This window comes from Phocoena phocoena, chromosome 4 (assembly GCF_963924675.1).
Source record: "Phocoena phocoena chromosome 4, mPhoPho1.1, whole genome shotgun sequence".
NCBI classification, from domain to species: Eukaryota; Metazoa; Chordata; class Mammalia; order Artiodactyla; family Phocoenidae; genus Phocoena; species Phocoena phocoena.
In genome coordinates this window covers 30,978,118-31,266,475 of record NC_089222.1, presented here as the reverse complement: position 1 = coordinate 31,266,475, position 288,358 = coordinate 30,978,118, and the positions used below count along the sequence as shown (strand labels likewise).

Below are 288,358 nucleotides of genomic sequence, written 5' to 3'. Positions count from 1 at the left end.
AAATACTTGTGTAGACTGAGGATCTCATTATTTTGTAGCCTTGGATTCTGTCTCATATACTGTATTTAAGAAACAGAAAATGTTACCTGATTTCTATACTGAGTTTGAATAACTCATATTAAAAAATTTTTTTTGAAGTCTAAAGGAAGAAGAAAAAAGATCAGGGAATTTAAGTACATTTTTAGTAGTACCTTTATCGAAATTTTTAATTCTTAGAATGATATACATATAACTCTCCAGAAAACTCAGCTATTCAAAACTGCCTGGTCCCCATAGGGCTCAGGTAGACAAGCTGAGTGTTTTACCTATAGGCTTGGTCTAGAGTCCCTTTTTTCTGTCTTTTTTTCTCCACACCAGTGAAAGAAGCATGGGAATCTCAAGATACTAGCTAAGCCAGGTCTCTTTTTTAGGTAATATTATATCTAAGTGGAGTTGTTTTTAATCTCCAGGAGAAAACACGTAATACTTCTTTGTAGTTTCTCATAGCCTTCATGGTCAGGAAGATCTGTCAGCTGCTGTATAAAATCTTCCTGCTATAATGTATGCACTCTTCTCTACTTTTTAATATATGTTTAAGTCTCTCTTTAGCTTACCCTTCCACAGTTTCCATAGTAATAGGTTACTGTCATCCCTTTTCCTTTCTTTCATTAATGGTAGAAATATTTTGGTAAAAATGGTATCATACTACATTGCCTCTAGTTTAAATATATTCGTTTTAAAACCACCATGACCGTTATGTTCAAACCTAAATACTTTCCTTAAAACAAGGAAGCCCAGCTTCACCATTAATGTGGTTACTTCAGTGAGCTTTACAAACTTCGAGAGCAACGTTTTAATTCTAAAAGCAGAAGAAACCCATTATTTCTCAGCTTTGCAAAATAGTATGTACTACTTGGAGATGAGAAAGCGATATACTTTATGGCAATAAAGTATATATATTTAGTGATTCAATCACTGAATACTAATGGCTCTTTGTTTTATGTTTGTATAGCTCCAGTCCTCTCTGCTCAGGAACTCAAATGACTTAATTATGTTTGGTAGCCACGAGTCCGTAAGATCCTACTTACCATAATGGAGAAATATAGGAACTGTAATTTTATTTCCTTAATGGACCTAAAGTAAAAAGGAGCATCGGGAATACAAATATCTGCGTTAATGTATTCTGAAACTTGGCTTCTATCAGGTTGTTGCCATTTTAAACCCAATTAACTTTTTATAAGATAAATGTTTTAATGATTATAGTGTAAACTATGTTATCATTAGCAATATTGCTAATTATGTGGCTATCAGAGTGGGAGGCCATGCCCTTTTATTATACTTGCACCTAAATTGATACGTTTTAGTTGCAAAGACTACAATTTTCAGTTACCGTATCTTCTGCAGAAGTCTGCCCAACCATCAGCTAAAAAGAGGCAACGCCAAGAAAAGGATTTTTGCCCTGTCTCACAAACCACGTGAGAGCTTTTACCTCTTTTCTTCTTAATTTTTCTTACTCTTTTACTTTGAGGTATAATCCACCCATTTATGTATGACATTGTGCTGATAGGAAAACAAAGCAAATTTTAAAACCTTTTCTAGCTCTTTCTTTTTTACAAAGGTACTGACTCCGCTGCATTAAATATTTATTAAATACTCAGAATAACCCATGTTGTGTGTCTAGCAAAGGGTGAAGTCCTAAAGTCTAGAATGCTCTCAGGCCATTCCATCCTTGAAAATAGTTTAATTCATAAACTCATCAGGCTGCAGAAAGGAGTATCCTAAGGGGGCTATTCTGAAGAAGGGAAGGGAAGCTGTCTGTTGGAACCACTTTTGTTTGAAACTCCACCTTCTTCTGGAGAGCAAAACTTTTAATATGATTCAATGGCTAGAGCTGTAGAAATGTACAGAGGAGAGGACAGATCACTACAGAATACTGTGGAGTACTTGGACATGGTTTAGGTGACAGAAATTATCTTTACCCCTTTTCCACTGAAGAGGGGTTCCCTGAGGTAACCAGAGGTGTGATGGGAAAAGCAAATTGAGTTTTTTTAATACCTGCATGCCAATGTTGTGATTGTCATAAATCCAATGAGAAGTGGATGCCTGTGGTTTTGAAGGAATGTGCTTAGTTCACAGAACGAAAAGCCTTCTCAGTTAACTCAAAGGCTAAAAACACAGATTAAAATTCAGAGAATGAGGAAAAGAAAATCCAGGGAAGTCTTTGAGTTTCATTGGAACAAGTATAGATGGTTAGGATGTGGTTTCCTGGCAAGGTCTGCAAACTATAAGCTTTTATTCCAAATAAAAAGTTCTTACAAAGCTCCAGTGAGCGTAAGTGCTGCAACATAATAAAATTACTTGATTTGCAGCTAGGCTGTTGTAACAATGCATAGACTAAACTAAAAAAGGTTGTAGACGATGTTTTGAGTACCTAAAAAAAATAAATGAGCGAGTCACCATATACTTCCCAAAAAAGGCGAAGATGATTTGTCTCACAATATAAGCAATGTAATTTAAAGGTTTTTTTTAATGTTTAGACTCTTAAGGGTGTAATTATGGGGTATTCTTTCCTATGCTTTTTTGGTCCACTCTTTGCTTAGACATAAAAACCAAATTCCGTGCCTTTCTTAGGCCCTTAGAACAATTTCTTTTCATGCCAAATCTCTTAAGCCTCCTCCCTCCCATTTAAAAAAATTTTTTTTGAGAAATAATTCACATAACATAAAATTCACCCTTGCAAAATGCAATTCAGTGGGTTTTAGAATATTCACGAAGTTGTGCAACTGTCACCAGTATCTGATGACAGAACGTTTTCATCACTCCAGAAAGAAACCCATATGCATTAGCAGTCCCTCTCCCTTTCCTCCTCCCTCCAGCCCCTGGCAACCACTCATCTCCTTTCTGTGCATTTGCCTCTTCTGAACACTTCATATAAGTCGAATTATACAATATATGGCTTTTTGTGTCTGGCTTCTTTCACTTAGCATAGTCTTTTCAAGGTTCATGTCGTATGTAGCATGTACCAGTACTTTATGCATTTTTTATGACTGAATAATATTTCATTGTATGGATATGCCCTTGCTTTTTCCAGTATTTGATTGAGTCCTATTCCTGGTCTCCCTATGAAACTAATCTGTTGCATTTTATTTTATAATGTTTGTAAAAGAACCTCTGTCAGATCCAATAATGTATTTTCTACAATGATGGATTTTTAAAATTACCTTCCCAGGTACAAGTTAGAAAAGTCTGAGAGCAATTTCTTCCTAGCCAGTTATTAGTAGAGTTATTCTCCAGTGAACTGAGCATTTTATTTCTAGCCTAATTCAAAAGTTATACCAGGGGGCTTCCCTGGTGGCACAGTGGTTATGAATCTGCCTGCCAGTGCAGGGGACATGGGTTCGAACCCTGGTCCGGGAAGATCCCACATGCTGTGGAGGAACTCAGCCCGTGCACCACAACTACTGAGCCTGCGCTCTAGAGACTGCAAGCCACAACTATTGAGCCCATGTGCCACAACTACTGAGCCCACGTGCCTGGAACCCGAGCTCCGCAACAAGAGAAGCCAACGCAATGAGAAGCCCAAGCACCGCAACCAAGAGTAGCCCCCGCTTGCCACAGCTAGAGAAATAGAGAAAGCCTGTACACAGCAATGAAGACCCAATGCAGTCATAAATAAATAAATAAATATTTTTTTAAAGACAGTGGATTAAAAAAAAAAAAAGTTATACAAGGTAGGGAGCTAGTTGGCCAAACTGTTGAAGGGGCTCAGCCGAGTCAGCTCCAAAGAAGATGAGATTTGTATTATATCCTTTTTAATTTTAATTTAGAAGATTTCCTACTAAAATGAGGGATGTTCTGTGGGCATTTTACAGATTTAGAGAAGATAGGAAAGCAACTAAGGAGGATTTATGTCTTTCCATATTCATTTTGTATTTTTTTCACATTAGAAAGGTAAAACTATTAAAAATGTATAAAAATTGTCTATAATGGAATAGAGAAAAAGGCATGTACTTTCACTTAAGTTCACTCAGAATATTTTTTTACTAATTTTGAAATAGAGCACTGGGGGCCTCTAGGACAGCATTTTCTGGGTGATGCAGCTGCTGCAGCCACTGCCTTCTCGGCTTGTAAGCTAGTGGAGGAAAGGAAAAGGTATGTAAGCAACATCAATTCAATCAGAGTGTGATTAGGCATAGGAGAAGATACAACAAATGAGGAACTGTGCATACATAAATGAGGGAGGGGCTAACTCTTACTAGGGGTATCAGGAAGGCACTTTTCTCCCCTTGATCGTTTTTTGCTGTCTTGGCAATTGTGCCCCAATTTACATTTGGAGAACAATTTCTTTCCAACTGAATACCGTTCGATGGGACGGTCAGACAAGAGACCATGTTCTCTCTGCTCTTCGTGCTGAGTCCATAAGTCTCTCTCCTGGGACTTTGCAACCTGAGGACTCAGAATGGTTGGCGCAAATTCATTTTAGTGGCAGCCCCGCCAGTTGCTCGCTGACTTGTTACATGGCCTCACAAAGATGCTCCTGTTCTTTTTTTTTTTCTTTCTTTTGCGGTACGCGAGCCTCTCACTGTTGTGGCCTCTCCCGTTGCGGAGCACGGGCTCCGGACGCGCAGGCTCAGCGGCCATGGCTCACGGACCCAGCAGCTCCACGGCATGTGGGATCTTCCCGGACCGGGGCACGAACTTGTGTCCCCTGCATCGGCAGGCGGACTCTCAACTACTGCACCACCAGGGAAGCCCGATGCTCCTGTTCTTGTTCTTTAAGGACCTGGCGTCAGAGCTGCCCCTTGATTCTGTAGGGTGCCTGCCTAATATAATTCCAATAAATTGATTCTCTGCTTCAGTTGGCATCTTAATAATTCTAAATGCTACAGAGGATACAAATTAGATTCATTTTGTAAAATTGCATACTTTATTTCATAAAATGGATCTTTGTAAAATAGCTCTGCAAATTGTCATGCATCTAAAACGTAGGTGTTATTTTAGGATATAGATTGACTGCAATATAGGATCTCACAGTCTAATTAGAGAGACAAGATTCAAAACATAAAACCGTTTTCCTTCTAACACTGTGGTTTTCCTTTTATCTGCTTTCCCTATCTCCTCTGTCGTGTCTATAAACTATTTCCTTAGAACTTGCAATAATCTTGTGGTTTCACTGTAGTCGTTTTAGTTATTAGTATATTACAGTTTGCTTGTAGAAAATAAGATGGAAACAGGGACTTCCCTGGTGGCCCGGTGGTTAAGACTCTGTGCTCCCAAAGCAGGGGCTCGGGTTCAATCCCTGGTTGGGGAACTAAGATCCCACGTGCCACATGGTGCCACAGTCAAAAAAAAAAAAGATAATAACAAAACAGTAATTGTCAAATGAAGCAGTACCTGGTACATCATAGTTAAACAAATTGATGAACAAATGAATGAGTAAATAAGAGTGATGAGTGAATGGTATATACTATATTCTCTGTGGAACTTGAGGGTAGGGAAAAAGCATTTCAGCCTGGAGTGGTCAGAAGAAGACTGATTCTGAGTTGTTGAGAGAAGGACAGGATTAAGCAGATAGACAAGCAAGGTGGGCATTCTGAGCAGGAGATGAGGATGAACAAAGGCACAAAAGCAGAAAATCAGAAGCTGCACTTTTATAAGCTGGAGCTATGGAGTGGACTGTGGCTGCTGCTTTCATAGGCCCCTGTGCAAGATGAACCCCTGTCACTGCAACCTTAGATCTACTTCTCCCCTTAGGACCTCATTTTCCTTTTGCCTTTTCGAGTTGGGGTTGGTGTTCTCTGGAGCCTTGGGTATCTTCAGGAATGGGACAGGGCAGGGGTTTGCCAGTGTCATTTACCGAATGTGTCTTTCAGACTTTCTCCTTTCACCCTTGTTTCATAGCCCTACTTCTGGGAACTCCCTGGTGGTCCAGCGGTTAGGACTCTATGCTCTCACTGCCCAGGGCCTGGGTTCAATCCCTGGTCAGGGAACTAAGATCCCACAGCCTGCGTGGTGTGGAAAAAAGAAAAACAAAGAAAAAGAAAAAGCCCTACTTCATTAGAATTTATGCTGTTCAGCCATGCCCTATTTATCATTTATAGCTGCCTTTCATGTGCTTTTCTTGATCCTTCCTCTTTTCTGTTCATCTATCCATGCAACGAGTACTTATTAAGTACCTAGTGTATTCCAGAATCTGTTTAGATACTGAGAATACAGTGGGGACAAGAGAAAATCACTGCCCTCATTGAACTTTCAGTCTAGTGGGGCGATGGATAATTAAGAAAATACATGTGTACTATAATTTCAGGTGCTAAATGCTCTGAAGAAAAATAAAAAAAGATTAGGGGTTAAGAGTGAGGGGTCAGGGCTTCCCTGGTGGCGCAGTGGTTAAGAATCCACCTGCCAATGCAGGGGACACGGGTTCAAACCCTGGTCAGGGAAGATCCCACATGCCGCGGAGCAACTAAGCCCGTGCGCCACAACTACTGAGCCTGTGCTCTAGAGCCTGAGAACCACAACTACTGAAGCCGGTACACCTAGAGCCCGTGCTCCACAACAAGAGAAGCCACCACAATGAGAAACCCATGCACCTCAATGAAGAGTAGCCCCCGCTCGCCGCAACTAGAGAAAAAGCCCGCATGCAGCAACAAAGACCCAACGCAGCCAAAAATAAAATAAATACATTTTTTAAAAATTCTGTTTTAAAAATCTATTTTAAAAAAAAAGTGAGGGGTCAGAGGGATAAATTGGGAGATTAGGATTGACATACACACACTACCATATATAAAATAGATAACTAATAAGAACCTACTGTATAGCACAGGGAACTCTACTCAATACTCTGTAATGGCCTATGTGAGAAAAAATTCTAAAAAAGGAGTGGATATATATATATGTATGGCTGATTCACTTTGCTGTACACCTGAAACTAACACAACATTGTAAATCAAATATACTCCAATAAAAGTTTAAAAAAAAAAAGATGTCAAAGAACATCTTAACCCTCTAAGGTGATATCAAAAGGGTTACAATGTCCTGATCCATATTCCTTAGGCCAGAAAGTTGAAAAAAAGTAAAATTACTTTTCAATCAAAAAAAAAAAAAAGAAAAGAAAAGAACGAGGGGTTGAGAGCTGCTATTTTAGGTAGACTGGTCAGAGAAAGTTCTGAAGAGGTGATGTTGGAGCAGAAACCCGAATGAAATGAGGGGTGAGGATCACTAGATATCAGGAACTGGAATCACCAGAGCGTTTGTTTATTAGAAGGTGAAATGACTTGCCCTCTTCACTGACCTGCGGGAACTGTGGTCTGGAAGGCGTCGCACAAAGCTTTCTGGCATGAATCACATTTTGTGGAAGTGACTTAGGTTTGTCTGTGTTTAGTAACAATAAAGAACCTCTACAGTTTTGAATAGGAAAAATGTATTCTATAGATTTACAGATTGGATTTAGGGATGTTTCGGTGAATCCTAGTAAAATAAGTCATCGTGATTTACAACAGCTATCAAGAACAAGTTCTTAGAAACCACTCATCTGTGATAGAAAATAATTTTACAGTATTAAATTGCTTGATTACGGTTTTAGAAGTGAACTACATTGGGGGAAGAAAAGTGTGGACTATTTGGAAGAAGAGTATTCAAGACAGAAGGAAAAGTATCTGCAAATGCCCTGAGGTGAGAATGAGCTTGACGTATCTGAGAGTGAGCAAGGAGGGTGGTGCGGCTGGAGTTAAGTAAGGATAGGAGTGGGCAGAGGAGTGGGCAGAGGCAAGATTATGCGGGGCCTTTAGCTTCCAAGTGTTCTGAAGTCCTCCCATCAAACTGGGGTATGTGGATGACCCATCCAACACCTCGGCTTCTTGTTTCCTTGATCTCATTTCCTAAGGCCTTCCATGTTTCTTTCAGCCACTTGCCTCCACTGCTACACTGGCCCTTGTCTCCACCTGAACTGTTCTAGTTCTGAAATCACAATATCAGACATCCCAAGCTCTGAAACTGATCCCGCTCATTGGTCAGTTACCTCCAACACCCCAGTCCTTCCGCTTCAAAGAGACCTTCAGTTTTCTTACCCTAACCCTCTCCATTTAACAGCCTCTGCCTGTTGGTATTTCCCTCCCTCACCAGCTTGATTCACAACCCATCACTTCAAGCAGCCTATCACTGCCGATATTCTAAATCCTTTCTTTTGCACCTTCCATTGCACCTGTCTTGCCCGCCATATATGAATGCAGATGTCCATCTTTTTTCCTGCTAGTTCGTGGCTGCTGAGACCCACGGAAGAAATATGCGGAAGCACACAGGCTATCCCGGTTTTACGTTAATGGTCATCAATCTCAATGAAGCCCTTACCACTGACCGACTAGCCTACTGTTTCCCTAGTTAGCTGTCTCCCATTTTCAACAACGATTTCAAAACTTCTCCACTCCCATTAAACCCCTCACCCACCCACCACCCCCTCTCATTCTCTGCTGATGACTGCCTCCTCCTCCACAGAACAAATAGAAGTGATCGGACAGGAATTCTCTCCACTTCTGGCCAACAAACCTACAATCCTCGCTGTTCTCTACACCAATACTGTTTCTCCTATTCCAGTCCAAAAGGCATCCCTCACGTGTCTGGATCCCATTCCTTCCGGTATCCTGACACTTTCGTATTTTCCACTTTATCCATTTTCCTGATTTCCTTCCATTAAAAAAAGAAAGAAAGAAAAAAAAGCATTTTCCAGTCTATCTCATCTTTTTTTTAAATTTATTTAATTTATCTTATTTTTGGCTGCGTTGGGTCGTCGTTGCTGCGCGGGGGCTTTTCTCTAGTTGCGGTGAGCGGGGGCTACTCTTTGTTGCGGTGCTTGGGCTTATTGCGGTGGCTTCTCTTGTTGCGGGGCGCGGGCTCTAGGCTTGTGGGCTTCAGTAGTTGTGGCAGGCAGATTCAGTTGCTTCGCAGCATGTGGGATCTTCCCAGACCAGAGATCAAACCTGTATCCCCCACATTGGCAGGCGGATTCTTAACCACTGTGCCACCAGGGAAGTCCAAGTCTATCTCATCTTAATATCCCTTGACTCACATCCCTCTCCAGTTACCATACACTCTGTCTCTTCTCCATTTCAGTAACTTCTGAAAAATTTTACCTTCCCTTCTTAAGCCACTCATGTTAACATTTCCAGGAACTTCCATGTTGCTAAATCCAATGTACGTACATTTTTCAGTCCTCATCTTACTAGATCTTTCATCAGCATTTGACATGGTTGACAGCATTGGACTCCCTCTTTCTAAAAAATATACCCAGGGGGCTTCCCTGGTGGCACAGTGGTTGAGAGTCCGCCTGCCAATGCAGGGGACACGGGTTCGTGCCCCGGTCCGGAAAGATCCCACATGCCGCGGAGCGGCTGGGCCCGTGAGCCATGGCCGCTGGGCCTGCGCGTCTGGAGCCTGTGCTCCGCAACGGGAGAGGCCACAACGGTGAGAGGTCCGCGTACCGAAAAAAAATGTATCTATATATACCCAGGACTTCCCTGGTGGTGCAGTGGTTAAGAATCCACCTGCCAAGACAGGGGACACGGGTTTGAGCCCTGGTCCAGGAAGATCCCACATGCCGTGGAGCAACTAAGCCCATAGCCACAACTACTGAGCCTGTGCACCACAACTACTGAAGCCCACGAGCTCTAGGGTCCATGCTCCACAATAAGAGAAGCCACTACAATGAGAAGCCCGTGCACTGCAACGAAGGGTAGCCCCCTGCTCACCACAACTAGAGAAAGCCCATGTGCATGCCGCAACTGAGAGTTCATATGCCACAACTAAGGAGCCCACCTGCTGCAACTAAGACCCAGCACAACCAAAATAAAAACACAGAAAATATACCCTTTTTCACCCTGTTTTTTTTCAAACACTCTCCTGTTTTGCCTCCTATATCTCTATCAATGTGTTCTTGTTATTCTTTGCGAGACTCTGTCCTCCACTGTCCTTTTAGTTGTAGGTGGTCCACAGAGCTTTATCTTAAGTCATCTCTCTCTACAGACTTATACCAGGTAATTTAGTTCATTCTCTTGGCTTTATTACCATCAATTTGCTGATGGCTATCAACTGTAGATCTCTAACTTATATTGCTCTCCTGAATTTGGAACACATGTATCAGTTGTCTGTGCTTAGATGTCTAACAGGTACTTCAAACTCAAGATGAACAAAATTCAACTCATCTCTTACAAACTTGTTCTTTTCCAGTGTTCCTTATTCAACAAATGGCATTGCCATCCACACAGTTGCTTAAACAAGAGACATACGTCACTCTTGGCTTCTCTCTCTCCCCCTCACTCATCACAGCTGGTCAATTACTAAGTCCTATCAATTACACCTTCTTAAATGTCATTCAGATTAGCCCACTTCTCTCCATCCAATGGCCTCCTTGCTCTTGCCTGCCTGGGCTACTGTATCTGCCCCCAGTTAACTGGTCTCCCTTAGTCCCACTTATTAAATTCCCCTTTTCCCCACATGCATCCCTCCCCTCCAATACATTTCCTACACAGCAGCCAGAATTATCTTCCAAAGAGAAATTACATCCTTTGGCTGCTAAAAACCCTTCAGTTGGTTGGCACTACTTTGGGGAGGAAGTCCTGGCTCTGCCTTTCTCTCTAGCCTCATCTCTCTCGCATTCTCCTCTGCCCCCGCTATGTTCTTTCAGTTCCTTTACTTCCACTGTCTGGATCCTCTTCCGTCATCATACAAAGGTAACTGATATGCATTCCTCTGGTTTCAGAGTAAACATTTCCTCCAGGAGGTCAGGAGCCCCTGTTCTGTTTACATGGCGCCCTGAGCTGACCTTATCATAGAGTCAGCAGGTTTTGTTGTAATTACTAGATTAATTACCTATTTTTCCTGGATTGTAGGAACTGTGTTTTTCCTTGTTTTCCTGTTGTCTGTCACTGTGACTGGACATGATAAGCTCCTATTAAATGTTGAAGGGAGAAAGGGAAAGAGAAGAAAGAATATAAAATGGAGTAGAGTACAAAATTTGCATACATTTTAAAGGTAAAACAAGACTTCAAATAAATTTTGCTTTTCTGTCATACTATTTGTATGGTTTGCATTAACCTTACAAGTTACATGTCAGCTTTTTTCTCCCCCTTTAGTGGAAAGACATATTTTGGACATTTAGTCTGCAGATACCATTAAATGGATAGAGCTAGATATTTACTTAGACTAGTGGTTCTCAGTGTAGACTGCCCTTTGGAATCCCTTGGAGGGGGTTTAAAAATTCTGTTTCCTGAGCCCCACCTTCATAGATTTTCATTTAATCCACCTGAGATTTTTAAAAGCTCTCTACATAATTCTGATGTACAGCAAAAGTTAAGAACATGACAGTTACTGGAGTTTTTGTCTTTGTGACTTGCTTCACTGACTGACTTTTGAGCCTATCGAAGATAAGAAATTCAAACAATTCAGGTTCAGCAGTACCCTGATTCACCCACTAGTGCTTTCAACTACAACTAGAAATGGTTGAAACAGTGAAAAGAATCTGTTGGTACAAGTAACTGTCAAGTCCAGAGGTAGTGTTGGTTTCAGGCAAACTTGGTCCAGTGGCCCAGTGATGTCCCCAGTCACTCCATATCTTTCTGTTTCTCTTTCCTGTCTTGGTGTGGGCTTTCTCCTAATTTAGGCCCTCCTCATGGCCAAAGATGGCTGCTAAAGGCACCTGGAAAGTGAGCCCGGGGTTTCCCTGGTGGTGCAGTGGTTAAGAATCCACCTGCCAATGCAGGGGACATCGGTTCGAGCCCTGGTCCGGGAAGATCCCACATGCCACGGAGCAAGTAAGCCCGTGCGCCACAACTACTGAGCCTGAGCTCTAGAGCCTGAGAGCCGCAATTACTGAGCCCACGTGCCACAACTACTGAAGCCCCTGCGCCTAGAGCCCATGCTTGCAACAAGAGAAGCTACTGCAATGAGAAGCCCATGCACCGCAAGGAGAAGAGTAGCCCCTGCTCACTACAACTAGAGAAAACCTGCGCGCTGCAACGAAGACCCAACGCAGCCTAAAAAAAAAGAAAGAAAGTGAGCCCACCTTTGTCCAAGTATCATTATTTTTACAAAAAGTTCTCAGATTCACTGATTGGACTGGTTTAGGTTACAAACCAATTGCTGTGTTCAAGGGGTTGGAATGTGTTAGCACAAGACGGTAGCCCTCTTCCCAGGAATCGTAGCAAACCCCAGGTGAACAGAGGGCCTTTTGGAAAGGGGGAGGGGAGAAAAATCAATGCTGAAACCATCAGAAGTCTGCTGTAACCACACAGTGGTTTGGCCTAGTGGCAGAATTTGGTCTCAAAACTGTAGTAGTGGTTTCCCTGGTGGCGCAGTGGTTGAGAGTCCGCCTGCCGATGCAGGGGACACGGGTTCATGCCCCGGTCCGGGAGGATCCCACATGCCGTGGAGCGGCTGGGCCCGTGAGCCATGGCCGCTGAGCCTGCGCGTCCGGAGCCTGTGCTCCGCGACGGGAGAGGCCACAGAAGTGAGAGACCCGCGTACCACAAAAAACAAACAAAAAAAAAACGAAAACAAAAAAACTGTAGTAGTACTTTATTTATAGTATTGTACTGTATGCTATACTATAAAGTACATACTACTGTATAAGTAGCATAGATACATTTCCACGTTGAGTCCCACAGTTAGTGACTAATAATAAACTAAATAAGGTTATATTCATCACAAAACTGTTTAGTGAGAAAAAAATTGAGAACAGAAAATTTGATTTGGGTCCCGCAAATGTAAGTTGCCTCATGTATGGCTTTTGCTTGGTGCCTCAGTGAACATATTTTCTTGCCTCATTTTGGAAAAACAAAAACTCTTAGACTCTCCAGAGAGTCTGATTTGTGGATTGCCACCCTCCAAGATGAGTGTCACCAGCCAAGAAGATTCTGTTGAGCTTTGCTTTTTATAATTGTCATTAGGAAAGCAATAGGGTTTAAATTTCCCCCCTGAAATATATTATTGAATTATAATATTAGTTATGCCATTTCTAATGACATATGCTAAAAAAGAAAAAACAACAACTCACCACACACAAAAGTTTCCCTAAAAGCCCCCTTCCCTTTACCCATCCCCCAAGGGAAGTTAACTCTCCCTAGTTGAAAATTCACTGTTCTAGAACTTGCTCTCCCCAGACACTCTTCTGATTATAATTTGCTTTGCATAAAAAGTTTCCCATAGTAGAAAATGTGCTAACCAGCAAACATGGGTTTGGGGTCTGCTCATAGCTGTTTCCCGTTGCAAGTTAAGTTATTGGCATTCATCAGCCCTTAGAGCCTCATTGTGCCTACGTGTGCTAATATTTAAGTTTCTGAGTTTATAAAACTGAGGATCACATTCCAGAACAAGGCCCCTGCCATAAACTTTACTAAGACCAGAGATGTTATCCTGTCCTGGTGGCCAGCCATTCTTTCAAGCCACCCTCACCAGACTCCTTTCCATTCACATTGTACCAGTAAAATGCATTTTTTTTAAGTGGAATAAAATGGCACAGGTAAAGTTTCTTTTACCATTTAGAAATACAGTGCCTGAATCCTTTGTCTATATACCTAGCGTGATGGCACACATCCCTAGACATGGAGAAAGGAGAACAAGACCTTCAGGTATCATCAACGTAGGGCTAATTATGAGAAGTTCCCTTGAAGGGAGTGCTTGTGATAAGGAAGAACTCAGTAGCTAGAATGTGAGCATTGAGTAATTAATGGCCCTAAAATCTCTGGAATCATCTGTGGAGAGGGGAGAAGAAGCTTATTTGCAGGAGGTGGAGACTGAATTCATCTGCAGGGCTACAATTTCCGTTATGCTGGAAAACAACAAAGAGAGATCTTCCAGTGATGAAATATCATGGGCAAAGGACTTCCCTGGTGGCACAGTGGTTAAGAATCTGCCTTCCAATTCGGGGGACATGGGTTCAAGCCCTGGTCCGGGAAGATCCCACATGCCGCAGAACAGCTAAGCCCATGCACCGCAACTACTGAACCTGCACTCTAGAGCCCACGTGCCACTACTACTGAGCCCACACCACGGGTAACGAAGCCCATACGCCTAGAGCCTGTGCTTCGCAACAAGAGAAGCCACCGTAATGGGAAGCCCGCGCACCCCAATGAAGAGTAGCCCCCACTCTCCACAACTAGAGAAAGCCCGTGCACAGCAACGAAGACCCAACACAGCCAAAAATAAAAATAAATAAATAAATAAAATAAAATTTAAAAAAAGAAGAAAGAAACATCATGGGCAAGTCCTCTGCAGAGATGCTGTTATTGTTTTTAACTATAGAAGATTTCAAGCATAAACAAAAGTAGATGAATAGTACAATGGAGCCTCGTGTATCCGTCACTTAATTTCAATAACAATCAATTCATGGCCGATTTTGTTTCATCGAAACCCCTACCCACTTTGTGTCACCCAGTCCCTCTCCCATGTAATTTTGAGTCAAATCTCAGACATCATTTCTGAGATGGAGATTTTTCAGTTGAGGAGCAAAGTTGTTGAGGCTACTAATATGAAAATGATCACTGTGGTTAGAAGACGTGTACTTCTTCAGATAATGATTCCCTTACAGTAATGTGTCTTTGTAAATATGGGATTAGGCTGCATTATCCCGGTAAAATTTCACTTGTTCTTGAGGAAGTGTGATGTGTGCTGTTACTTAAAGGATCGTTCACAAGAAATCAAGAGCAAGACTGAGGACTCCAGGAAGGGTGCTCAGGCCAGAACTTCACCTTGAGCCTTAGGGAACTGGCCTGGGTTTGACTAGGTTTGACTCATAGTGAGCCACAGGAGACCCTTTCTGCCACACATGGTTTTGTTCCAAGACTGAAGAATCCAAGCTGTGGAAAATGTCCTGAGTTCTGACTACCTTTGGGTCAAAAGCACACTTCCCTGAGTGAAAAGGGAAAGACATTCCCTGAAGGAAGTGAACATTCCTATTTCCATGTGGAGATGGACAGTCATGGTGGGCTTTGACTGAGGTTAAGACCTATTCCTTTCTCTCATGGCCTGAGGGAATCTGGGAGCCTGGGTTCCAGTTAGGAGAAACAGGCCCAAGGGCCACCTGCCAGAGGGAGGAGACTTGGCCCCTGCCTTACTATGACTGGCTGAGAGTTAGGCAGAGGGAGGCTGCCAGGCTCCGGGGCTGAACGTTCTGATATAGGCCACCTCTAGTAAGAATTATAGGTGGTCTTTTGTGCTGTATTTTCCTTCTGTTATCTCTGAAACTTCAACAAAACCTTATTAGAAGTTGTAGTCTGGTTTCACCAGTCTGGTGTGAGATTAAGAAAAGAGGTTGAGCACACACGTAAGAAATCAGTACCAGGGAAACTATCAGCGACCTGCTGTGAGAGGCCAGTCCTGACATCTCAGGAAGGTCTGCACGGAGGTTTACCCCCTGGAGCCACATGCAATGACCATGATGGTCCTATGGGACAGGAGAATGTTCCCAGGGATTCTTGGGGCTATTTGGGAGGTAAACCTGGTAAAAGACTGGACTTCCTGTTTCCCTTCGAGCAGGAGGGAAGGAAAGGAAACATGTCTTTATGTTAATCTCCAAGACCTGAGTGTCCTGAGACTACCAGAGATAAATAAATATTGACATATATAAATGTTTGATGTGGATAGCAAATTTTTTGGTTACATAAGAAACTGTTAACAGAATTTTCTCTGGGATTTCACTTCTATTCTTCTATACAGTTAAAAAATGTTTATAGGGCTTCCCTGGTGGCGTAGTGGTTGAGAGTCCGCCTGCCGATGCAGGGGACATGGGTTCGCGCCCCGTTCGGGAGGATCCCACATGCCGCGGAGCGGCTGGGCCCGTGAGCCATGGCCACTGAGCCTGCGGGTCTGGAGCCTGTGCTCCGCAACGGGAGAGGCCACAACAGTGAGAGGCCCATGTACCCCCCCAAAAAATGTTTATAAAATATATGTATTACTTTTATAATATAACTTAATTAAAATAAGGTAAATATATATTAAAAATATATTATGTACTACCTAAAACCTATATCCCAGATGAACCAAGAAGTTTATGCTACATTAGGAATTAAATAGTGGAGAAAAACAGCATATTTTAAATATTACCCCAGGGTGGTTTACATTTGCCAAGTTCCTTCTAAATTTTCCTTCTGAAATTTTCCTGCCTTAAAAAAAAAAAAAAAAAAAGACAAAAATATATCTGTTATTGAACTACAAGCTGTGGAACAACTTTAGTACTCTCCCAGGCTTCCAGCACTAGTAATGATGTTACTTCCTTGCACATGGCATCACGGCAGGATTCTTATTCCTGGCTGCACACCCAGAAGCCTGACCCCAAAGTCACTAAACCTGGAGCAGGCTGATATGAGCCCACCTTTTTTCAGGATTTAAAAAACTCTATAGTCGATTCTGACGTATGGCCACGGTTGAGGTCCAGCACTAGAAGAAGAACTGGGGAGAATGATACAGGGAATAACAACCCAACCTTCTACGCAAGATGAGGAAGCATTAGTTCACTGGTCCATCCCAAAGATTCTCCACAAATGAGCGAAGAGCAGAACTGAACATAAATTGAACCCTGAGAAAGAAGCATAGACACCTTTGTAGCTAAAATATACTTGTTAAAAAGTTGTTTTGGGGCTCCCCTGGCGGCGCAGTGGTTGAGAGTCCGCCTGCCGATGCAGGGGACACGGGTTCGCGCCCCGGCACGGGAGGATCCCGCGTGCCGCGGAGCGGCTGGGCCCGTGAGCCATGGCCGCTGAGCCTGCGCGTCCGGAGCCTGTGCTCCGCAACGGGAGAGGCCACAACAGTGAGAGGCCCACGTACCGAAAAAAAAAAAAAAAAAGTTATTTTGAATTAATTTTTCAATTCCAATCTGGTTTCTGAGTCTGTTAGTATTTTTCCTCCTTGCATTTCATGAAAATCCAATGTCCCATGAATAAAGAGAAGGGAGGAGACAGAATGAGGTGCGCTGAAGAAGGTATTTTCAGAGTGGGTTTTAGGCCTATTTTGGAGTTGGTATTAATTCATGGCAGAGGGGCAGGAAGTATTCAGAGTTAGCATGAGGTTAGTGGGACAAATGTTGGCAGAGCCTCTAGTTCTGTTGCTCACGCTCCAGGATTTGTGGCCAGCACGTTAGTTCTTTATGTCTAGTAGCCACAGTAGCAAAATAAAAAGGGGGTAGAACTGAATGCTTCCTGCCTTACAGTTCTGTGTATCTGTGGAAGAGAACCACATGAGAACGGCCAGGCAAGGAAGGGGGGATCACCGTTTAGAGTAGACAAAAACTGGGATTCTTAACCTGGGATCTTTGGAGAGTTTCAAGGTGTCCATGAACCTCCTGAAATTGTATGTAAAATTATGTGTGTGTCTTTTTTGGGGGTGGTAATTATCTATGATTTTCACCAGATTTTCAAGCCATTAAGAAGGATTAAATGCTGCTTTCTTTTTCCTTTTTGTTTTTTTTAAAAGGCATCTGGGGCATAGGGGTAGAGGGTATAAAAATTAGTCAAGAAGATAGAAAAGAGGGCTTCCCTGGTGGCTCAGTGGTTGAGAGTCCGCCTGCCGATGCAGGGGACATGGGTTCGTGCCCCGGTCCGGGAGGATCTCACATGCCGCGGAGTGGCTGGGCCCGTGAGCCATGGCCGCTGAGCCTGCACGTCCGGAGCCTGTGCTCCGCAACGGGAGAGGCCACAGCAGTGTGAGGCCCGCGTACTGTAAAAAAAATAATAATAATAAATAAATAAAATAATAAATAAAGGAGAGGATTCTGAGTTGATGGCAGAGTAAGAAGCACCAGAAACCTATCTCCTCACCTACACAACAGTTACACCAGCAGAATCTGTCTGATGTAATTATTTTACAATTCTCAAGTCGAAAGCGTGCAAATTGCAGGGAAAGGGTTAGATGCTAAACTGTGGTTAATTTTGGTCACTTTCAGCTTTTAGCAAGTAGCAGCTACCCATTTGTCACCCATCAGCCCTGTGGCAAGCAGTCACGTACTTGTTCCTGGATTAGCTTGCACACAATTTGTGGGAGCAAGGGTGGGCATAAAGGACCCTATCCTCCAAATATCGGGGATCTGTGCTCTGATTGCTGATTGATTGCTACCTCTGATCACAGAGGTGCAGACAAAAAGGCGGCACCCATTGTTGCACCTCCCTCATGTTGCAAGCCCCTCCCCTCTGGCTGTAGCGACCTCCAGGAGACTTAAAGGGGCAGTACCTTCCCCCCCCACACCCTTCAGTTTTCTCTTTTCCCCCTTTTGGGAGCCAGACATTGAAGACTAGGACATTCAAAAGCAACTGCATATATGGGGAAACTAGAAAAATCACCACACATCCCCAGGGGGAGGTGCAGTCTTAGAAAAGACCTGAAAAGACCTTAAGTTTACACCTCAGGCTGACCCCCAAGGATCAGCCTATAACAGAACAAAAGAGAACAGCCACAGAGACAACCTGCAACAAAAAACAAAACCCAGCAAATCTTGGGGAAGGGGGAGAATCCGATTTTCAATTACCACATTATTGATTCAGGTGTCCAGTTTTCAACAACAAGAAACAACAAGGCATAGAAAGAAACAGAAAAGTATGGCCCATTGAAAGGAAAAACAGAAACCAGCAGAAACTGTTCGTGAAAAGGACCTGATGATGGATCTACTAGACAAAGGCTTTTAAACAACTGTTTTAAAGGTGCTCAACAACTAAGGGAAGATGTAGAGAAACTCAAGAAAACGATGTATGAACAAAATGGAAATATAAAGTGATGGAAAACCTAAAAAGAAAAAAGAAATTCTGCAGAAAAGTACAATAATTAAAGTGAAAAATTCACTAGAGGGATTCAAAAGTAGATTTGAGCAGGCAGAAGAAAGAATCAGTAAACTAAATTGAAGATAGGACAATGGAATTTATAGCATATGAAGAACAGAAAGAAACAGGTATAAGAAAAGTGAACGAAGCCGAAGGGGCCTGTGGGACACCATCAGTGGACCAACATATGCATCGTCAAAGTCGCAGGAGAAGAGAGAAAGAGGCAAAGAGAACATTTAAAGAAATAATGGCCAAAACTCTCTAAGAATTTGGAAAATTCATGGAATTAAACAACACATACCTTAAACAACCAATGGATCAGAAGAGAAATTAGAAAATACATAGAAATGAATGAAAATAAAAACATAACAGACTATAACTTATGGGATACCTTGAAAGCAATTCTAAGGGGGAAATTTATAGCTACAAATGCTTACCTTAAAAAAAAGTATCTCAAATCAACATCCAAACTTTACAACTTAAGGAACTAGAATGAACAAAGTAAACCCAAAGCTAGCAGAAGGAAGGAAATAATAAAGATTAGAGCAGAGATAAACAAAATAGAGAATAGAAAAATAATAGGGACAGAAAGTAGAAAGGCGGTTGCCAGGGCCTGGGGGCAAGGAGGAAAGGGGAATTATTGTTTAGTGGGTACAGAATTTTGATTTTGCCACATGAAGAAAGAGTTCAGGAGATGGGTGATGGTGATGGCTGCACAGCAATGTGGATATAGTTAATGTCACTGAACTGTACTTTTAAAATGGTTAAGATAATAAACTTCATTATGTGTATTTTATTTTATTTTATTTATTTATTTATTTATTTATTTTTGCGGTACGCGGGCCTCTTACCGCTGTGGCCTCTCCCGCTGCGGAGCACAGGCTCCAGACACACAGGCTCAGCGGCCATGGCTCACGGGCCCAGCCGCTCCGCGGCATGTGGGATCTTCCCGGACCGGGGCACGAACCCATGTCCCCTGCATCGGCAGGCGGACTCTCAACCACTGCGCCACCAGGGAAGCCCTGTTATGTTTATTTTACCACAATAAAAAAAAATGAAGACATTTAAAATAAAGGACCCCAGGTGAGATAGCAAGAAGACCCTGAGAAAAAGTCCCTGGGAGCCACTGAGCTGGTGATGAGAGCAGAGGTGGGTGGCCCATGGTACCCGATGGCTGGTACTCTATGGCTGAGTCAGTGGTTAGTAATGATCTCTCACTTCCTGCCATCTGCTTACTTTTCTTCCTCAATTCCCTCTTTCTGATCTGCTTCCGGAGAGAACAATCTCACTTCCTTGGGATCTTAAATTCCAAGTTTGATGTGATTATGAAAAAAAAAAGGAGGGGAGACTGTGAGGTTACTTTGGAAGGCCCTTTAATTTTCCGATGGCCACACAGACTTTTTAGAAAGTCTCTAGGGCCTGGTAACTTAGTAGTTTCAATACAGATGCATCAGGCAAAAAGAGCAAGCAATTTTGTGATGTATTTGGGTTGATGGCCTATTTCTCCTGAGCATGCATTTCAGGGATGAAATTTTGTATAATTCCCCCATTCACTTATATTTCAGTATAAATGCAATCCTGACAATATGATAATTTCTGTTCTTTCCAAAATGAGGATAATAATGTTACTTGTTTTACTAACAGTAACATAAAATCTTGGGGAGAAATATAAATGCTTAGAAAATGTCTGAATACTCACAAGTTACTAATTTTTTTCTAGACCTTAAGTGAGATCTTCCAAATATGTGAATTTTTATGTCTTTACCTCAAACTGAGAATATTCTCCTTCGCTACTATCCCCTTCCCACACCTAATCAGGGAGGTAAATTCCTTCACCGTTTTTCACATTTACAAATTGGTTACATTGGAATTGTCACCCTTGTCCTTCACCTCTTGGGCACCAGAGGGCAGACTTCTAAGTCTCACTTTATCTGGGACACAAATCCTTTTTCCCTCCACAGCAGTTTTCTCCTCTGGATTTGCTCCAGCACCTTGAAGAAGCTTAAAGGAACAATTAAACTTTGCTCTTCCTGATAATTAAAGTTTTTCCCATGGTTCAACACACCCACCAGAGACAAAAAGTAGTGATTACTCAGAAGGCTGCCACCCTTTATCAATCAGCAAAATCAAAAGAATTGTTCTTGTAAATAGTCTTTGTAAATAATCCGTTCATAATCTTTTGTTGTTGTTGTCCTTGTTAACTTTTCATTGTTTTTAGGCTAAAGACAATCTAAAATTCTATTCATTACTCTAGGCTTCAAAGCTTATAAAGTGAGATAATAGAAGTGAAACTGCTTTCAAAGGGAAAGAAACCCCATATAATTGCAAAGTAGACTTACCTTTAGGAGATGGTTAACAAGACCTGGCCATTTGCCAGACAAGTAATCAATAAACGGTCCATAATAATTGCGAGGGACACATTTTAAAATTATTTTATTTTTAAAATTTATTTCATTGAAGTACAGTTGATTTACAACGTTGTGTTAATTTCTGCTGTACGGCAAAGTGATTCGGTTGTACATATATATACATTCTTTTTAATATTCTTTTCCATTGTGGTTTATCACAGGATATTGAATATAGTTCCCTGTGCTCTACAGTAGGACCTTGTTGTTCCTCATCAACGTTTTCGTTGTAAGCAAAGTTGGGACCAATATTCCTCGGAAGATGATGTTATAAATGTTGGTGGGGGCTCCCCAGCTCATTTCCACCAAAATAAAACACATTGAAACGTTATAAGTACATTGTAGTTCCCTCAGGGATCCACACCACTCTTTGCTTTTGTCATTTTGACTGTCTCTGTGATAAGTATAAGTAATGGGGAAAGAAGTTAATATCTGTAGAGAGCTTTATTCACATGCACCAAGTTGTACTTATCATCTCCCAACTCCCACGTGAAATACATCCTGGAGATACTGTTATCTCCATTTTATGGGAGGGACAGCTGCCTCTGGGAAGCTAAATAAACTGATAAGATTTTAAAATTCAAGATGTACCTCATTACAGGAGAGAGTTCGTTTTTTTGTTTTATTTTTTAGGATAGGCACAGGTAGTCCTGAATTCCTAACCATTTATGGGTGGAGGTTTTTTTTTTTTTAAGCCAAATATTTGAACTTGAAATATATTTTTATATTAATACTGAGTACATGGCAAAATAGATTCTGAACTTCAATTCCCCCAAATCCAGCCCAACCCCAGTCATAAGTTTCAGACCCCCTTCTCTTTTCCCAGTATTACCTCTCCTCTCCACCCACATACCCTGCTCACCAGGCATTGCCATTGCTGAAATGTTAAAGATGTACACCAAGAGTTCATTTTTGGTCATATTAATTTTGAGATTCCTTTCAAATACCCAAATGCAGATGCCAAGCAGTCAGTTAAATACATGGTTCTGAAGCTCAGGAGAGAGAATAGAGCTGGAAATATGTGACATTTGTTGGCATGGAGATTGAATCATTTATTTTAAAAATTTATACTCAGTGCCTATAATGTATTAGTGGATATATTCTATACTGATGCTAGAGCAGTCAATTATGTAGTATCCTAGGAGGTGATGAATGTTATAAAAAAGAGAAGAAAGAGGAGAATTAGGATTGTGAGGGGCGGAATTGGCTTATGGTCTTAAATAGAGAGGTCAGGAAGGCCTTGCTGAGATTTCAAAGAAGTGAGGGAGTTAGCACTGTGGACACCCAGAATAGTGTTCCAGGCAGAGCCAGTGCAAACTCCCAGAGATGAGGACATACCTGGCACATAAACAGCAAGCAGTGCAGCAGGGCTGTGAACTAGGTACTGTGGAAATCCCTGTGGGCCCTGGGGCCCTCCGTCTTTAAGAGGTCAGAGAGCTGGGAAGGGAAGCTGTCAAAGGAGACTGAGAAGAAGAGCCTGAGTGATAGGTAGAAAATGTGGTGCACAGAAGCCAAGAGAAGAAAGTGTTTCAAGAAAGAGAGACTAGTCAACTGATGCTGCTGAGAGGGATCAAAACCACAGTGACTATGAGAGTAGGCCTTTGGTGACATGGGCAAAATCAGGGTCTGGGGGTGGGAGGGGCGGTGATCTGGATGGAAGCCCAGGGGTTGAAGGTTGAGGGGAGGCGTCTGCAAAGGATGGAAACCAGTGGTCAGGCTGTGTGTGCCCAGAAGCAGAGGTAGATTTTTCTCTGTGAAACAGGATAACAAGTTCCAGTGCCCCTCTCTCACAAAACACACACATCTTGCAGCTCTCTTGGGTGTAACTGCACAGCCTTTTGTGACCCTCGGGGAAACATCTGGCCGGGCTGAAGCAACTTTCACTCAGAATGACCACACCACCAAATTTATCCATGAGCCCATCTTCCTGACAGCCTAGAGTGTAATACTAAGCTCTCTGAACAGGTCACTTATCTTGTGTAAGTTCTCCACGCGATAAGCAGGATTACTGGAAAACTTGTTAGCGGTTTCTATGACTGTTGCAAGCGTTGCCGTAAAGAAAGATAAGTACTGAACTTAAAGGCGTGATTTAGTTGTAAAATATTATTGATTGAAGATGTTACACCTCCTTCTCCATTTTAGGCACTTATTTCTTATAAAAGTGGTCTTCCTATAAACCCCTAAGGAGAGAAGGGAGAGAGAATTAACTTTGTAGTGAATGTCGGATGGCTGATGAGCTGTGGGGAGCCAAGTTAAATAACGTCCCACCTCCGCTTCCGGGCAACACACACAGACTCTCACACCCTCACTCCTACTCACAGACACACCCTAGAAGAAGCTGCTGACAGTTGGCAACTCAAAAATAAAACAGAGGTGAATCTACTTGGTTTCTATCACTTCTGATGTTGTGCTAGTAATGATAATAGAATTATTTGTTTCAGTTTTACTACTGATTTCATATACTTTTTTTTAAAGTACTTATTTTACTTCTTATTTATTTATTTTTGGCTGCGTTGGGTCTTCCTTGTGGTGCGCCTGCTTCTCATTGCGGTGGCTTCTCATTGCGGTGGCTTCTCTTGTTGCAGAGCATGGGCTCTAGGCACACAGGCTTCAGTAGTTGTGGCACATGGGCTTAGTTGCTCCGTGGCATGTGGGATCTTCCCGGACCAGGGCTCGAACCCGTATCCCCTGCATTGGCAGGTGGATTCTTAACCACAGCGTCACCAGGGAAGTCCCTGATTTCATATACTATTTTTTTTTTTTTTGCGTTCGTGGGCCTCTCACTGTTGTGGCCTCTCCCGTTGTGGAGCACAGGCTCCGGATGCGCAAGCTCACGGGCCCAGCCACTCCGCGGCATGTGGGATCTTCCCGGACCGGGGCACGAACCCGCGTCCCCTGCATCGGCAGGCGGACTCTCAACCACTGCACCACCAGGGAAGCCCTTCATATACTTTTGACTGTTATAACAAGATTCTGATTTTTTTTTTCCAGGTATGTAAGACTTCCTCCCTTTCCCCTCCCCCCATTTTCCTCCCAAACTGTGTCCATGTAATTGAATCAACACATAATCAACTTGGGTGGAATTCATCAAAGCTGGGGAGTGAGATCACTTTGGCACTGTGATAAAGAGAACAGACTTTGGCTATGAACCTGAATTTATATCCTGGCTCTGCGCTTTACTAGATATGTGAACTTGGGCAAGTTACTTAATTTAAATAATTATTTATTTATTTTTGGCTGTGTTGGGTCTTCGTTTCTGTGCATGGGCTTTCTCTAGTAGCGGTGAGCAGGGGCCACTCCTCATCGCCGTGCGTGGGCCTCTCACTGTCGCGGCCTCTGTTGTTGCAGAGCACAAGCTCCAGACGCGCAGGCTCAGTAGTTGTCGGAGCAACGGGCCTAGTTGCTCTGCGGCACGTGGGATCTTCCCAGACCAGGGCTCGAACCCGTGTCCCCTGCATTGGCAGGCAGATTCTCAACCACTGCGCCACAAGGGAAGCCCCTACTTAACTTCTTTATGCCTCAATTTCTTCCTGTGTTAAAAGGAGATAATGATAATGTTTTGTAAGTGTTTTGTGGGTATTAATTCATCGAATCTTCACAATGACCCTGTAAGTACTTATAATTAAACCTACTTTACAGATGAGGAAACAAAAGCACAGATGTTAAGTAACCTACCCTAGGTTAAAATCTAGTAAAAATAGATTTACCATATAATCCAGCAATTCTACTTCTGACTATATAAGAATTGAAAGCAAAGTCTCAAAAGGATATTTGTACACCCATGTTCATAGTAGCGTTATTCACAGTAGCCAAAATGTGGAAGCAAGCAAAGTGTCCATCGACAGATGAGTAGAAAAACACAATGTGGTATATACATACAATGGAGTCTGACACATGCTATAACATATTAATAGATGAACCTTGAAGACATTATACTCAGTGAAATAAGCTAGTCACAAAAGACATTGTATGGGCTTCCCTGGTGGTGCAGTGGTTGAGAGTCCGCCTGCCGATGCAGGGGACACGGGTTCGTGCCCTGGTCCGGGAAGATCCCACATGCCGCGGAGCGGCTGGGCCGGTGAGCCATGACCGCTGAGCCTGCGCGTCCGGACCCTGTGCTCCGCAACGGGAGAGGCCACAACAGTGAGAGGCCTGCGTCCTACTTATATGGGGTATTTGGAGTAGTCAAACTCAGAGAGACAGAAAGTAGAATGGTGATTGTAGAAAATAGAAGGGGCTGGGGGGGAGAGTGAAATGAAGAGTTGTTTAATGACTACAGAATTTCAGCTTCGCAACATGAAAAAGAGTTCTGGAGATTGATTGTACAACAATGTGAATCGACTTATTTCTACTGAACTGTACATTTAAAACTGGTTAAGCTGGTAAATGTTATGCTACGTATATTTTACAACAATGAAAAACAAAACAAACAAAAAAGGAAAAAAAAAAAACAAGAAAAAACCCACCAGCCTTGTTGAGAACATAGTGATTCTATACCATTGAGAGTGACAGAGAGTTAGGAAAAGGATGCCAACTGGGTGGGGAAGACACGAACTCAGTCGTTGACAAGCCCAGGTACAGTGGTCTTTAGTGACCCAAATAGAAATATCCAGTGATTAGCTAGGGATGCGGGTCTGAGGTTGGTGATCTGTACTATGGAGGTTCTAGGAAGACAAAGCAGTAGCCCTTTACTACAAAGGTGTATTAGATGGGGGAGGATGGAAATGAAGACAAAGGAAACATGGAAGACGACTGCCATCATCCTTGTTTAGGAGAATGGTGATGGTACTGCCATACGCCAGGAAGGGGAGGCTGGAACCTGAGGTGATGAAGACGCAACTGTGAGTCCAGGAATGGACGTGTGAGGTTTGGGGATATGCAAAGCTGTTCTGTCGATGGTGAGTTTGAGGTCTGAGATGGTGATTGGGGCAGAGAAGCCTCTCGTCCTGCATTTCCTCAGGTGAGCTGTAGTCCTCTGAGAAATGGTTTCCTCCAATATTCATGATGCATGTGAACATTTCAGAGATGCCGAGAGTACTTTGGGAAAGGGAATTGCTTGACTTTGTTTAACCTGGGTTTTTCTAAACTCATTTGTCTGCCCAACCTTTTTTTTTTTTTGTTTTGTTTTCATAAAACATCTATTAATTAACTGAGGACTACACTTTGGGGAATTATTCTCTGGTCTATGCAGATATTTTTCCATTGACAAAGTAGAGCAAAGGAGAAGCTGGTTAGAGGGTGGATAGATCTGTGGGTATTCAGTGTGTCCCTGTTAAGTCACCAAAATAGCAAGGAGGGCTCCAGAAACCCCAGCCTGACCTGGGAACTGAGGACCCTGACCCCTCTGCGTGGGCAGCGGTGAGGAAGGCTGCTGGGGTTTTGATCAAAGCCAGCTTGCTGGCTTGGCTTTCTACCTGCTCTACATGTGCCAGTAAAGCCCTGATCCAATCCCTCCCCTGGTTCTTTTTTATCCTCTACATTGGCTTCTTGTTCTTGCTTTTCCATTTGCATAACTAATGCACACAACACAGAATTCCCGCAATTTTAAAGACAGCTGGCCAGCACATCTTGGATGCTGATGTCAGGAAACATCTGGAAAAGGGCTAAAGTTACTGCTGCCCAACTGAGAACAATGGAAACACATTAATACGGAAAATTCAGTACGGGGGGGGGGGGGGCTTGTGTACGTAAAAATGGCTGCCAGGATGACTTATAAAAGCTTTGTACAAAACTCTCTTGTTAGTTTGGGCATTGATGCCACTGGGTCACTGAGTGGTAGGCCAGCTAAAACGAATATATTGCTACTCTCTTGGGGGACCCTTATCTTTGAGGCTTTCCTTTTCTTACAAGGTTTCCTAGAAATCCTGCCAGCTAACCAAGACATTCTTTTCCAAAAAATCATGAACTAGGATTTTTATTTTATAATACCTTTAAGCTAATCTCCCTTTTATACTATATCTCTCACAATACAAATATATAAAATAGAGTTCTCACATACATATTTTTGCTGTCTCTAAGCAGTCAGTATGGGCAGAAATATTGAGCTTTATAAAAGCTGTGATTGAAATATTTGAATATGAAGATTATGTCCCAAGGCTGCATGGCATAGTGGTTAAAAGGATGGGTTTTAGAGTTTGGATTCTAGCTTCTCCTCTTAACCAACTATGTGTGGCCTTGGTAAATTACTTAATGAACATAAACTAATCTGTAAAATTCCCTTAGTTATTTTTGCCTATTTGGATTGGCACGAGGAGGACACAAGCTAATGTGTGTTAGAAGTGCTTAGTAAGGAGTGTGGCCCAGGTTAGCTATTACGATTGTTGTTTTGTTGATACCCAAGGATTAAGAAGGAATCCCTGCTATAATCTATTTCTCAATTCAACTTTAAAACATTGAGCACTTGCTTCCGTTCCCTGTCCTACAGATGTATGTTTTGGAATTAGGGTTTCTCCGGCAAGCATTCGCCTAGAGTACCACCTACTGTTTCACTTTATTTTGTAGAAACTGAAGTGGTAGGCTGTCTCTTGTGTGGATTAATAATTACCATCTCATACTGTTTTCCAATCTTTGGATTCCTCCTGGTCCTTTGTATGACACCCACTTTTCCCCTCTAAAAGCTGGTTGGATTTTCTCCTATCTCCAGGGTTCTGAAATTTCTCAGTGATGTGCTTCGGCTTTGGCCGGTTTTAATCCATTGTACCAGGGGTTTGTTGGACCCTATCGATCTGGCAGCTCGTGTTCCTTGGTTTCGGAAATCTTCGTGAATTGTTCATTTATTATGAGTTCCTCCCCATTCTTAATTCTCTCCTCTCTTTTTGGAACTCCTATTCATTAGAATATTGGACCTTCCAGACTGATCCTCTGACTGTCTTCTCTCTTCTTTCCTATTTTCCTTTTCTTTGTCTTTTGACTTTATTTTCTGAGAGTTCCTCAACTTTATCATCTTACACCTTCTGTTAAGTTTTAAAAATCTATTATCTTATTTTAAATTTCCAGGAGTTCTTTTTTGTTTTCTAATGATTTTTTTTTTTTCTTATAGCATCATATTTGTATAATATCTTTTTACTTCTCTGAGGATGTTAATAATAGCTTTGGGGGCAGGGGGAGCTTTTATTTATTGGTTTTTTTCACCTTGTATGTCGTATCTCTATATTCTTTGGTAGAGGCTTGCTTTCTTCAGATGTATGGTAATTGCTACCCTTCACTCGTGTTTTAAAGTTGATGGGAAACTCTGTGCCATGGGCAAAGCTCGTCGACTTCAGACTCTACCCTAGGGGGAGCTGCCTGGGCCCTTTATATGAGGGGAAACGTCTTTTTTTCTTGGTCTGTTTACGTTTTTCAGGGAGGAAACTCTACTTTCCTGTCTAAAGGGCTTAATTATACCTGGCTGCCGCTGTTCTGAAAGTTGAATATGAGCTGGGGAATTATAACACTTCATTATACAAACGTTTTTTTTCAAATCTCTCTGCTTTCAGTATAGTATTCCCAATGTTAATCATGCCTAGTGCCCTGAATTCTGGCTTAGAGACCCTTATCCCCTGCAGAGGAAAACCTCAAGTCTTCTGCTGTTTTGGAGAGAGGGAGTTGACTAAGCTGCATTTGGGGCTTTGGGGTGGCCGATCCTGGGAATTGAGTTGCTTCTTGGTTTTCCTCTTTGCTAGTTTAGGATTTAGCTTTCTCAATTTGCTAACTCAGATAGCAATTCTCCTATTTCTCAGCTTCTAACATTTTGTTGCTGTTGTGATTTCCTCCTCTTTTTAATTTTTAAAAATCTCTTTATTTCCATTTCAATGGGGGGGTGTAAATGCATTTGTTCAGTCAGCCAACTTTAATCAGTATTTTTTTAAAAAAGATATTCTTAATGTAATGAAGTGTTCTGAAAAATTAGACTTTCTGTGCCAGAATTCCAAGTCAAAGAATGCTGATGAGATCAACTAATCTAGAATAGTTTTGTAAATGGATTCATTAATTTCTACCAGTTCTTAATATTCTGGCCATTATAACTGCTGCAGGGAAAATGTTTCTATTTGTTGGCAAAACTCGCTTGGGTTGTTCATCACCTTTTATGTGGTTATAGATGTAAACAACATGTGTGCCCCAGATGGGCTCTGAAATCCAGGCTCCCACTTTGTGACAAACCTTCACAACACCAGAGGCTTCCAAACCCAAGTCCCTAAATCCGCTCATTTCAGCTCACATCCTGGCAACTCGAAGAGAGAAATCTCTGAGTGACTAAAATCTCTATAGTGAGAAAACTTCTGCATTCAATATCTATTTTGGTGGGAGACTTTATATTCGACCTTCCTTCTGTAGAGTGAGGTGTGGAGGTAGATTTGGACTTACGGTGGATGGAGGTAGGGGAAGTAGCAAGATGAGTAACAGGACGAGCGAGGATTTAGGTCCCTGGTAAATGTCATGTGCCAGAGTGAGAATTCCTGCTACTGATACCCTCCTGGCAGAGCTGATTTCACGGGAGGCGACCCTGGCAGCAACTTGAGTGGGCCTGGGCTGGGTGGCATGTGGCCAGTCTAACGGCAAAACAGAATCAGCAGAGCCCTTGCAATCTCAGAAATGCCATGGCCAGCCTGGTAAGCAGTAGTCAAAACTGAAGTTCCTTAAACTGATTTTTGGCCTCCATAGTTAAAGGAAGCCTAATCTTCCTTGTTATTTTATTAGTCAAACAGAATGTAGCCATACATTCTGTGCGGAGCTGTCGGATATTGAACTGCTTATGACATTGGGCAGAGCTCTTGGACAGAAATGCTTGTGACACTGCATAAGGCATTGTAACCTCTCTAAGTGTCAGTTTCCTCACTGGCAAAATGGAGTAAAAGATGGATCGAGCTTTTCGAGAGCAGTGACTGCATGCGTGGAGAGCCGCCCCAGGAGGTGGAGCTGTCGTATCCCCTTCTCTTGCACACAATAAATGCCATTCGTACTGTAGTAAAAAAAAAAAAAAAAAAAAAAATCTAAATGGGGGTAATATAGTATCTACCTCATAAGGCCATCATAAGAATTAAAGAGAGAATTCCTGTAAAGACTTTAGTGTAATCCCCATATATACTAAACATTTAGAAAATGTCAAGGGAAAGGGAAGAGCCCAGTATGTCTTCCTGGTTGCAACCTGAGTGGTTGGTGGTGCCAGTCTCTGAGCTGAGAAGCACAGGAAGGACATATTTGGAGGAGGGTGATAAATTCAGCCTGCATTTGTCTGGTTCCAAAGCCCATATCTCTTCACTACACCAGTCTCCTTACAGACACTGTCACTTCCTAGCTGCAAGATCTGGGTAAATCACTCAACTTCCTGTGCCTCGGTTTCCTGTTCTGCAAAATGGGAATTATAATAAATAGTCCCTTCCTCAGAGGATTGTTTTAAAAATTAAGTAAATTAACACATAAGTCTGGCACATAGCACCCTTATTAGCTGCTGTAATTGTGTACAAAAGTGTGGAAGTACCTAATGGTATAAAATTTTTCTTCTTTCCCTTTAATATTATGTAGAGCATCAGGCATGCCACTTCTTTTCAAATGGATTCGAAACTAAAAAAAAAAACATTTTTTTTTAAAGAGGAAATAAAAGATTACGTACTGTGGTTACATTACTAGACACACATGAGGAGATGCACTCTGCTTTATCTGCACATTGGATGTCTGGTTGTGATGTCTAAATCTCTGGCAGTCATCTTATAACCAGAAGGGCAGCTGGCCTGAAGATGGATGAAGAGAAAGAACAACCGGGGGTCTTCATCATGTTGTTCAGCCACCCGGCCTCCCAGTTTTTGAGCTTGTATCATCAGGAGAATAAAGGCACTGACCAGAGAAATGAGGAAGGCCAGAGGAAAGGAAGGATTTAGAGGAAGACGATGAATCTCTCAGTGTTATAAATGTTGAATGTGAAGAGTAGTGGTGTTTCTTGGTGGAGATGGCCAGCACCTGATTAGAGGCATGGAAATAGAGCTTGAAGGTGATAACGGAGCCCCAAATGTCAATGTGAAAGTTACTTGCAAACACTGGTATGTGCAAGGGGAAGAGGTAAAGAAGAGCATTGCCCCTGTCCTAATGTCCCATACCTAACTCCTGAAAAGTAAACAGTCTCATTCATCTTATTAAGAACTGCATATTTAATAACATTCTACTTTTTATGTTTAATGTTTATCTTAATTTGTCATCTATGTGGGTTATTTTGATCAATTTTATACTGCTAATAATTATAATGATAATTTTTTTTTTGACACTTTAGAGCCTGACCATGGTAGCATTGCTGAGCTGCCTCCCCAAATTTGTTCTCCCTGTTTTTTTTTTTTTTGGCTGTGCCCTGTAGCACGCGGGATCTTAGTTTCCCGACCAGAGATCAAACCCGGGCCGCCTGCAGTGGGACACCGAGTCCTAACCACTGGACCACTAGGGAAGTCCCCCATGTTCTCCTCTTCTTGGATGCACAACCAGCCTACATTTCCCTGTCTCCCTTGCTGCAAGGGGTGGCTATGTAATTGTTCTGGGCAACAGAATGTGAGTAGAAATGATGTGGGTCACTTCCAGGCCTGTTCCTAAAAACCAGTTCCTTGCATTCTTTGCTTCTCCTTCTGCAAGCTAGATATAGTCAAGAATAAGGCTCTAGGAGAAGCTTGGCAAACTTCAGCAAAGGACCAGACAATCACAATTTTAGGTTTTATAGGCCACACAAGGCCTCTGTCTCATATTCTGCTTTTTTTCTTAGTAGTCCTTTAAAAATGTAAATCTAAAAAAAAAAAGTAAATCTACTGTAAGCTCCCAGGACATCTAAAAATGGGCCCACAAGCTAGACCCTTGTTCTAGGGGATGGCAGAGCCATTTGATGGAAGGCACTTGGGTCCCCTGATCACTCTTTGGAGGAGAGCACCTTGCTTATTTGAGCAGCTCACCCAGGACTATCATGAGAGAAAGGAAGGAACTTTGATTGTGCTGAGCCAAGACATTCTTGGGTCTATTTGTAACTACATCTCAACCCAGCAAAATTACAGGAGTTTTACAAATTCAATTTACAAACATTTATATTAACAGAATGAATTATAAGACCGTTGAGCGTCCTGATATAGTATATTAGGCTAAAAGTAGATAGGGGAGGGCTTCCCTGGTGGCGCAGTGGTTGAGAGTCCGCCTGCCGATGCAGGGAACACGGGTTCGTGCCCCGGTCCAGGAAGATCCCACATGCCGCGGAGCGGCTGGGCCCGTGAGCCATGGCCGCTGAGCCTGCGCGTCCGGAGCCTGTGCTCCGCAACGGGAGAGGCCACAGCAGTGAGAGGCCCGCGTACCGCAAAAAAAGTTTTCCTGTCTTGGTTGTTCTGAGGACTCATAAGTTAAACATTTGTTAAGTCCTTTGCAATATTTGTCTGAAAGTATAAAGTCTTATTTATTATTGTTGGATGGGTGAAAGCTATACAAGTGCAAAGTGTCGTTTTCTTTCCTGAGCTCAGACATTATCATGCTTAATCCCCAGGAAATTCATGACCCCATTCTCATGCAGTGCCTCCTCATCTACATAACCTGCCACAAACTGAGCTAACAAAGGACTCCTGGGAGGGGATTTGCCGTTTCTTCTGCTCTTCAGAGAGTTTCTATTTGCCTGACAGGTGTGATAACGCTTTTGTCTGGCTGGACTAACAGTCCTTACTTAGGCCTTCTTTAGCAGGAGTGAGTGGCAGGGAGGAAGACCCTGGGCAGTAAGGGAATCAGGAGGAATTGAGCTCTTATTTTGATCTGTGCTTGTCTACTCATGTGACCCTGGACAAGCCACTTCACTTCTCTGAGGTTTATTTTCCTCATCTGAAAAATGAGGGAGTTGGAATAAGTAATTTCTATGATTCCTTCATATTTAAAATCTCCTCTCAACATGTCAAAATGCTGAGAAACTGCCCTGAAAATTTCAGCGTATTGGTGTGTATCATTTGGTAATATGTGATATGCACCAAGAAAAGTACAAGTGAATTAAATGCATAAGAGATAGTCTTTTCCAAATAACTTTAGGGTGAAGTTCTTTATGTAATTCCAGTTTGCACAGTCAATGCTGTTAGATCCATGTGGTTGCTGATGGTTGTGATAAAGGTGGTAAGTGTGGTGAGGGAGGTGTGGAGGTGGTGTTGATGGTGATGGTGGTGTTGATGGTGGAGGGAAGTGGGAGGTGGGAGGTGGTGGTGTAAGCTTCACAGTAACCTGGAATGAAAACACATATATTACTGCTTTCGTCACAGTCTGTTCATCTTCATGATTCCCATATATCTTTAGCACATTGCCTTGCGCTAAGCAGGTGCTCGATACTTGTTTGATGAAGAGTAGCTGGCAGATAACTACAGATGCGTCTTGTCTTAATATCCAGGGCAAAAACTAATGCTCCTGTAAAGGTCTCAGATTTAATTTCACTTGATTAACAGGCTTTCTAAGAAAGCTGTGAAAATACTGCCACTGAACTTATTTTAATTGATGTTGCTTATGCTTAACTCTGGGGAAGGATGAAAGCTTACGCGGATTATAGGAGGACCTTTTCTCAAAAGTAGTGGGAAGAAAGCCATTGAAGTAAATCTACTCAAGGGATCAAAATTTCATGGGGGAGGGGGAGGGGGCTTCCCTGGTGGCGCAGTGGTTGAGAATCTGCCTTCCAATGCAGGGGACACGGGTTCGAGCCCTGGCCTGGGAAGATCCCACATGCTGCGGAGCAACTGGGCCCGTGAGCCCCAACTACTGAGCCTGCGCATCTGGAGCCTGTGCTCCGCAACAAGAGAGGCCGCAACAGTGAGAGGCCCGCGCACTGCGATGAAGGGTGGCCCCCGCTCGCCGCAACTAGAGAAAGCCCTCGCACAGAAACGAAGACCCAACACAGCCAAAAATAAATAAATTTATATAAAAAAAAAAAGTCACAGGACAAGGCAGCTCCCATTCTACCATTTAAGAGCTTAGAATACTATTCACAGGTCATGAAAATTGCTAAACATTTAAAAAGGGAAACACTTTAAAAAAAAAAAAAGGATTTCATAGGAAGGAGTTTGACTTAGACTATATCTGAAAATGAAAACTAAAAACTATAAAAATAATTTAATCTTATATGTAACAAAATTTAGGTTACTGTAGAAACTATGGGCTGGTCCTTGAAATGTGCAAAGACTGAATCAAGTATTGTTTTTTTGTTGTTTGTTTGTTTGGAGGGCACGTAATTTTTTCAACAAAAGTTCACGACACAGAACACTTAAAACGTAGAAATACTCAAAGAGTTTCAATGATTTTTCCCTAATGCCTTTCTTTTTTAAAAAATTATTTATTTATTTATTTGTTTATTTATTTATTTATGGCTGCATTTGGTCTTCACTGCTGGGCGCAGGCTTTCTCTAGTTGCGGCAAGCGGGGGCTGCTCTTTGTTGTGGGGCACGGGCTTCTCATTACAGTGGTTTCTCTTGTTGAGGAGCACGGGCTCTAGGTACACGGGCTTCAGTAGTTGTGGCACACGGGCTCAGTAGTTGTGGCTCGCAGGCTCTTGTTGCGGAGCACGGGCTCTAGGCACATGGGCTTCAGTAGTTGTGGCACACGGGCTTTGTTTTTCCACGGCATGTGGGGGTCTTCCCAGACCAGGGCTCGAACCTGCGTCCCCTGCATTGGAAGGCAGATTCTTAACCACTGCGCCACCAGGGAAGTCCCCCTAATGCCTTTCTTAATCCTTGGATTTTTAAATAGTTCCACTGACACATGATCATCCTTACTGATTTTTTTCTTCTCTAGTTGTTAGCTACTCTACCAGTTACACAAAATTCCAAATATTCTCTAAAAATAGTTGACTTGGGACTTCCCTGGTGGCACAGCGGTTAAGAATCTACCTGCCAATGTAGGGTACACAGGTTTGATCCCTGGTCTGGGAAGATCCCACATGCCGTAGTGTGAAGAGACCCAGGCCACGTGGAGAGGCCACTTGTAGGCGTTCCAGTTGACAGTCTCAGCTACGGCCTCAGACAACAGCCAGAATCAGTACCAGACATGTGAGTGAGGCAGCCTTTGAGATGACTCCAACCCCAGCCACCACCTGGCATCGATTATACGAGATCCCTTGAGAGATGACCACCAAGCTGAGCTCAGTCAACTCCCAGGACCATGAGAGATATAAACAAACAAACCACTTTGATCATTTTATACCACTAAGCTTGGGGTGGCTTGTTTTGCAGGAAGAGATATCTGAAACACTTACTTTAATATCACTGGCCTTTTAAATGATTTTAATGTAAAAATGCTTTAAAATGATAACCCTGGAACCATAAGGATTCCAGAGTTCCGGTGCCCAACCCTAAATACTCTTAGAGTGGTGGTGAGAAGGCCAAGAAGTGGGTTTTCATTTTCCTGAATATCCAGACATTCCCATGAGGCTCTAAAAATGATAGCAAGGTGACAGGAATGTGGTTAGTGCTATTAAGGTCTGTCTCCATCTAGAGACACTTCTAAGAGGGTGGGACTGAATAGGTAAGACTGAGATGCTCTGGCTATAAGGAAGTTAAGCCCTCCATGATTTTTATCAGGAAATATTCCATTTCTCATACTGTAGCCACTGGCTGCTGAGGGAAGCTTCCCTCCCATTTTCCAAGACTGGCCTCTAGACACAGGCCAAGACCTTGCCTCATTAGACTTTGTTCTTGGGCCCATTTTACTCCAGGTCAGGGACCTAGTAAGTGTGAAGGACCAGTACTAAAGAAAAGATCTATATCAGAAGGAAAGGAGTCACCATTGAAATACCAAACAGGATGAATGGTGAAAGAAAAAATTAAACATGTTAGACAAAAGAAAACATACAGGGACTTCCCTGGTGGCCCAGTGGTTGAGAATCCGCCTGCCAATGCAGGGGACAAGGGTTCAAGCCCTGGTACGGGAAGATCCCACATGCCACGGAGTAACAAAGCCTGTGCGCCACAACTACTGAGCTTGCACACCTAGAACCTGTGCTCCACAACAAGAGAAGCCACTGCAGTGAGAAGCCAACTCAATGAGAAGCCCGTGCACCGCAATGAAGAGTAGTACCCTCTTGCCACAACTAGAGAAAGCCCTCGTGCAGCAATGAAGAAACAATGCAGCAAAAAAATAAATAAATAAAATAAAATAAAATAAAGAAAACATACAGAGCAGAGGGGAGAATGGCCACCTGAGGTATAGCCATCTGTCATGTTCCTTCTGTTCCTATTAATGAGGAGTGGATTTCTCCATAGTGGAGGGGTAGAGTGCAAGGATGATAAAATTCAGGAACTGGAAATGGCTGTGTGGCAATATGCTTGGGGTTTTTTATATTAAAAAGTACTTCCTTGAATATGCAGGGCCTCATTAAAATCCTTTTGTGTCACAGAGGAACTAAAGGACCATGGTGGGCCCCAAATAGAGGAAACAGGTAAGTTTATAGCTTTTTCTAAGCTTAAGGAAAGAGGGTAAAGAGGCATTTAAGCGTTTTTTCCTTTTTTTTTTTTTTTTGGTTTGTTTTATTCTAGGTATTAGTCATCAGTTCAGTTTCAAGGAACAGAAATGGACTCACATCAATTCATACAATAATAGGAATTTACTGGTCCTATAACTGTATAGTTGTGGATTTCAGGAATGGTTAAATCCAGGAGCTCAAACAATATCTTTGGAGATCTATCTCTTGTCCTGTCCTTAATGTTCACTTGGCTCTAATTGTCTTTACTCTACACTGGCTTCTTGCATGTGGAGTCCATGATTTATGCTACAGTGGCCAGACTTGTACCTTCCTTGCTTGTGGCTTCAGTGTAAAGAAGCTAAGTCTCTAGACATTGCAGGTAAAAAAGACCTAGGCAGAACTCTGATTGGCTAGACCTAAGTCATAGTCCTACTTCTAAGGCTAGAGGGTTAGGGTGGGGGTCAGGCTCACCTAATCTCCTTGGAATGGGTCCTCCTTAGGAACAGAAGTGCTCTATTTTCAGAAGGAGGGGGGAAATGCAAGACAGATGAAAACATCAGATGTCCATTAGAACTGTCCAGCTACTTTGACCAGGATTGGAAAGGGACTGAGACTAGGGTCAGGCGCTGTCCCCAGGAATAAAGACCAAGCAGTTGGCTAGAACTTCCATATGCTGTATAATTTAGGAAGCACTCTGAAGTGGCCAGAGTGTAGGAGGCTAAGAAACCCAGGAATGCTTCTTTGACCATATTCTGCTATGGATCGTGAAAACCCACCTAGTCAGCCTCACCCTGCTCCTAACACACTTAAATTACTGTTCTCTACCCCAGCGGTTCTCTAGGTTGGAGAAAGGGTGACTGTGATGCTTCTCCATGTTTGGGAACTACTGATTTACATTAAGACATCCAAAAAGTTGTATTCTGAAGTTCCCCTTCAGTATCTTGTGGTTTTAAATATACATTTTGAACTTTCTGGTTGAAACATGATATACTACGTACAAAAAGTGCACATATCATGAGTGTACAGTTTAACTTTCACAGGCTGAACATAACCATGGAACCAGTACCCAGATCAAGAAGCAAAACATTTCCAGTACCCAGAAGCACCCCACTCTCTGTAATCCCTTCCGGGCACTCCTCTCCTGCCAAGGGTGATCACTATCTTGACTTCAAACAGCACAGATTTGCTTTTCCTGTTTTTATAATTTATATGCATGTAATCCTACAGTATATATTCTTGAATGTTTACCTTCTTTTGTTCAATATTATATATGTAAGATTTATCTGTGTTATGTTTGTAGTTGTTCAGTCTAAAATATTCTACATTCTGTTGCCGCATAGTGCCTCATTGTGTATTTATTCAATCCATTCTTTAAGGATTTTTGGGTGTTTCCTATTTGAAGTTTTCACTGCCGTGAACAATGAATATTCTAGTTCATGTCTCTGAGTGAACATACATAAACATTTCTGTTTGGGTTGTATGTAAAAGTGGAAGTTCATGGCTTTAAATATTTTGGACTATTAAGTAAGATTGACTTTTTTTTTTTTTTTTGCTGTACGCGGGCCTCTCACTGTTGTGGCCTCTCCCGTTGCGGAGCACAGGCTCCGGACGTGCAGGCTCAGCGGCCATGGCTCACGGGCCCAGCCGCTCCACGGCATGTAGGATCTTCCTGGACCGGGGCACGAACCTGTGTCCCCTGCATCGGCAGGCGGACTCTCAACCACTGCGCCACCAGGGAAGCCCAAGATTGACTTTTAAATAAGTCACCTTTGACATTTAAGATAGCATTTAAGGTATTTCATAGCTTCTTCACATTCTAGGTGTTGTCCATGACTTGAGGGGTACTACTTAATATCTACCATCAGAATGAGACAAGAATGAAGGAGCAGGGGGCTGAGACTGGTTGCCCCCATAAAAAGTCACGATCTCTCGCTCAGTTCCTGGGTCTGAGCCAATTATTTATCAGTAATCCATTGACTGAAGAGGTAGCCACGTCTTCAGGAGCCCTGGAACACCATGGCAAGTAATGCTGTAAGGATTCTCAGTCATTTCCAAGGGAATCTATGGCTATTTTCTTGGAGAAAGGAGAATACTCAAACACTTCAAGGATTATTGGATACAGGTTCTGAGTTGGTGTTGACGTTTGGAGACCTGAAGCATTGTCATGCCCGTTTCCCCACAGTTAAAATAAATAAATAAAATGGAGTTCTGGCACTCTGACTTACAGTGGATTCCCTGGGTCTGCAGACCCATCTGATGGCCATTTCCTCTGTATTTGAGTATATAATTGGGATTGATCCTCTTGGCAGTTGGACTAATCTTCCCATTGGCTGTTGGCCTGTGGGGTAAGAGTTATCACAGTGGGGAAGGTCAAGTACAATCCTCTGAAATGGCACCCCGAGGAACTGTCCACTCCCAGCAAGACAGCAAATCAAAACCAAAATTGCATCCTGAAGGTAAGAGTGGGAGAGGGGGTGGTAAAGATATGTGCTGTCATTAGAGATCCAAAGGATGCAGGGGAGTGGGTGGTCCTGATTATATTGCTGTTTAATTCACCATCTGGATCACAGAAAATGACTATTGATACCGTGTGCTCAATCAAGCCGTAGCCATGATTGCAGTTGCGGTGCCAGCCACGTTATCCTTGCTGCAGCAGATGAATAAGGACTCAGATACATGGTGTGAGGTGTTTGATTTGGCAAATGAGTTGTTTTGCAAAATGACTATACTACCCAAAGCAATCTACGGATTCAATGCAAGCCCTATCAAACTACCAATGGCATTTTTCACAAAACTAGAAGAAAAAATTTCACAATTTGTATGGAAACACAAAAGACCCCGAATAGCCAAAGCAATCTTGAGAAAGAAAAACGGAGCTGGAGGAATCAGGCTCCTGGACTTCACACTATACTACAAAGCTACAGTAATCAAGAAAGTATGGTACTGGCACAAAAACAGAAATATAGATCAGTGGAACAGGATAGAAAGACCGAAGATAAGCCCATGCACATATGGTCACCTTATTTTTGATAAAGGAGGCAAGAATATACAATGGAGAAAAGACAGCCTCTTCAATAATTGGTGCTGGGAAAACTGGACAGCTACATGTAAAAGAATGAAATTAGAACACTCCCTAACTCCATACACAAAAATAAACTGAAAATGGATTAAAGACCTAAATATAAGGCCAGACACTATAAAACTCTTAGAGGAAAACATAGGGAGAACACTCTTTGACATAAATCACAGCAAGATCCTTTTTGACCCACCTCCTAGAGAAATGGAAATAAAAACAAAATAAACAAATGGGACCTAATGAAACTTCAAAGCTTTTGCACAGCAAAGGAAACCATAAACAAGATGAAAAGACAACCCTCCGAATGGGAGAAAATATTTGCAAATGAAGCAACTGACAAAGGATTAAACTCCAAAATTTACAAGTAGCTCATGCAGCTCAATATCAAAAACACAAACAGCTCAATCCAAAAATGGGCAGGAGACCTAAATAGACATTTCTCCAAAGAAGATATACAGAATGCCAACAAACACATGAAAGAATGCTCAACATCATTAATCATTAGAGAAATGCAAATCGAAACTGCAATGAGATTTCATCTCACACCTGTCAGAATGGCCATCATCAAAGAATCTACAAACAATAAATACTGGAGAGGGTGTGGAGAAAAGGGGACCCTCTTGCACTGTTGGTGGGAATGTAAATGGATACAGCCACTATGGAGAACAGTATGGAGGTTCCTTAAGAAACTAAAAATAGAACTACCATATGACCCAGCAATCCCACTACTGGGCATATACCCTGAGAAAACCATAATTCAAAAAGAGTCATGTACCATAATATTCATTGCAGCAGTATTTACCATAGCCAGGACATGGAAGCAACCTAAGTGTCCATCAACAGATGAATGGATAAAGATGTGGCATATATATACAATGGAATATTACTCAGCCATAAAAAGAAATGAAATTAAGTTATTTGTAGTGAGGTGGATGGACCTAGAGTCTGTCATACAGAGTGAAGTAAGTCAGAAAGAGAAACACAAATACCATATGCTAACACATCTATATGGAATCTAAAAATGAAAATAAAAAGAAAATGGTCATGAAGAACCTAGGGGCAAGACAGGAATAAAGACGCAGACCTACTAGAGAATGGACTTGAGGATATGGGGAGGGGGAAGGGTAAGCTGGGACAAAGTGAGAGAGTGGCACGGACATATATACACTACCAAATGTAAAATAGATAGCTAGTGAGAAGCAGCCACATAGCACAGGGAGATCAGCTCGGTGCTTTGTGACCACCTAGAGGGGTGGGATAGGGAGAGTGGGAGGGAAACGCAAGAGGGAGGAGATATGGGGATATATGTATGTGTGTAGCTGATTCACTTTGTTATACAGCAGAAACTAACACTCCATTGTAAAGCAATTATACTCCAATAAAGATGTTAAACAAAACAAAACAAAACGTATAAGTAAATAAATAAATAAAATAAACTCTAACCAGAATAAAATGTTAGGTGCATATATATGAATAAAATCATTTTTAAAAAAAGAAAGAAAGAAAGGAGGATCAGGGCTTCCCTGGTGGCTCAGTGGTTAAGAATCCTCCTGCCAATACAGGGGACACAGTTTCGAGCCCTGGTCTGGGAAGATCCCACATGCCGTGGAGCAGCTAAGCCCGTGTGCCACAACTACTGAGCCTGTGCTCTACAGCCTGCAAGTCAGAACTACTGAAGTCTGTGTACCTAGAGCCCATGCTCTGTAACAAGAGAAGCCACCGCAGTGAGAAGCCCGCGCACCGCAATGAAGAGTAGCGCCCACTCGCCGCAACTAGAGAAAGCCTGCGCGCAGCAACAAAGACCCGATGCAGCCAAAAATAAATAAATTTAAAAAACAAAAAAGAAAAGAGGATCAGAACCAGTTTGCATTTGTTTGGAATAGACAACATTTATTTATAATTTTGCCCCAGGGATATGTTAATTCTCCACCCTCTGTTATGTGGGGTTCAGATACAGAGCCGGACCATCTAAACGTCCCCGAGAACATCACATCGATCCATTACATCAGTGACAGTGTGCTGATTAGGTAAATGACCATGATGGGGCTAGGGTGCTGGCAGCCTTGGTAGGAGACATGTACACCTGAGGATGGGAGACAAACCTATGAAGATTCAGGGATCTGAACCTCAGTGAGGTTTTTAAGGGTTCAGTCGTCAAGGATACTCCGGGAAAACCTCTCCAAAGTAAAATACAAAATACTGCATCTTGCATCTCTTACTCTAAAGAAGGAACCACGATGCGTGGTGGGCTTCTTCATGTACTGGGGGCAACATATTCCATATCTAAGAATGCTATTGCAGCCCAAATCCCAGGTGACATGGAAGGCGCTATCTTTGAGTGAGACCTAGAGCAAGAAAGGGCTCTATAGCAAGTACAGGGTGTAAGCAGCCCCGTTACTTGACCATACTCCCTGGCGGAGCCTATAATGTTGGAGGTGGGAAATGATACAGTGTGGAATTTATAGCAAACCCCAGTAAGAGAATCACAACACAGACTCTAAGATTTCTAGAGCTGGGCCATGCCATCTGCAGCAGAGAGTTTTACATCTTTTCAGAAATAGCTCACTGGTATGTTACCAGGCCCTGGTAGAGATGGAGCAGTTGGCCATGGGGTAACATGTGAGCATACATTTAGAACTGTCTATTATAAACTGGGTTGTATTTGGTCTACCGAGTTACAAAGTTGGACAGACCCAAGAGCAATCCATCATAAAATGGAAATGGTACGTCCAGGATTGAGCCCGAGCAGGACCAGAGGGTGTGAGCAAACTGCATTAGCAGGTATCCCAGACACCCATGTCATCCGCTATGGATGCACCAGCTGCCTTCACTCTCTGTAGGTTCCCAACCAGCTGAAGGGGGACAAAAAATTCAAAGGTAGGGTTAGCTTATGGATAGGTTGGCTCTGTATGTGGGTGCAAGACAAAAATGGACAGTGGCTCATAAACTTCCCAGTGGGTAGAGCTTCAAGCATTGCAAGGTCATTCACTTTGTATGGAAGGAGAGGTAACCGCTTGAGATGTGAATACATATACTTTCCTGTGCAGTGACTCTGAAAGGGAAAGCACTGGAGGATTTTGACAAAGGTCAGAAGCAGAGGCATGTAGATGGATATATGAAAGTGGGCATGAAGCGTGAAGATTCTGTGTTACGTATTAATGCCCACCCCAAAGTATTAACCACTGAAGAGGCCCTAAAAAACCAAGTAGACAAAATGGACTTGGCCAGTTGACATTAGCCATTCTTTGCCCTCAACCACCCCAGAATGGACACGATGGACAAGTGAAAGGTGTTGGAGATAGAGACTATGGGCCCAACAGTACGGACTCCCATTTGCCAAAGCTGATCTAGTTCCTGCTGCTTCTAAATGTCCAGTGTACCAAAAACAGAGACTGAGCATCCAATGTGGCAGTATTCCTGGAAGAGTCCAACCAGCCACTTGGCAAGTTGACTGCAGTGGGCCCCCTCCATCCAGCCTGCACAGGAATGTATACCTATTTGGGGTATGAATTTGCCTTCCCTGCCCACAGAGCCTCAGTCAGCACTGCTATCTGGAAACTTACAGAATGCCTGACTCATTAGCATAAAATCCCATGCAATATAGCATCCGATCACGAAACCCACTTTGCAGCAGAGGAGGCGCAGAAATTACCCCTTAGCTATAGAATCCACTGGTTATATTACATACTTCAACATATAGAATTAGCTAAACTGGTAGACAGAAGGCACAGCTAAAGCACCAGCTTGTAAGCAAGACTCTGCAGGGATAAGGTGTCATCCTACAGAGTGCAACGTATACACCAAACCAGAGACGTTTATTTGATATTATGTCACTTATAGGAAGAATGCACGGGTACAAGAATGAAGGGGTGGCAACAAGAGAAGGCCCATTTAACATCACTCCTAGTGACCCATTGGGGAATTTTGTGCTTCCCATCCTCACAACTTTGGGCTCTGTAGGGTTAGAGGTCCAGGTCCCCAATGGGAGTGCGCTACGTGACATAATGGTATGATTGAACTATAATCTATGAATGCCACACAGGCACTTTAGACTCCTGTGTCCAGGACCAACAGGAGAGAAGAGTTGCCATCATTCCAGCCAGAACCAATGACCCTGAGCAGTGGGAGGAGCTAAGGCTGATATTGCACTGGGAGGGCAAGGGGGAGGGAGAAATGTGCACAACCAGGTGATCTACTTGGTACCTCTGTGGATTCGTTTTCTCAGTTATAACTGTGGATGGACTTACACAACATCCTCACTCTGAGAAGGGTCCGATTCCAAGGGCTTGGGCCCCCTAAGAATGAAGGTCTGAGTTGCACTACCAGATAAGGGAGCTATCAACTCCTGCAAAGGTGATAGAGTAGGATGTGGAGTCTTCAGAGTGGATAGTTGAGGAGAGAGAAGATAAATGCCAGTTATGGCCTCAAGACTAACTGCAGCATGGGGACTGTGGTTTGGGTCACTAAACTGCCTCTTCTAAGTTTCCCCTCAAGAGGAGAGGTCCACAGGAACTTGGGAAGAACTGTACCCTGAAAATGGATAGAGAAATCTGCCCATGTGATGCAGTCTGTATAGACCAGGGTGAAAACCATGCGGGTTCACTGCTTAGGGCTCCCTTCGACAGAGAATCTCCTGTGAGGAGGGCAGGGAGCTAACAGCCCCAGCTGCTGCATCTTTGAAATTCACTGCTGAAGGCCATGCTCTCCTCAGCCTGCCAGTGACTGCACTCAGCAGGGTGCTAAAGCTGGGCCCTTCCTGCCCACGTGGGCCACCTGTCAGTCAAGGATTGCCTTGAAGTTCCCCGTCAGCTGGGTCAGGACTTTCTCAGGGTTGCACTACAGTCTGAAGCTCTTCACACCCAATCCTCCTTCCTTCTTTCCTCCATTCACAGGTGTCATATCTGCATTGCAATCCTGCCTGCTTTTCTTCCTTCTCCCCTCCGTTCTTTAGAGGCTTTTCCTGCAATACATCTCTTGCTCCTCTAATTCCATCTTGGCATCTACTTCGCCCCTGGTGGATCTGAACTGACCCACAAATCACACTTCTAAATAGTTCTTTTCCAAGTAACCAACTGTTTTTCGGGGTTTTTTTGCTTGATGAAGAGTTTAAACCTGAAGGTTAAACAGACACCTACCCTATCAATACAGGTATCTCTGTTGGCCAATTTACTGTCATTTAACTCTGCAGAGGAGTTACAGGTTATGTCAGTGTCTTCTAGAACTTGTACTAGGGAAACAGAGGTCTATTTTGTCTATTTACAGGAGGGCAAGTTCACCTCCAAACTTTCCCTGGATTACTTTTATGGTTGCCTCCATTTTCCCTGCCATTGGCCTCTAGTGGTAAGAATCCTGTGTGTCTCCTTTAAACCACAGAACTGCTAATTCAGATGAAATGACATTTCCAGAAGAAGAGGAATTCCTGATTTAAGTGAGGCCCTTTTGAGTTCAGATGGATTTGTGATAAGTAAAAAAGAGCACTCTTGTTCCCAGACCAGCTACACACTGCTGCCCCAAGCTGTGGATTAATGGAACTGGCCCAGTAATAAACTTGATTGGGATTTTCCTTGGTGAGATTTTGTGGCCACCAAAGAGGTTCCCTTGCAAGTAAATGAGTCTGGGTAGGAAAATACCTATATGTGGGGTTCTTATTGCCTCTCCTACAAAAACAAATCTCCTGGCAGTGATGAAACAGAAAAGACTGACTAAAGATAAACACTTGGGTTCTGCACGAAGGCTTTTGGTAATTTTAGGGGAAATGGGCTGGGTCTCTCCCATACCAGCAAATTGCTTTGGAGGCTGTAAAGTTTGATCTCCGAACTCATTTGGCCAAGCTGCGCAGAAAGTCAAAGGAAGATTCGTTAGCAAGGATGAAATGTACCACCAGATTATGTCTGTCTTTTCAACCAAACAGACTGAGACTTATTTCTTGTGATGTTCAAACACTAACACAAAATGTTTCGAAACCCCTGTGACATTTTTTGGTGAGTAGAGTGTCTAAGGGAGTTTATGTGGAAGAATCAATATAACTATTGCTCCAGAGTTGTCAGGGAATTCACCAAAAGGGCCCCTCTCTATTAGAGACTAATTTTATTCTAAGAATGGGATCCATCACTTCTAATTTAAGACCTTGACTTGTGATGTAAAGTAATGAAGCATCAGCTCTTGGACACTTCAATATAACCTATCTCCAGGGCAGATAGAAGAGATAGATTTCTCACCTGAGACGTATTTAAATCAGAATCAGACAAAGAACTTTGTCATTCCTCGTTGAAAGGTACTAGTTGCCATACTTAATTGAATGAGGCAGTCTTTTTTTTTTTTTAATACTTATTTATTTGGCTGAGCAGGGTCTTGGTTGCCCTGTGCAGGATCTTCATTGAGGCATGAGGGCCTTTTAGTTGCGGCACATGGAATCTGTAGTTGCGGCATGTGAACTCTTAGTTGTGGCATGTGGGATCTAGTTCCCTGACCAGGGGTTGAACCCGGGACCCCTGCATTGGGAGCTCAGAGTCTTAGCTAGTGGACCACCAGGGAAGTCCCAAGTCTTTTAACAATTGCAAGAGAAAACTAAAACTGGAGGAGTTTTTTCCCTTGAAAGCCATAACAAGTTTTATTTTTACAGATGTTGATGCAGTGTCTACTAGCCAGGCTGAATTATATTATCATCTCTAACCTGGAGCTCCTGGCTGTACAATCAATACCAGAAAGAGCCTTGATTGGCAGTTTTTTTTTAATTAATTTAGTTAATTTATTTATTTTTGGCTGCGTTGGGTCTTCATTGCTGCACGAGGGCTTTCTCTTGTTGCAGTGCACAGGCTTCTCATTGTGATGGCTTCCCTTGTTGTGGAGCGCAGGCTCTAGACACGCGGGCTTCATTAGTTGTGGCTCACGGGCTCTAGAGCGAAGGCTCAGTAGTTGTGGCACACAGGCTTAGTTGCTCCGTGGCATGTGGGATCTTCCCAGACCAGGGCTCGAACCCGTGTCTCCTGCAGGCAGATTCTTAACCACTGTGCCACCAGGGAAGCCCCTGATTGGCAGTTTAATAGACAGTAGTTACAGAAATTTTTAGTAAGGTGGTGGCTACTTCTCAGGGATCTTCTCCTTCAGTTTTTTTTTTTTCTTTTTGGCATTTCATCAAGGTGTTCTAAGTCCCTTTTCAAATATTTTCAGATTATTTTCTCTCCTGTGAAACACAAAAACAATGGCAGGTGGGAGGAAATTCACAGAATGAACAATAAGATGTCTCTTGCCTGAAATCTTTGCCTCCAAAATGGGAGATGATGACTCAGTAGAACTGCAATGTGCAGCCACTAGGTTGGTGCCCATTTAGTCCTAAAATTGTTTGGCTGTAAAGGCATCATGTGATACCTCTAAGTATTTTGTTGGTGATTTGTTTCTAAAAGGTAAAGAGCTAAAAGATTTTTGGGGCTTCCCTGGTGGCGCGGTGGTTGACAGTCCGCATGCCGATGCAGGGGACACGGGTTCGTGCCTCGGTCCGGGAAGATCCCGCATGCCGCGGAGCGGCTGGGCCCGTGAGCCATGGCCGCTGAGCCTGCGCGTCCGGAGCCTGTGCTCCGCAACGGGAGAGGCCACAACAGTGAGAGGCCCGCATAACGCAAAAAAAAAAAAAAAAAAAAAAGCCCAAAAAAGCAAACAAACAAAGAAAAAAAAGAGCTAAAAGATTTTTGTTCCTGCTAAGAAATGCCAAGCATATGAACACAGGCAGCTATTCCATCTCTGAGTTTCTCTGCCTGGGCCTTCTTTCTGAGAGCTTCCTGCCTTCCCTTGAGAATCATGTTCATTGTACTTATTTTTGACCTTGCTCTCCCTCCTACCCACCACTAAAGGTGATTAGTCCAGATGGATACCTGATTCAAGCTAAACCAATCAGACACCTTTCCCTGGGAATTTGGACTTGAGGCAAAAGTCCATTTCTCTTTCAAGAGAAACTGTATAATATGTGAAATTGTGGGGTGTAGACAACCATGTGCCATGTGGATTGAAGAGCAGAAAAAGCTGGGTGCGGAAAGAAGAGTGAAGAAGATATGCAGAGAGAAGTGGGGTAGGGGAGACAGAAAGAGAGAGAGAGAGAGAGAGAGAGAGAGAGCGCGAGAGAGACAGGTTCTATGCAGTATCCTTGTAATTGCTCACTTTTGCTTAAGTGAACATAACTTTTTACCTGCAGCCAAGAGGAGTCTTAACTTTTCCTCCCACTCCTGGCAAGTGTATGATATAGAAAATATGAATTTGTCCAACAAGGTAATCCTGGACTCACAGGAAACACTTTGATCCTGTAGGAGCCTCTTCTTTGCTGCAGGAAGAAATCTGCCTGTTTTCTGAGCTCTTTCCCCACACCAGCCCTTGAAGGGTCTAGAAAGACTCAATCTGAAGATCAGGACAGACTGAGGTTTGGGGGCCCTCCAAGGATTTGGGGCTGTTAGAGCCCCTAGTTAAATGGCTAGGCTACAGTGCCTAGTCATCATTTGTGATATACTTTTTCTGTAACAAAATGCATTCTGAGTTCCAAACGACCAATTTACAAAACGACTTAAGGACTACAATCCTTTAAAAAAAAAAAAAGAAGCAGGGACTGCCTGTTCCATATTAATTAGTAGTGATGATTCACAACACAGAAGGGGTTCTTTAATACACACAAGCACTCCATTAATCAGGACTTGATTGCACTTTAAGTTCCCTCCAACACATTTGACTTTTCATTTATTTAATGAGAGGGAAGAGACAACTAAACTTCAATCTTCTGTGCATTGAATGGCCATTAGATGACAAAGCGTTTGTGAAATGATACTGTAAGTCAGTGGAGGAGAAAAAACTTTAAAAATATCCTCTCTCTCTCTTTTTTTTTTGAGGAACAGACAGAATTCTGTAATGCTCACAAAGGAAGAAGCAATTAAGACTCTGATTCAGTTAAGAAGATATAAGAGAAATATAATTTGAAAGCCTGGAGGCACTAGACAGTTTGAGTTCTGGCTCTTTTTTTCAATTTGAAAGCAGTCACTGTTTATTCACTGGCCAGATTACAGAAGTAATCATGGTAGATACCTTAGTTCATCCTTCTAATAAGCCTGTAGATCTGGTCTTCCCTGTTGCCAGCATCTCTACCTTCAACAAAACGGGTGGTCATTTTCTTCATTCCACCTCGTGAAGACAGTTTGAAGGGCCACAGGAAGTCGTTTGCTTCTTTGAACGCAAACGTTTTACAACAGTATAGATCTCATGAATCAGATCCTCCATTCAGATAATACCGTATTTGCCAAGAGATGGAGCAATCGACACGTTATCTGTCAGGGCAGTTCGCTTCTTGTTGATTTTGCCATAACCACGCTTGTAGATCAATTCATTTACTGACTTCAGGTTTGGGTACCTCCATGCAATGTATGGTTCCACAATTCTCAGCATGTTAATTGAAGCCTCGTCGAGCTTCACAGAAGTGCCATTGAAAATCTGATGGAGTCGGAGAAGCTGCAACACCTTTCGAACCTTTGGGCTCACACCGTCGATACCTCTGATCCTGATGACAAACGCCGATTTGGGTTCCGTGGCTACGTAGAAGTTGCTGGCTTTTCCTGCCATCCTAGCCATGCGAATTTCAGTTCTATACATCTGCCTGTATTCCTTGTGATAGCGCTTAGCTTTTTCATAGATAAGCTTCCTCCTTGCCTTTCGAAGCATCTTTTGGGCCAATTTCTTTCTCAGGCACTTGATCTTAAGCTCTGAGAAATTCTTTCGCTTTTTCTTAAGGGTTTCTGGCACAGCAGGAACCTTCTTTTTCTTCTCTTCCGCACCCTCCATGGTTCCAGCCAGAAAGAGCTGAGTTCTGGCTCTTTTGTTACAACTCAATGACCTTCGGCAAGACACGAATTTATCTGAACCTTTGTTTTCTTATCTGTAAAATAGGTGTTCCAGTAAGGCTTACCTGCCAATTCTTACAGAGTTACTGTGAGATTCATGTGTGACTGTACATGTGAAATTGTTTTGTAGTCTGTAAAGTATTATACAAATATTATTCACTCTTATTGTGACAATTGAAATACTAATAACTTTTAATTATTTTGACTAGGGGGAAATGTCTACAGTCATATGGTCAAATTAGGAGTTACTGTATGGCAGACACTACATGAGAATAAATTCACCCTCTGATCCAAGATTATATGCAAATATATATTTTTAATTAATTTATTTATTTTTATAAGCCAATCTTTTTATTTATTTAGTTTTTTGCTGAGTTGGGTCTTTGTTGCTACGTGCGGGCTTGCGACGAGGGGGGCTACTCTTCGTCGTGGTGCGTGGGCTTCTCATTGCGGTGGCTTCTCTTGTGGAGCACGGGCTCTAGGCGCGCGGGCTTCAGTAGCTGTGGCACGTGGGCTCAGTAGTTGTGGCACACGGGCTTAGTTGCTCCGCGGCACGAGGGATCTTCCCAGACCAGGGCTCGAACCCACGATCCCTGCACTAGCAGGCGGATTCTTAATCACTGCACCACCAGGGAAGCCCTCAAATATATATTTTTAAAGGAAACTTTTGTTGTTTTTAAGCATGTGTGAGTTGAACTCATGCCTGTAGGGTTAGCTCTCTCGTGGAGCAGCATTTGCCTCCTGGGCCCTCCCTCCACCTTGTCTTGGTTTGGCTGGTCCTTTCTTTGTCTCCTTGCCTCCAAACCACGGTTGACTTTTCTTTACCAGGCACGAAAAGTGACCTCACTTGAGTCTGGACAGTTCTGAGACAGAGAGATAACAGTAGAGCTTGTATATGCTTAGCTCCTGTCAACATGACAAATAAGACAGGGGAAGAGAGGTGGCTTGAACAGCTGGTGTAACCAGATCTGGGACTTATTTGGGCCGAGGGAGGAGTTGAATGACATCGTCAACCAATGAGTGTCCTATCAGGTGGTAAACTCTTCCAAGCTCGGCTTGAAAGACCACTTCTGGTCCTGCACATAGTGGACACCCCAATTTTTTTTCTTTAAAAAAAATGTTAAAATTTTTTCCAAATTTATATACATATATGTATAACACACATATATATATTTCTTGACTATATGAATAATACCGAGCACCTTGAAATTTCCCCCCAAACACTGCTAATTATTTCTTTCATCACACCCAAAATAATATTAATAATATGGTTTAAAAAAAAATAAAAAATAATATGGTTTAGGCTCCTGAGGGTGGTGATTCAATTTCTCTATCATGTGACACATTTATAGATCTACACAGATCTAAGTACATAAACAGACATTTATCTATGTATTTTATTTTTATATAGACATTTTATTTTTTGGTATTACTTTAGCATCGTATTTTTTATTCATTTCCCACCCGCCTCAATGTTGTAATTATGGTATTCATTAATACTTGCTTCTGGACTTTTTTCATCAAAAATTATTAAGAAAGACATTTTCACATTGATCTATTGTCTTCATAAGTACTACTTCAGATAGCTACCAAAAATTCACCGGATATGTTGAGCCGTCACATATACTTAACCAGTCTCATGTTAAGTGTTTAAGAAACTTCTAATTTTCACCTACTATAGATTATGCTGCAACTGGCAACTTTCCAATACAGCTGCTAGTTAACCTCCAAACCACGCTTTATGTTGTTAAGCTTTTTCTTTCCTTTTTTTTTTTTTTTTTTTGTGGGGAGGTCATGCTACGCAGCTTGCAGGATCTTAGTTCCCCAACCAGAGACTGAACCCACATGTTGGCAGTGAAAACGTGGAGCCCTAACCACTGGACATCCAGGGAATTCCTCTGTTAAGCATTTCCAAAAGCGTATTTTTCTTTTCTAAAAATATATTAATTAATTTTTCCATTTAATTATTTTCTCCAGTCCAAAAAAAATACATATGTATAGTAAAAATACTAAAGGATAAACAACTCGTGCACAGTACCCAAGTACAGACTAAATCTCAGAAATTCCTTCTTCCTCTTGTCCAACTGCATTGCTGAAGTAACAGATAACATTAGGCAGAGCACAGTCCCATCCATCATCACCGTCATCATCACCTTTATCAAAATTATCTTCCTTGTGATCATACCAGTGATGCATTTTTTAGGAACACCAAAGTGAATCCTGACAGTGAGACCCGCATGTGAGGAGAGTAAATGCAGAACTGGGTGGCAGCAGCAATCATTGTAAGTATTTGTAAACTTGCCATGTGCTGGACACTGTGGTAGACACTTGAGGTGTGGTAAATTATGAATACACACATACCATGTCAAGGAACTGGTCAACTCTTAGCCTCCTGCTGAAATAATCTTCTTCAACAGTTTTCTGGACTCTTGATTATTCAAACCCTTATCTATTCAAAGTCCTCGTCTGTTTTGCTCCCCTTCAGTTGCTAATGGTGATTCTGCTCTGGGAAGTTTCTCTATACTGGTTCAGCAAGTCCAGGCAGGTTCTGCCCCAAGGGCTCCTGGGCTAGAGTCTTTTAACAACTCACTCACCCCACCAAGTTTCTGACCATTCACCTGAGCTGGAATCATCCACTCAGACCAAGTCAGTGATTCAGAGCTGAGAAAAGCAGCCTGTGGCTTTCCTCAGGCAGAATGGCAGGCAACGGCCACTGGGCTAGGCTAGTGTACTGGACACTCCTGTGTGAACACCTTGTTAGGCACGGGGAAGAGAAAAAGGAAAATGAAGTCCTCTTAGACTTGTCCTCCAAGAGCTCGCAATCCTTTTCAGGAGCTGAGTCCATATGCAGTGCCAAAATTACAGTGAATGGTGAGAGGGTGCCTTACAAACTGTTAAGAGGACACCAGTGGGTGCTGGAAGAGGAACAGGCAAAGTCATGTAAGGATCAGCGTTCCCTCAACAAGGAATTATGGCCTTCAGAGAAGCAGTTCCATAAGGAAATGCAAGATGTGTCTAGCCCTGCAGCTATTTACAATCCAGTTGGCGAGGCAAGAGATACTGAGGTAAAAGTTGAAATAGAATATAAAGCAGTGTTACGTGTGATTACGTGTCAAGGGACTGAAAAAGACAAGAACAACCTGAATTTAAGGGAAAGGAGGGATGGATGAAGGTTTGACAATGGCGTATGGAGGGCAATTTTGAGCAGGGTTCGAACAAAGAGATAGGTGTAGTGAAGGATTAGGCCAAATGTGCTTGGGTCAGAGCCTAGCTGGAGAGGATGAGGGACACATCTGTGTAAAAATTAAGGTCAGAATGCTGTGAAGATGGCAGTGTGTTGGGAGTCCTTGGGTGCTGGATTGATAGCTCTGACTTTTATTCTTGTGGGTAGTTGTTCAAAGCTTGTGAGCCAGGGAATGACATGAAAATGGGAGGCCAGAAATGAGGGACTGGAGGGAGAGAAACCAATTAGGAGGCCACTGCAAGGCTTTGAAGATAAGGTCCTGTTGTGGGAGTGGGAAAGGAAGGATGGTCTTGAGGGACATCAGAAGGAAGAATTGACAGTCCTTGCCGTTGATTGGATATGGACAGAGAGGGAGGAGAGAAAGTCTTTGCAAGTAGAAAGATTTACGTATCGGCAGGAGTGTCCTCTCAATTGATTATCTTATAAAAATTGTGGAGTTTCTTCTCTGTGAGATAGGTAGGCAGTAGGTATCTCACTGATTAAAAATGACAAAACCAGAGAGCAACTCCTGGCTCAAAGGAGGGGAGAGTAGAAAAAAGCACTCCGATCTAGGATTACAAACCCTGGGCTATGTCCCAGCATTTTTTCCCCCCCAAGAATTCATTTCACGTATTTGGACAAAATACAGGCATTCCTCGGAGATATTGCCAGTTTAGTTCCAGTCGCTCGAATCTTTTTGGTTTCCCCGTGCATATAAAAGTTACGTTTACACTGTACTGTAGTTTGTCAAATGTGCAATCGCATTAGGTTTAAAAAACAGACAATGTATATACCTTAATTAAAAAATACTTTATTGCTAAAGAATGCTAACCATCACCTGAGCCTTCAGTGAGTTGTAAACTTTTTGCAATAGTAACATCAAAGATCCCTAATCACAGATCACCTTTAGCAAATACAATAAGAAAAAAGTCTGAAATATTGTGAGAGTTACCAAACTATGATGGAGACACGATCTGAGCAAATGCTGTTGGGAAAATGGAGCCGGTAGTGTTGCGGGATGCAGGGTTGCCACAAACCTTCAATTTGTAAAAAAACCCGCAGTATCTGTGAAGTGCTACAAAGTGAGATCTTCCTGTACTTTAAAACTCACTGGGCCAGTCTCCTTACCTGTAAAATATTTGTCTATTATCCATTTGATGGGTCTCAGCCCAAATCACAGCCATTATTTATTAAGTACTTTAGCGTGTAACAGAATTTGTGTTAAGAACTTTATTTGTAATTTCTTATTTAATCTTTAGAATGCCCATTCTGCATTTAAAAAAAGAATTAAAAAATTTAGTAGCTTAAAACAGTATTCATTTTATTTGTTCTACAATCTGGGCTGGGCTGGGCTGGGCTCTGGTTCTACTGGTCTTGAGGCTGGTCACTGATGCCCTTGCAGTCAGCTGTTGGGCTGGCTGGGGGCTGGGCTCAGCTCCGGTGCTGGATGGCTGGAGTTCTCCCCATCTCCACCTATCTCAGGGCATTTTCCTCTGCACGTGGTTTCCCCAGCAAAGTAGTTGCACTTCTTCCCTAGTGGCTCAGATCTCCCAAAATTACAGAAGCAGAAACTTCCACACCTTCCTTGGGGTTAAAAGAGGGAACAAACACAGATGCAGGGCTGCATTTTCCGGGCGAAGGCAAGTCACTGGCCAGTCCAGATTTAAGTGGGAGGGACTCCATAAGGGTGTGACCAAAAGAAGGCCTGCAGTGTCACAGATTACCACACTATTATCTCCAATTTGTAAGTGAATAATCTATGATTTAAGGGAGGTTAAATTACTTGCCCAATGTAGAGAGTAGAGCTAGGCATTTCAAAGCTTGTGTTCTAAATCAGTGGGAACAGATAAAATTTGTATATAGTCGTTCCTCAGTATCAGCAGGGGGTTGGTTCTAGGACACCCCGCCCCCCCAACCAAAATCTGAGGATGGTCAAGTCCCTTATATAAAATGGCGTAGTATTTAAATATAACCTACACACATCCTCCCATATACTTTAAATCAGCTCTACGTTTCTTATAATAACTAATACAATTAAATGCTATGTAAATAGTTGTCAGTGTGCCACAAATTCAAGTTTTGCTTTTTGGAACTTTCTGGATTTTTTTTTTTTTTTTTAATCCACAGTGGATGTGGAACCCAAGGATACAAAGGGCCGACTGTAATTTGTTTTAATCTAAAATCCTGTGAGGTGGGTACTGTTATTGTTTCTAATTTACAAAGGAGAAAACTCAGGAATAGAGAGTTTCAGTATCTTGCTTCAGGTATTTTCCTCCAGAGATTCATTATACACTTACCTGTTACACCATACTGCCTCTTATGGGCAGTACCTGATATACACAAGGCATCTGTAAATGTTATTTAATCTGAAACTATTGTTTGAGGCACTGAAGCAAATCTCTTTGGCCATCCACTACCATATCTTATAGACTGTTTGGGAACTGGGAGTTTTCCCTTTGAGCTATCACGTGATCAGAGCAATTTCCATTTCAGGCATCTACTTTGTCTTCCACTATCTATGTCTTGAAGTTTGGCAAGGAATGCCCACCCGACCTCAATCCTGCTTCTCCCTAACTGATTAATCTCATGGCTCCCTCAGCATCTTCCTCTGTGCAGCAGCCAGGAACTCTTTACAAAGCAAGACCTTCCTTCCTGGGTGAGGACCTTCCTGGAGTTGGGCTGGCCTCAAGGTTGCATCTGTTCATCAAGTGGCTTCTGAATTAGTAACCTTTCGGTCCCAGTCACTTCCTCTAGTTCCAGAGCTAATTTTCCCATTGTTGCAACTGTGGTGGCTTCTGACGATAGCTTGTAAAGATGCTATTTCCCATGGAGTGACCTGTAGCAGCTTCCCCTTCCCTCTGCTGGTCCTATGGGCAGAGGACCTGCTGATGGGAAATAGTTCCAGAGTCTCCTGAAGGAGCCATGCTCTGCTCACCTTTTTTTTTTTTTTTTTTTTTTTTATAAATTTATTTATTTATTTTTGGCCGCGTTGGGTCTTCGTTGCTGCGCACTGGCTTTCTCTGGTTGCAGAGAGCGGGGGCTACTCTTCGTCGTGGTGTGCGGGCTTCTCATGGCTGTGGCTTCTCTTGTTGCGGAGCATGGGCTCTAGGCGCACAGGCTTCAGTAGTTGTGGCACGCAGGCTCTAGAGTGCAGGCTCAGTAGTTGTGGCACACGGGCTTAGTTGCTCTGCGGCATGTGGGATCTTCCCGGACCAGGGCTCGAACCCGAGTCCCCTGCATTGGCAGGCGGATTCTTAACCACTGCGCCACCAGGGAAGCCCTCTGCTCACCTTTGACAGTGATCCACATGACTGTCTTTCTCTCTCAGGCAGTCTTGATTTTCCCATCTGTGGGGAGTTTGGAATCAGAGCACACCCTCAAGCACAGATAATGGGGGGGCGGGCTCACTTAGGTGGCCTCTGCTCTATTTTGGGCACTGACAGGGAGAAGCCATTCAGGGAATGTGCCCCAAATACTCTTACCTTTTCCAAAGCAAAACTATGGGGTGTGGGGCTTCCCTGGTGGCGCAGTGGTTGAGAGTCCGCCTGCTGATGCAGGGGACACGGGTTTGTGCCCTGGTCCTGGAGGATCTCACATGCCGCGGAGCGACTGGGCCCGTGAGCCATGGCCGCTAAGCCTGCGCGTCTGGAGCCTGTGCTCCGCAATGGGAGAGGCCACAACAGTGAGAGGCCCGCGTACCACAAATAAATAAATAAGTAAATAAAATTTTAAAAATAAAAATAAAAGAAAGCTATGGGGTGGCCTTGTCTTTCCCATAAACTTTCCTCCTTCAAAGCAACTCCAGATTTTAATTTTGACTTTGTTCCACCCTTATAAAACTGTGAAGGCACAATACTTGCACTTGATACAATTCTATTTTATTTAACAAAGAGGTATGTAGGCAGGTATGTCTTCAAAGTGCTTTACATATATCGCCTCATATGACTTATTTCATAAACTTATGTTTGAATCAAATGGGGTCGGGTAGGGACTTTCTGAAGCCTGACTTACCTCGCAGCCACTCTCCCCTTCCCCCCAGTGGAGAAGGGACAAGGAAAGAAGGAATTGAGCTGCTCGGGAGGACCAGGCCGCCTCCTACTTCCCGCAGCTGTCTTGCCAGTCTAGATCTAGCAGGGGGTCTCCACCCCCCGCCTAGATCCAGTCGGTGGGAGGGTGGGTGGTTTTTTCCGGGTCACTGGCGCACCCTTTCTGCTCCCAGCCACCTGTTCCGGTTCCATCCCGGCTCCAGGCTCTCTGGAGGGCGTCAGGGACATTCCAATCCTCCCACTACCCGCGCGGATGTCTCGGGAGAGGGGGGCACGATCGCTGTCCCTTTCCAGCGCCCAAGCTTTGACCAGGTTTCTTCTCAACCCCTAGTGACTTGAGTCACACTGGAGAGGAAAGCAAGGATTGATAAATGGTTTGAAGGTTGTTTACAATGAACCAGCTGGCGAAGCCGCATCCCTAGCGACAGAGGCACTTTCTGGGCACCGTCTGCGCACGAGCAGACAATTGAAAGCCAAACAGCCGAGATGCCTCCTCGCCAGACCAAATATGGTCACAAGCGCTAAGTAGCCTCCCGTGGAAAAGCTGGCCTCGCTGGTGTCTCCCCGCGCCGGAGCGCACGCGGGCCGCCCTCAGGCAGAATCACGGATCAGTGCAGCGCTCCGGCGCTCCCGGCCTCGGCACCCGGCACTAAGGGAGGGCGCGGCGCCCAGGACCGGCCCTTACTCAGTCTGGGCCCCTCACCGGCGTGCCCTCCGCCGCCCCCAGCCTTGGTTTCGGTCCACAAGTCCTTGATTAAACAGGCTCGGGCCACTTTCCCTTTGATCCCGCCCCAAGTCCGTGGTAAACTCAAAGGAATGCAGATCCAGGGCTCCGCGGGAGAGGTCCGCGCGACCAGGAGGAGTGGGTGGAGGGCACCCGTCTCCTCTTACCCTGCAAAGTACCCAGCACGCCCAGGGTTTTCTGGAGCCGGGGGTGGGAGGAGGAGGAAGAGAAAGGGGAGAGACGAGCGGGGGCAGGCAGGCTGGGGACTTGGAGGTCATGCATAATTCAACAGCTCAACTTTCGGCCCCGCCTCTTTCCTGGGAGTGGGAGTTTGCTCCAAACTTTGTTTATGGGACAGTTCGGGAGCCGCGGCGGCCGCGCTGTCTGCTTCTCCTCAGCCTCCTCGCGGAGCGCGAGCGCCTGAGGCCAGTTCGGGGGATGTGAGAGCAGAAGGCCCTCGGCTGCCAGGCACCGAGTCTGGTCAGGATTTGCCAGCCGGGCCCCGGCTCCAGCCCTGCAAGCTCGGGACGCACCCTAGCGACCCAGGCCCGACAGCGAGTTCGGGCGGGACGGCGGCCGCCGCACGCCCAGACTCGGCTTCGCTGCGCGCCCAGGTAGTGTGCCCTCTGGCGCGTGCCCGCTCACCCGGCACCACTCCAGGGCGCCCGGCTCCTCGGGCTTCCGGAGTTGAGATGTCTTGGAGCTGGCTCCGGTTGAGACTTTGGGGGGCTGACTGCCCTGGAAAGTTTCGACCTGTCCTTTGCCACCAGCAGTTCAGCAGCGTCTCCAGTGCAGTTAACTCCCAGCAGCCGCCCCATCCCCCCTTTCCTGGTAACTTCTTGGCTTCAAGAAAGTTGCATAATTCTCGAGGCCAGGAGGGACCCCTCCCCCCATCCGGCTGGTCTTAACTGCTGGGTGTCTGGGATCCCGAGGCAGACATCTATCCGTCTCTTTTGCTTTTTCTCTCTATTCTTCCCCCCGTATCCCCCTCTCCGACCCTCAATAAAAGGCTAATCTGACCTCCTTTCTCCTTGCAGAAGATGAATCCGGCCTCGGCGCCCCCTCCGCTCCCGCCACCCGGGCAGCAAGTGATCCACGTCACTCAAGACCTAGACACGGACCTCGAAGCCCTCTTCAACTCGGTGATGAACCCCAAGCCCAGCTCGTGGCGGAAGAAGATCCTGCCCGAGTCGTTCTTCAAGGAGCCTGACTCCGGCTCGCACTCGCGCCAGTCGAGCACCGACTCGTCCGGTGGTCACCCTGGGCCCCGACTGGCCGGCGGCGCCCAGCACGTCCGCTCGCACTCGTCGCCCGCGTCTCTGCAGCTGGGCACCGGCGCGGGCGCTGCGGGCAGCCCGGCGCAGCAGCACGCGCACCTCCGACAGCAGTCCTACGACGTGACCGACGAGCTGCCGCTGCCCCCAGGCTGGGAGATGACCTTCACGGCCACTGGCCAGAGGTACTTCCTCAAGTAAGTCAGCCTGGAGCTAGGGGGGACACAGGGTCACGATACCCAGGGTGTGCACGCTTGTTCTTGAGTGTGTGCGTGTGTGCGTGTGTGAGAGAGAGAGAGAGAGAGAGGTGATGTGTCACCGTCCACCGCTGTTTCCCAGAGATCTGGGAGGCTGGAAATAGGGAGTGAGTCTCTGGGTGTTGGAATTGTAAGGGATCAGAAACTGAGTCTGGTGAAGTTCTTCCAGGGTTCTGGAAGTCACAAGAGATTCGGGACATGGAAACTCTTAGAGGTACAAGAAAAAAAAAACTTTTGGGAGAATTCTCATGAGACACATAGGTGACTATGCCCTGCAGCTGGAGTACTGATACAGACTCCTGGACCCAAACTCTTACTCCCTTCCCTGCCCACTCTAAGTCAGATAATCAGAGGCTGGTCCACTGAGATATGACACCAACAAAAATGCTAGAGCAGATCTGAGGCTTGGGGAGGAGAGGGACTCTTGGTAGTGTAGGCGGTCTCCAGTCTCTCCATTCTTGGGAAAAGCAGTCTGGAAAAGTGAACACTGCCTGGTAGGCCTTACTGGTGAGGTGATGACCACACAGCACCTGTGATGTAATTAGTAACTGCCCGGTGAAGTAGTTGTAGGCTGGACAAATCAATTGTGTGGAAATTGGGTCGGAGTTTTATTATGTCGCCCTTGGTAACCTAAAATACCATCGAATCAGGAGACTGCTTTGTCATTCTTCCCTTCCCTTTGTTCCAGCTTTTTGATGTAATGAAGTTTACATTTGAGTGGAATTAGACTGTATAGGAAAATATATTCATAGGCATAAAGAAGGTTGTTTCAATTGTGGTACCCTAAAATAATTATATTCTGGAGGAGAAGCCAAGCTGGAACTTGAAATGTAATTAGTGAGGTCATGGGGGGTCAGGCTATCAATGGCCTGGATTGAAGTCGTGCCAGCTGGACCACTTGGTCCAGGATTGCTTGCACTGGTGAGCTGTTCACTGCCATGGAGGGAAACTCCTCCTCTAAGAACTTGCCTTAGAATTTATGTTAAAGCCCATATTTCTTTGATTGAGTAGCTTTAGTTTAGACGTTAAGATGTTATGTGCTATTTTAAAAAGATAATCAACCCTTTCTTTGGCACTAATATTTGATACTTTGATTGCTGTGAGAGGACCCTAATAACAAATACACAAGGATGGATGAGGCTTATAATAGCCAACCCTTTGACTCATACTGGTGGCCAATTATTCCTTTCCCATCCCAAAGCTGTTGATGTCTTGTGCAAGGAGGAGTGCTTTAATTTTTTTCTGGGGTTGATGCATTGCTGAGAAGCCCTTGTCCTAAAACAGACTTGATGGTCATTTTAGTCCACAACTGGTCTTCTCCTGGGTTTTGAGTGACAGTGTGGACACGTACTCAGTGCTTTTCTTTTTTTAAAAAAATTATTTATTTTTGGCTGTGTTGGGTCTTCGTTGCTGCGCACAGGCTTTTCTCTAGTTGCGACGAGCTGGGTCTACTCTTCGTTGTGGTGCGCGGGCTTCTCGTTGCAGTGCCTTGTCTTTGTTGCGGGAGCACGGGCTCTAGGTGCGTGGGCTTCAGTAGTTGTAGCACATAGGCTCAGTAGTTGTGGCTCACGGGCTTAGTTGCTCCGCGGCATGTGGGATCTTCCCAGACCAGGGACGGAACCTGTGTCCCCTGCATTGGCAGGAGGATTCTTAACCACTGCGCCACCAGGGAAGTCCAGTGCGGAAGTCCAGTGCTTTGATTTCTAAATGGTTGGTGGAATTCAAGTATGTGATGTAATAGCATGACATTTTTCTAAGTGTGATGATATTGTTCCAAAGGATGGCATTAGTTTGTATACTATGTAAAGATCCAAAGTAGCATCTTGTATTGCTTTACTTAGGTAAATGCAGTTTTGAATATCTCACTGTGACTTTTATAGAAATGGACTTAGTAGTACCTACAAGTAGAAAAAGACCCAATAATTTCTAATAATTTTGGAGGCTAGTTTTGGTCCCAAATGATTTTTGAACTGTGTTTATAAATATACACACACAAATATGTATATGATTGGTATAGCTGGTTGTTAAAAATATGAAATAAGAGCTGGGCTTGCCTAATATCTGAGGAAAGCTAGGGGGAAAAGATCCCTAAACAGAAAGAAAACAAGAGTTCCCTTTTATACAGGCTTTGAATGATTGGAGTAGCTCTAAAATATGTTTGTGAAGCTAGGTTAAAAATGGAAGTAAGCCTTGGGTTTAGAGAAAGTTGATCTGCTCCATTTGCCTCACCCCCCCCCCCAACTAAAAGTCACTCCTCAGTCCAAAGCTGGATGCATCTTCATTTCACTTTGGATAGTCAATAAAGACAACAACTGGAAAAACGTGTAAGCAGTAGGCCTGTAGGCTTGATCTGATGCTATCCCTGGAAATTTTTTGGCCAAGTAGCTAAGGGAATTTAAGAAATTAAGTCACTGTGACTTTTGTTTTTTGAGATAAGCAATCTGCCAGGAGTTCTCTGAATTTCTTTTGGAGCTTTGTTTAAAGTTGGAATAAGATAAATGTTATATGCCACACTTTGTAACACAGCCTCAAAAAGCAATGTATTTTGGTGGATTTAAGTAGAAGCTTGGAAAATGGTGGCAACTAACCCTGAATTAATTTTCATAAAATCTACCCATGACTTTGCCCCAACATCTGTGAAATGGGGCTAGCAGTAGAATTCTATTCTTGATTTTGTCAAGAGTTGAGGGCTTTATAAATCAGAAATCAAAGTATTTTATAATTGACAAGGTCATTTTCTTGGGAGGAAGGTTAGAAAATTGAGGCCAGGGAAGGGTATTGACGTGACTTGGGGAATGCCATTTGTGGTTATTTAATGGTGGACCCTGGACTGGCCCTCTAATCTGTTGTCATCTACTTAGGGAGCAGTTTTCCGTTCTCCCCACTCCCACCTTTATCCTCATGTCACTTCCCCAGCTGAACAATGAGCTTTATGGGATACAAAGCCTGGACATCTAAGAAGCTTTAAAAAACCTTTTTGTCATTTTCTCAGGCAAGATTGTTCCTAGGTATACGGTGTAATCACTTTCTGGTACCTGTTACAGGGCACCTTTTCTAAGCATTCACACCTTCCCTGTGGTGTTAGGGTAGCATTTAACAATGGGGAGGATAGAATGTTAAAACGCATGGCCTCTGAAGACTGCATTGTTCCTGCTGTTCTCTACAGCTCATAAATCAGGCTGGGGTGTGTAGGTGTTGGGCTCTTAGCAACTGGCACACTGACTTTGAACACTGATCACATTAAAATTTTTTTAAAATTTCTGGTTATAAATGGAATACATGTTTGGTGTACATAGACCAGAAAATAGAGAATTATAAAGAAGAAAGTGATCTGGATTCAGTAGAACTTTCCATTCTTGTAGAAGATTTTTATTTGAATAACATATTCTGTAAGAAAAATTATCCCCACTGTTAAATATAATTCCAACTATAACATTTGCTGGCACTCTCAATTTTTAGTAATAATTTTAGTGTTTTGCCTTTTCTGAAATGTGTGGTAGAAAATTATTTTTGTCAAAGTGATCTGTGCAGTTGGTACCAAACCCAATAGTATAAAAGGACTTTTGTTGAAACACAATGGTTTCCTTCACCTTCTCAAGGCTCACAGAGGGAACCTTTCAATTTTTAATTTATTTTTTAAAAGAAATTTATTTATTTATTTTTGCCTGCATTGGGTCTTTGTTACTGCTTGTGGGCTTTCTCTAGTTGCCATGAGTGGGGAGCTACTGTTTGTTGCGGTGTGCAGGCTTCTTACTGCGGTGGCTTCTCTCGTTGCGGAGCACGGGCTCTAGGCATGCAGGCTCAGTAGTTGTGGCGCACGGGCTTAGTTGCTCCGTCGTGTTTGGGATCTTCCCAGACCAGGGCTCAAACCCATGTCCCCTGCACTGACAGGTGGATTCTTAACCACTGAGCCACCAGCGAAGCCCCTTTACGGTATTTCTGATTCCCCATTTTGTAAGTCAAGGAGGTTTGGGTGGCTATCAGTTCCACAATTTGCTTTTTGTTAGTGACACCTTAATATTCCAAAGCTCTGAACCCATAACCAATAAAAGTTTTGTGCTTTGTCCCCAAATTGACTTTTTTATTCATAAATTATTCTTGAAGTTGAAAAACTGGAGGCAACATTTAATATAATTTATTGCCTTGTGTATTAACATTGGATCTTAGACTTGCACATTGTGTCTGGTGTCAGGACTCCTGGGACACTCAAAGGAGGATATATCCAGCCCCAAAGTCATAGGGATTCTTTCTTTTCACTCTTCATCAGTTGTTAAAATTTGTGTTACCTTTTAGTTTCTTCATCTTGACTTTCTTAAACATTTTTTCCTATTATTTCTAATTGCCTTTTTATATGTTTATATACTATTTGCCTTTATTATGATCTCAAAATTTTCCAGGCTCTCAATCCCCTGGGTTCTGTCAGGTCTCCTTTCCTTAAGCTTTTATGTCCAGATTCCCTCATCTTTCTGTTCCATTCTTGTTGCTCTCTAGCTCTACAACAGAGCTGTCATCCTTAGGGCTTCTCTTTACTTCTTTCCATGGCTAGGAGTGCTGTTTGTTTGTCTTCCTCTTTTTTGGTTTATGCCCTCATTTTGCTGGAGTACATACTTGAGAAACTGTTTTTTTTTAAATTAATTAATTATTTAATTTTTGGCCGCCTTGGGTCTTCATTGCTGCACATGGGCTTTCTCTAGTTGCGTCGAGCGGGGGCTACTCTTGGTTGTGGTATGTGGGCTTCTCATTGCGGTGGCTTCTCTTGTTGCGGAGCACAGGCTCTTGGCGCGCGGGCTTCAGTAGTTGTGGCTTAGTTGCTCTGAGGCATGTGGGATCTTCCCCAACCAGAGATCGAACCCGTGTCCCCTGAATTGGCAGGCGGATTCTTTTTTTTTTTGAAGAGAGATGGCTTTTTATTATTTATTTATTTATTTAATTTATTTATTTTTGGCTGCGTTGGGTCTTTTGTTGCTGCAGGTGGGCTTTCTCTAGTTGTGGTGAGCAGGGGCTACCCTTGGTTGCAGTGCATGGGCTTCTCATTGCGGTGGCTTCTCTCATTGCAGAGCATGGGCTCTAGGTGCGCGGGCTTCAGTAGTTGTGGCACATGGGCTCAGTAGTTGTGGCTCGTGGGCTCTAGAGCACAGGCTCAGTAGTTGTGGCACACGGGCTTAGTTGCTCCGTGGTGTGTGGGATCTTCCCAGACCAGGGATGGAACCTGTGTCCCCTGCATTGGCAGGAGGATTCTTAACTGCTGCGCCACCAGGGAAGTCCTATTTCACGGTATTTCTAAAGATTAGATAACATATTTGAAGTGTCTGGTACATAGTAGACTTTCAGTACAAGTTCGTTCTTGCTTCCCCTTGCCTCCCCACATGCATATGCTGTCTACCTGGCCAAAATTGGATGCAGAGACCTTGCTAGTAGGATAAACTAATTTTGACTCTCAGTTATTGTTTGGTGCTGAATGAAGCCTGGATCTGGAATTGCAAGCTGGTTTTTAAAATTGTAAGTAAAGACTGAGAATCAATTTTCCTGTTAAAAATCCTAAATAGGAATGCCCACCACAGATTCCCTTTTGCTGCTGCATCTTGGGCAGAGGATGTCTAACCTCTTCTGAGGAGGGTCTACTTTCTGATTTTTGGAATCTGGCTTGTAGCTACTAGTGGAGCCCCGTTTGTGTGTGGGAGGGGGAGTGAGATTGAGAAGTGGGGTGAGAGGAAGAGGGGAGGTAATTGACATTGGTTGATTACCTGCTCTATCCCAGAGGAGGCAGGGAGCTATAAGTCAGTACTTCCCAGAGAGGCAGCGCCAGAATCACCCAGGGAACACACTCCTGACACATGTGTAAGGAAACTTTATTCATAACCCTAGGTGCTCTTCACACGTTCTTTTAACTCTCACAGTGACCTGTGAACAGGTACATGTTATTTTCTCATTTTACTGTTGAGGAAACTGAGGCACAATAAGGTCGAGTAAATGGCCCAGGGTCACATAACAGGCGAGTGGCAAAGGTGGGATTAGAATTATGTGATTCTCAAACCTGTACTTCTGCACTTGTACAGTACTGCCTCATGTCAGTTACATGCCCATAATTAGGCCCTGTAACTAGGTATCCTTGGTGACCAGACAACTTTGGAGTGGTGGATGGAGCATTAGAGTTTGCTTCTAAACTCAGTCTGGGTGATCAAATTTGGAGCTCTCAGTGCTGGAGAGAGAGAGAAATGATGAACCAAACCAGAAATGGATAGTATACCTACAATGACTATTTTTTCTTCTCATTGAGATTTTCACCATTAATAAATCCATATCATTTTACAGGGCACACAGATGTGACATGGAGGGCGGATGACCTAATTTATGTCAGGATTGGGTATGTTGCTGAGGACTTGTTGAGAGGGTTAGTTAGATGTTAGTAAAGTAGCTTACAGGAAAAAAATTTACTTCTCATTGTCTTTATAATTGCAAAGATTGATTAGAAATACATTGCTTAAAGGGTTGATTCAGTGTCAGTTTTTGTTTGTTGACAAATTAAGACGTGTAGGAATTACACCCTTACTTATCATCTCTGCCTTTCCCATCCTCCATCAATGAAATATCTAACCACAGGAGAGGATGGTGGAAGTAAATGAATCCACCAATCCAGGGGATAATTTTTTTTTAAAGGGTGATTTGGAAGACTGAGGACTGAAGTAATAAACTTTTTATTGAAGGGGAAATTCTGAGGGGATGGCCCTTCTGCTGGTCTGTGGGGGACTGTGCATGTTTTAGTGCATTGAAATATCAGCAGAGCAATGTTTTCCAAAGTGTATTCCTTGGAACCCTAGTCCACTCAGATACTTTGTGAACAAAAGGTTCCTGGACCAATAGATTTGGGATATGTTGCAGGCTCTGTCCCTCTCTTGGAATTTCACAATACACTTTCAAGACTCCGGAGTCACTTGTTACAAAACTAGTTTATTTTTAAGCCAATATTTCACAAGCGTATTTGACTTTTGAACATTTTTATTCCAACTATTATCTCATACTGTCCACCTAGGAATGTCCTATGGACTTTGGGAAGCGTTTTTGTGACTTCCATTGTTATTTCTCTAGTTGAGAGTTTCATGTTTAAATCAAGTTACAGTTTTTCTTTTCACTGTGCTTTGAGTAGATGTATTATGTTTTCATTTATATTTCTTGATTTAACAGTTAGTTACCAATGCTTAGAGATAAGAAATGGCCCTAAATCAGACAAGTGGGATATAACACATAAAAACCCAATAATTACGGTACATTGTGAAAGGGTCATAATCCTGATTTTATTTTAAAAAGTGTGTGTGTGTCTGTCTGATAGAGGGTTACATACCAAACTGTGTTTGATGGTCATTTGTGGGATTATGGAGATTTTTCTTGTCTACTTTTTGCCTTTCTGTATGTTCCAAATGTCGCATAATAAACATATTTTTTTCTAAATCGGGGGAAGAGGGAAGTTATAAAAACCACAGGAGAAAGCAAGCAAAGAGGCAGGGGAAGATGGAGTGGTAGATTTGGGTAGGTGTATGGGGCATGGGAGGGATCTTGTAGCCTTAGCTCAGTAACTGAAGCCTGGAGCTTATGTTCTAAGGAGATCCTCTTTGGGACTGCTTGTGTTTTTCTTGTTTTGGGTTCTTTTTAAAAAAATTTTTATTGAAGTATAGTTGAATTACAATGTTGTGTTAATTAATGCCATACAGCCAAGTGACTCAGTTATACATGTATATGTATTCTTTTTCATATTCTTTTCCATTATGGTTTATCACAGGATATTGAATATAGTTCCTTGTGCTAGACAGTAGGACCTTGTTGTTTATCCATTCTATAGATACCAGTTTGCATCTGCTAATCTGTTTTGGGTTATTTTCTTTAGAAATGAACACCGTAATTGCTAAAATCTTAACCAAAAATTCTCCAGAAAAGTCAGGATAAGAAGTAGACTTAATGGCAAATCTTCTGAATTTCCTTCAACATATTCTTTATTTGCATACACTTCTTCCTGGACTTCTAGATTTTATTGAATGTTCCATCTAGACCCAGCAGATGATAAAGGGATAAACGATGTTTGCTGTTAGATGAAGCGAAACCAGGAATCTATGCAAAGTGCTTTGCTCTGCGCCTGGCACAGCGAGCAGCCCTGAAAGTTTACTTACTCCTGTCTTGTTTCTGGTTGAGATGGTGGTGGGGGCAGTGCTCTCCCAGGGCCTTGCCTTTGTGCCATCTTAAAGGTCTTCAGCCATTTCAGCATTTACGACAAAAAATCATTGCACTCTTCTTGTGTGCCAACACAGTGCACTGCGCCCGGGGGTCGGGGGGAGAAATGTGGCAGCTTTTCGGACCTCAGGCAGCTGACAGTCTAGCTGGAGAGACATGGGGAATACAGACAAAACCAGGCTAAATAGCCTCCTTCTGACCTGTGTGCAGCTGCCCTCCTGGGTTGGAAGCACTTTGAGGTGTGTCACAATAAGGCTGTCATTTCTATAGGTCTGAAACTTGCAGCTGTGCTGACCATCTTTTGGTTTCTCCCATTGGCTGTGCTCCTGGCCTCAGGAACTTGGCACAAGCTGCTACCTGTGCCTGGAATATTATTTCCCCGCTTTTTGCCCAGTTAATGCCTACACTACCTTTAGGCATCACCTTAGATGCCAGCCCTGCAGGGGTTTTCGCCTGACTCACAGCCCCCGCACTGGCTTAGATGCTCCTGCCAGGTTCTCCCACAGCCCTCTGTGTCTCCGCAGATGTAGCACTGCTGCTATAATGCTATCGTTGTGTGGTTGTTTTTTTTTTGGCCACACCGTTCGGCATGTGGGATCTTGGTTCCCTGACCAGGGATCGAACCCGCAACCCCTGCAGTGGAAGCCCAGAGTCCTAACCACTGAACTGCCAGGGAATGCCCCATATTACTGTTGATTTATTTCTCTTTCTTACTACAGTGTAACCTCCTTGAGGGCAAGAATGATGTTTTTCTTGCTTGTCATTGTATAACCTGAGCACAGGGCCTGGCACATAGGTAGGTGCTTGATAAGGAAAGAATCCCATAATATTTTCTTTTAAATCTTTGCAAGCTTGCACCCTGGAATTCTTCATAGGAATCTGCCGTGTTTAGGAATGTAGTTCCATCAGGTCTGTGCGCATCCTGGATTGAAAGTTTACAATCCTAGCTCCACGTACTAAATGCAGTGGAGAGGAAGATAGATGAAGGGTGGGTGTTCAAAGAAGTCTCTGTAAAGGTGGTTGGGCATAAATGGAGTCTTGAAAAATGGGAAGAATATGGGCAGGTGAGCAGAAGGGCCTTCCAGGAAAGAGGGGATAGGAAGAGAAGTGCAGAAGCAGAAATGCTAAGTGTCTATTTTTGAGGCCAAGAAGAACCTGGCCTGACTTAGCTTGAAGATAAGTATTGGTTGTTAGATGACCATGCATCCCACTGAGGCTTTAGAACCTCAGCTAGGATGGGTACACGGACCTTTCACTAGTCCGTGTGGCAGCTTCCTCATCCCTTCATTGAGATCCACCAATCCTAGAGTTATCTGAATGTAGCGTAAGACCCCACCATTGTCCCTTATGTTGAGGTCTTCCTAGTTCTTTAGGGAACTAAGCACTCTATACTAACGTATGTGTCTGAAATGATAGTGCTTTCCTAGCAAACCAGCCATTCCTCTGTCCATCCATAGATCCGTTCGTTGGTCATATATTTAATTTAGCCTGTGCAGTTCCACCATAGTGGGTGGTCTTTGCTCTCCAAGTTAGTGGGGTACGGGGCTGCCCTCGACTCAGGCCCGTCCCCACTGAATCTGCCATCTCTGCTTGTAAATGAATAGCTTGCAGGTCTGGTTGTTCCCAGAATACTCTTGTAGTTTTGGATGAGGCTGGTCACCTGGGCACAGACCAAATTGAGATTCTGGAACCACAGTTAATCCACCGAAGCCCACCTAGGCCCTGAGCAGCCCGTGGCCTCCCTCTCAGGGGAATCCTTCCGAGGCTCTTAGTGAAGCCCACTGGGAGCCTTTTCACACTCACTCATGGTGCTGAATCCCATGTGAATGTTTTCAGATGACTTCACATGAAAAAATATTTTTCAAATAGGTAATAAATACATGTAAATGACAAAATTTTCAATAGTACCAAAGCATGTACCCTCCCTCTAGTCCCCTGGTACCCTCCCCAGCATACCAGTTTCTTTTGTCTTTCCAGAGAAACTCTGTGTGAGTACAAGTATGTGTATGTATATGTAAATTAAATGTGTATTCCCACCTAGACTATTTTCAATACAGTACAAATGGCACACACTCTTCTCTACCTTCCTTTTGTCATTTAGTATATCTTGGTGTTTATTCCTCTTCTGTACATAAATATCGGCTTTATTTCTTTAAGGACTACATAGTATTCCATTGTATGGATGTACAATGAATTTCTTAATCTGATCCCCTATTGATGGACACTTAGATTGTTTCTGATTTTATTTTTAAGTATAAAGATATTATATGCTCAGTCACTACTGGAGGGAGGAAAGTGGAAAATAGATTCTTCTGATTTTCCCTGGATCCTTATTTAGAGACAACCGTTGTTAATGCTTGCATTAATTAACGCTTGAATTACTTGCATAAAGAGCAGAGACTCTCTGCCTCCTACCTAATTTATTAGATATCTAATAAATCTATTAGATATCTATTAGATATCTAGCTTATCTGTTATCTAATTCCTCTATCATCTACTGTTCTACCTATTAACCAATATACCTACCCTTCTTATACAAGGGTGATACATGGGCTGGCAGATGCACTGGCCAGTTAGATGGATGCCCAACCAATCGGAATGAGTAGCATAGCAGTGTGAAGTAGCTGAGCCTGTATCTCAGTGCTACTCAAAGTGTAGTCCGTAGACTGACACCAGTGTGCTAATGTTACGGGCCTGTGATGAGCGAGATACAGAAGTCGAGAGTGTTTAGAAACTTTTATAGCAAAATAACATTGCTGTGACATCTAAGCACACGATCGATGGGATTGCCTTGTGGAACAGGGTAGTTTGGGTGCGTCAAACTTGTGTGATAAGTCACATGTGGCCTGAGCTACACACAAGCCATCTACGGTAGGACCACATACTTGGCTTGGCGGATTGAAAATAAAAAACACTAGTGCTTTACAACAGATAGTTTGAGAAGCACTAATCTATTCCTCTCTCCTTAATTCTATCTATCTATCTATCTATCTATCTATCATCTATCCATCCATCCATTTACCTACCTATCATTTTATTTTTCCATCCACCCTTATAACTATCTTTTAGATATCAACCAACTAATCAATCAATTAATCACACCTTTCATTAACTTAAGAATAATCAACCAAAGATGTTGAATAACGAGTCTCAATATGGAAAGAAATTCTATGGCACAAAGGTTGTATATGATTAATTTTTCAGTACGTAATATATTTTATGTCTTTGTGGCCCCCTACACTAACTCTTTGTTTTAAAAATATGCTTTGACACACTTCAATTCTGAACACTGAAGATAAATTCAAATTCTGTTCTTTTTGGTGACTAATTTACCTGTAAACATGGCTAGCTATAGACTTAGTAATTAAAACATGGCTCCTAAGCCAGGGATTGTGCGTTCGTGTCCTACCTGGGGTGCCAAAACAAAACAAAACAAACAAAACATGGTGACTGTGGAAAAATGCATATGCTGGATTGTTTATTAAAATATATTTTCCTTTGTGATGGCTTTTCTGCAAATACTGAGATATGGATATTTGTCTTTCTCCCAGTTTGCCCATGGAAAACCTTTCTTGGCTTAGGTGTTCACAGGTTGAGGAAGCAACTGTGATAGTCCATCAAAAGTAGAAAACACAAGCAAATGATAAATATAACCAAAATGAACAGACATACTTTTTTTTTTTTTTTTTTTTTTGTGGTACACAGGCCTCTCACTGTTGTGGCCTCTCCCGCTGCGGAGCACAGGCTCCGGACACACAGGCTCAGTGGCCATGGCTCACGGGCCCAGCCGCTCTGCGGCATGTGGGATCATCCCAGACCGGGACACGAACCCGTGTCTCCTGCATCGGCAGGTGGACTCCCAACCACTGCGCCACCAGGGAAGCTCCCAGACATAACTTTTACTGACTTGATTTTATTTTTGGAATTCTTCTTAAAGATTGCTTTTTGGGAATGCCCTGGCAGTCCAGTGGTTCGTACTCCGAGCTTCCACTGCTGGTGGCCCAGATTCGATCCCTGGTTGGGGAACTAGGATCCTGCAAGCCGCATGGCCAAGAAAAAAAAAGACTGCTTTTTAACATACTCTCATCAAAAAATTTAAGCAGAGCTGAAGGATATAAAGTGAAAAAAGTACTCCACCCTCTAGTTTTACTCAGATAGAACCACTGTTCACAATTGCTTGTGTATCTTTCAGGGATTTATTATGTATACACATGACCTCATTTATACTTGCATCAGTTGGATGTTTTGGGATCTTGGGAAGCACAGCTTAGGTGGTCTTTGTTTCTAGTTGACCCTCACACAGCCTCAGGACTGAGAATAGATATGGGTTAAATTCTGGAGAAATTCATGTGATGCCTGAGGGGGAAGTCTCAGGGTGAGAAACCTTGGGGTAACTATAGTTCAGAGACTGGGATTTGGCTTTGTGGTTCAGAAAATTGTTGCCCTTGGTGCTCCAGAACTGATCAGGGTTTCCAGGGCTGTCTGATGTGGGCTGTACTGGGATGAAATGGGGATAGACATTGTAACTGCAGTTTCAGGATTCACAAGCCGTGACTTGAATATTCTGTCACTCTGGAATGAAGGTACTCGTACGAGTGATTTTTTTTTTTTTTTTTTTACTATCTCTTTTTTTTTTTTATTTAAAGACTTTTAAGTTAGGCTCCATTCTAGATATTTTATATTGCCTCCTTCACAATCTTTTTTGGAACAAACGTGTTATCATTTCATTGGTGATATGCCATCCCTGCAGATAGAGCATATGAGTGATTTAATCATAGGGAAGTTGCTTTGATAGTGCTGGAAAAGGGAAGAAGTGAAATCAATCATTTGAGGGGTAGTGAAATCATTTCAGGGATATTAGAGAGGTAAATTTGAAAGGGTTTGCTGATGGATTAGATAAGGGCAGTGAGGAAAACAGGTGAAATGGAAAATTTGCAGGTTGCTGGCTATATAATGGCTTGAATGGTGGGGCTTCTAGTTGTAACAAGCAGTACTGGAAGGTTTAGAAGAGGTTGAGAAGTGTTTTAGCATGTTGAGTGTAAGGTGACTTTAAGATTTCCAAGGGAGATATATATATATATATTTTTTTTCTTTTTCCAGGTGACTATATCTACCTATTAGATAGGTAGATATATTATCTATATAACTGTATTATCTACATATATTATCTATATAACTATAACTGTATATATATATTACTATTATTCAAATCCAGGTGTGGATGAGATTCCTTAGAGAGAGGTTACTTATAGATTGAGAAGAAAGGAGAAGTGCCGTTAGACTTGGTAAATGAGATGGAGAAGAAACAGCCAGAAATATATAGGAGGAAATCCAGAAAGTAATGCCCCAAATCCAGGGAAGTTCAAGAAGGAGGAAGGGTTAATTTTGTGGCATGTTTCTCAGAGGTCAAGGAAGATGAGAACTGAAAAATGTCCAGTGAATGGTTTTTCCACTGAGGCCACTTTCTTTCTCCAGGGTTGGGCCAGGTCAAGGGCCTGGGGCACTAATTCGGATAAGATAGCTTTTGAAGAGAGAAAAATGATGAAAATAAGCATATGAATTAGATAAGGCGTGTCCCACAAATTCCCACCTCGGCTGAGGTGTCCTGCTAAGGAGCAAGGTGCTCTCCCTGTAGAGATCCACTGGCTGTCTAGAAGGACCACACATTTACTTATTTAAACATCTGGTTAAAATGAGGTCTGAAATCAGTGTTTTATAACTAACTGAGATAAGTTACAAGACTTGGGTAAAAATATTACTCTAACTGATATGATGATCACTTGCCACGAGGAAAGTTGCCATCTCCAGTCCTCGCTGTGGTCAGACTTTTGTCACAGTTTGTAGCTCACAGGACTGTCACTGCTGAGACGCGTCATACTTAATTGCAGCCATAAAAATAGCAGATTACGTTTGGAGAGTATCAGTTAAAAATTTATGAAAAAAAAATTTATGGTTCAGAATATTATGTAACTGTAGTTTCAGATAAACGTTTATCATTCCATCTTTGTTTCTCCATTTGCCGGAACTGATTTTGATAGCTGGCAAAGGGGATTCTGAAATTAATGCAGGTAAATGCCCTGGGTCAGTTTATCCTCTCACAGTGTAAGTAAATGAAACATGCTTGATTTTATCAAACTGGTTTGAGTTTGAATACATTTTATAGTTAAAGCTGGGATTGTGGTTAAGAGCCTATTCTGCTGCATTTTGCTAAGATGGGAGCATCGTGGTCCTGTTACTGGTTTGGGACTTGTGTGAACATGTGAATTTAGTAGGAGGGATTAAGAGTCATAAAAGAAGCAGTAAACTTCAGTGCTGCTTATAAGATGACTTATGTTTTCTGTAGACGCACTCTCTAGTGCAATTGTCACCACTTTTATGGGTCTTAGTTTTCGGTACTATGTGAAATATAAACCTTTGCATATAGGACTTTTGGCAAATATGAATTCTTGTTACATAACTATATCATCCAGAATATGTTTGGCCATTTGTGCGTTTTAGCATAAAATCCAACCATAAATATGTACTGTAGTAAAAACTTGTAGGAAGGAAAGACAGGAATGGGGAAAGAACACCTACTTAAAGGTCAAGCTGTACCCAGATGTGTTTTTATTTATTTTTTTTATAGGATTTACTCTTTTTTAAAAAAAATTTATTTTTTTATTTAGGGCTGTGTTGGGTCTTCGTTTCCGTGCGAGGGCTTTCTCTAGTTGCGGCAAGCGGGGGCCACTCTTCATCGCGGTGCGCGGGCCTCTCACTATCGCAGCCTCTCTTGTTGCGGAGCACAGGCTCCAGACACACAGGCTCAGTAGTTAGGGCTCACGGGCCTAGTTGCTCCACGGCATGTGGGATCTTCCCAGACCAGGGCTTGAACCCATGTCCCGTGCATTAGCAGGCAGATTCTCAACCACTGCGCCACCAGGGAAGCCCCCCAGATGTGTTTATAAATTATGGTCCGTTTTTTCCATACGCTTTTAAAAAAGTTTAGTTATCTTATCTATGGTCTGAAAAAAGTTAAACTTGCATCTATTGATCTGGCATTTCTGTAAGCATGAAGATGGCAAGGGCTGTGTTTGGGGCTTCGGAAAGTTCTCAAGCAAAGGTCCAAGGGCCGTAACCCATACGGGACACAGTGGAGACATTGTTCTTTCTGTTTGTCCGTTGCTTACATTTTAATAACTATTGAGTAGTCGGTGATTATTAACAGATTTTTAACAGTAGGAGCAGAGGAGAGTGTAGAGTCATTAGGAACAATTTGGAGTGTCAACATTAAAGAAATGATTTTAAAGGTTAGACTCAGAATTGTTGAAACTTTTGCCTGAAACTTTGGCAGGTGGCTAGACCAACACAGCCTTTTTTAATTATTAGCCATAGTGAAATGAGTCAGGTTTTGCCACAGTGCTTTTCATTTAACCTGATAATTGGCCAGCCCTAGTTAATTGGTTGAAAACCATCACAGGACTTCGATTTTTCCACTTGCTCATGCACTGGAATGTCCAGCTTACCTTATGTGTGTGAATAAAAAATCCCACGATCTAAGTGCATTGTCCATACTCACCTTAAAGCTGAGTATCGGTAGCACGTTAAGTTTCAAGAGTTCTCGGAAGGTCCTTCTGAGGCCTGGTAAACACCTTGGTGACTGGTACATATCTCTTTGGAGTCTAGTTTTGAGAGCTGCTGAAAAAGAGTATTATAAACTTGCAAGTGATCATGGAGGTGTAAACTGATGCTGTGGAGTTGCTTCAGCTGAAGTGAAAGATTATATTTACTGACACTACGAATGGGTTTTTAAAACAATGTCTGTTTTGTACACTGACAGTCGAGTCTGCCAAGAGTAGAACAGAAAAGTTGCATTGTGGAATAAGATAAAAGAACACTGCATAATAAATAATATCTAATACCATTAAAATATAAAGTTTCCTTTCCAAAATGTAAATAGGAGCTTCTAAATGAATGTTTTAAGAATCTGATTTTACTTTGATTTGTCCAGTGACTTGATGCATAAGGTGATTATGACTCAGAATATGTCCAGATCTAGACTATTACAGTAAATAATACATCTATATAGCATGTAAAAGATAAATAAACCTTCAATGACATTGTGTTTTAGTGATAGCGTAGAAATTGTTTTTTATTAGAATAGGTCAAAAGTAGTTCATTAGCAATAAGCAAAATGTTATCATCCACCAGTTTCTAAGACTAGAATAACATATCTACTGGTTCTAACCTTTATCCATAGACAACATCACTGGTCTCTGAAAATCAATGAGGGAACACAGGCAAAGGGGTAAGCTATAGAAACCTTTACTAAGTCTTTTAAGAAGCAAGGGTGGGGGGTACTTCCCTGGTGAAGCAGTGGTAAAGAATCCTCCTGCCAACGCAGGGGACACAGGTTCTGTCCCTGGTCTGGGAAGATCCCACATGTCGGGGAGCAACTAAGCCCGGGCGCCACAATTACCGAGCCTGCGCTCTAGAGCCTGCGGGCCACAGCTACTGAAGCGTGCGCGCCTAGAGCCCGTGCTCCGCAACAAGAGAAGCCACTGCAATGAGAAGCACGCGCACTGCAACCAAGAGTAGCCCCCGCTCGCCACAACTAGAGAAAGCCCACACGCAGCAATGAAGACCCAACACAGCCAAAAATAAATAAATAAAATAAATAAATTTATTAAAAAAAAAAAAAAAGAAGCAAGTGTGGGGATCTTTTACACCCTTGTTGTAAAGATTGATTGGCTCTTGCCCTGAGTGGATTTTGAACACAAGGAGAGATTGCATGGAATTAAAAATTGTTCTTTAAAAAATGTCTTATCCTGGTGGAGAAGCATTTATCTGAATCCAGTGGGGAGGACCAAAAACGTTGCTTAAAAGGCTTTTTTTTTTTTTTTTTTGCGGTACGCAGGCCTCTCACTGTTGTGGCCTCTCCCGCTGCGGAGCACAGGCTCCGGACGCGCAGGCTCAGTGGCCATGGCTCACGGGCCCAGCTGCTCCGCGGCATGTGGGATCTTCCTGGACCGGGGCACGAACCTGTGTCCCCTGCATCGGCAGGCGGACTCTCAACCACTGCGCCACCAGGGAAGCCCCTAAAAGGCTTTTAAGAAGGTTAGGCACAACTCTTTTGCCAAGTGGGCTGGCTGAATAAGGGAGATCCAAATATTCAGAGTCCTGTTAGTGTCTTGTGCCGTTATATAATCGCAAAGGTGAACTTTTGGGGAGGTGGTTTGTTGAGAGGTGGGGTAGATAATCGGATAAGTAACAAGTGTTTAGAAAGATAAGGGTTTATAAAAGACCTTCGAGATGTTTGTAGATGTCCTTTGCTATAGGACAAGGCCAGAAATGTTACCTGAGTTGTTTATGGGAAGATGGAAAAGCTAACTTTAGTTTACTCAGAATAACAACGAAGAATGATTTATTCATTGAAAGAGTGGACTTTGGAGTCCATCACTAGGACTTTTTGGGATGGGCTGACTTGAAAGCAGAGAAAATATAACCAGGTGGCCCTTCAAGGCAGCCCAAATATAAAGTATCTGACTTCAAAAAAAAAAAAATAGTATCTGACTTCATTTCTACCTGGCTGGACATGCGAAGATGCCCAGATCTCTGTTCAAGCCAGTGTTTCTGGTCTCGAGCCCGATGGTAGAGTGGCCGGCTTTGATTTGCTTCCTGCCCGAAGCTTGCTTTGGGTGAATTTAAAAACCTGTTTTGTTTCACCCGTCATCCGGCTGGGCCTTACCCATAATTCCTGCACTTTGATTATGGGGGTTATTATAGGACAAGAGCTTCTTTGTAAAAGAGCATGTTTAATACTCTGGGGTGTAGCGTGACTAGCGGATATAAATTGTATGGAAGCAATTAAACTCGAAGGAAATGTCATGTGGGCTGAATTTAAACATACAGACTTGTGGCATTGATTTTTTTTTTTTTTTTTTTAACTTACACCGAGAAGGGTGGAGAGGGAAAAATAAAGGAAGAAAGGAGAGAAATAGGCCAAGAGAGTGAGGGAGACAAGAGAAAACGAATCATTTTGAACACGTGGTTAAAACTCCGAAGTTCAGGGAGGGCCAGTTTTATGCTAATGCCATTGCCCTTCATATGAACTCTTTAAAAATACAAATGTCAGGGAATTATACTCTATTTGGGGACTTGTATCCCTTTTTGCGGTTGGTCGGTCCCTTTCGATTCAAGGCATGTGTGTATCTAACAGTGGAGTGATTTGGGGGGAATATGTTAATAAACAGGACTGAGGGTAGCCAGCCCGTAATGGCTGTGAGGGTGCTTATCACTCCAGTTTTCTCTCCATTTTGTGCTCATGGCCTCTGTATATTTCATACAGAGTGTCTCGTCTTTGGACTTCTGATTAAGAGTAGTGTATCGGGGCTTCCCTGGTGGCGCAGGGGTTGAGAGTCCACCTGCCGATGCAGGGGACACGGGTTTGTGCTCTGGTCCGGGAAGATCCCACATGTCGCGGAGCGGCTGGGCCCGTGAGCCATGGCCGCTGAGCCTGCGCGTCCGGAGCCTGTGCTCTGCAACGGGAGAGGCCACAACAGTGAGAGGCCTGCGTATCGCACAAAAAAAAAAAAAAAGAAAAGAGTACTGTATCATTTCTCTCACTGGCCTGGAATGTTCTCCGTCTCCTGCTTGGTCTAGCCAACTCCATCTCCTCTCTGACACCTTATTGGACCAACCAGCTAGAAGGATCTCCTCCTCCTTCTCCAGACCCCATAGGAATTTGATCTGTATGGGTAATTTGGCAATTGATCTTTCCTACTGTCCATTAAAATATTGTGTAAGACTTGTTAAATGAATGGATTTATTTCACTTTACCCAGCATTTCAACTCTCGGAATATGGACCTGGTGTTGTGTTGTCCTTCATGCCTAGTGCCTGTGGATACGAAGGAATATTTTTTGAGATCAAGGCTAATGCTGAACATGCTTTTGAAATGATCAAAATGTTACTGAGTGGTCAGAGGCAGAAAAGGATGCCTTTTCTTTTATTCGGCTGCACCATGCGGCATGTGGGATTTTAGTTCCTGGACCTGCACCCCTTGCGGTGGAAACGCAGAGTCTTAACCACTGGACCTCCAGGGAAGTCCCAGAAGAGGATGCTTTTAGATTAGATGTAACAGTACAGCGAGTTGGATTTGAATTTGAGTGTTAGAAGTTATAGGCAAACTTGATTTTTTTTTGCACCAAGGGAGAGTGCTTATGCTTTATTTTCATTCTTTATATTAAGGACAAAGAACTGAATTTTATCCCATTTGTATCTCTCCAGTGCCCAGCCCAATGCCTGGCACACATCATAGGAATTCAATTAATATTTGCTGAAAGATATATAAATAATTAAAAATTTCTCCATTATTTAGATCATCTGGTGCTTCTTCCTTATGCAATAAGCCAATAGATATTTATTGAGCACATACTATGTGCAGATACGGGTATTGTGCTTATTAGCATAGTGGGTCCACATGAAGTGTACTACACTTTGGAATATATTTTATTCTTTGTATTTAATTATTAGTCTGACTATAAATTCCAAGAAATCACTTCCTCAAGCAGAACAATAATGAATTAGGAGAGGCAAAATTGCTGGGAATAAATCCAGTATATTCATCTGTTCCCAGATTATTTCCACATTCCACTCCATGCTGGAAATACAGCCCCCACTCCCAACCCCCTTTCAAAGGATCCTAAGATTGTAATCTTTCCAAACAGAGCTGGAGAGGTAGTAGACTGTTTAGATTTCAAAGGACTTTTCAGGATGCAAAGTAAATAAGGGGAATTTGAGATATCAACAGAACTGTAATTAAGCAGATTAACTGTGTCCGTAGTGAATACATGAGAGATGTCAGAGGAGCTAGTTAGAGTAGCAAGTATTTAAACATAGCCTCAAGTTCATCCTCAGTGGTATCGTCAGCTTCCACAAACAAACTTGAAAGGAAGTTTAGCCAGATAAACCCAGGAGAAATGGGATGTCCTCCTGGGAACATCACCTTCGAAATCATATACCTATTATTAATATCTTTATTTTAAATTTTGGCTTGGGCTCTTTTATTCCTTACAAGTCCCTTAAAGTCACACACAGCCAGGATTTAATTTTATCATCTTTTCAGATCTCCAAAGAGCAGGAATTGAACCCTCTTGTGATCAGAATAAAGGGAAGAAGAATTTAAAGTTATAAATTAGGTTTACTTTACCCATAGATGGTCGTGTATTTAAATGCAACAGTATCTATTTATTTTTTATTTAAAAAAATTACCCAAGTTATATGTGAATGCATTTTGTTTTAAGAAATCTAGCCAAAGACAGTCTCTCTTGACTCCTTTGCTCCCAGTATCATCTCTGCGGAGGCTGAGCCACCTCCTTCTCAGTTCACAGTCTGTCCAAGTGCATGTGCAAAGCTGTGATTCAGATTTTTATTTAAAAAGTTGTACCTTAATGTCCCATTTTTCTTTTCACTTAAAAGTATGCTTTTCCATGACAGTAGCTAGAGATCTACCTAAATATATTATTCCATCATAATATTCCATCATCATAAACTACTACAGTGTATTTACCCATTCTCCTAATAATGGGACTGTAATGTTATTTAAATCTCATCTGAAAGACATGGTATAAATTAAATTCTTACTTCTTTTGAGTTTTTTGGGTTTTTGTTTGTTCCTCTTTTTTTTTTTTTATCATTTTGAAGGGAGATTTTTTTAGTAATTATCCAAAGATAGAAGACTCAAGTCCAATTACTAAAAATACATTGTGTTTGTATGGTAGTTTAACCTTCTTTTCAGCAGGGGCATGATACCCCAGCAGTCTTGTGAGTCTGCATGAGGTGGGTGGGCTGGGTGCGGGTGTGGGGAGACAGCAACGCATTATCACAACCATGTGAAGGTGAGGATAGGTCAGATGTCTGTCCTTCCCGGGCTCTTTGGTCAAGAGGCAAGGATCCCATCTCTCCTCTGTGGTCTACAAGCTCTGCCCAGAGCTCGCTGGCCAGCATCGTCGGTTCAAAGTTTGGCCTCAGAGTCTTTGATTTAAGCTGTGAGGGGACAGGCATGGTGGCGAGGTAGTGTGGCCAGGCTGGGAAGATGAGCTACTAGGAAGCGGGGCAGGGAAGAGGCTCAGTTGTTCTGGCTGGAAGGCGGTGCCTGGAAAGGGCAGCCCCCGGGCGAGCAGGTGAACTGTCCCTCAGGGCTGTTTAAACAGGAGCCCCAAAGGCCCGCCTGGTCCAGGCTCTTTCATTTGCTGCTTTGGGCTGCTCACCAAGCCATTCATTGTGCCTGGATCCTGGTGGAGAATAGTTATTGCTCTTTTTTTTCTGTTCAATTTTTCCCAGAAGGCCCACCCTCAAGGGCAGGGAGCATGTTTTATTCTTCCTAGAACTTAGCACCTAGGGGTGAATGAATGGGGAAAAGAGAGTGAAAAAGGAAGCTTGATGGGAGATAATGAGGCTTTTCCTTGTTGCCGTGGCTGTCTTCAGAAAGTGAAGTCATGGAGATCTGAATACGCATTTACATGTATTTATTGAACAAACGGTACAGAGCACTTACTCAGTGCCAGGCATTGTTTTAAGCACTGTCTGTATTTAATTCTCTCAACAACTGTTTGACAGACAGAAGCACAATTTTTATCCTCACTTTACTCAGGAAACTGAGGCGCAGAGCATTTAAGTAACTTGACCAATGTCACACAGCTGGTAAGGATTTAAACCCAGGCAGTCTGGGCCCAGAGTCAGTGCCCTGGTTGTCCCTCTGTTCCCTCCCACAGGTCTTGATACGGTTGGATTTTGTTGTTTTTCTCCTCTGTGATCTCTCTTCCTTCCCCTCCATTCCTGTTGCCCCTACACTAGTACTTGATACTTCACTTGTAGATTGTAACACGCTGACCTCCAACCTCGGTCCCTTGCACACGGCAGACAGACTAGACTTCTGTAAAGACAGCTCTTACCTTGTCATTTCCCGCTCAGAACTCTCCCTGGCATCTTGTCCTGTCGGGGCTGAACTCTCGCCTATTTACCCATTCTCCTAGTAATGGGACTATAATTTTCTTTTTTTTTCCACCGCGCCTTGTGGCTTGAGGGATCTTAGTTCCCCGACTAGGGATCGAACCCGCACTCCCTGCATTGGGAGCGGGGAGTCTTCACCCTGGAACGCCAGGGAAGTCCCAGGACTATAATGTTGTTTAAACCTCATCTGAAAGACATGGTGCAAATTGAGTACTTACTCCGCAGCGTCTGTCTCCCTTCCCAGGACTGCCCTCCCCGTCTTCTCTGGGCCTTCATCCAGTTCATTCCTCTCGGAAAGCCCATCTCAGGCCTCACCTCCTGTCCATCTCCTCAGCTCCTATGGTCTTCCCCTCATCTTGATCCAGTGCTACAGGCTGTTGAATGGATTTGTTGTTTCAGGCTTGAAAAAAACCCAACTACATTTAAGCTCTTTAGGGGCAGTGGTGAGGGTCTCCCATTATCCATGGCCTGGCACTGAGCTGAGTGCCCAGGAACATTGAGTAGTGGGACCGGCAGACAGAGCACACTGGGACGCTGATTTAGACTCTCATACTGGGTTCGTTGCTAGGGTTCCTCACCTTTAAAAATGAACTTGAATGAGATAGCCGAGGTCTCTTTGAGTTTGCTTAACTGATGTCACTTAATTTCTTAAACAGCGTTGTTGAGATATAATTTATATGTCGTACATTTCACCCATTTAAAGTGTATAATTCAGTGGTTTTTAGCATATTCACAGATACGTGCAACCACCGCCACAATCAATAATAGAACAATTTCATCATTACAGAGAGAATCCCTTACTAGCTAGGTAGCTATTAGCTATCGCCCTCCCCTCGCCGTAACCTCATCCCCCCAGCCTTAAGCTGCTTTATGTTTCTATAGGTTTTCCTCTTCTGGACATTTCATATAAGTGGAATCATATATTATATGCTCTTTTGTGACTGGTTTCTTTCACTTGGCTTAGTGTTTTCAAGGTTCCTCCGTATTGTAGCATGTATTGGAACTTCATTCTTTTTTATGGCTGAATAATAATCGATTGTATAGATATACCACATTCTGTTTATCCATTCATCTGTCAATGGGCGTTTGGGTTGTTTCCACCTTTTGGCTAATTATACTTATTTTTGAGGGGAAAATGGCTTTTCCCCTTGTGGTTTCTGCAGTTGCCAAAAGTAGTTTCCCTCTGCTGCTTTAATAGAGTAGGACTCTGTGTTTGTGCAGTGGAGGTGCCCGGGGGTTGGATACTTGGTCATCAGCAGCGGGCAGTAGTTGTAGGGAGTACTCGTGAGCTCTGGAGTCAGACATTCTGGTTTGAATCACAGCTCTGCCATTTAATGAGCTTGCATAACTTCAGCAAGCCCTAGTTTCCTCTTCTGTAAAATGGAAACTACCCCTGCTTGCTTCTGTACAGTCAGGGTCATGCTAGAAAGTGTTGTGGAGCCTGGGGCAACTCAGCACAGAGAGACCTCATTATGGCTGTAAAAATAAATACGTAAATAAAAATGAAGGTTATAAAAAAATAGGTGCTTAACATTGTCAATTTTAGTAAGGCGCAGTGACTCAAAGCATGGAGCCCAGGACCATCACCCCAGTTGCGGTCGCCAAGGTGGACCTGCTTAGTCTTATTGGGACAATTAAATGTCTCCTCTTGCGTGTGTTGATGGTGTTGCTTGGTCTAGGGTCTAGATTTGTGCTCTGGTTACTACTTCATCAGGCCATTTGAGAAGAATGACTATAGGGGATAAGGCCTTTTTTCTGTCTTTGATAAAAAGGTACAGAGGGAGTGAATCTCACTCTGTGGAAAAGGACAGGGAAGATGGAGTGTTTCCTGTGTAAGCTTTAGTCTCGGAGTGTAGCTGATAACCTGAGCTTTTTTACGGCTATTCAACATCTGTTGGCTCTTATAGTTGGAGTCTGTACATGAAGACTGAAATGCCTTTTTTGGTAAATAGGTGAAAGAGAGATGAAATGTTAATTCACTCCAACTTTACCTGGAGGGTGCGATCATAGCAATATCACTGATTTGGTGAGTATTGTTATTAAGAATCAAGGAGCCCTACAATTTTGGATTTTAGGCAAAGCCTGCCTCCACACCCAAAATAAAAGCCTTTCTTATTGTTTAAAGTAAATAGGTTTTGGAAACATACACCTCTTACAGTAGCAGATCTTTTGAGAGAATGGAAAGTAAGCCACTGTCCTTGTCCAAACTTAGTTTCTGCCCCTGTAAACTTGGTGGGGCTACATGAATCTTCCCTCCCCTCTTCTATTCTGGCCTCAGGTGAGTGCGGACAGGTCTTGCCTGGCATCCTTCGCATTAGTCTGAACTGTGCACAGCAACTGTGAACAAGCCAACATGTCCAGACTGAGAGGATGACCAGATTTTGTGTGGGCGATCTTGACAAAAGAGTATTTGTTTCTGGGGGACTGACACTCATTTTTTTCCATTAAGTCTGACCTTTCCATCATTAGATTGTAGCTCTTTTCAGAATTAAATACAGCTTAGAAACAAGGAAGGAATGAGTAAAGGAGATGTGGTTTGCTGCATTCAGATACAATCTGTACAGAAACAAATGGATGGGATGAGAATAGACATTATTTCTGGGGTGACTTCAGGGCCTTGTGGTCCATACTGTGACTGTGGAAAAGGACGGCTTATTACCTTAAGCATCATGACTCTGCTTCCTGTTGTTGGTCCTGGGGCTTGAGGGCCCTGACTTACATGTAAACTCCTGTTTGCCAGCCCACCAAGGGCAGAAAAGCTTGGACACGTGACTAGGGCCTCATGTGAAGCCACGAGTCTTGGCCCTGTGTTTCTGGCTCACGGCTGCCTGGAAAATACAGTGAGCTGAGCAGGCCTGAGCTGGTCTGGAGGAAGAGCAAGAAGAAATTCTGATCACCTGTCCCCAGATGGAGGTGTATCCTGCCCGTGAAGTGGCTAGAAGGGATCGTGGAGACAGTAAATGATCTCTGAAAATTTTAGATCTCTGTCTTTGTCTGTAGACTGGAGATAAGTTGCTAATTTTCTTTTGTCTGGAGATTTTTTTCTTCTAAAAATCTCTTTCTGTCCATTGCTAGAGCCAGAGGCAGAAGCAAGATAATTTACAATGCTAATTAACTTTTTTAAAAAAAGCAAAGAAAGACCCACAGAAAATGTCATTATTATAACTTTACTTTTTTCCCATGTGCTTATATATATGCTTTTCGTATTGCTATCTGCTTTCTTCTTCTTCTTCTTTTTTTTTTGGCTCGTGCCTCTCACCTTGTGGGATCTTGGTTCCCCACCAGTGATTGAACCCGGGCCCTCGGCAGTGAAAGTGCAGAATCTTAACCACTGCACCGCCAGGGAATTCCCTGTTTTGTTTTGTTTTTTTCTGTTATCTGCTTTCATAATCAAATATTCCGGAGTAGATGGGTTGGCTGACTTGAAAGTTTTTTTTGTTTTGTTTTGTTTTTTTTTTTTTTAAATTCCTCTATTATGTGCTTTCACCCAATTTAAAACCTATAGGGGCTTTTAGTGCATTATTTAGGGTCAGTCAAGTCTAAAACAAAAGATAATTATCACAGCTTATACTGTGGTGGAGAAGGATATCTTTATGGCTTTGTTTCAGAACTCACCAAGACTCTGTGGACAACAAGTTACTGGTATTTGGAAAATAGAAGAGATGATCTGCACGGTCATTTTTCCAGACCTCCAAAAGCTCAGCTTGTGTTTCCTGTTGGCAGGGATACACACGCTCTATCATATGGAAAAAGAGACTTCCAGGGGAAGAATTAGCCCATCATAAAAAGCAATGGACAATACCAAGAGCTAAGTAGTGTCAGTGGAAGCTACTTGTTGAAGCTAGTGTTTGCGTGTCTGGGTTTTCCTGTTGCAAAGCATGCAGCTCAGAGTGCCCCAAACTGGCTTAATAATGGTAGTTTTTTTTTTTTTGCTGTACACGGGCCTCTCACTGTTGTGGCCTCTCCCCTTGTGGAGCACAGGCTCCGGACGCGCAGGCTCAGCGGCCATGGCTCACGGGCCCAGCTGCTCTGCGGCATGTGGGATCCTCCCGGACCGGGGCACGAACCCGTGTCCCCTGTATCGGCAGGCGGACTCTCAACCACTGGGCCACCAGGGAAGCCCTAATGGTAGTTTTTTATACCTTCAGAATTTTTTAAAAAAACAATACTTCCTTAAACAAACAATAAAAGACCCTCACCGGTTACACTATACAAAGAAAGGGGGGAGACCCCCCCTAGAGAGCTTTGTAAGTCTTCCCAATGGATAGAAAATCCTGTGGTTTCATGGGCCATGCAGCATGGATATCTCTGGCTGGTTTAGTACAAGTTTTAACCAGTTTGACTCAGGGATGCCAGCTGTAGCCACATCACACTCTCTTCAGCTGTTACCACCTATGCCCCCTTCTTGGCTTCTCTGGCGCTTCAGAGGCGGGCAGGGAAGGTCATGGTTTAAGGCAGCTGGCATACGTTCCTTTCTCTGAAGCTTTCTCACTTTTTGGAGAATAAAGAGTAGTTTCTTCCTAACAAAATTTGCGTTCCTCCTTCAATTTCATTGCCCAGCAGATATTCAGAGTTGACTTACTCCTTACGACACTGCACAAAGCCGAAAATGGGGGCAGGTGTTTCCCAGGACATTTGGCTTGTGGTTAGGAAGGCAGTGGGTATAGGTGATGGGTAGTCAACAACAGATGTTTATCCTAAGTGGGGCTGCCTGATAAAATACAGATGTCCAGTTAAATTTGAATTTCACATAAAACAATGGATCAAGTTTTAGTATTAGTATATCCCAGATATTTCTTGAGCGTACTATACTAAACAAATTATTTGTTGCTTATCTGAAATCTAGATTTAACTGGGTATCCTCCATTTTTTTTTTTTTTTTTTTTGCGGTACACAGGCCTCTCACTGTTGTGGTCTTTCCCGTTGCAGAGCACAGGCTCCGGATGCACAGGCTCAGCGGCCGTGTCTCACGGGCCCAGCCGCTCTGCAGCATGTGGGATCTTCCTGGACCGGGGCACGAACCCGTGTCCCCTGCATTGGCAGGCAGACTCTCAACCACTGCGCCACCAGGGAAGCCCATGTCCTCCATTTTTATTTGCTAAATCTGGCAACCCTAAGTCCCTAAGATACTTCTCAAGTCTCATTTCACATTTTTTGTAGGCCTCTATCTTACCTGACCTTCTTTGAAGAGTTGCTGGGGAGTGGCACAATGAGCAGGCCATTACACTAGTGTGAACTAAGACAGGGCAGGGCAGGACGTTAATAAAGCATTGGCCAAGCAGCTGCTTGGTGGCCTCAGGACAGAGTGGGTGTTCAACTACCTGTTCACAATATGCCAAGGTTGGGCAACACTTGTTTTTGATACTATTCTTGGATGCAACCCTATGTTTAATGTATTTCATCGCCCCATCTGAGCACACATTCAAACATGGGCAATTATCCAGCTGATGCCCTTTTTTTTTTTTTTTTTTGCGGTACGCGGGCCTCTCACTGTCGTGGCCTCTCCCGTTGCGGAGCACAGGTTCTGGACGTGCAGGCTCAGCGGCCATGGCTCACGGGCCCAGCCGCTCTGCGGCATGTGGGATCCTCCCGGACCGGGGCACGAACCTGTATCCCCTGTATCGGTAGGCTGACTCTCAACCACTGTGCCACCAGGGAAGCCCCAGCTGATGCCCTTTTGTAGTCTTCATGGGCAAATCCCTGCAGTACCTTCTCTAGGAGTTTGGAAAAAGAGGAGTAGAATTTCATCTCTAACCAATAACACTGAGTGTGCCTTTGGGGTTTTAATGCAAATTATTTAAATAAAGTAAAAAAAATTTTTTTTCATTTGTATGTTAAACATCACATTGGTTCAGGTCAATAGTATGTATGTATGTATTTATTTACTTATGTATTTATTACACACTACAGAATATATATATATATATATATGTTTGCATATAAACATTCTTTTAACATTCTGGCTCAAGTAAGAGAAGTCATTAGCTTTGTTTTGTATAGTGACTGATTCCAACTGAATGTATTTTAGGGGAGAAAAAAACCCATGGGAAATATGGTCATGAGTCATAAAGGATGCTTATCTAACATGGTCTGCCCCTGGATGTTGCATTACTGACTGTCTGCTGGGTTTGGAGGCACACTTTTGGAGGCTCTGTTATAATTAGCAATGCAGTAATTACTCCAATAATGAACACAGAGGATTGACATAGTGGGATTAATTTATTTACAATTGTTTACTGCTGAAATTTTCACACGGACAATTTTCCCAATTGAAGGCCTGTCCCTTGGACCTTGGTTAGACTCAGAAAGCCATCTCTGATGTTTTTCTTCTTGGGCTCTGTAGGAAAACTCATTGTTCATGAGTGACAATTATTTTGTGGCCATTACTGTATGCTTGTAGCACATTCATCGCTTGGAAAGGTTGATGCATGTCACCTTGATCTATGAGCTCAACTGGGTGTCAGACATCTAGGAAGGGAGGGACTTGGTAGGTACTTAAATGGGAAACTCAGGGTGCTGTTTGGAGGTGTATTAGTGATTAAGGAAGTGGCATTTGGTTTGAGTCAGGGCTTTTAGTGCTGTGCTTAGAACAGCTCATGTCTTCCTTATGAGAAAACACTTATTTGCATGTGGTCCTAATTTCTGCTTCATTAAAAACAAACAAACTAGCCAAGTCACAGTAACTCTGTCCTAGAAAGCAGGGATAACAAAAGGGCAGAGTTGTCTATTTCATTGATAACCAACTTTTCCTGAGAAGAGACTTCCTATGAAGGTTGAGTGATTATTATTTATTTTTCTAATTTTTAGAAGAAACGGAATGAACCAGTTCTTTCTTCTTAGTACAAGCACTGGAACTGTAGAAAGATGCAGCTAACTGGATCTTGTATGATGCTCACCTCCAAGGTGGTGGGTAACCCAATTACCTGGAAGGGCTTGGATAGTAGAGATTGGACCTTTTGGCCACGAATATAGCACAGGATGTAGATTCTTGTCTTTGGCTTGTGTGCGTGAGAGTGGACCGGTCAGGACTGTTCCAGCTGAAGATGACAGATGGCTAACTCACACTAGCCCCAGCCAGGATATGTACCAGGTGAGGCCAAGGTTGACTCCACATCCAGGGACTGCATCAGTATCATCTGGACTCCCATGTATTTCCTTGACATCTCTCTTCCCCTTGGCCACCTTCTCTTCTCTGGTTGGCAGGAGTGTGGCCTTAGGCAGATCTGGGCTTGCTATATTCCAGGTAAGCCATGCCAAAGGGCTGAGAGGGTTTCCTTCTCCCCCCAGCTTCAGTGTATGCCAGTATCTGCTCATTTGCCCTTCCCTGAGCCCAGTGAAGCAAGGTACTGGGTTGGTCACCACCCAAGAATCACCTCGTTAGAATGGAGAAAGAGCCGTTGCTCAATGGAAGTGGTCATGGTGGTGGTAGTGGTGGGGTGGGAGGTTCTCTGGTCAGAAGAGGGGAAGAGATGCAGGGCAGAAAATAACCACATACCTTAACTACAGTGGGAGACAAAGACCCAGGCTTTGACCCTGTAGGCTGACTGGAGCGCTAACATGCACACATGGGAGAGAGCATGGCATTGCCCAGACTACGTAAGAGTAATGAGGAGATGCAGAGTTAAGTGCTATCAGTATGAGCTGAGGTCATTCAGAGAAGGTTGTGAAGTTTTAGCATTATATGCAACTTCTCATCAGGATTTCACCTCTTTTCTCTATGGACACATAGCAAATGATTAGTCCTGAAAGCAATGATATCACTTCTATTTATACAGATCTACATTTACCCATAGAAATTATTATTTCTCTCCTGTTCAAGTAAGATCAGAATGCAAGTTCATGGAAGTGATGTTATTCAGTGGATATAGGCTTTAACTCATAAGGAAGAGAGAACACGTTTTGCAGACTTAAATGATTGGGGATGCCTTTCATAGCTAATGGTATCACAGCATGACTTTTTTTTTTTTTTTTTTTTTTTTGCGGTACGCGGGCCTCCCACTGTTTTGGCCTTTCCTGTCGCGGAGCACAGGCTCCGGACGCGCAGGCTCAGCGGCTGTGGCTCACGGGCCCAGCCACACCGCGGCATGCGGGATCTTCCCGGACCGGGGCACGAACCCGTGTCCCCTGCATCGGCAGGCGGACTCTCAACCACTGCGCCACCAGGGAAGCCCCCACAGCATGACTTTTAGTGGCTGCTCGACATTCCGTTTTATGGTTGCACCCTAATTTATTCATCCAGCCCCCATGACTGATTATTGAGGTTGTTCCCTGTTCTCACACTTTAAATAAGCCATGTGATAAACATTCTTGTAAATTTTTAAGATACATCCATGATTGCTTCATGAGAATTCATTCTTAGAAATTATTGGATCCAAGGCTATTACTACCATGGAGGATGGTGGGGGAAAGAATCATGACGAACTCAGAAACATTTTGGTTGGCTGTTGAATCAAGTACATCAATTTCTTTATTTTCTTTTACTCTGTGGGAAAATAGAATGTGGTAGTAAATACCAAATGATTGTTCTTACTCTTGTGTATGATTCATATATTACGTTGTTGGTATACATCCATTATTTAATGTCCCTAATAAATTGACAATTGATTGTATTTTCATAGTTTTTGAAAAGTAAATCTATTATTCAAATAATAACAACCTTGATAGAAAACATACTGGAACTTGGGAATATAGTAACAGCAACATCGTCCACAATGTGCTTTAATCAACCTGACTGTAACTAACACATTGTTGTCTGGGAAACATCTCATAAGACTGGGCTAAAACAAGTCCCTTGCTGTTTTTGAGAAGAACACTTTTATATTCATGAAGAAGTAGTTATTACCAATCATGTCAGAAGAGGGGGGTGAGAGGCAGTGAGTAGTAACAGATACAGGTATTATTTTTGCAGGGGAAAGGTGTGGCGTATGGACTCATGATTTCTATCAAAGTAGTTTTTATATAAAGGTGAGTGAGTGAGAGTTGAAAAAGAATAAAGATAAGGAAGGTGAAATGATGAAGACATTTTGGGACCGAGAGCAAACATCCTTACAGCACCAAAGAAAAACCACGTACTGATTTTGAAACTGTGCCAACAACATGTTGAAATGATAGCAGAGGAATTCAGAGTTAACCATTAGGTCACCGGCCTGTCTTCCATGTAAAAGTTTTTGAGAACACCTGCAATGTGGAACATCAGACGACAGAATATGTGTAGTTCTTTAAAAATCGGTCTGAAATAAAATAAATGAATAAATAAAGGGACTTCCCTGGCGGTCCAGTGGTTAAGACTCTGCAGTTCCACTGCAGTGGGCACGGGTTTGATCCCTGGTCGGGGAACTAAGATCCCACATGCTACGCGATGTGGCCAAAACCAACATAAATAAAGTAAACAAAATAGATCTGTCATATAACCGAGATAGGTACAGAATGACTCTGTCTTCTACTGAATTGAGCGTTGTACTTGAATTTCTTCCTCTCCTCCTTAGTTTTTCTTATTTATTTTTTTCTTTCTATCATTTTTAGCAAAAGATTGCCAGGGAAAGGAGTTGCACCTGGTTACTTTGGTTAGCACTTCAAGAGAGCTGGACAATCTGGGTGCCAGTCTCCAAACAGTTGTGGCCACAGTGACATACAACGAGCTACTGTGGTGCAGAGGTCTCTTTCTCTGTGGGGCCTTCTTTCTTCCAGCACTTGCTCCCAGCATTAGTCACTTCTGTTTGTGCCCTGTGGTCTTCTGCTTCCTTCCAATAACATTACTTGAGTTAAGAAAAAAAATCACAGAAATATAGTTTCACAAAGACTCCTGTGATTAGCATTCCCGTCTGGAAAAGTAGACAAGGAAGAAGCAAATTTAAGAAGCTTGAAAAGTTTAAAAACAAGGACTGTTTCTTCATAAGGGAGGCCTAGAAGCTGTTGGGTGCATGTTTTTTGCCCTTTAAAATGCCATATCTAGTATACCTCAAAACAGTTCAAGTGAGGTGAAAGCCAAGGTAGAGAAGCATGTCATTCTGTGACATTTTCAGGACCATAAAGTCAGAATGGCAGCAAATTTGTTTTTAGGAATCTGGGGTTCATTCAGCAAATTTAATCCCAGTATAGAATTGTTCCTACCGAGGGTGACATGGATTCTTTCACGATGCGCCACAATTCTGCGTTCTCTCTACTTGCCTCATTTTGAGCAAATAGAGTCGTTGGAATGCTCTATAGTCAAAGAGCTTGAGATTCTTAGGTAAAGGCTGTGGTCTCCACAGCCTGGAGATATGGTTCAATCCTGGATGCGCGTGGGGCAGAGCTAGTTGTAACTTTCAGCAATGGAAATGCTGTTAATGGAATTGGACAGATTGGATCTGAGCTGGACCTTGAGGTGTAGATAGATGCGATCTAGATAAAAAATGATCTAGACATTCGTTTCAGCTCCTATAGAAACATTCTCTGTCTTGAGTAGATGAGTTACTCTGTGTTGTTTAAATGAAGTCTTTTACAAAGGTAGATGTTAGTGGGGGTGTGTGCAGGAGGGGTGAAGGAGAACATGAAGTTCAGTTGTGTGAGATTCAGCTCCTCAAAGGGTCTTCCTTAAGGCACTTGGAACTGAACTTGAAGGCAACCGATCCCTGAATACTGTCCTTCATCCAGACTTGTCAGCCCAGCTGGGTTCTGCAGTCAGACTTACTATCGTCTTGGAAGGTGAACTCTGTTGCTTCAATGTGAGGACTGACCAAACAGGTTCAAAGGAGATCCAGTTACATCCTTGGGTCTCATACCACTGAGGTTAGGATGACCACACATGACCTTGAACCTGTTTATGTTCCACGTGCCCTGCTTCTGTTTGTGAGTACCTCACCTAAAGCAGAAAGAAACCAAGTTACCATAAACCCTCTTTAGAGGAGGTGGTCTAGCTAGGGTAGGGGTTGAGAATATAGGTTCTACAGTCAAAGTGTTGGAGTTCAGTTCTCAATTCTGCCTCTCTCTGCCACATTACATAATTCTCTGTGTCTCAGTTTCTTCATCTCTAAACAGAGATAACAAAAGCACCCATTAAACAAGGCTGTTTCCAGGATTAAGAGTCAGTCTATATAAAGTCCTCAGGTAAGTGCTTAAGAGTGTTGTATGCTAGAATCCAGGACCAAAAATAAGTTTAAAAATCAAAGTGTGTAGATGTTCAGGGGAGCCAAGTCCATAATCGGGCACCTAAAGGAAGGTGCAATGGTGGAATTCTAGGTGCTTCCAAAGGACCACCGTTTGGAAAACAAAATTTAGAAACCGGTTCCCTGAGATCTTGAGAGAACCAGGCCATTGGTGTAATAAGATCCCCAGATTCAGCCTGTTTTTAGGATTAACTGGCAACCCAAGTGGGCAGTATTGCTGGGCCATCCCATCTTTGGGCAATAAAGGTATATTTGTGAGCCTCCTCTTGGCAGTCAATGAAAGCCTAAAGTAAGAAGCTTGAACAAAAGTACCTTTGTTGTGCTCCAGTGAAAAGAGTGTGGAGATTGAAGAAATTGTCAACTGTATACCTGATTTCTCTTTCAATAATACAGCTGACAAACATTGCCTCATAGGAACTGCTGTCAGGTAGTGTGAAGAGTTTGAGGGGAGGCCGTGCTATTTTCCATCTTTTTTTTTTTTTTTTTTTTTTTTTGCGGTATGCGGGCCTCTCACTGTTGTGGCCTCTCCCGTTGCGGAGCACAGGCTCCGGACGCGCAGGCTCAGCGGCCATGGCTCACGGGTCCAGCCGCTCCGCGGCATGTGGGATCTTCCCGGACCGGGACACGAAGCCATGTCCCCTGCATCAGCAGGCGGACTCTCAACCACTGCGCCACCAGGGAAGCCCTATTTTCCATCTTTTGAGAAGTTGCGGGAGCCCATTGGATTGCCTTCAGGAGAGTCCCTGCTTCCTGCTTCAGCATGTGGTACAGCCTCAATTGGGTGTGACTGATGGTGAGTTTCATCTCTTCCTGAAGGGTGCCATGAAAACATAGCAGGGCTGTTCCTCTTTGCCATTGTCTCTGCCTGTCTGGCAGCAGGCTGAGGTCATGACAGAATGGCAGGTTTATCTTGGATTTCCTTGTTTGGCCAGCAGCCTAAACATTAAACATCTCTGGGTTGAATGTCTCTGGGTATCAATGTCAATGGCTTGGAGGTGGCGTTGGCTCCCGCATTGCCTCTTTCTGGAGCCCGGAGGGAGGCGGGAGAAGGAGAGGGGACAGGTTTGCACTTGTGATGTCACTGTCCTCTCAGTTGGCACTTCCTCTGCCTTCCCAGCCTCCTGAAGCTTGGATAGGCAGCCTAATACAGTGCAGAGCCCAGAGACTTTAGGTCTAGACAGAACTGGGTTCAGATTTCACCTCTGCCCTTTATAAGGTTTCTCCGCTCTGCATTCCCAAACCCTCCCTGCCCCTAACCCTTCACTGGTATTTCTCACACCTGACATTGCATAGCCCTCACTTTTTTCTCCATCAGTCTGTAAGCTCCAGGTGTGTGGGGACCACATCTTTGTATTCCATTGGTTCAGAGCACTTTCTGGAACCTGACTGACCTGGCTTCCCACTCTGGCTCTGCCATCTTCTGTCTGTGTAACCTTGGGTAAGTTGTCTAGCTGCTTGCCTGCCTTGGGTGTCGTTGTGAGGATTAGAGATAAACACATGTGGGGCATCTGGCACCGGGCCCGGCACAGATGGATGATCAGAGATGTTGGTCCACCCACCCCCAGCTTGGTACTAGCGCCTCAGTGTCTGCCCACACCCCGCAGCCGCCCGGACATATCTGTTAGCTGCTGACATTGTAGCACCGGCTTGTGGCCAACTTGGGCAGGCAGCCTGTTGGCTCAGGGAGCCCCTCATACCATTCTTCAGTGTCCAAAAGAACATGCCTGCAGAGGGCACAGACTTATCTTTGACATCTCTTGTTTCAGTCCATCCCTAAGAACTTGAGAGTAGCCTTTAAAAAGTAATTCTTAAAAATTATTTCAAAAGTAGATTTTTTGATGATGGCCATTCTGACTGGTGTGAGGTGATACCTCACTGTAGTTTTGATTGGCATTTCTCTAATGATTAGTAATGTTGTATCCACAGTTCTTTGTTAAATAAAAGGGGGGGAAATCTCCCATAATTCACCATTTGAATACCCACTGTCCACTGTGGTATCTATCTTTCCAGGTTTCTGTGTGTGTGTGTGTACTTGAGCAGTTATTTTCTTTTATCCAGTGGTAGAATATTCTACATTTTAATTTTGTATTCATGGGAGAAGTTTTTAGAGTTCATGAGTAATATTGATATGCTATATGGGTTTTAAAGGGCTCCAAATAAGTCCTTTGTTAGAGTGAGGTCAGCTAGAGATAATGAAAGCAGCTAATCCTTGGAAACCCATAAGCCATCCACTGTGAACTTGAGGATGCAGAGTGCAGTTACATTGCGTGTGATTGGATGCACCCATGTGAGCCGGGAGAGAGAGGAGGCCAGAGAGAAAGTGAAGATGGATTGCGTAATGCTCCACGCTAGCCCTCGGAGGGTATGCCCTGGAGGGAGTGTGAAATGAGATGTGAGTCTGTTTTTCCTTCTGTGCATCTGGGTTCAAGGAGACCCTCAGGGTTATGACTACAATATGACCCCTAAGTGAAAACCAATATCTCCCCAGCTGTCTGTCCTGAAGCTGGAGGGAAAACTGGGTATGCTGGTTTTATTAAGAGAGAGGATGTCTACAAATGGTACAGCAAATTTAATGTTCCGTTAGATTTTCAAGAGCAATTTTCCTGAATCAGTTTTGTCTTCACTTGATGACTTTAGATCCTAACGCCCTTATTAGACTTATCTCTGGGCTGTACGTATAAAGCAGCATTTTCCTTTCTCCCTCCTTCTTTCTTCTCCTTCCACACTGAGCTTCTACTATGTGCTGGGACTGTGGGATGTAATAATGAATGAATGGCCTTTGTGCTAAATAATCGGCAATGAGTTTTCGAGAGAAATATGAAAATGGCTTATCATAATGCACAGCGATGCAAGGAAATTTATTAAAGGAGACCACAGCCATTTTATTAGGAAAGTACAGAGAAAGAAACGCTTAGTTCCAGCCGGGAGTGGGGGTTACATGGGGTCACAGAGGAGACTGCTCCCTGGGCTGGGTTTTTAAGGATAGGGTAGTTTCAAGAGGCAGAAAAGAGGGTGGGAGAGGCCTTCTCAGTTAAGGGGAAAAATAAGACACATGAAAGTTTAAAGCTGGAGCCATTGGAGGGAATAGAGTTCATGGAATGAATCCGAGATGAGACGGAAAAGCCTCCACAAAGCAGTCAAAACTCCGGTTGGTGAGCACAGTGTAGCTTCCACCGAACGGAGGAATAAAATTTTAAGTTGCCTATTTGAGCCCCGTTGGAATATTCCTAGTTTGTTTTATGAAGGGATGTCTCTCACCGAGGATACTGCCTCAGGGACGTTTCCTTTTACAGTCAGGATGAACTCCATCAGACCAATATTGTTCTCGGGGCTTTTTTGTTTTGTTTTGTTATCTTGGATAAACAGAGAGGGGCTGATTCATTTTTCTAGAAAAACAGGATGCACTAAAATACTGCAAGTGACAATGAAACAGACATGCTCACGTACAATAATATTTAGAAAGGGACCAAACAATATGTGTAGCAGACACCTCCATGGTGTGGCTGTTCTCCTTCCTCCATCTCCATCGCCTTGAGTCCTCCGCCAAGCTGTTTGTTTCTTTGAGTCTCAGTTTCTTCACATACCAAATCGGGACCAGTAACACCCACCCAGCAGGCAGGTCATGAGGAATAGATGAGTACAACATGCTGGGGCCAGCACTGGGCATACTCCATACTGAAGCCACTCCAGTGGAGCCTAGTAATCTTTACCCTGGGTATGAAGGATTTGTTCACAAAAGGAGCAATATATTCACAGTGATTAAAAACAAAACGAAACTAAACTTCATATTATGGAAATGTTCAGATATACATAAAAGCAGAGAGAATAGTATAATAAATTCCCACGTGCCCATCATTACCCACTTCAGCATTCATCATTGATCCATTCTCTCTTTTAAAAATGTTGTAAGGGAATTCCCTGGTGGTCCAGTGGTTAGGACTTCGTGCTTTCACTGCTGAGGGCATGGGTTCAACCCCTGGTCAGGGAACTAAGATCCCACAAGCCACGTGATGTGGCCAAAATACCAAAAAAAACCTGGGGCTAAAAATATTTTAAAATTTGTAATGATTAATTGCTAGCTAAATTCTTTTAAAGCAGATTCCACATGGCATGGAATTTTGTACACAGTTTTTCAGTCTGAAAAATCAGTTGGCCAAAGGAGAAACTCTTTTAAAAATGGCAGAAACCAATATTCTGGGCCCAGTTTTCACAGCTGAGTTTTAGCTGTTTCTGCATTAAATCAGAAGATGTTTGCAAATATTCAAGAGTAGCACTTTGAAAGTACAAAGTGTTGTTTATTTTATTTAGTGAGTACTTCACATGTTAGTTTGCATGTGAATTAATACTGGTGCATGTGCAAAGCATTTTTTATAATGGAAGATTTCGAACATATCCCAATACTAGTAGAGTAGTATGATGAACCCCCATTGTACTCAACACCTAAGCTGTCACTCCAAAGTCACTTTTTGAAAGGTGTTCATGTTGTTCATAAAAGACTTCCTGGGTTCAAATGGCATTAATAATTTGGAAAAAGATACAGGATCAAACATTTATATTATACCAGATGGAAAGAAATCCTTAATCATCATGCCTTTGAGAAGTGTGTCAGTAATAGCTTCTCAGAGGAACTGATTCTTTTCCAGATGGAATAAAAGTAAAATCTGTTTGTTTGAAAGCAGTTCAGGAAAAGACCCCCTCAAAAGACATGTAAGCAAGAACAAGTTTGGAAGGCAATACCAAAATGTTAGCAATAGATTCTCTGGGTGGAGGAATTATGGATTTTCTTCTTTTTTCCACCCATGCATCTTTATGTTTCATTTTTGTTTATATGTATTTTACATTTTTTTTCCCCACCAGGAACCTCGATTATCTGCTTGTTAAGAAAGTAATGAAAGAATGTAAGTCACCAGAATAAAAGAGGGTATGAGGGAGTAGAGATTGGCTATATTTAGGTGACCAAGGCAGTGCAAGGCAGATACCTTTTCTTAACTACCAAGTTTTTACCTTTGGTCTTGCTGCTTATCTTCAGCCCTGTACTTGGTCCCTGGCTCTTGCCTCTGTTTCCTTGGTGCTGATGCTGGGGAGTGATGCTCACCTTCATGACATCATTTCATTAGGCCAGGTTGGGAGACCCATTGACCATACTTCCTAGGCTAGGCCCGTAAGCTGTATTTAGGTTTCATAGTTGATTCTGTTCTGTCCTCTACCTTTACATGTCCTGATTTACCTTCTGAGGATGCCCTGGCTTCAAGAGGTGGGTGTTGGGAAAAAGCTAGGAGATGATAGATGCTGGGAGACAGGACATTGGCAGAATGACTGGGACAGCGACCTCAGAGAGCAGGTGTAGTCCCTCCTCTGATCCTGAAAACATAAAAATGCCTCTGTGCTCTGCTGCCAGCCTGCCCACCTCTACTTTGAAAGAAGAGTTATTCTATTTTTCAAAATGGTTTTCAGACCTGCTTCGGAACCATTGTCTGTTCTGAAGTTAAATATAATGAAAATAGCTTAGTTATACAGGCCTCTAGACGGGCTTATGTTGAAGGAACACAAATTAAAAATTGTGCAGGGGGACTTCCCTGGTGGTGCAGTGGTTAAGACTCCACGCTCCTAATGCAGGGGGCCTGGGTTCGATCCCTTGTCAGGGAACTAGATCCCACATGCATGGCACAACTAAGAGTTCGCATGCCACAACTAAGGAGCCCGCCTGCCGCAACAAAGACCCAGCACAACCAAATAAATAAATAACAAATAACACGATAAAGCGAGTCAGACAAATCTTTAAAAAAATAAAATAAAATAAAAATTGCGCAGGAAGAGATGTTTTGAGGGATTAGTGGAGGTGAGATGTGAGTGGAGAGACAAGGGGAAGGGGTTGAGAAGAAACAGCTTCCGTGATTAAAGAAGCCATTTATGCCAACTTGGTGATTATGGAAAGTCTGACCTATGGAATGACAAATGGTGAGAGCAACTCCTGTTTTCCTTGCTAATTTACTCATCATGCGAATATCCTGCTGGTGGAGAAATTCAGCGCTGAAGCCTCATGTCCTGTTGCATAGGAAATACTTAGCGACCCAAGTTTTTAGAATCTCTTTCATGGCCCTTCCCTGAAAAGAAGATATTACTCAGTTGGCAGGCAACTGGGGTTTCTAAGGGACTCATTCAAATCCTGTTTATTGTGTACTTGCCAGTACAGAGGGACAGGGGGATTAATTATTAATGATGCCTTTCTTTTAAGGACTGTGAGTTTTCCAGTGCAGAATAAAGTGATCCAATTGCCAAGATGTATATTAGTAGGTGAGTTTTGTTTTCATCTCTAATGGATTCAAGTTAATCCATGTGAAGTTTGACCTAGTGCCCGTTGTAACAAAATGTGCATGTTGACCAGAGATGTTGAAGCACGGAATGAACTTACCTCCAGCTCTTGGTCTTTGGTCTAGATTTTAAGTAGCACCATGCTCCAGCTAATGCGGGCCACAGTTCAAGTTTGGCAAGGATGTGTCCGCAAAAATCATTTCCCTTTGATTATCTGGTATTTGGTTATTGGAATTTCCAGTCTTGAATGTAGTCCATGTGGCAAGCCTTCCAACAGAGTGTTTTCCTAAAGTAAGCTGTGGGATGGAATGGGGAATCCAGGGTTCCAGGCCAGTCTCTTGGCCCCTGACTCCATATGGGACATGCAGTAAGTCCAATTTTTCCTCATTTGCCAAATGGAAGTAGTAATGCCTGCCATGATTGAGGATTAAACGCAAATCTAAAATTCTGTAATAACCCATATGGCAAAAGAATCTAAAAAGGAATGGATATATGTATATGTATAACTGATTCACTTTGCCGTACACCCGAAACTAACGCAACCCTGGAAATCAACTATACTCCAATAAAAAAATAAAATAAAATAAAAAGGTGTGAAATCTTAAACTAAAATAATCAGAAAGGCAATAATGTATACAAGTGTTTTTGAAATTAAACTCACATGCAAATTTATGATTGGATAAAATAATAATTCAGCAAACAAACATTTTTTGGAACTTTCGTAATGCACTTTGGCTTCTACTAGGTTCTGATGAGCGTTGCCATAAATGTCAAGGAAGCTAGAGGAAAGGGGAATAACATTGCCAGTGAGTTAGCAAACGTGATGGAACTGCATTGTTACAGGTTAAACCGTGTAGTCTAGGTGAGTACAGTTGGCCGTGGTGACACAACGCCCGGCTCCTATTCTGTACCACATTCAGGTTGGGTCCTTTGCTCACTCAAGACTCGTCTCATCTTGGCCATTCTGTCCCTCACTATATCCTTTTCCCATTTCTTTTGAAACTCTCCGTATTCTTCAAGGCTTAGACCAAATACCAGCTCTTTCGTGTAGTCTCCTCCGATTACCCTCACTGGATGCCAGCTCTCTGCCTATTCAGGGGTTGGCAAACTTTTTCTGAAAAGGATCAGTTAGGAAGTATTTCGACTTTGTGGGCTACATGGTCTCTGTTGCATTCACTCAGCTCTGCCGTTATAGCATCAGAACAGCCGTGGATAGTAAATGAGTGGGTGTAGCCATATGCCAATAAAATTTTATTTACGAAAACAGGCTGTCAGCTGGATTGGGCCTGCAGGCTGCATTTAGCCAACCCCTGGCGTATGTCACTGTCCTCCGGGTAGCTTTATTGGTTCTAGGCTATTCTCTCTTACCTGCACGTCAGTAGGCTTCTCAAGGGCAGAGTCTAGGCCTTTTTTGCCTTTGAATCCCCTGGATTTTGGATAAGTAGGAGGCTCTTCAGTTGATGTTCAGCCAATGAGTGAACAGTGACTGGATGGCAGCTGGTTTCAGGTGTTGACAACTTCAGTGCCCCTCTGGGTGGCCAAGCTCTCCCAGCTTCTGATGTCCTGTGCTCACTCCTTGCCCTGCTGGAAAGGGGGTTGGGGGGAGGGCCCTGCGAACTTTGTGTCCATCTCTTGTTTCTATGTTTCTCAGCCCGCTTTCCACTACTTTGAGAAACTACTATTTACAACTCAAAGAATTCTTTATTTATACAGTGTCGGAGACTGTTTACCCGTGTTGAACTAACATTAGGTTTCTTTAAATGTGCTCTTAAAACGAAGAGTGGCCATTTGTAACTTTAGGAACATAACAGCTGGGGTCATGATGTAAGTGAACACAGACACCTTTAAAGTTATTTCCAAAGGCCCCAGGAATGGGATTTTCCTGGTTGATGTGTTTGTTACAAGGCAGTACTTTGTACACTGGTAGAGGAAAGTAATATGGGACAAAATCAAACAAAAACTTCTTGACATCTTAAAAGTCATTTTGCAACACTGAGCAGGTATGAATTCGGTACTCTGTTTTCATCTGGAAAACCGGCAAATTAAAAATTTTAGTGTGGATATTATAATTTTCAATTTTTAGAAGATGGATAGTACATAAGGATAGTTTGCACATTTTGATATTAAAATAATAGCATATCAAAGGAAGAGAAAACTGCTTTCAGTTCCAGATAATAAATGTTCTTTTCTTTTCCCCCGTAGGGTAAATAAGTTCATTTTCACTAACCTGGCTACTTGTTGTTGTTTTTTCTGCCTGAGCTCTTCATTTTAAAAGTGAATTGTTGGAGTCTTCTGAATTCACTTGGGGAAAATGACACAGACCAACTTGTGAGTGAAGCATGGCTTTTTAATTTCACTGCAAGTGAGGCAGACAAGGACCTTGGAAAAGGAAGGTTATTATTTCCTCTGTGGAAACTTTTATCTTTGTTTTCTGAGTGACTGGTAGAAACAATAGTTTGCTGTGGAGTTTCAATAATCAAAGAAGAGGAAATAGCATGTGAGTGACTACAGCTGGTTGGCCGGGACAGGGCTGGCTCTTTCTGAAGGTGAAATTTACTGAAGTCACCATAAGGATCTCCTGGTGCAAGGGTCGCAGACATTTTCTGTAACAGGCCAGATGATAAATATTTTAGACTCTGTGGGCCCTGTGGTCTCTGACGCAACTATTCAGCTCTGCCACAGACAATACCTAGACAAATGAGTGTGGCTGTGTTCCAATAAAACTTTGTTTGTGGACACAGAGATCTGAATTTTCATGGGTCACCAATATTATCGTACTTTTAGTTTGTTAAAATTGAATATTTAAAAATGTAAAAACCATGCCTAGTTCGCTGGCTGTAGAAAAACCTGGTGGTGGGTGGGATTCGGCTGCAGGGCATTATTTGCTGTCCCCTATCTATCCTAGTGAATTGGCATGACAGTTTCTTGAAGAGGGGAAGGGTGTGGTGGTCTTTGGTATTCAGTACCTTTTAGTAGATAATCTGATTATGATTAGTTAACACAAATTTGCGAAGAAAATCCCTAGTGGAATTCGGATGACTCTTTAGGATCTGGTGCTTTTGTCCTTGCCCCATTAATACGGAAGTTGAGTGATGCTTTGGATCTTTTTAACCCATCTGGTGTATGATAGGGTCAGACTAGATGACTTCTAAGGCTTCATGTAGCTCTTCATGTTTTAGACCCTTTATCACTTATGCTTCCGTTCTTTTTCTGATGATCATTCTTGCAATTTACCTTCCTAAAAATTATTTAGATATTTATTGGGAAACAAGTACACCCTAACTGTACAGGTCTTGGTGGTGCGGTTGTGTGTGTGAATGTGATGGTGGGGTAGTCAGAATACAGAAATGTTTCAGTATTCCAAATGAAATTGTTTTCCACATTGTGAAAAACAGTCTTTCTTATAGTTATAAAAATAATATGGTAATTATACATCTAAAATATATTTGTTAAAAAATTGTATGAATAATTCAAAATTTTCAATATCAGATTTCAATATTTGCATTGTTACTGTGGTCCCTCATTTGTTTATTTTTTTGTTCATCCAACACATCCAACACCTGCTATGTGCCAGGCACTCGTCTAGACACCGAAGACCAAACTGTTTGCCCTTATAAAGCTTGTATTCGAAATGGGAATCTTTTGTTGAAGGTGATGGGTGGGTAGTTTTATTTGTACTTTTCAGAAGAGGTCTGCTTACTCACTACTTGTTTTTCACACATGTATTTTTTGTTTCAGTTATCTTTTGGCAAATCTCTGAGTAATGTGTTTGAATTATTAGAGGAAATTTTATAGCCACACAGTTCTTTGTTGACTTTCCCAGTCTCCCAAAGTTGTTAATCATTGAAGATGACTGATTCTTCACTGAGGGAGAATGGATTCATTCTTTTTAATTATGTCGGCTAATTTGGAAAGCATTTCATTCAACTCAGAGCTTTAGAGAAGGTCAGTCAAATAGGTCTTTTAGAAAACTACTATGTCAAGTTCTCAAAGGACATTTAAGTTAATTTATACTATCAGCCTTCTAAGCAATAATAGTGGATTTATATTTGCGTTACACAGTACTTCTTATAAAAATATTCCACAGGCATTTATAAACGAGTACTAAAAAAATCATAGGCAAAATAAAAGGAACTGAAATACTTAACAATACCTATTAAAGCTGTCACATAGCTTTGCCTTGATGTCACAAATTTTATTTTTGTAAAAGGGTGGCGTTCTTGGCCTTTACAACTAGAAAAATACCATTATGATAATAGTTTTATAACAATGACAGTAATAAATAATCCAACAATAGTGAAAACTGTTGTGCTTTATCTTTATCACTCCTCTCCAACCAATCCCACCTCTGCTCCACTTTTATTCAGAGTGGTCACCTCACAGTTTTTCTGATAAAATAAAGTTATATCTGGCCTCAGACACTTTAAAAAAATTATTTATTTATTTATTTATGGTTGCGTTGGGTCTTCATTGCTGTGTGTGGGCTTTCTCTAGTTGCGGCGAGCGGGGGCTACTCTTCGTTGTAGCCCACGGGCTTCTCATTGGGGTGGCTTCTCTTGTTGCGGAGCACGGGCTCTAGACACACAGGCTTCAGTAATTGTGGCTCGCGGGCTCAGTAGTTGTGGCTCACGGGCTTAGTTGCTCTGCGGCATGTGGGATCTTCCCGGAACAGGGCTCGAACCCATGTCCTCTGCATCGGCAGGCGGTTTCTTAAGCTCTGCGCCACCAGGGAAGTCCCTGGCCTCAGACGTTTTTGCTTTTGTTTGTTTTTTATTTTTTTGTTCTTTTTTTAAAAATTTCATTTGTTTTGGCCACAGACTTTTCACTCTTGCATTTGCCACTCCTTGGGATTCCCCTCACTTTAACCCTATCATCTAGTTAATTCCTCTTGTCTTGCTTTAAAAGGTCCCCTCTTCATTGAAGCTTTCCCTGACCTTCCTGGGAACAGAAGATTCCCCTTGTTATAAGCCCTTCTACTTCTTCGCAGCAACTGTAATTAATTATTTCTGTCATTATCTGACGGTAAGCTGGATGAACGTGGAGTCTGTGTTTGCCTGTCTATACCCAGCTTGGTATGAATGAACCTATTAGTTATGTATTTCCATCTTTCCCTCACAAAGGAGGCTTTTGAGGCACAGAGAGGTTAAGTAATTTGCCCAAGGTTACATCCCTATCAGTGGTGGAGCTTCAGTGCTAACCCAGGTTTGTGTGACCCCAGAATTGGCCTCTCACGGGCACTTCAGAATTATCAGTATTAGCTATTAATGCAATTTAGTGAGAAATCTTACTGTTTCCTCATCCCGTGTGTCTGTGTATCTTTTTGTGGTCCTCAATCTTTCATGACCTATATATTTAATTGTAACATTTGCTGAAAAGTTTGTTCATTTACTGTTTGAGGAAATGTTGGAGTTTTTAAAGAAAATTTAATGGCACAGGAATGCATAGGGCCAGGCTATTTGGAACCAAGACTACCTTGGAAAACCCAGAGCCTATACCAGACACATCTTTGTCTTTAAAGAGCTTAAAGTTGGGTGGGGCAGGAAAATACATATGCATAAATTATTAGTGGACTTTCCTGGCTGCCCAGTGGTTAGGACTCCTCGCTTTCACTGCAGGCGGTACGGGTTCAGTCCCTGGTCAGGGAACTAAGATCCCGGAAAGATGTGTGGCATGGCCCCATGCCAAAAAAAAAAATTAAATTAAAAATAAATAAATAAATAGTATGCAACCAGTGACAACGGCTGTCTGTCTGTACACCTGTCTGGTCTTTTTCTGCCAATATTTCAGTGATATTGTACAGGCTATTAAGTTCAGGACAGGAGTTCAGAACATGAGCTGGTGATAAGAAAGCAGGTTCATGGAGTGGCTGTGGCTTGAGGGGGTCTGTAAGACATGGCCACTTTTCGGTAACGAGAGAAAAGGTTTCAGCACCTGTACTTGGTAAGTCCCTAGTCTAAACCTGCAGCTTAAATCTCTCTTTTGAGTTCCAGACCCTTGTATCCACTTGTCCATTAGACACATCCACTTGTGTGTACCACAGTCACCTCAAAGACGACATGTCCAAACTGAATTCATGATCTCACCCCCAGACTTGCTTCTCCTCCATTGTTTGGAACTCAGTGAATGTTGCTCAGGCTGGAACCTCACCCATCATTTCGTCCTCACCTATCACATCCAATCTTTCTCATAGTCCCACCTCATCAGCATCCCCATAACCTCCCTTCTCTATGTTCCCTGGTCTAGGTCACCATCACCTCTTGCTTGGGCATCTGCAGTAGTCTTCTAACTGATCTCCCTCCTTGAGATGGTCTTACTCTCCTCTGATTGGTTGCCATGCTGTGGCCAGAGTGATTTTCTGAAAAGACAAATGTATTAGTGTCATAGCATCTGTTTTAAAACTCCTCTTTTGGCTTTAGGGTAAAGTTCAAATGTGTTAACTGGGCTTACAAGGCCCTTGTGACCCAACCCCTACTCTTTGGCCATACGAACTTCTTATAGTTCCTCCTAAATATTGCATTCTTGGGCTTCCCTGGTGGTGCAGTGGTTAAGAATCTGCCTGCCAGTGCAGGGGACACGGGTTCGAGCCCTGGTCCGGGAAGATCCCACATGCCGTGGAGCAACTAAGCCCGTGTGCCACAACTACTGAGCCTGCGCTCTAGAGCCCGCGAGCCACAACTACGAGCCTATGCACCACAACTACTGAAGCCTGTGTGCCTAGAGCCTGTGCTCCGCAACAAAAGAAGCCACCGCAATGAGAAGCCCGCGCACTGCAGCAAAGAGTAGCCCCTGCTTGCTGCAACTAGAGAAAGCCCGTGCTCAGCCATGAAGAACCAACGCAGCCAAAAATAAATAAATTTTTAAAAAGTATAGAAATATCTTACAAACAATCACAACAAATAAACTTAAAAAAATATATATTGCATTCCTGCTAGCCTCTGGACCTTCACAGTGCTCTTCCCTTTGTCTGAATTACTTGTCCCTTCAATTAGTGATCATTCCTTCCTGCAGGGGCACCGGCCTGAAAGCCTTGCCATGAATGTTGACACCCTGAAATCCAGGGGGATAAGGTGACCATTGCACTTCAGTAACTCAAGCCTTCCATTGACACTTCCCCCTCTTTCCCTGGTGGGGGAAGAATGCAGAACTTACGGCTTCAGTTTCTGTGTGAGCCTTTCTCTGTGCCTGGTTTCTCCAGGCACCTGTCCTCGCACCTGCTTCCTGGCCTGCCCTCAAGTTTGATCTGGGGGCCTGGAGGAGGGTGTGAGGGTGGGTCAGGAGGAAGGGTAGTGCTTGGAGGGCCAGGAGCCTTGGACTTGCCTGACATTTGCCCCCCACGCTCCCCGCACAGAAGCACTGAGCAGCTGGTCAGCATGTGGGCTGGGAGGAATGGGACTGGGCGAGGCACCAGGGATTAAGGCAGCCCTTGTAGCAGCAACTGTGACACAGGGAGCACCTGGCCCTCCCGGAAGTCCCGGAGCTCTTTCTTTGACCTCCTTGCTTCACTTCCTGCGTTTTCTGAATTACAGCTAAAACAGGAGGAGCCAGAACCCTAGGAGTAAACCAGACCCTGCTAGCATTGATTTCCCAAGATTGGCTTCTCTTCCAGCTCCTCTTTTGGATGAGGAATAGATGTCAAAGCCAACTCGGTTGCTCGGGTGCTGTTGCAAAGCCTGTGGCGACCCCTTCTCGGCTGCCCCGGGACTTGCGCACTGTGAGCTGTGATGAGTGCGTTCATCCCAGGGGACTGAGTCTCAGCCATTTTTCTAGCAGCATGACTTCAGGCAAATTATTTAGCCTTCTGTTTCTTCACCTATAAAGTAGGGATGATAATACTTCTCTTCCAGGGTTAGAGAATGAAATAAATATCTGGAGAATCAAAAGCAAAAATGCTTTGCATATTATGAAATGTGAAAATACTTTGCATAAACTACTTATTTATAGTGTATTACTGCTAGTAATATTATTATTGCTGCTTACAAAGTTAAAAAATTTCCCGTCCTTTGAATATATTTCATGAATTCACTGTCTTTCTAATTATCTCCGTGTGTCTTGATTGCAATGTAAAATCCATGACTGTGGCAAAATACCATCGCTGACCTTGGATGTGGGAAATGTGCTCCTTATGAGATCTGCATGGCTTCACATGCTGCTTTTTTGTGTGACATTTACATAGCACCAGTTAAGCATTTTACCGTGACAGCATTTTTTTTTTCCATTGACATTCTCTCATAATCCAATCATTATTAGGAGAAAATGTCAGTTGATTTTCTGCATTACTAAGAACATGAACAAAGAAAACTGTGTAACAAAACTTTCTGTGTGGAGTAGAGAAATCACTCTCATGATTTCATCAGTGGGGCAGTTCACAGCTTTAGGGCAAGCTGATGAGCTATCCCACTTCAGAGTTAACCAAAGAAGAAAGAAGAAACAGACAAGTGTAATGGGGGTTGGGGAGTGTAATCAGAGAACAGGAAAAAAAAAAAATACCCCTCGCAGTTCAATTATTAGGATTATTATGAAGGAACTGTCTTTTGAATTGTTTTTAAGCTAAAGAAATCATACACCCGTATTTCTATGTGACCATTTCTCCTTGCATTGGAGGTTTATTTGCCAACAATTCTTCATAAATCTTCATTAAGATATCGGAATTCCTTGCGAAGCCTGACTTCATTTGTATTCCCTTGTACAGTGATTAACAAAAGACCCTTTATGTCTCCACCCAGCTTGATTTCAGTCATGAACTCCATTTTCCTTTTATTATTTCATAGAATCTGGTTACTCGACTGAACTCAGAAAATCATGTCTTGAGGACTTGGTGGGAAGCCAGAGAGTGGTAGTGATGCAGGCAGTCTGTGGGCCCAGGGTGGGTGGCCACAGAGAGGGGCAGCTCAGCAGTGACACTGGCCCCTCACAGTAAGAGGAACGCAACTATTACCTCAGAGTCTCTTCTTGTCAGATTAAAAACCTTCTTACCCAAAGTTAATATTTTTTACAGTTTGAAAATAGATTTCTACAGTTGAAGCCCAGAGTTGGATGAAGCCTGGTTATTATTATTATTTGGCTTGAAAATTAGGCTTTTCTCGTAAGCTATTTGAACATCAGCATGGTCAATTTAAACAATGCTGAAAAGATGAGCTATTTAAGGGGTTTACTGAACACTTAAAAGTTGGGTCACAGTAATGATCAACCACTGGAGTTTAAGCTCCTGAGATCTTGTGCTTTGTACCTTTGACGTCTGCGAGATTGAGTCAGGTTGTTCCCAAGCGTTGAGGATCCTGTGACTGCTGGGATTTCAGGGCTGCTCAGGGCTCAGGGTGAAATGAAGGAGGGAGGATCGTTGCTACCAGAACCGTCTTCTCATCTCGGGTGGCCTCCATTCACATCCTTTCCTTCTTCTTTAATCCAAATCCTCAGCTCATTCCAAAATAGCTGTTAGCAAAAATAGATGCAAATTCCCATTCAAGAATATAAAAGATTTTCAAATACCCTTTTACACTGTGACTTCGAGAATGAAAAATTCAAACTGAACTTTGCCTTGAGTTTTCTTAACATTTCTCTGAACCCTACATAGATACGTTTCTCTCCTGTGGGAAAACTTTATTGTTTCCCCATTTCCCCCCAGCACTATTCAGTGCCTACAAAATGCATATTGATAGTTTTTCTAGTGGGGTCTGGTTTGTGGTCATTAGTGGTGAATATGAAGATTAGATATGGTCCAAGGTCAAAAGGAGTTTAAAATCTGTTAGAAATAAGACGTACCACCACCGCTAGTGTAAATCTCTTTGAATAAATGTAACTGAAGTCTAGTGCACCTCAACTCTCATATCTTGCTTACATTGAATTTCTTTTTGTATTGAGGCAGTCATTGCATACCATATGATTACAAGGCTGATTACTTGCTCTATGGCCTTTAGGATTGTTTGCTGGGTGTTATAAACATGAACAAATTTCTCAAGTAGTTGAGAGGATTCTTACAAGGTATGCAAGGAACAGGACCTTGTTTTAAAAAAAATCGACAAAAAGTTTGTTTTCATATCCTAGTTCATACTGCTTTGTTTAAATGATAGTATAGAATGAGGAATCGGGGCATATATTGGTTTGCGGGTATTTGGGCTGGTTGTTAACTGGAAAAGTATTAGATATGAACTAAGGAAATTTCTCAGGGGAGAACTGACCTTACTGGTTTCAAGAAAAGGAGAAATAGTCATGCCTGGTGATTTTTTTTGGTTGCTTGTTTTAAAATATGCACCCATCTCTTAAAATTTATATATTTTTGAGTTCAGGAATGTTGATTAATTAGAACGTGAGCATAGCTCTATGTTTTACTGAGATAATGTGATTTTTTGGGGGTGGGGGGAAAGGGGAGGCTTATAACATCAGTCATTAATTTTGCTCCCAAATCTGCAGTTTGGACAGATGTGGCAGGAACAGCTTATCTTTGCCCCACAAAGTGTCCATTAGAGCGGCTTGAGGGTTAGGGATCCTCTGCAAGGCAGCTCACCCTAGCAGGTTGGTTTTGGCCGTCAGCCGGATGCATCAGTTTCTCTCCATGAGGGACTCTCTGTTGATTGCTTGAGCTTCCTTACGACATGGAGCCTGAGTGCTAAGCATGAGCCTTTCAAGAGACAGAAAGTGGAAGCTGCGAGTTTTTGAAGACTTGAGCCTGGAAACTGGCACTATATTCTATTGGTCAAGCAGTTGGTCATGTGAATTTTAAATAGGCAATTTCGTGACTTATGGAAACATTTTATTTGAACTTCATTTAACATATCAAATGGGTCCCCCCACGTTGATTCTTATCTTGGGGAAGTGGCCTCCTTCCTACCAAGGGTCAAGGAAGGTACGTGAGGTATGGTTAGTGCTTGTCTTGACGTCTGTTTGACTATTTCCGTTCAGGTGAACAGTGTGTCAGGAACAGAGGACTGGGTATCAGCTTGAGTTTCTTGGAGGGGTTAGGAAGGCACCCTGTGTTAGGATTGGATGAGGAAGTTGTCAGGCTTCTCTTTCCCCTTTTGGCCCTGTGACTTTATTAGCTCAGCTAATACTTACATAATGCTTACGATGTACCAGGTCCTTTACATCTGTTAACTCAATTATATTTCCATAGGAGATTATGTTACAGGAAGAATCTTAGAGTACTGCTATTGACTCTGAATAATGACATTACTTTTTGAAAAGATTATTATTAGTAATCCCTTGCCCTGTTTAATTACTCTGTATAATATATACCTTGTTGCTCTTTAAAGATAGCCTAGAGGTATTTGGAAAATTCTTGGAATTTCGATGTTTTTGAACACATATCTAAATCCTTCCTCATATTATTGTAGTTTCTCTTAACACTAGAGTATAGATATTATCTTGGTGTATTTTACTCTTAAGTTTAAAAAGTATGTGATTTAATGAGAATCTGAGTATCTTAGTTGGGGATATTACCACGCTGTCAGAGTTGGCAGGGTCTTCCCTTGATTAAGTCTTATTTCCACTCAACACCATTTAATAGTATTGAGAGGGAGTATAATGAACACCAGTGCGGGACTGTCCCTTCTTTTCAGCCGAGGTCAGTTGGCAGCCAGCATACACTGTTTCTTTATTTTGGAAAGGTTTTGCTTGGGCAAAGACTCACTCTTTTAACCAAATCCTGCTTTTCATCTGTTTTTGATGGCAGTGGACCATATTTCCCAGCCATTTGCAAACAGTGCCTGTCTGGCGGGATTTCCTGGACACAGAGCCCTTGATGACCATTACTGGCCAACTTTTTTTGAACTTCAGTGATTAACCTGGTTATTTGTTCTGCATTTTCTGCCATGGGAACCAATAAGCTTATCCTTTTGAAATTAGTAAAGGGCCTAAGAATAATCTATTTGCTAATTAGACCCGTTGTTTTCCCCAGCCTACTAACTTTGATGAATCAGATCTTCCTTCTAGTATCCAGCTGTTAATCTACAAATCAATACTCTGCAGAGTGATGTTAATTTCTGAACAAGGTTACCATGATAGACCTTGGTCATTGCACTTTTAGAATCCTCACTTTATAGACTGACATAATTCAAACATGGCGGGAATGGAACGTCAGTGGCATATGATTAAAAATTGGTTGGTCAATCAAAGATAATTTTGTAGTGTAAATATCATTAAATTGCTCTTGTACACAAATAATAATTTTAAAAGTCCACGTGTAATGAGTGATCCTCAATAATAAAGCAATCATTGGGACTTCCCTGGTGGTGCAGTGGTTAAGAATCCGCCTGCCAATGCAGGGGACACGGGTTCGAGTCCTGGTCCTGGGAGATTCCACATGCCTTAGAGCAACTAAGCCCGTGCACTGCAACTACCGAGCCTACGCTCTAGAACCCGTGAGCTACCACTGCTGAGGCCGCAAACCACAACTACTGAAGCCCGTACGCCTAGAGCCTGTGCTCCGCAACAAGAGAAGCCACCGCAATGAGAAGCCCGCACACCGCAACGAAGAGTAGTCCCCGCTCGCTGCAACTAGAGAAAGCCCACGCACAGCAACGAAGACCCAACACAGCCAAAAATAAATAAATCAAATAAAACAATCATTTTTTCACTCTGTAAAAATAAGCAGATGATAAAACTTGGTTGCTGCCACTGGTCAACTGTTGATAGTTCCAGTCTTCAGAGTGGGGAACAAAGCCCTCCAATAATGGAAGACTGGGGAGGTCCCCTGGGCTTGCACCAAGAAAAAAATAATACTCATGTCTAAGTCTCATTCTCTTTCCTCTGTGAAGTGGGTTGAGATGGTCTGGGAGATGTGTGTGACTCTAGTGCTTCTTGCTGTCACTTACGAATGTGGCACAGTGAAGCAGAAGACAGATTAACAAGGAAGTTGGATTCCATAGTCTCTAAGGTTTTTTCCATTTCTTAACGTCTGAGGTGTGCATGGAACTATGTGTACATTTTTGTCTCCTAGGAGTAAGCTCTGATCATATGCAAGTGAAAGAAAAAAGGGACTCTGATTTAAAAAGATCTATTTGATCACAGCTTTTCAGAAGCACAGCCCTTCTAATAAGCGATGAATGTATACGTGTTGCTGGATACTGTTAGTAATAAGACCATTTATTTAGTGGGGTGAGCCTGACTTGAAGATATCTGCCTATCTGGTCTTCTCTGTAGGCTACTTGTGGGCTTTATGTAACACAAATAGCTCGAGGAACAAAGGAGTTCTGTTCGGAAAAGTTACTTACACATTGTAGTAGATGCTGTATGATTTATGGTGCTGTAATAAGTGACTAGACCATTGCTAGAGCTGTCTGGGGTGGATTCTGGATGAGTATTAAAGAATCCTGGTATTTAATTATCAGTCTACTTACTCAGTTACACAAAATTTGATGGGAATGGGGCATGGTGATCTGTATTTGGAACATCTTTGCAAGGCTCTTTTTTGAAAATGATAACACTGTGATCTGCATTTGGAAGTATAACTGTTAGTCCTTATAGAAAAGTCTGTTTAAATGTGTTTGTCTCCTAAGGGCTCAAACATAAAATATAATTTTAAATATAAAAATGCTAAGACCTCAGGCTTTGATGCTTGTAAGTGTCACCAAAATAGCAAGAAACATCAAAATTTATTCATTTTTGTTTAATTTGAAAAAAATCTAAACAAGTTAGCCAACTTTTTAAAAATTGAAGTATAGTTGATTTACAATGTTGTGTTAGTTTCAGGTGTACAGTAAAGTGATTCAGTTATATATATATATATTCTTTTCCATTATAGGTTATTACAAAATATTGATTTTCAGTTCCCTGTGCTATACAGTACGACCCTGTTATTTACCTATTTTATATATAGTAGTGTGTATATATTAATCCCAAACTCCTAATTGATCCCTCCCCGCCTTTCTCTTTTGGTAACGTAAGTTTGTTTTCTACGTCTGTGAGTCTGTTTCTGTTTTGTAAATAAGTTTATCATTTTTTTAGATTAGACATTTAAGTGATATCATATGATATTTGTGTTTCTCTGACTGACTTCACTTAGTATGATCATCTCTAGGTCCATCCATGTTGCTGCAAATGAATAAGCTACCTTCTTTTTTTTTTTTTTTTTTGCGGTACGCGGGCCTCTCACTGCTGTGGCCTCTCCCGTCGCGGAGCACAGGCTCCGGACGCGCAGGCTCAGCGGCCATGGCTCACGGGCCCAGCCGCTCCGCGGCGTGTGGGATCTTCCTGGACCGGGGCATGAACCCCTGTCCCCTGCATCGGCAGGCGGACTCTCAAGCACTGCGCCACCAGGGAAGCCCTTTGTAAAAATCTAATTAATTAATTAATTTATTTTTGGCTGTGTTGGGTCTTCGTTCTGTGCGAGGCCTTTCTCTAGTTGTGGCGAGCCGGGGCCACTCTTCATCGCGGTACGCGAGCCTCTCACTATCGCGGCCTCTCTTGTTGCGGAGCACAGGCTCCAGACGCGCAGGCTCAGCGGCCATGGCTCACGGGCCCAGCCGCTCCGCGGCATGCGGGATCTTCCCAGACCAGGGCTCGAACCCGTGTGCCCTGCATTGGCAGGCAGATTCTCAACCACTGCGCCACCAGGGGAGCCCTAAGCTACCTTCTTGAATGTAGAAAACGCGGGGACAGTGTAGGCAAAAAGTGTCATGAAGCTTCACCCCTTTCACCGCCTCACTGAGAGGTTGGACCTACCACTGCAGGTTACAGTGTTTGAAAACACCACCTATATTTATTTTGCTCAAAAAAAAATTCCTGAATGATGCTGCTCTTAGCAGTTTTCCCCTTTCAGTTGAGTTTTATATCTCCTTGAAGAGGTTTGGGAAGAAAGCCTGCCAATTGGAAGGGAAAAAAGATTAAAAATGTGGAAAACATAAAATTTATCTAAATGCAGCTCTGTAGCACAGAGGCAGTAGCTAAAAGCAAGTGTTACTTTTCTTGAACTGAAGCCCAATTGCAGATGCTAGAATGGCTGTCAACTGCTTTTCTCCCCCTTGTTGCTCAGCAACGGACTCACATTCTTTAGCGAGAGGGGAGTGCTAGTTCTTACCCGCTTTCTATTTTTCTTCTCCTCCCCCACCTTCTCTGTGCCTCTCTGTCTCTGTTTCTCTTTTAACACCCCATCAACTTCCCCAGCTGTGATTGGACCTGTAAAAGTTAATCTCTGAGTTGTGTGCTGGCCCAGGACAGCTAGTAGAAGACCAGAGACCGTGGTCAGCGTTGTGGCCACTTTGAACCAAGCAGGGGGCGACATGCTCAGGGTGGGACACCTAGCAGGCTGCGTTTGTTTAGAAAGTGATGCCTTGCTCTGCCCAGAGCCCATGGGGGAATTCTTGGACTCGACCGGGCTTAATTCTTTAAAATATTTATTTTCTTTTAATTTTGGATTCAGATTCTTAAGATTCTGAGTATCTTCTTTTTTCTTCCAAGGGACGCTAACAAGATTACAGAAAATTTCAGGAGTGCTTGGCTTTGGTGCCAAGCAGACCTGGGTCTAAATTCCTACACTATGAGCTGTGGAGCTTCAGGCAAGTCTCATATCTTAAACGTTTTGAACCTCAGTTTCCTCATTCATAATATGGGGATAATAATTTCTCTTTGTTGTATTAAATGAGATAATGATGCAAGGAAAATTCTTGAGATTCTGTAGGAGACCAAGAGCTGGGTGGTAGCTAGTACTAATAGCTTCAAGAGGGTACTCTCGGTCGTATTCTTGACTTTGTGCTGTGATTTTTGCGTTGTTTGTGCTAATCTAACATGCTGCTGAGAAGCAGATGATGCAAGGCATCTATTGGGAGAATTTGCCTTTATAGTGGGCTTTTTCTAGTCCACTATAGATCAGGTAGGGACCATCACTCTCTACCTAAGATGGATCAACACCCACCTGAAGACATGCACTCTCCTGAATACAGATGCTGATTATTTTTAGTTAAAACAGGTGCAGAAAAATCTGTATCTATAATAACTTGATAAAGGGGGCGGGAGCTTAATTCTTTAGGGAAAATAATCATTCACTTTCCAGAAAGGTTTGTAACAAAATTAGTTTTCAAAAGGAGCTCTCTCTGCATTTCAAGTGTGATTAAGATAAACCAAACGAAAAAGGATTTTAGCAGGAGCTTTCAGTGGCACAAAGTAAAGTACAGTTGTGTCCAGGGTTGCTTTAATTCCAAGCATCTTTCTCAGGGCAGTCTACAATTGTTCCCATCACTTACTATTTTATCTTTTAAACTTAGCTTCAGAATACTTACGCTGATGTTCATGAGAACATCTTCAAATGCTATTTTAGTTTTTCTGTCTCCTTCCTAGTGGATCCTTGAGGCATGGAGAATTTTAGGAAGTGGCATGGATAGTAGTCATTGTTGTCAGCATGCAACAGAGGGAAGGTCATTGAGTGTTTTTGATCCTTTGTTTCCTCATCAGCAAAATGCTAATATTGCTGTTGCTTACCTAACAGAGCTATTGTGAAGTCCAATAATAATAGCAAACTTTTTTTTTTTTCTCCAATCCGTGAATCCCCCCCCAAACACCTTTCCTGCCATTTATGCCTCCAGACATATAGCAAACATTTATAAACAATTATGATGTGCTGGGCACTATGCTAAGAGCTTTAGGTGTCCTAGTAACTTTAATTTCAAGATAATGGGGTGGGTCCTTTAGTCCTGATAATAATAATGGTAGCTAATGCTTACTGATGGCTTTCTACCTGTCAGGCTTTGTTTTAAGGTTTTTTTGTGTCATAGGTATTGGTGGGAAACTGAGGTGCAGAGTGATAAAGTCATTTGCCCAAGTTTATACAAGTAATAATTGTAGGAGCTAGAAATGGAATACAGTCTGACTCCAGACCCCTTTTTTCTGTAACATTAAAAAATGTTGGAGCTTCCTTGGTGGCACAGTGGTTAAGAATCCGCCTGCCAATGCAAGGGACATGGGTTCGAGCCCTGGTCTGGGAAGATCCCACGTGCTGTGGAGCAACTAAGCCCATGCGCCACAACTGCTGAGCCTGAGCTCTAGAGCCCGCGAGCCACAACTACGGAGCCCATGAGCCACAGCTACTGAGCCCACGAGCCACAACTACTGAAGCCTGTGCGCCTAGAGCCCATGCTCTGCAACAAGAGAAGCCACCACAATGAGAAGCCTGCGCACCGCAACAGAGACCCAACACAGCCAAAAATAAAATAAAATAAATAAAAAAATAAAATTAAAAAAATGTTATTGCCATGGACAATATATGAATGAATGGGTGTGGCTGGATTTAGCCAGTAGGTTGTAGTTTCTATGCTCACAATGATATCAGTCTGCGGCTTTCTTTTCTTATGTCTTTGTCATGATTATGTAAGAGGGATATATTGCCTCATGAAACTGATTGGAAAATATTTCCTCTTCCTCATTTTTCTGAAGAATGTTGCTCATTAGATAATGTCTTCTTTAAAGTTTGAATAAGTTCAAAAGTGAATTATCTGGGACTAGAATGTTCTTTATGAGAAAGTTTTATAATTAGAAATTTAATTACTTTAATAAATAAAAAGATTAGCAAAAAAAAAATTGGGGGGGGTGGGTGGGTGGATGGAGTTCCCTGGCGGTCCAGTGGTTAGAACTCTGCACTATCACTGCCGTGGCCGGGGTTCAATCCCTGGTCAGGGAACTAAGATACCACAAACTTTGCGGTGCAGCCCCCCAAAATTTAATTAAACATTCTTTTTCCAGTTTCATAGAGATATATTATAACTGACATATAACATTGTATAAGTTTAACATAATGATTTGATATATGTATATATTTCAAAATGATTAGATAACATCCATCACCCCACATAGTTACAGATTTTTTTCTCGTGATGAGAACTTTTAAGATCTACTCTCTTAGCAACTTTCAGATATACAATACGGTTATTGTTAACTATAGTCCTGCTGTACATTACATCACGAGAACTTAATTATCTTATAACTGGAAGTTATACTTTTTGACCCCCTTCACCCATTCCCCCCCTCCCCCTCCCCCCAACCTGTTAGCTACTATTTGCGATATCTCCATTGTACAGATAAAGAAACCGAGAAATAGAGGCTGGGTAACTCCTCCAAGGTCACACAGCTAGTAAGTGGCAGATATGGACTTCAAACCATGTTTTTTAGGACTCCACCGCCCACACCCTTGCGTGTTGTGCAATATGGTCTCCGGAGTCCGAGGCTAGGGGATTAGGTGCTGCTCTGAGGGCTTTTGGCCCTCTGCTGTCCTTACAGCAGAGAAAAAGCACATCCGGGGCCCTGCCAAAGGCCCACTGTAGCAGAGCTGTTGCCTTGTGGATTAAAAGCTACAGTTTCTTGCTCCCTGAGGTTAGAGGGCCACAGAGAAGTGGGCTCTCCTTTTCTAAGTTAATCGGTGCACAGACTTGGCGGCAGGTTACAGAGGGGTTTTGCCGGGAGAGTTGTGGTGCCAGGGCTTGCTTGGGGTCCAGCAAGGGCTTTAGAAGTGCCAGAGCTAATTCCCCAATGGAGAATGGCCCAGAAGAAAAAGGTGAATTCCTGAAGGCTGTTGTGTTATCAGTGGCAGCGTCTGAGGGAGCAGGACGGGAATATGATGGCTTGTATTTGGAAGATGGCCAAACAACATTTAAGTTTCAGAGCAGACTGAAATATTTCTCTTAGGACCTTTACCATCCCTTCTCCTAATTATTGTTATAACTGGAGTTGAGAGGGAAGTGTGTCGTCTGACTTTATTTACAAAGAGTCAGAATTCTAGGTACACTGGACTAATGGTGTCTCTCCAAGCTCTACCAATTTATGGAGAGCTTTGAAAATTAATTGGGGAAGACGGATACTGAAATTTATTTTGGTAACTTGAGACCAAAAAAACTTGGGAAGGATTTTATTGGTAAATATATACATATATATATATATATATATATATATATATTCTTTACCTAGATTTAAGAATGGTTAACATTTGCCATATTTGTTTCATATTTTTTAATGAAAGTATAATATTTTCAAGCAAATAATAGATATGGTATTTTAACCCTAAATACTTGAATAGTTATCTCTAAAAATTAAAGACATTTTCTTACATAACGAAATTGCCATTTACAGACCTAGCAAAATTAACAATGATTTTTAAAAAATTTTTTGAATATTTTCAAAGCCAAAGAGGTACTGAAGAAGAGCGTATTCTTCCTTGGTTTGGATTCAGCAATTCTTAACGTTTGACCACGTCTCTCTGTGTGTATTCTTTTCTTCTTTCACGAAACTATTTGAAAGCAAGTTACAGGCAACATGCGATTTCACCGCTGCATACTTCAGCACGCAGCTCCTAAGAACATCCTTTTATACAATAACAAATACCATGATTACCTAAGAAAATTAGCCTTAGTTAAATAATGTAACTTAATATACAGGCCTTATTCTCCCAGTTGTAAACTGTCTTTAGCAGCCGTGTGTGTGTGTGTGTGTGTGTGTGTGTGTGTGTGTGTGTGTATGTGTTCACATATTGCATTTAGTTTTATGCCTCTGTCTTGATTCAGAAATGTGCCCCTCTCTTACCATTTTGTTTCTTTTTCCAAGCATTAACTTTAAAAAAAAAAAACATTTTAGACCAATATTCCACATGCGTTTCTTATGATTAAATTAGGTCAAACATTTTGACAAAAATACAACATGTCATTCTGTGAATTTCTTATTGCATGACATCAAGATACAAACAGTACTTTCTTAATATCACCTAATATCCAGTGCATATTCAGACTTTCCCAATTGTCTCAGATTTTTTTTAACATCGATTTGTCAAAGCGTATATTGTGCATCATTTTTTAAAAATTTATTTATTTTATTTTTGGCTGCGTTGGGTCTTTTTGCTGTGCGTGGGCTTTCTCTAGTTGCGGCGAGCGGGGGCTACTCTTCATTGCAGTACGTGGGCTTATTGCGGTGGCTTCTCTTATTGCAGAGCACGGGCTCTAGGCGCGCGGGGTTCAGTAGTTGTGGCATGTGGGCTCAGTAATTGTGGCGCACGGGCTTAGTTGCTCCACGCCATGTGGGATCTTCCCAGACCAGGGCTCAAACCCGTGTCCCCTGCATTGGCAGGCAGATTCTTAACCACTGCACCACCAGGGAAGCCCTGTGCATCATTTTTTAAAACAAAGTAGAAAAAGAGACCAGTCTTAATTCTGTTCCTTGTAAACACTTTAGGGTAATGCTTGTGTTTCTGCTAGATGGCAACTACATCCTTTTTCTTTTATAGAAATTACTTTTAATACTGAAATAATTAAAAAATTGAAATAACTTCTCTTAATTACTTTAAAAATGAACTATAATTTTTGTAGAAAAGTAGACAAATCTTAAGTATGTTGCTTGATGAATTTTCACAAATTGGACACACCCACCTAAGCAGCTTTCAAGAAACAGGATCTTCCCAGCTCCAATAAGTATCCCATCTACCCCTTCTAGACCCCAACATTCTCCAGGGTTTCCACTGTGTCTGGTGTCATGGGATTATTTGCCTGCTCAAAATTACTTCTATTTCCCTAAAAAAGGGAGCACAAATTAGAGAAGCAATAAAAGATATGTATATTGTAGTTAGGAATTATGAAAACCCACCGTCAATCAAAGGCATTTTAGATGATATACTGTATATATTTTCACACAAAATAATTCCCACAACAATGTGTTACATAATGGTTTCATTCAGTGGCTCCCCCTGCTTCCCCCGAGAAAAGGGATTTAATCCAAAACGCTAAAGGTTAAGTTATCAATAGAACTCAAAGGGCATTTTGTTTCCATTTGTGTAAGTCGCTTAATGTTTTTTAAGCCCGCGCATATGTTAACAATGGAGGCCGTCAGTTACAGGGGAGCTTAGCAAGGCATTCCTGGAGTTCTCCTCAGGGGTGAGCATCCCAAAGCGAATTCAGAAAAAGAGCAACTCTTTTCACTAGAGGAAAGTATTTTAATTAGTAACTCTCAAAGGATAATAAACAGTCAAATAATTCTGAAATCACTTGGCTTTGGGACAAGTCATTACAATGAGCATGCAGTTAAAAAAAGAAAGAAAACAAGGCTGGGGGCATGTATAATCAATTAAATGCAAGTAATTACATTATGAGGTTTTCATGACAATTTTATGGTACATTGACAATGTGGAAAGACATGCATCCTGCATTCTAGTAGGAAAGCCGATAGACAGCACAGTGTATGTGCGAGTATCTGGACCCAAGGTTCGTTTTCATGGACTTCTAGGCTGTTGGGCTCTGCAGCTGCTAACAGGTATCTTTCTAGTGGGCTGAACTGGGTAGAGAGGTGTCCAGTGAAGCCTTCTTAGATGACCCATATCCATCAGGTTAGGTGGGTCCTATATTTGCATCTGGGTAGTATTGCTGTAGGTACCTGAGTGTGACTGATCTGTGTGCCTGGATTTTTTTCTGGGGGGTGGGGGGGAAGAATCTACCTTCTCTGGTGTGGTTTTCAATGTGGCATGCCCTAGTGACATTAGTTCTGAAGTGACTTGCTAAAGTTAGAAAGTGAGATTGAACAGCTGGGTTGATGGCCTAGTGCTGGGTTCCCACCAGTTGTTTCAAGGGGATGGAGAGGAGCCACCCAGAGTGCTTTGCAGCAGCTGTGACCCCAGCCAAGGGAAGCTACATTTTGAAAGCACACTAAGAATAGACAGATACTTACAGGCTCCCGATGTTAAAGTAAGGAAGAAGGTTAAAAGCTTCTGGGTGCTACCATTGTAAAGCAATTATACTCCAATAAAGATGTTTAAAAAAAAAAAAAGCTTCTGGGTACAAACAGTTCAGTTCACTTTTTTAAACACACACACACACACACACACATGCTTATATATGCCTCTCTCTATCTCTCTCTCTCTAATCTACATGAACTCTGCTTTGAATAAACTCTGTCATTAGGATGCTTTGGAATCATGGCTTCATAGCATCACGCCCACATTTGCCCACCGACTCTGGATGGGAACTGCCTATAGTTTTTTAGTTCTGGTCAGTTGGTAGCCAACAAGAAAAATATTACTACAGCAATAAAAATATTGCTATAATATCTGAAGTATATTGTGTGTTCAGACAATGCTGCTGGATTTAATCTGAAGCTATGCTTGGCATAAATACCACAAATGGTACATTCTAATTCCTAAAATGTATTCTACAGCATATTAATAAAGGGAAAAAAAGATTATACCTAAAATAAATTAGAGAAATGTTAGGTAAGCTAATTTAAACACATAGCCTTTTATAATAATGCATATATATTGTATAAATTTTAGGGGGGAAATATAACATTCAGTGTTTCCCAAACTAACTTGATAACAAAACTTTTTTGGGTGCAGTCTTGGGGGATTATCTTCTAGGGCTAATATCCCATAGAACGTACTTGAGGGTACCCTGCCCATAACTGCCTCTCCTCACAACCAGTGTGACTGAGCCCCAAAGCTTTTGTCACCTGAGAAGTTGATTTTAGGTTGAAATGTCAGATGAGGTCCACCCACGCAGTGATGCTGTTGGCAGACTCAGAAGTGTCTTTCCCCCTAATTACCTCACAGTGACTTAGTATTAATTACTGTTCCCGCCCCCCCCCCCCCCCACCATGCCCGCACCTTAGGGCACACTTTCATTTTCATCTTTTTGTCAAAATAGTTGTTATCAGGATTACGGCAATTTTCCAGACCAAAGCTCGATTGCCGGGCTTATCTTAACTTCTTTTTGTAGGAACATGTTGACAAAAATTTGTTCAAGGAACATTTTGGAGCAAAATAAGAAAATACAGATAGTTTATCTAGATAGTCATGTAAAGTCGTGTTTCTGTCATTTTCCTCCTGATTTCATTTCCGTGCAATAATAGACGTTCCTTTTCTCACGTTAGACAACATATGATAACATGTGTACATATTCCTGCACTTTGTATTAAAATCATATTTATTATGTGTCTGACTATGCAAACGTGAACCTTTTCTCAAAAAGTCATTTAAAATGAACGCACATCCTCACAGTTCTGGGCTGTTTCTTCTAATATTTTCATTTCAGAGCACATTACAAAAATGTACTTTGTGTAAATGTTAAAAATGTAAAATATTATGAAGAGCTAAAAGGGAGTAGCTTAGGAAAATGAGAATTATCTCCAATATTTCTTTTTCTCCCCATAAAATGATTAAGTAGGAAAGATTCATCTACATGTTGGATTTCACTTAAGTAATTATAGTTATAGTCAATTATAAAAGCCAGTAACCTAAAGTATTATAGAATGAACACATTTATGGAACATCAACCCTATTTGAATATTTTCCCTAGTACTCGACATTAATGAAGACCAAAGACAAATCAGGCTGAAGCTGTTCTTGTCAGAGTTTCTGAAGGAACAAACTTTACAGGGCGTGGGACCTTTAACAGCCCCAGCTCTGGTTTCGAGCCCTGCTTAAGGCAGGCATGCTGGGTTGCTACCTTTGCGTCTCCAAATCCATCTTCAGAGTCCTTTTACCTCTTCCTTTTAAGTGATAGCAGGGAGTCTGGCTTTGTGTTTGGTTTACATTTCTAAAGTAGTACTTGTATTTCTTCCTCTCCTTCCTCCCTAGCACCAGCTACAGGATCACATGGAGCTAATTTGTTTTACTGTCACGGGAGTCCCTTTTCTTGACAGGATGGGCCTGATTAAAACCAGGCCAGTTAGGGCTTCCCTAGTGGCCCAGTGGTTGAGAGTCCGCCTGCCGATGCAGGGGACGCGGGTTCGTGCCCCGGTCCGGGAAGATCCCATATGCCGCGGAGCGGCTGGGCCCGTGAGCCATGGCCGCTGAGCCTGCGCGTCCGGAGCCTGTGCTCCGCAACCGGAGAGGCCACAACGGTGAGGCCCGCATACCGCAAAAAGAAAAAAAATGAAAAGAAAAAAAAACCAGGCCAGTTAAAAGGTCAACCTTGCAGGCAAGTGTACACACTCCATGTCTCAAGGGCTTCAGGAGGGATGAGGAGGGATGGTGGTGTGTTACTGAAGCAAGATGGGGGGCGGGGTGGAGTATCTATCTTGTGGGGTCCTTTCCTCCGAAAGACTGAGCTTGTAGGGGGGCTGTTGTTCCAGGACTAAGTCAGGCTATCAGCAGCACCAGTCCATACCCTCTTTTCCTTCCTTCCTAAGGGTCCAGGTTACTTGCGTCAGCCTCTTTGGGTTCACAAGGCAGTAACATGTCATGGAAATAAGCCCCAGGTGTGACTCTGAGAGCAAGATTGGGCTGTCTGCTGGGTCACATAGAACCTCAGGAAATATTTTTGAGCCATTTAACTTTTCCCAACTCAGTTTCTGGATCTTAAAAATGGAAGTTAGTAAATCTGCTGTGTGAGGATCAAATTAAGATAATTTTTTTTTTGTTTTTTGTTTTTTTTTGCGGTATGCGGGCCTCTCACTGCTGTGGCCTCTCCCGTTGCGGAGCACAGGCTCCGGACGCACGGGCCCAGCGGCCATGGCTCACGAGCCCAGCCGCTCCGCGGCGTGTGGGATCTTCCCGGACCGGGGCACGAACCCGCGTCCCCTGCATCGGCAGGCGGACTCTCAACCACTGTGCCACCAGGGAAGCCCAAATTAAGATAATTTTTGAAGCTATAAAATGCTATATACATGCCGACTGTTGCTCTCAGACATTATTATTGCCATCATTATTGTGAATATTATGATGTATGACTAATAATGAATCATTATTATCATGACTGTCATTATTAATAAATATTAGTACCACTTCATTCATTCGTTTGTTCACTTATTCATTCATTTGACAAACATTTATTTATTGGGAGTTCCCTTGTGGTCTACTGGTTAGGATTCGGCGCTTTCACTGCTGCAGCCCAGGTTCAGTCCCTGGCTGGGGAGCTGAGATCCCACAAGCCACGTAGCACGGCCAAATAACAACAACAACGAAAAGCATTTATTTATTAAGTGTCTGCTATATGCCCGAGGCGGTGCACTTTCAGGATCCGTGGTGGGTGGCACTCGGTGGCGGTTCAGTTGACCACTTTGCTGAATCCAACAAGAATGAACTGATAGTGATTTCATTTGTTTTAGAGGACGTTGCAGCATCCTCTAGATTTCATGTCCTCCCAGGGACCAGTAAAGAACACATTTTGCTGGCTGAGTTTTTTGAGCCCTTGATACGTAAGGATATATAAGATATGCGTAAGATTCATTTAATACAGACAGTGAGAAGCAAAATGATTTGTTAAAGAAAACTCATTAAATGCTTTCCTTCCTTCCTTCCTTCCTTTTCTTAGTCGTTTATGCCATGAGTAGTTTTTGATTATCTGCTGTGGGTCTTGCATACTCAATACAATATTGGAACTACTGAGAACTTGAAAGCTTATTTAAAGTCTCCTTCAATTTCAACACCCTTTAAAAAACAGTCTCATGGGAAGGAAAAATCTAAATGCATCCTGTAGAGAAAATATTCCATACCATTTCCTCTGACCATTATTCCAATCTTTATCCTGCTTCATTCTTTACACAGAGTTCCTCTGCAAGTCAGTGGGAACTGCATAGCAGGGCTGCAGGCAGGATGTGCCTCAGAGCGGGAGGAGAAAGAGCCCTGTGGTTGGTCATCAAACTAAATTTAAACCGTTATTTGGAGCGACTATATAATTAACGTGGGGTTAAAAAATGAAAAATACAGCTGCAAGGGTAGGTTTATTCCTTTAATAAGAAAAGAAAAGTCAGGAGGGATGAGAAGAAAACAAACACAGTGACATGAGGCATGCATTCTCTTTCATAAGAAGAATCAAAGATAGTTTCAACCTAATCTTTTGAGAGACAGTAAATGCCTCTCCCTTCTGGATTAGGCAGATGACAGGAGTAACAGCACCGCAGCTGGGAGTCTCCAAAGCTGACAGGTGCTGGATATAAGATGCCCCAGATTGTCCCGTGAAGTGTAGACAGTGCTCGGGATGACAGGCCCCGCTTGATCTGTCCGAGGACAGAGCTGCTCCGTCTGTTGACGCCTCGTTCAGGGTCCCCCCACCTCGCTCAAACAGCTGCCAGAGGCAGCCATGAAATATTGCTTAATTATAGAATTTCCCTTGATTCTCTTTATCCCTTCCTTCTACTGTTCCCCCCACCCCCCGGCCCCCTTGTGCCCCTCCGTGGTTCACAGCACCTTTAGGCTAAGCACTCAGAGGGGTATTATGGTGGTGCTTTTTCCAGCTCACAGTTGAGGGACTCACAGATGTTAACCCTACACTCTAGCTGTGGAATTATTCTCGGAGGCTGTAATTAGCAGTTTTAGGTTCAAAAGTGGAATGCAACATTATTTTTTAAGCAGGAAGTGAGTTTACTTGGAGTGGGGGAGGATAGCTTTTCTCATTCTTTCTCTCCTTTTTTCTGATTGAGAAATAATGCTTATTGTACAAAATGGAGGAAGTATCAACAAATCTAAAGGTATGAATGAAACCTACTTTCCCCTTATTCATATGTATGTATATTAACCAAAATAGGATCATGTTCACTTAGCAATATATTGTGAACATCTTTCCAGTTTAACAAATATAGATCTGTGTCATTTATAATGTCTGTTCAGTCTTCCATGGTCTGGCTGAACCATAATTTATTTAAACATTTGACACATTTAAGATATAAACAAAACTGCAATGGACATCCCTGCACATACATTTTGCATACTTGTTGTATTGGTTTGGAATTATGCTTATGATTAACAGGGATGTGAAATGAGATTATTTATCTCTAATGTTAAGGTAAGGTGATCAAGGGCTGATGTGATGGCTGCACAGGTACTTGTCTTTTTCTACTTTGTTTTTCTTAATGAGTGGCTTTCATTCCTCATGATTTAAGAGGGCTGCTGTAGCTCTGGCCATCACATCCACATTCCAAGCTGGAAGAAAGAAGGGTGGAAAGCAGAAAAGCTTGTGTATCCCTTCCATTTAAAGAACTTCCCCAGAATTTCACACAGCACTCTGTTTAGTGTCTAGAACTTAGTCTCTTGGCCACACTTAGCAGCCAGAAGAGAGGGAGAGCAGATATTCAGAAGCAGCTGGCCATCTCTGCCGTATCTCTCTAACTGTGTCCTTGGTATGAGCTTCGTGGAAGTGGAGTTTCTGGTTCAAAGCTTTTTAAAGGGTTTTGTAATGTGCTGACAAACTACTCTCCAGAAAGAGGTTACCGAGTTAAGTTCAGTAATACGCAAGAGTGACCCTTAGTGAGGCTGTGGGTTCTTGGGTGAGCATTTTTAAAGTTATTTTCCTGAAGCTGTGTTCTTTCTTTTGTTTAAATCACACATTCTTCAGAGGGTTGATGTGGCGGGTGTTGATATATTTACAGTTTTTTCTTCAAAATTGATGTCTGAAAAAAAAAAAAAATTGATGTCTGTACAAGTAGAGCATTCCTTCCAGATATTGGAAGGACATTTGGCTGAGAATTCAAACGCTGTTCACACATGTTTCCTCCACTTCTAAGAAAACTTACTTGGAGATTGAATTAATAAACGAACCCAAGTAAGGTGGCTCCCGCCCAGTCTGAAAAATTTCCCTGCCAGTTAAGTAAAAAGGCACAGTGAAGAAGCTGTTCAGCCCACGTCTGTTCAGATATATAGATGTTTGATTTCTGTCACACTGTGGCATGGCCATCAGTAGCTCCAAAAATAAAGGAATCTTCTGCTTGGGGTTTCCTCCTCTTGGCTGGGGTCTGTTTTCTCCTTCTGTGAAAGGATATTAAGGGTCATCATTATTGCCAAATTTTTATTGCTTTTGTTTAGATATTAACAAACTTGGTGTCACTCTGTTTCTTAATTTGTTTATTCAGATATCTTAGCCTTTATTTCCCCATCTTTCTTTGAAAAAAATACGATAGTTGGTGAATCAGTAGGTGATAGTACCTTGTATATTCTTACAAGTTTCCTATAAGTTTAAAGTCTTATCAAAATTAAAATTACATACACGGAAATAGATGTTTTTTAATATGAGAATTAATACCAGCCACTTTATTGAAGAACAGTGGGGTTTAGATGGGGAAATAAGTCATAAAAAATGGAAACAGATCCACAGTTCTGTTCTTTGTTAAATAGAAAAGATTAAAGCCATATTATATTTTTGATTACCATCCACCTGTGGGTACAAAGCTAACTGTCTTTGGAGTTTGCATGAACCTGTTTTGTATAAAACTATAGTACTTTTTAGGCTACATTTGTTTTTCCATTTTGTTGAGTCACAGAAACTTCAAGTCTTCTTGCGTTTCTGTACCTAATCTGTACCCCTACATTTTGGGGTGAGCTATGGGGGTGAACTCTTGTCACCCTGTAAGTGATTAAAAAACTAAATTAGTGTAAAACTTCTTGAACATTTCTGTTAGGAAGGATGGAAAGCCATTAGATACTCTTTTTCTAGCATTCAGTCTTTTGCTTTTCACTTGAAGCTGAAATCCTTTCTACTTTATACATGAGGCTGAAAGTCTTGTGCTGACATGGGATGCTCATCACTGCTAAAAGTGCCTAATGAGGGCACTAGAGGAATCTCAGCTTTGGCCTTTTCTTACACGGGATCTGAGAGTTGTTATTATTAGAATGTAGGGTGGGAGGAGGAGTGGTGGTGAAGGAGCCACTGAGACTGGGGGTTTGCTAGTTCTTTTGTGTTTTGAGAATGTTTTTGTCTCTCGATCAATTATTAACTAGCTACTCTATGTGAAATCAAATAAATCTGTAGGTTTTTCAGTGAATGGATGTCCACTCTTATTTTCCCCCATTTTCTTGGGTTCATTGTACCCTAGGGTGTTTGCAGATTTTTTTTGCATTTGAATTCCTCAGATCTTTGTAAAAAGTTGGGATACATTTTCATGAGAGAAAGAAGGAGAATTAATATTTATAGAGTGTCATGTGTGTCCGGTGCTTACGAGTGGGTGTTTTACTTTTGTTATTGGATGAAATATTCAAAACAACCTCATGAAAGGATGTTCTTATGCCTGTTTTACAGTGGAGGAAACTGAGGCTTGGAGATGCTAAGTAAAGTTTCAGTGGTCTCTTAACTGGTTGATTGCAGAGGCAAAGTTCAAAGCTACTGCAGTACTGCCTCATTTCGGTGATGCTTTCAACCAGAGATGCCAAGAAATACATGTAAAGAGACATTGTGGGCTGAGTTTACAGGAAACATAAGCAGTGTTGCCCGGTGATTATCTTCAAGGCCTCCAATGTCCCTCTCCCCTCCCTGCCTGGGAAGCCTAACTCAACTCTCCTTCTTTTGTCTTCCATCTTCCCAATCATTTCTTGCGAAATGGGATGCAGGCTGTGAAAAGCACCTCCAGCCTTTCTCCAGACTGGGGTTGGGGTTCGTGCCAGTCTTTTCTCTAATTCCATGTGTCTTGTCTTTCAAACATGTGCAGAAAGTGACTGACACCCAGAGCCCAGGGTGGCTCATCCTCTTCCCAGAATTAAAAAAAAAAAAAAAAAAAAAAAACCAACAAAAAGGGATTGACTCTCCCCACATGAATAGAGGAGAAACTAGACTAACCCAAAAGAATTTTTGGTTTTTAGGAGGTTTTGCCCTGTTTCTTTGGGCAAGTGACATTTAGTTCATTTGGCCCCATTAGAAGAAGCTGTGTGTCAATGTCCCATTTAAGAACAACTGGAAAAACAACACGTTGAAACACGTGTTGGGCACAGAAAGCCTGGAAAAACAACTTTCAAAGTATTTGAGCACTTAAAGTAGCTCGGTGGTTTAAAAAAAATTCTTTAAAATACTGATCGTGAGATTAAAGCTGCTTCCCAGATGTCAGATGCAGCTGATATGGGGAGCGTATCTAACATGCAGCTATCAAGACAGAATGTCAGGCTCTGGACCATTTATAATAACAATAATAATAGGGGCTGTGCTCTGTTAACCTCCACACCACCCTTTATTTCATTGCCACTAGCCACCTGATTGCCAGCTCCTAGGGCCCACGCTAGATCATCTTCTGTTCCGTCCATCCCAGAGGAAAGAACACTGCAGGCATTCAGGACCATATGCCTATTTAAGTGGCATGAATTCAACTCTCCATACCTACCAAATCCCAACATAGGTATTTGGGGACAGCATCACTTCATCTGGAGCTTGGCTGTAGAAACAGTACCATGTCCTAACTCTGGAAGGATCCATCTGTGTTGGGCTTATTGAAAGACTTTATAATATACACAAAGCTTAGCAGACTGTACATTATGGGCCATTTAAAGGATTTTCAGTGGTAATTTTCACCACACTCCACATTTGCCAAAACTGATTTTGGAACTGAATCCTCATGGAAGATCCAGTGCCAGTGTAAATGCATCTTGTTGAACGAACTGAATGAATGGATGAGTGCCTTTCACTTCCTTTGATAATTCTAGAATTCTCTATTCACTTTTTCTTCATCTTTTCTTCAGTTCTCCTCATTCCCATCCCGTATTTTTGTTTGTGAAAAAGGAAAAAGTGGGAAAAGAGGTACCAAGTACATATTTTATACTTGATACCTGGAAATAATAAAATAATAAAGAGTGGTAAAATAAACTCTTACATTGTTGTTTGGTTTCAACACAAGAAACAACGTGATTTATAAATCTTTTAATATCATTATTGATCCTGATATGAAAAGCGAAAAAATAGGCTAAGCGTTGATAATACAATTGCAATACAGCCAAAGTTCTTTAATCGGGTGCTTGGCCAAAGGCAAACAAGCAAACAGAAACGCCGTCCTTTTTCTTCTTGCTTTTTTTGGGAATAGGAAAAATGAGGTGAAGCAGGAGCTGGCCCAGTTTGCAGAGACCAAGTCAGCTTTGCCCCGGTCGGGTGGCGTTGGAGACCTCCGCGGGGATGACGGGGTGCCTCACACAATAGCTCAACCTACGAGGTGAGGTCAGTGAGTCACACCTTGGGGCTGTGTCCGTGAGTCACCCGCTTCCCAAAGAGGCTTTCTCCAAAAGTGGTGTATTCATAGTGTCCCCTACTTTCCCGCCCCAGGGACAAAAACGCTGGTAAATAAACCCCTGTAGGAAGGAACTACGTATATTACAGCCTCACGTGGGCTCACTCTGCACTTCGGGGCTGACAGCAGCTCTGCCTGACTCAGCTTCTGCCCGGGCCGAGCAGGTTCAGGAATGAACTTGCAGAAAAGCTGGTAATGCGCTGTGGATAGGATTCACGTAGATAGATGCCCACAGCTGGCCGCGGCGGAAGTGCCCGCCGACCTTTCACGCTGCTGCGGCTCCTACTGCTGCTAATTTAAACACGTAGAGACTTCTTGGCACTGCTGGGATGGAAGTCGAGGATTAGAGCCTGGTAGTTAAAAATACAATCCCTGCCATTCATTCGGAATTCCAGAGAACTCGGAAATTTTTTGAATTGGCAAGTGAATGGTAGAGACCGGAAGCGTGCACCAAAATAACGCTTCTGGTCTGGTATCATCTTTTATTAGAGGATCCTAAAAAATCCCCTACTTATATATGAGTTATTAGTCCTGTGTCACAGACTGCAGCTATGTCTGATGAGCTGCCGAAGTGAAAATCTGACCGGAACCTTTTAACTATAAATTACTTGTGGTTTCAAAGGATGAACTTTCTCAGCCAACACACTTTTGTTGTGTGAACAGTCACCTTTATTGTACGACATGAGAGAGTCGGTTTTTATAGCTTTCGGACTTAATCTGTGAATGATATGAATGTTTTGCTAATGGATGTGTCCTCTGGGTACATTTGCAGCCTGACTTTTTACCTCTTTGTATCTTCTATTCTTATGAATCGGGCTAGCAAGAGGTGGTGATGTTTAAGATTTGGGCAGAACAGAATAAGAATTGTAACCAATTGTAGTGCTGTGAAAGCTGCTTTGGGACAAAGAATCATCAATTGGGGTGACAATAGGAAGGATGGCAACTTGGGAGGGAGACAGGTGGCTTTAGAAAGAAAATAAAACATTAGCTATGGATCTGTTCAGTCAGGTGGAGAGCCAGCACTTTATTTCCGATTGTCAGTATATTCAGGAGCCAAATTTTTCCCATGAACCAGCTGGGCTGATAGGGTTAAACAGAGGGGAACAATTTACTGATGGCTACTAATCAGATCGGGTTGCCAGTTTAAACGTGGGCTTTGAGCTACCACTGCCGTGGGGCTCCCACTGTGATCAGCTCCCACTTCTCTCTGGGTTTGGTGACAGCAGAGGAACTAAGAAAGAGTGTGCCTCTGGGCCTGGGAGAATTAGTAAGTGTGTATTCCAGCTGTCTTTGTTCTTGTGGTTAAGACCCACCTCTGGTGTCCGTCGGAAGAGCTAAGTATCACTGGCAAAAAACAAAGTGCAACAAAAGGCGCCACTCAGAGGAATGCAAGGTATGAGTAAGATGTGATGTGTCATTTCCTAGGTCTTGAAATTTAAATCAGAACACGCTGCCTCCATGTTTAATGTGATTGAAACACAGGCAGCATTTATCCCAGAAATACAATATAAAAGTAAACCAGCTTCTAGTGTTTGTATTTTAATTCTAATTGCAGAAAATTTTCAAAACTTTAATGTGAGTCTTGTGCAACTCTTCTTGCCATCTGGTATAGGCTTAAACATTGGCATAATATTTGTTGTCTGCTGACAGTGGTTCCAGTTTACTTGGCAAGCCCTGTCTGGGAAATTATCAACCTCATGCAAATCTGTGTCAGTCTTCATTTTTAACACTGATGAGTTTAATTGAACTGGTTCACAACAAGCAAGCTGCAAAGCTATTTCAGTTAGCAGTTTTTAAGCACATAATCTTCAGTGTATATATACTTTTGTTAGAACATTAAGAGGGTGGTGAATTGGCCTGGTAAGTCAAAAAGAACTTTAATGTCTGATTTTTAAAAGTAAGATAATTTACTTTTGCCCTCGATTGGTCTTGTGAATATTATGGGGGGTTGCAGGAGTATTGTTTTTCAAGTGCCTACAATGTGCAGGACACCTTGCTCCACCCCTAGGGTCCTATCTGTCATCGAAAGAGCTTATGTTCCATTGGAAGAGAAATATTAACACCCCCCAAACAAGAAAGAATGAGGGGAGAGGTTAAAGAGAAACGGGGATTGGCCAGGGGATGAAGCCAAGCAGCGCTGAGTGTGAACTGAGTTTTGAGCCAGTCAGCCTTGGTTTTATGACCCCAGGTTGCCTTTAAATTCCCATCTCTTTGGTGTGGTTCTCTTTAACCACCTAGCTGGGCCTGGGTGGTAGAAAAGAAGACGCTGCTTCTAAGTCCTGCCCTAATAGCTCTGTTGAGTGTAGGGAGCCCTAAGTAATTTCTGACACTAACTAATGTGAAACTCTAATATATTAGGAGAGGAGAAGGAGGAAAAAGGCCAAACACTTATATTTGGAAATGAAATCTTTGCCCATAGAAATGAGCAAGCAGCTTATTATGTTGCTACGAACTCTAAATTCTTTCAAAATTAAGCACTTAGAATCATTCCTATTTTTATATCTCTGTATGCTTCCAGCAATACAAAATGGATTGCATAGGCCTTCTCTATTTCAGAAAGTCTTTGTTGTGTGGCTTCCTTCCATAAACTTAGTGTAATAGGTCATGAACTGGAGGGTAAATCCGTCCAAAAACACCAGGCCTTTTCCTGGGCTGTAAGAAGTCGGTGGATTCTATTTTTACAGATAAGGTTTTATCTTTGCCTTTCATGGTTCTGCTGCCAGTCAGGATTTTATATTTACAAAATGCTTTTCATTTTTATGCCTACCAAGTGCACGCGCACGATAGATACACAATCCACACTTGTTGAATAAACTTGAACCAAAGGTTGCCAGCCTTGGGCTGGAGGCTGGAGCTGCCTTCTGGGGATTTATTTGCTGAGGAAGTGAGCAGGGGAAGCCCAGTGAACTGGTCATGACGTTGGCAGGTGACTTTGGCGGTTACAGGTTTCCCAGAGCAGACCTTTTTCACCCTTGCAAGGAGGAACCGGAGCATTTGTTGGCTTTTTTACCTGTCTCACGGATATGGGTGCTGAGACTAGAATGGGTTAAATGGCTTGTCCACGTAGGTCACACAGGGTCAGAGCTACATGAAAACTCAGGTATGTGTGACTCCAAGCCTGTGGTCTTTCCAGAGGCCATAGTGCCTCATGCTGTCTCCCAGTAGGCTGTCAATGGCCAGGGGTGGACTAAGGATGCAGGGGTGACTTGGATCCCAGCTGTCCTTGGGATGAGTCTGGAGGTGGGTTAAAGAAGGGATTGTCAGATAGGGAGGGTGGGGAAGGGATGGAGGGCAAGAGGAAAACCTGAGAGACTGGAGGGGAAGCCTGGAGGCCATTGCCCTCATCAAGGTGAAAGGTCACGCAGGGGGCTGGAAGGGAGGAAATAGGAGCTAAATTAACAATCCCCTGGAGTCCGATGGGAGGGGCCAGGCCGATAGGAGAGGGTGGTAATGCTGCCCCTCCCCACTGATTTCCATGACATTCTAACCCCCAACATAGAATTTTCCTAATACATAAAATGACTTTCTCAACTTGTGTCTTTATTGAAGAACACATTAATTCCAGAAGGAAAAATTATTTAACACAGCACAGTTTTCCATAAGCTACCATTTCCAGCCAAATATCTTCTCAGATAAATGCTGACCTTTGTTGCCCCTGGGCAAAATGCAGGTCCTCAGAGCTGAGGCTCTTTGCCAACTTGGACATCACAGACCCTGATGTGGTTGGAGGTTTGTCCTTTATGAGACTGTGAAGAAAGGCAGTATGGGAAGTAGTGGTCAAAGGGGCCCCCAAAGGAAGAGGGGGCCTGATTATCTTTCTTTCAGGTACCATTTCCACTGCACACCACCCCAGGCCTCCATGTGAAACCCTTGCAGACATTTTTCTTTTTTTTGCAGTACGCGGGCCTCTCACTGTTGTGGCCTCTCCCGTTGCGGAGCACAGGTTCCAGACGTGCAGGCTGAGTGGCCATGGCTCACGGGCCCAGCCGCTCCGCGGCATGTGGGATCTTCCCAGACCGGGGCTCAAACCTGCTTCCCCTGCATCGGCAGGCAGACTCTCAGCAACTGCGCCACCAGGGAAGCCCCAGACAGTTTTAAAGTCCAGGAAAATTGTGTATATGTGTGTGTGTGTCAAGAAGAGTTTTTCTTTCTCTTAGAAACTGTCATTCTTTTTTCTTTATAAAAAGCATGGGGCCATGTAATTGAATCCATTTCCCTTCTTACTTTGGCCACTCAAAAATAGGAGCCAAATCTGTAGTTTATCTCCAGTAACTTTTTAGTACCTATGACCTGCATATCCATGCATCATTTTCCTTTTTGTCTTTTTGCACCTTCATGAGTGTTTTTGTTTTTACTTGTTATGAAAACAATGCATTATCACTGTTAAAAACTGGAAAGTACAGAAGAGTTTAGATAAGGGGGAAAAAAAGCTCCAGTGAACATATTACTTGCATATATCACCATAAATACTTGGTATTTATTTTCTTTTTTTGTTCCATTTTCATATGAAAACTGTATAGAATGTGTGAGATCATAGAATACACACTAATAGGCAGATTGAATATACATATGTAAGTATATATAAATATATAAATTTTTAAGAGAAACTAGACTTTTAAAACAGCAGACTTCTTCTTCTTTCCTCCCTCCCTCCCTCCTTCCTTCCTTTCTTTCTTTCTTTTTATCGATTTTTTTTTTTTTTTTTTTTTTTTTTTTGCGGTACGTGGGCCTCTCACTGGTGTTGCCTCTCCTGTTGCGGAGCACAGGCTCCGGACGCGCAGGCTCAGCGGCCATGGCTCATGGGCCCAGCCTCTCCGCGGCATGTGGGATCTTCCCGGACCGGGGCATGAACCCGTGTCCCCTGCATCAGCAGGCAGACCCTCAACCACTGTGCCACCAGGGAAGCCCTGTCGATTTTTTTTTTTTCTTTTTTCCCTTAGGCATTTTCTTGAAGTGGACTCTTTAAGGGAGTGACATCAGGGAGGGGTGGGAGTAGTAGGGAAGTGGGGATTAATCTATCTAAACTGTGGGTCCTGGCAAACAGTAAGGCTGCACTGAGAAATACAAGAAAGGAAGTGATTCAGTAGCTCAGAGAAGGAGCAGAGATGAGACAGCAGTATGGAATAGCGGGTGGCTTATCCTACGTTTGGGAATGGGGTGAGGGGAGCTAAGTGATTTGAACAATAAGAGAATTTAGTTTTCAAATCAAACCATGAGCAGTGGATTAAGTTCTTGTGAGCAGTGCCCTTGCCGTTAGCATTCAGACCAGGAGCCGCCCTGGACATCACATAAACTGAACTTTAGAGCAAAGCTGCCGTGGGGTCGACGGATGTGCAGAGGCTGGGAGTTGGAGTGGCTTTCTTCTCAGAGTTGTTTCAGAGCAATGAGAACTGCTCACGTATGAAAGGCTCCCTCTTGTACTCAAGTCTTTGGGGAATACAGTGAGTGACACTTTTAATTAACAAATTCGCTGGGAACAAAACTCCTTTAAAAGCGTTGGCTGGGTGTGGAGTTTGAAGGGTGGGCTGCGGAGACTCCCACGGTCCTGGGGGAGTTCTGGGGCTTGAAGCCCCGGCTGAGTTGTGCATCTTTGGGGTCGGATCTATCGGAATGAGGGCCAGAGTGTTCCCCCAGAAAGCCCTCACCTCTGTCCCAGGGGATGGAGGCTGGCCAGCCGTGGTGGCAGTCCTCAGGCAAGCTGGGGTCCTCTACCACTTTGGGTGTGGGCCTTTCTGCTCTCCCCAGATTTGGGAATCCCAGCCCACTTGTTCAGAATGGGAGGGGAGGGTGGGGGACTGGCATTTGGGAATGCATCATTCGGGTTCCTGTATAGTTCCAACCACTGACAGATAGCTGAGTGTCTGTACACAGCAGCGTCCTTAAATGTCTTCCACTGTACGGTGTATGTCACTGCGTCTCACCGGGGCTGCACGCATGCTACTTCTACCACAGTATCGATATCCATGGTGCCAGAGGTTCTAAGAAAGGCTCACGAAAGAGAGAATGATACTTCCCCTCCTGGTACCACAGTGGAAAGTATTTCTGTAGGACGTGCCTACCTTGGGAAAACATGTTTTAGTAGTAAGAGTCCTGAAGGAATAGTTAGTCAAAGGGTTTCTTAACTCATTACTTTGCTAAAGGGAGCTTAATTTTGAAATCCTCATCAACTGTTTCCTCACTTGGAAGGCCTGTGACAGACCCCCTGAGGCTGGCTATGAGTCTTCACAAGACCAAAAGTTGACAAAGGATTTTATGCAAGCTTTGAACAGAATTACAATTATTAAACTTGAAGGTGTAACTAAGACAGTTGTTTCTTCCTTTAGGCTTAGGTAATTGACTTTTATCTCTGTAGTTCAGCCCCCCTACCCACCCCCCCGCCCCGTTTGTGTTTTTCTTAACAAAATCGTCTTGGTTTTTAATTTTTATTCCTCCCAGTTTATTTTTGATTATTTTTTAAAGACCACGGATGGCTCCTATGAAACTCAACAGTTAAACTTAATTTTGCCTCCTTTATGGAAGCTGACTTTTTTTTTTAATCATACTCATTTTAAAGGCCTTCTTGGGAAAACATCCAAGTTTTCACTCAAGGCAATGAATGAGCTCCCCATGGCAATAACTTCCAGTCCGGGATGAAGAAATCTGAAGAAGAATTTTAGCAGTGGCAGTATTCAGATGTGAGGAAGCAGAAGCAAACTAAAAGAAAAATACAACTCCAGTGTAGGAGATGGCACTGATTTAGGATTTAGTCTAATGATACTAATAGTGGTTTCCTAAGCTAAGGATTCAAAAGAAGCCATTGTTATTCAAAAGCAAGGTGTGTTTGAAAGGAGCAATCTCTCTCCTTTTCACGTGGATCCAGAAAGGTCTATAGTGTGTGGGGTTGACGTTGCCCTTTGGTTTGGGAGAGACAACCTAGTTACAAGGCTTGGAACAGAGGACTGACGTTCAGCTTCTGCTATCAAAGTTCGTTGTCCTTGATAAATACAGAAAGATCTCTGATACAGTTCATAAAACAAGAATTGTGGCACCAAATGAATATGCTTATCTTTAAGAGAAAAATGTAATAAACTCTCAAAAAAGAGTTTATGGAGTGGCACAGGGTCTTTAAGGCACCAGAAGTGACTTAAGGTGTGGTCTGGAGGGAGGCAGACAAAGCTAGATGTCCCATCCATCTTTTTTTCTTTTCTTTTTGGTTGCACCGCGAGGCATGTGGGATCTTAGTTCCCCGACCAGGGATCGAACCCATGCCCCCTGCGGTGGAAGCGCAGAGTCCTAACCACTGGACCACCAGGGAAGTCCCCCATCCATCTTTCTACGGACACATTGGAAACTCTGGGTAGAAGCTGATGTCATGCTTGTTTCTCTGAGATTAAGTTGTAATAACAAACCCTTGAAGTTGTATATGACCAAAAGTCTAATCACGTCTCCTCCCTCAGAAACCCTTATGCCTCAGCATCTGGGTTTCTCCATAATCTGGCACTTCCTACACTTATTTCCTGCTACCCTGTTCTCCAGCTACGCAGTTGGTATCTTGCATGGTAGAACATAAACTTCTTGAGGGTTTAGGTATTACCTATGTGGACCTCACAGTGTCTTACCCTTTGTAAGAGCTCAGCAATGTGATGTTTATGAGTTTGGTTTCAAGGGCCCTGTCTTTGGCTGAGGACAGGTGGAGGCATCCTCATTATGTCAATTATATGAGCTGGGAGAGTGTGGGAGGGCTGGCAGGCAGGAGCGCAAGGTCCGGCTTTGCGAGAGGAGTTTGCACTGTGGTATCGCAGTGCTTGGATGGTAGTGAGCACAGGGCGTTGGAGAACGAAGGCTCCTTGGACCGTGGGGAGGAACGCTGGGTCTTGTTCATCCCTGGTAAGGCAGAAAATCCTTAAGAGGGTGTTTGCACATAGGGGCAGCTGGTCAGCTAAGTCATGGACTTATGTTCAGAGAGTCCCCTGCAAAATCCCCAACGTGGCCCAACTTGGATGGAGGGTAAGTGGGCAAGCCTGACCTTGGCTGAAGACAATGTGTCCAGCTCGTATAAGCAGATCCTAAGGCAAGAAGAGCCAGCATCATTTAACTGTTGTGTTGTTCCTGGTGATGATGACATTGATAACGCTAACAATGAAAGAGATAATTGTTTTCCTTCTTTTAGTCACATAGAAAAAATCACCACATGGCAAGACCCTAGGAAGGCGATGAATCAGCCCCTGAATCATATGAACCTCCACCCAGCTGCCACTTCCACACCAGCGCCCCAGAGGTCCATGGCCATGTCTCAGCCGAATCTCGGTAAGCTTTGACCTGAGCTGGATAAACAAGCATTCAACCGAGGGCCTCTAGAGCTCAGAAGCAGCTCTGGTTGCCTCAGTGCCTACTCACACGCCCAGGTAGTATCTTCTCCTCCCTCTTGGCTGCATTACCCTTTCACTGCCCTTGCCTTCTTTTCTTGGCCTCTTGGCTACACAGTTCATGACACTGCTACCAGGGTTTACACTACAGCTCCAGCATCCCCTCCAGTTGTATTTAGTGAAGTTCTTTGAAAACTCACTTAGGCGTCCTGTCTTCATCCAGACCAAGGCAAGAAGGGCCCCTTTCTGTGAATTTGGTCCCTGAAGACTGCCAAAGTGTACAGTTCTGGCCTCAAATCTCTTTGCTCAGCCCCGCCCCCCAACAATGTGTGATTAACACCAGACTAGGTGTTTTCTTGCCTTATCTCATTCAGTCCTCACAAAAACCCTACAAGATGTGACAGTATTCCCATTTTATAGATGCAGAAACTTTCCCAAGTCCGAGCTTGTGGGCTAGTAGAGCCAGAGTTGGAACTGAGGTTGGGGAATGCATTCAACCCTTACATAATCTGCGGGTGGCTTCTCCCCACACCTGCCCTAGGATAGGACGGCTCACATTTCACTTCATTTTGAATAAATGTGATTTTAAACTTGAGATTCGTTTCTGCTAATTGCCTTTACTTCAGAAGAAATACAATTCTGCCCACTGGGGATGAATACACTGGGGATGAATGAATACACTCCAGCAGCAGAACCAGTCAGCTTTTGTTAGTCATCCTCTCCCACCCCCAAAGGCTAAAAATAAGAGGGCCAATTTTGAAGTTTTTAAAAAAGATGGTGCCGTTTTCAGGTAATGTTTCCATTTAAGATCAGATATCCAGATACTGCTTTATACACAGAGCAGAATTTTAGAGAATGAAAAGAATCTCCTGTTGGATTTTCAGGAATGAACAGGATAAAAATGGAAGCAGTTTCCTGGACACCCTTCCTTTATAACTGTGGCTTAGCCATGGTGAGTATGGACTCAAGGAGACCTGAGTCAGTATATTCAAGTAAATATATTGTCCCTTCTTCCAGGAAGTCTGGATCTACCATTTTAAAGCTTGCAGATGTAAAATATATACAAAAAGCAAACGACTCAGAACAACCTCTGTTGTGTTTCGTATCTAAAGGGTAGATCAAGGAAAATGGTACCACTGCTTCTACGAGCAGTGGTGAACCAAAGCTACCCATGAGTCACTTGTCCCCAGTATATAAGAGGTCAAGTAGAAAGCAGATGCGAGTGTAGCAAGGAAACCACAAATCAGGTAGCATTAGACTAGTGTCTTTATCCATTTAATTTTTATTAATTTATTTAATTTTTAGGTAGCATTAGACTAGGGTTTCTTTAGCCATTTAATTTTTATTAAAAGTTCTAAAAGCTGATTATTAAATTATTAATGTTAACTTTATAACCGATTACAATTGGAAAGGATCTTTCATGGACCTGGTTAAAAAAATTCAAACACGTTTTTCAAAGGGGTGTTCAAAAAGTAAGTCTTCCTCTGATACCCATGCCTCAGTCCCTTGTATGTTGCCTGGAGTCAATCAGTGTTTCCAGTTATGTGTATGTTTCTTCACATAAATTGCTAGCACGTTATACCCACTGTTCTGCACCTTGCCTTTTTTTGTTTTTTGCTCATAATATATTTATTTATTTATTTATTAACACCTTTATTGGAGTATAATTGCTTTACAATGTTGTGTTAGTTTCTGCTGTATAACAAAGTGAATCAGCTATATGTATACATATATCCCCATATGCCCTCCCTCTTGTGTCTCCCTCCCATCCTGCACCTTGCTTTTTTTCTACTTCTATATCCGTATACGCAAAGCTGCCTCATTTTTTTTTTTTAATTGCCAAGTAGTCCAACATGTTGATATGCTATAATTATTTAACTAGCCTCCATCTGATGGGTATTTGGGTTTAGTGTGTTGGTGGTGCACCCAGTATTGGAGTGAAGATCCTTGTTTGTGCTGTTTCATGTACTTTCCTTAATTTTACAAAATTGCACAACGAGTAGGAAGTGGACTAAATTAGAAGGACTTTGAATGCTAAAAGCTTAATACTGAAGGCACATGTGAGTCTGCCCTCCCCCCATCCCCCTAACGCACTAAAAGCCCAATTGCTGGTAAAGTTTATCTAAAGAAATTGTAATCTGAATGTCTGAAACAAGTTTACCTGTGGCTGAATAAAATACCTTTTTCCAGATTTCTAATAAATCGGGGCAGTAAATTTCTCAAGACACACATTCTGGGGTTTTTCCAATAATATTTGAATATTTGCCCATTACAAAATGCGTTGCTAGCCTCTCGAGAATCACAGATGTGTCCCAAGTTTGGAAATATAACGGGGAATGCAAAGTAAGCTCCAAAGACTGGGGGTAATTTAGAGAGTCACAATATGGTCCTAATAATAAATGATTTACTCAGAGTATTTTATTTAAAGCTATAGCTCTGCCTGTAGTTTATACTCTTTATTATCAACCTTTAAAAATAGAAAGAGCAGGGCTTCCCTGGTGGCGCAGTGGTTGAGAGTCCGCCTGCCGATGCAGGGGATGCGGGTTCTTGCCCCGGTCCGGGAGGATCCCGCGTGCTGCGGAGTGGCTGGGCCCATGAGTCATGGCCGCTGGGCCTGCGCGTCCGGAGCCTGTGCTCCGCAACGGGAAAGGCCACAACAGAGAGAGGCCCACGTACGGCAAAAAAAAAAAAAAAAAAAAAAAAAAAAAAAAAAAATAGAAAGAGCAGATCTTTCTACTTTTTTTTGTTTTTGAGGTTTAGTATGTGGTATTTTATTTCCACTATTTTAGAAATAATAGGTGTACATCTGTGTTTACATATATTATACCTACGTCATACATTAGCATATATATGTAAACATATAAAGTCAATATTTGGAATATGATTCAAAGCTTCTATGTCGGTTTTACATCAACTGCATTTTTTTTTCTTTTTACCTTTTAACCAGAGAAGATCCTTCTCCTCCTCCTACTTCTTCTTAACTCTAGAATTTTGGTCTTTTCAATGGCATACATCTGACAAATAAGTGAACTTAGGTGATGTGTCCCCTTCACTGATAGATATTTATGTACAAGTGAAAATGATGTCAAAATGCAATGAACATTACCGTCAGGTGATAGAATTAGTAATAAGCTAATTTTATATATTTCTGGAACTATGATATAATCAGTGACATAGCAAAACACATTCAGCAATAAATCTTATATTGTGATTCTGTGTTTTTCTGTGTGTTAGTGATGGACTTGGGAGTCGGACTGTCAGACTTTGAATCTCAGCTCTGCCTATTGGTGACTCTGTTAAGTCACTTAATTGTGCCTCAGTTTCTCCATATGTAAAATGAGGATTATATTTATAGTGTGAGGAGGTTGTATGAGTTTATAAGTAAAGTGCATAGTAGGTCCATGCCTGGCACGTAATGAAATGTTATGTCATCATTGTTCTTTGTGGAAAGAAAAGTTTTATTTAACTATAGAATGTTAGATTTGAAGACAATTTCATTGTTCATCTTAAAAGCTCTCATAAAAAAATATTTATTTTAGGCTGGTTAGTGTGCAAAGAGCTTTAAATTAGGAACTCTGTATTTTTTACTTTCAGTGAGGATAGCGCCCCCTGGTGGGAATGTTTCAGTCCTCCCGGTCCCCCCCGCTCACCCCCGAGAAACTTATTGTCAGTGGATATCTTATTTTTTCAGTAGCTCTATTCCTGAAATGTGGGTTGTAAGGCAACCCATATTTTAATTGGGAGAGAAGAGATCCATCACTCAAAGGCATCCTGGAGTGACTTTGTGAAAGTCATTTTGTGAGTGACTTCGTGAGCATACTTTTGTCAGGCTGCCTCAGAATCCAGTGAAAAGGCATCTATCTCTTGGTAGGATGGCAGGTTGGCTGTGTATCTAAACTCACTCGCTTTTCAAATGCTGAAGTAAAACGAAACAGACTCTCAAGGGGTATTTCAAATAGCTCTCTCCAGCTTGGTCTAATTTTTTTATTTATTTATTTTTTATTATTATTATTTTGCGGTACGTGGGCCTCTCACTGCTGTGGCCTCTCCCGTTGCGGAGCACAGGCTCCGGACGCGCAGGCTCAGCGGCCATGGCTCACGGGCCCAGCTGCCCCGCGGCATGTGGGATCTTCCCGGACCGGGGCACGAAACCGTGACCCCCGCACCGGCAGGCAGACTCCCAACCACCGCGCCACCAGGGAAGCCCCCAGCTTGGTCTAATTTTTAACTGAAATTTTTGTTTTTGTATTTACCAAATCGGGTTGTCTGTCAGGTTTTATCCAATTTGATTCTGTTTGAGCAGATTGGTCCCCTTTGCGTCTGAGTCCCCGGAGATACCCAGTGAATGGAAGAAGGAAGGTTTTGGAGAACTTTAGATAGCGAAGAGGAGAGATTACCACTGGGCGGAGGCCGTATCACTTGGGGGCTGACAACTTGTTTGAAATCCTCACTGTTACGTAACACAGTGAAGGGGGAAAACTACTATAAGTGTGAAAGTTGATTTTTTTTGCATGACACAAACCAGGTGGGATCTCATATCTTTTAAGTGGGTTGTTGGTATGATTAATTACTTTTAATAGCCACTAAATTTTATTGAAGGAGGGGAAAAAATGAAACAAACAGGAAAATAAAAAGGACTCTACACAGCCCATATTATAATACATAAAACAATGGACTCGGGGCAAATGGAACCTGTTAAGGAAACCAGTTAGGTTGTTAGGGCGGTAATGCGGGTGGTGTGGTGGGCAGAGACCTCTTTGTATAGTGGTTAATGGGAAGACCTGGAGTCAGAACTGAGTTTCTCTTGGGTTAGACATTTACTAGTTTTGTTTATTATCTAACCTGGGTCTCATTTTCCTTATCTGTAATATGGTGATAATGATAGTCTCTTCCCCATAAAAGTTTTGAGTATTTAGGTATTCCATGCCTTGGTAGCTGGCATAGAGAAAGCTCCCCAAGAAATATATTGTTGTAACTATTACTATGAGCTAGTAGCCTGTTTTTTCCTCACTTTTCTGGCCTGTGTAGCCAGAGGAAGAGCCTGTGGTGTGTGCGATAGAAAGCCATCCTCTTCCTTCTCCCTCAGGAAAAGCCAACCTCAGTTCCTGCAGCTTTGATCTTTTGGACACTTTTGCTCACACGTTGCGAAACTAATCTTGAACCCCAGGCAGCGACTGTGAGAAACACGCTCGAGCCTGGGCTCGTTCATGAGCAGAGGCAGTTTGGGAAGGGCAGGTTCACTTCGAGCCCCACATGAAGAACCTTTTCCTTCTGCAAGTGTGATGGTGTCAAGGTCTTCCTATCTCTCAGCACACGAGGACTGAACTCGTACAGTAACTTAAAATCTCCCCATATTTTAAAATGTCTTTGCAGAGAGAAAGTGACAGACAGTTTTGCCTTTTTGGGGATAACCCTAGTGATCGTCAACCATGGTGTGCTGGCCTCCTGTCACACATTAATGGACCTCCTTGTTGGAATGAGACCCTGACCTGGGGTGCCAGTATCCTCCCAGACAGGACAGGAAAAATAAAGACTGTATAACAACTTCACCAGACTGCCAGCCCTAGCCAGTTGAGAAACCGCTGGTAAAGTGCAGCCAGAGTGTATTTTTAATGCTATAGGAATTTTTTAAATATCACACACTCCCCCTTTGAAGATGTGCCATCCATCAGGCCAGAGTTTGTCCTCCAGGTCTATCTTGATCTGTATTTCAAATTGTAAACACGTGTGGTTTTCTTGCTTGCTTTTTTTTTTTTTTTGCAGGGTATGCTTTTCAAGACAAGATGGAAAATCTAGTCTCTGCTCAGTTTGCAAAGTTGGCTCCTTTGTCCCTCTAGGAAGTGTACAAAGGCACTTGAAGACATTTTATCAAAAGCAAATAAAATAGCTAAGGGACACCGCAGCCTAGTGTTGCTGAAAGCATGTAGAGAGGTATCCTGAAAGTTTGCTGAAAGTTAGATTTATACGTAGGCTATCTTATTTTTGTCTTTTTCCAGTAGTTTCCTTCTAATCAAATTTATTTAGTGAGCTTATGGCAGACACATCTGGCTACTGTGATTTTTCCAGCTCTGATGTTCTCACTACTTTTTGAACTTTGCGGTTTCCGCAGCATGAGTTAGCCTAACGCACACAAGCACATACACACACAAACCCAAAGACAACTGAAAAACCTCCACCCTTAAGGGGGAGGGTGGTGGTGATGGGGCGCTGATAAGAGTGCTGTGGTGGGAAGTGGGTCTTTACGGAAGGGAAGGAAGACTTGTGGGCACAGGGAAAGGGGAAGGGGTTCTGGTTACAATGTTTTTTTGTTTTTTTTTGATTAAAAAAAGAGAGAGCAGTTTTCTAAATGCTGTAGAAAATCAGTATGATTTTCTTAGAGAGATTTGGAGGAATCCATCAGTTGTCAGAATTTAGTCTGTCGGCATTATTGAAGACCACTCTTCAGCATTTCCTAAAGGAGATTCATTACAGTTCCTACCTTTTAAGGCTTTTAAAGATTATGTGAAATGGGGGCCAAACACAAATAATTAAGTCAACTGATTCAATTCTTCTTGTGCAATAAAGTGGTACGTAATAGTCGATAAAGAAACGAACCTTGTGTTTTCTGCCTATTGGTGAACCTTGTGAATCTCTCATCTATATCAGACATTTTAAAATATGGGGAGATTTTAAGTTACTGTTAAGTTAATCTTAATGCATATGCATTAAGATTATGTGATGAAGACTTATAGATTTTATTACACAAAATTTAGAAATTTAGGTAGCAAATCTCCTCTTTGATAAGAAGTCTTAAGAGCCATGAAAACTGTTTGATGCCAAAATTTTCTGAAGAAAATATCCCCCAAGGTACAATTCCCAAGTAGTTGCTAGATGAACACTTTGGAAAACTGTACACAAAGATGCTCCCCCCACCATTAAATGCCTGCAATATGAAAATAAATATATCTGTAACTAATAGTAGTTATAGGACTATATGGCACATGGAAAACTTGATTATATCAGTCTGATTTGATAAAGCAGGCAAAATTGTTTATACTATGATTATAATTTTGTTTTCTAAAAAAGACTTTGTTTAGATTTTCTTTTCCCACAAGACGATGCTCTCCACCTGTGTATTTCTAGGCCATGGCCAAGTGCATTATGCATCACAGGTGCACCACTTAGTAGAATAAATGTATTGAGTAAATCCATTATGTATTTTTAGATGTTCATAGTGATTACGGTAAGGCTTTTGAATTGGGGGTGGTCCCCTTAATTTTCTCTGTAATATGGTGATATTCGTTTTATAATAGCCGAAAGAAAAAATAAAGGAGAGCCATTTGGTTGGTGTCTTGAGCTTTTTATGGTGGGAGAGGAGGATGGGGTGTAGGGAAGAAGGCTCTAGGCCCAGTGTACAATAGAGACAGAAGCATGAATCGTCAAGCTTCTGCAGCCGAGTCTACCTGTGGCAAACAAGTCATTCCCTGGTCTCTAAGATCCGTGTTTCTTCAAGTGGAGGCCCAGGTCTGGCACGGGTCGGATTCCTTGGGCCATTTGTTACACATACATCTTCAGAGTCCAGTAGGAGCCTGATTGCTCCCCTAAGAACAGTTATGTACAGCTGCTGGGAGAAATACTGCCTGGACCCCACCCCTGCGAAATCCTGTCTCAGACCATGTAGGGTGGAGTCTAGGAATGGGTGCTGTTTTCAAGTGCTCAGATACCTCTGGTCACCAGCCAAGTGCAGGAACGGCCATGGAACTCTCTGCCTTAGCACAGAGATTGGAAACTGCCATCAGAACAACTGGCAAAAACGCACTCAGAGATCCAGTCTTTAACTTGAGTTACCTGAAAAGAACGCCGAGTGTGCTCACCAACTTCTTTTTTTTTTAATTGAGGTGTAGTTGATGTATAATATTGTCTGAGTTTCAGGTGTACAACAGTTACTCACAATTTTTAAAGATTATACTCCATTTATAGTTACTTTAAAATATTGGCTCTATTCCCTGTGTTGTACAGTACATCTTTGTTGCTTATATATTGTATACATAGTCGTTTGTACCTTTTAATCCCCTACCCCTATCTTGCCCATACCCGCTTCCCTCTCCCCACTGTTTGTTCTCTGTATCTGTGAGTCCTGTTTCTGTTTTGTTATGTACATTCATTTGTTTTATTTTGTAGATTCCACGTATAAGTGATAACATATAATATTTATCTTTCTCTGTCTGACTTATTTCACCAACTTTTAACTGATTTTTGCCTGACAGAGACGTTTATGGTGACATTGGCATTTGTCACTTTGGCACTTGGTGTCAGTGCACACATGAGCTTTGGGTATGTGAATGCTGAAGCCACTTTCCAGAGAGTTCTGACCCCAGTCATACCAAGTAAACTTCAAAAACCAGGGGAGACGTTGCAACTAGATTATTGAAGTGTATTGTCTAAATTCATAGGGTCAGTGTATAAGCCCATCTTGAACTTTGCTAGCTGAGAGCTGACCAAAGAGTCAGGCCTCTGCAAGCTTAAAGCCCTGAAAAATTCCGGAGGGGCACCCCATACCCCAAAGAAGCACAGAGTCTCTTAGGAAAGAGGTAAAGGCCAGGTCAAGCTTTTCCTCATTCCCTTCTTTGTGGACACGACCTTCATTTACTTATTTATTTTTAATGGAGTCTAATCTCTTCACTAAGCTGCGGGCCTCTGTTTCGAGAGTTTTAAAAATAATTGGGACAGTTTTAGTACTATCTGCTGGCTGACTTCCAGTAGTTTGTCCTCAGGAACTTCCTTGCTGTGGAGAATGTTGCCCAGTTACAGTTTTAGGCAGAGGGATTCTGGGATGGCTTGTCCTTCGGCCACTTGTTCCAAAATGATAAGTGTTGAGTGACATTTGGACACTTTTCTTTGATCTCCTCTTTGGGGCCCCTGGTGATGTTGTCCCCACCTGATCATCACCTCCCCCACCCTGTATCAACTGCAAGATTGATTTCTTCTCCCTTGCTGGAAGTCTAAATTTATTCCCGGGGTGTTTTGCAGTTGCTGGTGGTCAGGAACAGCTGTTCTGCCACGCTTGACTCTGGATAATTCTCTGTGTTGAAGTCAGCAAAATAATACCATAAGAGAAGCCAGGAAAACAAAAGCCTTCATGGTCTTTCCTCATTACGTGCACTGAAGAGAGGAAGATCAGCCATCTCACTGGTTTAAAAAAAAATAACAAAATGCAGGAAAAATTAAGATTCGAAAACATATTTGAGGCAGCAAGATTCAAGAATGTTATTTTCGGGGCTTCCCTGGTGGCGCAGTGGTTGAGAGTCCACCTGCCAACGCAGGGGACACGGGTTCGTGCCCCGGTCCGGGAAGATCCCACATGCCGTGGAGCGGCTGGGCCCTTCAGCCATGGCCGCTGAGCCTGCGCGTCCGGAGCCTGTGCTCTGCAACGGGAGAGGCCACAATAGTGAGAGGCCCGCGTACCGCAAAAAAAAAAAAGAATGTTATTTTCCTCCCATGTTATATAATTACTACTTGGTCACTGTAGACAATACTGATCAGCAAAAAATGAGAAAATAAAAAACACTGTAATCTGACCGTTCAAAACCACACTAACATTGTCTCGTATTTGTCTTTTTTCAATACAAATGTAAACAAAAGAGGTTGGAGAATCCTCTACGTTCTTTTTTGTAGCCTGCTTTATTCACTTAATATATATCATGAGCATCTTTCTGTTTCAATAGATATTTTTTGATTAGCTGTTCTTATTGGAAAAGTAACACAAACATGGTGAAATTTTCAAACAGTCCTAAAGAGCATTCAAGAGAAGTAAGTCTCCTTCACACCAGGACCCTCCGCCCTTCTTTTCTCCCCAGGGAAACCACTACTACCAGCTTCCTCAGTACAGCCTTCCCTCTTCCCCCGGTAACCACGGGGGATTGGTTCCAGGACCCCCACTATACCAAAATCCAAGGATGTTCAAGTCCCTTGCATAAAATGGTGCAGTGCAGTCTGCCGTCCGTATCCGTGGTTCCGCATCTGGAGATTCAGTTTCTATCCACAGTTGGTTGCATCCGTGGATGCGGAACCCATTGATACAGAGGGCCATCTGTATTCCAGAAATACTCTACATACATACGTGTGGTTGGATGTATGTGCCTTTTTAAAACTTAACATATCTTAGAGAGCTTCCTAAATTAGCACTTATAGATGTATTTATTCTTTTTTAGCAGTAAATAATATTCCATTCTACTGATGAACCATAATTATTCAACCGGTCCCCTAGGCTGGATATTTAGGTTCTTTGCTGATTGTTTGCTATTATTGAACAATGCCACAATGTGCGTCCCTGTATGTAAATCCTTGTGCCATATGCTGTTTAGGTATAGGATAATTTTGCAGAGGTGGAATTCCTGGGTCAAAGGTTATGTGCATTTAAAGTTGTAATAGATGTTCCACTTCCCTCCAAAAACGTTGCACCAATTTACACTCCTGCCAACAGTGTATTAAAGTGTTTCTTTCTCCCTGGCCAATATTATTCTTACTCTGGCCAATAATGTTCATTATCAAACATTTTAGTCTTTATAATTCTGATAGGTACAAACTAGATTCTCATTGTTTAGTTTGTACATGTATTTAAGTTATGAATGGACTTGGGCATATTTCTTTCTATACACCATTACATCATGTTAATGACTGTACAATATGCCACTGTGTGACTCTACCATAATTTACTTAACCAGTTCTTTTATTGAGGGACGTATAGATTGGTTCTATTTTTTATTATGATAAATGATATTGCGGTAAATATTCTTGTACATAAATTTTTGTGCCTTCCTTAATTTCCTCATTTTTTCCATTTTCTTTGGAATGTTAATTTGTTAGGAAAGTATGAGAATTCCTTTAAAAAAAAATACAATTTTGACCTGGTTTACTTTCATCGAACTAAGTAAGTAGTTGTCTGCAGGTCCACTGTGTGTGTTGGGGAGGATTTGTTTGGGCTGCTACTTTCTTTTACAAAAAAATGATTTCAGGTTGCCACAAAAAGTGTATTTTTAGCCAGGCACCTAGCTTTCCCACTAGCTCTGGTTTTCAGCTTGCATATCCATATGTTTTTGACTAAGCCATAAATGGAAGTTTCATTTGAAGTTTGCTTCCCAGTACATGTCATGCATTTCATTCCATATTATTTTCGTCCTTTTCCTTTCCAGTATTATATTTCTCAGGCACCAGTGAAGAGTGAGTTTTCAGTTTTGCCAAGAGTTAAATATTTGCAGAGATGGAAAAAAAATAAAGGAAAAAAAAAAAAGGAAAATTAATGTGGCTGATTTAGTCCTGGCTCACAAGACTTTCATATAGCTGCTTCAAAGCTTACATTTTAAATATCAAGAAAAAGATTCTATTTTCACTCTTATCAAGTGCCATAATGCCTGAATTAATTAGAATGGAGTTATCATTTCTCCCCAGATGGAATTGGATCATCCCATCCTAGCAAAATGAATGCTCAGGGCAGCTGCAAATGAAAGCTCCTTCTCCAGCCTCCACTCTGCCCTTCTTAGCTTGTCCAGTTTTCCTTTTATCGAGAAGGCCAACATGGAACAGTGTCTTCACCTCTGATCCTGGGAAGCGAGGGCCTTTCATCCCAGGGCCTCAAGCTTTATAGTCAGCTAACTCTTGGAGCCCAGGTTCTACCCAAGAAAACTTGTAATTGTTTAGTTCAGCGTCTTGTTGTTAGGTACAGTTTTCCAGAGCTGTTTCTTCTGAAAGACCAGTCCCATAGGACACCGCTTTGTCCTGTCTTTTCAGGCTCTCTATTTTTTAAAAATGAGATTCTTTTTTCTCTTTAAAAAAAATTGAGATGTAAGTGACATAAACATTATATTAGTTTCAGGTGTACAGCACAGTGATTTGATATGTGTATATGTTGTACAGTAGTCATGACAATAAATCCTTTTTTTTGGCCATGTCACACGGCATGTGGGATCTTAGTTCCCCTACCAGGGATTGAACCCGCACCCCTTGCATTGGAAGCGCGGAGTCTTAACCACTGGACCGCCAGGGAGGTTCCGCGACAGTAAATCTAATTAACATCCATCACCACACATAGTTTTTTCTTTTTCTTGTGATGTGTCGACTGAAAAAAAATCGCACAACCTAAAAGCTGAGAATTATGTTTTATTTGGACACCTTACTGAGGACTGTAGCCCAGGAGACAGCCCCTCAGATAGCTCTGAGGGGCTGTTCTGAAGAGGTAAGGGAGGTGCCGTGATATATAGGAGTTTTTGCTTTAAAAAAAAAAATAGTCGCACATCAAAAGATTACTACTAATCATAAAAAACAGACATCTCAAGTTAATGACTTTAGTGCTTTTCTATGTATGGGAAGATGCAGGAGCCTGGACTCGTTGAAGTTACTCCTTTGATTTACATGTTGATTATCTAGGGCCAGCATCCTTTTTTTCTCCATCCTCAGTGCTCCTCAGGGCTCACCACTGGGGTCGGCTGCTGACTTGATGGCGGGCACCACTCTTTGTTTACTGAAATGGCAGCCACAAGTATTTTTGTCCACAAATAACAGTTGGGGTCGGGGATGGAGGTGGCGAGGCTGGGTATCAGGATCATGAAGCACCTGTTACAATTAGGGTTCTCTCCCTCCAAACCCCAGTCAGTTCTCAAAACCACCGAGCAGTAGCAGTTTCCTCGAAGAGAAATAACATCGCTGCACAACGGCCCGTATACCACACGGTTTGTCTGGACTCTGCCAGGCTGAGAATTTTCAATCTCCAGGGAGTTTAGGGTGTGTTTAGGGGAAGTTTTTTCTTTGCTGTAATATGTCACCTTTTATTTTGAAATAATCTAAAACTTACAGAAGAGTTTCAAATATAGTACAAGGAACTCCCACATACCCTTTGCCCAGATTTGCCTTTGTTAATTGTTTATGATTTGCCTCATTTGCTTATCTCTCTTTTTCCATATGAAGATGTTTTATATATATATATATATTTTTTTTTTTTTTTTTTTTCTGAACTCTTCAGGACTAAGTTGGAGATGTTATGCCCTTTTCCCCGTAAATACTTCAGATCATATTTTCTAAAAGGATGTGTTCTTACTTACGCACAGTACAGGAAGACCTCCTATTAACTGGGCTTCACTTTTGTGCTTCACAGATCCTGCATTTTTTTACAAATTGAAGGTTTGTGGCAAATTTGCATCACACAAATCTATCAGCACCATTTTCCCAGCAGCATTTGTTCACTCTGTGTCTCTGTGTCACATTTTGGTAATTCGTGCAATATTTCAAACATTATTATTATATTTGGTATCGTGATCTGCGATCAGTGTACTTTGATTACTAATGCAAAGAGATTGACTCACTAAAGGCTCAGATGAGGGTTAGCATTTTTTAACAATAAACTACCTTCTAATGTATGTACTTTTTTTAGACATAATGCCATTGCATTATATATATTGTCTATGTGTGTGTGTATAAATATGTGTATATATAATAAACTTAATAGACTACAGTATAGTATAACCATAACTTTTTTTTTTTTGCGGTATGCGGGCCTCTAACTGTGTGGCCCCTCCCGCTGCGGAGCACTGGCTCCGGACGTGCAGGCCCAGCGGCCACGGCTCACGGGCCCAGCCGCTCCGTGGCATGTGGGATCCTCCCGGACCAGGGCACGAACCCGTGTCCCCTGCATCGGCAGGTGGACTCTCCACCACTGCGCCACCAGGGAAACCCCCAAAGCATAACTTTTATATGCACTGTGAAACCAAAAAATTTGTATGCCTTGCTTTTTTGCAGTGGTCTGGAGCCGAACCCTAAATATCTCTGAGGTATGCCTGTATAGTATGAAAATCACGAAGTTCAACATTGGTACAATACTGTTGTCTAATCCACAGTCAATATTTGAAATTTCATTTGCCACAATAATGTCCTTTTTCCCCCCTAAATATTTATTTATTTATTTATTTGGTTGCATCAGGTCTTAGTTGCAACAGGTGGGCTCCTTAGTTGCGGCTCACCAGCTCCTTAGTTGTGGCATGCATGTGGGATCTAGTTCCCAGACCAGGGATCGAACCCAGGCCCCCTGCATTGGGAGCACGGAGTCTTAACCACTGCACCACCAGGAAAGTCCCCACAGTAATGTCCTTTATGGCCTTTCTGGTTTCTGGTCCAGGATCTATTGAAGGTTATGCATTGCATTTAATTGTCCTGTCTCCCCAATCTCCTTTTACCTAGAATGATTCCTCAGCCCTCGTGTTTCTGGACCTTGACATTTTTGAAGAGTATGGGCCAGTTATTTTGAAGATTGATGTTAATTTGGCTTTGTCTGGTGTTTCCTCCTGGTTTAGATTTAGGTTATACATTTTGGGCAGGAGTACCACAGAAATGATGTTGTATTCTTCTCCCTGCATCCTGTCAGAAGGCATGTGATGCCAGTTTGTCCTAGAATGGGTGATATGGGAGGAGTTTCTTGGGTCAGCTGGCTCCTCTCATGAGTGTGCCCCACAAAGACAGTGCAATAAGAGGAAAAGCTTTTTGGTCCACCAGGACTCTGTAAGATGTGGCCTCAGGTCATGTAAACTCTTTTCCGTCCTCTGGATGATGAGCAAATGCCATATCTAGCATGGTCACTTAGGCTTCACAGACCACTATTTAATTCATAAATAATACTAGGGGCTTCCCTGGTGGCGCAGTGGTTGGGAGTCCGCCTGCCGATGCAGGGGACGCGGGTTCATGCCCCGGTCCGGGAAGATCCCACATGCCGCGGAGCGCCTGGGCCCGTGAGCCATGGCCGTTGAGCCTGTGCGTCCGGAGCCTGTGCTCCGCAACGGGAGAAGCCACAGCAGTGAGAGGCCCGCGTACTGCAAAAAAAAAACCAATAATAATACTATATTGGTGTAGAAACAGACTCCCAGACTTAGAGAACGAACTTATGGTTACCAGGGGGGCAGGGTAGTGGGAGGGATAGATTAGGAGTTTGGGATTGACATGTACACACTGCTGTATTTAAAATGGATAAACAATCAGGACCTACTCTATAGCACAGGGAACTCAATATTATGTAACAACCTAAATGGGAAAAGAATTTGAAAAAGAATAGATACATGTATATGTATAACTGACTCACTTTGCTGTACACCTGAAACTAATACAACATTGTTAATCAAATATACTCCAATATAAAATTTTTAAAAATGCTATACTGGTGTAGCTGTATATAGAGAGATAGAGCTTTGAAATGAAACTGTGACACTTCCATCTGTTGATTCTACTCTTGCCTCTTCCCACACACTTAATTCAGAAGTCTACATATAGGGACTTCCCTGGTGGACCAGCGGTTAAGACTCTGCACTTCCAATGCAGGGGGCGTGGGTTTGATCCCTGGTTGGGGAACTAAGATCCCACATACCGCATGGTGTGGCAAAAAAAAAAAAAAAAAAAAAAGTATACATATAAATAATTGACTTAAGTTGGGGTAGAAGACTGTGGCTGAGAAAATAATAAAGTCAGGGAGAAAGACGCATACTGCAGGCCTCGTGTGGTTGCTAGAGGTGCCTACAGGTTTGATTCTGAGACTCGGGGGGCTCGTGCTCGGAGGACGAGATATGTTCAGTTACAGGAGTCAAAGCATCCATCAGGGAAAGGCTTGCCTGGTGTGGAGGAGAAGCAAAGCTTTTCCAGGTATAGAGGCCGAAGGGGGAGTTCTCCTGCTAATTCCCCATACATGATCCAGACACTGCGATCTAGCAGTCCTCAAAAAGTCTCCCAACTGTGAATACCCGGAGTTCTAGAGAGAGGTTTTCTCTACCCTTCCTTGACCCTAGGTGGTGGCATCATCTCAGAGAACCAGCCAGGAACGGCTGCAGACCACAAGGCTACCCCGCGTACCCAGCTGGACTCGGGCATACAATTTAGAAAATCCAGAGTTGTAGCTTTTTGTTGGTGGTGTGTGTTTTGTTTTGTTTCCGTTTTTAAGAACAGGGCCCCCTTGGCACCTCCTGACAAATGAAATTTAGAGGCGTCGGTTTTTGTTTCTGTTTGGCTTGGGACCAGAATGGCCTTTTGAAAGTGTTTAAAGAGCAGAGCTGTTTTGGTTTCTACCTCTCCTTACCTCCACCGCAGAGCTTATTCTTTTCTTGCCCAAAGATGACTCTGAACGACCTCACAGGGCTGAGAGACAACAGCTCAGAGACACAGATCCCTAACTTCTCCATCTGTTGATTTCTTCAGAATTTTTTATTTCACCATAGTGTATGAAATACTCTGAGAGTTTCTCATGTAGTAGCCCGAAGGAGATTTCTATCACTTTGGAACAGAGGCTAACTGTAGTGCTCACCACAGCCATGATGCCCCATAGGCCCTGGTCCCTGCCTCTCCCCCTGTGCCCCTCAGCCACATGGGCCACCCTGTTTTGCTCAAGTACTCCAAGCCTACAGGTCAGGCCCCTTCCCACCTCAGGACTTTTGCACTTGTTCTCCCTCAGCCTAGTATGCCCCCTACCCCGATTTCTGCACTTCATCCAGATGTTTTTAGATCACACATTACCTCCTCAGGCACAGAAGGAATGCCTGTCTCAAATAGTTCTGCATTTGTTTGTTCAAAGCCCTTATCGTTAGAATTATACTATATATTTGCTCTTGTGTCTCCCCACTAGACTATAATCTCCTGAAGGGCCAGGGCCTATGGGGCATCATGGCTGTGGTGAGCCATATTCATCAGTATCTCTAGCACCTAGAAACAGGGCTTTGCACCTGCACGGGGCTCAGCAGATATTTGGTGAGTGAATATTTAAATGAAACTTGGAACACCGGAAAGAAAAAAATCATCCATAGGCTTACCGTCCGAGCACCACCACTATTAGTATTTTGATACATTTTCATTTCAAAGGCAATTAGCCTTTTGGGGTCACTAGAAATCCTATAAGATCTAGGGGTACATGCATATAAGCACAAAGTCCCAAAACTTGACAAATAATTTTAGCAGATTTCTTAATCCTGCTACCCCTGGTTAAATTCTTGTTTTGTTTTGGTTTTTTTTTCCTGAGTACTCATGGCTGGATGCAAAACACCCACATCACCTTACTGTATTATTTCTGCTAATTTGATTGCTGAAGAATGGCTCTTTCATTTGCATTTCTATGATTCCTTGTGAAGCTGAAAATCTTTCCATGTTTGATTAGTAAATACATGTTCTCTTTCATAAATCGTTCAAATCCTTTGACTTACCTCTTGGAGCGTCTGTTGTATGAGCTCTTTTAATAATAAAGATGTTTACTAAAATGGCACGTAATAAAAAGAAAACAGATTAAGAACTGCAGCCCACACTGGCAACTTCTCCTCGCTTCTTGTGGAACGCAGCTGCGGATTCATTTTCTGTTATTAACCCTGGGTTGCCACACTTTGCACCTGGAGTAGTTTTAAAATCATTCAGGAAAGCTAACCAATAAAAAGCTACGATAAACTCTCTCCTGACTAATGAAGATAAACGCGTGAATCAGAGTTTCCATTTCCCGCTGGGATAATAGGATACCTATTGTCTGAAGATAATAAAACAAGAAAAGTTTTGGTTTTGCTGCTGTTGCCAGGCCATGGAATTAAATTCAGAGACACAAAGGTAACTTTGTGAAGCAGCACAGTGAAGCACCCAGTTTCCTTTTTTCCGAGTTCTTATTTGCCTAAATTCACTGCCTTCACAGGTGTGCTTCCTTCCTGGCCACTTTTGATAAATCTTGAGACATCCAGAAATCACATGGAATCTGAGTAGCACATTCTGGTGCTGCTTTAGGTAGAAGAAATATGGTTTCTGTACAGCAGAAGGACCCAGATAAATGAACATGCTAGAAAGATGTGATTTCTTTTTATTTCTAGCTTGTCCTGGATCTGTCCAAACCATGAAAACCGATGTTGTAATCCTTTAAATGCCAATAAAATATACATTGTAGATGATGCATTTGCTAGGAAAACATAGACACCTAGGTTACAGGCATTTCCGTCTTTATACCTAAGAGAGCAGAGTTGCCTGAGTACTCGCACCCTGGTTTGTTGACTAGATTACTGTTTGGACGGGCAGACAGGAGAGCAAGTAGGAAAATCGTGTGCTGGTGCTAAAAATTCAGGGTTTCTTGTGAAGTAAATGCAGCTTGGGTTACAAGTCTAAAACCAGACCAGCTGGGGGCATCTGGAAAACCTAAGGTCCACCTGTTCAGTTTTGGTGGCACTGGAAGTGATTTTAAGGTTTGAAGCCGAGAAAGTGTGGCTGAATGCACAGGGATCCCAGAACTCTATGCCTTATCAACTGAGCCAGCTGAGAAATTTCCTTATAGCTATTCTCACCCAGAATTGGAGTAAAGGGCTCAGTGTGAAGTTGGGATGGTGCAGCTTCTTGGTTTAATGCTTTACAGATTTTTGGAACCAAATGCACCCTGAAGTGAAAGGCTCCCTTTTTTTTTTTTTTTTGCTGACCTTGTTGGACGGCTAATACTGTTTCTGGGAAATAAGAGAAACAAGCGACTCATTGTTAGCAGGAGCTGAGAGAGGCGCAAGAAGGGCGAGAGACGTGTCTGCAGCCCTTTCCCCCCCCTTCATCGTATCGTGACTGAGTCCAGGCTGGACTGAGGCTGGGGTTTTCTTTTCTACCTCCGTAGACATGTGTTTTCCATCAGACAGGGCTGCGTGACACCTGACATTGGCCAGTTCACATGAATTAAGCCATGTACGGCCCATAAACAGAGAGGAAAAGACCCGCAGCTGCATCCAGACACTCTTGCTGCTGAAATATTTTTGAAGCTTGGTGTGGCTGGGTCTGCATATATGTCAGATACAATTTACACCTGTTTCGGCTTCTGTCTGTTGCATATCATTACTTCCGCAAAGCCGCTGTGGCCAGAAGGGCTAGTGTTGCCTGATGGCGGCACCTCTTCTCCTTGAAACCTTCCTGAATTATGAAATGGAACTCTTCAAAGTTATCTGATTTTGTCTTTTTTTTTTTTTTTCTAAGGCCTGAAGAAGAAAGCCCTATACCATTCTCTGTAAAACCAGATCGCACAGGGTGCCATTGTAACATGTGATCCGTGTTGATTTCATCATTTTATAAGTAAATAAGTTCATTAAATTAGTCTGCATTAGACCTTTTCATGAAACAGGGAAAAGGAAACTCCTCAATCCTTGTCACCAAATTTCACTCAGTAAATATTTTTTGATTGCAGGACAGGGCAGTGATTGGTGGTCAATGCAGCCGATGCCAGCCATGCATTCCAGCACATTCCCTGGGCTTCCTAGGTTTGTCACAGTCTATGCCTGTGATTTGCACTGAGTCACTTAACCTTCCAAGTTTCTTCATTTCAAAAATGAGTGAATTGGCTTAAGTCAGTGGTTTTAAATTGTGTCCCAAGGCCCCATGCCAGGGTTTCAGGGGCATGTGAGCAGAAGCTAAGCTTGGTTAGTATTCAGTCTCCAAGAGCTGTGTCTGTTCAACATATTTTAAAACTTTGTTTAATATTTTGACACAAGAGTTGGGAAACGCCTGTAGGGAAAGCACAGTGAAAGCCAGACCAAGAAAATTTAGAGAAGAGAGTCAAAGGGGCTGCCATTTAAGCGCTCACTGGCACCAGCACAGGCCCCAGGCGTGTTGTGAATGAGCCCCTGCACATGTCGGGTGTCTCTGCCTCATGCCATATATCAGGCTCTGGAGAAAGATCCTGCTGCTAAAAAGAAGAATTGAGAACCTTGGTTGAAATGGACTAAGCCCCTTCCAGCCTGAACTTCTATGGTGATGCTTCAAAGTAGTGTAAATACACGGCCCCAGCTGTGATGAGTGTGGTGGGGTTTGTAAACCACTAATGATAAAACAGAGCAAAATGCAATGGGTCCTGAACAGGGAACTATGTTCTGGAAGTAAAGAGAAAGCAGCAACAAAAGTCTAGTATCCATTAAATATTCACTTATAAGATTAGGGGAGTAGTGATTAAAACGCATCCTCGAGAGAAAGAGTTGTGTCTGTGTGTGTGGTGGAGAGAGATTTCCAGTTTATTCTGAGTTTTCTTCTTTATTATGTTTCTTTTAAATTAGAAAAAAGTCTATGCTGATCATCTTCTTACAAATGAACTGATATCTTACACCAATTTCTGACCCATAAACCCTGAAGCTTAGTTCAGGGAGAATGTATTTAGTGCCTACTGTATGCATCGGCAAGTCAGGTTTGAAATGCACTAAATTATTTGTGTTCTATGTTTATAAGGAACATCCGTATCATTGGGGTTGGTTCCAAGGGGCAGGGGGAGACTTGGCTCCTTCCTAGGTCTTATTTATAAAGAGCACAAATCCAGCCCCCAGGAAAGTGAGAGTTCAAATCACAGGAAGAAAACGCTTCAGTGTTTCTTAAAAGAGCTTCTGTTCTGTATGTATAGCCCAGCCCAGAATCCAACAGAAAAGATTTCCTGACTTTCAGCCTTAACCAAGTACATGTTTACAAGTGATGCAATGCAATGTCATAAATAGTGCTTGATTTCCTTAAAAAGTTACAGAGTAAGTGCAGGAGTCATATTCCCTCTCCAATTACCAAGTTGTATGGGTACAAAAGGACAGGGCAGCTAGTTGTAACCCATGGAGGACACACTGAGAGCTAATCTGGGCAGCCTGACTGTCATTCTAAATATCAAATGGTTATTTCATACGGGCGCTGGTTCTCATTGTAAGGAAACATGTTAGCGTGGAAATAGGAAACTTGGGTTCTACTGCCATGAGTTAGCTCTGGGGACACGGACATTCACAGGCTTAGGGTGACCAACCATCCCATTTGCCTGGGACTCCCCTGGATTTAGCCCTGAAAGTCCTGTGTCCCAGGAAACCCATTAGTCAAACTTAAGACACTCACCGTGACAGACCCGTTTCAGCATTTGTAGAGCAGGGACAGAGAATGGAGTGGTCATCAAGCTTCCCGTTGTTAACAGTCCATGATGCAGGAGAGCTTGTGTTGCCCTCTCATGGGTGTTTAGGTTTCTGGAATGTGTTTCTGATGCAATGTATATAAACGTATTAGCCCAAACGTCAAACTGAATTAAACACCTGTTGCAAACGGGAGGAGGAAGTTTCCCACGTCCCACATCAAGTGTATTTTACCCACGGTGCGTACAGTATTCGAATGTTGCATATCCATCTGCTTTGAGGAAACTGCAACCAGGTTTTCACAAAAAGTCAGCCTCTTCAAAGCTCTTCCCACGCTCAAGGGATGATGTTAGAAGGGTTCTTTGGAATGCTTGATGATTTATCATAGAAGCTTGTAAAAAAAAGAAAGAAAGAAAGAAAGAAACCCCAAAACTAAACTAAAAGGTTACTTTGAATATGTGGAACTGAAGTTCATTTAGCAAGATTCTGTTTACCACCCGCGAAAACCGGAGTACAAATTAAACCATCTTTGAGATTTTCCTGTTAAATCAACATTTGCTGATGGAGAGTTTCAGCAGATATTCTGGCAGTCTCTTATAACCCCCGCTTTCCCTGCATTTTGTTTCATTTTGTTTTTCTGTTACTTTGTATCTTGAACAACAGTGGATAACTAGCAAAAGGTATTCCTCTCTGCCCTCCCCAGATTCACATGTGTGTCAGGGAGAAGGATTTGAAGGGAATAAAGTAATTTCTGTGTCTTTCTAGGGCTTAGGTGTGGCTTCTAGCCATTGGCAAGCTGGTTGTCCTTTCCATAATCTGCTCAGAGCCAGCCCCATGCAGGCCCGTGACAGGTTTTGTAGTTGAGCCTAATCTTGTGGTTTTGTTTTCTTCATTTGGCATTTTGTGTGTGTGTGTGTGTGTGTGTGTGTGTGTGTGTGTGTGTGTGTATGTGTGTGTGTAACCATAGCCTATTTTAAAAACAAGGGAAGCAAGCCCAGGACACAGAAAAGTAAGCCACTGAACCTCTCCGAGGCCAGAAAGACATTTGTCAAACATTCCAGGAGGCCCGCTGGACAACCTGATTCCCTGGCCTCCCTCCTCGTCTGCAGCTCCTGGCTTGGGGAAGCTGCCCAAACACTTTGTCTATGAGCTGTCGCTCTCTGTTCCTGCTGCTGCAAAAGGCAAAAGTTCAGGAGTGAAGCCTTCACCTTTTCCACGTCTGCTTCTTATACAACAAATGATGTGTAGGCTTAGAACTGAGTCCAGGGACCTTCCTGGCCTCAAGCCTACTTGTGGGGCTTTGTAGACGTGACCAAGTGTGTTTGCTGGAGCAGGTCAGAGGGTGCATCAGCGTCCTGGGCAGCATTGAACAGAGAGTCTGGGTAGTCACCCCCTCTGCACACCCCATTCCCATGTTGACCGTTTACTTCACCAAGGATACAATCATTAAATCAAAAGAGTGTTCATATCTCAGATGCTGTGGAGTTTTGCTTTTCTTGGTGTTTTCTTTTATATTGAATAATAGCAGTGAAATGTTTCTGGTTACATATCTGTAGAGCTTGGTTATGTTCAATTGCGAAACACAGAAGAGAAAGCCAATTATCAAAGAAGAAAGAAAAAAAAAAGAGAGAAAGGAAAAGGAGATGAAAAGAATGAAAAAGATACATGTGGGTTTCAATTTAAATTCTGACTCTCTTGGAAGGAGAAAAAAAAAGAAGTCTCTGCTTTAGTTTTTTTTTTTTTTTTCTGCTTTAGTTTTGATACATTCCTGCTTCAATGGAGAAATCTTCTGTTTGGGTTATTCCTTTCTGTGGGGACTGGCAAAAGTCTAGAACTTGACTAGGTCTTTAGCCTTTTTGAGGCATTTAGTGGCAGTCTGCCCTTAACTGGTTTGGCCTCAGATACTGCATTTGAGATACTCTGCTGCTTTTCTTTCTTTCTTTTTTTTTTTTTAAACTGAACTATTCTCTCCCTAAAATGTTATGGAATATTATCCCAAGGAGTATTTTGTTCATTGCAAGTCTAGATGTTTTCCTTCCTGTGCTCTCCTGAGGACCTCCTCTCTGTTTGTCTCTGTCTTGGGCCTCTGTTGCCTCTCTGTCTTTGAGTAGCTAGAACCTCAACCATCGGTGAAGTTCATGAGATTCAACCTAATAAAAGATTCAAAAACAGTCTGAAATGAAACGAATAGAGGGAACAGAGTGACAGGTGGAATCATGGGCACCTGAGTTGAGTCAGGGAGGACACCTGGCTTCTAGGCCCTGGACCATTTTATGATTTTGACCAAATTCACTGTTTCTCTGGGTATTGTTTCCTCACCTTCACAAGAAGTTGCACCAGGCAGGCTCTTAGTTTTGAGGATCTTGACTATATTTTAAGCCTTATTTGTTTTTTTTCAAATAATTTGGGGGTTACCTCCTTTCAGTCCACCAAGAAAATATTTTGCATATTTGATGCATACATGACCGTGCTTTTTTATTTATTTATTTATTTTTTGCGGTACGTGGGCCTCTCACTGTTGTGGCCTCTCCCGTTGCGGAGCACAGGCTCCGGACGCGCAGGCTCAGCGGCCATGGCTCACGGGCCCAGCCGCTCCGCGGCATATGGGATCTTCCCGGACCGGGGCACGAACCCGTGTCCCCTGCATCGGCAGGCGGACTCTCAACCACTGCACCACCAGGGAAGCCATGACCGTGCTTTTGTTTTCTGTTTTTCACTTTCACATTTTTATGTTTTACATAAATAATAAATGCACACAGAAAAACTTCAAACAGTGCAGAAGAGGAAAAGGAAGATCTCCTCCCATCCTTGACACCCCGTTTCCTCTCCAGAGGCACCCACTGTTGTGTATTTTCCTAGAGAGATTTGCTGTATATGTATTGATATGATATGAATGCCCGCTGCCTCCATTTTTCTAGTTACAAATAGTGGCATGCTCTTACATGCATTTCTTTTCCTTGGATTTTTTTTTCTTCCCTCTTCTAAACATTGTTTCTTAGAGATTGTTCCATAGAAGGACCTACAGAGCTTCTTTATTCTTCAGAATAGCCACATAGAATTCCTCTGAATGAATGGATCATGATCTCTTATTGGTGGACACTGTTTTTGGTCTTTTGCTGTTATGGACAATACCATAGTGAATATTCTCATATAGACTTCTCCGTTGGTGGGTGTGCTTTATTTTGAAAACAAAGCCACTGGCTAAGTTCTACTCTTTTCCAGTCACTACAGTTAATAGCTGGAGATGTTTAGTCTGAGTGTAGTCTGAATGATCAAATCTAAATTAAATGGAAGAAAGCAGCATGTCCACCATGCCTCCCCAATGGATGGTTGCCATAAGGGCTGGTGTTTCAAAGGCTCGCAAGGGTGTGGTTTTGGAAGAGATCTTCTCCAAGTCTTAGACTCCCCCAGATAAGGATGCAGACATCAATAAAACCTGCCAAGCAGTATCTGGACAGTGTGTGGAGTGGAGTAACAGAATCCTGTGTGAGTAGACTGACAATGCTGTCTTCCCAAGTTATGGCAGATGGGTCTGATTTGTCATGTCAGTAAGTACCAGACTTGAGCCAGTTTTAATATTTTTCAAAGAACCTAAGTTATAAAAATTAACATAACCTCTGAACTGCTAACAAAAAAATTTAACATTTTTAAGCTTTTTTCCTAACCTGGGGATTTCTGATATTGGAAATATTCAATTTACACATTTCTCTTATAGACACAATTTGGTTTTTTTTTTTTTTGTCTATAGTAGTTACATCAGAAAAATAGGAGCATACTTTTTCAGAAGGTTCAAAAACGACTGTGCCTGGAGATAATCACTATTCTTCCATCTAAGCGTCCTTCTCCTGGCCTGAAGGAGGTCTTATGAATTAAACCCTTCTGGATATCTGGACTTCGTCTTACTTGAATTGGTATTTAAGAGAACTTTTCCCCGATGACACAGTGTGTGCCCCATCCCTGACCCTCCCACCCAGGCCTTCAAATAGAGATTGTGATTATGCTCCAACAAGCTGTAGAAATGGCGTACTTATTTCAGTTATTTTGGCATTGATCACAGCTGTGCTTTTTTTCTGTTCTCAAACTGAGAACATAAGGAATGCCCAGCTGGTTTCAGTCATTCATCCCATTGTTTACTGAGTTTCCTTGTGTGCCAGGGACGGTGCCAAGAAATGAGAGTTCTTGGTGGTGGGCTTGATTCGGGAAGTGAAGCCCAAACTGTTTGGGCAGAATACTCCAGTATCTTACCTTGCCTCGAGTGACTTCCCTGGGATTGAGCAGAGTTGTACATCTGTCCAAACCTTCCTTGAGCCCTTCCTAATTGTAACCTGAGCAACCTTTGTCCCAGGGCCCTGTTTTGAGTGCGTTGAAGGTCTGCTGTTTAAGTGGTGCTTCCTTGCGATCAACTGAAGGGAAACCGTGTGTAGAGGGGTTGCCTCAGTTTCAGTGATCGTTCCTGGTCTTCAGTTTCAGGTGTGGCAGAGGGCGGCCAAGGACAGTTGAAAGGGCAGGTGGACGGAGTGTTGGGGGTTCAACTGTGGCCCTGGTTCCACCTGTTTCTAAGCAGAGCACACCCCTCACCTCCCTGGGTTTCACAAAATAAAAAGCTGGACTAGATGCTTTCCAGGAGTCCTTACAAAGCCTAACATTCTAGCCCTCCACAGCCAAGCATAAAAACCCACCTCATTTCTTCACACGTTCCTTGTGAGTTCCTGTGAAGGCAGGAGCTGTTTATTCAGCTACAAACCCAGTGCCCAGCACACAGTGGGAATGTGATAAAGACTTGAGTGAGTTATAAGTAAATTTCAAAAAAAATATATATATATTTTTACCCCACCTCTACTCCCATCCAGAGGAAGTTCCTGTCATGGAATTAATTCTTCCTTAAGGAAACCAGGTCTTCTACAGAAAATCTTCAGTGTTAGTATTTTCTTTTCTTTTTAAAAATTTTACTGGCGTATAGTTGTGTTGTGTTGGTTTCAGGTGTACAGCATAGTGATTCAGTTATACATATATTCATTCTTTTTCAGATTCCTTTCCCATATAGGTTATTACAGAATATTGAGTAGAGTTCCCTGTGTTACACAGTAGGTCCTTGTTGATTCTCTATTTTATATATAATAGTGTGTGTATGTTAATCCCAAACTCCTAATTTATGCCTCCCCGCTACGTTTCCCCTTTCGTAACCATAAGTTTGTTTTCTAAGTCTGTGAGTCTGTTGCTGTTTTGTAACTAAGTTCATTTATATCATTTTTTAAAATTAGATTCCACATGAGTGATATTATATGATATTTGTCTTTGTCTGACTTACTTCACTTAGTATGATCATCTCTAGGTCCATCCATGTTGCTGCAAATGGCATTATTTCATTCTTTTTTATGGCTGAGTAATAGTCCATTGTATATATGTACCACATCTTCTTTATCTGTTCCTCTGTCCACGGACATTTAGGTTGCTTCCCTGTCTTGGCTATTGTAAATAGTGCTGCAGTGAACATAGGTGTGCACGTATCTTTTCAAGTTATGGTTTTGTCCAGATATATGGCCAGGAGTGGGATTGCTGGCTGATATGGTAGTTCTATTTTTAGTTTTTTAAGGAACCTCCGTACTGTTCTGCATAGTGGTTATACCAATTTACATTCCTACAAACAGTGTAGGAGGGTTTCCTGGTACTTTCTTTTCAATGTGTGTGTGTGTGTGTGTTTTCTACACATTCACTTAATACATAGTTGATTAGGCTAATTTAAAATTCATCTAAGAAAGTTTAGTTATAAAATATGTTCCCTTGTAATATCCATAACAAACTGATGATCTGAAATATTTTACTTTGAACTTTAAGTAAAGTATGCCAATAATTTTATCTTTTAAAGGTAATATACCAAAATAGCAAAAATTGAGCGTTTTTTTTCCTCAGAAATGAAGTAAGTATATAAAATTACACATTGTTGCCTTTGGCCCTGACCTAGGAGCAAATAGACTGAAAAGCATGGTTTTCTTTATTGCAGGATATTACCCAGGCAGAAGTTAAGCAGATTTGACTGGTAAACTATTTGGAGGAAAGCTAGCACTTTTTAAGATGCATTTTTTGGTGGGGGTGGGGGGTGTGGGGAGACACCAATTATAGAATTTATTAAAGGATTACATTTTTTTTTCTAAAGTGAAGTACTGCATGCCAAAATTTTAAATGTCGGTAAATGCAGACAAATAGAAAATCCGTAAAAAGTTTCAAACACTTCTTGTGGCTTTATCCAATCACAAACGCTGTTAGCATTTTTATATCACTTCTTTCTCACAATAATTCTCACTCAATTATTCTCTAATTATTCACTAATAATTTCTCACTAAATAATTTCTTTGGGGCACCCTCTTTTAACAAAGCGTGAATGGCGTCCTGCTTTTGTGTAGCTCCCTGATCTAGGTACTGTGTTTTACATGTCACTCGTCAATTCACTCATCCATCCTAAGTATTATTTTCTACCCACCACCTATCAATGATCACATGCCCTCCTTAGCCCTGCCATAAGCATGCAGTTTATCTGAGACTGTGCATACACACCCCCAGATGTCCTGGTGAAATTAGCTTTTATGCTGTGTCAACTTGTGTGGAATTTACTTACGACCACTCTGTTCTCTGAAAGGTTTAAAATGTATTCTAGAACACAGGCAAGGTGTGAAATCAGGTTTTTAACAGGGCACAAAAGCCACGACTAGGTGAGTCAGGAGAAGGGCCAGTATCTGAGCCTCCATGAATTGAATTAAGGTAATAATTACTTCACCAGTAATGATTAACAGGAAAGTGCTTTGCAAGGAATCTCAGGAATCTATAGTGTAAAGCGCAAAGCATTCCGATGATCTCTTTTTGATAAGGTGCTGTGGTCCCTGGTCATTAACCCACCTGTTCTTCCCTCCTGCAGTGATGAATCACCAGCACCAGCAGCAGATGGCACCCAGTTCCCTGAGCCAGCAGAGTCACCCTCCTCAGAACCCACCAGCAGGGCTCATGAGTATGCCCAACGCGCTGACCACGCAGCAGCAGCAGCAGCAGAAACTTCGGCTTCAGAGGATCCAGATGGAGAGAGAGAGAATTAGGATGCGTCAAGAGGAGCTCATGAGGCAGGTATGGCCTTCGGTGGGACCTGGTGGAGGCTTCGTGGCCTTTGGTGGCAAGGCTAGTGGGTAGGTATCTACTTGCCATCGCATTAAAAGCCCAAAGCGCTGCTTCAAACTTCCAACATCTATTTGCACTGTCTTGAGAGCCAAACGTATGTGAGTACAAAGACTAGCTGTATCAGCATGGCTGCCTGTGGCTTTCACTGCTAATCACTAGAAGGAGAGAAAGAATACGTTCCAGTTATTTATTACTGTGTAATACATTATCGCAAAACTCAGTGGCTTGAAACAATAGCCATTGTATTATATCACGCCATTTCGTGGTCAGGAATTGGGGCAGGGCTCAGTTGGACTGTTCTCGTGCTGTACGTGATTTTGACTGAGGTCACTTAACGGTGGTCGACCGGTGGGTAGCCTGGCCTGGAGGGTCCAAGGTGGGTTTACTCAAGTGTGTGGCACCATGGAAAGGGCTGGAAGACTGAGCATAGCTAGGACTAAAAGCTGGAGTATTTGCCCACGGCATCTCTAGCTTGGCAATCTCAGAGCAGTGGGACGTATTACATAGCAGCTTGGGTCTCCCCAAGAGAATGTTCTAAGAGACGGGAATTGAAAGCTGCCGGGGTCTTGGGCCTGGCTCTGGAAACTGCCACAGAGTCAGTTCTTCCATATTCTCTTGGACAGAGCAGTCACAGCACACCCCTCAACCCCCAATTAGGGCAGATAGCAGAGGGGATGTTCCACGGAAGAGATGACAGAGAATCTGCAACCGTCTTTGATCCATCGTGGAGCATGAGAAAAAGAAAGGAAAATGTTTTGCATACAGACTCTGATAGAGTGCTCTGCCAAACCCCCTGGGCTTTGATCAGGGACCTTAGTGCCATTTCCTCATTCAGTCAGTCAGTCAACAGAGTGTGTGTCCTCTGTGAGTCAGGCTCAGGGCCTCACTTCACAAAATAAAGAAAAGAAAATCCATGAAGGAGCCCACAGTTTTCTCCCTGCTTCAGTGGCTTGGTCTGTGCAAAAGCAGAATTCTCTTCTGTGTTGCTAAACTAATGTAGCCCATGCGTTCAGGTCTCATAAATTTTGCTGGCTGCATTTTGGGGAGGAAGGCTTCAGTTTATTGTTTTAATTCTTCAGACTTTGCCTTATGACTCACATGAAGCAAGATACATGGGTAGCTTCCTTTCCATGTGGACGGAAATGAATAGTTTTAACTGTTCCAGAAAGCTTTCTTCCAGGGGGCTGGGGGTATTAGGGTAAACACGATTTTTTCTTTTAGTTATATCTGATACTTTCAAAAATATACATTGCCTGCCATAGGTAAATAATGTATTTCTCATCAAATAAATTCTAAAATATAAAGTATCTACACTGTGTGAAGTTTAAAAAACATGATGAATTAAAAGAATTCCTTATACATAGCCTTTGAAAATGTGGGAAATGAATATAAATTGTGCTTTGTTATTCTGTTGAACTATCCTCTAAATTTGAGGAATACAACTTTGTAATATAACCATCGTTGTGCTTTTTTTACCTTGAGGATTTATGTCTGAACTTTCACGGTTATTTCAGGGTAGCATTTGTTTATACTGTTTTTAGATATACAGTATCATGTTTCGTAGCAGGAAATGATTGTATTATGGTTTTCTGTCTTTGGATAACAATTCTATTTGGAATAATTTATCTATTTTATAATATAGAGTAATATAAATAGTATTATAGTAGCATTTATAAGTTTAAATGTTTTTTTTTTCCCCCGCAAAGAATGACTTGTGTCTCAGTTTCTGCCTCGTTCTGTGTTTCTCTTTCCCCTACCCCACCTCCTCCTTTCCCACAGAAAGTATTTCTGAAAAGGGGTGGAGAAAAGTGCCCCAAATTGTTTCCTTTATTCCAACCATAGGTGCCTTTGAACCAGAATGTTAGTATTGATGGTTCATATTACAGAAATACCAACCGAGTTCCTTAAATGCTGATCCCTAGAGGCTGTGGAACTGCATGACAGCGTTGACTCCACTGTACAGGACCTCGGGGAGGAACGCTGTCCAGATTTGCTCCCAGAGTCTCCTGTAGTTCAGCTTTGAACGTGTGAGCTTGTATGTATGTGTGTGTGTGTGTGTGTGTGTGTGTGTGTGTGTGTGGTTAGAGGAGGAAAAGAAGATGGAATGGATTGTTCTGATGTCTTTTTATCTTTATTATGGATACAGGAAAAAAGGTCTAAAGCGACTTTTTAAAGTCGTGGCAGACGTGTTCCCCATCCAGAAGCAGCCTGATACTCAGGGTCAAAGATATTATTTAAGGCCATACAGTAAATGGTGTTGGAGTGTTTGATGACAGTGGCATTTGCCAAGATGTCTGATTGTTCAGGTGTGGATTAGTGTATTATGTGTATCACCTTTGTGGGTTTTTTTTTTTTTAACCGCTTTCTTTTGGTGCTTTGCACTTAAGCCAGGGTGCTTTGCACTTAAGCCAACGTGCTTTGCACGTTCAGCCAGTTGAACGGCAGGGAAATGGATTGGAAGTAAAAGTGATATTTGGCTCACCTGTTTAGCCGCCTTCCAGCACCTGGTAGGAAGGTAGAGGGACGGAGGCAGTGGTGGTCCTGATGAGCTCTGAAGATTGTCTGTGCCATTTGTTCTTTCTGTCCCACTCCCTGTTCTACGTAGTCAACAACTTCCTGAATATCCTTTGCTTTCTCGGCACTTTGTAATTCCCCTGGCCTTCCTCTAGTTTGCAGGAGGGCCCTAGCTGTCCAGCCTGTCTTCTTGAAGTTCCTGCCCAGCAGGCAGGCCCTGACCTTCCTATCAGGGGAGAATTTCTGGGAGAGAGGCCCCTTCCTAGGCTCCATCTTTATGATAGGAAAGGAGGTTGGTAAATTTTAATAAATAGAATGAATTTGTTCCTAATTCTTGGGAAGTCATCAGTACTCTGTGTATATATATATAGATATATATATAGATATATATATATATATATTTTTTTGCGGTACGCGGGCCTCTCACTGTTGTAGCCTCTCCCATTGCGGAGCACAGGCTCCGGACGCGCAGGCTCAGCGGCCATGGCTCACGGGCCCAGACGCTCGGCGGTATGTGGGATCTTCCCGGACCGGGGCACGAACCCGTGTCCCCTGCATCGGCGGGCAGACTCTCAACCACTGCGCCACCAGGGAAGCCCATTACTCTGTATATTTTTATCATTGTTAAATATATGATAAATGTGAAAGGTCCTTATGAGTTATATGCCATGTAAATATTATTTTATTTTTCCTTTTTCTTCTTCTTCTTCATCTCCTTCTCCCTCTTGTTCTTTTTTCTGTTTCTGTGCCATTGTTCCTCTAGGCATGTAGTCTGATATTGTGCTGTGGAGAAAACAATTCCTCGGTTCTCGTTCCACAGTCTGACGTACACCTCACGATGCCGAGGGCTCAGATGTTAACTTGTCACTTAAATCATGCCAGAGATATTAACAAATGAAGTTGAGGAAAGTCTGATTACAGATCTGAAGTGAACCTCCATTATTTCAGGATGGAAAATTATTTTTTTTCATTCCTTCTTTTATCTCTTCATTTGTTTATTCACCCAACATTTATGTTGTGGGAAATACTAAAAAGATAAGTGGGACATGGCTGCCTTCAGATAACTTACATTTTAGCAAAGGAGACAAAATGATGAACTCTAATCCAGATTGGTGGCCAGAAGGATAAATTCAAACCATTCCTTACTTCGTGGGGTCCCAGTGCGGCCATCTTTCACTTTCATAGCTGGAGCAGGGACCAGATGCACCCAGAGTTCTGTGAAAATGAGCATAAGGTGCTTCTTTCTTTCTTTTCCTCGTTCCCACAGGCCAACAGAACTCGGATCAAAGGGCCGGTGAGGTTTGGTATCTCCCCTGATTAGGAATCTTTTGAAGTAGGAGAGTTTTGTTAAAAATGACCCCTACAATTTAGCATTGGCTGCTGTAGCAACAGAGTTGAACTGCTTGTATCTGATAATTGATGAATTATCTCAGAATGTGGCAGGTGCTCCAAGGGCTGGGGTGCCACAAGCCCAAGGGGATCCCAGCTAGGTCTGCAGTACGTGGCCTTATTAGGAAAGTGGAACTTTCTCTGCTTTCAGCGTCTGTCACAGACATTATGGAGAGTGAATTCTTATAAAAGCCATTCTCCGTTGTCCGTGATAAACAGTTTTATTTTTGCTAAGTTTCCCAAAACGCCATGAAGCAGTTTCAGGCTCATCTAAGAAACGGCAACCCTAGAAAAGAAAGCAATTCTCAGTTGAAGATGTACTTCCTGCTACCTTCATATTAAAAAAAAAAGTTAGAATTCAGTTTATGAAGTTTTTCTAAGTAAAAAAATAGTTTTTAACTTTTTAAAATATAATTTAGTAGCTTTTTTGTTTGTTTTCTCTGAGATGAGAGAAAGCATTTTACTAACTGAAAGAATCCAGACTCAAAAGACTTCATAATGGGACTTCCCTGGTGGTCCAATGGTTACACTCTGCACTTCCACTGCAGGGGGCACCGGTTCGATCCCTGGTCGGGGGACTAAGATCCCGCATGCCTCGCAGTGCAGCCAAAAAGAAAAAGGAAAAAGAAAAAAGACTTCACAATGTATGATTCCATTCATATGACATTCTGGAAAGGGCAAAACTATAGGGACAGAGAACAGATGAGTGGTTGCTACAGTTAAGGATCGGGGAGGGGCTGCCTCCACAGGAGAGGCACTAGGGGGTTTGGGGGGGGATGGCACAGTTCTGTGTCTTGCTTGCAGTGGCTGTTTCACAACTGTATTTGTCAAAACTTAGAACTGTACAGTTTCACAGAGTGAATTCGACTCTAAATAAAGATAATAATAAAGTAAAAGTGTCGCACAGAAAAGACAGAACACATTCATTGTAGTAAATGTTTAAAATAATCAAAACCAGGAAAGAATGTATGCATCACTTATACTCTTACCTAAAGAGAGCAGCTATGAAGATGTTGGTGATTTCTCTCCAGTCTTCATATGTATCCATGTGTATTTTGATTTTTAAAACAAAATTGGTAGTAGAGAATACTACTGTTTGTTATCTCTTTTTCTTAATATATTGGGAAGTCATTTATTTATTCTGTATCAGCCATGGAAGTTGTGCTGTGAGTTTGGACGTATCTGTTCTAAGCTGCCTGGAATCCTTTCTCCAACGTTTCTGGACATAAATTTTTAAAATACTGTGAGCCACACGTGCCCACAAGACTATAGATTATTCTGCTGTTACAGCTTAAAAACCAACACAATATTTGCTCAGTATCATAAAGGGCATGTTTACAACTTTACCGGAGGAAATGGAAAATTTGAGTAACTCGTAAGAAATTGAGAAACAGGCTTCGCAGTCCCTATTTACCCCTCTGAAAGAACAATTCCTTGACATAAAAACAGACTCTTGGCTTTATCTGAGGAGAGTATTTCGTTGTATTATTCATTTAAATATGAAGCTGGGGGACCTTCTGCCTCAAAGATGATTTTAACCTCGAGGGCTTCCCGTCAGCCCCCAGGGCCTGGAAGAGTCTGAAGTGAAGAAGCCTTCGCTCCCTCTGTGTTGTTGGGAAATGGTTATTATTCCCAGGCAGACTCAGCACTGCTTTTACCCCCATCCTTCCCTTAATTGAGGCTCAGTGGACAGGAGAAAGCAGCTTGTCAAACAAAAATGCTGACTAAGCCCGGCCTCTGGTTGCCAGGGCAACAGGGACAAGGGGAGAGGGCTTGGGCAGGAGGCCTCAGAATTCTTTTGGCAGGTCTCACAGATTTTTGTTGGGCTTGACAACCACTACCGGGTCTGGCCGGCCAGCTGGCCGGCCTCTGGCAGCCATTCCTGACCGAGGGCCCGGGGGAGGGACACACCCGGCTGTGAGCAGCGCTGGTCCAGGGAAGGTTCTGAGGTCTGTTTTTTGTCATGTGAAGAATAGCTATTTAGAGACGTTAAAAAGTGTCATATCATAGCCTAAGTAGTGGCTGCTTCATAGAGTCTTGCCTTCAGCACCTGGGGCTATAATTTCCTTTTAGAAAAGCATTTCAGAGAATTAGGTTTCAGGATTGACTGCAACATCAGAGGTCATGTTGTCCACCCAGGGTGTGGATCCCTGTAGAGTAACCTGGCTGTCTACGTTCATTCATTCATTTGTTCAGCATGCTCTAGGCACTAAATGCACAGCAGTGAATGAATAGGCTTGGTCCCTACCCTCAAAGGGCTTCCATTATAACTGCTGTCGGTGTTCTATTTGCCTACAAGTCCCAGAAATAATCCATTTTCTGAACAATACCAATTCTTTTAAAAGGGACCTGGGGCTTCCCTGGTGGCGCAGTGGTTGAGAGTCCACCTGCCGATGCAGGGGGCATGGGTTCGTGCCCCGGTCTGGGAAGATCCCACATGCCGCGGAGCGGCTGGGCCCTTCAGCCATGGCCGCTGAGCCTGCGCGTCCGGAGCCTGTGCTCCGCAGCGGGAGAGGCCACAACAGTGAGAGGCCCACGTACCGCAAAAAAAAATAAATAAATAAAAATAAATAAATAAATAAAAGGGACCCTTTTGAAAGATATTATAAATCAAACATATTTAAATTATTTATTTATTTATTTATTTTAAAATATTTTTTATACAGTTTAAAAAAAATTTGTATTGAAATACAGTTGATTTACAATGTTGTGTTAGTTTCAGGTATACAGCAAAGTGTTCAGTTATACATACATATATATTCTTTTTTAGATTCTTTTCTATTATAGGTTATTACAATTTTAAAATTCATTTTTAAAGGTTTTTTTCATTTACAGTTATTACAGAACATTGGCTATATTCCCCATGTTGTACGATCCGTCCTTGAGCCTGTCTTATTCCCAATAGTTTGTACCTCCCACCCCTCATCTGTGTATTACCCCCATTACCTTGCTCTCTATACCTGTGAGTCTGCCTCTCTTTTGCTATATTCACTATTTGTTGCATTTTTTTTTGATTCCACATATAAGTGATATTGTACATTATCTGTCTTTCTCTGTCTTATTTCACTTAGCATAACACCCTCCAAGTCCATCCATGCTGCTGCAAGTGGCAAAATTTTGTTCTTTTTTATGGCTGAGTAGTACAAACACATTTTTTTAAATGGAGGCTCACCAGGTTTGCACAAATGCAAAGCAGCTTCATATTTCGGATCTTGATAAGATCAGAGGTACGAAGAAATATTCCACCTCGAAATCCATTCAGCTATTTTTCTTAAGTAAAGAGGAGACTATCTAAATTATATACTGTTTTCCTTAATTCGATTCTAAAGGATAACAGAGATTATGGAGCAACACAAGATTGCTATATACATCCTGAATTAAAAGAGCATGAAACAGGCCATGGATAATAATTATGGACTCAACAAATGTCTTCCCAGAAGTGTCAGAGTTTCGACAGTCTGAGTCTGGCAGCTGAGCTTGTGTGATGAGGTATTTCCAAAAGGGAGGCTCCAGGAAATGTGACAGTGAATTTCTAGAATCCCTTAGCACAGAGTTAAAAAGAAATTTACACTGGGCGTGTTTTTTTTTTTCCTTATAAAGAAGGTAAATAATTCAGTATTCTGCCTCTGAAGTCCGGGGAAGTTTCGGCAGAGAGAGCAACTTCTCTGCACCAGAATAACTGTTTTAATGTTAGGATTTCAAAATATTGTCTTTTTTTTTTTTGTCTTTCATTTGTTTCTACTCACCCCACCCTTTCTAATTAAAACAGTACAATCTTCCATTTTTGTAGTATCCCTGGCCACACACACCTAAATCAAGCAGGCACCCTCAGAAGAGGTTATTGTCTTTCCTTTCAAGTACATTCCAGGGAGGGCCAGGGCTGGCCGGCGGGAGGCGCTCCCTTAGCCTGGGATGGACAGGGCTGCAGGATGCTTTCAACTGCTGTTGACTTTCTCACCTCCTCTCTTGATTTATTCCACAGGCAGGCTGCAGGCCAGTGGGGAGCTGGAAGGAAAGGAGGTTTGAAGTTTGCTTCCAGGAACACCTTCCTCTTACAGATGGGCCTTTGTCTTTCACACCCCTTCAGCTATTTGACACACCACCCCCTCCCCCAGCCAGTAGGAGAGGGTGCTTGTAAACCCGCATGTAATTATTCGTTTTAGGGAGCTAGGTGGAAGACCACAAACTCTGAAAGAGATTCTCAAGCCTTTATTTTGCAACAGTCTTTCCACCCCCAGCTTGGATGTAGAGAAAAAATAAAGTTGTGGTGGAGCAGGGTAGGGGTGAGGTTACCAGGGGCAGCTTTCCAGATCTTTCTGAAATTGGCCTTTAAAATCTGAACTTATAACTTTGCTGGATGTGCTTGTGAATTCCCAGGACACTAGCTCCACCCTTATACGTTGAAAAGGATCAGAGACTATGTCCAGTTCCATCTCTTTTCCAATTCAGAGAGGGAAACTGTGTTCAGGACAGTGAAACAGGCCACTTCATTAAATCCTCTAAACTGCCCGAAGGAGGGGGGGTTGGTATTTCTGTTTTATAGCTGGGAAAACAAGCTCGGAGAAATGAAATAACATGCCCAAGTCCCATAGCCAGTAGGTGAAAGGGCTGAAAATTTGAGGTCTGCCGACCTCAATCTTTGGCTTTCCTCTCTTTGCCACTGTCTGTGTAGTGGCTATGACAACAGACTCTGGGGCCAGATCCTGGGAAAGTTGCTTAGTCTCTCTGTGCCTCAGTGCCCTCATCCATAAAATGGAGACAGTTGGGTTGTCAGGAGGATGAAATGAGATATAGTATGTTAAAGCACTTAGGACAATGCTTCACAAGTAGTAAGTGATACGCAAGTATCAGCTAACATCTCCACCTCCTAAAACATTTAACACCATGAGTAAGTAGCTCATTCTAGTAACTGCCTCACTGTGCCAGGTTCTTGATAAATATGCTTTTTAATCTTTGTAACAGCCCAGCAAGATAAATCTTATGTCTTTTTTTATTTTTATTTTTCTTCAGATGAACAAACTGAAAGGTTAAAAATGTACTCCAAAATGTTATAGCTAGGGAGTAGCTCAGCTGGGATTTGAGCTTTCATCATTCTGAATCCAAGGACACTTTTTCTCCTGTGCCAAGCCCTGGTCATATCCAGTAGCATTTAACCCTCAACAACTGCTTGAAAATTCCAGTGGCCAGTAGCCCAGAGAATTGAGAAGCAGCCAGTTCTATCACTGAACGAACTACTAACTACAAAGCCCTCCATCAGATCTGCCTCCAGTCCGGGGTAGAAGGAATCTTCCTTCTTCCATGTGGCAATCAATAATAGTTTGAGAGGCGTGGTGTGCCACAAGTCTCTCTTAAACAGTCCCCTTGCTTCTTCGTAGGACATGACACTCTGACCGCTTCCTATCCTGATTTTTCTCCTCTGGTCACTCTTTGTAAAGATCGTGACAAAGTGTAGAACAGCCTTGCACGTGGAGTTTGGTGGGTCTAGAGAAGGAGTGCAGACGACTTGAGTTGGAAAGAAGGTTTGGAGCATGTAGATATCGGGGAGATGGACCCCACAAGGCTTGGCCCTTCTGCATCATTTTCTGTTGGAGTCTGTCTCCCCCTCTAGAATCCTTGAAGAGGCAGGACACTGTCTGTATTTTTCACTGCTGTATCCCTGTTGCCGAGAACAGTACCAGGCACCTGGTAGTCTCCATAGTATTATTTTTTTTAACATTTTAATTAAATTTATTTATTTATTTTTGGCTGTTTTGGGTCTTCGTTTCTGTGCGAGGGCTTCCTCTAGTTGTGGCAAGCGGGGGCCACTCTTCATCGCGGTGCGCGGGCCTCTCTCACTGTCGCGGCCTCTCTTGTTGCAGAGCACAGGCTCCAGACGCGCAGGCTCAGTAGTTGTGGCTCACGGGCCTAGCTGCTCCGTGGCATGTGGGATCTTCCCAGACCAGGGCTCGAACCCGTGTCCCCTGCATTAGCAGGCAGATTCTCAACAACTGCGCCACCAGGGAAGCCCTCTCCATAGTATTTTTAAAAAATAAATACAGAAGCAAATGAATGAATTGTTGTGGGGACTGAGGGAGACAGTTGACTGAGATTTGGAGCTGGGAGAAGGGGTGACGGCATTAGGAGAAAGCTTGACGTCAGCAGGAAGAGCTGCTTTGGGGCCGGGTGAGGAGTGTACTGTGAGACATGGAGTTTCAGACCCCAGCTGGATGCGTTATTTTGGACTTCAGGGGTGGGAAAGGGGCAGGTAGTGGGTTGCTGTGGTTATGGTTGTCAGGGAAGGCATCCTGGGAAAGGTGATGTAACAGAACCCCTAAGGGTGGGGGGATATGTCTTGATGAAGAGGGACCCAAAGTACCGCGGACTTCAGGAAACTGAAGACTTGTTTGGGAGGATAGGGTGGGTGGGAGTGGAAGGGACACTGGGAAAGGATATTGCTGAACTGGAGTGGAGGTGGGAGATGAGACAGACCAAGGGGCTCAGGTATGCCTCCAGCTTAGCGTTTGATATCCTGCCTGCACTGGCGGGAGCTGGGGAGGGAGCACAGGGTTAGGGCAGCTGCACTGCCAGCTCTGAGTTGGAGACCTGAGTCTTGTCCTAGACCAGCCTTGTTCAACTGTCCCCCTGTTTCCACGTCAGTTCACTTAGTCCAGTGCCCCATCTGCAGCCTTTGCTTCTGCTTCTCCTTCAGTCTTGACTCCCTCATCTTGGTCAGACTAAAGTCAGTTGTTTGCCTTTCATTTCTGCCCGGGCAAGGGCAGCGGAGGTCACGTGGCAGCCAAAATCATACTGCATCTGGGGTTTAATTTTATACTTAAATTTAGTTTCTTTTTTTTTTTCTTTTTTAAATAAAAATCCTCCTTTCTTTGGATGGGGACGTGTTAGTGAGGTTAGTTCTTTTATTTCCAAACCTTAGATTTTGTATTGCTATTTCAATTTATGAACAGAAATAGGAAACTGTTTTCATTCAAGAAAGGCTAGACCTTTAAAAATTCTAAATATGGGGATTTCTCTGGTAGTCCAGTGGTTAAGACTCCAAACTTCCACTGCAGGGGGTGCAGGGTCCATCCCTGGTTGGGGAAGTTCCACATGCCATGCAGTGTGGCAAAAAAAAAAAAAAAAAATCTAAATATGGAACTATTATAAAACATAATTGAGCGAAATGAAACTTCTCACCATTCTCCACTTATATTAAAAATCAATTTTATGTTATACAAAAAGGTTTACAAACCGCTCCTTGGTAAAATTGAAAAAAAGTTATATTCTTAGCCTTGCCGACTCATGATGAATTTCACATTTGGTGTAATCCTTCCAAGGTGAAAGTTGGCCAGGAAAAGGTGTCAGGTCACTCAAAGTGGATCAGTTCCATGTGGTAGTGTGACTTTTAAGATTGTTTATTTTTGTTTTTGCTTTTGTTTTGTTTTCTGGGATTGGAATACAGAGCATAAGACGATAATAATACTTAGTTAACATTTACTAAGTGATCTCGTGTGCCAGCACTGCTCTAAGTACCCTATATGTGTTACCTCATTTTATCACCACAGCTGCCCTATTGGGTGGATGCTGTTATTATCCTCACTTTACCAATGAGGAACAAAGAAATTAGATAACTGGCTGGGAGATGGCATGGCCAGGGTTCAAATCCAAGCATTTCGCCCTGGAATCCCTGCCCATGACCACTCTGCCCTCCTGCCCATCTCCTGTGTTGGGAGCAGGAGAAACACCATGGGATCATTCCATTAGGATGGAGTTTGAGCCTGGCTAGTTGGGATCTATACAGTAGACTGTTGTTTTACTCATACTTGTGGTTGAAGATGAGAATTGAATGATCTTAGTTAAGTTTTCCTTTTATTACTAATTATAATTTAAAATATTTCCATTTGAATTCCAGCAATATTTTTCATTTCTTCGTTGAGTGAATATTTATCAAGTGCCCACTATATGCCTGGGTTGTTATACACAGTGGGGATACAGAAGTGAACATGACAAATAAGATCCCTTAAAAAAAAAAAAAAAAAAAAAATAAGATCCCTTTCCCCTCTTTACATTCTAAAGAGAAAGACAGACAGTAAATATGTAAGTTGCCATCAAGAACACTGAATGTAATCTCTGACGAGATGGCATCTGTTGAGGCAGACATCAGTGAGGGAGTGAACTTCAGGAAGATCTGAGGAGAGTGTTCCAAGCAGAACGAACAGTTGGAGCAGGTGCCGGAAGTGGGAGGAGCAGGCGCTGGAAGTGGGAGGAGCAGGTGCCGGAAGTGGGTGGAGCAGTGGGGAGGGAGTGAAAGAGTGAGGGGGTCCTGTCCGAGACAAAGGAGGAGACGTGGACAGGGCTGTCAGGCAGGCTTTGTGGGCCACTGTCCAGGTGGGATAGGGAGCAGGTGGGTTTAGAGCCAGGGGCCAACATAACCTTCACAGTGGCTGCTGTGACTTAAGAATAATCTTAGAGTAATCTCGAAGAAAGTGTTGCCCCCTCGGAAAAGTTTCTAACTCAGACTGGCCTAATTTATATTGCAAAGTTAGTTTTCAGGTATATTCAACACCTTTTCTGTATTCTCTCTCCCAAGTTAGTCATTCGGAGGCGAAAATGATAGTGCGAGCCCCCTGCAGGCAGAACAGAGCATTGCCTCTTATGATGCCGTGGGGGTCAAGTCCTCAAAGTAGTTAGGGAAACATCGATGCTGAGGAATGGAACTTCAGTTATCTCTCATTTTAAATAGAGGGGACAGATGTGGAATGGCACCATGAAACATTTTCCCTGATATATAATAGTATAGGTTCTTCCAGCTTTGGTTATTATAAATAGTTCTTTTGAATTTCATTTATATATTTAGCCACACACAAGCATTCTTTTAAAATGCATATTGTATCTATTTGACCTATTCCCAGAGTAATTTAAATGAAGAGGAAAGCTTAAAATATCAGAAACTAGATATTTTTCTTATAATTTAAACGTTTTATTTTCATATGATATATCATTAGAGATGACAAATAATTCATATATACATTGTATCTATATTTTTTTCCCCAGTGAAGTTCCAGAAATGATTCTTTATTATATTGAAATGCAGACCACCTGGAAACTGCAAATTCAACTAGTGTTCTTAAGATATATGGTGATAAAATTGTGTCACATGTAAAGAAATGCAGCAGTCTCTTCAAGCTGTATGTTTAAATGGGTATCCGTTTAGGGGTACACTCCACATTTATTCAGAAAGTTTGGAGAATTGGAATATTCTAGTTACAGTTGATTTTTTTGGTTAATGAAGGTTATTGCCTAAAGGATCTTTGCATTTACAGTTTATAAAGGACTAGAAATTATATCATTGACTAGCTGTCTTCAGACTGTGTGTATGAGTCTGTTTGAGAGGTTGGTGGCCTCTGTGCTCTTCACACCAGGTCCAATCCCTGTTATTCTTGTGTGTGAGGCCTCCGGGTAAGCTTTGGTTGGAAGATAAGGTTTCTAATGCACAGTGCCTACCACATAAAAACAACTATAGGAAATAATTCAGTTTTTCTAGATTTAGTCAGAAGGTACTTCCAAGATTGAGATTAAAAATCCCCCTTAAAAAAAAAACAACAACTCCATTTTTTGGTTTGCTTTTTACAGATTACTGAATAAAATTTGTTAGTTAAGTATTTGATTATTTGCAATCCAAATGAACAGAGGTGAACCAAGAGCCCTGTCTAGACAGGGTATTTATTTCAGTATAAGTTGACAATGCAGTTTCGTATCAATCAGGTCTTCATGGTTTATAAGAGTTATGCTACCATAACTCCTCAGAACAGTATAATGAACTCTAATAACCGAAAGTTTTTATGGCCGATGATTTCACTAGACTTGTCTAGACAGCAGTTACTCTCTAAAATCATTGTGTGTCAGGGCTGGAAGGGATCTAACACAGACACTGTAGCTTAGATGGCCTAAATATTCTGTTTGCCATTGTAGCCATGGTTTTGGGGTTTTGAGGGATGGTGAGACCAGTGATTCAGCCTGCGTAGTGGGAAACGGATAGGCATAAATATGCCAAGGGCCTAACTTTGGTTTTGGATGCATGTATAAGTATATAAAAGTATTATTCTCTGGAAACAGCAGTAAATTTGAAAGGAATTTGATGTCTGGTCATGTTTGTCAAAATGGGAGAGACTCCCTAGAGGTTATATCTAGAGAAAGTAATTGCAGTCAGATTTGTAACCTTTTGGATTGACTCTCCTTGGCAAAGTAACGCTAGCTTAAAAAAATGCTAGTGTTTTAATTTTTGCTAATGAAATCCACGTGCTATCGAATAGTTAATTGTCAGTGGGATTTGGATTGGATGTGCATGGTTCCCCAAACTTCAGCCATTTTAGTCAACAAAATAATTAGTAACATAGAAAAACTGGTTGACTAACAAGCTTTTAAACTGGTTGTTCTGCTCTCCTGGTTATTGATATAAAACTGCCAGATGTGACAATGCAGAGCCAGAACTCTGTAATCCCACCGCTTTACTGGCCTATAAGCGGCAAAGACCAGAATGTACCTGCTAGTCCAGAGGAGTACAACTGCTTTGATTGACTTAGATTTGGTCTGAGCACCTGGGGTAAAAATAGCCTTGTCTCTGAGAAAGTGTCTTGAGAGGCCCTTATATGATTTGGGTTTCTTTAGCGGGGGTGGGTGGGTACGCGGGCCTCTCACTATTGTGGCCTCTCCCGTTGCGGAGCACAGGCTCCGGACGCGCAGGCTCAGCGGCCATGGCTGACGGGCCCAGCCGCTCCGCGGCATGTGGGATCTTCCCGGACCGGGGCACGAACCCGTGTCCCCTGCATCGGCAGACGGACTCTCAACCACTGTGCCACCAGGGAAGCCCCGATTTGGGTATTTTAAGCAATTGGATGGGTTAGATAGTTGCTATGTAAGTGCCTTGAGGGCAAATATTGCATGAGCTTCTCATTAACTTTGTGAATGTGAGAAAGTGACTTATATCTATAAGATTTCTTCAGAGAAAGAACACTAATGATTTCCTGATGATTTTGACATATGAGGAATAAACGTAAAGCGCTTTTGTGTTTGGTGAAAAGTTTTTATGCGAAGCATCCTTTGCTCCGATCCTTATGACAATGAAAGAATCACTGTTGCCTCTCCCTTGGACTGTCACCTCTCTGTAGGAAGCCGCCCTCTGTAGACAGCTCCCCATGGAAGCCGAGACTCTAGCCACGGTTCAGGCTGCTGTCAACCCACCCGCCATGACTCCAGACATGAGATCCATCACTAATAATAGCTCGGATCCTTTCCTCAATGGGTAAGTCAACATTTTAGGGCCACTTATTTTTGCTTTCTTTATTATGTGGTTTACAGTATAACAGATCTTTGTTTATGTTGGGAAAAGCTGGGGAGCTTGGAGGATGGGGTTAAGATAGAGGGAGGATGTGGAGGGAGGTGGCAGGAAAAAAAAAGCGGAGGAAGAAGTCATCTACCTTTTTAAAAAAAATCTCAAATTCAAAAATTGGTGCTATGGCATGGAGTAAACCCCTAGTCAATAATTTGAAAATGGGAATAAACTTAACGATTTCAGTGGGATGCTGTTGTATAGTAATTATTTAGAAGAATCTGTGGTTTTATGTAGCCAACAGGGGATAAAAAGCATGTCATGTGGCAAATAAGGGAGCAACACAATTAAGAGGTGATGTTTGTGGCGAAATGTGAATAAGGTCTATAGTTTAGTTAATAGTATTATACATTGTCGATTCCTGGTGTTGATCACTGTACTGTGGTTGTGTACCATGTCCTTGGGGAAGCTGGGTACAGGATGCGCAGGAACTCTGTACTCTTTTTACATCTTCTGTGTGATTCTAAAATTATTTCACAATTTAAAATTTTAATTAAAACAAAAAGGTGTTGCTTTAAAATATGAAATATATGAGCAGAAGGAAAAGGAGATTGAACCAGAAATATCTTCATGAGTAGAAGTAGTCAACCTTAATTGTAGCCTTTTAAACCCAAATAAAAGGCAGTTTTCTATTCCCTGTGTCTTTTCTGCCCTTGCAGAGTCTTCTGGCAAACAAGCAAATACAGTTATGAAAGTTATTAAAAATAGAGAGAGAGATGAAAACAAACAGTAATGGAAATAATGAAAGAAAGGTGTTTTTAAATGATTGATTTAAAACTACTTCAAACGTACAGAAGAGTATAAAGAATAACTTAAGATTTACCCATGTACCCAACTCCCACATTTTGCATATTTCCATAGATCTTTTTTTTTTTGAATAAGTATTACAATTAATACTTAAACCCTTCCCCACCACCACTGAAATCCATTTCTTTCCCGTCTTCCCTCCCTAGTGGTAGCCACTATTTGGAAATTGATGTGTATCCATCACACCCATATTTTTTTCTTTTTTCATCACACATATTTTTATATTTCTTATTGCCTGTTAATGTCTGTATCCAGAAACAATATTCAACTTCGTTTTCGGTTTTGAAAAAGTGTACATAAATGGTATCATTCTCTGTATGTAGAATGGTGTTCAAATTGTTATTTTGAGATGAAAAGGGAATCGGTGTCCATTTAGTATGAATGGCCAGTATTTTTTTGCTTACAATTTATTAATTTCACTGACACAGGGATATATGTTTCAAAATTAAAAGGAAGTGCAAAGTCCACCTCCCTTTGTCATCTGAAGATCGGGTAGATTGACAGAACTACACTAGTTGAGGATCTTCATGACTGTATTTTAATTTTGAAATTTCTTTCTGTCTTTTGCTCTGCAGGGGGCCATATCATTCGAGGGAGCAGAGCACCGACAGCGGCCTGGGGCTAGGGTGCTACAGTGTCCCGACGACTCCGGAGGACTTCCTCAGCAACGTGGATGAGATGGACACAGGTAGGAGCCAAGCCTGCGAGGCCTTGCAGTAGGTTTGCACTTTTAAATCGTCTCTTTAGTCATCTCAATTCGTGTTTTTTTTTTTTCTTTTTTTTGGCTACACCGCTCAGCATGCGGGATCTTAGTTCCCTGACCAGGGATGCAGCCTGTGCCCCCTGCATTGGAAGAGCGGAGTCTTAACCACTGGACCGCCAAAAGGAAGTTCCCTAGTCCTCTCAATTCTAAAATCCAACGAGAGACACTTAACCTCAGCAAAAACATAAACTAACAGCTGAAAAGCCACTGGAACCCAGGCACTATTAATAAACTCTAGCCCCTTCCCCATAGTTTATACAAATATAGTTTTTTTTTTTTTTTAATTCCAGGAGTAGCCTTTTATTTTATTTATTTATTTTTAACATCTTTATTGGAGCAAATATAGTTTTATATATGGGCACAGGATTTTAGTTTCTGCTTTTTTCTTCTCTCTCCCTCCCTCCCTCCCTTCCTTCCTTTTGCTTATCCTCGCTTCATATAGCCCTTTCCTCACAATTGCATTAACATACCACTGTCTGCTTTGCCATTCTTCCACAATGGAATATTTATGCTTTTTTCTAGCTTTTGGCTGTAATGTACAGGCCACCAGTATGCAAATTTTTTCATGTCATTAACTGCATTGGGGAAGTAATTGGCAGTGGGCATTTGGAAAGTTAAGGAACTCAGAGGATTCTGAAATGTCAGCTCCAAATCCCAACATGGTAACAGTGAGTGTCCTCCCTCAGCAGTTAAATTTAACATGGTCCCTGGCCTGCCCTGCTTTCAGGCCAGGCCTCAGCTGGCTTCCTGGTTACCTCCTTTTCACCATTTCTCTAGGAGCGATGCCTCCAAATTTGGTCTAGACTTAATTATCAAAGTCCTAAACTCCCAGAAGATATTCTGAAACCAAAATTAAATGACAGCTAACAACAAGGACCTGCTGTATAGCAGAGAGAACTATATTCAATATCTTGAAATAACCTATAATAGAAAAAAAATCTGAAAAAGAATATCTATATAAATATCTATATATAAATATCTGTATCTATACCTATATCCACATCTACAGATGTACAACTGAATCACTTTGCTGTACACCTGAAACCAACACAACATTGTAAATCAACTATACTTCAATTAAAAAAGAACACCCTGAAAATGGACTTAAAAAAATTAAGTAATAGCTGACGTATCCCCTCTTTGGAGCTGTTCATGCAAGTTTCTCCTCCATCCTCACTGTTGAAAGAAAATCGTTCTGTGATGAAATGATTGCTTTCCCCAGTGCCGTTGTCCAGAGCGCCCGTGTTTGTTACCCTCTGCTCTTCGATGACTGCACTTCGTGCTCTAAAACTAAACGATTGGTCAGACAAAAGTCAAACTCGGCCAGAAGGTTGGAGCAGCTGTTCCGGGCTCTCCGTGCAGCCCGTCATCTACTTGTTGAGAGAATTGCACAGACTGTCTTGTGAGGAGTCACACAGGAATAGTTTGAACTGTTTGTTTTGTTATTCTTCAATTTATTACCTCCCTCTTCTTCTTGCTTCTCCCTCCCTTCTCCCTCCCTTCCTGCTTCCCTCCCTCCCTCTCTTCATCCCTGTCTTTATTTTTCGGTGTGAGATTTATCTTGCCCTCTTCAGACCTGCCTGATGAAGTGGCTCCTTCCTGTGTTTAATAATTGTTTGCTTTCATCTTTTAAACACTGGGAAGCCAGTAAAGATAAAAAGCAAAGTTAAATAAGAAATGACTCAGGAGATCTAAATCCAAGCTTGACATTTAAAAATAAAAGAAGATGGATTCTATTCTATGGCTTTTTAAAATGACATTGAGTGGAGAAGTAGGGAATGTTTCTGAAGCCAAAATGTAGAATTAAGTGGTGTCCTGAAAAGAGCATAGTCATTGCAGTCAGGCAACCTGACTTGGATCTTTGCTTCTCTACTTCTTAGTAATGGCTTTGGGTAAGTGACATAACCTCCCAGGGGCCTCAGATTTCTCACCTATAAAGTAGGAGTAATGTGCTCATCTTGTAGAGTTGTGAGGGCTCATGAGGTCACAGAGCTTGGCACAAAGTTGTCTTCTCCTCTTCTCCTCCTTCTAAGAAGGATGAAGTAATGTACAAGTTGGTCTTGTTAAATGTTAGGGTTCCAGGTTAACCTGGTGTAGTGAGTGTCAGCCTGTTGTGTTTAGGGTCACATCTGGGAAGCCTTTATAGGGAGTGGGCATAAACCCCCTCAAGGGGAGAAATGTAATTACTTTTTCAGGAACAAGATGAGGAAAAGCTGAGCTCAAGTGTGGCTGGCAAAGATCTAGTAGATGCACTGATCACATGCTGACCACATGCTGAATGGGAACAAGCCAGCTGAACACTCCCTTTGCAAAATACACATGGAAACAACAGCTGGACATGGTGTGAGGATAGAGTAGAGGGAATAACAGGAGCAAAGGCTGGAAGTCACCCACCTTCCAGAATATTCTGTAATAATCACACCCTTTTAAGAATTGCTTGGTTTTTTTTTTGTCTGTCCCACTTTTCACTCATTCATTCATTCATTTTTATTATCTATGCAGATATGCATCCTTTATATTTTAATTGAGGTATAGTTTCTGTATAATATTATATAAGTTACAGGTGTACCATACAGTGATTCACAATTTTTAAAGGTTTTACTCCATTTATAGTTATTGTAAAATATTGGCTATATTCCCCATGTTGTACACTATGCCCCACTTTTTAAATGGATAAAACTGCAAAGACCCAAAAAATTACTACGAGGTTGCAGAGTTGCTCCAAAGAGAGAGATTTTAAGATTGTTAACCTTATTGAAGAACCTTAACTAGTCTCCTCATGCTTTCCATGCCCGAGGAGAAAGGATAAGAGGAATTCTTTAAAACAGAGAGATTTTATTTGGTTAAAAAATGAATTCTTGACTTATTAAAAAGTTAAAATGGGAAATCAGTAGAGATGAATAATTCTAACTGGAGATGAAGACAAAAAGACATCCAGCACTTTAGATCGGCTGATTTTTCAGGGCAGATAGTTTTTTTAAGCCTCATTTCCATTTGTTACACTCTAGTGGGTAGAAAAAAGTTATTTTGGATTTTCTTTTCTAAACTAATGTTTTTCAAGTCAGTAACACAACAGCACTGAGGTCATGTTGAACTCAATTTAACTTTTAAAATATTGCCTTTTGCAATGAAAATCCTATAAAATAGTCCTAAGAGTCATTGATATTTTATGAGTTATAGAAAAGCCATCAAGTTTTACTATCACCAAAATGCAAGTTTGAGTATTTTTACCTCATCACTCAGAAAAATGTAATTTTTCTCCTTGGAAAATGCATGTGGTTAAAATGAGTTTTCTCCTGTTTTGCTCAGAATAGTGAAATTCCTAAGCAGGCTTTTCAGGAAGGCAACCGTACTTGTAGGGCACAAAAGCTAATTTAATGCGTTTCTTAAAAGTGATTCCATGGTGAAAGCTGGCCATAGTTTTCAATGCACTGTGAGGTGTGACTGTGAGGTGTATTTCATCCCTTCAGAAAATTGGTTGGGGTTCTTGGAATAAGCCAGTTGCTCTGATATTATGTCATTAACTGTGATTGAGTTCCCAGGTTTTTCTTCCTCTCAGCACAATCAACAAGCAATGCGTTTTTGTATTTTCCTAAGTGTGTATGTATGAAAGGAGCCCAGAGCCATAGATGTGTGGCAGATATTATATGGCACCTAACTCCAATTTGTGAAGGTGCTATAATCCCAATTTCAGACAGGTGAAGTGTGTCTAAATAAGGTTACACGGCTACAAAGCTCCGTCTCCTGGCACAATTGTCCGTACGTTTTCTCCTATACTATCATTCATGAAGAGCATGTATTCCACATGTTATATCCCGGACACTTAACTTTCCTCTGGAACAGCATTCTCTCAACTAGGTTCTATAGACTCTAGTTCTATTAGGATATAAATTCGGCCAAAATTGCATTCGATGATAAAATGGCTTTAGGTCATAGTGGCTTAAGCAAAATATATCAGACTTCCTTATTACAAGACTTCTCAGAACCTTAGTAAGCTCCCATGCATTGTGACTCACATGCATTGTGAGAAGCGTAGATACTTGCGGGATGTATGTGTGTGTGGAGTGAGGGGGGTGAATGCAACACCCACTCTCTAAAATACTTTGAAAATGACCCCTAGAGTCATCAATGAAGATAGCTTTTTAACAACGTGGTTAAAAGAAACTCCTCACTACTCTCTTTGAACATAAAGAGGGATGATATGGGCAAATTTGAGCTTATAGTTAAATCATTGGATTATAGCTCTGTGATAAGGTTTTTATGACAGGCAGGGCCTCTCTACTCAAACCAGCTCTTCATGCCTTTGTCATGGGAAGTCATTGATTGTAGGTCAGATCCACAGCACCCTCATTTGCTCCTTTCCTGTTTCCCTGGATTTACCCATTCTGGACAGTGTCTACCCAGAACAATGAAAGGTTCACCTGGCATCTCTGCATCTCTTAGGAGTGAGCATCTCCAATTCAGTTTCAATAATGTGGAAGCTGAACTTTTGCACAGAGATGAAATATTTTAGACCTGCAGCAATAAAATCTTCTGGTGGAATGTAGACACAGTGGAAATGAAGATGAGAGTTATGTTGACACTTGAATCTGTCCCTCTTTCAAGAGCTCTAAAAGAGAATTTAAATGGTTTCATTTCATTCTGTTATAGGAGAAAATGCAGGCCAGGCACCCATGAACGTCAACCCTCAGCAGACCCGCTTCCCTGATTTTCTTGACTGTCTTCCGGGAACAAATGTTGATCTAGGAACTTTGGAATCTGAAGATCTGATCCCCCTCTTCAACGATGTAGAATCTGCTCTGAACAAAAGCGAGCCTTTTCTAACCTGGCTGTAATCAGTACCACTGTAGCTTGGATGCAGCCGTGACCTGACATTTCCTGGGCCTCTTGGGAAGAGCGATGGAGCAGAGCAAGCCTGCAGGTGTGCCGCTTACTGCCTCCGTGACGCATGCTCCCTCCTTTCCTTGTGGCCAGTTTAATCATTGCCTGAAGTTGATTGACAGTAACGTAAGTTAAACATAAATAAACATTCTATCTTCATTTTCTGCAAGCCTGCCTTCCTATGATGGGTTATGCAGAATTGCTTCTCTGCTTTCCTTTCTGCTGCCCCATGACTAAGCTTTATGGGTGTTAGCTGAAATTTATACATCAATTGATTATAAACCATGAAAAGCTGACCACTGGCAGTGACTTCTGACAGGCGGCTCGGTCCAGGAAATGTACACAAAATTCAACCTGATTTACAGTTTCAAAAACTGTATTGATGACATTAGTACCAAATGCTTTAAAAAATATTTAACTTGAGCTTTAAAAATCATTGTACAGATAGTAAAATTCTGCTGTTTGGAATACAATGTAGTCTGGGATCCGTGCTGGTTCTGTTGGTTCTTATTACCCTGTATTCACAAAGGCACACACAGTCCTGCTGTAGTTTATCCTTTAGCATTTTACTGCATGCACGGCACCTAGCCAGCTAGTCCTTCCCGCAGGAGAGTAACAGCAGCGTTAGTCACAGCTCCTACGCTAAGATCTTATGAAAGAGACCAGTTTGGTACTAATTATGAACATCTATTAAACAAAGTTTTTTAAATTACAAGTTGGATGTTTTTTTTAAACTGCAGCTTAGAACTCAAATGTTTATTTTATGAAGCACTGTCATTTTGTAGCTGATGACAAAGGGCAGTCAAACGTTTTTGACAAATCAGTGACAACTGTATCTCTGTCTTTTGAAACCGTTCTGAAAACATCAGGACCACATCGCTTTCAACCTGATGGCACACACAGTAAGCTGTTGCTTTTAAAATTCCAAAGCCTTGTCGGTTTTGCTTCTTTCAAGATTTCAAGGGTTTAAAATAATCTTATCTATGAAACTGTTTGAAGGATGAAGCAGATCTCTGACTGACATGTAAAAAAATGCCCCCTGAGGGTGTATGGTGGAGACATGTTTCTGAAGTCACTAATGTTGATTCCTAAGTATATTATCCTAACCTTGTTTGCTACAGTTGGTATAAAAAGGCATGAAATATGTACTCAATACCTCTTATGTAACCAAAACCGTTTTTTATTAGCTTTTAAGGACTGAGAGAGAGCATTGGGTTTGCCTGGCATGCACCCTGCCTGCATTGCCAATGAAGTCCTCAACTGTTTAATATTTTGAACGGACATTATTTATAATCTATGAATTTAATATCTTTTTTTGAGAGACATTAATAATGCAGGTCTCTGAGAGGAACCTTTCCATTCCCAAGGGGCTTATTTGCTGGGGATCTGAGATCCTTTTCGATCTACCAAAAGATAGATGGCAGAATACATCTTATCTTGTTGGAAAGAAAGCAAGTGTAAAGGTCAGAGATGAAGTAGTAAAGTTAGGGAATATAGTGGAAAGGCTGTTAGGTGTGAAATGGAAATAGACAAGCTATAGTACCCCAAAAGCAAGACGAGCAGGTGGTATGAGGTGCCCCCAAAGAGCAAAGCAACAATTTTCTCCTACAGTCCTTGTACCAAAAGACTAAAAAGAAGGCTTCGGTGCACTTTATGTGGGAGAAGGAGGGGCAGGGCTAGTGTTGTCCTGTCTACGCTGATGTTAAGTGTGTAGGCGGACAAGACCATAAACCTACCATTGCTTCCAACACAATGAAGTGACTTTTTTCCCCTGAAGGACCCATGGTTTCTGTTCCTCTGATTCCTTCTCTCTCTCTCGAAGCGCTCTGAGAGAGATGGGGGTAGATGTTTCTTTTGCTACTAAATTGGAGGGAGCACTATTTCTTTTCCTCTTGTGTTAGCAATAATTGCAAAAAGCATTGTACATTCTTTCTAAGAAAAAGCAAAAAAAAAAAAAAAAGACTCAAAAACAAGGGACCTAGTAAAACTGAGCAGTGTTACTGTATTTTAAAAAAATATTTTTATAGACTCATTTTCAGGTTATTAAACATAAAAGAAACAGATACCCCTCTCTTTTTAAAGCAGTTAAAACATCGATGATTTGTATTATCAATTTTTAGACATAATTTCCTAGTAAGCTTGTGGCATTAGAAAATACTAGATGAATTTTTTTAGTGAAATTAGTTGGAACATTTATTAATGAACATAACAACTATTTTTCCAGAATTAAATATGGACCCTGACTACGTGTTTACTAATAAATGAAGCCAGATATAATTTTTGTTGTTATTTTTAAGGCCATAAAATATGGCCTTTGTTAAAGAACACTAAAGCTAGAAATCTAAAGTAAGAACAACTCTTTAAAGGCTCTTTCCTATTATTGTAAGTGTTAAAACCCCTGCAGAATTCATGATAAGGTGCTATTTATACTATATTTCTTATTACAAAAGAACTGCCACAATATCTCATCTTTTTAGTCCTAAATCAATCAATTTCAACATTTCATCCAATAATTTTGCCAGAGAAAAGGCAGATTAAAAATTGAAATTGAAAAATAATTTCAGAGATCTTTCAAGGTTTTTATTCCCCCTGATAAAAGACATTTTCTTGAAGTAAATACATTGTCAAAACTTATTTGCAATTCTATGAAATCTTAGTAATTGTTAGCGTTTCACCATAGAATTTAGGATGTGAAATGCCATTTCTTTTCACTGATTATACAATATACATGAAAACAGAGTAAAACATTTAGCTTGCTGGGATGCTGCTGACTCCAGCTTGGGAGAAAAGCTCTCTGTAGAAGAAGGTGATCTGGAGTGAGTTCTGTTAGTGACAAGTTGTGTTCTCATGACATAATTGGAAAGTAACTTCCGAAAGTGCCACTTTTATGAAAAATAAAAGCTGTTAAAAGGAAATTGTAGATTAATTTAATTGGGAAAATGGGTGATTGACAGAGACCGTTTCCCTAACACACTACATCATTTATGTGTTAGTATTTTAACTTTTAAAAAAATTATTTCTACATTTTGTAATATGACATATGTGTGTTTATTTTTAATTTAGATTGCTATACATACAGAAAGTATGCAGAAAAATCAGTCAGCTCAAACCATTTTAACTGGAGTTTGGTACTGGTTTTTACTTCTCTGATTCTGTATAAGAAAAATAAATACAGTTGAATTTCCACTTGGAGCCTTTATCTCGTCATTATTTGTGTGTGTTCCTTTTACTGAGGGCTTTGGGTGGTACTGAAGAAAGGCTTATGTAACCCTCCTGGCAGACAATGAAAGAAATAAAATTCTGTAGGCAAACATTTTTTTGGCCCAAATGCCTGGTCTTAAATATTCTAAGTATCCACAGAATTCTGGTTTCTACTTTATTTGAAGTAACTCATTGAGACTTTATTTGAAGTAACTCAATGAGACTTTAAAAACTATACATGTATATGTATATATATATATTTTTTTTCTAAATCACACAGTCCTTCCAACACCCTCGTAGATTTGACTGAGACATCAGAACTATAGGATTCTTAGCCGTTCCTCTGTTATTAACAACAAGCTGTGGCTTCTCGTCGAAACTAAAAAACAGCTCATCATTCATTCTGAGTGTAGGCTTGTGACAGTATATTTTCTCCGTCTGTTGAGTCCCTTGATTCTTGCCATGGTGATACCTTATGAGGTGAGGGCACTCCTAATGGCAGAGTGTTTTTAAGCAGAAGCATTCAGCTAAACAACAGAAAGAAGAGATCCTGGTGGACACAACTTAGCCACAGTCCAGAGTCTAAGTCTCAAGCATCGTTTTAAAAGCTGTATTTCATCATCATTTTTTTTTTAATTTACTTTTGGCTGCATTGGGTCTTCGTTGCTGTGCGTGGGCTTTCTCAAGTTGCGGCCAGCGGGAGCTACTCTTCGTTGTGGTGTGCCGGCTTCTCATTGCAGTGGCTTCTCTTGTTGTGGAGCACGGGCTCTAGGCACGCAGGCTTCAGTAGTTGTGGCTCCTGGGTCTAGAGCGCAGGCTCAGTAGTTGTTGCTCTGCGGCATGTGGGGTCTTCCTGGACCAGGGATCGAACCCGTGTCCCCTGCATTGGCAGGCAGATTCTTTTTTTTTTTTTTTTTTTGCTTTCAAAATATAATCTAATTAAATATTGAACAATACAATGTTAAAAAAGACAATGTATTATGGAAAGAGAATCACACAAAGCATTCATTTTGTATATGTCCTTAACACTGTTGATAGTATTTCTAGCCCAGAGTCACTGAGTTTCAAATATATGTCCTGCTTCCAATACATTTCAGTCAATTCTGAGTTTTCTTTTTCTTTTTTTTTTAACCTCTTTATTGGAGTATAATTGCTTTACAATGGTGTGTTAGTTTCTCCTTTATAGGCAGGCAGATTCTTAACCACTGCACCACCAGGGAAGTACCTCATCATCACTTTTAAGGTACGGGGGGCTCATACCCGGTACCAACAAGTATAAAGTAAAAAGTGAAAGTTCTCTTATCTTTCAAATCTCACAGGAGATCAATGGATTTGTGTCGTGCACACAAAGACACGCTCTTTTCTTATAGCATTTTCGAGAGTTCAATACTTAGACAGGAAGATGAGAAACTGATATTTTAATATGACACTAATCCCCATAAATAGCACCATTTCAACAAGCATGTTCGTTTCTGCTCAACCAAAGGGCCTGATATTTCCACTATTAAGATTACGGACTGTTTCCAGAAAAAGGGCCCCCTCAAATATCTTACCTGGGTAATGATGATGTGACTAGTTAGGCTATAAATGGAGAAAATTATGGGATTAGCAGACATTAACAGTCACTAAACACCCGCACTCTAGGAGAATCCATTTATGGAATTATCATAGAGTAAAATAAGAGCTTCAGAGAATGAGAACAAGGGAAAGATTCATGGGGAAAAGTGAGTCCAGTACATTCCATGCAGCACTGAAGGTCCTGGAGAAGGGTGGGTGTGGGAGCTGAGGAAGGGCAGGTGTGGGCAGTCTCCTTTACAAATTGGCCCTGGGCTTCACTTCCTACAACCAGTTAAGAAGGTCAGTACCATGTCGCTATGAATTAACATCTTGGCCTTAGCCAAGTTTCTAGGGTTGTGCAACTTCAGTTTCTTTACATGTAAATTGGCTATTACAGTTTAAAAAAGGGGGTTACAATGAGAGAGCGGTGAAGATCAAGAGAAGTGACTTATGTAGAATACTCAGTAATTCAAAAATGGTCAATAAGTGTTCATTTCCTGCTTTTACTGGTGAGCTTTTCCAACTCCCTTCTTCCCAGGCCACATTTTTCTCGACAGCATTTACGGCCATCTAACAGTAAGATGTCACTGTCTCCCCCCATTAGCCTGTCAGTGCTGTGAGAGCAGAGATTTTTTTTTTCTTTAGCATGTAGCGTCTTGAACCATACCTGGTACACTGTTCAAAAATATTTTCAGAACATCTGTTGGATGAATGAATATGTTTGTGAGAATTTGTCTTTTACACTGCAACCCTTCCTGTGGACGGCGCCATCTTTTTTTTTTTTTTTTTTTTTTTTTACGGCGCCATCTTTGATTGACTTGTTTGCGTGCACTTCTATGTCTTGAATTAAAGAGGCTTCAGGAAAGTGTTCCTCAATGGGGACATATTAGAAAAAATTGGATTCTTTGGAAAGATGGGCAAACCTGCCTGCCTCAGAAATTATTTGCTGAGTGATCAGCTGGGCCGAGTTGCCATTAGAGGGCAGCAGATGGCTTTGTCACGAGTGGTGACCAACTCCAGGAGAGGCTGGGGAAGGAGGGGGACATCACGGGAGCAGGAAATAGAAGGACATACAGAATACTGATATTTTTGTTAACCTTCTTTGCACTTGCCTATATATCCCTTGCCAGGAAGAGCTATAGCTTTTGAGTGAGAATAAAGTTATTTTTAAGTGCATAGGAAAAAAAAAAAAAAAAGGAAAAAATAAGGCATTCTCTCAGCAAGGTTTATAGTGGAGTCAATGGATCACCTGCCTCAGATTATCCTAAGATGTCAGCGTAGAATGTGACTTTCCCCGACTTCCCGAATCTGAACGAGGCTGAGGGCTGGGAATCTGCATTTATTTAGCAAACTTCCAGGTGATTCTGGTGGGCTCTCAAGTTTGAGGACCGCCACACCTGATGAGTAGTCTCTAAAGTTTTCTATCCTGGAACCCCAAGGTATGTATGTTTGCCTGCTCATTTCTCTATTTGTAAATTATATACATAGATGTTGTCCTAATGTATCTTGTACATTATAAAACATTTCACAAAAATGGAGATTTTGAAAGGTTGAAAGAACATATATGTTAAATTTTATATATGAACTTCCCACGCCACATTCTGGACGGGAGGATAAGGATAATTCATGCTGATGAAATGTTGTTTATCTGATCTGCAGGCTGATTGTGATGGCACAGTATTCATTTCCTCAACATCAACGGGCATGAGGCAACATGGTTATCCATAGAGGTTTTCTTTCTGCTCCAAAGAGTCACTGGGAATTCTCTCTCTCTCCTTCTCCTTCTCCCCAGAATTCACATTTGGTCCTGGGGAAAGTTGTCACGTTCACCCTCTTCCCCAACCTGATGCCCTGAGTGCAACTTCTGGGTGGGAAACTGATTGTGGATTGGTCGGTGTGTCAGCATCATAGAGCCCAGCAATGCCCAGGTACTTCACACACACACACACACCCCTCTGGGACTACTTCAAGATGGAACAAGTTGCAAAATCATCTGCTTTCTCAGGTCAAAGGTCTCTTTGAGAATCTAATGAAACCTATGAGTTTTCTCTCCAGGATTGGGGGTAAAAATTACTCATCTGACTGCATACACCATTTCAGAGGGTGTGAAAATTTCTGGAATTCTCAAAGTGGGGACTCTGAGCCAGCAGCATCAGTGTTTTCTGGGAACTTACTAGAAATACTTCACCCTCAAAGCCTACTGAATCAGAAACTTTGCTGTGGGAATAAGCCCTCCAGGTATTTTTGGTGAATATTCAAGTTTGGAAACACTCCAGAGCAATGGTTCTCAAAACTGCCTCCTTATTAGAATCACCTGGTGAGTTTAAGAAAAAAAGCACTGATGCCTGAGCTTCAATCTCCTTTTTTTTTTTTTTTTTTTTTTTGGTGATACGCGGGCCTCTCACTGTTGCGGCTTCTCCTGTTGCGGAGCACAGGCTCCGGACGCGCAGGCTCAGCGGCCATGGCTCACGGGCCCAGCCGCTCCGCGGCATGTGGGATCTTCCCGGACCAGGGCACGAACCCGTGTCCCCTGCATCGGCAGGCGGACTCTCAACCACTTGCACCACCAGGGAAGCCCCAATCTCCTTTGATTAAATCAGTATCTCTGGAGGTGACATTGGGATTTTTTTTAATTAATTTTTATTGGAGTATAGTTGATTTACAATGCTGTGTTAGTTTCTGCTGTACAGCAAAGTGAATCAGTTATACATACACATATATCCACACTTTTTAAGATTCTTTTCCCATGTAGGCCATTTCAGAGTATTGAGTAGCATTCCCTGTGCTATACTGTAGGTCCTTATTAGTTATCTATTTTATATACAGTAGTGTGTACATGTCAATCCAAATCTCCCAATTCATCCCTCCTCCCCCTTCTTCCCTTGGTAACCATAAGTTTGTTTTCTACATCTGTGACTCATTTCTGTGTTGTAAATAAGTTCACTGTACCATTTTTTTAGATTCTACATATAAGTGACATCATGTTTGTCTTTCTCTGATTTACTTCACTCAGTAGACAATCTCTAGGCCCATTCATGTTGCTGCAAATGGTGTTATTTTGTTCTTTTTTATGGCTGAGTAATATTCCATTGTATATATGTACCATTTAGGTTGCTTCCTTGTCCTAGATATTGTAAATAGTGCCACAACAAACATTGGGGTGCAGGTACCTTTTCAGATTATGCTTTTCTCTGGATATATGCCCAGGAGTGGGATTGCTGGATCACATGGTGGCTCTATTTTTAGTTTTTTAAGGAACCTCCATACTGTTCTCCATAGTGTCTGCACCAACTTACATTCCCACCAACAGTGTAGGAGGGTTCCCTTCTCTCCACACCGACTCCAGCATTTATTGTTTACAGATTTTTTGGTGATGGCCATTTTGACTGGTGTGAGGGGACACTGGGATTTTAAAAAGCTCTCCAAGGAGTTAAGCTCTGTGGACCCAGATTTTAATAAGCTAGGCTATTCAGAGCAAACTAGTTCCTCCTACAGAGGAACTTTGAATGGCCTGACTCATCGCTCTCATTTACCGGCGAGGAAACTGAGGCCTGGGGCTTTCCCCAAGGCCGCACAGGTACTGACTGTCTCAGGCAGCATCCAGCTCTCCACCGTTCCCTGTTCCAGGAGGGGCCGCATACTGAAACAGAGAACCGGTCACGTTCCTGAGGAAGCCTGGACAGGGAAGATGTGCATGTTCAGCAGTAGCCGAGATCTCTGCATTTGCTGAAGCAGATCATTGGCATCAACTCCCAGATGTTTTTATTCTTTAGTCCACTGTCTGCAGTACCTGCTGCCCATTTGCGCTGAACTCAGCTCCTGGCGCTTGTGGTCTTGGTGTTGACACTTGCGGGTGCCCTGCAGGAGAGCCTGGTGCGGTCAGAGGGAGGCTCAGGCTTGGAGCCAGGTGTCCCGGGTTTAATGCCAGCTCTGCCTCCGCCTTGCTCTGTGACCTTCTTGGGCCTCTTGCTCAACCTCTTCATGCCTCAGTTTCCTAACTTCTCACTTAAGGGTGATAATATTAGCATAATTAACCCCCAGGCGCAGGTTGTGATTAAATGGGTTTGATGGAGGTCAAGACCGATGTCTGCCTCAGAGCACATGCTCTGCAAGTGTCAGCTTCTCAGCTGGTGGCAGGCATGGGGGCAGATTGCTTAGGAACCTTTTCTTTTCTTTCCTTTCCTTTTCTTTTCCTTTCTTTTCTTTCTTTTCTCATTTCTTTTCTTCTCTCTTTTCTTCTCCCCTTTTTCCTTTTCTTTTTGCTTCTTTTCTTTTCTTTCTTCTTTTTTAACCCCAAGGGTTATAGAATTCTGCCTCGGCATTCCAGCTTATTCCACACGGAGAGAATAAAATCATTAAATAGAAATAATTGGGAAATAAAAATTATAGGAGTGAGCAACCAGGGGACTCTGTGTGTGGGTGTCTTTATATAGGCGCTTTGAAAGATTATATTAAAATAATGATTTTGATTACATGTTTTACGTGATACTTTTCACTAATTCAGGTTAGCATGAATTAATGAACAGTATAAATTATGAAATTTTAAAAAATAACAAAATTTTGATATTTTAGTTTTACAATGGAACTTTAAGTTAGCATAAGAAAGCATCCCTTCCTAGGTGCTTTTAGAAGAATTAGGGAGGTAGGGAGCACAGGGCTGAGAGTGTGGACTTTCACCCTCAAATAGTCCGACTCTCTGGGTTTCTTTTATTCTTTCTTTATTTATTCCTTGGCCGTGCCTCGAGGCATGCGGGATCTTAGTTCCCGAACCGGGGATCAAACTGTGCTCCCTGCAGTGAAGCGCTGAGTCCTAACCACTGGACCGCCAGGGAAGTCCCTTTTATTTATTTATTTTTCACTTTGATTTTCGACTCTCTGGGTTTAGATCCTGGACTTCCCACTTGCTTTTTATGAGGTCCTGGGGAATTTATTTTTTCTAAGCTTCACTTTAGTCTTATACAAAATGGGCTAATCATAGTTTCTTTATCTTAGAGTTGTACCAAATAAAAACAAACGCAGGCTTAGAAAGGGGGAAATTTTATTCAAAAGGACTATTGCAACAGGAAAATCACCGATCTCAGGAACCTGCAGGCATCTCAAAAACAAATCAAAAAGGCTTTTCTTTTATGGGAGGGGTAAGCAGACCTTCGCAGCAGTGGGAAGTTGGGTGAGCAAGGGAGCTTGATGGCCGGGAGTCTGACAGGAACGGTGTCTCGCTGTGGTCAGCGCATTCCCCAGATAAGCTGATAAAGGGACACTTGAGTGCTTGCCCAGGCTTAGAAGCAAGCAGAGTTCAGCGTCCTGTGAGGAGGAGAGGGGATCACTAAAGTTTGGTCAAGGCAAAGAAGCAGGGAAGATATGGGCCGTTGTGGACACTTGGCAGGTTGTTTTGAGGATTAAGTGAAATTCTCCATGTATATCACTTACCAAGATTTCTGGGTATGTACAATGAATGCCGAGTTTTGTTTTGTTTTGTTTTTTATTACAAATGCTTGATTCTAAAATGCGTGAGAGTAGCTTTCTCTTTCTCTTGAGCGGAATAATTTATTCATGGCGCCACAACAAGGATAACAGTCTATTCAGTGAGCATTTACTATGTTCCAGGCCCAAAGGTGGGAAGAGGTACAAACATTGATGAGACAGAGTTTCCAAGCACAAGGAGTTCTCAGTCCAGAGGGAAAGAAGGAAGTGTTATGTGATATAACTTGCAAAGGGCAACCGTTCTGACATATACAGGATGTCATGGGAGAATGTGGAGGGGTTGTCAATTAGCTGGGGGTACTGTGATGAAGGAAGAACAAGATGAGAAGTGAGCTGAGTCTTACTTAAAGGAGAAGAAGGGCTTCCCTGGTGGCGCAGTGGTTAAGAACCTGCCTGCTAATGCAGGGGACACAGGTTCGAGCCCTGGTCTGGGAAGATCCCACATGCCGCGGGGCAACTCAGCCCGTGCACCACAACTACTGAGCCTGCGCTCTGGAGTCCATGAGCCACAATACTGAGCCCACGTGCCTAGAGCTCGTGCTCTGCAACAAGGGAAGCCACCGTAACGAGAAGCCCGCGCACCGCAATGAAGAGGAGCCCCCGCTCGCCGCAACTAGAGAAAGCCTGCGCGTAGCAAAAAAGACATCCCCCCACAAAATTTAAAAAATGAAGAAGAAGTTACCCTAATGAATAAGAGGGAAAGAGTGTTCCCAGGCAGACAGAACAGCACATGCAAAGCCAGGATTTCCAAGAGTGTATGGGATGCCCATGACAACAGGCAGTTACTGGATCCCTGAGTTCCAGGCAGAGCAAGGGCAGAGGCCAGTGGGGGCTGGGTGATGGAAGCCATCGAAAGGACAGGGGCATGCTAAGTTTTGCGTTTAGGACACATCTCGGCTCACTCCTGCATTTCTAGGTCTACCTAATACAGAGGATGACATTCCCTAAGACAAGGATTTCAGGACAAGCATGTATGGAGGGACTGGGAGAGTTCAGCTTAGAAATGTTGCTTTGAGGTGCCAGTGAGGAATTCAAAGACAGACATCGAGCAGGCAAGGCAGTGGTCTGGGCTGGAGATACAGACATGGGGGTCATGAACATAGTCATGAAACCACAGCAGTGAAGATCATCTGGGAGTGTATTTAGACCAAGAAAAGCAGCGCTATGAAGTCAGAACATTTAAGGAACAGGGTACCTTCTTTTCAATGTATGTATGTCACTTTGGTGATGGGCAGATACTTGTTTATGCACATATTTGGGCATTCAGCCAATTACTGAGCACTTTCTGTGTGTAAACACTGCTGGTTTCCAGGATAAAGAACTATGGCTCTTCTCCTCAAGCAGTACACATTGTAGACGAGTGATTCTCAACAATGGGTGACTTTGCCCCCCAGGGGACATTCGGCAACATCTGGAGATATTTTTGGTTCTCACAACTGAGAAGGAGAGATTGATACTAGCATCTAGTTGGTAGAAGCCAGGGCTGGGGCTAGACATCCCACAGTGCACTGGGCAGCTCTTCTCACACCTGACAAGGGATTACCTCACCCAGATATCAGCTACGAGAAGCCCTGATCTACACTAAGAAACAGGACGTGCACACAGTCAAGAAAGTAAAGAAACCCATTCCCTTCTCCAAACTGAGTATGGTGGCTTTGTAACATGTTGACTTGGCTAGGTCAAACTGCATTTCCCAGAGTTATGCTTCCCGCTAGGGTGAACCACAAGAGCGATTCCTGCCAGCTCTGGAGGGCAGACAGGAAGCAGTAGCACCTTGTAACTCCTGCACACTGTCTTTGACATAAGGCAGCAGCTGGATCTACACCTGCTCGCCTTCCCCAGGATCTTCAGCTTCTCTGACCCCGGGGTCCACCACACCCAGTGTGTGTTCAGCTCCATGGTAAAGGGTTCTACCTTCTGCAGGACACCCGTACCATTGAAGTCAGAGGCAACGAGAGCTGACACGGGTCTCAGTCCATCCTCCTGGTCTTCAGCTCATGCTGTGGCTTCCAGTTTGTTCATGCTCTCTCACCCTTTACAACCGTCTCCCCTTGCCGATTGCCTGCCCTGAGGACTTCAAGCCCCAGCGTTAGACACAGAGACAATAGTCTATCAGAGACTGCTTAATGAGCTCTCACAATTAGTGAGGGAATATCCTTGTAATTTTGACACACATGGATCTTTAATCTCTGACTGAACCGTGACTGATATGCTGGGCTGAGGTCAGTGCCAGTCTGTTAGTATTTCTAACACAGGACAAAGTAATTTTGTAGAAAGGTAGATTTTTTCCTCCCTGGGGCCAATCTCAGTGGTCCTCTCCCATGAATTATTCTAAACCCTGGACCTATTCTTTTCTTTTTTCTCCTTTTCCTCCTCTTCTCTCTTCTCTATTTCTTTATTTGTCCTATTTCCCCTCTTGGATGGATATACTCCATAGATTAGCACCCGTAGTTATTCCACAGTTTGTTGGCTAAATAGGAATGTACTTCATGTACCCTTTCCACGCGATTATCCAAAGTCATCAGTCATATCCTGTTGCTACCTGGGTCTTTGTCGATTGAAGGATTATGATGCCTGTCTTGAGATGCTCCATCTGACCATTTGTTTTTTGTTGTTGTTGTTGTTGTCTCCATCTGGAGATCCTCCAGAGACCTTGTGTCTTCCTGAAACTGCTCAGAGGAGCGCTGTCCTTAGTTCCTGGGCAGACTTCTCCTAGGGCTTGAACAGTGGGAGGAGAAGCTGGGCGCTACTTACATGTAATTGCTCAGCACTTCATTATAACTTCTTGCCTACGACTGTACTTGTGACTGCTATGTTTGGGTAAAACCTGGAATTTCTTTTTCTCTCTTTTCCTCCATCACCACTAAGAGCTCAGGCTCATCAGCCTGTTACGTGTATGTAGCTGGGTAACATTTTCAGAAAACAACTGAGGTTTTATTTTACTCTTCCTAGCACCCCACTTTTCCTTTCCCCCATTCAAGTGGGTCTTTGTGCTCATGGGCCCAGTAGAATGCTGACACAGAAGGGAAAACCCCAAGAACAACCCAAGTTAAACCCTGGCTCAGCGGCACTCAGAGTCAGAAACCAAACGCAGTTATAGAAAATACAATTTTAACTTTTATACTCATGGATCACTCCAGCCCCTTGTTTAGTTTGTAACACAGACGCCCACTTCCTACTTTTTTTGGCTACTCATTTTTGAAATCTTCCTACAGTTTATTTCAGGATGAGGGGCAATACTTCACTCAGTCTGAGGCTCTAGGAGAAAGAAAAATGGGCCCTGGGTACCTTCATTGACACAACAAATTTATCGATTGCCTATTATGGGCTAGGTCCCCCGTTAGGCATGGAGACGTAGACTTGAATCCAGATACTGTCCTTGCGTCAAAGAATTTGTAGTCCAAAGTGTAGAGATATATCATGTACTCCAGAAAGCAACACGAGGTTTGTAACTCCCATAAAAGAAGTTTCTGCAGGGAGATGCCAAGAAGGCAGAGTAGGAAGACCCTGAGCTCACCTCCACCCACAGCACAGCAAAATTACAACTATTTACAGAGCAACTATCTGTGAGGAGAACTTGAAGACTAGCAAAAAGATTTTCCACAACTAAAGACATAAAGAGGAATCACAACAAGACCAGTGGGAGGAGTGGAGACACGTTATAGTCAGGACCCACACCCCTGGGTTGGCAGTCCACAAACAGGAAGAATATCACAGTCATAGAGGTCCTCTTCAAGGAGTGAGGGGTCTAAGCCCCACATTGGGTTCCCCAGCCTAGGGATCCTATACTAGGAAGATGAACTCCCAGAATGTCTGGCTTTGAAAACCAGCAGGGCTTATGTTTGGGAGAGCTGGGGAGTTATAGGAAGCAGAGACTCTACTCTTAAAGGGCACATGCAAAATCTCACATGCTCTGAGACCCAGTCCAGATGTGGTTGTTTTAAAGGAGACCGAATCACACCCACTTGCTGATCTTAGAGAGCATCCTGGAGACTCAGGAGGCAACTGGGACCACCCCCACCCTCCGAGAATGGGGATGGTGGTCCTTTTGGGGAGCTCATTCTTTTTTTAAAAAAAATCTATTTATTTGGTTGCACCAGGTCTTAGTTGTGGCACGCAGGATCTTCGTTGTGGCATGTGAGATCTAGTTCCCTGACCAGGGGTAAAACCCAGGCCCGCTACATTGGGAGCACAGAATCTTAACAGCTGAACCAGCAGGGAAGTCAGGGGAGCTCATTCTATGGGGATAGCATCAGCACTGGCAAGTGCCGTTTTCAAATCCTCCCTCCAGACTATTAGCACCGTGGACCTGGGAGAATTAATATTGTTAAAATGTCCATACTACCCAAAGCAATGTACAGATGTAATGAAATCCCTATCAAAATACCCATGACAGTTTTCACAGAACTAGAACAAATAATCCTAAAATTTTTATGGAACAACAAAAGACCCCAAATAGCCAAACAATCTTGAGGAAAAAAAAGCAAAGCTGGAGGTATCATGCTCCCTGACTTCAGACTATACTACAAAGCTACAGTAATCAAAACAGTATGGTACTGGCACATAGATCAATGAAATAAAATAGAGAGCACAGCACTAACCCCATGCCCTTGTGGTCAATTAATCTCTGACAGAGGAGCCAAGAATATACAATGGGGAAAAGATAGTCTCTTCAGCAAGCGGTGCTGGGAAAACTGGACAGCTATGTGTAAAAGAATGAAATTAGAACATTTTCTCACACCATATACAAAAATAAACTGAAAATGGATTAAAGACCTAAATGTAAGACTGGAAACCATAAAACTCCTAGAAGAAAACATAAGCAGAACACTTTTTGACATAAATCGTAGTAATACATTTTTTTTGGACCTGTCGTTCTAAGGCAAAGGAAACAAAAGCAATAATATTGTAATAACTTTGTGTGGGGACAGATGGTTGCTAGACTTATTGTGATGATCATTTCATAATGTATGTAAATTTTGAATCACTATGTAGTACACCTGAACCTGACATAATATTGTGTGTCAACTATATTTCAATAAAAACTAAATTTTCTGGACAGTTGGATGACCAACCTTGAGAGGTGTGTGTATTTATAGGAGGATGTACCAAGGGAGGGGCCCATTCATCTTTACCATTTGTTTCCTGTCTCTTCTTTTTAAGTCCTTTTATCCATGGTAAGCTATTTTCCCTAACTTCATAACAATTAGATTTGAAACTTTTTGTATGAAAATGTGTCAAAGACTTGTTTTAGTTCTTTATCTGTAAAATAATGAGACTAGAGTTGATGATGACTACAATCCCTTCATTTCTAAAGTTCTGAGTCAATGAAAACTCCTGAAAAAAGAATTGATGTGTCTTCCCCACATTCTTATTTCCTCATCAAAGAACTTTGGTAGTGAATCAGTCCCTAATGCCCTGACAACTCTGAATCTCTGGAATACCATTACCTGTGTCACCTTTAGGGTTTAGCATGTACTACATTGATTAATATTAATCAGTAGAGTGTGAGCTCCCAATGGACTGTTATGGGGTCTGACTCATCATTGTTGGTGCATGCCAGTCTGTGGTCTAAATCAATGGTTGCTCAAAGTGGCTGGATTTTAGCATCACCTGGTGAGCTTTCAACACTATATAATGGAAAAAAGACAAACTTTCATGCCACACGCCTAGATTTTCAGATGCAGTAGGTCTAAGCTGGGGTTCAGGAATCATAACCTTAGAACATTTCCTTGGTGATTCTAATGATCAGCCATGTTGGAGAACCAATGGTCTAAACTGAATTGAAACACGTTGTGTGTGAGTGTATGTGTATGTGTGTGTTTGTATTTATAGTTCTGCCAATGAGATCTTAATTGCCTATCTGCCTGCCTTTTTTCCTTCCACTTAAGCAACTTCCAGACGCACTCTCTGACCTCAGAGTTCTCATATAGCGAGGGAAGAATTACAGCATGTAACTCTTTGGGTCTTCAGTGCCCGGCCCCCAGTGGCCAGAACTATGATTAGTAATTGCTTTCTTGGTGACTGTGAGAAACCCAGTTTTTGGTGTGCCTAATTTACATAGTGTAGCCAATCAGCTTGGCAGGAGCAGAAGTGAGACTCTAGCTTGTAACACCCTCTAAGATCCTCCGTATTATACATCAGTCAGATAGACAATCCCACAGGCCTCTTTGTTTCACCCTTGGGGGACTCCAAAATTTCTTGATGATTGATTGCCTTTCAGTAGTCCTTTTACAGATGGGGAAACTGAGACTTAGAAAGCAACTTTCCCAGGATCCCCAAGCTGATATGTGGGTAGTTGGGGTTTGAGCTGAAATCAACAGAATGGATTTGACTCCATATTAGTGCCTGACTCATAAAACCAAAGCTAATGTCTTAACATAACACGTAGAACTGATTAACACTTATTATCTTAATCCTGGGTCGTACATAGGCTGACAAAATTATTACCCAAATCAGCTTTTTAAAAACATTGTTTTTTGTTTGAGCAAAGGAAGCATTTGTAGAAAAGATGAAAAGAGGGTGTTATTCATTCAATCTTTTGCCCCTACCTCCCCAAAAGCACACAATCTTTATTACCTCTGAATTCTGATTTCAATTTAATATACACAAGGAAATAATTGCAAATGATGGCAGGCCCAGAAGAATAGTTACAAGTAATTCAAACATGTTAGCACAAAAGAAAACAAATAAAAATTATTTATGATCCATCAGTCGTTCTTTTTTCCCACAGATCTTAAAAATAAAAATTGGTCTTAGCTTCTCATTTTCAATGTGCTTTCTTCCTTTGACTCCTGTAAAACTTCCAACGATATTAACACCTCTATATACAAAGAAGCAGTGTGGCAGTACATGTGACCTTATACATTTTTCACTCAAAGAAAAAATTATGAAATATTTGCTTTGAACCTGCTCTTCGATTCTAAGAGGAAGCTAATTTGAAAGATTCATAAATATTACTTAAGTGGCCAAACTATTTTTTATTTGAAACTAACATGAAACTCTAAAGTGAGCTGACCTGGTTGGAAAGGAGAAGGAATAACTCTGGCCTCCCTAAGTTTTGTCAGTTAGGAAGCAGATAGGAATTGGCAACCCCAAGAAGAGAAGAATAAGTTTAATGTATCTTCTCACACACCATTAAGTTAGAGCAGCTCATCATGGAGGTTTAGACAGGTCCATCTCCCTAGAAGGTAGAAAAGGTTAATTAATTACAGCATCATTTTTTTTCTTTGCTTTCTCGTCCCCTCCCTTTCCCCTCCCCATCACCCCTCTTATTCCTGATTACTCCTACCCCTTATTGGTTGCCTACTGAATGTTTTCTGTACTTTTCTGACTTTGTTTCAGAGTTTTAATCTGTTACTTAACTTGTGCTTAGGCTATAGGTGTGGAAGCTTCATTTTATTTTCCATCATTTTATTATTAAAATTAATTTTGATAAGTGGCACATGGGGCTCAAGTGATGTATCTGAAGCCACAGTTAATAAGTAGAGGAGCCAGGACTTCATAAGTAGAGAACCTGGGGAGGTAGAACCCAGAGACTGTGTTCCTTTCCTTGAAGATATGCTGTCACATGGATTTCCATCCCCTTAAGGAAATAACAGTCAGTACAATGTACTGAGCCTTCTGTTATTAACATGGATGCTTTTTTTTTTTTTTTTTTTTTGCTGTACTGCTTGGCATGTGGGATCTTAGTTCCCTGGCCAGGGATCAAACCCGTGCCCCTTGCAGTGGAAGCACGGAGTCTTAACCACTGGACCACCAGGGAAGTCCCCAACTCTCAAGTTCTATTTAATTTTTTTCCTCATACTTCAATCTGTGCTTTAAAATAACTTTATGTGTATGAATAATTGACTGATGTGGCTTGCTCAGTAGTTGAAATAATCACCTTGTCCTACTGTCTATAGGTTTATTTTTCATATTGTTGATCATTTACAGTCTTATTTGGAGAGTAAATCCCAAAATGATTTTATTTTTTGCACTTAAGAATGAATTTTCTCTTCTATACCTTTTCCAAGGGAAAGAAAATACCCTTCCATATATTACTTGACGACTTTAACCCACTTCTAGATCTATTTAGGAAATAAAGCATTTGGGGGCAGATCGTGATGCGTATTCCTGATAATATGTGCCTGTAACAGATGTCCACTTCCTGTGGGGATCTTCATGTAAACATCATCATAAACTTCTATATGTATATGGAGTAGGGGTAAGACTGAAAACTTTGGACAGCTTCAGCCTGGGTACGTTAGCATCACCGAGAGCAGAACTTCCCTCAGCTGCGTGCCGAGAAGGAAAGACAAAGACCCCAACTCACCCGACAGCAGCCACAGCACTGGCAGTCTCCACACAGGGTCCCCAGGAGGCCGTTGATCACCTGGATGGCACAGATAAACATCTGAAACGCCCCTATGATCAGCAGGATGGAGAAGAGGGTCAGATGCCAGGGAATCACGTTGTCAGGCTTTTCGCACTGGCTCCATAAGTCCCTGTCCCTGAGGTAATCTCTGTCGGGAACATGAGGCAAAAAGGAGATGTTGGTAAAAAGTGCACAATACCCTAGGCTAGAAAGTCACCATAGCGATTTTTCTTTGGCAATACTATCTATCCAAGATATAATCTCCATCAGAAAAAAAAAATCCCATAATAACAACACTTTTAAAAACAATACCTAACAATTTTATTGAGTATAGACTAAGGTGCCAGACCCTGTTCTGAACAGTTAACACGTATTCACTCCTTTATTTCTCATAGAAACTTTATGGTTCTTTTCTTCCATTTCACAAATGAGAACATTGAGGCACAGAGTAGTTAAGTGACTTACCCCAGCTCACACAGCTACTGAGTGACAGAGTGATTTTTACGAGCTGACCAGGAGGATGGGTAAGTTTAATATCTATTAAGGGGCAATGAAAATGAAGACACTCCAGGAGCAGAATCTCACAAATGTTCATGGCCTTTATCCTACTATTGTCCTTAGGGACCTTTTGGACTTCTGATAAGTTATCTGTCACATCTAGTGGCCGTGTGAAGCCATGTAAAGTACAGTTGTGTCGTATAGTCAAAGGGAAGAGCTCGATTCTTTTAAGGTCTACTTCTAGCCAAATTGTGAACTGACTCAGCTATATTTTTGTGAAGATGTAGGGATTCCACCTGCAAAAAGAGTTAATTAACTAAAAGGGAGAAATAATCTGTTGCCTTAATACACATTTTATAAAAACTTTGAAATAGGAGAAACTGCGATATATTTATACAATATATACATTAGGAGTCCACTGCAATATCAAGAGCATTGTGCCTCGAAGGAGAAACGTGAAGTGTGGTATCTTTAAGACAACGATGAGGGTAGAGCGGGTAAAATCTCTGCATCTTTATATTCCTTCTCACATTCTTAAAGCTGCAAATTGGTCTCTCCCTCTTCCTTTACGTGTCCTCTCTCCTTTCAAGGCCTCAGTAGGAAACTCTCCATCTGACTACTAAAGTAATCTCCACCTCGTTGTTTTTAGATCATTTTGACGATCCGTCTCTGATGATTTCTCCAATGCATCAGCACACATTTATTTGCGATACATTCTGTATTAAGATTTTGAAAAATCTTTGAAATGATGGAAGATGCCCCAGAGTTTAGTCGAGCAGAAGGGATAAAGGAAAGAATGAGACTTTCGCTCTTGATTGAAAAATAAAACATTGTTTATCACATTGATCCACCTTCCCATGAGAATACAGGTTCTAGCAGCTCACTGGCTGTGTGACTTGTGTATCTCTCTGTAAGATGGGAATAACGATATCAAATCATAGGGTTAAATAAGGATTGAATGAGTTAACGCTAGTAAAGCACTTAGAACAGTGCCTAGCATATCATAAGTTTTCCATAAATCATAATATTGCTATTATTTTACTTAAGCTGAGCAGTCTGGTCTAAAAGAAAAAGGCTGGTATTTTGGGTTCAGATGGACCTGGGTTTGAATCCAAGCATTCCTCTCACTGGCTGTGTATTCCTCACACAAGTCACCTACCACCCCCCACCCCCTGGCCTTCACATCAGTTTCTTCATCTATAAAATGGGCTGAGAACAACCTCACAACTGTGAAATTTCACTGAGATAATATACCTACGTATGGCTGTATAAGACTTCTTTTCATTATGTTACTATTATTTTTAAAATTTATTTTTGGCTGCGTTGGGTCTTCGTTGCTGTGCGTGGGCTTTCTCTAGTTGCGGTGAGCGGGGGCTACTCTTCGTTGTGGTGCGTGGGCTTCTCACTGCGGTGGCTTCTCTTGTTGTGGAGCGCGGGCTCTAGGCGCGCGGGCTTCAGTAGTTGTGGTACGTGGGATCAGTAGTTGTGGTGCACGGGCTTAGTTGCTCTGCGGCATGTGGGATCTTCTCGGACCAGGGCTCCAACCCGTGTCCAGGAAGATTGGCAGGCGGATTCTTAACCACTGCACCACCAGGGAAGCCCCCATTATGTTATTTTTAAAACACTCATTTTTCCATTCTGTTTTTTTCCATGTAGTCCTTCCTATCTTTACAATTTTTCAACTTGATGATTATAAGAGGTTATAAAAAGACAATATTTTCCAGGCACATTTTATAAAGAAAAGATCCTAAGGTGAAGTAATTGGCAGTCCCCAGTTTGGACCCTCGGCTGAAGAGTTTGTCCAGCGGTGGGACGACACCACCCCCTGGTGGTGATATTGTTGAACCGCTCACGGGGGAATTTGGAAGCAAGGATTGAGTTTGGGTGGAGAAATCCTCTCAGTTTCACTCCAGCTGCTGCCTCACCCCTTACAAACCCTCACGGATAGCTGTTCCACAGGCCCTTCTTCTTTCCCCCCAAACTCTCAGGTTCTGAGAGTCTCAGATCTCGGGAAATGATTGCTGCGTCCAACCCTCCAACCCCAGGTGAGAGAGGGCCCTAATTTTTTCATGGATCTAGAGGCTAAACCATGCTTCCACGTTCTGTGACATGAGGAGTTTAAACCCACTGAATCTCATCATTGTGAAGGGCGGTCCCACCTGAGATGCAGTAATTCCATCAGCCTCAGAGTAGAACACCATGGATTTCATACAACTCACTTCTTGGCAGCAGCAAAGGCAGCTGAAGGAAGGAGCAGGGGAGCCCGAGGGCTTTGCCTGGGTAACTCGAGCGCCATCTCCTCCTCTGAGACAGACCCCTTGATGTTCCTGCCCTCAGCTGGCTGTGGTACCCCTTCTGTGCTTCCCAGCCCTCTGGTTCCTTCTGGTACACAGTGCCCAGGACCCTGAGCTCTCCGCATCTGTCCATTTGTCTGTCTTCTCTTTGTGACTATACATCCACAAGGGTGGAGACCATGTCCCCATCTCTGTCCCCAGTTCCAGCACAGGAAGTGTTCAGTAAATGAGCAGCTTTCATGTACGGGGTCCTGCCCGTGTTCTGGGCGCTGGGCTAGCTGCATTCCATCATCCCTCCCAATCCTACGAGGAGGTGCTAGTTTTCTTGAACTATGCCCCAGGAAATATTCACTGAATGAATGAACATATACACAGATTAAGAAGTTGAAGGGGGAGGGGCAACATGGGGGAGCGGATTAAGAGGTACAAACAATTAGGTATAAAATAAACTATAGGATATATTGGACAACACGAGGAATACAGCCAATATTTTATAATAACTATAAATGGAGTTTAACTGTTAAAAATTGTGAATCACTACATTGTACACCTGTAACATGTTGTTGGGAGCCAAGAAGTTTTCGCCATTAGAAGATGGCCGACATCCTGCTTCTCTTCCTGCTTAATGAGATAAAAGCCCGCGCCTAAAAACAAAAGCCCGCGCCTAAAACGAAAGCCCGCGCACGCAGCACCAATGATAATTTGCCAAGTACTTCCCTTATTCTGGATCCCGCCCCCCTTTCTCTGTACTGTATAAATACAGCTACTGCAGCAATAAAAGTTTGAGGCTTGATCAGGATTTTGTCTTGCCTCCATTCTTTCGCGTCTCCTGCCCCTTCTTCTCTTTTCAACCCCTACAGGTTCCTCCTCGGACTCACAAGGATTTGTCCTGCTGGTCGGGACTCCCGGGGACGCCCGGGGCCGAGCACACATGTAATATTGTACATCAACTATACTTCAATTACAAGAAATGTACTGCTTAAAAAAATACATTATTTAGAAAGTGTAAAAAAAAAAAAAGCTGAGGGGCTTCCCTGGTGGCGCAGTGGTTGAGAGTCCGCCTGCCAATGCAGGGGAGACGAGTTCGTGCCCCGGTCCGGGAAGATCCCACATACCGCGGAGCGGCTGGGCCCGTGAGCCATGGCTGCTGAGCCTGCGCGTCCGGAGCCTGTGCTCCGCAGCGGGAGGGGCCGCGACAGTGAGAGGCCCGCGTACCGCTCACACACACACACACACACACACAAATATATATATATATAGTCCCTAATAGCTGTGTGCAGCTACTGAGTGCTTGAAATATGGCTAGTGTGATTGAGGAATTTTAAACTTTATTTCATTTACGTGAATTTAAGTTTAAGTAGACACACATGGCAACTGTCTACTGCCTTGAGCAGTGCGGTCTAGGGGCAGAGGGATGTGTAATATAAAGAGACTAATAATACTCGAAGTTAGAAGATGAGAGTTTGCTCCCTGTCTCTGCTACCCACTAATTGTGAGACTTGGAGCACCTCACACTTATTCAGTCTGCCTCAGTGGGGAGTTACTACCTCTTGACGTGGTTGTGGAGATTAAATTATAAATTTATTTTTAAAAAAGTTCTTTCTAAACTACAAAGTACCGTGAAAATATTGTTACTTTAATGAGTTCTATTAACAATAACTCTCGTGAAGAACCTACAGTGCTTTCAAGGTCGTTTTCCATAAATCTGCACCTTAAGAGATTGTTTAGTTATCCATCATTTGGGGTATTAGTGGAAGCCTTTGAGCTTAATGAGTAGTCATTATCATTTTCTATTATAAGATTTTCAATGGAAGTCACTGCTCTCTGTTTATTGATATTATTAGTTGCCTCATGTTGATGCTAATAATTTTTTTTTTTTAAAGAAGGTGTTGGGGTAGGAGTTTATTAATTAATTAATTTACTTTTGCTGTGTTGGGTCTTCGTTTCTGTGCGGGGGCTTTCTCTAGTTGTGGCAAGCGGGGGCCACTGTTCATCGCAGTACGCGGGCCTCTCACTATCGCGGCCTCTCTTGTTGCGGAGCACAGGCTCCAGATGCGCAGGCTCAGTGGCCATGGCTCACGGGCCTAGTTGCTCCGCGGCATGTGGGATCCTCCCAGACCAGGGCTCGAACATGTGTCGCCTGCATTAGCAGGCAGATTCTCAACAACTGCGCCACCAGGGAAGCCCACTAATAAATGTTTGAATGCAAGTAGTGACACCACCAACACCCTTCCCTCAGGCCAACTGAGGTGCCCTCTTCCATTATTTCTCCTGCTGTCTGTCAAAAGAGCACCTAGAGGTGAGATCTTGTGTAACTTCACCCCACAACTCCAGCTCTGCCTCAAAGGAGCAACATGCCTGAGACTTGTAAACTGAAGGTGGCGGACCTTGAACGGTGTCCCCCATGGGCCTTTACCTGCTCGTGCCCCAAATGGTGACATGTGAGCATTGAAGGGTGTACCTTACCCGTCCAGGAAGGGGTAGCCCCACGTGCTATTATTGACCATGAGGCATTTTGGACCCTTGTTGATTGAGACAGCTGAGATGATAAATGAGTATCCGGCACCCAAGACTCCAACCACAGCAAATATTGTGGAGGTGAACATCTGAAAGAGAAGGAGAGAGACCGCCAGGTTCTTGAGGTGTCCAGAGATTACACACAGCACACCTAACTGGCCTGCTATTGAGCATGGTGAATATGGGAAAGTTACGGGGTATGCAGCCAGTTTTTACTGGAAATGGGGCCTGTGGAGTCTCCTAGAATGAGTTTTGGTATCTCATGTCCCTTTCTCCAACCCCATCCCCATCTTTTTCACCTATTCATTGATGACCCAAGTGCTAGTTATGGTTTGATACCTTTGAACCAGGATTTTTAACCTTGCTAAGAACAAATTGTCCTTCACAGGCCTAATATGGAAGACCAGTCTATTACAGAATCAAAGAATCTTAGAATGGGAAGTGATCTTCAGTTCTCACTGAGGCTGTCACAGTGGGACCTCATGTGGCAGGAAGGCTCTGCTTATGAGAAAGGGTAGAAGTCTAGAATTTCTCCTCATCCGTCCTAGTTACATTCCTTGAGTTCAAAAAGATTAAGTCCAACCTCTCTTCCATGAGGTAGCAACATTTAAAATATCTGAAGATATTTTATATTTTACACAAAAATATTTTCTATATGACATCTCTCCACCCCTTCCACCCTCTGTAAGTTTTCTCTTCTTTGGGTTACACAAGCCCAATGATTCCAGTTCTTTTAAATATTTTTATATGACAGATTAATTAGTGAAAAATAGATTGTACTACATCTTTTTTTAAAATTATAAAACCAAGATAAAATATAGAATATAAAAGGCAGAAACAATCCTGGAGCCTATCCAGGCTAACTCCCTCTTAGAGATGAAAAAAAAAAAAAGGGCCTAGAGAGGCAATGTCCATTCTAAACAGTAATTAGAGAGTAGTGTGGAAACATTAACAATTCTGTAAATAGAGGTGGAAAATGATCACCTCTATTGTTTTGGGACATGAAGGTGTAGTGCAAAGTACAAGAGTTTAAAAGTCAGCAGAACCCAGTCTCAAATCTCAGTTTTGCTACTTTTCTCTGTGTGATGACTGACTCTCAGTTTCTCATCTATAAAATGGGCATGATAAAGCCTACCTCAATTAGATGTGATAACCCAAGTTAAATGTCAGATACTTCCTCTTTCCCCTTCCCTGTATTACTATCAATCTTTTTACAGTACATATTTGAGGGTTTGAGGGTGGGGTTAGAGTGTAGAGAGGATCTAACTGTGCCTGGGCAACTGGAATCTGTGTAATCTATTTAGCTGGGGTTCGTATTCGTATCATATGTCATATCATATATAAATGTATTTTTTTTGAAAATTTATTTATTTATCTATTTATTTTGGGCTATGTTGGGTACTCGTTGCTGTGTGCATGCTTTCTCTCTAGTTGCAGCCAGCAGGGGCGACTCTTCATTGAGGTGCACGGGCTTCTCATTGTGGCGGCTTCTCTTTGTTGTCGAGCATGGGCTCTGGGCACATGGACTTCAGTAGTTATGGCACGCAGTCTCAGTAGTTGTGGTGCATGGGCTTAGTTGCTCCGTGGCATGTGGGATCTTCCTGGACCAGGGCCCGAACCCGTGTCCCCTGCATTGGCAGGCAGATTCTTAACCACTGTGCCACCAGGGAAGTCTCTATAAATGTATTTTTGATGCAACTTTCCAAGACTGAGCTCTGGCTCCATGCACTGTGTCTGACTTCCCAAATAGAACTGACCATTCCCTTCTTCATATTGAAAGAGAACAAGACCCTGTGGAGTTCCTGGGCATGGAAGCCTTTCCATGTCCCTATTTCTTGTTTGTAGGGAACAGACTCTAGCCTCCATAACCTTCCCAGAATCCCAAAGAGCAGACTTGAACAGTTGCTAATCAGGGAATGGAGAGGATGCAGAGACAAGGGAGGAATAGCCAAGAAACAATAGCGCAGCCTTGGGGCAGGGTCCTGGTTCCATCTCAAGGGATACACATAATAATATCTTTGAGCTCTTTATAGAACTAAAACCCCCAACAAATGGAAGATGTTAGCTTTCTTCATTCCAGAGAAGGTCATAGTTTGATAACCTTGAGAAGCTCATCAGGAGACCACTTGAGACCAGATTCAAGAAGTTCAGGCCCTGCACATACCCTGATCCTTATCAGCAAAGCTGCCCTTGAACCATTGCTATAAAACGCCTCACCAAATCCTCCTAGGTTGGGACACAGTTTTTCAGGGCATGAGCCTGCTGTGTTCCCCTTTGCCAGGCAAAGCAATAAAGCTATTGTTTTCTACTTCACACAAAACTCTGTCTCAGAGATTCAATTTGGCACTGGTGTACAGAGGCCAAGTTTTCAGCATCCATATCTCCCACCTCCAGGGCTCTAGATTGTATCAACTCCCATCATAGCACAGTATATATAACACATTACTGCATAGCTGTTTATGTCTGTCTTCCCCAGCCAGAGGACAAACTCCTTGAAGCCATGGACAGTGGGTTATTTGAAGATAGTTAGGACATTGCTCCACCCTACCACCAACAGTTTGTTTTTTTTTTTTTTCCCTCTCCAACTTATCAAAGGCACTGGATAACTACTTATTGGATATTTTCAATGACTAAAGTTCATATACTCATTATTTAGATTTTTCCTCTTAATTTTTATGCCTAGGGTATCCTAAACCCATTCCCACCACCAAGAACATTGTGAATATAATCTAGGTCAGAAGCAAATAAAAATTTGGGTCAATTTATCATGTTAGAACAGGCAATCTCTTTTCCAAAGGATGTCTTGTTGATTAATTTTGGAAATCGTTGAATTGTATAAAGTTAAATAGGTTTCATTCCTGTTGTACTTCTAAGAATCTCTGTGATATGCTAATATGTACAAAGCTCCAAGGAGGGGATATACTATGTATACTGGAATGTAAGGAAAATGATTAGCTCTCAAATTATCCCTCAGAAGTGAGGGACTTGCTTTAGAGCTGTGCCCTTATTTCATCCATCAGGTAATAGGACATTTCCTCAAATTTGAACAAACAAGTATTGTGTGGGAAAGACATTAGTCAGAAACAACCCAATTACTGTTGGATGACAGAATTATTTAAACATTTCCTTCTTAACACAGATTTGCTAATTATTCTAGGAAAGTTGACCTCACAATTCCTAGTTCCAGATATTATAGTTAACAAGCCTTTTAAAGGGCATTCTAATATAAGTATGTTTCGTGTTTACAATTGTGGGGATCATTAATATATACTTGCAAGAGGGATGTCTGAATACTGTCTTCATCTTATCTGAATTGATACTTATGACTGAGTGAAATTTCCGCTGACAGCATCATACATGGATACAAAAATGTCATTAAATGGAAAAAAAAGATGTGCTGTGGGAAACTTTTGATGGCTCCAGTGGTGTCTTTAGTGGGAGCAAAGACATTAAGGTCAAAAAACATGAAAACATTTTAAAATAAATGAGAGGAAAGAAGTAATATTTCAAAATCAATCTATTAAAATTATTTTATATTTTATACATGTGCTTTAAATATGCATATATCACAGAACGCTTATGCATATATTCACGTTAGTCAAATAACTTTTTTTGAAACTGCTTTCTGGGAAAATAAGAGGTGGTTTTATACAAAGTTTCACCTTATATTTGGGTATATATTGTAATTTGCAGAGTTTTCTGATCTCACAGGAGCCTATAACTTCTTCCCTTGAGCCCTTGCAATGACACACTTTGGGAGATGCTGCTCCAATTTAACGAGAGCTTATCTAGCTACTTCTCTGTCTCTGAGCTACCTCCATGCTCCAATCAACTTGCTGTTTAGTTAGACACAGCTGGTATTAATCTAGGAATGGCCAGAACGTTCCAGTAGAGCAATTAAAAGCTTATGCTCAGGTCAGTTTTTCCTAATGTTTTACCTCTTGTCCTTTCAGAGTGAGGCTCTGAGTGGTCTGGAAACATTTTTGACATGTGGTCCTTGGGATGGATTGGATTGTCTCAATTAAAAAAGAAGATTCTCTGAAGGAAGGGTCTCTCATCTTAAAATTGCTTAAAAGTGTTCAAAAGCCAGAATTTCCACTAAATAAATATTCTTATAATTATGTTTTCACAAAAATGACGATCTCAAAAACCTTCTAGTGCAATCATCTCACTTTCTAGATAATGCAAAGAGCTTCATTCTGTGACAGCCTTAGATGTATTATCTCATTTAATCTTCTCAACAAACCTGTGAGGTGGGTGTGATTATCTACATTTTCCAGACAGGAAACTGAGACTACTAGAAATTAAGATAATTGCTCTAAGTCAAACAAAGAGTACAGTGGTGGGAGTAGGATCAGTCCATGGCCACTTGTTTCCAAAGCCCATGCTTTTGTGACCTTCTCAAATCACACATCTAGAAGGTGGCTGAGCTAGATTAAGAACTGGGGTCTGGGCTTCCCTGGTGGCGCAGTGGTTGAGAGTCCGCCTGCCGATGCAGGGGACACGGTTTCGTGACCCGGTCCGGGAGGATCCCACATGCTGCGGGGTGGCTGGGCCCGTGAGCCATGGCCGCTGAACCTACGTGTCCGGAGCCTGTGCTCCACAACGGGGGAGGCCACAATAGTGAGAGGCCCGCGTACTGTAAAAAAAAAAAAAAAAAAAAAGAACTGGGGTCTCAGGGGAAGGGGCAACATAGGGTTGGAGGATAAGACGTACAAACTATTAGGTATAAAACATGCTACAAGGATATATTTGACAACATGGGGAATATAGCCAAAATTTTATAGTAACTATAAATGGAGTATAACCTTTAAAAATTGTGAATCACTATATTGTACACCTGTAACATATAATATTGTACAGCAACTATACTTCAAAAAAACAAACAAACAAAAAAAAAGAACTGGGTCTCCCTCCCAGTCTAGTATCCTGTACCTACCACCTCTTCAAATACACACACACACAGAAAACACACTGCCACTAGCACCAGATATTCTGTTATTTGCAAATTTCTCTGTGAATGACATTGGTTCTCTCACAGAAATAAAACGACAGATAAGAAAAAAAAAATCTTTTTGCTTATTTGACCTTCTGAGCTTGAGTTCTAATTATTAGTCAGGAATCATAAAACTATTGATTATTAAGAATGGAAGAGTATCTAAAATTGCTGTTATAGAAAAGAAAGATCACTTTTCCAGGAAGGCAGTTTGGAAGTCTGCGGAAACCAGGGTTCCGGCCTCCTCAGTCACCCAGGCCCCCGCCTCCCTGGCCTCGGCTTCTGGTGGCAAACAGAAGAAAGGGGTGGGTGGTTCCAGATGGCCCCTTTGACTAAAGCAACTCCGGATTTCATCATCCACTGGCTGGTAATGAGAGGAGAAATCTGTCTTGTGCTATTCCTGCTGTGTGAGATGAGTGGAGGATTTTAGATATCATTCCTGGAACATGTCACAGGCAAATGTTTACAGACACAAAAAGTGAGTACAAATGCAAACAGTCCTCATTTTAGGCAAGTCTGAGCAAATGAAAAACCAAGTTAATATAAAATAGCAATGAGATAATTTTCCCCTTTATCGAAGAGTCCCCCTTGTAAGCACCTGTATCCCAACACTGTCCAACTGAAACATAATGCGAGCCATATACATAATTTAAAATTTTCCAGTAACACTTCTTAAAAGGTTTAAAAAAATGAGATTAATTTTGATAATATATTTCCTTTAACTCAGCATGTCCAACATATTATCATTTCAACAGGTAATCAATATAAAATTACTAATGAGATATTTTACATTCTTCTTTTTACCAGTTCTTTGAAATCTGGTATGTGTTTTATACTTATGGTACATCTCAATTTGCAAGATCTTAGTTCCCCGACCAGGGATTGAACCCACGTCCCCTGCAGTGGAAGCGCAGAGTCTCAACCACTGGACCGCGAGGGAAGTCCCAGGTACATCTCAATTTTTAAAAAAATTTTTTATTTTTATTTAGTTATTATTTATTTATTTATAACATCTTTATTGGAGTATAATTGCTTCACAATGGTGTGCTAGTTTCTGCTTTATAACAAAGTGAATCAGTTATACATATATCCCCACATCTCCTCCCTCTTCCGTCTCCCTCCCACCCTCCCTATCCCACCCCTCTAGGTGGTCACAAAGCACCGAGCTGATCTCCCTGTGCTATGCGGCTGCTTCCCACTAGCTATCTACCTTACGTTTGGTAGTGTATATATGTCCATGCCACTCTCTCGCTTTGTCCCAGCTTACCCTTCCCCCTCCCTGTGTCCTCTAGCCCATTCTCTAGTAGGTCTGCACCTTTATTCCCGTCCTGCCTCTAGCTACATGTAAACGAATGAAATTAGTACATCTCAATTTTGATTGGCCACATTCCATAGGCTCAATAGTCACATGTGGATAGTGGCTCCTGTATTGGACAGTACAGTCTAGAACATTTGGAAGATTGATTTTTGGTAGTAAAAGTTAAAAAAAATGGATTTTTGGTAGTAAACGTTTAAAAAAAAGTTTAAAAGTATGGGCTGTACTGATTCCCTGATTGCAGTTACTCGCAGGAGGGAGGGATGTATAACAGAGGAGGGCAAGACAGTGACCCTCAATTGAAGCAATAAGGTTTTATTTCTTTACAAAACTTTCTGAAGAAAATATGGCATCAGGTTACAATTTCATAAAGCTACAGGTAGTATGTTTTGTTTTTGTATTCACATTTGAAATATCTCAACTTGAAATAAAAAAAATACTCTAAATAATTTTTCATAACTTTTCCAGAATGGATGACCTACATGAAGCAAGGTACACTTTATGTCACTTTGTTTTAAGTCATTTCGTGTTCAGAAGTCTTTAAAAAATTGCTAAATTTACTACTCTGAGATGTTATCAGTCTTAAAATCAGATGAAGTACATTCCATTTATCATGGGTTTCATGATACAAAACTTTTCACGTTAAAAGAGAAGTTATTGAAATCAAGTTGAAAATGTCAGGGAGCAGATGCTTCAAGTTGGTGTTTTTTAAACTAAACAGGCAAAAGGCCTGGAATATTTCTGGAAGGAGACACAATAATTGGAAACACTGGTAACCTCTGGGGAAGGGCGTTGCCAGACTTTGGAGTCAGGAATGTGTGGCTTCCGTTGTAGTTTTTGTACTGTGGACATGTTTTCCCTATTCTAAATGAATAAATAGTAAAGGGGGACACTATTGTATAGTGTAGTGGTCAAGGGCGTGGGATACAGGCAGACAGATCTGGGTTTGAGTCCTGGTTCCTCCCCCATGAATTTGGGAAGGTCATCTTTCTAAGATCTCCATTTCTTCTTCTGTAAAATAAGCCTTGATAATAACTACCTGTCTCCCAGAGATCATAATATGTAAGATAACTAATCAAAAATAGGAAATAGGGAATCAAATGTACACATTGTCTAGCAAATCAGATAACCCCCGGGTGGGGTAGATAATGCCTGGTACTTCACCGTGGGGATACCCAGAAATCTCTTTTGCCTATTTCCAAGATTTGGATAATTTCCCATGACATTAACAAGCACTTGATAAGTGTCATACTTATATTATAATGTTTTAATAATCATAGCCTCACATACTTTAACCTTCCAGAAATACAGAGAGTATAGCTCTGGGGAGAAAAATAAAAGTAAACAGGCTGACTGTCTTATGGTTGCTCAGCACACGTGTTCAGTTTGTATTTCTAAAGAAATATGTGTTAATGTATATGCTGTAAACACTTCCCTTGAAACGGAAGAAGATGCTCTCGGATTCACCATGTGTCAGCTTTAAGGCCTCCCCCTCTACAGGGCTCTGGAGGCAGACGATGTGGGATGAGATCCCAGCTCTGCCCTGGTCCGTGGTGTGTATTATGTCAGCTGAAGCAAATGGAGGAGGGGCGGGGGGGCTGAGAAGGGGAGAAGGGTGGGTGGTTTGGAGACATGGTATTTTGAGGCTTGGGTAGTGGCAACATGTTGGGGCAACATCTCTGGTGGGCATGAAGGTTCCTCTCAGCAAGTTTTCTAAGAGGTACATAGATATCACTTGAAGTGTTTTCTCGCTTAAACGTGAATGTCCTCCTGTATTTTCTGCCTCAGCCTTGGGAAGCCCGGAAGACAGACAGGGGCGTCGCGGGTGTGGTGGTCGGAAACTCAACTTGCAAGGGCTTCAGTTTCCTTATTTATAAAACGAGAAGTTTAATGCCTAACTCATTAGGGGCTATTGTGAGAATTGAGCCTGATAAAGTACGGAAATCACCTGAAATCCTCCCAGAGCGTTCATTTACTTCATTCATCCAACAAGCATTTATCGAGGACCTATGTGTCCTCAGTACCCCCAGGCACTTGGTACTACTCTCCCCTGCCCTGCACGCTAAGGCTTGCAGCCTCTTCCCCCATTCTTGCAATGTCCTTACGAAAGATAGCAACTGCCACGGTCCATTTTACAGCAGAGGATTTTGAAGCAAAGAAAACATTTACTGAAGAAATAGGGTTTCATACGTTATTTCTCCTTTTAAGATAATCTGTTATTTCAAAAGAAGTGTCTTTCTTAAATCCCCCTCAGATGGGCTGTCCTTCCAAGGAATGCAGAGGCGGCTGTGCTCTTGGCCCCAGGAAGTACTGATGGCAGAAGTGCTTACACAGAAGGCATCCCTAAGGGGCACTGGTGAGCCGAGCTGGTCATGGGGAGAAGTGCTGACTCTACAGTGAATAGACTGATTTATGAACTATCCAAGATCTTCCTTCAGAACAGGTCTGTCAATCATCTGACCCTGCCTATGGGTTGGGGGGTGGGGGGGGGCTTTATCTGCCTGATATACTTTCAGAATGCGGAAATGCCAGCCTACCCCTAAATATCTCCTTTATCAGGCCCATTATTAGAGACACTCTTCTGAGTCAAGGTCAAGGTCTTCTAAAGGCTCTTACTAAAGAACATACTTAACACAAAAGCGTTGATAAAATTAATCAGCTGTCCCATTGGACCCTGAGATGTCAAATTTTTTTCTTTTTTTAAGGATTAGAGGGCAGGAGACCTTGACCAACCACAGATCAGCAGCTAGGGCACCTCCAGTTTTGGAGAACGAGGTTGAGACCTAACTACAAACCCAGGGCAGGGTTTCCAAAGCCCACCTTGGAAGTCACCCTCCTCTCATAGCTTTTGCCCCAGGGCTCCCTTTTCTCAACTCTCATTTACCCTAATTTATTTAAAAGATTGCAGATCCCTGGGACTAGGTTTCAGTCTTACTCTGACTCAGAGGAGAGTTTGCCTCTATTTTTTAGTTTCACTATGAAACTATCAACTAGGTGACCTCAAGATTTTTTTTTTTCCCAGCTCACTGTCTTGCTTTATCTCTACAGCCATCACATCCTGCTTCCACTGTTGATTCATATGTCCTGGTTTCACTGCCCAAGGGAAGGGAAGAGAATGATGCAGCTGACTTCTGGGGAATATTCCAGGAAGATGCAGCAAAGAAGAGAGGAGAGAGAGAGACCAGGAAACAAATGATGGAGAGAAAAGCTGTGAAGACAGCCGCAGGATGTAGCTCAGCAGCCCTTGGCCTAGTCTGTTCCTGCCTCACAGACCTTTCTGCCCAACGGGATTTCTTACACCACGTTCCTCAGAAGCCCAGTGTTCCTTAAACACTGGAGGGGAAGGCTGTGAGCCTTTGGGAAACTAATTCAAACCTTTAGCATTATAGTACCCATCAAATTATGCCGCAGATCTTTTTCTTTTTGTCTGACAAAATGTTTGTAAATACCTTTCTTTAGAAACTGATGATTGCTCCAGAACCTCAGAACCTTAAGGAAACTTGGCTCTAAAGCAGGGGCATGAACCCAGTGGCCTTAGCGGTGGGTGAAGAGCTCAGTCACGCCCAGTGCAGGCCGTTTTTTGTGTCAAAATGGAGGCCCAGGAGTAACAGGTTATTTTTTTGTTTTTCGAAAAAAAAAAGTAAGATATCTAGATATTTTTTGTGAGATCTCTCTACTTTTAAAAGTTGGCAGCTGACTAACAAACAAATGAACCCCAAACAAGAAATCCTTCTGCTGGCCACCTAGAGTGTGGTGCCCCTGGTACAGGGCAGCTCTGGCTGTGTCTTTGTTTCCAGCTGGCAGAGCTGGTCCTTTGACGGGCACTACCCTTGTGGAGAGTCAGCCAGTGGCCGGGAGGAGTCATCCTCAACCCAAGGGAAGATGCCCCCCGTGGGGTGAGGAAACCCAGTCAGACAACTAGAATTGGGCAGACCAAATGTTTCAGATTGTATTGACTCAACGGTGCTTGTAAAAATGTGACTTTTCTGCCTCTTCTTGGACTTCACATAAATCTAATTTAAAAACACTCTTTGCACAGTACTTTGAATATTGTTTCGCATCTCACTTTGGTGATGTATAAACCTAAAAACAAAAGAAATAAACAAACAAAAACCCTGGCTTTATACTGGCTAATCTTCAGACTTCTCCTCAGCACCAGGGAATGAGCTGTTGGATTTCTAAGCAATTCATCCAACTTTCTTTCTTTTTTTTTTCCGGTACGCGGGCCTCTCACTGTTGTGGCCTCTCCCCTTGCGGAGCACAAGCTCTGGATGCGCAGGCTCACCGGCCACGGCTCACGGACCCAGCCGCTCTGCGGCATGCGGGATCTTCCCGGACCGGGGCACGAACCCGTGTCCCCTGCATCGGCAGGCGGACTCTCAACCACTGCGCCACCAGGGAAGCCCCATCCAACTTTCTTAATTGTTGATTTTTTTCAAATTCTTGTTTCCAATTTATTGCCCCCAAATCCACAAGGTATAGTGGGATTACATTTCAAAGAGAAAATGAGTTACATATTTATTCCTTTCCTTTATAATTAAGTCTAGTAAAATATTATATATAGCACATGTTACATAATTGTAGTAAATGAATTGTGGTTGATTTTTACATCTCTTTGTAAATGATGATTTTAAATGTTGCTATAATAACCAATGCTTGATGGTGTTAAAAAGGTGAGAACATTCTCTTTGAATGATCCTCTATCTCACATGGAAAAGCATCATTGTATTTGCAGTGCACCAGCCTCAGCCCTTCATATGTAGTCAATAGATATTTTTTAATTGACTGAACAAATAGTGATGAGAAGGAAATGTTAGAGATGATTCTGTTTCAGGACAAATTGCTACACCTTTCCCTTTAAGAGGTTACAGTAAGAGTGCATAATTCATCCTTGGGGTTCTCTTAGATGGACAATTGAATCTTGGGAAATTAGAGCAGGAGCTGGTCTTATTCATCATCCAGCCAGTAATTCCAGTTCATCCTTCTTCATTTTTGCCACATCAATGTACCTGAACTCAATATTTTTCTTTAAGTCAACTCTCTATTTTATTAATTTATATCACCTCTATGAATGAAAAACTAGAATCATTAACATACAAAAACAAAATATTATTGAATTTCTAGTTAACGTTTCTTGCATTCCTGGAGCTGGAGACTTGGTCGAAAGGGAGATTACAAAGGATTAGAAATAGTAAAGACATTTCCATCAAAATAAGAGTTTTCTTGATAGAGTCGAGAGGACTGAAGGAGAATCAAAATTAACTTTCGATGTTATTGAAAGATAGAGCACATCTGTGTACCAGCAGAGCTTGTCTGTACCTGGGACATTCTGATCTAGTCCAACTTCCTCATCTTATAGATGAACAGAGGACGGCAGAGAGAACCCCAGTTGCGGAAATGGAACCCAACCCCACTCCCAGCCTTCTTCCCACTCCAGCTCGGAATGGTGAAGCCTAGTTTCTCTAGCTTGTCCACGAAAGATGGATGGCTGCAGGAAACAAGAAAGGAAACAGAAGGCCCGAGGCAAAATCCAGGTAGAGGTAGGGAATTGCTGAGCCTCTGAAGCAGTGAATGAAGCTGGCAGTGGTGTGGATGGAGAGTTTAGGGGACTATCGGGGAGAGGAGGTTACCATCTGTTATCCTGTCCCAGCTCCCCTTTACAGATGAGGCAATGCAGAGCCAGAGAAGGGAAATGACTTGCCCAAAGCCTCAGGGCTTCGAAGTGGCAGAGGGAGAGTCACAGCCCCCATCTCTGCCTTCTGAGCATGCATTCCTTACATGGCATCACTGAAATTTTCCAACTCTGATATCCCTGCCTGTTTGTAACATTTTAAATGGTACTTATACCCTATAAGTAGGAGGGCTATGGTTTTAAATTTTTATGATTATTGTTATTTTGCACCAGCAAGAATCCCACATTTATCCCTGTACCAGCTGCCCCCAGAGTCCTGCCTGGGGCCGGTAACTCATCCCCACGCCCAGCGCAAGGAGGCAGGGCGCCCCGGAGCAGTTCTGGTGGCTGCCCCTCCCCCCTCCCTGCCCCTCCCCCCTCGCCCCCCAACTCACCGCAAAGCGCTTCCCACAGCTCTCGTTGCCACAGCACCTGCAGCAGTCATTGTTCTCCAGGCCCAAGAACACCAGCGCAGGGAAGATCATCTACCAGCAAAAGAAGCACCTCAGAGTGGGTCTGGTCTGGCATGTGTAGGGGGGGCCCCCGACCCTGCCTGCCTGTGTGAGGAACTACATCCGCAACGTGGGACTCGGTGGCCAAAGAGGATGGCAAGAGCTAACGGAGCCTGGCTGGTGGGTAGACAAGTATTATGGAGTCTTTAGGTTCTATCTGACCTAATTGCAGCTCCAAGGCAAGATGTCAAGATATGACACCCCGAGTTTCCATTTACATGGTGGGTTAGGATAGGGATAAGAAACTTGTCCTCAGTTGGCATGAAACATGAATCTCTCTCTCTCTCTCTCTCTCTCTAAACCAGAGGTCCCCAACTGCTATTGGAAACAAGGGGTAAAGAAATCATTAGCGCAAGAGTGGAAGAGGAACCCACAGACACCTCCTTCTCTTGGTGGGTTTTAGTCAATCGATTAACTAGAAAATGCGTGCTCCATCCCCAACCTCTTCAACCCAGCACCGCAGCATTATCTTGTTAAAGATATTATGCGGCTCTCAGTTTGGTTCAGGGAAGTCAACTGACCCGTGGGAGCTGCCCGCCTAAGCTTGGGGATTTCATGACTTAGTCAACTTAGTGCACATGCCTCTGGCAAGTCCCAACGGGGAAGGGGAAAGATTAAAGTGCTGACTTTTCAATCATGCGATGCTTGGGCTTTCGTTAGCAACTAAATCTCTTCTTGTTCAGTAAGTACCCAATTTTAAAAGGATGGAGCGAAAATCTCCTTTGTGGAGATTTTAAGGCTTCCTTACTCACCAAGACCCCGCTTCCTAATATTCCTCCAAAATACCAGACCTCGTCAGAAAGATGGTCATTGTTGTCTATCACTTTTCCTCCAGGGAAAAATAGCAGGAGGTGAGCCAGGAAGCCAGACACAGCGAGGGGAATGAGCGTGCTGCCCAGGCACTTGGCACACCTCTCAGTGCACATGCTGGGGAGGTAGGATGCAGGTCTCGATATGAGCCCCCTCGATGCCTCCTTCACAGGCTCTCTTCTGAGTTATCCGCCGCAGAGGCGTAATAATTGTCCCCAGATCAATCCAGACTTTGGAGCTGAGAAGCAAGATCACCCTGTGAACTGTATCCTTGGAGTCGCTTCAGCTTCTCAAATATAGCAGAACCTCGATGGCGATGGACATTTATACATTCTCCCTGACCCGAAGTCTTTTTTTTTTTTTCTGCACCCTCATAAATAAGATTACGTTCATTGCGATTTTGCCATGGAGACCAATAACCTCTGTTAATAATCCACCAGCACAGACAAGACACTCAACCTTGTTGCAATTGAACCTAGGGCTGGAACAAACAGCATCTGGGACTACTGCACCTTTAAACTGACAATGGCCCTGCACAAATCAAGAAATATTTCCCCCAGGCTCTTTATAAATCACTGTAAAATTGAGTTACATCCTAGCTGAAATCATGTCTCCTGAGGACTTAACGGTCTACAGTGCGTGTCTTTGTCTTTTCTGCTGAAAGCCTAGTGTGCAAAAGAGTTATTTGAAAGAGCTTCTGTTTTCCTCAACAGGAAAATAACAATGTGATGGTCTCGTTGGGTATTGCTGAGCTCAGGCCTACAGGAATTTTTTAAAGGACAAAATCAGAATAACTATTTATTTTATTGCCTGATTACTCTATTTCTATACTTGCTACTCCATTCAGTTCTATCTCTTTCCCAACCTGACGTGATAGAAATAGCAAAAACTGTTTTCCCAATCACCTTGTTCACCTATAGCTTCCACGCAGGAATAAAAAGCTCCACCTTTACAAAGGATAAGGGGAAAGGGAGGTCGGCATTGGGTGGAGAAGAAAGATACTGACGAGTGGATTGGAGGCAGAGCAGTCAGGCAGCGTTAGAGGAGGTAAGATGGGACCGCTACCAGAAATTTTGCCAACTGCCCAGGGCAGGATTTGGTTACTAATTTGCTTTGTGTCACTTTAAGAAAGTCTCCGCCATGCCTAGCCCAAGCCCTGCCTTACACAATGACCCTGCTCAGTACTGGTGCTATGTAACAGCTGAAGGACTATGGGGTGGAAACGGCGCCTGCTAGCTCTTTGTTGAGAGCCTAGAGGTTAGAATAAGACAGTAGGTAGAATTTCATAGTCAAACTGTAGCTAAATGAAAAGCAAGTCACATCATTATCATGCTGAGACCTGTCTTACAATGGAGTTGGCCACCTGTTTCCCGGGAAGCAGTGGGCAGTGTTCTGCCAGGGCTCAGGGACCCTTGACCAGGGAAGCTGTGGACAGGATTCCAGAGAAGTCAGGTAGGATGGACGCTGAGTTTCCTTCTGAAGATTCTGTGAAATGTGCATTGGTTGCTGTATAAAGATACTTTCTGAGATCTCGGGGTTGGGGCGAGAAGAAAAACAGCAAATGTTTATTGAGCATGTATAATGTACTAAGTACAAACCACGAAGATGTCATGTCCCTTTTACAGGGGAAGGCACTAGGGCTCAGAGAGGTTAAATACATTTTGCTAGTTCATCCCAGCATAATAAGGCGAGGAGTTAAGATTTTAAAACAAGACCCTTTGTCGCCAAAACCCAGGCTATTGTCTCCCTAATAGATTTTCTCTTTTAGAAATTAACAAAATATTATCTTTTCAATATAAACAATAGAATGACGCCATGTGTGAAGTATATGGGTACAGTGGGATATACTTCCTTCTGAACAATGACGAACAATTGTGATTTTTTTTCTTATTACAAAGTAATACGGGATTTTTTTGTGTGGGGTGGGGGGTAGAAAAGTCACATAAACAGATAAGCAGAAGGAAGAAAAGGAAAACCAGCTGTACTCCTACCACCAGCAGGTAAGGACTCTTATCACTTTCCTTGCAGTTGTTTTCCAACACTCTGAGAACGTGCAACTGAGCTTTCTTTGTAACCCACCAGCTTTGACAGGGAGTTCTGAGAACACTGCCAGGAGGAAGACAAAAGTTCTCAGGACGTAAGTGTTGAGTTCATCTTTGTAGATGCCACCTTGGAGCTAGGCAGCTCTCCTTTGGGGACTGGGCAGTTTTTTCTTTCTTCAGAGACTTTTGCCCCTAGAAGTTACCCAAGGCATTTGAATAACACTGGGCAACACAGCCCTGATGTCCTAGACTTTTCAGACTAGTAACTGGAGTTACCAATCACTAAGTGAACAGGTGAGAGTAAAAGATACTGTGGACCACAGTTCAGTTTTCTTCCACGAATTTTGAGAAGATGTGGTACATGAGTAACTATGAGGGAGAGGCCTGAGGTCATTTATTTCCTGTGTGGAGAAAGGGAAACACGGACAGTCACCCTTCTGGAATGCCCTGACTTCAGTACTTGGAGGGTGATTAATTCATTTATTGTTCAGCTATTCATTGTGCCTTTAGACCTGCAAGCAGGAAGTGGAACACCTAACCTGGGGGAAGGGGATAGGGAGGGGAGGGAGGCTTGGTGAAATTCGCCCTCAGGAAGGGTGGGGTCATTGTTCTAGGCACTCGTGAGATTCTGGCAACTGATCTTGTGACACGCATGCTTGATGTTTGCTGTTCGCTCTGTTTAGCAGTGAAGCCCTTGAACCACAAGGGCTAGAGCCCTCCTTTCCAGAGACAGCAAGGAGGAGGTGGCTGAGACTGAACCCCACTTTGGATCCTCTCCTGCAGGAAGAAGACCTCAGAAGAGAGCAGATGGCAGCTCTGGAAGGGACAGAAAGTGATCCTTGCAGAAAGAGAAGGAGAAGAACGTGAGCCTGGTGGCTTTCCTCCTGGACCACACCCTCTGGGAGTTTGAGGATTAAGCAGCGGAAAGCCCGGGGGTTCCTGGCAGTGATGCAGGCACTCCATCCCTAAGCCAACGAGCAGTGCACTTGGAGATGTTTTCCAGGTAACTCTGACCACCGGCGGGAGGCATGCACAATACTTGGGTGACGCTTTCTCAGCCTCCTAAACTCTTCGCCTGGCAATAGATGAAGAATCATCAATTCCGTGCAATCAGTAAGTGTGTTTGAAGCACCCACAACGTGTCCACCAGTGTGCCAAGTGCTGTCCTAGTGAACAAAATAAATCTGACTTACTTTCTGCCCTCAACAGTATTACAATCTGTTACTTGGGACAAGAGATAAAAAAAAAAAATTCACTCACAGAGGTTAAATTAATTAACTGCTCCTGAGCAGAAGTAGAATAGGTTCTTCTGCTCATCTTAAAGTAGATCAGGTAATTCTTCAGCTCTACATAGTCATTGGGGTTACTCGCTCTTGATCAGCTAGGGGCTGCATTGCGCTGGTTTTTCGGGTCCAAGACGGCTTCACTCACATGCCACGCGGCTTGATGGGAAGGGTGGTAAGATTGGGCTCAGTAGAGTCCCTCTCTCCCCCCTGTAATCTTAGGGGTCCACACATGGTCTCTGCAGTAAGGTAGTGAGATTTTACATGGTGGTTCAAGAGACAAGAAATAGAAGTTGCTAGTTTCTTAAGGCCTGGGTCAGAAACTGGGACAGGACCACTTTTATCATATCCTCTTGGTCAGAGTCATCTAAGATTCAGGAGAGGGACATAGACCTCACCTCTGCGTGAAAAGAGTGTCAAAGTATTTGTGGCCATCTTTAACCCGCCACAGTGGTAGAGGTAGGATTCGAACCCAGGGAATCTGGCTCCAGAGGCTGAGCTCTTAACTACCACAGTGTAATGCCTCAATACGCCGTGCTTCGATCAACATGGGGAGGGCTGCCTGTGTGCATTTAGCTTCACATCCAGGGCCCTTCTCAGCTACAGGCTGGCTAATCTGGATAATTCTCTCCATTTTAGACGGGTGGACACAGCTTGATTAGGATTTGGACTTGGGGATTTTGCAAGCACCATCGACACCTGGACGTCAGTATCTCCAGTTGTTTTCAAAATCAGAATGAGCGAGCACACCCTGCCTCATGACTCAGAGGGGTGTGCTGTGGCCCTCCCTAACCCAGGTCTCAGTACAAAAGGGCACAGCTTGACCCCTCAGAGAGGCATGAACTCTGGCTGATGAATCTCTTCTGAGAGATCTGCTCAAATATCGATTGGTTTTAGTGTTCTTTCTTTTTGGCCTTATGCTGCTATGGCTGTAGGTGGTAAGTTAGCTTTCGATAGAAACTCAGCCGCCACCCACTCTCCGTAAAGTGGAACATCACTAATTGAGACTCCTCATCCTCTTTTTAAAATTAAATATACTCACAGGTTCTAAAGTAGAATAAGTTTAGAAATCCATGTCATGGTTTTAAAAGGTGGAGAAATGTGAACCCTGCATTTATATTTTTACGTTTATAAACCTGACTTTATGAAATTATATATTATTTTTTTGGTCTATGCCTCTGCACAGGTATTTCCCCAGTCATACTTACTTTCTAAAGTTTCACAAATATGCTAGAAAACAGTAAAAAAAAAAAAAAATAGGTGGGAGGGAGGGAGACGCAAGAGGGAAGACATATGGGAACATATGTATGTGTATAACTGATTCACTTTGTTATGGGGCAGAAACTAACACACCATTGTAAAGCAATTATACCCCAATAAAGATGTTAAAAAAATAAAAAAAATAAAAATAAAAAATAAAACAAGCAAAATTTGGAAAATATTGAGGCTTCTCTGAGGATGTAATGTACTTTTGAAACTTTACTGCCAAGGAAAAAATTTTAACAAAATTGTATAGTTAATATTTATTGTGTGCTTGTTACTTGCTAGGTATGGCTTTAATGCTTTTCATTATTAGCTCACTTAATCATGACAGTGTCCCTCTGCAGTGGGTACAGTAACTCACTCTTTCCTACATGGGAGGAAACTGAGGCTCAGAGTGGGTAAGGAGCTTGCTGAGGACCATGCAGTAGAAAACATCAAGTCAGCATTTGAACCCAAGCCCACGCACTGCTTGTCTTAATAAAAGGAGAAGGCAGTGCTCGGGGAGATGGGAGGGCTCACACTGGCCCGCTGCCCAAAAATGCTCACATTAACTTTAAGGGCTTATTCTCAGCTGCAAAAGAACTGAGCAGGGCTTGCCTGGCGGCGCAGTGGTTGAGAGTCCGCCTGCCGATGCAGGGGACGTGGGTTTGTGCCCCGGTCCGGGAAGATCCCACATGCCACAGAGCGGCTGGGCCCATGAGCCATGGCCGCTGAGCCTGAGTGTCCGGAGCCTTTGCTCCGCAACGGGAGAGGCCACAACAGTGAGAGGCCCGCGTACCGCAAAAAAAAAAAAAAAAAAAAAGAAGAAGAACTGAGCAAAGAGAGAAAAAATGATGGGTAAGACTAAATACTAGGATGGTGAAAATATTAAAACCAAAATTTTAAAGGCAGGCCTTGTTATAGGGAGCTGGTAAGATAAGGATTTACTTACTCTGTGGCTGACTTGGGCTGGCCCTCCACTGCTGGTGGTGGTGTTCAGAAGCCCGCGTTGAACGATAGACATCACTCACCTGAAATCGAATGACCAGCTCCAAATCAAAGTTAAAATAAACTGCTTTCCTTTGGAGACTGAAGTATAATTGCAAAAAAAAAACAAAAACAAATCCTCCCAGTAATAATGATGCTGATTAAACTTAGAGGGTATAAAATGCATCCTAGAGGTCTTTGGTGGTCTTCACAGTACCCCGTACAGCTTGAGGGACATTGCAGAGGCCCAATATTTTCCTTTGTTGAGATTAGCATTACTGTGATTACCTATATGTATATCAAAGCTTTTAACCAAGTTATAGACCACGGTTTCTTCAGTGTGTATATGACTCATCTACTATCTTGTTAAAAGGTAGATTCTGATTCAGGAGGTCTGGGTTGGGACTTGAGATTTTGCATTTCTAACAAGCTTCCAGGTGATGCTGGTGGTCATGTCATATGATATACCTGTGATCCTAGGACCATACGGTGAATATGTACACATTTATTAGTATATTTATTTTGGGCCAAATGGACACCTTCACTTTGACTTCCCACTGGATCTGCCCTGGGTGGAGTGTTTTGGACAGTTGCTACTTGCTCTAGCAAACTTTGTTCTGGAGATAGTTACTGCCAACTTGGGGATTTCAGAAGGTTCTGAGATTGCAAGAGGGCTCTCATCACTCTGGCTTACTGATTTCTGTGTGCTTTATGGCAGTAGTTCTCAAAGTGTGGGTCCATTAAAAATTTTTGCTGATGTCCACTGGAAGAGCCTTACCACTCAGCAGTCTGTCTTCTCCCTCATACTCATTCCCTACTGCATTCCATGACTGTTATTCTAGCCCTTTCCACATTCCCCAAGTCCTCCCTCCTTTCATCCCCACTCCTTTGCATCTTATAATCTCTCGTTCCACTTTGTGGAAAAGGAGGCCCAAGTTCCTTTATTCATCTGCCCTTTTTTTTTTTTTTTTTTTTTTTGCGGTATGCGGGCCTCTCACTGCTGTGGCCTCTCCCGTTGCAGAGCACAGGTTCCGGATGCGCAGGCTCAGCAGCCATGGCTCACGGGCCCAGCTGCTCCACGGTACGTGGGATCTTCCCGGACCGGGGCACGAACCCATGTCCCCTGCAACGGCAGGCGGACTCTCAACAACTGCGCCACCAGGGAAGCCCCCTTTTTTTTTTTTTTTGGCCGCACGGCATGCAGGATCTTAACTCCCCAACCAGGGATCAAACCCTCACCCCCTGCAGTGGAAGCGTGGAGTCTTAACCATTGGACTGCTGGGGAAGTCCCTCATCTTCCTTTTAACTTTGTTATATTTTTATACCAACACTTCCTCTTCAACTCAAATTTTGTCCTTATTGTCATTGATTTTTATTATCTTTCCTATAAGAAGGTAAATTTTCTCACCTGTGCTCTTGTTTCCATTCCAACACACCTCCTCTGAGACTGTGTGATCTCATATACTTTTAGTATCTTCCCTTTACTCATTTCTCTACCCTCTTCCCAGATGTTAGGTTCTTACCTTTCTTTTCCTAAATTTTTATTAAGGAAGTTAAAAAATATCTGCCAAGTATAACCAATATTTTATAATAACTTTAAATAGAGTATAATCTATAAAAATATCAAACCACTATATCGTACATCTGAAACTAATACGACGTTGTAAATCAACTGTACTTCAAAAAAAAATATTTGCCAAGTAGACAAAATTATATAATGAGCTCCTTTTTTCCCATTCACTAACTTCAATCATTATCAAAGTTTGCCACTTTTGAATTTTTTCCTTAGAAACATCTTCCCTCGGCCCTGCTCCTTCCCTCAGCTACCACCCTACTTCTTGGTTTCCTTTAGTGATCAAGCCCCTCTTTCCAGTTCCTGGTCCCTCCTGATTTGTTAACCTCTTGTTGTCTAGTTCCTGCCCTGGGCTCACTATAGAATGAGTCACTGCATGACCGATCCAGTGCCCATTTCTCAGGTCTTACTCTTCTTTGACCTCTGCAGCATTTCATCCTTCCCTTTAAGCCGCTGGAGTCACACTGGTTACCTGCGCAATGACTTTAGAAGTCAACACTCTGCAACGTTCTCCCTTCCTGAGACTTTTAAGGTTACATCGACTTTCCAAACTTATCACCACATCAAAAACTTTCATCTTAACTTCTGCCCCAGGAAAGGAGATGAACCACTCCTTAAAGACAGTGACTGTATCTTTTAGAAAGGTAAAGTCCTTGACTGTACCTGATACAGTACCATCACTTAATGGAAGCACCATAAACTGTTATATGATAATGGTGATGGTGATGATAATGACGGCCACCCCACACAACTACAAAACCAGACTTGTGGAAACGCAAGATAGGATCATTTATTTACTTCTTGAACCCAGTTTTGATACCCTTTTAGAATAACCATATAGTTAATTACCTAAAGTTTCCAAGGCTGGGATTTCCATGCTCTTGTGCTTCCTGTGTAATTTTGAATGCATTTTAACATTCCACTTAACACTTAAGAGTATCCATTCATTGCTTGTTCACAACTGAATTGAGAGCTACTTAAGAGTGCATGTAACTGGCAAGGTGGGTGAGGGGGGTGTCTTAGGGGGTGAGGGGGGAGAGGGAGAGGAGAGATTATCCTACCTGACTGAAGCATGATATTTTCTCCCATTGGGGGGAACACCTGAAAAATAACATCATGTTGAACACTTTCTGGCAAACAGTTTAGACAGTTGTGGGTTTTTTTTCTTTCTTTCTTTTTTGCCGTGTTGCGTAGCGTGTGGGATCTTAGTTCCCTGACCAGTGTTTGAACCCTGGGCCATGGCAGTGAAAGCACCAAATCTTAACCACTGGGCTGCCAGGAAACTCCCTAGACAGTTAAGTTTTAGACAGAAGAAGCATCAGCCACTTCCCTTCTCCCATGTGCAAATACTCACTGGCTATGAGTCCCCACATGGGCCACAATCTCACAGCTGTCATGATCCACAGAGTCTTACCTCTGCCTGATCCAGGACACCTCTAGTGTTTTCATTGACCGTGAGTTCAGCTCCTGGTGACTTCCAGCGCTGCCCACCAGGCTCATGGTTCATCTACCACCTGCAGAGCGAGGAAAGAAAAGCCCGAAGATCCCTCAAAGCTTCCTGGCTGAAGGGATTTGTTCTCGGAATTTTATGCTTCATTCTTGTGAAGACACCTGACCATCATCGCACAAGAAGGTACCTTCTCAGAGTAACTGAGGCGCATGTGCCTTTGAGGCAGGCCTGCTATCAATTCTTTTTAGAAATCTTTATGGTATGATGGAAAGTTTTTAAGTCTCTACCACTTAATAACTGTGGCCCTTGAGAATTACTTAACCTCTCAGAGCCTTCAGAGTGCATTCATAGCATCATCTCACTCCATCCTGCCAATGAGGTGGCCACTCAGGTATTGTTATAGCCGTTTTCTTTTAATGGATGAGGAACTGAAATTTGCTAGAGTTCACACAGTCAGCAAGCAGCAGAACTAGAATTAAACATCCTCTGACTTCCAGGCTAAAGATCTGGCTGCTACCATGCAGGCAGAGACAGAGCGTCCACGCCAGAATGCCTACCAGCACCTAACCCCAACTACCGGCTCTAAACACACATGGCCAAGCTTCTTGTTCAGTCAGCCTCCTTCTTCTCTGTCACCCCGCCCCCAGGTAAAACTAAACTGAAGAAATATGTAAATATGTATATATATACATATATATATATAATATATATGTGTGTGTATGTATATATACACATACACACATATATATAATATATATATATTAACAAGCTTAAGTACCTGCAGGAGGATAAGAGGCCACCTGGAAGAAAATCCAGTTGGTCTGGATTATATATATGTGTATATACATATATATGTATATATATATATATGTGTGTGTGTGTGTGTATATATATATATATATATATATAAAGGACTTAATTATCATATGTGTTACATGTTGGTTTTGTTGGGAGTATGTTATCTAATTAGGATGAGCAGTCATCTGTTTTCTTCTGTATTAGTTAGTAATTGCTGTGTAACAAACCACACCAAAACCCAATGGTTTAAGGCAATAAGCACTTTTAATTATTTATAAATCTACAGTTCTGCTCTTAGTTGGGCTCCCTCATGTGTTTGAGGTCAGCTTGCAGATTAGCTAGGAGCAGGCTGGTCTAGGCCTAGGCTGGGACAACTGGATTCTCCTCCAGGTGGTCTCTTATCCTCCTGTAGGTACTTAGGCTTGTTTACTTGATGACAATGGCAGAGTTTCAAGAGAGACACTGGGTGTGTGCAAGATCTTATTTGCTGTATTGTATTGATCAAAGCAAGTCACAAGGCCTGCCCAGAGTCAAAGGGCGGTGAAAGAGACTTCTCTAGATGAGAGGACCTTCAAAGTCAAACTGAAGTCATTAATTGCGGTCATCACTTCAATCGATCTAAGAATTCCTACCTCTGGCTACTGTGAAATGTGGGCCCAGGCTGTTACCCCTCCAGATCTTTCAAAAGTAGTTGGATATCATACAAAATATTCTGATTTGATGGTGATTGGAAACCAAATAAAAATTTCCAAAAACAGTGTGTAGGCAAACAGAGCCTTTGTATGAATCTTGGAATTAGAACCTGAGGTTCTATTGCTTATCTATGTTATATTGCCCCTGGTAGCTTACTGTACTTATTTTGACCCAGTGCATAACAACCAAATGTTAAAATCTATATTCATCCAAAACTGAGCAAAAGCCAACTATTAGCTTCATAGGATAAACGTAAGGGATATAAGAATGAACCTGAAATTTTACCAATAAACTTAATTATCATTGCAATTTTATTATTTGAACTTTTTGTAGAAGTGTGACTAGCATGAGATCAATAATTACTCAGCACTGTCTACTGCTTGATACTGTCTACTAATCTAAATAGATGCTCATTTTGACTGAAGCTGGTGGAGAAACAAGATATTTGGGGATACCTCACTATTATTTAGTACTTTCTCTTTTTCTTCATAACATTGCTTTTTTTTTTTTTTTTTTTTTGCGATATGCGGGCCTCTCACTGTTGTGGTCTGTCCCATTGCAGAGCACAGGCTCAGCGGCCATAGCTCACAGACCCAGCCGCTCCGCGGCATGTGGGATCTTCCTGGACCGGGGCACGAACCCGTGTCCCCTGCATCGGCAGGCGGACCCCCAACCACTGCGCCACCAGGGAAGCCCTGCTTTTTTTTAAAGTAAAAATTGAATATATTTAAGGTGTACAACGTGATGATCTGGCATACATATACATAGTGAAATGATTATTTCGATCAAGCTATTTAACATATCATGTCCTCACATACTTACCTTTTTTTTTTTTTGTCATAAGGGCACTTGAAATCTACTCTCTTAGGAGATTTCCAGTACTGTATTCAATATAGTACTATTGACTATAGTCATCATGTTGTACATTAGATCTCTATTCATCCTCCATAACTACAACTTTGTGCCCTTTGACCAAAATCTCCCCGTGTCCCCCACCTACCCAGCCCTTGGTAATCACCAGTCTACCCTCTGCTTCTATGTATCTGACTTCTAACATTTTGCATATAAGTGAGGTCACGTAGTTTTTTTTCTTTCTGCCTCTGGCTTATTTCACTTAGCATAATGCCCCCCAGATTCATCCATGTTGTTGCAGATGGTAGAATATCCTTTTTAAAGGCTGAATAATATTCCATTGTATATATATTCACGATAGCCTAGATATGGAATCATAGCATTATTCTGTCTAGATCAAAGATAATTGATCACAGATGTCATATAATTTTGAAATTTCTCCTGCTCATAACGTTTTGAAATGGTTAAAGTTATCTTTATGCTTTAAATTCATCCTGCTAATATGTAAAGAATTTCTAAATAAGACTTTTCGTTGAAAGATATATGACCCAAATAGAGTTTAAATAACCAAAAATGAAATACAATTTTGAAAGTTTATTTTATTAAATTTTATGAAAGTTAGAACACCAATTCATTCTACAAAGGTTAGAATTATTGCACAAACTGTCAACTGATTTCCCTATTGACCAACTTAGTAGTCCTTAATTGTTTTTGTATATCAAATAGACAGCTCTCACAATCAAAATGAATTATTTTGACATTTTACCCTTACAGATGTACATAATTAACCTTACAGTTTAGCTGTCCAATAGAATGTTAACGGAAAGAGCACGTAAGGAAAGTCTTCATTCCAGGTTATATCTGGAAAGTTTATCTATATTTGAAAGTGAACAGTCAGATATAAGATATCTAAATGGCATGACGTGCTGTGGCAGAGTGTATATATCCCATCCCACACACTCTTCTCACAATGTGACGAAGATGGTTCAGTTCAGGTCTATACCCCTTCCCTTTGAGACGGGATGAAAGTGACCGTGAGGTTAGGTCATAAAAGGCAATATGACCTCTATGTGGTTCTATCTCTAGGAATTCTTGCCCTTGGAAACCAGTTACTATGTTGTAAGGAAGGCCCCACAGGAACACTACAGCCAACAGCTCTGTGCCGTGCTGACAACCGGCATCCACTACCAGACACAGGCATCCTCCATCTTCCAGCTGAGGCCCCAGACATCGTGAAGCAGAAGTGGCAGAAACTATCCCCATATGCTCTGTCTGAATTCCTGACCCACAGAAAGTATGAGATATAATAAGTGATTGTTGTCACTTTAAGCCACTAAGAGTAACTGGAACACATGCCTTGTAATTAAGGCTGCCAGATAAAATATAGAATGCCCAGTTAAATTAGAATTTCAGTTAAACAGTATTTTTTTTTTTTTTAGTATCAGTATGTCTCACGCGATATCTGGGACCTCCTCATACTGAAAAATGACTCATTGTTCTTCCAAAATTAGAATGCAACTGGACGTCCTGTGTTTTTATTTGCTAAATTTGGCAACCTATGCGGAATCTACGTCATCCTGTTCACTGATCACCCATAATGTTGGAGAGGCCAGAAATGACCCTGCAGACGCAGGCACTCAGACTTCCAAAAGCTGGGGCCTCAGCAGAAAAGCAGACTGTGGCTGACTGCGGCGGCATTGACCCTCCCTTCGTCCTGTGGCTCACAGATTCTCTCTGATCCCCATATCCATTCATATGGATTGCTTCCATCAGAGCTGACAGAAGACGACAGACTTTTTAAATGCAAAGAATACTCTGGAAAAAAGTTATATCTTTACCTTTTTCTTAAAACTCTGCAACTGGGCATCATGCCTCTTAAAACCACTTCTGATAAAACTGTTGCCCATTTCCTGCCACACTACTAAATGTAGACTCTTTGTCCTCAAGTTTCTATATATGAGCAAATGTGACATTGTGGGGCTCTAAATTTAAAAATTGTTCTTTTTCTTCTCAAAATTTCCTTTCCAGTAAGGAATGGCAGATGAAACAAATGATGTCTTGGGATTTGGTTCAAAATAGCCATTGGCATGGGTGAGTGTAGAGACATAAAAACATTGGCCGGCGCTGGGAATTTGGTGGCTGGGAAGCCGGTGATGGCCACATGGGGGTCCATTTTACTGTTCTTTCAACTTGTATACATGTTTGAAGTTTTCCATGACGAAAGTTAGGAGGAAGGAAAAATATATATATTAAAAATATAATATAATATATATAAATATATAATACATTAAGTACATATTTATATATATATATATTAAAATGTATAAAGTATAGCAAAGACTATTTTATGCTCTATAATCAGAACACTGAAACGTCATCCAGCCCAGGCTTCCCTGGTGGCACAGTGGTTAAGAATCCACCTGCCAATGTAGGGGACACGGGTTCGATCCCCGGTCCGGGAAGATCCCACATACTGTGGAGCAACTAAGCCCGTGCGCCACAACTACTGCACCTGCGCTCTAGAGCCTGCGAGCCGCAACTACTGAAGCCCGCACGTCTGAAGCCCAAACTCCTCAACAAGAGAAGCCACCGCAATGAGAAACCCACGCATCGCAAAGAAGAGTAGCCCCCACTCGGCACAACTAGAGAAAGCCCACGCGCAGCAATGAAGACCCAAAGCAGCCAAAAATAAATAAATAAATAAATAAATGTATTTTAAAAAATGTCATCTGGCCCAAACTAGTATATTGTAGCTAAGATAATGGAGTCCTGGTGAGACAGTGACCATATCAAGGCCACACGAATGCAGCACTTGAACTCAGGCCTTCCAGATGTGTGCCAGTGTTTTACACAGCTCACTTTATACTGTATTCTTTAATCTTTCCGGTCTCATAAATCATAATTTTATAATCATCAAAAGTTTGGAAACTCTTTTTAAACAGCTCTGTTCCCTTGCATCTCAATAGGAATGCAGACCAAGGGAAGAATATTTGATTTATTTAGGTCGTAATAGAAAAACTTATCAACGTTTAAAGTATAACGTTGTGAACAAAAAAGGGCAAAATATCTAAAAGATGCATATGATTTACTAAAAGGTACATATTCAGGGTGTATTTTTAGAATGTAATCACTTGTAACTTTCTCTAATTCTCCCCCTGCCCGTCCCCACATTCACTTGTTTTTCTTGACTCTGAATTCAAACAGCACACATTTTTTTTCTAGCACTTATCACTTCCTACTTTGTATGTGATTTGCTTATACAGCCTATATATCTCCTTATTTATTCATTCAATGAATATTCTGTTGGGTGCCAATTCTGTGCCCAACAGTGCTGGGTTTACAGTGGTAAATAAAACAGACTTGGTCCATGCTTTCATGGGGTTTAGCTGGGGAGAGAGAAAGTAGGCAAATGTGAAGAAAATACATAAAAATTGAGATGACCCTACAAAGAAACCAAGCAGAATAGGAAGGTAGAGAATAATGAGGTGAGTAGGGAACACTGAGGGGATGAGAAGGAAGGACAAATATCCTTCCTTCTCATCCAGGGAAGACCTGGCCCCAGTGTTGCTGGGACCGTGAACTAAGGCAGAGGTGGCACTGTGGTTGGAGAGAGGGCTAGGCCAGGTCTTGTGGGACCTTGAAGCCAGGGTCAGAAGCTGGGAGTTTAGTCCAAGTTCACTGGGAGGCCACTGGGAGGTTTTAAGCAGAAGAGTGACACAGTTCTTTCTATTTTTTTTTTTCTTTTAGTTAAGATCACTTTGGGGACTTCCTTGGTGGTCCACTGGGTAAGACTCCTTGCTCCCAGTGCAGGGGGCCCAGGTTCGATCCCTGGTCAGGGAACTAGATCCTGCATGCATGCTGCAACTAAGAAGCCCGTGTGCCTCAACTAAGAGGTCAGCATGCTGTAACTAAAAAATCCTGCATGCTGTGACAAAAAAAAAAAATAAATAAAAATATCCCACATGCCACAACGACAACCTTGCATGCCGCAACTAAGACAGCCAAATATATATATATATATATATATATATATATATATATATATATATATATATATATATATTTTTTTTTTTTTTTTTAAAAAAGATCGCTTTGGTTCCTGAGTGGGGAATGGATTATAGCAAGACAAAGATATGAGTCAGGAGGCCAGACAGAAGGCCATGGTAGTGACCCAACTGAGTCTTACTGAGGTTGATGGTGGCAGAGAAGTGGCAGATTTGAGATACGATTTGGAGGGTAATCGTGACAAAGTCTGGATGAGGGGGCACAGGGAAAGAGAAAAGCCAAAACTACTTCCCAGGATTTTGACCGGAGCAACTGTGTCTATAGTAACTCCATAGATGAAGATAATTCAGGGAAGAAAAAGCTGTTTTCTTCTTTTTCCCCTCAGGGAACGGGGATGTAGGCAATGGACAGTCTGGCAGGAGACACCTCCTGCACTAGGTACCTCATATAAATGCAGTCACACGATATCTGTCCTTTTATGTCAGGCTTCTTCCACTTAATGTCTTTAAGGTTCATTCACGTTGTAGTACGTGTCAGAATTTCCTTCTTTTTTTAAGGTGCTCAAACTCTTTTATAGCAGCTAAAACAACCACACTTAGCAAGAATGATTATTTCAAATTGAAGTGTTTTCCTTAGGTGAATGGCAATGGGTAGTCAAATGTACTGGCTCCAGTCTGCCACTGTGAAGGACGGAGCTCACTCTGGCAGGGCTGGGCAGCCCACTGAAGCTTAGTCCACTCTTGTCAGGATTCCTCTCTGGTTAGGTGTCCCCAGCAGGACCCCACTCACCTCTAGCCTAGTAATGCCCCCTCCTTTGTTAATCTCTATCACTCTCAACCCCCCGCCCAACCCAGGCTGTCCATCCTGAAGTGTTCAGCCTGGTCCTGCTTCTCTGTTCTTTGGTCTTGAGTCTATTGTTGGTGAATAAATGTCTTGATCTTCAAAGCCAAGTTTATGTCTACTTTTGATGGTGAGTTTACAATCTCCATTCTGAATCTCATTTACTTTGTCTGGGTAGATTTGGGTCCTTTCTTCTTTATGGCAAATGAAAGAGCCAGGAGACAAAAGAGAATGATGTTGACAGTGACGAGGGTAGAAATAGGGAGTCAACAAGAAAATCCTAGGCTTTATACATATCTCCAAATGTCATCCCTCTGTGGTCATGTCTTCCAGCTAAGCTTTTGGTAGGGCTAGAAGAGAAATCATTCTTCTTGACAAGCACTGGAATGCAGTTCTTCTTTGTCGATAATTAAGGTTGGACTTGGCTTCAAATCCAGTTATGAGAGTCCTGATGTATGATGGAGTTTATCTCTGCATGGGGATAGCCAAAAAGTAGTAAGAGGGAGGGCCAAGATTTCTTTCCACAAATAATTTGTCACAGTCTATGCCATTCGGCATGATTGCCATCATTTTAGGCAGGAAAGATTTTTAAATGATTTTTACAGCACCCACCATGGTTTTAAAACACAACAGCAATGTCAATATCAATGAAGAACCTATAAATATTTTACTTTGTGCAAAGTAAATTCCTAGTGCCAAGTTGGTCCTTCAGACTGCAAGTTGAGATCTATGAGGAGGTCGCAAAATCAATTTAGAAGGTTAGTATTTAATTTTTAATGAAATAAAATGGAAAGTATTGGGGTATATCGCTATAATAAGCATTGCTTTGTAGAATTTCGAGTTGGTAAGGTATGTGCCTGAGGTGTGTATTTTGTGGTGTACCTTTTACTGAGTACAATGTACTTCTTTCCGAAGGTCCCAGTGAAGGTGAAAAAGTTTGAGAAAATTGCCCAGTTCAATTGAATGCATTAATTGTAATGTGGGCCTGCTGACTGCCCTACACACATAAAATGTTATTGAATGTCCACACAAAATAGATAGCTGGGCTAGTTTTACATTTTCAAACATTCATTTGAAAATGAATTCATTTTTCTTCTCCAGAAAAAGATTTAAGAAACTTTATAAACAGCTGAATATAGTATAATAGAACACACATAAACGTAAATTATGAGTGACAAAAAATGATCTTTAAGGAGAAATAGGTTCAGAAAGTCACGCAGAACCAGGACTAAAAATAGTAGTATTCAGTGAACTCATATACCCTAAAAAGTGGTAGGATAATGAGAAAGAAAAAAAATTGCCCCTGACATCCAGAATGGATCTGATGTTCACAGCTAGATGTCAACACTGTTACAAGCTGGTCTGGCACTCACAGCCTTACTTTGCTTTCCTGTTGCACAGAAACAATCTTACAGAATATCTATAACAAATGAGGCCCCTCTCAGATCACAATCAAGTGAGACAAAAACAAGGTGGCTGTGCAACACAAAATACCAAACGTTCCCCTCGTTTACTGAGTGGAGAAAGTAATTTCTTTACCAACGTCAGCGTTCACCTTTCTCTAATCTGACCTCCCACAGAGGTGACTATTGAGATATCCATTCATAGAACTGCCTCCACTTTCTGACAACCCCCAATCCACAGTAAGACCCTGCTTCCTTCAGCTGTCCCCCAAACTACCCCACCAGCGCCCAAATCCTTTACAAGCTTCCTTCTGACGCCCTCTTATTGAGACGCTCCATGGTTCCCCACGGTGTATGTTCCCACCACTGCCACCCATGAAAAACCAACTACAGGTATACCTGGTGGTCTTTGAAGAACAGAAAAAAGTAATGCCAATAGTCTGTTAGTGCCATGCCTTACATGGAACAATAAAGGATGTCATCAGAAATGGGCCCCGAGAATTTTTAGGTGTGATCATTTTTTAAGCTGTGTTTTTTAAAGTACTTATCTTTTGGAGATGGATACTGAAATCCATCAGGGGAGAGAGGAAGTGGGTGGAGTTGTGGGTGGAAAAAGACTGGTCATGTGTGGATAATAATTAAAGCTGGGTGATGGGCATATCAAAGTTCATTACAGTATTTTCCTTACTGTTAAAATTTTCATAATAAAAAGCAAGAATAAAAAGATTTCTAGCATCTAATTCCTCACCTGTGTTTGCAGTTTGAGGAGTCCCAAAGCGGAATGGAGCTGTGTTTGAATACGTTGAGAATCAGGGTATTGGAATTTAATCAAGGATTCCAGAGTTATGTGTGCGTGTGGGCGTGAGGCAGGGCAGGCCTTTGAAAGTTACTGAGAGGGTCAGGAAGTTCAGGGAGATTTTAAGCCAAGTGGACACTACAGCTGTAACATCTATCAGCTGGGGTTAGGTAACCAGGTATGAGGCAACTGGGAAGGAATGTGAGATGCAGGAACACAGCAAGACGGCTGGGAATTAAGTGGGAGTCGAAACGTAGATATATTCCTGTAGTAGAGCTTAGCGTGCCTGAGGTCGTATCTTCTGCTGTGGAATGGTTCTTAAGGATTACTTCGTTTGTACTACTTGAGTCACAGAATCCAATAATTTCACTTTTCTTAAGTTGGATGTCAAGATTTCTAAGGTCTGACACTAAAACACTATATTTTTGAAATAAATTTCTAAAATTTCTTTCCGTTTTAATGGGGTTGATCTTCTTTCAGCCTTAAATAGTTTGGGAAAAAAGAAACGATGCATTCATTCAAAGAATATTATTGACCATCTAGTATGTACTAGGTACAGACCTATATGCTGGAGATAAACAGTACCTGACTATAGAGCTTCGAGTATAGTGAGGCAGATAGAAATCAATCCAACAATCTCACAAATAGTTACAAATTAAGGTAAGTGCCTTGAAGTACAAGGAGCTATTAAAGGACGTGGCTTATACTAAGTGGAAGAATTAGCTGAGTAACTAGAACTCATTGGAAGCTATGATTATTGGGACAATAGAAAGATATAAAGCAGCATCTCACTGATCAGAAGCCTTGGTTTTTACTTTAAAGACAGAACAATGAACTACAAAGTAACACACTCACATGGGGGATGAAATTTGTGGGGGAAAAGGGTTCCAAGGTGATGAAGCCATCTCAGTCAACAGGAAAATGTCATGATCTGACGCATTCACAAATTCGTCCCTCGCTGTGGTCTCGTTCTCAGTGGTAGGAACTCAAAAGCTTGAGACGTGTGGTGAATGGTGTTTACAGCACACTTGGGTGAAAAACTGTCAGCTCAAAAAAGTCATACAAGTAAATATCTTGTGTTTATATCCACATGGAAATCGTATGTTGTATCTAAAGTCAAGACGTCCACCGTCAATCCGTTCCTTCCCTTTGTGTACATATGCTACTCCCCCATCGAGAGGTAGAGCCTGTCCTTCTTCCTTGAATCTGGGCTGGCCTGTAGTTGCTTTGTCATCAGAATCTGTCAGAAGACACCCTGGGTCCTTCCTAGGCTCAGGCTTTAAGATCATTGGCAGTTTCTGCTTCCTCTCTCTTGGAGCCTTAAGCCACCAGGTAAGAAGTCTAGGCTCCTCTGCTGGAGACACCAGATAAATCAGTGAAGAAGCTGTCTTGGATGCCCAGCCCAGACAAGCCTTCAGATGACTCAGCGCTAAGTACCATGGCCTGAGAACAAGGCAGCTAGGCTGAGTCAACCCACAGAACCACAAAGGTCAATAATACATTGTTGTTTTAAGACACTACATTTTGGCGTGGTTTTGGCAATAGGTAACCAGTAATCATCTCTAACATCCAGGACCTACAAGGAGGTAGCTTGTGCTCCACAAATCCTTCTTAAGTCAAAATTGAATTGAACTGTCCTTTTTTGTGGTACGCGGGCCTCTCACTGTTGTGGCCTCTCCCGTTGCGGAGCACAGGCTCTGGACGCACAGGCTCAGCGGCCATGGCTCACAGGCCCAGCCGCTCCGCGGCATGTGGGATTCTCTCGGACCAGGGCACGAACCTGTGTCCCCTGCATCGGCAGGCGGACTCTCAACCACTGCGCCATCAGGGAAGCCTGAACTGTTTTTTGCAGAACAAACCAGATCTCGCCAAAATTCCCTGTGGCTTTTTGTAAGGGGCGCTGGGGAAAATTTACAGGATAGAGGGAATTGTCTTGCGTGCTCCTGTTGGAAGTGTGTGACATGACAGTGATTAGGGAAGACTAACATTTATTGAGGCTCTATCGTGAGCCAGGGACAGTACCATGCACTTGATGTATGCTATTCTCCGTCATTCTCAATACTATTAAAAGGAGGTGATATAATCATCCCCAATGTGTTGATGAGAAAACTGAGGCCACGGAGTTGCTGTACGGCAGGGTCCAGTTGGTAGATCTGTTTGATTTCAATGCCAGTTACCTTGCCTAGAATGTGCATGTCTACCCGGAGGAGAGTCCGCAGAAGTCACCTATGGAAATGCTTGAAAAGTTCCTATGATGTGGTGGCAGATCCTTAGGAATCTGTGTCACCCAGGTCCGAGCTGAAGGAGACTCCAGCAGCTGTCTGCAAACTAGAACGTTCCCAGATCTTGGAGGAGGCCAAGAGAAACATTCATGGGGTATGGAGAGGTGAGGAGGCCAGCAGAGAAGTGACCTGCCACATTCCTTCAGACATCCAACCTGGCAGGAGGCTGCCTTCCTTGAATGCCACTTCCAAACCTCCCAGGGAGAGCAGGTTCCACCCTCAGCCCAGATGTTTCCCCTGGGGGGAGGTGTAGGAGTTGGAGGAGGGGGGTGAAGGCACCTGTGGTGAAAAGCTCTGGTTCCATCAATCTTCCCCTTAGCTTTAGAAGCTAAGTGCTCAGTTTTGCAACACCATGGCTTAGACTTTAGAAACCTCAGCATTCTTCAGTGCAGAATTGGCAGTTATCATCCTAGTTTAAGGCTTGCCCAGGGGGTATGTGTTGAATATGCTGAAGACATTCTTTAGGGATCTCCTACCTCCCTGGGTGGTGTTTTCCTTTCTGAGGGCTTAGCCTCCTGCTTCCTGCTTTTAGCTGTGTTTTCTCCTCTCTCTCCACAATTAGGTCCAGGAAAGGAAAACACAGAAAAACCCTGTCCCATCCTGTGGAGTTGGGAATCTCCTTGGGAAGAGCCTCAAAAGGAGGAACTCAATGTTTGTTGACTGAATTAAGTAATGTTACATTGTCCATCTGGAAAGAGAAGTAAAGTTATCCTCAAAAGGACTCAAAACACCACTGCAGACCAGGGAAACTAGTATTGAGTGCCTACTGTGTCCCAAGTATTATACTAAGCATATTTGTTCAATTCTTACAAAAACTCTGTGTGGTATTACTTTATTTCCATTTTACAGATTAAAAAACTGAATATCAAGAAGTTAAATAATTTCTAAGTAGCCTTTGGTAGTTTGCAATCACCTTAAATTTATTGAATGGTCACTGTATATTTTTCCTATCTTCTTGGGCCAGTTTCGATTACTTATATTTGATAGGAAGCTGTTCGTTTCCTACAGATTTTAAAAATTTCCTGTCATTGACTTACACCTTGTATTTGCTTTGGGACTTATTTGTTTAACTTTGCAAATCAATTTAATTGGGGGTATAATTTGCATATGGTAAAATATGCCTATATATCTATTTGAAGTATATAGTTCAATGAGTTATGACAAAGGTATACACAAGATATAGAGCCTTTCCATCGCTCCAGAAGTTTCCTTTGCTCCTTTGCAGTCAACCCCACCTCCTGGCCCTGGCCAACCACTGATCAGCTCTCTGTTACTGTAAATACTGTCTTTTGTAGGCTCTCATATAAATGGAATCATACCGTATGTTTTCTTTTGTTTGCTTTCCTGGGTTTAACGTTTTTGTTTTGTTTTGTTTTGTTTTTGCCTGCGTTGGGTCTTCCTTGCTATGCACGGGCTTTCTCTAGTTGTGGTGAGTGGGGTTGCGGTGTGCCGGCTTCTCATTGCCGTGGCTTCTCTTGTTGTGGCACACGGGCCTTAGGCGTGCGGGCTTCAGTAGCTGTGGCGCACAGGCTTAGTCATTCCGTGGCATGTGAGATCTTCCCTGACTGGGGATCAAACCAGTGTCCCCTGCATTGGCAGACAGATTCTTAACCATGGCGCCACCAGGGAAGTCTGAGTTTAGTGGTTTTAGTTTCATCTATATTGTTGCAGATATCAGAAGTTTGTTTCTTTTTATCGCTAAGTAGCATTCTGTTGTATGAATACAGCAGTATGTTTATCATTCTCCTGCTGTTTTCAGTTTTTGACTACAATAAATATGTATTAGTTATCTATTGCTGTGTAACAAATTACCATAAAACTTAGTGACTTAAAAGGGAAACATTTAGGGGACTTCCCTGGTGGCACAGTGGATAAGACTTCCCGCTCCCAATGCAGGGGGCCTGGGTTCGATTCCTGGTCAGGGAACTAGAGCCCACATGCACACCATAACTAAAAGTTTGCGTGCCACAACTAAGGAGCCCACCTGCCACAACAAAGGAGCCCATGTTCTGCAACTAAGGAGCCAGCAAGCCGCAACTAAAGGAGCCCTGGAGCCACAACTAAGGATCCCGCCTGCTGCAACTAAGACCTGGTGCAACCAAATAAATATTTTTTAAAAAAAGAAAATAAAAGGGAAACATTTATTATGTCACAGTTTCTGTGGGTCAGGAATTCGGGTCTAGCTTAGCTGGGTGCTTCTGCCTTAAGGTCTCTCATGAAGTTGTAATCAAGGTGTTGGCCAGACTGCTCGTCCCCATGCTCACAGTTATTCAGAGGATTCAGCTACTTGTGGGCTGCTGGACCAAGAGCCTTAGTTCCTCCCTGGCTGTTGGCCAGAGTTGTCCTTCAGTTCCGTGACATGTGGCCTCTTCATAGGGAAGCTCATAACATGTCCACTGGCTTCATCAGAGCAAACAGGGAAGAGAGCAAGAGAGAGTAGAGAATACCAAAATCAGTGTTTTTGTGGGCTACTCTCATCACTTTTGCCATATTCTCTCTCTTCTTTAAAAATTTTTTTCTTTATTTTTTAAATTGAAATACGGTTGATATACAATATCATGTCCATTTCAGGTGTACAGCACAGCAATTCAGTTTTACATATATGTGTATATATATTCCTTTTCAGATTCTTTTCCCTTATAGATTATTACAAAATATTGAGTATAGTTCCCTGTGTGATACTGCAGGTCCTTGTTGGTTATCTATTTTATATGTGGTGGTGTGTGTATGTTAATCCCAAACTCCTAATTAATCCCTCCTCCCACCCCCTTTTCCCCTTTGGTAACCATAGGTTTGTTCTCTATGTCTGTGAGTCTCCTTCTGTTTTAGAAATAAGTTCATTTGTATCTTTTTTTTTTTTAAGATTCCACATATAAGCGATATCATACGATATTTGTCTTTCTCTGTCTGACTTACTTTACTTAGTGTGATAATCTAAGTCCATCCATGTTACTGCAGCCATATTCTCTTTGCTGGAGGTAAGTCATAGGATCAGCCCGCCCTCCAGGAGAGGGTATTAACAAAGGCATGAATTCTAGGAGGTGGGAATCATTGGGATCCATGTTAGAGGCTGCCTACCGCAGAACATGACTGCTATGAACTTTTGTGGACATGTTTTTGTGTGGACATGTTTTCATTTCTCTTGGGTAAATACCTAGGAATGGAATTGCTAGGTCAAATGGACGCTTTGGCAGAAATTGTCAAATTACTTTCTCTAGTGGTTGTATCATGTACAATCCCACCAGCAATATATGAGAACTCCAGTGCCTCTCCAAGCTTGGCAGCACCTTGTATTGTGAGTCTTTTTAATTTCAGCCACTCTAATGGATACAAAATGATATATCCTTGAGGTTTTAATTTATATTTCTCTGATAATTAATGGTGTTGAGCATTTTTAATGTGCTTTTTGGCCACTTGTATATATCTTCTTTTGTGAAGTGTCTGTTCAAATCTTTTACCCATTTTCTATTCAGTTGTCTTTTCTTATTACTGAATTGCAAGAATTCGTTATATATTCAAGCTCCAAGTCATATATATATATATTGTGTGTATACATATATACATACATATATGTACATACGTACTTGCTTTGGGAAATTTTAAAGGACAAAGTCACCACCCCCAAGGCTGGAGGACATCTCCAGGCTATGAACATGTATACAGGGCTTGTTCTATAGCCTAGCTCTTATAGCTCTGAGGGCAGCCCTCTGAGCCACTCGAACATGGAGCAGAAGGTCTCAGTCTAAAGCAAGCCAGCCGAAGGTTACAATCAGGCTGCTAATCCAGCCAGGGGTCAAGTCTTAGAGGCCGTTCATTGACTCTACCGCTAACTCACGCACATCTATCAGGCAAATCACTCCTTTATATAATAACAGTATCAAGCCCAAGGGTCTGAGGCATCCTTAAATTAACATATCTGAAATCATTAATTCTGAGATTGAGCAAGCTAGTTCACAGCAGACAGGCTTTGTTGGTCTGATTTTTCTTTCTTTTTTTTTGCGGTACGCGGGCCTCTCACTGTCGTGGCCTCTCCCGTTGCGGACCACAGGCTCCGGACGCGCAGGCTCGGCGGCCATGGCTCACGGGCCCAGCCGCTCCGTGGCATATGGGATCTTCCCGGACCGGGGCACGAACCCGCGTCCCCTGCATCGGCAGGCGGACTCTCAACCACTGCGCCACCAGGGAAGCCCCTGATTTTTATTTCTTTTTTAGTCATCATTTAACCACAGGGCATTTTCACACAGGCCATTTTATATTTTTACAAAGTGATTGTATGTGTCTCAATCACCCTTCACAAAAACATCATTAGATAGAATAATATGGAAGGGAAGGAGGAGAAGGAAGGGGGAAGGGAGAAGAGAGAATTGAGGAGGGGCCGCTAAGGAGCTATGTGACTTAGGTAAGTCACAGGATAAGTCAGAACTGAAGGGGAGGGCAGACAGACCTTGAAGTTTTCATCTCCTCGACAGGAATACTACATGTGTCTTTCTGAATCCAGGTAGCAGCACCACAAGGTAACTGATTGAGAAATTCAAATCAGGTGCTATTCAAGTCCTGCGCTTCCTTGGATGGGAGGACGGGGAGGTTTGGAAGCTCTTCCACTTTCTTTGTCCTAGAGCTTGGCACCAGTGGTTGTATTGCTTTAAAAAAAATTACATCAGGGCTTCCCTGGTGGCGCAGTGGTTGAGAGTCCGCCTGCCGATGCTGGGGACACGGGTTCGTGCCCCGGTCCGCAAGGATCCCACATGCCGCGGAGCGGCTGGGCCCGTGAGCCATGGCCGCTGAGCCTGCGCGTCCGGAGCCTGTGCTCCGCACCGGGAGAGGCCACAACAGTGAGAGGCCCGCATATCGCAAAAAAAATATAAAAATAATAAATTACATCAAATATTCATTTTAGTCTCCATTTTTTGGAAAACCTAAGTGTCTCTGACTGTTCCACTCTTTTAGCATCCTCCCCCAGCCCACAGGCCTTCCCAAACAGCCCCCTCCTGCGGTTCTCGCTAAGTTAGAACCTCAATAAAGCCTAGTTAATACCTATTCTGTGGCACTTCTCGGCCTGCTCCAAGTGGCACAGTTATTTATGCATCTCAAATAGTTATTTATGTAGGTATGGTCACCACAATTCTCCTCCCTTCCAAATAATATCAACCAAGATTTATTTGGTTCTTAATAAGTCTCAAGTATCGTTCTAAGTGCTTGATATGAATAACATCATTTAGTTACCAAAACAACCCTATGAAGTACATGATATTATTAACCCTTTACACAGATGGAGAAAATTAGGCACAAAAACTTGCCCAAGGTCACACTTTTAGGAGGTGGTAGGCTGGGATTCAAGCCCAGGCAGTCTGATTCCAGAGTCTTTAGTCCACTGTAATATTCTACCTTCCTAAAACAGACTGAGCCCCTGTGTCATCATCACTGAGTTAAATAAACATCTATGGGATTGACTTAAATGAAAATTTGTGGAAAAGAATGCAGGCTATTGAGAACCATTGTATATTTTTATCTTACAGTGACTGGAAAATACTTGCAAATGAGACATGAGGGAAAATGACTGAAGATGAGAGAGCCAAGTTAATGGAAAGAACTTTGAGTTGAGAGTCTGAAATCAGCTTAAAGTCCCACCCAGGACACTTAGCAGCTTAAAGTCCTCAGATAAAGCACTTAGGCTGCTCAAGCCTCAGTTTTATCCTCTGTCAAAGAGGACTAATATTTATACCCACTTCAAAAGGTTGTTGTGAGGATTAAATGAGGTAATATATGAATGTGTGTTTTATAAACGATAAAGCATTATAAATATTTGCTTTAGCTTAAAATAAAATTATAGGATATATATATATATATATATATATATATATTTAAAACTACTAGAAACATTGAATAGAAAAAGAAAAGCGTGTTGTCCTCCTGGTTGAAAATATAATTTCAAGTCCAAGGATAGTGACTTTGCGAACCTTCAGCAAGTCTTATATTTTATACATCAGATGTCTGGCACAGTTTCCAACTTAGCAATTAAGACTCAGAATTCAGATTTCAACAGCAGTTTTATTGCAGTGGGGTCATCTGAAGAGGATGAGGTAGAGGCAGTTTTTCTAACTCCTTTCTAAGAAAATATTTTAGTTTTAATTTATTTAATCATCATCATGTTTAAACAAAACTATGCTCATCTAGAAAAGACCCACAGATCTGTTTGCCCATATCTGTAAGAAAGTCCCCTTGAAAATACTTCATTTGGCCTCCCTTCTTAGGAAGGGAGCAAAGAATAGAAGAGCCGTAACTTTTAAACTGTGATCTCATCTCTATCCAAAGAATTGTTAGGACCAAAATGGCAACCTCTTTACAACAGATAATTTTTTGTGTTTCAATTTGTTTTCTTCACCTGGAAAGTAATCATTTCAGGAACTGTGAAGTCCTAAAGGGAAAGTATATTAGAACCATCATGAAGTAGAGAGACTTATTCATGGCCTGGGACATGCAATCTATATACGTCTGAGGAAGTTAAGAGATATGTAGTCCTGTAGACAGTAAAGAAGAGCACAAAGCAATGGATTCTTAAGAAGTGTTCTGAGATGAACAAAATGCAACCTATGTGACATGGTGCCTCCCATTCCAGCCTGGAGTAATGATCTCCCCTAACCTATCATGGTGAGAGACAATCTACACTTTTGGTTTTACAATTTCTCATGCCTGAAGGTCTTCCCTGGCCACTCCCAGGCCTTACCTCCCTGTCTCTCTCACTCTCTCCCTTCTTGCCAATAACCAAATGCGATCCCACACAAAAGAGCAAATACATAGTAGAATATGTCTTTCTCCATCAAGGCTTGAAATTAATGATAGGGACCACAGTAATCCTATCGCAGGCATCTTCCAGCAGGGCATGTACACACATATACAACCACACAAGTTTGGATGTGTACACAGCAAAGTCTCAACATAAATCCCTCTTACTAAAGGGTTTCTCCTGCCTGTGGCAGGTGAGAAGCCCTTTAACCTAGTGATTGCCTCAATTAAAGTAATTAGGCAAAGGATGCAGACAAGCCCAACACAGTCCATGCCCAAGGGAAAGGTCCATGGAGAAAATGTGCAAATGACCTTGGACAAATAAAAGACCTGCTTTATTTGTAAGAAACCTCATATCCTCTGTGGAATGGAAGATTTAGGTGATTTTCAAGGTAAATTTTGAAAATAAGCAATCTTCGTCTAACGTGATGACTTTAGAAATCAATCTGCCCCTTTCCATCTCAAATCTCCATCTATCTTTATGTCCTCCTCCCATGCCCTACTCCACTGTATCTTTATTAAAAAGGGAGGCAAGTATCCAAAGGGTATTTCAGAACAGGAAAAGTAAATATCAAAATGCTTGCACGCAGAGAGATTTTTGTGTCTTATAAAAATTGAGCCCTTCTGAGAAGGACTGCCGCGTGGCTGTGCACTGTGACAAGGTGGACACCCACACCCATGGCAGTGGCTTCCCGGTGGGAAAAAAAGAAATGGCTTTATTCTGGCTATCTTTTCTTCTGTCACGTGCAAGGTGAGTTCGTGATTGTTAAAACCAGAGAATCCCCACTTTGTTTCTTTGGGTGGTTATGGCAGCTGTGGGCAAACGCTGTTCCCTAACCACAGGCAAAATGAGGAGGTCGGAGTGACTAGGTCTTCTTTTCCAGCACGTCACTAGGCATCTTTTTAAGGAAAAAAAGGAAAGAGAGAGAAGGAAAAGACTGCCTGCCTTGGAGGGGTCACGTGAGAGAAATCTATGCCTGGTTTCATTAGGAAATCCATTCTGTTATTTTTTGGTGCTGTTGACTACTTTATGAAAAAACCCTTCGGTAGCATCCTTAAGAAGAAAAAAAAAAGGAAAAAAGTGACTGAAGCCGTAAGTGCTTCTTTGTCATGGATGTGCGATCTTTCTAACATTCCATCTTCATCTCATTGCTTGCTGTTTCACACCTTCACAGGTCAGCATTAATCTTTCTTGTTAAACTTGTTTCATTGGTGATCACATCTAGGGTCACTAGGAGGTCTGCTGTTCTTTCTTTTTTTTTTTTTTTACATCTTTATTGGAGTATAATTGCTTCACAATGGTGTGTTAGTTTCTGCTTTATAACAAAGTGAATCAGTTATACATATACATATATCCCCATATCTCCTCCCTCTTGCATCTCCCTCCCACCCTCCCTATCCCACCACTCTAGGTGGTCACAAAGCACCGAGCTGATCTCCCTGTGCTATGTGGATGCTTCCCACTAGCTATCTACCTTACGTTTGGTAGTGTATATATGTCCATGCCACTCTCTCGCTTTGTCACAGCTTACTCCTCCCCCTCCCCGTGTCCTCAAGTCCATTTTGAATGTGAAAATGCATCTGCGCTCATCTGGTCTATTTTTTCTCTTCATGTTGTAACAAAAACAAAAAAAAAAAAAGGAAAAAAGAATCCTGTCCCTTTTGTACAAAAGCCTGTACATTGTTTCAAATATTTGAGCCTTTTTCTGGGTGGGGGAGGGGAAGGGGTAAAAAGACAAGAAGAAGAAAAGTCTTATACTTCAGTTTCTTCATCGGTTGGCTGGGATGCTTACAGGGTTTTTCTTGTAACATTTATAAGTGCTGCTTACATCACTGAACAACAGCAAAAAATAATGGAGTAGCTGTTGACCTTCTTCGGTTGTGTTTGGAATAAAAAAGTATGTGTGGAATAAAAAAGGGAAACTGTTTTCAAAATAAAAAAAAAAAAGAGCCCTCCTAGGCTCTGCGAAGGTCTTTAAAGGATGGGTATCCTAGGAACCTACCTGTTCTTCCACCCGTTTTTCTCTCCTCAGTTCTCTTCCTCAAGCCCACATATACAGCTCTTCTTCCCTTCAAGTCTCTCATTCTAATGATGCTAGAAAAACTCTACTCTGTGCCACTGCTTCATCCCTCCAGTAATGCCTCTGCATTTCTCTGAATGCCTGTTGTGTGTCTCCAAAGATATGGCCCCATGCTATGAATGAGGATGAAAGCTGCTCTTCTTATTACAATTCAGACTCCCCTCCCATCAAAATGTGTCCCCATGGGGCAAAGCATTACATTTCTGTAAAGGAGTTGTTTGCCTTAGTTACATGAGTTTAGTCCTTCAGGAGCTATAGGCACCCCCTTCCTCACCAATGGACCGAGAGACATGGCCTTGCCTGGCATTGTCATAGGAGAAGCCACATGAGCTGTCAGTGGTCTCTTTGCCGCTCTTTCTAGTTGATGCCAGCTCCCATATGTCAACTTCAATTAGACCGTTTTGATTATAAGTCCCTTAATAGAACTGATGGTGCTGTGTGTGTGTATGTATGTGTGTGTGTGTGTCTTCTCAAAGTGGGAGTGATATTCATCTCACCTTACATGGTTCATAGAGAGACTCTGGGACCCAAGTTGGTAGCCCTAGGACCAGCCCCTGGAAGCATCTAGCCAAGCTCTCACCTGGCCCACCGGAGTCCAGTGAGATTCTGGGTGACTCCTTTGCCCACTGCATAGGAAATCACTGCTATCTCTCCCATGGCTGATGCAGGATTCTCTTTCCTCCCTGTGAAATGCCTTAACCCCTGCTATACAAACTCCATCTTTTCTGGGTCTTCCTGGAACTAAAGTTGTGACAATTTGGGGGACGGTGGTCTGGGTGATTTCCCCCATGTAGAGAACCAGCCATCCCATTGCCCTTCTCTACTTCAGAATGTAGGTCCCACCTACTCCTACCCTCCTTGAACCTACAGGCAGTGTCCCTCCTCAAGGCCTAATGACCAAAAAAGGGAGGCCCCTGCCACACCAGGGTTAAACAGGAGAGCTGGTCATGGCTGGAGGTTTACCCCATCATGATAGGGGATGCCTGCTAGCGGGACGTGACTGCCTGTTCGTCACCACCTCTCAATCATGTTTTGGGGCTTAGCATGGTAATTAAGGGCTCCACATCACACTGTGTTTGCCATAACCTTTGTTCCAGTCTTGCCATTTATATCAGGCTTTCTTTTTTTCAACTCAGATAAGAACCCATGATGCATGGATTTGTAAGCAAAACTCCTTTTTGAAAAAGAGCTTGTGATGTCATCCAGTAAAACTCAATCCACAGGCAACCAGTTTTAACTACTCAGAAGAACGAGTTACAGTGTAACAATGTTTTCTACCTGTGTTTAAAATTTGAAGTTAGAGATTAGTGACCTTAACTGGAAGTTTAGGATCGTTGCTGTCACAGAGTTCGTAGCGCAAGTGGTTATCTTCTTGTAAAGACTCAGCATCAGACACGGCAGGAGAGACGGCAATGCTGGTCAGTGCTTGTTATTTGCACAGTAAGGTCTAGACCCAGAACTAGAGAAGGCAGTTGGGGAAGCTGGCTTCATCAGACTGTAGTTTTTGTTTTTTGGCTGCGAAGGGTCTTCGTTGCTACGCGCGGGCTTTCTCTAGATGCAGCGAGCAGGGGCTACTTTTCATTGCAGTGCACAGGCTTCTCATTGCGGTGGCTTCTCTGGTTGTGGAGCATGGGCTCTGGGCACGTGGGCTTCAATAGCTGCGGCATGCAGGCTCAGTAGTTGTGGCTCGCAGCCTCTAGAGCACAGGCTCAGTAGTTGTGGTGCACGGGCTTAGTTGTTCTGAGGCATATGGGATCTTCCCAGACCAGGAATTAAACCCGCATCCCCTGCATTGGCAGGTGGATTCTTAACCACTGCGCCACCAGGGAGGTCCCAGAGACTGTATCTTATATTCCTATCACGCAGCCTTTTGGAAGGAAAAACAAATGAACAAGCTTCATTTTTCCCCATGTGCTTCAGGTAGCATTGCTGCTCTTTCTCTGTACAAATTTCCATGTGGAAATTACTTTAGATACCAGTTAGGCCTGTGAATACATAGACAACAGCAATGTAGGAAGAGATGTATGTTTATTGCTGCTAAAAATAAGAAGAGTGAGCTACACCTCAAGATGACTAGGAACCATGGGTGTAATCATCTCAGTGTTCTCTAATAAAAGCTAATTACTTCCTTCTGTTTAATGGCTTATTTATCTTTGTAGACGTCACTGATTACTGAAGGTTGGATGTAAAGATGTCATGTGGCTTGGGTGGCAGAATGCACCACATGCAATAAGATGGTTTGAACAGAAAAAAAACCTTTCTAATTAACACCTGAGAAAAAAGTGTGTCTAAATCATAGGGAGATACAATTGGCAGCTTTCAGATCCCAAAGAGTCACATAAGCTAACACGTTAGCTTATTGAGTGATTTCAATGCCGTTATAAATGCTAAAATCTTTATTTTTTGAGGGGGATGTTGTACTGTTTTAATAAAATTCTAAATTATCTTTAATCCTCTTACTCCTGGGTGAGAAATTTGAATGTGCTCTTCAACGGAATCAAAGTAGACATATCAAAATGTTGAGATACAAGAACTTTTTTGTTTTTTGGCTTTCTATTTTTCAGTAGTGGAATCTTCTTGTCACATTTATTCTGTGTTACTTCCAAAGAAACCTCCACAGGAAATTAAAGATTTAGGGGAACGATGGTTACAATCATCAAAACAGGCACACAGAATTATCAACATATATTTTGAATACCTTCCGAAAATTTACCTTGCATGGCAGATTTCAATTATATGTAGCATAAGGCTACTTCCTGTGAGCTAACCGTATAGCTGTGTGCCAACTAATATTAAACTGTAATTTCTAGAGCTGAAAATCTGGTGCCCCAGAGGCTGAACCTTGTGACTACATACTTAGTATTCTTATTCTGGAAGTGCCATGGTTTGGTCTGTAATCATGGGACTATGTATGGTGCATGTGCTAGAAAGCAGCAGGCCCTCCTATCCAGTGTGGAAATTTATTACACTTTAAAGTATGCATGCAGGACTAGGAAAGAACAAAAGGGAAAAATAAATGAGTAGACAACATCTATAAAAGAAGATGAGGGCTTCTCTGGTGGCGCAGTGGTTGAGAGTCCGCCTGCCGATGCAGGGGACGTGGGTTCGTGCCCCGGTCCGGGAAGATCCACATGCCGCGGAGCGGCTGGGCCCATGGGCCATGGCCGCTGAGCCTGCGCGTCCGGAGCCTGTGCTCTGCAACGGGAGAGGCCACAACAGCGAGAGGCCCGCAAAAAAAAAAAAAAAAAAAAAAAAAAAAAGAAGATGAAAGGAGCTGGGATGGAGTTAGGTTCAGAGCTGAGAAGGCTAAGTCGGAAGTTCTATTTTATGAAGGTTCTACCATTTTGTTGTTGTCTGTATTGGGGGAGCCACTTTATCTTTGCAGAACTGTGTGCCTCCTGAAAGTCATGACTCAGGGAGACCTCCATCTTGCTCTGTGACATGGAAAAAGACTGTGACAGCTGTGCTGTACTGTGACATCAAGAACCAAGAAGGATAGGGCCTTAATGTGCAAGAGCAGATAGAAAGCAATCTACTGGCTTCAGTCATGACTTTGTAGAGACTTAATGGATTTCATGTCTATGTTTGGGCTGTTTCGTGTTCATTATCATAAGTATTACTGGGTGCCTACTGAGTGCATGGCATCCGTGTAAATGAATGTATTAAAGGAGTATACAAGATTCCAACATTTATTGAGTGTCTTTGTTTTTTGCACTTTTTGTATATTAACCCATGTAACCTGTGTAACTGCCTTGTGAAGTAGGTACTATTATTATTTCCATTTTAGAGATGAAAACTGTAAAGCTAAACAGCTAAAATGATTAAATTATTTTAAAAAGCTAAATTACATTCCTAAAGTCACCTAAAGAGTAAATGGCATAATCTGGATTCAAACCCAGGCATTCAATATCTAACTCTTGTGCTCTGGTCAGTTTATATATATATATATATATATATATATATATATATATATATATATACATATATATACACACACACACACACACACTTAGTTATATATATATATTTTTAAATTAATTAATTTATTTAATTTTGGCTGTGTTGGGTCTTCGTTGTTGCGTGCAGGCTTTTCTCTAGTTGCGGTGAGCAGGGGCTACTCTTCGTTGCAGTGCACGAGCTTCTCATTGCGGTGGCTTCTCTTGTTGCGGAGTGCGGGCTCTAAGAGGACAGGCTTCAGAAGTTGTGGCTCGCGGGCTCTAGAGCACAGGTTCAGTAGTTGTGGCACACGGGCTCAGCTGTTGTGTGGCATGTGGGATCTTCCCGGACCAGGGCTCGAACCTGTGTCCCCTGCATTGGCACTTAACCACTGCACCCCCAAGGAAGTCCTATATATGTATTTTTAATGACGGAGAGAGAGTAATTTAAAAATTTGTGTACACAATTGGATAAAATTTTGGTGAACTGTAGATGACTGTTCTGAGCCGATATTAATAATTGGTATGAGAATAGAATCTGTGAATTATCTCATTAATAACCAACAATTACCTATTTTTTCCCCAGAACCTTTGTGATTCTTGCTCTACTTGTGAGACATAGTCTTGATGTTTTGAAAAGAAACCTCATACCCTCTCCTCTAATTATTTTAAAGGGCAGTAATGACTATCATTGTAAATGTCATTGAACTTTGAAGTGTCACTAGCTTGGTGGAGAAAGCTCTGGTTCTAACGTAAAACCAGAGAAGGCACTTGACTTCCGGGGATGATAAGGTCTAGAGATAAAGCCCCAGAAGAACATCCTTATAGATAGGAATTCAAAATAGCTACAGTGAATTGTGAGATAACTCAGTACCATCTGCTTTTAGAGATACTTTTCACTTTTGTACTATCACAGTCTGTGAACTTTACCCATCTTGTCTTCCTTGGGCTGTTAAAGCAGTACTGAGGGAAAAAATATTTCAAGCTATATAAAATATAAGCAGATATCCAACAAAAACAAAAGCTCACATTGTGTCATATGTTTGTTTTGGAAATGAAATGAAACTTTATTAATGAAATTACAGTCCCCTTCTTACCTTTCCCCAGTTCTAATTCCCTTCTTCCCTCTCTAGAGTAAATGCTATCACAGATCTGGTGTGTGTCTTTTAAGTTTACATTTTCATGTATTTTTCTGTTTGTATATGTTAATGAAACTATATATATAATATTCTTCTTGTGATTTTTAACACTTTTACATAAATATTATATTATGCATATCCTTTTGCACCTTTTTCATTTGATTAGATTAAGATCTAATCATAATGACATAGAGTTCATTCATTTTAACTGTTGCATGAGATTACCATATCAACAAAACACTTATTATTAATGCATTTTCCTGACCATGGACATATAGAATGTTTCTAATTTCTGCCTTGAAAAAAATGTATTAATAAATATCTTTGCCCTGATTTTTTACCCTTATGCACTCACAAGAGAATTTTTCTAGGGTATATACCTAGAAATGGATATGCTGGGGAATAAGATATGTGCATTTTCAGTTTTACTAGAAGTTTACTAATTGTTACAATGGTTGATCTAATTTACACTGTCATCCTAAGTATGTTAGAAATTTTGTCTCTCCAACAGTATTCAGATTTTTAAGATTTTGTTAATCTGATTGTACCTCTAAACCTAACTTTATTTAAAGAGAATATAAAACCACTACATAATTAGCCTTATTATAACTATAAAGTATTATGAGGTGAGAAATTAGAATTTCAGTTCCTTCTTGCTTAGATTTTCCTCTGCTTTACATTCTGACGATTTTTGGCGAACTACAAGAAAATATATTAATTTCCTGCCAAGAACGTCTATAAGTGACTGCTCAGCTAGAAGTAGGGCAAGTAAACAACCTAGTACAAAACAAAATTTTGTTTCAGATGAAATCAAGTAAAACTGTTCATTGTAGAAACATTAGAAAATGCAGAATGCAATAAAGAAGAAAATGGAAATCACTCAAAACCCTTCCATCCAAGACAAGCACTGAGAGATTTGTCAGGTGTCTTTTTCTATGCATATAAATACATGGAGAGGTTTTCTAATTTTTTTCCCAGAAATAGAGTTAACAAGAACATGAACATGAGCAATGTATTGTGAGCATTTCTAAATCATTAAATACTCTTATAAAACATGGTCTTTAATAACTGTGTATTTCTCCATCAGATGAAGGTAGCGTATTTTATGTAATGAATTCCCTAGTGGTGGACATCTCTGATTTTTCTTTCAGAGAAATCCCTAGAAGTAGCATTCCTGGGTTAAACAGCAAGAATAGTTTAAAAGAGGAGTCAGCAAACTTTTCCTGTGAAGGGCCAATAAATATTTTAGGCTTTGTGGGACATATGGTCTCTGTTATAGCTATTGTAACATGAAAGCAAACATAGAAAATGAGTGAGCATGGCTGTTTCCAGTGAAACTTTATTATCGTCATTGAAATTTGTGTAATTTTCCTATGTCACAAAAAGTTGTATTCTTTTGATTTTTTTCAACCATTTAAAAATGTAAAAACTGTCCTCATGGGCTGTACAGAAACAGTGGTGGCCATGGTTTGCCAGAGAACTTAATCTCAGATTCTAATAGAATATCAGACTGGTTGAACCCTTACAAATCAATTAGTACAACTTGTTCCTTTTAAATATTGGAAAATGAGGACTAAGTAATTGACCAGTTTGTTTGCACTCTTCATGTATAATACACATAGAGCATCAATAGTACTGACTCAGAAGTCAAGTGTATTGACTTCTTCTGAAGTCAGTTGAAAAGATATGTTTGAACTGGGTAAAGGGTATGCAGAAAAAGAAAAAGAAAAGGGTATGCAGGATTTTTGTTATTTCTTACAATTGTATATGAATCTATAATTACCTCAAGAAAAATTTCAATTAAAACAGATATGTTTAAGCTAAAGAAAATTCAGTTTTTTAGATACCACATCCGGTTGTAGAAAGAAATCAGGAAACAATCTTTTATTCTAAATAGCATTGGAAAATGTTTCATTAGCAATCACTTAATTTCTTGATATAGAAACAAATGCCTGTAAAAGTTAACCACATAGATGACAAAATACCAAAGAGCCCCAAACAAATTCACATCCGTGTAGAAATGTGCACCATCAAACTTGCAATGACGCAAGCCATCGTCCTTTAGAAAGTGTGTTACAGAGAAGTTTTATAGCTAATCTTGTCCTTAAGGATAAACCTGGTTAAGGAGGGCCACTCCCAAGGCTCTTGGCCAGCAGGGAATTCTCTGTACTGTTTTCAGTGTTAGTAGTCAGGACAGTACTTTGCACTACAGGAAAATACCCTGTGACCTTCTTTATTTTATGTGGCAAAGCTAAAGATGGAGAAGACTCCTTAGTCCCTGTAGAAATGCAGCCATATCTATAGTGGGACCTACCCCAATTCCAAACCGTCTGTAATGGACATAAAATACCAGATGCCTCATCACTGTTGGTGAGTCTCTTGTAGAAGACTTAAGCCTATATTGGAGCTCCTAATAGTGCCATATAGTTTGGAGTTTCAAAATAATAGTAGCATGTACAAAAGGAGGATTTTATACATTGGTTAGAGAGTCTCACAGTTAGCTGGAGTCTAAAAATTGCTTTAAGAATTGATTGAGCAATTGATTGATATATTCATCAATTGAATGATTGATTTATTCATCGTTCAACATTCGTTGAACATCGTCCATGAACCTTGCCCTGGGCTAAGTAAATATTATACTAGATCAAGTCAGAAAACTTCATTTTAGGAGGATATGAAGTATTTGAAGTTCTGGCTCTACATGTGGCTAGAATATATTCAACAGTGATATGACGGTATAAAGTAACCCAAGTATGTCTTAAGGTTCTCTAAAGCCTTCTAAAACTGTATGCATAGTCTTCTCTGGGAGGATTTCCTGTGTGGATAGGAGCATATTTTGCATCTGTACAGAGATGCAGACTTTTTAATAAACTTAAGATTTCAACCTTCTCTTAGGTGATCTTATAGAGTGGATGTTCTTTAACATATTTGACACTGGAAGGCAAATTAGACCTAGAGACAATTAGAGACTCGCCTATACCAAGTTAGTGAGGCAACCAGTCATTTAGGCAAGCAGTATAGCATAGCAGAAGCAAAATGCGGGCTTTGGGTTCAAACTGTCCTGAGTTTGCATTTACAAACAAGGCAGCTTGGGCAAGCTGCTCGGCCTTCTTGAGCCTCAGTTTCCTTATCTTTAAATGAGAATAACACCCATCACTCTGAGTTGTTATGAAGATTAAATGAGAAAATATGTGTCAAATGCTTGGCATACAGCAGTGAATCAAGAAAAAGTTAGCTTAAGTGCCCTCACTTTTTCTCCTGCTTTCCTAGAAGGAGAACACTGAAGGTACAGGTTTTCTATTATTGATCCAGAAGGATGAATTTATGCTTTGCATTGTGCCCACGGGGCATGATTTGGTGGGTCAAGTGAAGGAAGAGGGCTGTGGGGTCAGGGGTTTCTTAACATCCAGTAGCACAGGCTTCACTCTGTCCCCTTCTCTCTGCTGTAGGCCTCAGAGCAGCGCTGTCCCGTAGAACTTTCTACAATACTGGAAATGTCCTATATCTGTAGGCCTCAGAGCAGCGCTGTCCCGTAGAACTTTCTACAATACTGGACATGTCCTATATCTGTAGTTTCCACAGTTGAGGCTTAGGCACTTGAAACGTGGCTAGCGCAACTGAGGAGCTGAATGTTTAATTCTATTTCATTTTAATTAGTTAACATTTCAATGTGATTAACCACATTTGGCGAGTGGCTACACTACTGGACAGCTCAGCTCTAGAGAATTAGCCTCCAGTAAGGGTAGGGTAAGTTCAATTTCCTGGCCGCTTACACAGATTTGATCCCGTCCTGCTAATTGCAGTCTGGCCCCTTCACCTCCACTTGCAGAGATAGCCAGTGACACCCTGTGGGAATCTGGGAGATTCTGTGGTGTAAATTGCTTTGGGTCTCAGTGTTGTGTTGATTTGTGTCCCCCCAAATTTCATACATTGAAGTCCTATCTCCAGTATTTCAGAATGTGACCTTATTTGGAAACAAGGTCTTTGTTAAGATGAGGTCATGAGAGTGGGCCCTAATCCAAGATGATTTGTGTCCTTATTAAAAGGGGAGATTTGTACATGGAGACATGCACCCAGGGAGAACACCATGTGAAGATGAAGGCAGAGACTGGGTGATGCTTCCACAAACCAAGAAACTCCAAAGATGGCCAACAAACCACCAGAAGCTAGGAGAGGAGCAGGGAACGGATTATCCTTCTCAGCCCTCAGAAAGAACCAAACCTGCCCACACCCTGATCTTGGACTTCTGGCCTCCAGAACTGTGTGAAGATAAATTTCTGTTCTATCCACCCAGTTTATGGTTATTTTGTTACAGCAACCTTAGGAAACAAACTCACTTGGGATTGAGTTTTCTCCCGTCTGCATCCTCAGTTGCCACTTGTCCTGCTTTAGCGCTTTCTTGCTTTTGTGGCTCTTGTCTCCTCTCCTGTTCACATCTTTGTCGTCATATGCCTAAAAACAACAACAACAACAAAACACTCTTTATTGTTGTGTAAGTGAGATTGGGGAGGGGTGAGACTAGCTGTGTTCCCTTTGGCACCTTTGCTGGAAGTCTGGATTTTAAAATGTAAAAAAAAATTTTTTTCCAGTTTTGGATTTTAAAAAGTCTTATTTGCAAATATGAGTCCTTCCTTGTCCCCTCAGTATTTCCTTAGAGAAACAAGATGCCCTTGTTGAGAAAACAAATTAAAATTTCTTCCAAGGGTCTAAGTGCTGCTTGGAAGAAGGAAAGCAAATCTCTTTTAGGGGAGAGATGTCTCCACTAACATCTTTCTTCTGTTTAAAATAGATGAAGGAAGTTAAAACTCCAGATGTTCGGGGGTGGTAGGGAAGTGAGAGAGGGTTGAAACATTTATATATTTGCTTAGAGGAGGTGCTGTTTCTATAAATCTGATAAATGATTACTGCAATGTCTACTTAGACAGCAATTACACAAAGTTGCAAGTCAGGAAGAAAAGCAAAGATATGACAAGACATGTATTTAAAAGCCATTGATGGAGGCAGATTCCAGGTTGAATAAGAAATAAACAATTGAGTGACTCAGATTTCATCTTGGGGATTTCAACCATCATAGCAGGAAGGATTTTCCAGGTTGAAACTGGAGTACTGAAGTTCTTACTTTACATAATAAAAATGGAAATCTACAAAGGATTAAAGAGAATTTTCTTCATCATCCCATCCTTATTCCCATTTCCCACGCAGTCAAAAGTTTCTTACTGGCAGTTGGGTCTAAATAAATGTCATTATCCTTTAGACAAGACTTCTGAATAATAGTAATAATATACTAAACGATTATATTTATTGAGCATTAATATGTTTCAACATTTCAGTTTTTTCCGCTGAGTAGCAAAACACATCAAAATGTAGTGGCTTAAAAAAACCTAACTTATTATTTTCCACAATAATGCATGTTGAATGGGCAGTTGGTCCTACCTAGAATTCACCATGTGGCTTCATTCAGCTGGCAGACTCCCTGGGACCAGGCTCAGCTGAGGCTCCGCTCCTGGACACCTCTGTTCTTCAGGTGGTTGACTTGTGCATCCTCATAGCATGGCGGTCTCAAGCATTCCAAGAGGGAGTATTTTAACAGCAAAGAAGTAGAAAACTGCCGGTCCTCTTAAGACCTGGGCTTAGAAGTCCCAGAACATCCCTTTCACTGCATTCTGTCCATCATAAATCACACTTAAAATTTCCTCAGTTGATCTCAATCCTTGCTGACATCATCTTTATAATTAGATTTCAGTAGATTCACCATGTATAACTTTATATGTCAATATTTGTCTTGTTGTTCTCAATGGGGAAAAAACATTTTGAGTTCAGTGATTATGGAGATAAAGAAGTATACTTAATAAGTGTGTCAGTCAAATTAATAATTTCCACAGCAATAACCAAAAGTGCTACTGGCATCTCACCAGAGTTTTAAATAATGTCTTCATGTAAATTTTAGAAACTGGAGAAAAAAGCCACCAGGCCAACCCAGATTCAAGGGGAGGAGAGATGGACTGCGTGGCTTGTGAGAGGAGCAGCTGTGTGTACAGGGATGGGCGGGATTATTTGCAGGCCATATTTACAAACTCTCCCAGACAGGCCCTGTGCTTACTGCTGCATATGTATTGTATTTAATCGTCACAACAGCCCTATCAGATAATTATTCTTCTTGCCACTTTTTGGCAGCCACACCATGAAGCTTGTGGGATCTTAGTTCCCTGACCAGGGATTGTACCTGAGTCCTTGGCACTGGACTGTCAGGGAATTCCCTGCCTCTAATTCTTAACACTCAGCCAAAGACAGGCCTTCTTTCAGACTCAATAATATCTTGCCCTTTTCATTAACTGAAAGCAGAAAGACTTCCAGATTTAGTTAGAGAGGCGTGGATGTGAATCTGGCTCTATTCCTTTCTGGGAGAGTTTCCTATCTTTCAGTCTAGAGTACTTCATCTGTGAAGTGAGAATTGTAGTGTCTTGTCTAAAAGGTTCTGGCTAGGAGTAAATTTAACAGAATAAACTAAGTATATAGAGTTGGGAAAGAGGGCCAGTGGTTTTAAACACTGGGATTAAGGAGTCAAGAATAATTTTATATGACTTTCACTAGCATTTCTTTTAATAAACCGTACCCACTGGAAAAGAGTTTATAAAAAAGACAACAACTGAGAGTGGTTTAGAAAGCCTGCTGCATAATAAACCACTGTAAATTTTCATGCCTTAAAACAATAGTGTATTATTCCTCACAGATGTGTGGATTTACTGAGTCAAGAAATCCTTCAGGATTTATTGCTGTGGTTACCTTCAGAAAATACAATCTACCACCTTAGTTATTTTGGCAGATTCCATCACTCGTTATATCTTTGACTAGGAAAACCTTCTGAGAATCAAAAGGGGTCTGGTGTCTTGATGTCAGTGACAAATTTCTTTCAGATGCCCACAAACACTCATAGAAGATATTGGCTGATTGGCTAACTTCTTCAGAAGTCTGCCCCTAACTCCTTGTGTGTCCTTGAGAAAATCTCTTAACCTCCCTGAACTGCAGCTTGTTTCTCTGGAAAACTGGGGAAGGAGGGTTGGACTACATGATCTCTAAAGTGCTTTCCATAGTCGACATTCTACCATTAAAACAAAAATCACTAGGCACTATCCGAGCGGAAAATGTTTCACAACCTAATTTTTGCAGAATCCTCAAAGGTTAGGAGAATATATATTGACAACCATACTCTAACACAGAAATATGCACAGGATATAATTTGACGTCTTGGGTTTGTACAGCATCTGAACAACTTTATAATTTGTGCTATTTAAATTTGATAGAAAATATCAAGTGTTATATGTTAGGAAGTAAGATGATTTATAACGATCTCATTCTAATTCTAAAAGCTCAGTTCCATGTTAAAGTTTGGCTTACATCTAGAGACATATTTTAAAGAATTTTTTTTTTTTTTCTAATTTGGATGTGCCAGGTCTTAGTTGCACCACGCAGGATCTTTGTTGCCACATGGGGGATCTTTTTTTAGTTGCGCGTGCGAACCCTTAGTTGCGGCATGTGGGATCTAGTTCCTTGACCAGGGATCGAACCCAGGCCGCCTGCACTGGGAGCGCGGAGTCTTAGCCACTGGACCACCAGGGAGGTCCCTAAAGAATTTTTTTAAATGCTACATTATAATCAACTTCACAGAGCAGGAGGGCAAGAACGATAGTATTACCCCTTTTGTCCTGCAAGCCATTTTGTAGATGGAGAAATAAGGAGCCGGAGAGAGACATTTTATTAGGAACGTTGAGTCTGGGTGTGTCCAGGAGAGAATGGTCAAAATAAAGTGGAGCTTAGAAATGACAGTAAATGAGTGGTTGAAGGAACTGGAATGTTGGCTTGGAGAATGTAGGGAACTTTACTGTCATCAAAGATTTAAAAGGATGTCATCTGCTGAGAAAGACATTTTGGGTAGCTCCATCCAAGAGAACTAGGTAGAAGTGACTAAGTTCCATATAAAGGCTTCCAGTTGATGTAAGGCATTTTCTAATCATTATAGCCCACGTTTAGGGCTGATGCCCTTGAAATACTGAAGTTTCTATTACTAGAAATGTTTAAACAGAAGGCAGGCACACCTTGGCAGAGACCTGGCAGGATCGATTCAGGCGAAGTATGGAAGTATGGTGTGGACATAGGACTGGATGACTCTGGGAGGGGTTTTAAATTCAGTTTTTGTTTTCTTTCAGTGACATTCAGTGACAGTGGTAAGAGGCTAAGCAAGCCACAAATGGGGAAAATGGTTGCCACCTCTCTAACAAACTTTCATGCAGATCTCACAGAAAGCAACACCAAGATTCAAACTGGTGAATGTTCAAAGGCCAGGAACAGACAGTGCGCTAATGAGGAAATATATATAATTCATAAGCTTATGAAAAAATGTTCAACCCCACTGATAAAAGAAATGCTAATTCAAATACCAATAACATTTTTCACTTATTAAATTCGTGAAGGAAAGAAAAGCAATGCACTTTGATAAAAGTGCAACCAACAGTCTCAAACATGGTTGGTGAAAATATAAATTTGTTTAGACGTTCCAAAAAGCAGTTTAATAATGTGTATCCGAAGCTTTAAATATGTTTAAACCACTCTATATGGACATTTAGCCATATTAAAGAATTATTATTATTAGATGCAATTACTCTATTGAAGTTAAGGAAAAAACAAAAAGCATTTTTATATTCTAGAAATATATATTTAAATATTAACAGATGAAATAATGATGTTTAGAATTTGCTTCAAAATTATCCATTGGAGGTTGGATGTGCCTGCAAGGGAGTATGGATGAAAAGTGATTGATTATATATCGATCTTTGTTGAAGCGGGAAATGGCTATACAGGGATCCATTTTGCTATTCTCTTCATTTTTTTTTTTTTTTTTTTTTTTTGCGGTACGCGGACCTCTCACTGTTGTGGCCTCTCCCGTTGCGGAGCACAGGCTCCGGACGCGCAGGCTCAGCGGCCATGGCTCATGGGCCCAGCTGCTCCGCAGCATGTGGTATCTTCCCGGACCGGGGCACGAATCCGTGCCCCCTGCATCGGCAGGTGGACTCGCAACCACTGAGCCACCAGGGAAGCCCTCTCTTCATTTTTTATGTATGTAAAATTTTCTATAATAAAAAGTAAAAAAAACCCAAGCAAACCTCCCCCCCCCACCACCACTTTACATTCTCTGACTTAAATAATTTTCCACTAGGGAAAATATCTTGATGAAGTGAGCTGATTGGCATACAAATCTTTATGCACAAAGATAATTTCTGACTGGATCACTATCCTGCAGTGTCACTCACCGGTGTAAACCATTCAGTGGCATCTCATTGCTGTCAGGATTAAAATCAAAAAGTTGAACCCACCTGCAAGGTCTTAGATCCATCTGACCTCTGCTTACTCAACAGATGTCCCAGAGCACTCTGTGCCCCATCACTTTGGCCTTCTCTTAGGGAATACTCTCCCTTGACCACCTTCTTCAGGTCAACTCCCCCTCCTACTCCAAATCCCAGGTCAATACTGCTTCTTCAGGGAGGTGTTTCTGCATTTCCCCAGATGGAGTTAGACCCTCTGTCATACGCTTTCACAGCACTGCATATCTCTCTCATTTAGCCCTCTTCTCAATTCTAATCAAGTAGATAATTAGATAATTACATACTAGCTTCATAATGACTGTCCACCCCTGTCAGTGACCTCCACTCTCTTATATCTGTATCTACCAGAATTTCCAAATATAGCAGGAATTCAGTAAATGCATATTGAATTAATTAACTAGTAAAAGTAATCTAAATCCAATGCAGCCAACTAAACCCTGTGATGAACTTAACTCTCTTCCTTGGTTATATTTCTGTGTGTTAAAATGGAATGGCAGATTTTTAACCTTCCAAAGGCAATGGTAGGATGAGGGGCTTAAAAGGAAGAGCGCCTCCTGATCTTTTCTCCACCTTAGCCTTTTGACAGTAAATATATCTTAGAACTAGTGGGTGCCTCCTCTGCCTTGTGAGAAAACTACATCTCACATCGTCCCAAAATGAAAATCGCCTTCACGCTATAGCTAGGAGTACTTTGCCCAGTGGGGCTGACAAAAAGAATAGAGAAAAAGCCCCAAATGCCCATATCTCAGGTAATGAGTGCCTGAGAGAGACGAGGTGATTAGGGGTAAAAAAGAGAGAACTATAGATTGCACAGAATATCTCTGGCTTTTATTTCATTATCTCAGGAATACATGTTCTAGGGACAGCTGCTGTATTCTCTTGTCTTCTGCTCTAAGCTAATGAGGTCAACAAATTTTAATCAAGGAGAAAGATGTTCCTGTTAATTAGGTAATGAATGGGATTTGGCCATTTTCTATATTAAATTACTTTAATTTCCAGAGCAAAAGAGTCTACTTCCTGGCTAGCTCACTTTCATAATCTAGACGATGGAAATAGGAGGCAATAGAAAAAAATGTCATCTCTAAATTCTACTGCAGTTCTCGGGGGTTCACATACACACGCTGGCTCATTTTTTAAGAATTCGGGGCAGAATGATCCTAAGTTGGGGTTTGTCTGATTGTTCCTCACAATTAGATTCCGATGAAACTTTTTTTGTGTGTGTGTGTGGAAATTCTATATAGACAATGGCGGGAGACACGTGATGTCATTTTGTTCTCCATCCCCATTGCTCATCTCCCACCCCACTACACACACACACACACACACACACACACACACACACACTTTAAAAGGGACAAAACTCAAGCAGCTTGTAAGGCTAAGTATTTGAGAATTCAAATGGGCAGCTTTTTATTTCTTTATATTCTGACTAGACCAGATACTCAAAGGTTTGGTTTGTTTCTGAGTAAACAAAGATCTGGGCTCATCATTGATTTAGCTTTTTCAATTAAACCCCGTAAACTTTGGCTAAAGACCCTGGACTTGCCCACCATAAAGACTCCAAAGCACTTTTTAAAGACTTCCCTGAAAAGGGAGGCTATAATTCATTTGGAAGAATTGCCCAAGGGTTGCATGTAGGGCAACATTGGACAAGGAAAGAAAAAAGACATAGACAGATAGACATTCTCAATATAGAGTAGCTTTCTTGTTTAACAGAGCGATGGCATTTGCTTTCATTCATTCATTCAAATAAATAATTATTGAGCCAAGAACTATTCTAAGTGCAGGGTTATGGCCATGAATTAAACCAACAAACCATCCTTCTCCTGCTCAAAAAAAATTTGTCTCTTCTTTTTTTTTTTTTTTTGCGGTACTTGGGCCTCTCACTGTTGTGGCCTCTCCTGTTGCGGAGCGCAGGCTCAGTGGCCATGGCCCACGGGCCCAGCCGCTCCGCGGCATGTGGGATCTTCCCGGACCGGGGCACGAACCCGCGTCCCCTGCCTCGGCAGGCAGACTCTCAACCACTGCGCCACCAGGGAAGCCCTACTCTTTTTTTAAAAGTAAATATTGTGGCAGACTAAAAGATGTTTCCTTTTGAAAATGCATCATTGCTCTTTCTGTACTTATAGAGATAAAATATGTACATAGGAAGAAAAAAAAACAAACCTCCTGCAGGGGTATGCCAAAATGTCGATGCTAATTTTTTCCCCAGGGGAAGGCAGTGGTTTCGGCGCTCATACTTGTCTGACTGGCATTTTTCTGTGTTTTCCATGTGTTATCATGTTTCTGTGTAACCATGAACAAAACTAATGTTTTGTTACCTGAAAAATGAAAACCCCTGCTCTTGAGAGTTTTGCCCCAGGTAAGGTCTCCAAAGGCCGGGTGTGCTGGCCTGAGGCTGAGTGGTGTGGAATACCGGAAAAACACCCTATTTATAGGTCGTGGGGAACAAGAGCTGGTTTAGAAGCAAAGGCTTTCTCTGGAGGTCCTGTGAGAGAGGAGAGATAAGGAAAGGTGCAGAGAGAGAGAAGTATCCTTAGGCTCAAGTCCTGGTGAGTACCACAAAGATGCCACTTACATTTTTATTTCAATTTGTCAATGAGCTGTTATGTTCAGCCTTATCTTTGTTGACTAACCAAAGGCATGGAAGCAGCCTAGTTTAGCTCTGCATTTACTCTGAGCAAATTCTATTGTAGACTAAGGAGCAGGATTCAATCACATTACTCCATGGGCTTCCATTTACCACCCCCTGGGAACCCCGTGAGAGAGAGTCTAGACTAAAGGAGAGCTGATAAGGGCCTGAGCTGAACATGCCTAGAGAAATTTCAAATATGTGTTCTCATCAAGTACAAAGGGAGCCAGCACGAAAGGAGGAGAGTCAGTACAGAGGTACAGAGATGGCTGATTTGAACTGTTAGCTCACCTTTGAAGTTGTCTCAATCAACAGGTGTGCCTGGAAGAGATACACAGAGTTCTTGCGTCATGCCTGGCCCGAGCTGAATGCTGAGGCCTGGCCCCTGTCCTCATGGAACTTCCATCCCAGGAAAGCAGACAGACAACGCATGTGCAACACAAATAATCAGTTAAGAATGTGGTAAACATTGGAACCAAGCAGAAAGTGAAAGAAAATGATGGGCAAGGAACTGAACAGTCCAGAACGCCTCTGCGATAAGACCGTTGAGGTGATATGACAGGTGAGAATAAATGGTGAGAATTAAAGGGTGAGAATAGCCAGCACTTGTACAGGAACCACCAGGAACTGCTGTAGAGTTTAGAGATGACTTTTGTTTCTTCACAAAGATCTGGACTTTACCTCCTATTTTTGTTTTCTAGATGTGAGCTGGCCACGAGGTAATCTCTTTTACTTTAGAAATCTGACAGGTTGAGAAAGAGGAGAATAAATATTGTTTGAAACTCTAGTACCATTTTAATTCATTGAAAGAATTCAAGTCAAGCCACTAGTCAGAATCTGGTGACTCATAGCTGTATTAAGCACTCGCAGTGTGCCATGAGACATCCAATGTTGAGTTTTTACATAGGAACAAGCGCTTCTCCACCCATCAGCAATTGTTATGAGGATCCCAGACTTATTTCCTCTTGTAATATTTTATCACAGTTCCATAAAAGGATCAAAGGTAAGTCTACACAGAACAGAACTTAAGAGGGCTCGTGGTTGTAAAGATTTTCTAAAGATGCTTGAAAAGCCGAATCACATTGAAACAGCACGTCATAGCATGAGGAGATAATCCCTGCAATGGCATTGCATCCAACGAACCTGAGAACGGCACCATTTATGGGGTACTTTGCCATGTGCCAGGCCTGGAACTAAACACTTGGCGTGCGTCCTTCATGTAACCTCACAACCCCCCCGCCAAAAAAAAAACTGCATTCCCATTTTACAGAGGAAGAAACAACAACCCAGTGAGGAAATATGGGCCACGGATACATTCCTGGCTAGTAATCAGGGCTTTCTGACTCTGAAGCCTGCAGCCACATTTAATCACTATGAAATGCTGCTTTTCCTCTCATTTCAATTCATTGAAAAAATTAGACGTTTCACAGAAAAGCTACGCAGCTCATCTGCTGTTCCCGTCTCAACCCTTCACATTCCATGAAGAAATCCACTGGCAGTGAAATGCCACCCAATAATCATAGTTGGAAATCTTTAACTCAAGTGAAGAATAAGAAAAAGAATACCTGGAGTAAATATTGAAGCATGAAGTAAAAATAATAATGATGATAATGCTCGCAGACACTTAAATCATACAGTCAACGAAGGAGACGTATATAAATATTTGCAAATATTTATCACTTTTCAATATCTGCAACATTCTATTTAGAGGTTTGCTATTCTCCCTCTAAACTTTTTTAAAATAAAAAAAAACATGTGACTGGGACTTCCCTGGTCCAGTGGTAAAGAATCTGCCTTACAATTCAGGGGACGAGGGTTTGAGCCCTGGCCAGGGAAATAAGATCCCACATGCTGCGGGGCAACTAAGCCCTCATGTCACAACTACTGAGCTCGTGTGCCTCAACTAGAGCTCGCGTGCTGCAAACTATGGAGGTCACGTGCCCTGGAGCCTGCACGCCACAACTAGGGAAGAGAAAACCCGCACACCACAACGAAGAGCCTGTGCACCGCAACTAAGACCTGATGCGGTGAAAAATAAATTAAATAAATCTTTAAAAAACAAAACAAAACATGTGACCAAGACGGCAGGTAAATATTAATGTGTTTGATATTTCTAAAACTATTTCAAATTAATAAAAGTATGATTATCATATTAAACAAAAGAACAAAGGATGTGAATATTTCAGAGTGGAAATATATATGATTAATAATGCCACCAAAATAACTAACCTTGAAGATAATAAAGGAAATGCAAATTAAAACAAACAACTTTATACCCTATTTTCTCTATCAAATAGACAATGATGGAAAAAATTGATAACATCACAGCTTGTGAGAGTGTGGTGAAGCGGGACTGATCTAGTTCTGCTGGGAAAGAAATTGATATAATTTTTCTAGAAAGTAATCTGAAAATGTTTCACTAGCCCTAAAAATGTCACGTCGATATAAGGAATTATTAGGTATTAAAATATTATTTTAAAATAATATTTAATGTCACGTAAAAGGCTATACTAAGTGAAAAAGATCACATTACAAAATGACGATCCGTTTTGTAGCAAAAATGCTTTACATAAATACATGGAAACCAGACTAGAAGTAGAAGCTGAAAACGTTAGAGGGATTATCCACAGGATGACAAAGAGATATTTTTTGTTTCCCGTAATCTGGCTTCCTCTCTCTGCCAGGCCCCAGTTTTCTCAGCCCTACTGCATCGGAGACATCCTGATCCAACCAATTCTCCCTCCACCAGGCTCTTTCCCTTGTCCTGTGAACAGGCACCTGCAATTGGAAACCTCTCCTACCAGCCCTTCTAGCCATGACTCTGTCCTTTCTGTTGTTGAGCCCCAGATGCATTTATTTTCTTCTTAAATAATTTTCCTATTATTGTCAATACATGTTTAGTTTTTAAAGTTGAAGTTGAAAAAAAAATTTTTTTTAAAGACACTGAATGTATCTTTTTCATTTCCACAGTTCACCTGCCCCTACATGAGGGTAAGACCACAGTTTATCTTTTTCTTATGTCCATCCCAGACTACTGGAGGCAAACCTGCTCCCCATACTTTCCCCAGAACGATGCTTTCTAAAGTGCATTTTTCAGCCTGAGAGAAGAAAAAAAATCAGGAAATAAAAGTGACTTAGAATCCTTCTACTCCAAGATGAGTGCAGCGAACAACATTTCGGTGGGTATCTTTCCTGTTTATTTTGTCATGGCTTAGCCTCTCCGAAAAACAAGCCTTCACTCACCATCTCCGTCTCATCTCTTTACTCTTCAATCTGCGGAGACTAGCCTTCCCCCCACTCCGCACCTTCCTGGGCAAGGTCAAAAATTACCCCCTTTGGGCTTCCCTGGTGGCGCAGTGGTTGAGAGTCCGCCTGCCGGTGCGGGGGACACGGGTTCGTGCCCCGGTCCGGGAAGATCCCACATGTCGCGGAGCGGCTGGGCCCGTGAGCCATGGCCGCTGAGCCTGCGCGTCCGGAGCCTGTGCTCCACAACGGGAGAGGCCGCAACAGTGAGAGACCCGTGTACGGCAAAAAAAAAAAAAAAAAAAAAAAAAATTACCCCCTTTGCAAAATTCAATGGATAATTTATCTTCCTGGAGCTCTCTGCTGCTCTTAAATTTACTCCGTCTGGCAATTCAACTTGCTTAGTTTATAAAATGCTTGTCCCTCCTGGTTCTCCCTGAATCCCTCTGACCCCCAAGGCCTTTTCATCCACTGCCCATCTTTCAAAATAGAAACACAGCTCCATCTCTGGCCAAATACTCTTCTCTCTCTGCAGTCTCTCTCTGGGCAATCTAAAGCAAATTTTCATTTCAAATCATTATCTCCAGCCCTGACCTGTGATTCAACTCAGGTGTTAACTGCCCATGGTTACGTGTCCACTCAGCAGACAGTAGAACATTGTTGGAAAGAACAAAGACTTTGAGGTAATGTGTGCCTGGGTTTAAGAGCCAGATCTGCCCTTTACTAGCTGTGTAATTAATGGAAAATGATTTATTGTCCCTACCACTCAGTTTACTCATTTACAAAATGAGTATGGCCATAGTAATTCCCTTATACGGATGTTGTACGGATTAAATTAAATAGTGCATGTAAAGCACCAGTATAGAGTAAATGCTCAACAGATTTAGGCACCATTGTTGTAATGTTCCAAACTCAACATGCCTAAAACTGAAATCAGTGAATGCCATTACCCTTATCCAATACCTCAAGCCAGGGACCCGGAAGTCATCTTCCTATCAGTAAGAATGACGTATAAACTGAATCACTTTGCTGTGTACCTGAAACTAACACAATATTGTAAATCAACTGTACTTCAATAAAAAAATTAAAAATACTAACTATATACACACAGAAAAGAATAACATGTAGATTCCTGGATCCCACCCCAGACTTGTTAAGCCAGAACCTTCAGAAAAGAGGCTGGGAAGTGTCTTTATCAGGATTTCCAGTTGATTCTTAGCAGAGAAGATTGGGAAACTTCTTTATACTCCTCCCTTCCTTCCCCACCCATCACCATCTCATACCAGTTATTACTTAAGATTAATTCTTGAATCTACCCCATCCTCTTCATCGCCACCACTACTGTTCTAATTCAAGCCTTCAGCGTTCCCAGCCTGGAGCTAGTCTAGGGCTAACCTTATCCCTAACAGATGTGTCAGTGAGTGTGGTTATCAAGGGTTCTCTCCCTTTCTCACTCTCACCCTCAACACAGCCACCCTTTCCAGGAATTAGTACCACTTTGAACCTCAAGCCCAGGTTGGTACCTTTCTCCCTTTCTGAGCCGGGCCCCAGTCCCCAAAACTTGTGGCGCATCAACTGGGGTTCTATAAAATAAGGATGGACACGTTAGTATCAGGCCAACTCACCCACTGACTTTCAGGTAGGTCACTGCCCCTAGATTCTACACAGTTCGCTCAGGGCTGCCTGCCTGTTCAGAGAGTCTCAGATCCAGCCCGCATCCCAGGCTGCCTTCAAGATCAGTCTCTGCAGCTTTGTGGACACCCCACCATGCCCTCTTCCCCACCAACCAGTGGACTAGACAACCAACTGCCTCCACCTCATTGGAAAAATTCTTTAGATATACTGTTAGTGAGAAAAATATAGACACAAATTTACATACAATAGAATTACTGTTGAGAAAAGAAAAACACCGTATTTATACATATAAAAATATTAAATAGGGCTTCCCTGGTGGCGCAGTGGTTGAGAGTCCGCCTGCCGATGCAGGGGACACGGGTTCGTGCCCTGGTCCAGGAAGATCCCACATGCCGCGGAGCAGCTGGGCCCGTGAGCCATGGCCGCTAAGCCTGCGCGTCCGGAGACTGTGCTCGGCAGTGGGGGAGGCCACAGCAATGAGAGGCCCGCATACCACACACACACAAAATAATAATAATTAAATAAAATCCCATTGCCCTCAGTGATACATAAATATGTAATGTGATCACCTATGGGTAATGGGATTTCACAAATTTTATATATTGGGAATTTATTTATTTTGTAGTTTAAAATAAGGCATGAATAATAAAGGAAATTAGGTGATGGATTGAAGTGTTGTCTACATGCTCCCCCCTTGGTTTTTCCTGTCTCCCATCCCTCACCCCATTTCCAGCTGAGAACTAGGCTTTGTAATTCCTGACTCAGGAATTTGGGACAAAGATATCCACCTCTGTTAGCTAAAAACCCAGATTATGTCAGGTCAGTGCTTCTCAAACTTCTGTGCACAATGGGTTACACGGACAGCCTATTAAAACACAAATTGCTGGATTTTAATGGGGAGGTGGGAAGAATATACATATATGTAGTTTTTTTCTACATCTGGAAACACCACAAAAATCTGTTAACATGGGTTACCATCAGGGAATAGCCAGGAATGGCAAGAAATGGCTGGGGCAGCTCTCAGGCTATGCATCATGTACCTTTTCGTATTCACACATGCCAGATGAATGTATTACTTCAAAAATAAAACATTTTATAATGTATGCATATAAATATATAAATAATTGAGCGCTTGAATCTTTAGAAAGACTGACTCCAGCCAATTTTGTCCTTCAACTTAGTCATATAATCTTTCCCAGAAACTAGGTCTGTGACTTTGGCCAACAGCAGATTGCACAAGTAATTCCTGAACTCATGTGAAAGGTGGGCAGGGTCATGAGAAGGGAATTTTTAGCCACGAATTTAAAACAACGAACGCACACTACAAGCTTCTGGTGAGTACTTGAGTGTTTAAAACGGGATCCTTATGACCCTCTGTCATGAGAATTGATCTCGTGGGACATGATAAGGGCACAAACTGTTAGAAAACTGCATTTCCTTTGTAGTGGGAAAGGATTGCTAATGAAACTGATTCATAACTATGAGCATCCTCTTGAATGACAAGATTCATTATAAATTCAGATTCATGGAGAAAACACTGCTTCTTGGTCTCTCCTGTTTTCTTAAAAGCTTATTGAGGTATAATGGCAAACAATAAGTTGCATATATTTAAAGTGTACAATTCAATAAGTCTTGACACGTGTATATGCCCATGGAGCCATCACCACAATCAAGATAACAAACATTTCCTTTACCTCCGAAAATCTCCTTGGGTTCCTTTGTAATTCTACCCTCTCACGCTTTCTCTACAACTCTCACCAGCAAATACTGATCTGTTTTCGGTTCCCATATTAATTTGCATTTTCTAGAATTTTATAAAAATGATTCATACTGTATGTACACTTTTTTATCTAGTTTCTTTAACTCAGGCAATGATTTTGAGATTTATCCACGTTGCACATATTAAGAGTTAGTTCCTTTCTGTTGCTGAATGGTATTCCACCAGAGAGTAAACCACAATGTGTCTAACCATTCATCTGCTGATGGACATTGGGTTGTTTCTGAAAAACCACTGACAGTATTTTATTTCCTTGTGACCATCTCACAAGTCATTCATTCTCCCAGTTTTACAGATGAAGACTCAGAGAGGACAAGAGACGTATCCAAGGTGCACACGCAGTAGTTGGAGCACAGAACCTTAAATTGTTAGAATGTTCAAGCTGAAAGGGACATTAGGACTCCCCTCTCTCTCTCTCTTTTTTAAGACTATTTGGTGTCAGGATTTGAATTGTAATCGACAAGAATTAAGTTATTTCTCTTTATTCAGGATAACGTTGGCAGATCTTACTCTGACAGCTAAATACCGATATCCCTTTATTGAAATTCATTCTTAACATGCTTCTGCCACAGGGAATTACTCTGTGATGTTCTATCAACCTCAGGTGACCTTCTTTTCCCACAGAAGCAGCAGTGTTCTGGGCTGACTTGTACAGGCTCACGAGACCTGAGTGTTAAATTTTCAGAAGTTAAACACTGTTATTATAAAAATTAAATAATCAAAATTTGCCTCTACCTGAGATGCATCACTGCCATAGCCCCTGCTACCCTCAGCTCCCAGCTTTCCTGACCTCCCAAGTCTGGATCAGGTGCCCTTCCCACGGGCATCCTGAATGTCCCCATCGTAGCACTGCCATTGCTGAGTCATGGGAGAGGAGACTGTTTATATTTGGTTCACAGCTGTATCTCAAGCCCTTAATACATGTTTAGGGAATGAGTGAATGAATGAATTTCCTCTGAGGAAATAAGGTGAAAAAACAACCAAACTGAGTGTACTAGAGCCAGGAGGATCCTTACCTACCTTCTCTTCTTTGGTCTTCATCACAGCTCTATGAAATAGGAACTATTATTCCCGTTTTACAAACTCAGGGGATTAAGTGATGTTGGAACCCAATGCTGGCAGAACCAAAAAACTCTCTCCACAATATCAATCTATTCCTCCATAATATCACTCTTTTCCAATGCAGTGGCAATCATTGATTGATAATTATATACTGGGGCCAGAAACAGGTGTCTGTGTCATCTTACTCAGTCTTCACTAACTGCACTAAGAAGTAGATGGTGTCACTCATTTGTGGGTAAGGAAATGAGGATGACCAGAGGGGAAATGACGTGTTACAAAGTGCTGTAGATTTGCAAAAATGAAAAATTACTGTGAGCTGAGTAGGCTGCGAAGGCTTTATGGTGAAAGAGAGATTAGATACTTGAAAGAAGGGTAGCGTTTAGATAGAATTAAAGTCATCAAAAACAGGGCTTCCAGTTGGGCAAAGAGGGGTAGGGCGTGAGTGTTTGACAGTGAGGATACCAGATGACAAGAGCGAAAGTCCACGATTAAGAGTTCGGAGAACATAAAGATGGAGAAGTTGGCTGGGCCATTAACATGGAGAGCCTGGAAGAAGAGTGTTTCAGAAGTTGTATCCTAAAGGAAATAGGAACAATTTTGTAGAAGTGACATTATGAAGGGTGTATTTGATTTTTTCTTTCCTTTTAAAATAGAATTTATTTAAAAAATTCTTTCTTGAGTATTTATCTTTTAGCTATTTTTTTTTCCTTGAAAGGAATCATAACCTATCTAACCTAGAGTTCCCACTTTCTGACAGATAGAAACCTTGAGAAATGGAAAGTGCTGAGAACTTGAACTCTGCTATTTCAGGGTAGAGCAGGACATACCATTCCTCCCTGTGAAGAAGACTTTCTGCCTTTTTGTAGTTGAGAAAACACTGGAGTCCTATGTGATTAGTAGAGCAGGACCTTTGAGTAAATCAAATGGCTTATGAGGGAAATGCTGGCTCCCTTACGCCCCCTTAATCACTCTCAAACTCAGCTCGGAACTCTCAGGAAGGATCAGCAGCAAGTTTCCATGGTTACTTTTTTCCCTTATATTTGGACCTTTCTTGCCAATGTTCTTGAAGTAGGGTTTCTGTGGGATTTTTGCCTGTTTTTCATTGGCATGCTTCCTCCCACTCTCTTTACTTTTCACAGGAGACTGGACCCAGGAAGGCAGACCTGCCCACCACCTCCTCTTTATTAAAGAGGGACTCGGGGGCGTATGATCTACATCTACTGTAGACTAAGAGTCCAGCCTCGGAGAGACAGAGGTTGGTCAGTATTTCTCAGGCTCCTCTTGCGATAAAGCCAAGTACCAAGGGAAGATTTCAAAGGGAGGTGTTTTAAATGCAGAAGGCCTGAGAGCAAATGGGAGCTGAGCATTTGTGCTCCTGAGGCCTGACGTCCCTGGAGGGGCTCCCAGCTGGCTTGGGCATCCAGAAATTTCAGTCCCTGTGCTTAGACTTATTCCTGCAAGGAGACACTGTGCTAACTAGGTACTATACAATTTATCATACAGACTGGGACATTTTTAAGAATAAAAGAGATCAACAAAAATAATTAAAGCAATATAGCTCTAAAAATATTTTTGAATGACAAATTATTGAATTTATAAGGTAGTGCTATTCAAAAACTATTTTCAAAAATAAAATTCCTTCCAAAAATAAAAATAGCATGTTCAGGGCTTCCCGGGTGGCACGGTGGTTGAGAGTCCGCCTGCCGATTCAGGGGACATGGGTTCGTGCCCCGGTCCGGGAAGATCCCACATGCCGCAGGGCAGCTGGGCCCGTGAGCCATGGCTGCTGAGCCTGCGCGTCCGGAGCCTGTGCTCCGCAATGGGAGAGGCCACAACAGTGAGAGGCCCGCATACCAAAAAATAAAAATAAAAAAAAACCATGTTCATATGTATTAAAATAAAATAAAATTAAAAACTTTATAATGATTACTTGAACATAAAAAGTAACATAAGAAGAATTATTTTTGGTACATAGTAGCATATACTTTAAAGGTTTCTTAACTATGATCTGTCTCTAATAACACTTCATACGTGTTTTTTTCCTGACGACTATATTCTTTTCTTATAGGGTCCTTTTATTTTTAATTTTTCACAAAATTTCCTGAAACCTTCAAATTTGCACTATACCTTCAAATTTGCACTATAAAGTTATAACTAACTATAAACTATAACTAATTACTAATAACTATAACTAATTATAAAGTTATAACTAACTATAAAGTTATAACTAAAACTATAACTATAAAGTTATAACTATAAAGTTAATTAATTTGAATTGTTAACACCTTTTTTTGTATAGTTACAATCTAAATTAAAAAATTAAAAATTTTAAGGCCTGCATAATACCTGATAAGCTCAGAGCAAAATGAGTTTCGATTCTAATTTTATTTTATTTTTTTGCATTAAAATGTATAAATACTTAAATCAAAATATTTTCATAGGCACTCTTTTTTGCCTCTTTGACTATCAATTTTGCACCTTTGTTTGACAAATACTTTTCAAAGAAAAATATCATAAAAAATCCTCGATATTATGATTTTTTGAGTGTTTCAACAAATATACATGCTGCAAAAATATAGGCCTTTCAGTTTTATTCTATTGTGGTATAGAATACAAATTTAGGCAATTAAAAATAAAAGGTTTATCAAACATTTCTTCATATAAGTCAAAATAGTCAAAAGCACAATTTTGGAATTTTAAAATTAAATCTTGTAAACCACTTAAACTCTCATTGTCTATTTTGTTCAGTTCCTCCCTTGCTTTTATATGGCTTAATTTCAATATCTTCCTGTTTGCAAACTTTAGTTTCAATAATTGCAATTTGCCGAAATGTAAAAGGTGAAGTTTTGGGGAACTCCACTTATTGAATACTTTGAATAAATATTTCCAACTGATTTTGTACAAAATGCAGCAAAATTTAAATAACATATTTACAAAAAATGTTCAATGCCATTACAGGACACTTATGTTGAGTCAGAAATTTGTTCTTGAAAGATTCAAATGTTTTTAAAATCTGATTAATATTGGACAGCAAAAAGTGAATTTATACAATGCCATACCCAAGTATTTTCTTGCTTCAACAACAGTATTGTCATGAAAATTATGTAATTCAGTTATTTTATCTGTATATTTATAAAAATATTTGTAAATGTTGATAACACAGCTTCTATTACAATTGGTAGAGTATCACAGCCCGTTTGAACACAATTATGAATTATGTGCATGGCAATCGTTTCCAGTACATTTTTGTTCCATAGCTTTAATTTAGTAAGAGCAGTTTTTTCCCATAATTCTGCACACCACCAAAGTTTGTAAACATATTACGGCTGCAAAAACAAATAATTTAATCCTTAGTGTTGAACTTTGTAACTGAATTTACAATAGCATTCACAATTCAGGTGTTTTGCTTTCAACAAAATAAAATCCTAAAAGTTTTACTCTGATTCCAAGAAAAAAATTTTGGAGGGCTTCAACTGTTGTTATAATTCACTGGATTTTTCGTGACACCAGATGACAGAGATATAAAATTGGCATCATTTAGTAGTTTGGCAAGTTCTTCTTATGTTAATGGAGTCAAAACATTATTGGCTATCACTTTACAAGTGTATGTACATGAAGGAGCTTGGAATTAAAACAGGACAAAATTAAAATAGAAAAATGTCATTGGAGCTACATCAAAAGGCATGATTCAAGAGGGGTTGTACAAATATACCTTCTGAAGCTGCACCCGCTCAACTCTTGTATTCAATCCCAATCTTCTTAATTGAACTGTTAACTTTTGAAGTAGACTCTGGTGTTTTTCAGAAGATTGGTAGCTCCTCATTTTCAAGAGGTCAGTGATTTCACTGTGGGTCCCATTGTGGGTCATAATGTACACATTTTGTTCAAGTTTTGCTTTCATAATTAACTTTCTTGAAAAGTGGAAGTTCTGTGCTTAAGTTTTCATTAAACTCATACTTTCATTTCCTTGAGGTCATTGCTCTTGAAAGGGTTTATTGAAAAATCGAAAAGCATTGTCAAACAATAAAATAAATATTTGTGGCTTTACACCATTCAAAAATGGCAAAACCACCATAGCTTCAGACTACACAGTGAGCTCTACGGTAGGACGGGTCGTGTTTTATTTCCTGGACATATATATATATTTACCTAACCCACAACTCTACATGTTTTCCATTGACCTGGTGCTTGGTGACTTTGTGCATTTCAGAGAATGTCACAAGCTGATACAACAAGTGGCTGGTGGGGTCAGCCCCATGGACAATTTCTCTCACCATGACCTGAAACCAAAAGTTGTTTGTCTCTAGTAGCTCATGACTGAGGGTACCTCATTTTATCAGGGAGGGACCTGCATGATGGCAAGGAAGTATTAGCTATATTGCTTCTGGAAAGAGCTGGGAAAAGAAGAATGGGATATTGCTGGTTTCTTTCAGATTTTCCATATGTTAAAGTGAAAAAGCATTGCACAATCATCTCACATACTATTCAATGAGACTGTGGCAGAAGCTGGTAGTATAAAGTGGCTGTCTACCCAACCCATTCTGGCTTGTTTTGACACAATTATTAATAAAAACACTTCTGGGACAAGTGTTACACCAAAAAGATGCTGAGAATATAGGTGTAAACTGGGACTCTTCTGAGCAAACTGAGAAATACAATCACCCTGCCCTGACCAATTTTTTTCTGGTTGCATTTGGCTACATGACACTATCTGCTTCCTGAGTTGTCATTACATAAACCTTATCATGTCTTTATTCTTAAAGTAAAATAAGTCACTGATATTGAGTTTATTCAACTTCTGGAACTGGACCTTTAATAAAGCATATTACAAACATTGTGCTTGGCCTCATGCTATGAAAACAATCCTGGTTCTGGTCTGGGCCACAGGGCTTGTGGAAGAGAGTCCCCCACCGCTATCTCTTCAGCCTCATCTTGTTCCATTTCTCCTACTTCATGATGCTCTGCCGAGCTTGTCTCGGTTCAGTTCTTCAGACACGCCAAGTCTTATCTGTACTCATAGCCCTTGGAGGCTGCTCCCTCTGCTAGGAATGCCCTTCCTCGCATTCTCCCAAGCTCCATCTCTTCCTGGGGATGATCTCAGCTCAAGCTTCATTTCCTTAGAGAGTTCCTCCCTGGCTGCTTACCTAGGGGAGTTTTCCCTTGGTTTTTCTCAATCTCAGCCCATATTTGTTTCCTTCATAGAACTTATTGCTTTTTGTTGTAAATAGTTTTTTTTTTTTGCGGTATGCGGGCCTCTCACTGTTGTGGCCTCTCCCGTTGCGGAGCACAGGCTCCGAAGCGCAGGCCCAGCGGCCATGGCTCACGGGCCCAGCCGCTCCAGGGCATGTGGGATCCTCCCGGACCGGGGCACGAAGCCGTGTCCCCTGCATCGGCAGGCGGACTCTCAACCACTGCGCCACCAGGGAAGCCCAATAGTTTATTTTTTGGCTTATTTATTATATTAAAAAAATAACAGTCCCTACCATGAGAATGTAAGACCCTTTTCATCCTCATATCCCCAGAACTGAAAAGGGTAGCTGGCACCAAGCACAAATAAATATTTGTTGAATGAATGAATAACATACATTAATATTTTGATTAAGGTGCCAAATACATATCAAAAGATTTATAAACAGTTGGGTCAAATTTAGTGTATATGAAAATGTTGATTATAATACCAAGTTTCTAAAAAATGTCTTATTTTAATAATGATTTCTATTTTATATTTAGTAAGTTATTCCCAAGGGCACCACTCTGCTCATTACAGAAGCACTTCCCAGATCCTTTAAGTCTGCAAAAAAAAACAAAGGGCAGCTGCCCAGGTCCACTTGCTGAGATGGTGCTGTGAGCGCCGGCATCCCTCCAAATACATGGGGCTTAGACACTGTGGGGAACTGGGAATTTAAGCCAAGAGCTTCCTTTCAGCTATTTACCTTTATAAACCTGCCCTTGTATGGAACTGTGGTTTTTGAACAGATGGTTGAAATGGCTTTGTTAAATGCAAGAGTTTGTTATGTTGTTTTCGTAAGCTACAAACCATTGATAACTTTCTTTGCATTATTTGATAAACATGCTCCATGCTTCCCTGCATTTCTGCTCTGCAAATGTTCTGATTTCTGAAAAAACTTTACTCCGTTAGACAGTCTGTAAAACAAAATGAACATCTCATATTTTAACGTTTAAAAAGATAACCCCTTGAGTTTGGTTTTAAAGCATCCTCATTCTTTTAGCTCCAATTAATGTCATAAACATGAGCAAACAATTTGTGAAATAGTTTTAATATGCACATTTTTTAAGTTATTCATTGGTAATAAAAGGCTGCTTTATAATTACATATTCCATGTATGATTTTGGCTAAGGGAGATACCTGAGGTTGTGAGAAATTAGAGAGAACTATGTTAACTGTCCATGAATAAGGGAAAGGAACTAGTACCTCAAGTCACACACAAAAACCAGTCTCATTACTATAGTCTCTTTACGTTTTCAACTCTCAACAATAACTGCATGGCTAAATATCTAATATTAAAGCATTAATCGGATAAATTATATTATATCTATGCTCCGGAGTGCAATAAGGCATTAAACATCATGTTGTAGAAGAATATTAAATGATACAATAAGTTGTGATATAAGTGAAAAAAGTAGGAGATATAAGCATATGTATAACATGATACCATTTTTTAACTATAAAAAGGCAGAGAAATATTCATGCAGAGAAAAAAAGACTACATGGTAATATCAATACACGAAAATATTAATGATGATTTTCCCTGAGTGGTGGGAATAGGAATGATCCTTCCTCCCTCCCCCCTTCCGTCCTCCCTCCCCCCTTCCCTCCTCCCTCCCCCCTTCCCTCCTCCTTCCCTCCCTCCCACCCTCCCTCCTTCCCAGAAAAAAAAGAAAAAAAAAAAGATTGATGAAGAAAAGAAAGTAGGATAGGGAACACTTAGAATGAGCAAACAGTTAATTTTCATTTAAAAATATACATAAACATAGTTTAAAAAATTGAAAAAGTGCCAGAAGTGATATGAGAAGGAGAAATAAATACACATTCCACTCACACCTTTCTGTCTTTCAATTTTCTTTCCCAGAGACCACCTCTGTTAACACGTTTTTGTATTTAACTATATAATTTGTGTGAATAAATATACATGTGCATTTGTGTGTATATATATTTCCTTCTCTTTTTTACACAAATGCTAGCATAATAAATCATTTTGCACATTTTTTTTTTTTTTTTATGCTACGCGGGCCTCTCACTGTTGTGGCCTCTCCCGTTGCGGAGCACAGGCTCCTGACGCACAGGCTTAGCGGCCATGGCTCAGGGGCCCAGCCGCTCCGCGGCATGTGGGATCTTCCCGGACCGGGGCACGAACCCGTATCTCCTGCATTGGCAGGCGGACTCTCAACTACTGCGCCACCAGGGCAACCTTCATTTTGCACCTTTTAAAGCACTTATCACGAAGATTTTCCATATACATCACTGTGTAGACAATCTTCATTACTCTGTACCGTTGCTTAGTGTTCCATTTCTGAATGTGCTGTGATTTATGAGCCTCCCCCTAGTGATGACTATTTAGGTTGCTTCCAATCTTTGCTACTACTAACATTTTTGTAACGCGCATAACTCAGCATATATTTGTGTGCTCATGTGAGTATATTTGTGGGTCAAATGCTTAGAACTGGTGAATCAAAGGGCATGTACACTTAAACTCTGAAATGTTCCAGTTTATAACCCACCAAAACATATGTGAGGACCTCTTTCCCCAGAAGCTCATCCATGCTTTGAATATATGCCAATCTGTAGGTTAAGTGATCCTGTGGTTTTAATTAATTTTTCTTATTGTAAACTAATGATAAGATTCTAGCTGAAATTTATTTATTTATTTTTGGCTGCGTTGGGTCTTCGTTGATGTGCATGGGCTTTCTCTAGTTGCGGCGAGCAGGGGCTACTCTTTGTTGCAGTGTGCGGGCTTCTCACTGCAGTGGCTTCTCTTGTTGCAGAGCACAGGCTCTAGGCACGTGGGCTTCAGTAGTTGTGGCACATGGGCTTCAGTAATTGTGGCACATGGGCTTCAGTAGTTGTGGCTCGTGGGCTCTAGAGCGCAGGTTCAGTAGTTGTGGTGCACAGGCTTAGTTGCTCCGCAGCATGTGTGATGTTCCCAGACCAGGGCTCAAACCAGTGTCCCCTGCATTGGCAGGCAGACTCCTAACCACTGAGCCACCAGGGAAGTCCCTAGCTGTAATGTTTTAAAAGATATCTAGGTTATTGTTTTCAAGTCCTCACAGTAAAGGAAGTTATTATAGTGATGAGGTTGTGGGCCTGGGTAAATGAATAACCAGTGTGTGGATAACAGCTGAGTTAGGGGTGGCAGACACAAAGGCTGGGTACTGTTCTCCCTTTTCATGTTAACAATCCATTATGTTTTGTTTTGTTTCTGAGCATGGACGGACCCTCAGAATCCTTCTAGACAAAACTCTAGGATGTGCTATCACTCAGTCAGAACTGACATATTAGCTTATATTCTTTGCCCTACTTGTTTTAGATAGTTTATAACTAAATAAAGTAAAGGGACAAACCCCTGAGCATTGGTATCCCACATGACAACCAATTTAAAAAAGAGAATTCCTCTGCCATGAATCTCTGTGGGATCCACACAGTGTCATACAGCCAGTTTGACTGTCTTTTCTTTTTTTTCTTTTTTCACAGAATTATTGGAGATATAGCAAGCCCCAATAACAGGCAGCGACAGCTGGCTTGCTAATGCACCTTTCATCGGCTGTTTTCTTTCTTGACTTTACTCTCCTCCTCTTTGAATACTCCCTTCACCTTCCAAATAAGCTACTTGCAACCAAATCCCTGTTTCAGGTCTCTTCTGGGAACCCAAACTTAAGACACAAACTATCTTATTTCATTTTCATAATGCTCTGCGAGGTTGGTGTCAAAACTCCATTTTATAGGCAAGAAAACTGAGCTAAGTAACTGAGTCAAGATAGGGAATGGCAGCAAATATTCTTATTTAGGTAGATATTTGGGTTTTTTGGTGTTTTGCTTTTAATCCCTTGTTGTAGTTCTTGCTAGGAGTAAAAACAGGCATCTAACTTGAGAGGGTGCAAACCTGGGGGCCAGGTTGACTGGAAAGCAAGGTCTGATACCAGTTGCTGGGGGGCAAACACATAAATCACGTAGGGGCATCACACTTTCCCAGGGTCTCAGGCTCCTGCTTTCACATTCCCTCCTGTTTTATCTTTTCATCATGACCTTCACAAATGTACCATTGAAGTAATTCCTTAAAGACATTAAACATTTTAAGATGTGCAACTTTTGTTTTAAAAAATGTGCAACTTTGGGAAACTCCATGCAGGGGGCAGATACAGACCCCCTCCCACACGCATACATCTAATCCCCCTCCAAATAAAATGCCCACAACTCTCCTGCTGACTGGCTCGTGCCTTTTCAGTTCCTCTGGGTGACCTGCCATCTACCTTCTCCCATCACGCGGGGTTTTGAAAACTGGGAAAAGAGATGTATCAGCTGAATAATGGGGACCCAGAGCAAAGCATAGAGAAGCAAACTTGGCTCCA

General features: G+C 42.1%; 2 protein-coding genes and 1 pseudogene across 2 annotated transcripts; 1 reads left to right on the top strand and 2 right to left on the bottom strand.

The window, feature by feature from the left end:
* Positions 1-48,721: 48,721 nt before the first annotated feature.
* On the bottom strand, positions 48,722-49,470 carry LOC136122443 (large ribosomal subunit protein uL30 pseudogene; annotated as a pseudogene).
* A 9,092-nt stretch (positions 49,471-58,562) lies between these two features.
* WWTR1 (WW domain containing transcription regulator 1) lies at positions 58,563-188,134 on the top strand. Its single transcript, XM_065876329.1, has 6 exons — positions 58,563-58,993; positions 137,725-137,861; positions 165,683-165,885; positions 180,984-181,117; positions 182,587-182,699; positions 187,425-188,134. Exons 1-6 carry the CDS (start codon positions 58,563-58,565, stop codon positions 187,607-187,609), a joined length of 1,203 nt encoding a protein of 400 aa, XP_065732401.1. The 3' UTR covers positions 187,610-188,134.
* Positions 188,135-204,467: 16,333 nt separating this feature from the next.
* Positions 204,468-225,162, bottom strand: TM4SF4 (transmembrane 4 L six family member 4). Its single transcript, XM_065876587.1, has 5 exons — positions 224,806-225,162; positions 223,937-224,026; positions 211,509-211,648; positions 206,209-206,398; positions 204,468-205,077 (listed from the first exon to the last, which is right to left on the bottom strand). The coding sequence occupies exons 1-5, from the start codon at positions 224,977-224,979 to the stop codon at positions 205,060-205,062; spliced, it is 612 nt and encodes a 203-aa protein (XP_065732659.1). The 5' UTR covers positions 224,980-225,162; the 3' UTR covers positions 204,468-205,059.
* Positions 225,163-288,358: the final 63,196 nt, after the last annotated feature.

Coding starts and splice junctions, on each gene's coding strand:
- WWTR1 (XM_065876329.1), top strand. CDS start 58,563: ATGAATCCGGCCTCGGCGCCCCCTCCGCTCCCGCCACCCGGGCAGCAA. Junction 58,994..137,724: donor GGCCAGAGGTACTTCCTCAA/GTAAGTCAGCCT, acceptor TCCTTCTTTTAG/TCACATAGAAAAAATCACCA. Junction 181,118..182,586: donor TCGGATCCTTTCCTCAATGG/GTAAGTCAACAT, acceptor TTTGCTCTGCAG/GGGGCCATATCATTCGAGGG.
- TM4SF4 (XM_065876587.1), bottom strand. CDS start 224,979: ATGTGCACTGAGAGGTGTGCCAAGTGCCTGGGCAGCACGCTCATTCCC. Junction 211,649..223,936: donor GCTGTGGGAAGCGCTTTGCG/GTGAGTTGGGGG, acceptor CTTCTCTTTCAG/ATGTTCACCTCCACAATATT. Junction 206,399..211,508: donor GGCTACCCCTTCCTGGACGG/GTAAGGTACACC, acceptor TGTTCCCGACAG/AGATTACCTCAGGGACAGGG.